General features: G+C 38.2%; 1 protein-coding gene across 1 annotated transcript; it reads left to right on the top strand.

Moving 5' to 3' along the window:
• The first annotated feature begins 47,751 nt into the window (after nucleotides 1-47,751).
• LOC149939325 (ATP-binding cassette sub-family C member 3-like) lies at nucleotides 47,752-221,943 on the top strand. Its single transcript, XM_090179124.1, has 27 exons — nucleotides 47,752-47,841; nucleotides 52,837-53,013; nucleotides 56,211-56,327; nucleotides 61,330-61,467; nucleotides 64,076-64,213; nucleotides 64,284-64,345; nucleotides 65,641-65,784; nucleotides 66,295-66,465; nucleotides 70,704-70,878; nucleotides 181,507-181,564; nucleotides 181,622-181,761; nucleotides 182,470-182,673; nucleotides 190,048-190,194; nucleotides 190,256-190,358; nucleotides 190,426-190,613; nucleotides 191,969-192,145; nucleotides 194,249-194,416; nucleotides 202,324-202,550; nucleotides 203,607-203,724; nucleotides 204,592-205,131; nucleotides 206,193-206,392; nucleotides 206,733-206,859; nucleotides 210,713-210,814; nucleotides 211,049-211,195; nucleotides 211,736-212,061; nucleotides 220,074-220,268; nucleotides 221,758-221,943. The coding sequence occupies exons 1-27, from the start codon at nucleotides 47,812-47,814 to the stop codon at nucleotides 221,906-221,908; spliced, it is 4,470 nt and encodes a 1,489-aa protein (XP_090035250.1). The 5' UTR covers nucleotides 47,752-47,811; the 3' UTR covers nucleotides 221,909-221,943.
• The last annotated feature ends 66,415 nt before the right edge of the window (nucleotides 221,944-288,358 follow it).

A 288,358-nucleotide genomic window follows, 5' to 3' on the forward strand; every position in this document is an offset into this window, starting at 1 on the left:
TTTATTTAGTAGATAACGAATTATTTGAGAGGGCTAGACTCAAGGAAAATAACTGAATATATGTCCAATTTGTAAGAAAATACAATACAAATTCCAAAGACTTAAAGTTAATTCTGGTGTCAGAGACGAAATACAATTTTCGACACTATTTTTATTTTAACAAAGAGTATCAATATTACCCAGCAATGGTGGTCACTATTTAATGGCACAGCGAAGGTACAGCACACCTGTCGGAGGGGAGGCAGCGACATGTGAGCGAGGCCCCTTCTCACAACACACATGTTTTGCGAAGGAATAAATGAGGGGCCCGAATAAGTGCCGCAAAGTACGGGAACCCCAAAAAGTGCCGGACCTCAATAAGTACCGCTAAGTAAGGGGACCCCTAAAAGTGTCCTTAGGTGTGGGGACCACAAAACGTGTCGCTAACGAGGAGACTACCCGAGGTGATAATCACCGATTTTGTTGAAACTAGGTGGGTACGTAGACCTTATGGTAACAAGAAATTTCACAAAGGGAAAAGTTGCAATGGGCATTAGTTTTGCCATGGCAACCTAAAACGTTTTTGACAACACAGTATGTATATTTTCCCATTGAAAATGACATGGGAATCTGAGAACTTCTAAAAAATAATAATAATAATTCTAATTAAAATAATAAATTTTGATCAAATTCAAACAACTAAATTATTTTTTATTAATTTTGATAAAATTCATTTATTACCGTCGATTTGGCGATTAGTTGGTAAATGCAACTTTTTACCTCTCCAAGGGGACAAAGTCCCCTAGGAGGGGTTATACAACCACCGTGTCTGTCTGTGGGTCTGTGGGTCTGTCAGGCCTGCGAACGCGTTCGCATTTTCGGTGCAAAGTGTAATCACTGCGTACGCAGTTTCTCGAGATCTCTGCGTTCGCAGTTTCTCGAAGGGTTGGCAAAACCACCGTGTGACGGTGAGCGTTAGCGGATTCATTTGCGTTTTGGTTTGGATGGTGTTTTTTCGCTCACCGTCGTGACGGTTTGGTGTTTTACGTTTTTGTAGTGTTTATACGTAGGTTGTGAGTGTTGAATTTGTTGTATTTGTGTTCTGATGGTTGTGCATGTTGAGTCTGTGGTGCTTATATGGGCGTTTTCTCTCCAACTTCTTCTTAATGACTTTGGGACGGACCGAGTGCTGAGTGTAATGCTACCTCTCAACGTCCAATGGCAGGGTTTCCACCAGTTGTACACGGTATTCGTCTTAGTATCAATTTGCGATCGCATCGGGCGGGATTTGAACCCGAGACCTCCTGCTTGACAGGCGGACGTTCTACCACAGAACCACCGACACTTGTTACGCCTTATTGAAAATTAGACCTTCAGCTTTATCGGAAGCGTATTTAATAGAGTACGAAATTTTGGTTTTATTGAAATAGAATTGAAATTGAAATTATTGCATCGAAGAAATTCTAATTTAGCGTTTCTCTATTGATTAAAAACAAATGCGCCACCCAGGTTTAGAACCCAGGCCATTTGGCTTGGCAGTCGAGCGCTCTACCACAGAACCACCGATAGCTCCTTAGGTTCACTGAAATTAAGACAGGCATCGTAAGCATAATAGGTAATAAAGTCTTTTTTATTAATGAATTTATGAAGGCCTAATCTGGTTTTTTTAAAGGTTAAATCTTGTTTTAGCGCAGTCAGCCGAGATAAGAGGGTTAAAGGGTAGACCCTGTGGGTGGTCCACTTTGTTAGTTTTTTTGTTATTTATTTACGGGTATTTTTAACGACCTATATATAGTTGTGTTAATTCAAAGGAGATAATTTAACGTTAATTGCTTTAAGAGCTGGCGGTTAGTCAAGTGGCTCTTTGTGCTTTGTTGATGGTAAGGTTTTTGCTTCTTGTAAATATATTTGGTGTGGATATTTGGATATCTACGATTTCTAACGCAGTCAATGATTTCCTGGGTGTGCGAGTCATTATATGATATTGGAAATTCGACGGCATTGGTCTTTTTCATGCGGTATGTGTCACAACGTCAACTGGAAGTCTACGAGCGTTGAAATAAAATGAGCGTTAAAGATGCGGCAAGTATTTCGTAAGCGAGAAAAATACAAATACCATCTGTAGATATTTCTTTCATTAAAATTTGCTTAGTATTATATTCAACTGATAAACATGTACTGTAAAAAGGGTTAAATTCAATTGTGCATTGTTTTAGTAAGTCTAACTCGCTGTTGTAACTACTTAATTTATAATATTCTGAATAAATTAAACTCGATTGTTTCGTCTCAATTATTTAAATTAAAATTAAAATTTTATACCGGGCAGGGTTTGAACCGAGAATACGTTTTTCGTAAATAACTCTGAATTGCGGAGATATCTTTGGGGGTCGTGTCGAGAAATTAATACCACTAGGGACCATTCTTCCGAGGAGAGTTATATTTTGGCTTGCCAACTTGTTATTTTTATATTTCGCTTTTCTCCATTTTTACCGATTCTGATCAATTTTGATCAAATTGACCAAAATTCATCAAAATATCATAAAATTAATTTCATTTGACAAATTTTGACCTTTTTTTTTGGTTTTGAAAATTTTCACAGGATCCTTAGAAGCGCTCAGATTCCCATGTTATTTCAATGGGAAAATATACATACTGTGTTGTCAAAAACATTTTCGGTTTCCATGGCAAAACTAATGCCCATTGCAACTTTTCATTTGGTGAAATTTCATTTTACCATAAGGCTACATACCCACCTAGTTTCAACAAAATCGGTGATTATCACCTCGGGTAGTATCCTCGTAAGGGCAAGTCCCTAGACACTCGCCTGTTCTAGCGCCGGCCCTATAGCTACACCACTGTAGCTATTAATTATTTAATTAATGCTACTAATTTTTACTTGAAAGCATCATTTACCTTTACTATATACACAAACCTTACGAAGATACGTGAATTTGGTTTTCACGCGATAATATGACATTCCAAGATTGAAATTCGTAGATCACGAGAAAAGGATTGTAGCAGCACTTGGCGGAATAAGGGGGAGGACTGACCGCCTCTTGTGCCAGGGTAGCTAGGGGTATCATTTACCCAAGGCAAAAAGTACGGAAGGGCAGTAAATTAATATAAACATTTATCTAATACTGCCGATCCCATAATTTACGTAGCATCGTCCAAACAGTGGCGTAACTAAGGACCCGCAGACCCAGGGAACGCGGGGCCCTTTCGTTTTAAGTATTTTTACAAGAAATCTTGTAAAAATGGAGAAAATGGGTTACGGGACGAACAAAAGACAGACTTTAAACAATACTAAAATTCAATCTCACTCAATATCCTACGGTAGAAATCGTAAAAAAATATCTAAAGGTAGCTTTTGAATATAATATTTTAATTTTCAAATTTTAATAAATGAAATTCGCGGTTTTTAATTTAAATAGACATATTATATATTGCATTCCGTTTACTACGACACTACTAATACTTTATAACAAATACATTTTTTTTATAAAGGGGCCTTGAGATATCCTGCGGGGGGCTCGAAATTTGTCATTACGCCACTGCGTCCAAAGCTTCTAACTGGAGGTGCTTTCTCGGTGGCATTAGCGTTAAATGTTGCCATTATCAAGAAGTCAAATATCCCGCAAAAGTTTACTCCATATAGTGCGATAAGCATTTTTTACGAACCTTGCGTTTACTCGATTAACTAAAACAAAGAGAACAAAGGTCTCCTTAATCCTTATTCGTTATTTAAATTAAAGAAAATATTTCAATTTTTTTATTCCGCGAAATAAATATCTGAAAATATTTTGTAAAAAAACAATTTACCAAATGAATGTTCATGAAATATTCGTAAAATATTATTTTCCAGATAATAGTCGAAAATATTATTTTTTAAATTATTTACCAAATAAGACCACGACAAAATATTTGTTTAATTGCCAAATAATTATACCAAAAATATTTAGCCCTGTCAATCGACGAATAAATATGATAAGATATTTTGTTATTTAGTAATTTATTCGTTATTCGCCAAATAATTTTTTGCCCATCTCTGGTCGAGATGCATTTCAAATGCCCGATAGAGAATTTCTCAATCAGTTTAGAATGCGGAAGGACGATGTCAGTGTTCTTATTGAGGAATTGAGGCCTCTTTTAGAAAGAGAAATCATCAACAAGTATGTGATTACTGTGGAGCAAGAAATCTTGGCTGCTCTTTTATTTTATGGCTCTGGGTCATTTCAAAGAGTTGTGGCAGCGAATTACGAAAATGGTATGAGCCAGCCATCCGTAAGTCGGGCGATAGAACGAGTGACAACTGCCATAACTCAAAAGCTACGATACTTGATAGCGTATCCATTAGGAGATGAAATGACTGAGAATACCAAGGTAAATTTCATAAACTTTGTATGCATGGACAATATAATATATTGCTGTATATTTTCAGATTTCATTTTTGAGGTGGTGTAAGTTACCCAATATTCTGGGCGCGGTAGATTGCACCCACATTAACATGGAGGAACCGAGGGTTAATAGCCAAGAATATTTAGATCGTAAAGGCAACTACTCGATCAATGTTCAATTGGTACTTTAATTAGCTTAGAGTATCACTATTTATTGTTACCATAATTGTACACTTTTTTGTAGGTTTCTGATAATGATACACGAATTTTGGATGCTGTAGTCAATTGGCCCGGATGCGTTCATGATTCGTTTATTTGGTGTCACTGTGGGCTGTACCAGAGGTTTGCAGATGGAGAAATGCCTTCTGGTTATTTATTAAGGGATAATGGATATGGACTACAGTCTTGGCTTGTAACTCCAATCCTAAACCCTAGTACACCCAAAGAGTTGGAATTTAATAAACGCCATAAGAGAGGTTAAAAAATACTTCCTTTTATGAACAATTGTACTATCTATTATGAATTGTAGAAACGTGATATATATTTAATTATATAAATATTTAACAGGTAGGAATGTCATCGAAAGGGTCAATGGCATCTTGAAATCAAGGTTTAGATGTCTTGATACCACAGGAGGAGCTCTATGTTATCAACCAGACAAAGTCGTAGCAATAACTTTCGCTTGTTGTCTGCTACATCACTTCTGTCTTGACAGAAATGTTCCAATTACTGTTCCTCCAGGTAGCAAGATTTTAAACAAATGGTAACATTATTATTGTTTCTACAAATTTCCATACTTACAGGTCAACTTGAGGTTGCAATTCGTAGGATTGCTGATGAGCATCACATGACTCCAGAAGTAATCGCTGTTGCCGAAGAGGGTAATAACTATCTTCAGAGGGGCCGTAGATTAAGGCAAAGCCTGGTTGACCTGTGTGTAGAAGCAGAGGTAATGTTATATTTAATTTCTGCAATAGTTTAGCAAGCACAATAGGGATATTTCTTTTCCACACCACCCAAGAGGTAGAAATAAAGGCGCGTTTTTTTTAACGAGGTATCCCATTATAACACTATCGTGTTCAGGCCTATCCTCGGGCTCTATTACCAGAAAAAATTAATGACTACTCATTTGTAGGTTGAGGTTGCGCCACCTGTCCAGTAACGCCTGCCAACAGCGTCCAGAGGACATCAATCTGCCTCTCCAAAGCAGTTGCTTGCCTCTCCAAAGCAGTTGCTTGCCTCTCCATAGCAGTTGCTTGCCTCTCCATAGCAGTTGCTTGCCTCTCCATAGCAGTTGCTTGCCTCTCCATAGCAGTTGCTTGCCTCTCCATAGCAGTTGCTTGCCTCTCCAAAGCAGTTGCTTGCCTCTCCAAAGCAGTTGCTTGCCTCTCCAAAGCAGTTGCTTGCCTCTCCAAAGCAGTTGCTTGCCTCTCCATAGCAGTTGCTTGCCTCTCCATAGCAGTTGCTTGCCTCTCCATAGCAGTTGCTTGCCTCTCCATAGCAGTTGCTTGCCTCTCCATAGCAGTTGCTTGCCTCTCCATAGCAGTTGCTTGCCTCTCCATAGCAGTTGCTTGCCTCTCCATTGCTTCAGTTTGTTTTTTTGACTCCCGAAGTAGCGCTTTCTGGTTTGCACTGATTGTTTCAATGCCTACCAGCAATTTTTTTTCGTCTTGGACAATCTCATCAAATGTCGCCGTAACCTTCTCTTTGAAAGGGAGTGGGCGTTTTCTGTTCTGGTTACCTACAGATCGTAATGGCATTATGCTCTGAGGTGGAACTGAACCTACCTACGACTGATGACGGCCAAATAGCCAGAAACTATTGGGGAGAGTGTCCTCAATAGTCTCGTAGCGGATAGCCAAGACGCCTTGACATTGCAGGTAACTGTAGTAGCCATTTTTGGTCGCCACTATTAATTAAAACCCTTACCAGTAGATGATCCTGCCTTGGAAATGGGAGTAGATGTCTGGCCCACTTTTTGACCGACGGCAAACTGCGCTTCAGAGCTACTTCCAGCCACACTCGTTTCATAACGATACCCTTTGATAAAATAAACGTGAATGAAAGCAATGACTGTGAAGGCTTAGAATCTTACCAGTAATCTGCTCAGTAAAAGAAGTGATAAATGGCTCAAAGATGTTGTCTCTGAAAATATTAATGCTATTTGACGAATTGGATACGAGTTAAAAATCAATGGACTTTCTTACTGTGCACTATCATTTTCACTTTGCAAGATGTTAGCCGTGTCCCTTCAAATATCAAATGTATTATTACATTGTGCAATGTTTAACTGAGTTATTTAGAATTCAAGTATATGTAAATTTAGATTAATTTGATCAACAATCTTCTTCAGTAGGTGTAAGTCTCAATCTACCTCCTAATTTCTTACTCTTATTTATATTTGTATTCAATTTGAAGGTCTATGTTATGTTAAATGCAAGGGGAGATAACATTTAAAATCACTGGAAATGGCATCAACTATCACCGGAAATGACATCATCTATATCTTGAAATGGAATTGAATATCGCATAGAAATTAGCTGGAATTGACATCGACAATCGCTGGAATTGACATTGACCATTGCTGGAAATCAGTAATAAGATAAATATGTCCTAGTGACTTCCAATCTGCAAATCACTTTTGAGGTGACGTAGATTTCCCTTAAATGTCGTACAACTTATCAATATAAATTATCAACATCATTTGTTCATTAGGGGTGTGCAAAATATTTGGTACTATCAAATTATTTGGACCAAATACCAAATCAAATAACCGGTTTGCCAAATCAAATAGTGCTTAAAACTTTTTGTCAAATATTTGATTTCTTGATCAAATAATTTGATATTTGAAAGTAGCTATAAAATGTATTTGATAATATCAAATAGTTTGGTATTTGGTCAAATAGTTCCAAAATCAAATACTTTAGGGTCTTCAAATAGTATTTGTTGATTTCAAATATTTGATTAATTGCTCAAATAATCAATTGAGAGCTAGAAGTTTTCTGGGTTTCCCCGCTAAACAATTTTAAAGCTGGCGCACGTTTGTCATTGGCTGAAAAGTGGAAAATTTAAAATGGAAAAATGAAAGCAAAAATAAAAGTATAAGCTGGACCAGTGTAAAAGAAACTTGGTCTGAGGTCTCTTTACTACTATAATACTATTTAGTTACTAGTTAGATTTATTAATTATTTAAATTTATGTTAAACTGCCAAACCTGCATTAATAATGCTGGATTAAAAGCTTTCATTGTCTCATTGAGTAATTGACTTATTTTTAAATATAAATGAAATGGAGGTTAAGTTACTTTACTAATTTGAATTTAAACTTGTATTTTACTTTTATTATTTTAACCTTTAAAACGTTTCGGGCGTTTCCCTTAAATTTTGGCATAAATTCAATAATTTATTAATTTGCAAACCAAATATGCATATTATTTGACACTATTTGAAAACCAAATAGTCAAATTATTTGACACTATTTGAAAACCAAATAGTCAAATTATTTGACACTATTTGAAAACCAAACTATTTGATATTTGATCTAGTATTTGATATTTGAATACTATGAAGTATTTGATATTTGAATACTATGAAATATTTGATCAAATATTTTTGATTTTATATTTGATTTGGTCTCCGAAAAAAGGTATTTGCACACCACTATTGATTATTATTAATCAACGAAGGCTCGTAAAGATAAATACATATACTTACTTTGACCTTTCAGGCACTCCAGACTTTTCACCCAAGTACATGGGATCGTCAATATTACTATCATCACAGCTATATAGCGAGCGTAATATATCAAACCACATTTTTAAAGTAATATGTATAACTAATATTTACATTTTAGTTGCAGTATCTTCTGGATCAACTCCCCAAGAATCTTCCATGAACTCGGAAAACGTAAAACTATCACCAAGGGATAGAATTGGTCCTTCAAACGATTCACTGAAACCAGGACATTTTGTATAGGATGGCTAAATTATTTTCATATCAAATCTTACCATGTACCACTAGTCAATTCAGAACCCTCTGCAAGGAAACCACTACTATTACTAGAATTTCCAGCATCAGGCACCGTTGATTGTCCACTGTTTTATAATAAAATTCTATAAACTTTGTGTTGATGTCAGCGGTGTAGCCACGATTTTAGTTCAGGGGGAGGGAGCACATTTATTATTGTGAAATAAAACAATTTCATACGCAAACATGTTTTAGGGACCACATACCCCCTCTATGGACACCCGCAGGTTGGAGCAAATGGTGCAACTGCCCCGCTTCGACTGTCTGTGCCCCATTGATCTCCCTTAAATTAACGTTTTCCCTATGCAATTACGAGGTTTTATATTACAATTTTTGCACTACCCTGGACATTGGCCCCCTTTGAACGATGTCTGTGGTTACACATGCCCTCTATTTGAACTACGTTACTGGCTTTATTCTTGGAAAGTTATTAAATTTACCTTGAACTAGGTAGGGAGGTATCTATACCACCAGTTATTCCTGAGTAGGTAACTGATGGTAATAGTGCTTTTACTCTCTCCTCAGTGGGCGTCATTTGTGGAGCGTCTGAGCCCGATCCACCCCCTGTTTTCTTTATGAAAACCGAAACCTTAGCTGCGGTTTTCCGGGCTTCACTTTTTAGGAAGCTACACTTCTTACGAACATCAGCGGAGCTTCTGTTGTTATCCCCAGCAGAATTTACCATTGCGGTTATACTTTCCCACTTTTTATGTTGGGCTTGAGTAAGAGACCCTCCTTTATGAAGTCGAATCTCTTCATAAACCTGGGTCTCCATGGCTGACATCAATGCTTCCTTTTCATCTTCAGTCCACCTGGAACTTTTACTACTTGCCATTGTATTTCAAAATAAATGGCCTATTTTAAGTGTTAAATATATGCTATTTTACATAAATAAAGAAACTTTTATGGAAATAAAATTTATTTGTTAACTCGTGAAAAGCAAATTAACAAGTGACTTGTTTCTCAGACATTGTGCATGAACACTATCCCTACAAATATTATTTGTTCCTATTTTAATTATAACAATGCAAATTTATTTTAATTTTATTTATAAAATAATTAATAAATACATATTAATTCTAAGTAATAGCATGAATCTATTTAACCCATGAATATCCAACTCTATCATTAGCCACGGTATACTCTGAGGGAACGTGGGGCGGAGCCTATTTTCGCGCCATAGGAGTGATTTCACTCTTTAAGCCAATAAGAACGAATTCGGAAATGATGTGATTTTAGCGCCCGATAGTTTACGAGAGCTCGGAGAGCAGAATAGCCGCGAAATGACTTCTCAGGTACGTTTCACGTTATTTTGTTCAAAATAAGCTTTACAGTTATAATTCTTTCTAGTATAAAAATATAAATTAAAAAGGAATGTTACTCCGATATTTTGGAAGCAATCTTACGCTAACGAGTGTCTGTGAGATTTATAACAATTTAAACATACAAACTATCTCTGAAAAGCTAAGCCTCGGTGAAACTTTGGAAGAAAATCTGAGTCAATTTTTGCCATATTATTATTAAATAATAAATGCTCTGTTATCATTTTATTCTAATAAAATCTATTCTAATAATAATATGAAATAGATCTATTTATTTAAATAGATTAATGATAAGTACTGCAAAAAGGAAACATAACCATAACGCGTCATTTTAGGAACTAACGCTTCGACTGCTTATAAATAACAGCTGACACAGCTGAGTTCTACTTCGACTCCGTCACTATAAATTGGCTCCGCCCCACGCGTCGCCAGAGGTGACCTAGGGTATTCCAGTTGAATATTCATGGGTTAAATAGATTCATGGTAATAGTTATTTTCAAAGTAAATCAAAAAGAACAGTCAGCGCCACATGATTAATGTACAATTCAAAATTGGCGCATTTATTACACCAAAACAGTATTAGATGGCAACAACATAAATAGAGTTAAAAATAATCTCATGACAAAAATTCAACGAAACCGAACAGAGCTGAACTAGCTCCTTCAGCGTCATTGCATGACGTAACAAGAACCAATCAGAACAAAGGGGTCGCAAATGTACGGTCCCTCTTCACGGGTGACGTCGCGCCCAATGAAAACCGCAGAAGAAAGTTGAAAGAAAGAAGGCGTATCCCAACTTTCCTAGGAAAGTCTGCAGAATACGGCCGCCTATCTTGTCGAGATTAATTCATCACGTGATCTAAACTTCAAATAACCCTCAAATTCTATTGGCTGTCTCTCTCTGAGACACTCGAGCTTAAACCGTCTCGTACTCGAAACAGCATCTAATGATTCCCATTGACGTCATATAATTTTACCCACTTGAAAAAAACCCTTTGTTGACGTTACATAATTAACCCCGTTTAATATCTTAAGTGGAACCCATAGTTTGAATTCACATAATTAACCCACTTGAAAAAACCCAATGTAGATTCCTCTCGAGAGCTTTTGATGCAATCATATCCTAGAAAACAATGTAATTAATAGAAATTTACATTAAATTAGTATACTATTAATACCATTTTGCGAACTACAGTGAAAAAAGTTACTATTTTGCGGTAGAAACGTTTTCAAAATACCCCTATTCTCACGTGACTTGTTCATTTTTCTGTGCACGTGCCCGCGTTTAATAAGATAACTGAACTTTGAGCAATGGGGTTTTTTTTTCACGTAGAATTTCATAGTACCAAAAATTCTCGATAGGGGCTCGTGACGTACCGATTCTCACGTGACTCGTTCATTTTTCTGTGCAACGCTTACCCATTTTTTAGCAATCTTCTACGTCGCTCAATTTTCCAAGAGGATTGTTTTCCGTAAACATTTTCAAGTGAGAGCTCGATTTTGATATCATCAACGTGGTATTGGCTGTCTCTCTCTGAGAGTTTAAACTGCCTCTAATGATTGACGTCACTAATCCACTTGAGTATTTGGAAAAACCCTTTGCTACTCGAAGGAGAGTTTTGGAAATACCACGTTGACGATATCAAAATCGAGCTCTCACTTGAAAATGTTTACGGAAAACAATCCTCTTGGAAAATGGAGTGACGTAGAAGATTGCTAAAAAATGGGTAAGTGTTATGTTTTTTTTAATAATGAGTCTTTTTTTACATTTTAACGTATTTATTAAGAGTGAAAAAAGTTACATAGGAAAAATTGTTTACAATTATTTTTTCGCGTACATAAGTTTACATTATTAAATAAAATGGCCAAGGCAAATTTCAATCTTTTTTATCATTACAAGGCCCAAAGCTAACTTATAGCGTTTTCCATTGGGAACCTCCGAGTGTGATCCGGATTTGTTGAATGACGTCACTGCTCTCTGTACGAGGCGCTCGGAGGATTCGCCCTGGTAGCGCCCAATGAAATACGAAACGTTTTCGGAGCACTCTTTTGTTTCCCTCCGACTCTTGAGTTGGGGCAGCTGGGAGCACTCCGGGAGCACTCCGGGAGGGAGTAGCTTGGTCAATGGAAGACGATCCTCCCTCTCGGTGTTGCCCCTTTTTTCCCAATGGAATACGATTTGGATTTTGGAGCACTTCGGGAGTGCTCGGAGGTTCCCAATGGAAAACGCTATTAATCTCAGTTATCTTATCTAAGGCAATGTTTTGTTTCACCAATCTTATTTTGCGTGTAGTAAAGATATTTTGTTAATGACTGGTAGAAAACATCTTTCAATGGTTCAAGACGGTAACAGATTTCAATGACTTTTAGAAAGTACTTTAATTAGAACGTGCGGGAATAATGCAATAATATATTTCTACCAATGATTTGTTTTCATGCTAGATTGCGTAAACCACCCCGTTGTCCTAACTATTGTACCAATACTTCCTGATTCTATTTGCATTTTTTTGTTTTTGGATGGTTTATTTTATTCGAAAGTAAATGGTTTGGCGCTCGTAGAAGCGCAAGCATGTTTTCGAGAGGGTTGAGTCTTATCTCTAAAAAATACCAGATGGCGTGGGAAGATATTGTTTTATCCTCTGGAACCGGATTTTTTCCAGTCTCTCTAGCTAATGGAATAGCCAAATTCGATGGAAATACCACGTTGATGATATCAAAATCGAGCTCTCACTTGAAAATGTTTACGGAAAACAATCCTCTTGGAAAATTGAGCGACGTAGAAGATTGCTAAAAAATGGGTAAGCGTTGCACAGAAAAATGAACGAGTCACGTGAGAATCGGTACGTCACGAGCCCCTATCGAGAATTTTTGGTACTATGAAATTCTACGTGAAAAAAAAACCCCATTGCTCAAAGTTCAGTTATCTTATTAAACGCGGGCACGTGCACAGAAAAATGAACAAGTCACGTGAGAATAGGGGTATTTTGAAAACGTTTCTACCGCAAAATAGTAACTTTTTTCACTGTAGTTCGCAAAATGGTATTAATAGTATACTAATTTAATGTAAATTTCTATTAATTACATTGTTTTCTAGGATATGATTGCATCAAAAGCTCTCGAGAGGAATCTACATTGGGTTTTTTCAAGTGGGTTAATTATGTGAATTCAAACTATGGGTTCCACTTAAGATATTAAACGGGGTTAATTATGTAACGTCAACAAAGGGTTTTTTTCAAGTGGGTAAAATTATATGACGTCAATGGGAATCATTAGATGCTGTTTCGAGTACGAGACGGTTTAAGCTCGAGTGTCTCAGAGAGAGACAGCCAATAGAATTTGAGGGTTATTTGAAGTTTAGATCACGTGATGAATTAATCTCAACAAGATAGGAACTGATTAATCTCCCACGCGTCATTTCTCTCCGAGACGCTGAACTGAAAAGAAGTGCATCCGCTTTGCTCCCGTCGTCTACCGTAAACATGGAAAAACGTTCTATTGGTAAGCATTATTTTTATCACTAAATTAACTCTATTTCAATAGACCGAGGCTTAACATTTTCATTTTCTATAGCCGAGATCCAAACGCAGGGCCCAGGAAAGACGTATCAACATAAAAATCACGTTAGGAGGATCAGTCTACATTTCTTTTGATTTCGACGGATCAAAGTTACAAGTTATTTTCTTCAAAAAATCGAACGAAAATATTCTGTTACTGAACTCCGAGGCTTTCACCAATCTCCTCTACCTTTGGGAAGAACTTTTCGCCGCTACGCAAACTGGAGCCTCGTCGCTTACCCACAACATCATCGACTATCACGGCAACAACGTATCCATCGTCGCCACATCGAACACCATAAAATTGAACTCAGCCTACGGCCATGTTCTGGATCTGGGAGCTCGCGAAATCGGTGAGTTCCAAAAACAAATTGATTTTATTCGGTTTCAAATAGATCTTTTAAACAAGCATAAAAATGTTATCGAATGCATGTACTTAGCTATTGTTAAAAACATTAAAAAAAATCACGTATTATTATATGGTAAACCTTTCGAGGGTATTTTTTGTACCCCGATCAATTTAATTCGCACCATAAAGTAAAATCTTATTTTGGCTGTTTTAAATCACACTCGGAAGTACTACAAGTTTTTACTAATTTACTCGTAGATAATCAATTAACCTGTAAACTTAGCTACTTAATTTGTTTTCATTGTGTAATGTACAAGATAACCATTTAATGGAATATCTGATAGTACCTACTAACATTGAAAACAAAGTTCTAAAATATCACACGAGGGACAGTCACAATCGTCGTCTTCTTCTTCAGGTACAGGTGAGATGCATTTGTCAGCGACAGTAGTTGCTTTTGGCTTGGGTGGAATGTCCCATTCCTGCGAGAGATACTTTTTTTCCGAGGGTGAATTATCCCTTGACGGACAGCGTGGGAAGGAAATGGAGTGTTCAAGTTCTGGTACGTCTCCTGATTTCCATTTTCCTACGACTCCATGGCACTTGTAACATGGTACATCATCGCCACGTTGAATATAGTAGAATCCAGCCTTCGCTAGTTTTTCTTAAGTGACGTGAGGGTTGTTCCAGTGACGAAACGTTTCAAGTCGATACGTTTCATTTTCCATAGCTGATCTAGATACAATATGTTCTATAGTTTCAAATGATACATTATCTAAGCCTACTAAACCAAATTTTATCAATATGGTTAAATTTCTACGCTAAAGTTCTCAATATAAACGCTTTTTCAATATGCAAATTGTTTTAAATATGTCTAAAAATATAGTTTACTACAAAATAAAATAGTACCTTACTTTCTACGCTAATCTTACCCCTACACGACCTAATTTAGGCCTAATTTTCTGTCTAATATATATAAGAACGCCTAAAAATTTCATTTTAAATATAATAAAATAGAAACTTATTTTTTTTTCTCTTTGACGGTCGGAAACCCTAAGCCTATGCCGTAAAATAGAGCTGACGAACGGCTGAAAACGGTGCAAAAACTGCGTGACCTTCATTGACAATTCCCTATGACTGAAAGAAAGAACGCTAAGTGACGTGTAGATAAGACTCTTTATAAAGATAACGAAAACTTCATCTAAGAATTGATTCCCATGACTACACTGACGTCATATCTTAAGTACCAGTGAAAAAAACCCCCACTGACGGTTTATATGGAGGAGAACCTCTAACGAGACTTTTCTGAACCTATTATCGTGTGGAAAAACCCATTGCATTAAACGTGCGCTCCCACAGAAATATGAACGAGTCACGTGAGAATCGGTACGTCACGAGCCCCTATCGAGAATTTTTGGCACTATGAAATTCTACGTGAAAAACCCATTGCTCAAAGTTCAGTTATCTTATTAAACGGGCACGCGCACAGAAAAATGAAAGTCACGTGAGAATCGGTACGTCAAGCAGCGTTCAGACTATGTGAAAATATTCCGTGAGCATCGGTCGCGTCGGTTCGTTCATTTCACTGTTTAGAAAGGAACCAACCTTGCACGGAGATTAACATAAAAAGTGATTGTTCATCCAATCAGAGCTCAGTAATAACGGCATAAAAATTTAAATAATTTTTTATCCACCTCTGATTGGTTATAGTATTTTGATGGTTCTAAAGGTCGCTACTACCCAGACTCAGCGCTGATGAGGCATAAGGCTATATGCCTGCTATGAACTTTTTGAGCGCAACGAAATGAAAAAATGTAAACGACACGCGCGAAAATTTAAAGTCTCTGTTGAAAAGTCTGAACGGTTTAAGAAATTGAAAGAACCGACACGATCGACGCAAACGTCATATTTTCACATATTCTGAACGCTGCTTCACGGGAAATAGGGGAAGTGTCATCACTAGAGCTCTTTTATCAATATATTTATTTAAGGATTATTTCAAAGTTTAGATGGCGCCATGGTTCTCTATGCAGTGATATTAAAAGATCAAAACGGGTGGAATTGGAGTAACGCTAAAACTAATATCTACATATTTATTTTACCTGAGTATAAATAAATACATTCTTGGCGTAGTAGTAGGATTTTAAGAGAAAAAATTAAATACGGAAAATCAATTATTTTATTTATTTTATTATATCTTTTTTGTTATCTCCCACCATACGATTTCAACATCTTCGATGTAGTCTAGCTCCTCCGGGGCGTCCCAAAAATAATGTTTTTTTCAATATTGAACATTGTTTGTATTCACCCTCGTCGTTCAACAGGATGCTACCAGAAAGAAAAAAAGAGAAGAATCCTTAGAATATAGATCCAAGTAATACAAGATATTTGTTTTTAAATTCTACATTATTTTAAAATAAATTTCTAATAAAGTATGGAAAATGAAGAAATTCAAGCATACAAAAAATATAAACTTAGAAATAAGTTTTTATGATAATGAGGAATTACTATTTTACCTTCTAACCCAAAAAATATTTGGGTCGTAACCTTCTAGTACTTTGGTCCAACTAAAAGAAAAAAGTATTATTAAATCTTACTCTACTTGAAAAATCAAAGAGATTATTATTAAAATTCTTACCTCTTAAAAAAATTATCGAATGACATTTTGTATTTTGCGTTATACGCGTAGTTGTTGTGAACGTATTATGAATTATTCATTTTCATTTCAGGGGTATTTATACATAAGAGCCATACAACCTCGATAGTTAAGAAACAGTTTTGAATAAAAAGATAATTAGAAGTCATCCAAAGTTTAGGAATGATTGTTGGAATAAACAACAAAATTTCTATTATCATTTATTTCTCATTGATATCTGAGTCGAATATAATAACGTATCGTACGTAGTTTTTCCTAGAATAAAAATTCCTCACCGATTATAATCACGTTTCGTAGAATTAAATAAATATATTCGATGCGTACTGTTTTTTTCGATTCATTTTAAGTACGTTAATCTGTTTTAGTCCTATTTACGCCTATTTTAGACGTATGTACGTCTGTAGACGTGTTTCAACTACAGACATGAAAATATTAATTAATTTGGACAGGTAGAGTGTTCAGATCAGTACTTTAAGTCAATGATTAAACATATCCTTTCTGGCCAAGTTCCGAAATTGTGTACGTCATTCAGAAAAGAGGATTAGGGAAAAATTTCCATTTACGTAGCGTAATACTAAAATGTCTTCTACGCGGTATGAAATTAATTATTTTTCCCCATTTTAATAAAAACGATAGGAGCTCATCTCAGTGACGTCACGATGTTTTATAGCCTAAAATTTACTAACCTTGATCTAAGCCTACACGCTAGGCCTAATTTTATCAATTTAAACGCGTACTTATGATAAAGTTCATTACCAATAAATTGCTAAACTAGTATTTCATTTCATAATAATATACCAGTTGGAATTAAAGGTATTAACTATTTGAAAATTAATAAAGATTTTATGAAAAAGAAAAAAGTCAATTCCAATGAAAATAATATTATTTTATTAAAACTGCAATCTGTAAATCGTTATTTACATAAATTTGATTTTTTGTGTTTGTTTTTTCTACGGGAAGTCTTCTGCTTCCCCTTGACGTAGATGGTGCATTCAAAAAATCTATTTCTGCAAGTAGGGCAGCCGAGATTTCGGCGACTGGAGCCTGAATAGGTGGGGTTACGACGGCTGGAGTCTCGACGACTAGACCCTGGACAGATATGGCTTCAGCGTCTAGAATCTCCTGGGTGGGTGGTGCTGGGGGGTGGGCGGCTGGTGCTGGAGCCTGGGCTGGTAGTGCTGCGGCCTGGACGACTGGTGCTGGGGTTTGGGCGAGTGGTACTGGGTCATCTCCCCAGAACAGATTGAAAATTTCTTCGACTTCCTGCTCCTCTTCCTCGGTTACACCCACAGTACGCTCTTCAATCTATCAAATGTATTAATTTCATTGAAAACACTTATCGAGTTTGGAATTTGCTTAATTTAAACTCCCACTTAATGTAAAAATCAGTTTAAAAATTTGATTAGAGAGCGGAAACAGATTAAAATATAGATTTAATATTTTAGAACTGGACCTACCTTAACGTATTTATGAGTTTGAGGTCCCATTCTTTTATAAATCCTGGGAATACTAACATGAGCAGCCAAATGAACATCTATACGTTTTTTTATATAGTTTGACTCCATGGATCTGCGGAACCAATTCTTATATTTCTTAACAACGATTACCAGCATGCGAAAAGAAATTTTATCATCGCGTACTTTAATCCTCAACACCTGTTTGGTTACAGACATATCGACTTCGTTTTCCATGGTCGAGACTTCTTCTTCTAGCTTAGAGGACAGAGAGAGAGAGAGGTAGAAACTTCTTTTAACTTAATTAATCGAAGAGAGAGAGATAATTGATAGTTTATATATGGGTTTATAGGGTTTTATACCAAAACTTGGTGTACTTGAGATGGAAGGATTTCCCAAGTTGTTAAATATGAAGTGGAGATGTTTTTGGTTATATTTTTACCTCTCCGAGGGGACAAAGTCCCCTAGGAGGGGTTATACAACGACCGTGTCTGTGGGTGGGTCTGTCTGTCTGTCAGGACTGCGAACGCGTTCGCATTTTCGGTGCAAAGTGTAATCACTGCGTACGCAGTTTCTCAAAGGGTTGGCAAAACCACCGTGTGACGGTGAGCGTTAACGGATGCATTTGCGGTTTGGTTTGGATGGTGTTTTTTCCCTCACCGTCGTGACGGTTTGGTGTATTACGTTTTTGTAATGTTTATGCGTAGGTTGTGAGTGTTGAATTTGTTGTGTTTGTGTTCTGATGGTTGTGCATGTTGAGTCTGTTGTGTTTATATGGGCGTTTTCTCTCCAACTTCTTCTTAATGACTTTGGGACGGACCGAGTGCTGAGTGTAATGCTACCTCTCAACGTCCAATGGCAGGGTTTCCACCAGTTGTACACGGTATTCGTCTTAGTATCAATTTGCGATCGCATCGGGCGGGATTTGAACCCAAGACCTCCTGATTGACAGGCGGACCTTCTACCACAGAACCACCGACACTTGTTACGCCTTATTGAAAATTAGACCTTCAGCTTTATCGGAAGCGTATTTAATAGAGAAGGAAATTTTGGTTTAATTGAAATAGAATTGAAATTGAAATTATTGCATCGAAGAAATTCTAATTTAGCGTTTCTCTATTGATTAAAAACAAATGCGCCACCCAGGTTTCGAACCCAGACCATTCGGCTTGGCAGTCGAGCGCTCTACCACAGAACCACCGATAGCTGCTTAGATTCACTGAAATTAAGACAGGCATCGTAAGCATAATAGGTAATAAAGTCTTTTTTTATTAATGAATTTATGAAGGCCTAATCTGGTATTTTTTAAAGGTTAAATCTTGTTTTAGCGCAGTCAGCCGAGATTAGAGGGTTAAAGGGTAGACCCTGTGGGTGGTCCACTTTCTTAACGACCTATATATAGTTCTGTTAATTCAAAGGAGATAATTTAACGTTAATTGCTTTAAGAGGTGGCGGTTAGTCAAGTGGCTCTCTGTGCTTTGTTGATGGTAAGGTTTTTGCTTCTTGTAAATACATTTGGTGTGGATATTTGGATATCTACGATTTCTAACGCAGTCAATGATTTCTTGGGTGTGCGAGTCATTATATGATATTGGAAATTGGACGGCATTGGTCTTTTTCATGTGGTATGCGTCACAACGTCAACAGGAAGTGAACGAGTCGTCCACTACCAGATATCTACGGTATCTTCATCAAGGGCGAGTGTTGAAATAAAATGACCGTTAAAGATGCGGCAAGTATTTCGTAAGCGAGTAATTCCAAAAAGCCTCTGTAGATATTTCTTTCATTAAAATTTGCTTCGTATTATATTTAACTGATAAACTTGTTCTGTAAAAGGGTTTAATTCAATTGTGCATTGTTATAGTACGTCTAACTTACTGTTGTAACTACTTAACTTATGATATTCTGAATAAATTAAAATTGGTCGTTTCGTCTCAATTATTTTAATTATAATTAAAATTTTATACCGGGCGGGATAGAAATGGGTTAATATTTTTAACAAATAACTCTAAATTGCGGAGATATATCTTTAAGGGTTATCTCGAGAAATTAATACCACTAGGGACAATTCTTCCGAGGAGAGGTATATTTTGGCTTGCCAACTTGTTATTTATAATTTAATTATTTTATCGAACTACTTATAAAATTAATAATTTTCGATGTGTGAAATTAGTATTGAGATGATTGGAAACTTTTTAAATAGATTTCTCAAGTTATGAAATGTGTTTATGAATTAGTATAAAAACCGACACTGCCCTCCAAATTTATTCATTCTTCTAGTCTCTCTAGAAACGTAGAAACAAAACTTCAATAGTTTTCAAGAAACAAACTTGGTAAATATACTTTTCTCTCTCTTTTTCCTTGGTAGTATAATTTATCGAAGAATTAAAAATTAATACCATGAATTTAAATTTGTTTTAATTTATGTAAAATTTGCCTTTTTTTCTATATTTTATTTCTTCTATTTGTATAGTAAATGGACCATATTTCCATAAAATTGGCATCGGGGGAAGAGTTCGTCGGAAGAATTGAATGTAAGAGGTGGAACACTCTACTTTTGCTGGGGCAGAGAGTGCGCGCATTATCAAAGGAGTGTAATCTTTCGACATGGTAATGCCTTTACCAAACACATCCCTGGGCATCTGATAAAGGAGTTCCCGCCCCATCTCCGCTGTACGTACTGTGGAAGAAGAGGCTCAAAGAGCAGCTGTCGACGGGAGGAGTGCGAGGAGTTCGATTTCATGGGTTGTTGTCACTACCCTCAGCCCCCATCGAGACCGAACTGTTGTTCGTTTTATAAATAAATAAATAAAATTGCGAATAATTTACAAATAAATGTCTATTGACTTTTCTTCATCCTATAATATAAGTTTATTCCTAAATTTATTACAATAAGATTTCTTTAAGAGAGAGAGAGATAGAGAGAGAGATAGAGAGAGAGAGATAGAGAGAGAGATAGAGAGAGAGATAGAGAGAGATAGAGAGAGAGAGAGATAGAGAGAGAGATAGAGAGATAGATAGAGAGATAGAGAGATAGAGAGAGAGAGATAGAGAGAGATCGAGAGATAAAGAGAGATCGAGAGAGATAGAGAGAGATAGAGAGAGATAGAGAGATAGAGAGATAGAGAGAGAGATAGGGAGAGAGATAGAGAGAGAGATAGAGAGAGATAGAGAGATAGAGAGAGATAGAGAGAGAGATAGAGAGAGAGAGAGAGAGAGAGAGAGAGAGAGAGAGAGAGAGAGAGAGAGAGAGAGAGAGATAGAGAGAGAAAGAATTGCTTAAATTATTAAGTTAGGGTTATAAGTCATCATGATAACTTATATCCAGGGTATAATTTACTAAACTTCAATAAATTTGACTTGATAAAGTAGGTAATATATGATTCCAACTAAGTATACAAATGCTTCAATCATCCATAACCCTTTATTTAAATTACATTGATTGTGAAAAGGCTTCATTTAAGTATGCGACATCATTTAAACAATGACAAATTAATTCGTTTATGTCGAAGGGGGAATACCCTGTAAATTCAACCAAAAAATCTTTTTTTACACGATTCAAATAATCCTGGGAGATACGAAAGGTAGTATATAGATTTAAAAATCACAAGGTTTACCTTGATTTTTCAATGGTTTATAAATACAATGAAATTTTTTGAGATTTTCGATCAATACATAAAACATTGTGTTTATAACTAATATATTATTGTTTAGTAGATTTAATTGTTCATCTATACAAACTTTAAAGTTATTCAAAGCTAACACCTGAGAACTACTAATAGATATGCTGTAGGATAAGTTAGTATCATCCTCAAACTATTTTTGGGTAAAGGGTAGAATTGTCCACGATAATTGACCTCCCAAAGAAGAAACCTCAAAATTGTGATAAAAAGTACAGTCTGAATATGGCTTTACGACAGGAACCGGAAGAGCAATCTTTTTCGTAGTTGAAGAACATAGACTAGCAATGACCGACGGCCACTTCATCGAGAGGACCTTCCACGTTTTTAAGGAGAGGATAGTACTTTGGAGTACGTTAGAGATGTACAACTGAGGTTCTTTGTTGAAAATTGATATAGTCACTTTCAGTCTTGAAGGAGAACAAAAAGTCCTAGATACTTCAAACAAATAGACATATATATATATATATATATATATATATATATATTGTCGCGCCCGCATGGACAGACGGGACACACCACCTACATAAGACTCTCTCTCTCTCGTTCTTGCGCTCTTACTAAGGGCCCCTCTGGTATAAAAGGAGGGTCCCCTCGTCGAGCGAGCGTCTTTCTCTAAAAGGGACTAAGGTTGAAGAAACCGAGCCCTCCCCTCCGGTAGCGAGGTTGCTGACTGCGAAAGTCAGCCCCCGTTACTACAAACCACGCCGAGGACTAAGGCTGAGAAAGCCGAGCCTCGTGCTTACCCCGTCCGAAGATAGAGAGCCCCAGCGTATTTTGTACATAGTTATATTTCTGTAATTTTCTTAGTTTTATAAATAAAGTATATTCGTCTAACCCTTTTTCCACGACTGACTATTTCTGCCATGACAATATATATATATATATATATATATATATATATATATATATATATATATATATATATATATATATATATATATATATATTGTTTTTTGAAAAAAACAAAAAAATCACTAGATATTTCTGATTACATACCGTTTTTAAATGTACGATTTACAGTAAAGGTTTCAGCCATTGTAGTAAACAATTCGGACCATTTATCGAATAGTAGGAAACGGATAACGATAGAAAAAAAGGCAAATTTTACATAAATTAAAACAAATTTAAATTCATGGTATTAATTTTTAATTCTACGATAAATTATACTACCAAGAAAAAAGAGAGAGAAAAGTATATTTACCAAGTTTGTTTCTTGAAAACTATTAAAGTTTTGTTTCTACGTTTCTAGAGAGACTAGAAGAATGAATAAATTTGGAGGGCAGTGTCGGTTTTTATACTAATTCATAAACACATTTCATAACTTGAGAAATCTATTTAAAAAGTTTCCAATCATCACCAAAAACATATCCACTTCATATTTAACAACTTGGGAAATCCTTCCATCTCAAGTACACCAAGTTTTGGTATAAAAGCCTATAAACCCGTATAAAAATTATCAATTATCTCTCTCTCTTCGATTAATTAAGTTAAAAGAAGTTTCTACCTCTCTCTCTCTCTGTCCTCTAAGCTAGAAGAAGAAGTCTCGACCATGGAAAACGAAGTCGATATATTCGACTCAGATATCAATGAGAAATAAATGATAATAGAAATTTTGTTGTTTATTCAAACAATCATTCCTAAACTTTGGATACCTTCTAATTATCTTTTTATTCAAAACTGTTTCTTAACTATCGAGGTTGTACGGCTCTTATGTATAAATACCCCTGAAATGAAAATGAATAATTCATAATACGATCACAACAACTACGCGTATAACGCAAAAAACAAAATGTCATTCGAATAATTTTTGTAAGAGGTAAGAATTTTAATAACAATCTCTTGGATTTTTCAAGTAGAGTAAGATTAAATAATCCATTTTTCTTTTAGTTGGACCAAAGTACCCGAAGGTTACAACCCAAATATTTTTTTTTGGGTTAGAAGGTAAAATAGTAATTCCTCATTATCATAAAATCTTATTTCTAAGTTTATCTTTTTTGTATGCTTGAATTTCTTCATTTTTCATACTTTATTAGAAATTTATTTTAAAATAATATAGAATTTAAAAACGAATATCTTTTATTACTTGGATCTATATTCTAAGAATTTTTCTCTTTTTTCTTTCTGGTAGCATCCTGTTGAACGACAAGGCTGAATACAAACAATGTTCAATATTGAAAAAAAAAATAAAATTGGGACGCCCCGGAGGAACTAGACTACATCGAAGATGTTGAAATCGTATGGTGGGAGATAACAAAAAAAGATATAACAAAATAAATAAAATAATTGATTTTCCGTATTTATTTTTTTCTCTTAAAATCCTACTACTACGCCAAGAATGTATTTATTTATACTCAGGTAAAATAAATATGTAGATATTAGTTTTAGCGTTACTCCAATTCCACCCGTTTTGATCTTTTAATATCACTGCATAGAGAACCATGGCGCCATCTAAACTTTGAAATAATCCTTAATTAAATATATTGATAAAAGAGCTCTAGTGATGACACTTCCCCTATTTCCCGTGAAGCAGCGTTCAGAATATGTGAAAATATGACGTTTGCGTCGATCGTGTCGGTTCTTTCAATTTCTTACACCGTTCAGACTTTTCAACAGAGACTTTAAATTTTCGCGCGTGTCGTTTACATTTTTTCATTTCGTTGCGCTCAAAAAGTTCATAGCAGGCATATAGCCTTATGTCTCATCAGCGCTGAGTCTGGGTAGTGGCGACCTTTATAACCATCAAAATACTATAACCAATCAGAGGTGGATAAAAAATTATTTAAATTTTTATGCCGTTATTACTGAGCTCTGATTGGATGAACAATCACTTTTTATGTTAATCTCCGTGCAAGGTTGGTTCCTTTCTAAACAGTGAAATGAACGAACCGACGCGACCGATGCTCACGGAATATTTTCACATAGTCTGAACGCTGCTTGACGTACCGATTCTCACGTGACTTTCATTTTTCTGTGCGCGTGCCCGTTTAATAAGATAACTGAACTTTGAGCAATGGGTTTTTCACGTAGAATTTCATAGTGCCAAAAATTCTCGATAGGGGCTCGTGACGTACCGATTCTCACGTGACTCGTTCATATTTCTGTGGGAGCGCACGTTTAATGCAATGGGTTTTTCCACACGATAATAGGTTCAGAAAAGTCTCGTTAGAGGTCCTCCTCCTGACAAACCATCAGTGGGGGTTTTTTCCCACTGGTACTTAAGATATGACGTCAGTGTAGTCATGGGAATCAATTCTTAGATGCAGTTTTCGTTATCTCAATAAAGAGTCTTATCTACACGTCACTTAGCGTTCTTTCTCTCAGTCATAGGGAATTGTCATTGAAGGTCACGCAGTTTTTGCTCCGTTTTCAGCCGTTCGTCAGCTCTATTTTACGGCATAGGCTTAGTGTTTCCGACCGTCAAAGAGAAAAAAGTAAGTTTCTATTTTATTATATTTAAAATGAAATTTTTATGCGTTCTTTTATGTATTAGACAGAAAATTAGGCCGAAATTAGGTCGTGTAGGGGTAAGATTAGCGTAGAAAGTAAGTTACTATTTTTATTTTGTAGTAAACTATATTTTTAGACATATTTAAAACCATTTGCATATGGAAAAGCGTTTATATTGAGAATTTTAGCGTAGAAATTTAACCATATTGATAAAATATGGTTTAGTAGGCTTAGATAATGTATCATTTGAAACTATAGAACATATTGTATCTAGATCAGCTATGGAAAATGAAACGTATCGACTTGAAACGTTTCGTCACTGGAACAACCCTCACGTCACTTAAGAAAAACTAGCGAAGGCTGGATTCTACTATATTTAACGTGACGATGATGTACGATGTTACAAGTGCCATGGAGTCTTAGGAAACTGGGAATCAGGAGACGTACCAGAACTTGAACACGCCATTTCCTTCCCACGCTGTCCGTCAAGGAATAATTCACCCCCGGAAAAAAAGTATCTCTCGCCAGAATGGGACATTCCACCTACGCCAAAAGCAACTACTGTCGCTGACAAATGCATCTCACCTGTACCTGAAGAAAAAGACGACGATTGTGACTGTCCCTCATATGATAGATGGTACTGCTGTTAGACACTACAAATACGTAAGTTAGAACTTTTAATTAAATTATTTATACAAGTTGCAGAAGGTATTTCGTTTCACCCCTTTAAGTCGATATAGTCATAGAACCAATTTTACGTAATCATATAAACAAAGTTCTTAAATAAAAATAAATTAAATTTAAATAACTTGTTCTTTATTGCCTAGAGATTAGAAATTATGGTTAAAGGGGTGAACAAAGAGGGTGGGGGAGAAATTCTTGATAATGAAAATTATAGCGATTCGAAACGATAAGAAATTATGGCGATTGGGGGAGAGGAAGGAAGCAGAAAAATCTTGGCGATTATGTTCCAGCGATTGGGGAGGGAAAAGGGGGAGATAAATTTGCTGTTACAGTCTGGGGATTGGGGAGGGTGGAAAGGGGGAAAGCAGAGAGAAAATCTTGTGATTACGATCGGGGGATTGGGGTGGGTGCGAAGGGGGAAAGCAGAGAGAAAATCTTGTGATTACGATCGGGGGAATAAGGTGGGTGAGAAGGGGGAAAGCAGAGAGAGAAAGTCTTGCGATTACGATCGGGGGATTGGGGAGAATGGAAAGGGGGAAAGCAGAGAGAAAATCTTGCGATTACGATCGGGGAATGGGGTGGGTGAGAAGGGGGAAAGCAGAGAGAGAAAATCTTGCGATTACGATTGGAGGAATGGGGTGGGTGAGAAGGGGGAAAGCAGAGAGAGAGAATCTTGCGATTACGATCGGGGGATTGGGGAGGATGGAAAGGGGGAAAGCAGAGAGAAAATCTTGCGATTACGATCGGGGGATTGGGGAGGATGGACAGGGGGAAAGCAGAGAGAAAATCTTGCGATTACGATCGGGGGATTGGTGAGGATGGAAAGGGGAAAGCAGAGAGAAAATCTTGCGGTTACCATTGGGGGATTGTTATAAGATATCATTCTGATTATCGCAATCCCCTAGTGGTAACACCTTTCTCTGAAATTTAACCCAGCCACAGGTAATTGGCTTCGCAAAACACTAATTCTCAAAGGCCTGTTTGGTTCCTTGGCTATTAGCTTAGCTGATAATTTTTATTACAGTGAAGGGTTAAGAGTCAGTTTAGGAATTGCTATTTTTATTTAAATTGTAGATGTTTGTTGGCAGTAAATGAAGGTTTAATTTTTCAATGTGTATTCAATCATAGACGTGCCCAAGGCTCTCGTTGAAGACTTATTTTATTTGCAGAATTAATCTGATCATGGCAAAAGTAAGAAATACTGGGTTGAAGGCTTTGTAAATCTTTATTCAGCCCTAAAATTTAAAGCTAGTGTGAGTATGCCGCAGGAGTTAGACTTTTAAGACTTATTTCAATATTAGTATCTTAAAACATTGAAACTCATCTTGTTGAAATGGCATAAGATAAAATTTTACCGTTAACAGTAATTGATGCGAATTCAGAAGCTCCAAAAAAAGGGGTCTCTACCAAACCAATATAATGTCATATTTACCATATTTACGAAACAGCTAAGCATGGAAGATACCACAATTGCATTTTGTCGGCAACTCGTGATTTGGTGGATAACGTAAATAAGAGTTTAATTTTGGAATATGGTTGAGCAAGTTTGTTTTTAATCAAAAACCTTCTGAATTGGAAGATTTTTTTTAGAATTTCGTATGTATATACTGTATACGACAGCACATGTAGCTACGATAGATCGGGTGCGAATTTTCAAGAATGTTGAGACAATTAGAACACTAAACTTTATCGAATAACTCGTTTATCTATGTGAGCACAGTGTTATTTGAATTATTTTGCATTCATGAAACACATAAAATGTCCTTAATATAAATTATGTAACTCTTCAGGTTCACTTTGCCCCGCATAATTACATTTATTTTTTTATTTTTCTGTGTTTTATTTACTTTGGTTATTACGTTTTCCCCGCACTCTTGACCCTCTAAATTTACAGTTATTGTTTAGTATTCCTAAAGCCCAATACATCAAATATCTTAGAATTCCGAGCTCTATTTAATGAAACTAATCACAGTGTTAAATATAAATTAAATTTAATGATAAACTAAAAACTTAAATAACTTTTGAACCATACATACAAATTAATTATCGTTTATAAGTCTTATAGAACTTGATCAACCCCCACGATAAAATATAAAATTAAGATAATTAATTAAACCATTATCTCAATATAAATTATAAACTAAATCCCTGCCTTCAGCAACGTTAATATTAATCCCTCGCCAATGAAAGTGTTTTTCCCTCGAACGCAAAACCATAGTGCAATAACACCGAGCCGTCCCAACCCAGGTTTCCCCCCAAAACTTTCCGAACTAGACCAGTAAAGTCCCCTCAGCTCACAGCGATCCCATGAAATCATTTTAAGTCCACAAGCTTCATATGAACTATCAGGTGGTAAGATCCCAAGAAAAGCGCACCTTTTTTAAGGTTGCCAACATAGGGTCGCGAGGGCGCCTGGACATTTTCGCTTGGAAACAAAAAAGGAGGTAACCTCGAGACTCCTTGGCATCCCCCCCCGCAACCCCGAGCGACCTTTCGTAGATCAGGTGACGTCATCAGTACCATCATAGGACACGAGTCTTAGGTGCACCAATGACCCACGTAAAATGGGAGGTCACCAATTACTTTTGTTTCAACTCCGCCTACAATCCCCTGAAAAAAACCAAGTGACAGAGCACCAAAAGGACAGAACTGGACAGAATTTGGATCCTCGACAGCAGTCTGCCATTGCCACGAGGAGAGAACTCTACCTGGACCCGAGATGAACTTCCGGAGCCCAAGTCCGGAATGACCGTCCGCTAAAACCATGCGCGGTCTCGCCCGTCAGACCCCACAATACCCCAAAAACCACCACTGATGGAACTGAGTTTCCGAATAGTCAACAAGAGCCGTTTCAGAGTTCTTTCAAACGAGTCAACTCACAGGTGACCTCCGATTCTCCGATGATCCCGAGAATAAACATCCGACGATATGAGATCCGATCCCTCGCCTAGCCAGATGTTCTAGATCGAAACCCGAAGTACCTACGCCGCTTGTAAGAAGTTCGTCGTCGTCATCCGGACATCCCAACCGTATTCCGGCTCGTTTGTTACCATAATTCGGGCATCCTTGCCATAAACGAGACGAACGGACAGTTTGGAACTATCATCGCGAAACAAGAATCCCCCAGTTGAGCCCCTTCAAGAAAACGTGTGTGCGTGTGTCTTGCGTAATCTGGAATCCCGTAAACGAAGAGCAGCCACGAAGGAAATCTAGTGATAAGTACCAAATTTCGTTACCCCCCCCCTCCCCGTAGAATACCCAGGGTCAAGTCTGAAATAACTGTTTAAACGTAGAGAGAATATGTCTAAGAAAGGTGCAGTCCCTCGTTTTTGTCCGAGGAAAGGTTAAAATAGACAACCGAGTTCAAGAGCTCATATCCACTTTGTATCGTTGTACTGTTAGGAATAAGTTTTTGCTGTTCTTCCCCTCGCTGTAGTATATTTTTTGGTGTTGAATTATTTGGATTTCTTTCTTTTTTTCCAAATTTAATTGTAGCTAGTTGTACTTGAAGTGTTTTATTTTAATTGTAGTGATCAGAGTTTAGTGTACAAATTTTATTGTTTTCCCCCGCTGATTTAAGTCGGCATGGCTGAACGAAAAGAAGTTGGGACTAATCCTATTGAGAACCGTAATATAAACTCTCAATTAACCAATTAGTCAGAGTGTTTTAATTTTTGGTCCCTATTGTGCATGTTATCCCCCGCTTAAAAGTAAAAATAATAAATAGTAATAGTGATGGCCTAACTATCCTACTAATCAAAAGAACCATAATATCTGATCACCCCCCAATTTCATTACTATTATGCAATTTTTGTCTATGAGTGTCAAATAAAGATTTGGTGATTGATCAAAGGGTTTCCATTCTGAATTCGAATCTCCCCTATTTTTTCTTTCCCCTGTATGTAACCCCCTCTCTCAGATTTAATTCACTCCACGATAAGGCCACGACTCGTATTTTATCATCATTTTCCCCACTTTAGTGAATTAATATCTTTGAGCAAGGGCTAGGAATATTTCCGTCCATCAATTATATATGACGATTTCCGAAAGAGGTTGCATAATGGCGCAGTCGGCAGGATTCAGAATAAAGGTACATTTGTCTGTCGGTGGTTCACGTTATCTCTGTTTACACTTTTTCCCCCGCGAGTGTATGTATAAGTATTAGTATCCGTTGTGTGTTGCCAGAAGTGTATAAAATCCCCCTCGATAAAACTCTCTTAACGAACGCGATATGGAGTCCCTCAGGTTTATCGATATTTTTCTGGGATACCCGACGAGAGACCTAGTGATGCTATTATAACAAAGACGGCACCAAATAAGTAGACCTATTATATATTTAGGACAAAAAATTGGATCCCTCAATAATAAGTGTATTAGTAGAACCCCGTTACCGCCCCCAATTAATTCCGTCAACGAGTCGTTAATTCAAATCATTTGATGCAAAATCTGGCCCGCACGATGCTCGATAGATCAGCCCCGCCCCCAGCCGATAATCCGGCGACTGATTTTATAGTACGAGCGATCCAGGTTCAAAGTGAAATGATTCGAGACCAGGTAGTCGTAGTTAGAGGTCAGGCAGATGCACTGAGGGCCTTGTCGGAAAGAATAGGAAACGTCGACGCAGTTATATCAGGCACGATAACCAGAAATTTAGCACCGCAAAACACCTCGACCCCCGTTAGTGGAATTCAAGGGCCACCCCAAAATTCTGGTACGGTTAATGAGAACGATCCCTCTCTTTCACGCCTCTATCAAAGTCCCGTTAATGTTCCTCCCCCGAATCCGGGGAAAAATCAACAGACCCCTCAAAACCCTGGTCATTTCCGGTCACAGAATATGTCTTTTCGCCGTGGACCAAAGATTAACCTTATCAAAGCCCGATTTAGAGGGGACGACAAAGCGAACCCCCTCAATTTAATTTTCCAATTAAAAGAATATGCTCGCGCCTCCGAAATTGATTTAAATGAGATGTTGCCCCTTATACCATTGACCCTCGTGGCTCAAGCTAGTGATTGGTCTCGCTATAATTCGGGAACAATTCATGATTGGGATGGTTTCGTTAATCAATATAAGGAAGCTTATTTAGGGGTGGATTATGAGGACCGGATATGGGATCAAATTCAAATATGTAGACAGGAAACTGGGGAGGAACCACAGGCCTATATTCACCAGTTAAAAACGTTATATTCCCGCTTATTGGGTAGACCCAGCGAAAACTCCGTGTTATGCCAAATGAAGGCCGGCATGCTCCCTGAAAACGCGGCCCTCCTGCATCTTAAAACATTCACTTCCGCGGACGAGTTGTTGCATGTTGTCACCCAATTAAAGCCAATAATAGGTGTTTTCCAGAAGTACAAAAGTCATCCGGTACCAACTGCCGCTCACCCCTGGTCTAGCTATTGTCACCTTTCTAAAAAGTCTGGCCATACCGCGAACGTTTGCAGGACTCAAAGATCCTATCAGCCCAATAATTATATACGGGAAATCATTCCCATCCCCACAGCACCCCCGCTCCAGCAACCTCTTTACGAAAACCGTTGTTTTCATTGTAACCAGACGGGACATTTTGCCCGCGATTGCCCCAGTCGTGTGCCACCACTCCCGCAACTACATAGATATTTTGAATCCTCTAATACCATTCCTAACCAGTAGTGGAATTACCCCCCAATTATGTTCATTTTATTCAACATTTTACGTAGAGGTCGGGGATGGTTAACTTTTATTCAATAGATAAAGCTCTCAAAATTATTCGTAAAACGTTTTGATCAAGTAATTTATATTTCTGTATTATCCGATTATTTTTTTGATAAATTAGTAAAATTTATCGGAAAAACGACGAATTATACATGTTTTTTAATCATTTTCCGAAATATTTTCCGGTAAATTTCTTTGTTTAAATTTTTTCCCGAAAAAAATCAATTTAAACATGGATAATGATTAACCGTCCCCGACCTCTAATTTTACGCTGGGAACCCTTAGCCTCACCCTGTATTTCCCTCAAGCCCGCGTTGCTGGAATTTTAAACACCGAAGCGTGCCGCTCTATTGTCCTTCGTAGTATAGCGGAAAATGTTTTCCCCGCGCATAATTTTGGGACCATTTTCCCCGCCAGTTTTTTATCGGCCACGCACGGTCATAAGGTAGAAGCCCGGGGTCCAGTTCTACTCCCGATACAATTGATAGACCAATTAGGTCCCCCGTGTCGTTTTCCGTTTTACATAGTAGAAAACGCAGATTTTGGAATCCTTTTGGGGATGGATTGGTTAAACGCTTTAAATGCAGAAATACTCACAAAAGAGGGTGTCGTTTCCATAACCTTGCATGGACAGACCCATTATTTACAGTTTATTAAAGATCCAAGAGAAGGCATGGAAGCCGAGCCGCCCGCAAATAATCCGTTAAAACCCCCACCTAAATTAATTCTTCCCGAAGACGCGGAATTAGATAACCCACAAAAGGAGCAGTTAATAGAATTACTTCAATCTTTCCCCGAGGTAGAAATGGCCAAAAAACCAGGTAGAACCCATCTTTTGGAGCATGTCATAGAAACCGGAACAAACCCCCCCGTCGCGAACGCCCCCTATCGAGTGTCCCAAGCGAAACAAGCTGTCATACAAGAGCACGTGGACTTTATGTTAGATGCCGGAATAGTGCGCCCCTCGAAGGCCCCATGGAGTAGCCCCGTCGTGATAGTTCCAAAGAAAACGGGCGACACCCGCTTTTGTGTTGATTATTGGAAGTTAAATGAGATAACAGTTAAAATATGTATCCTTACCCCCATGTAGATGAAGTATTAGACCACGATAGATTTACTTTCGGGTTTCTGGCAAATTTCTATGAACAAAAATAGTATCCTGAAAACAGCGTTCATAACCTCGTGATGCCATTCGGCCTCGTTAACGCCGCCGCCTCCTTCGCGTATCTAATGGACCAAGTGCCCCCCCCCCCCGAACAAGGTAAACAATACAACACGAGTTTGTATCGCGATGATATAAATACTGCCACCCCAATTGGCCCTGCCACTTAATTGACCTCCGATATGTCCTCTCGCGCCTCCAGGCCGCCGGTCTGACCCTCCGCCTAGATAAATGTATATTTGCCCGCACGGAAGTCAAATTGTTAGGTCATATTATCGGGAGTTGCGGTATTAGACCCGATCTTGAAAAAATAGAGGTTTTACTATCGTACCAGACCCCCCCCCCCGAAATACGGATGAATTAAGTCGCTTCCTCGGATTGGCCGGTTGGTTCCGCCGCTTCATCCCTGGATTTGCACAGATAGCAGTGCTCATCAATGCACTTCGGAAAAAAGATAGAAAATGGGAATTCGGAACCGCGCAAATTAATTCCTTCGAAGAGTTAAGAAAAACATTGGTCAACCCCCCCATCCTCGCGACCCCCACTCGAGACGGCGCCTTCATCATCCATTGTGATGCTAGAGGTATATCGCAGTTGGTTGCGTTCTGGTCCAAGACAGTGGCGCCGATCGCTTTTTTCCCAATGGGGGCCGAAGCTCACTAATAAACTTGGAATGAGGCTGCTGGCAACACTTTCTTGCTACGGATGCTTTAACAGAGCCCCCATTGATTTTTCCCAATGGGGCTTCGGCCCCGCCGCCCCCGTGGGATCGGCGCCACTGGTCCAAGAACATTATAGGATACCCCGAGCTATTGTCTACGCGGGTAGAGGTCTTAACGCCCACGAGGGAAATTATACAATCACCGAATTAGAATGTATGTCAGTGTTTTTTGCTATTAAAAAGTTCCGGCATTATGCACCCTTTATCGTTGTAACTGACCATGCCGCCCTTCAGTGGCTATTTTCTCTCGATGGTCCCTCGCGTTACAGGGGTTCCATTTCGAAGTAATCTACCGTCCCGGAAGAGTTAAAAAACTGGCTGAGCCTCTTTCCCGTCTACCGTAATCAGGCGTTCAGTCACCCTTCCCTATAGTACCCCCCCCCCCACCCCGCGACCGGCTCTCGAAGAAGCCCCCCCCCCCCCCGAGGAAGAGATAGAAGATGGGGAAATCACAGACTTTCCCTTTTTGCGATTCAAGTAGATCCCCTCCCCCTAGAAGTAAAGATTATTGTATTAGGTCATTCGGAATGGGAAAAAGCGCAGTTAAATGATGCCGAATTAGGCGAATTGCATAAGGACCCTGACTTAACCGTTAACCATTCTCACTTTGTTAAATTAAATGGTTTAATCTATTTAAAGCCCCTCATGAAGATTTCCTACCTCAATTAGCTGTCCCCCCCTTTAGCCCGCGAAAATGTGCTAGCCACCTATCACTATGCCAGGTTTTTGTGGCTATTTGGGAATGGAGAAAACCTATCAAAAAATTAAAGCTAAATTCTTTTGGGATGGAGTGAAACCGCAAATAGAGGCTTATGTGAGGACTTGCATTGTCTGTCAACGTACAAAAATAGATCGCCGGAAAAAAGCGGGATTAATGATGAGAACGATTAACCAGGGCCCATGGCACCTAGTTGGATTAGACTTAATGGGACCCTTCCCTCAATCCCCCCATGGAAATACGACCCTCTTGGTGATGGTCGACTATTTTACAAAAACAGTAGAATTAGTAGCCCTAAAACAAGCCACCGCGGTCAATATCGCCCTCACCTTTATAGATAAAATATTATGTCGTTACGGTGCCCAGTTCGGATTATCTTAGATAATGGCCCACAATTCATTTCCGATATTTTTGCGGAAGTAAATAACCTATTAGGTATCCATCACAATTTCACGAGCGTTTACCACCCCCAAAGTAATCTGACCGAACGATATAATCAAGTTGTAGGCTGACTTCTGGCAACATACATCGGTTTTGACCATAGAACATGGAATCAGAAGTTACCCCTAGTCAGATTAGCAATTAATAGTTCCCCCAATGACGGTACCGGATATTCTCCGTGTTATTTAAATTTTGGTCGATAAATTAGACTCCCAGCTGATCCAATGCCCGCCCCAATTGACGATCTAACACCCGTTCAAACTAAATTTATAGAAGAGTTAAAAGAGACCTATGAAAAGGTTTAAAATAATTTGAAGAATAGCCAGACCCACACTAAAAAGTATTATGATGCAAAACGCCGCGAGTTTGAATTGTCGATAGGATCCTTGATATGAGTTCGTACCCGCGCTCAATCAAGAGCAAGCAAACCTCTCAGAAATTGTTCCCCAAATATAAAGGACCCTTCCGCGTTAAAACCAGATAAAATGACTTAACGTATGAACTTGAAGATCCTGGGTCAGGGGGGGCGATCGGAACGAAATTAGCCCCGAATAAACCACCAGCAGGTGACAATCCCCCTCAAACTAATCTCATTTCCGAAGCCTATTCTGAATCTTCAGATCGTAAACTACCCCCGCAAACGTGCGTACCCACTAAAGTTAGAAGACGCCGCCTCTTATACAGACGGAAGAGAATAATTCCAAAGGAACAAGATGAACCATGTAAAGCCCCAACGTGTCGTATCAGCCAATGTACCGCGAAAAACCTTCACTGGGTTCAGTGCGACAATTGTGAAGATTGGTTCCATAACTACTGCCTCTATTTAACCCACAGAGCCGTAAAAAATTGACTGCCTATTATTGTTCAAAGTGTGAATCCAATCTAACCATAAACTTTATTACTTTAGCTGATTTTCTCCCGCTTTCAAGTAGTGAACATCCCGATGAAAAGGCAACTCTGATCAACACCATTGTCCGAGACGGACACTAACGAAGGAGAGGGATATGTTACCCTTCAGGTTCACTTTCCCCCGCATACTTTCATTTTTTTTATTTTTCTGTGTTTTCTTTACTTTAGTAGAAGGAAAGTAAGGGTATCGGGTCGATCCCGGGATCAGGATCGTTAGGATCGTCAGGATCCGGGATTTAAGGGGTGAAATGGGGGTAAAATTGTCGAAAAGTCAATGTATTTATGTTGTTTCTCGCGACGATTTGTTTTTTCGTATATCAACATATTGTGTTCAGGCCCAACTTGTTTATTTATATCCGCTGATCTCAAATTTCAAGAGTACACTTATATGGTACTTGAACGTATATCTTATCAAGTTTTATCGTACGTAATAAGATGAAATGATGTAAAAAGTGATAACCTAGGAGATAGCACGCGTGCGCGGATAACCCTGGAGGCGCGGTTAATTTCAATTTAAAACATGGAGTGTTTTGACGTCATGGAATATTCGTTGTTAAAGTGACGTAGAATGGAAATATTTTTAAACTTCATTTTATTATGTCGAGTGATTCAATACTTTAAAGAGATAAACTGTTATATAAGACGCGTGTGGCATTGGGTAGTGGGGGTTTTTCCGGGAACTTTCCCGCATACGAGTGCGTTTACCGCGTATATTTCCATATAAGGGCGTTTTCCGCGTAGTTTTTCCGCGAAAGAGCACATTTTTCGACACCGGCGCGTTTTCACGTTGTTTTCCGCATTGGGGATCTTGTTTCTTGGTATTTTGATGAAAACTGAGAAAAATTTGAGATATACTGATAAAATATTACTCTGATTGACGGGAATTCTCGTCACTGCTTATCGAATGTAAAACACCTTTTCAGGAAAATAATTTTTTGAGACAAGGCTGCCATCTATAGAAGCGTTTTACAGTTCATTGAAAAATCTATTTTTTTTAAATCATCATCTCGTTCGTAATTGCCTTTCTATCTCTTCAATTTTAAAAGTATATCCTAATTAATTTATATTTTTAACATTAACAAGTCTCCAAATTATACCAACTTTCAACCAATTTTCCCCAATTGTACTAATTTTTAACAGAATTTCCTAAATTATTCTAATTTTTACCGTAAGCCAAATTAATGTCAAAACTATTGTCTATTTATGAAAATTGAGTTTTGTACGTATTTTGAATCGTTTCATTTTTATCCCTAAAATTGGTGATTTGTAGGAAATTTATATTATTTTTATTAGTTTTACGATATTTCAAGTTAATTTATAAAATTTATAAATGACTTTAATTAAATTAAAAATTAAGTTTCTTTCGTATATTGAATCGGTATTTATTTATAATAATTTTTTTACCTTGATTATTTTTTTTATCTCCCACACTCTCGATCCAGCTCCCTACTATACGTGTCCATTTATAAAATCAAAATTGAACCGTCATGAATAATCCATATAAACGTAAAAGACGCGGCCGTCTTGAAGTCCAAGTTTTGTTTCCACTGAAATAGAAACAACAAGAGGAAAGGGTCTTTCTGGTGACCTAACTTTTAACATTGCTGGACGTTTTATATTTATTGTGTTCTGTTACTTATAGTCATTTGGATTTCCATTCATTCGAGGAAGTTAGTGAAATAGTGGAAGCGTATAATAGGACGTGGTTAGATATGCAAGAAATAAAAGAGCATTTGGACGAAATGGAAAAGCATTTAAAAAAGTGGGAATTAAGTTAGAAGAAGCTTGTCAAAGGGAAATTGTACTGATAAATAAAGTTAAAGATATAAAACCAAATGCAATTGGATGGAAAATATTGCAAGATAATTGGAAGGGAGCAGAGAAGTAAAGGGATAATATTGTATGTCATTGATTGGCTTAAGACCTGTTAAATAAAATATAATATGAAATAAAATAAAATATAAAATAAAATGAAATAAAATAAAATAAAAAATATAAAAATATAAAAACATAAAAATATTAAAATATTAAAATTTCTAATTTTTAACAGAATTTCCTTAATTATTCTAATTTTTACAATAAGCCAACTTAATTTTAAAACTATTGTCTATTTATGAAAATTCAGTTTTGTAGATATTTTGAATCGTTTCATTTTTATCCCTGAAATGGGTGGTTTGTACTAATTTTTATTATTTTTATCGGCTTTACGATATTTCAAGTTAATTTATAAAATTTATAAATGAGTTTAATTAAATTAATAATTATTATCTCTGCTTATCTTTATGTCAAGTGTTTTAAATAGCGATATGAAATACACTTTATTTTTTTTTAACTACTTTAGGGAATATTTGCCAAATGTAACGAGTGTTTTGAAGTGTTATTTTGAGCCCCATTTTAGTATCATTAAGTACCTACATACTAAAGTGGCTGTTAAAGCAACGTAGAATGGAAATATTTTAAAATTTCATTTTAATGTTATCAAGTACGTAAGTGATACTTGAACCTGCTACAAAAGGAATTGTAGAGCGCTGCGGGCATCATTCTACGGTTAACTGCAGCAGCTATATACAAGATGCCTAAAGCCCAGCATACTTGCCCTACATGCGCGAAAGGTTTTTCTATTAAGCCAAATTTAAATCGGCATGTTAGAGAAGTACATGGTGATAGACATAAGTTTGTCTGCGAAATATGCGGTAAACGGTCTACTAGATGGGAGTATTTTAAGAGCCATCAATGAACTCACGACTTTAATGTGCCTGGCCCTTCTGAACCTATGGACCTGTCTCGCACACCGTCACCAATGCAACGTTCGCCAGCATCTTCCCGAACACCATCACCAGCCCGTCCACTGTCGCCTAGTCTGCTTCAAGCCATTCAACTGGAATCTATCCAACCATCTGCATCAGCTCTACCCAACAGCCCAACACCGTCACTTGTTTCTGCCTCACCAATACTTGATGAAACGCCGCCAGCATCTCCAAGTATGGTCCAGGCCCTAAATGATACGCTAGCATCTATCCGTTACAATGCCGAGGATTATGATATTGATGCGACTATGTTTATTGAACGTTATCGAGCTGCTTTTTGTAAATTTCTAATGGAAAGACTTGCTAGTAAACGTGGAATTAAGTGGTTCTTACTCGTAAGATCGGTTTATTTGAGACCTTTGGGAGGTGAGGAGCAAAGTGCGGAAGTGAGACCTTATTTCCGGAGCATTATGCAGACAACATTAACGGCCGATGTAATTGAAGACCGGCTGAATGACTGCATTGAAACAATACAGTCAGCAGCAGAAAACTTTGAAGCAACAGGTATGTACTAAAATTTTAGGCATTTATATATAAAACTAAAATATTATATATAAATATTTTTTTTATAGGATCGGGTTGGGTGATAGACCATAATCTATACGTAGAATTAAATGTAGCATCTTACCAACTGTTACATGGCTCATCGTATATGGAACTACCCGAAGAGCTATCTCAACGTCACGCGATTCTTAATATTAGAAATGAAAATGGTGAAAAATGTTTTCTATGGTCAATTATAGCTTAACTTCACCCTGTTGCTTGGGGTCAAAACCCTAACCGTGTTTCCAAACATACACCCTATGAAAATGAACTTAATACTAGTGACATATCTTTTCCTTTCAAATTAAACTCAACGGAACTTAAGAAATTTGAGTTAATGAATAATTTATCAATATCTGTGTTTGGCTTTTCGGGAGGTTTATTCCCTCTTTACGTAAGTGTCAACAAATGTGCTAAGGAAAGGGAGGTTGATTTACTATACATCACCGATGAAACTAAAGATATTGATGATGGGAAAAGGCATTACTGTCTAATACGAGACCTAGGAAAACTGTTACAGCATTTAACAAAAAATAGAAGTACAAGTTATTATTGCAGGTAGTTTAGTTTCCAATATTTTAGTTTCCGATATTCTAATTATTTTCTTTATTAGAATGTGTCTTCATCGATTTGGCGTTAATTACGCTGAACAGCGACGTGATGCCCATATTGAAGAATGCGCCACCCACGGTATCCAAAAAACAGTTTTCCCTGCCAAGAAACAGACGGTTTATTTTGATAATTATGACTGGACGGAAAAGGTAAAATAAAAAGTATTTTAATTAACTATTAATGAAATGACGTTGAAATTATTAAGTGCAGTACGTATTTTACGCTGATTTTGAAGCGATACTGCCGAGAGTTCAAGGATGTGATCTAGATCCCGATACAAATACCGGCAAAGTAAACATGCATATCGATTGCGCATATGCTTGGGTACTTGTAGGACCTAACGGTAAGTTATTTTGCAAAATTTTGTTTAACAGATAAATTATAATAGTATAGTAATAGGTGTTCCTGTTCGAACTGATTGCTATCGAGGACAAGATGCAACTCGAAGATTTCTAGTGTCTATTTTGGAATTAGAAAAGGAGTTGATGGAACTCATTGAGACAAATGTACCACTGATTATTACCCCGGTGGAGGAGGAACAGTTTCAAGCTGCTACACATTGCTGCATTTGTCAGAAGCAGCTTAACCAGGGAAATATGCCCGCGGTTCGCGATCATTGTCATTTCAGCGGTAAATACAGGGGACCAGCGCATAACCTCTGTAATCTTCAAAAGAAAGTTCCAGAATTTATCCCTGTTTTCCTTCATAACCTTAGCAGGTAAATTTGGTAAAATAATTAACCAGGAATAATAATAATATCAATAATAAATCTCATGTGTCAGGAGATTGGTCATTTTAAGGAACAGACACTCGACTGTATTCCTTCCACTAGCGAAAATTATATTTCTCTGAAACTAGGTAAATATATTTTATTGTGAATTTAACCATAATATTAATTTTATTGTTTTTAGGGAGATTTAGGTTTTTAGACTCTTATCGATTTCTAAGTGATAGCGTCGACGCTCTCGTATCTAATCTCGTTTTGGAAGGAGCTAGTAAATTTCAGATTATTAAGAAATATTTTGATAGTGATAAAGTTCAACTGCTTTTGCGGAAGGGTGTCTACCCGTACGAGTATATGGATGATGAAAATAAATTTGACGAGACGATGCTGCCACCTAGAGAAGCGTTTTTCAGTTCATTGAAAAATCAGAATATTTTAGAATCTGATTATTTACACGCCCAAAATGTTTGGACAGCGTTAAATATTCAAACATTAGGTAAAATTACTATAGTATAAATATTTCAAATCTCTAAACCTCGGTTTTCGTAGGGGATACACCGACCTCTATGTGAAAATCGATGCGTTGCTCTTAGCCGACGTTTTTGAAAATTGTAGAACATTATCTATAACTCATTATAAATTAGACCCCGCTCACGCTTACACTGCACCAGGTTTAACCTGGCAAGCAGCTTTGAAGATGACCGATGTTCGCCTCGATCTCATACTTGATATAGATCAACACTTATTTATTGAAAAGGGTAACGCTTTTTGATATTTTAAATATTATTGTATTTACTGTTGAAATTTGAGATAAGCGGAGATAAAGAAACAAGTTGGGCCTGAACACAATATGTTGATATACGAAAAAACGAATCGTCGCGAGAAATATCATAAATACATTGACTTTTCGACGATTTTACCCCCATTTCACCCCTTAAATCCCGGATCCTGATGATCTTGACGATCCTGATCCCGGGATTGACCCGATACCCTTACTTTCCTTCTACTTACTTTGGTTATTACGATTCCCCCGCACTCTTGACCCTCTAAATTTTCAGTTATTATTTAGTGTTTTTAAAGCCCCCTACATCAAATATCTAAGAATTCCGAGCTCTATTTAATGAAACTAATCACAGTGTTAAACATAAATTAAATTTAATGATAAACTAAAAACTTAAATAACTTTTGAACCATACATACAAATTAATTATCGTTTTTAAGTCTAATAGAACTCGATCAACCCCCACAATAAAATATAAAATTAAGATAGTTAATTAAACCATTCTCTCAATATCAATTATAAACTAAATCCCTGCCTTCGGCAATGTTAATATTAATCACTCGCTAATTAAAGTGTTTTTCTCTAGATCACAAGACCAAAGTGCGGGATTGACTATTTTTCTGAATTTCTGAACTGTCTGAACTGCTGAATTTAGAAGGAAACCTTCTATAAATCCTTTTATCTGAACTTTTTGTCTATTTTGCTGAAGGCTGAATTTCTGAACTCGAAATTTTAAAATCGCTTCATTTCGGCTTCTGTAAGGTTTCTTAACGGTTCATTTTCGGTTCTGTCTTGGAAATTTTTGACTATTTTGCTGAATGCTGAATTTCTGAACTGTCTGAAATTTTTTACTATTTTGCTGAATGCTGAATTTCTGAACTGTCTGAACTTTTGACTAATTTGCTGAATGCTGAATTTCTGAACTTTCTGAACTTTTTGACTATATTGCTGAATGCTGAATTTCTGAACTGTCTGAACTTTTTGACTATTTTGCTGAATGCTGAATTTCTGAACTTAAAATTTCAACAACGCATTTTTAGCCGTTAGAATGGTCTGGCCTGGGAGAAACATACGTATTTATGGAAAAATATAAAAATATAACTTACATTTAAGAAATTATTGATTTGTAAAGAATAGACAATTACCGCTCACATATATACAGTGTTTTTAAAGATTCTGGGCGTAGACGAGATACTTGGCGGGAAAATTTTTAAAATCTGACTTGCAAAGAAAAATAAGTTAATAGCTTCATAAATCCATAAATATTTCGAGGTGTAAAAGTTTTTATTAGCCGCATTTCTGTTATTAATAAATAAATGTTTTTAATTGATTTTTCACTTAAAATTTCCACATTTTGCTACCATTGGTTGCTATGTTGATTACGTTCCTTTTTAGTTTAACATCGAATATATTTTCGAAGCGACACTATTGCTATGGACGGAATGTCCTTTAGTGTTTGTTGTTTCTGGAAAGCGATGACTTGGTAGATGGATCTACAAGATACACGCCGAGCTTTGGAGGGAAGATTGAAAAAACCCTTCGCGAATCGTTAAATAGTCTTTCTGGTGGGAAGTTTGAAATTAATAAAAATAATTAAAAGACAAAGTATAAAAAATGTATTAGAATAAGTTTAGCGGGAAGTTTGAATACGACAATTTCTTTCGATATGCTCGAATAGGATTATAATTGGTGGGTGATTGGCGGGTGGCGGGAAGTTTAAATTCGACAATTTCTTTCGATATACTAGAATAGGATTATAATTGGTGGGTGATTGGCGGGTGGCGAAAAGTTTGAATACGACAATTTATTTCGATATGCTAGAATAGGATTATAATTGGTGGGTGATTGGCGGGTGGCGGGAAGTTTAAATTCGACAATTTCTTTCGATATACTAGAATAGGATTATAATTGGTGGGTGATTGGCGGGTGGCGAAAAGTTTGAATTAGACAATTTCTTTCGATATGCTAGAATAGGATTATAATTGGTGGGTGATTGGCCGGTGGCGGGAAGTTTGAATTAGACAATTTCTTTCGATATGCTCGAATAGGATTATAATTGGTGGGTGATTGGCGGGTGGCGGGAAGTTTGAATAAGACAATTTTTTTCGATATGCTAGAATAGGATTATAATTGGTGGGTGATTGGCGGGTGGCGGGAAGTTTGAATTAGACAATTTCTTTCGATATGCTCGGATAGGATTATAATTGGTGGGTGATTGGCGGGTGGCGGGGAGTTTGAATTAGACAATTTCTTTCGATATGCTAGAATAGGATTATAATTGTTGGGTGATTGGCGGGTGGCTGGAAGTTTGAATTAGACAATTTCTTTCGATATGCTAGAATAGGATTATAATTGGTGGGTGATAGGCGGGTGGCGGGAAGTTTGAATTAGACAATTTCTTTCGATATGCTAGAATATGATAATAATTGGTGGGTGATTGGCGGGTGGCGGGAAGTTTGAATTAGACAATTTCTTTCGATATGCTCGAATAGGATTTTAATTTGTGGGTGATTGGCGGACTAACACTGCTTTTATATGTTTTTCCCCGGCCTTGTAGTAGGAATAGTATAGGTCATAATTATACTTTCCTAATTGTCTATAGTATGTTTAGAGGGTTTTAACGAGTCATTTTTCTTAGGTATTTAATTATTTTAATCTATAAACACTAGGGGTGTGCAAAATATTTGTATAGACCAAATAATTCGATCGAATACCAAATCGAATATTCGATTCGCCGATTCGAATGGCACTTGGAAGAGTTCGCGAATATTCGTTTTTCTTGATCAAATATTCGAATATTCGAAACTTATTTGGTATTTTCAAATAGTTTTCAAACTGGTCGAATAACTGCGGGTCTTTTTCTAATTTGTTGAGTTTCAAGGCCATCAGAGGAGAACGCTATGAAATATACGAACTAGAGCTTATTTCCGGCACCTCTCTTTAGTCCTTTATTAATATCGTGTGTATTAACACATCTTAGCGAAAGGCAGAAGCTGTTTATTCTAGCGCATATTGGCTAGATTATTTGCGTGTTCTTTGTTTTAGAGAATAGCAAAGTAAAACTAAAACGTAAACCAAGTTCAAAACAAAACTAATAACTGGGAGAAAGGTTGAAATAAGTAACTTTTTGGATTTTTCGGTTTTGAAATTTTGAGTTTACTAAATTATTGGTTTAAAATTATTATAAATTAAATTAAATATTTTTTATTTGTAATAAAAGATATGCTCCCTCATGTTTTACATATATTTAAAAACTCGAGATTTTAATGAAGTGTTTGCTAAGCATGAAAAATATAGCAGATCCTTTAATTTTAATTGTAGTTAATATAGTTACTTAAGAATAAAAGTCGCTAGCTGACTTGGAGCTGGGGTAGTTAAACTTTAAAAATGTCTATTTTAAATTTAGTATTATAGTTTTAATTTATTTATTAAAGTTATTTATTTAGTTTATTTATTAAAGAAAATAAAATATAAATTAAACATTTGGTTTAGTATTTTACTATTGCAAGTAAAATGAACAGTGATTTCAATTACTTTTTAATATTTTTTGACAAACTATTTGGTTATTTCAAAACCAAATACGTCGAATTATTTGGTATCCGAAGTACGATTTGGTATTTGATTAGTTAACTGGCGTAAAATTTTGCTCTAAAAATATTCGACCAAATTATTTGATGTTATAAATATTCGATTTGGTATTTGAAGTGCCTTAAAAAATATTTGATATTCTATTCGATCCCCAAAAAATGGTATTTGCACACCTCTAATAAACACTGAAAACCTGAAATCGATTAGGTATATTAGTATTACCTAAACGAAAGTAATATTTCGTATTGTGTCGTCATGCATCTAAACAATTATATACGAAAAGGTTTGAGTGACAATTATATACGAAAAGGTTTGAGTGACAATTATATACGAAAAGGTTTGAGTGACAATTATATACGAAAAGGTTTGAGTGACAATTATATACGAAAAGGTTTGAGTGACAATTATATACGAAAAGGTTTGAGTGACAATTATATACGAAAAGGTTTGAGTGACAATTATATACGAAAAGGTTTGAGTGACAATTATATACGAAAAGGTGTGAGTGACAATTATATACGAAAAGGTGTGAGTGACAATTATATACGAAAAGGTGTGAGTGACAATTATATACGAAACGGTTTGAGTGACAATTATATACGAAAAGGTGTGAGTGACAATTATATACGAAAAGGTTAGAGTGACAATTATATACGAAAAGGTGTGAGTTACAATTATATACGAAAAGGTTTGAGTGACAATTATATACGAAAAGGTTTGAGTGACAATTATATACGAAAAGGTTTGAGTGACAATTATATACGAAAAGGTTTGAGTGACAATTATATACGAAAAGGTTTGAGTGACAATTATATACGAAAAGGTTTGAGAGACAATTATATACGAAAAGGTTTGAGTGACAATTATATACGAAAAGGTGTGAGTGACAATTATATACGAAAAGGTGTGAGTGACAATTATATACGAAAAGGTGTTAGTGACAATTATATACGAAAAGGTTTGAGTGAAAATTATATACGAAACGGTTTGAGTGACAATTATATACGAAAAGGTTTGAGTGACAATTATATACGAAAAGGTTTGAGTGACAATTATATACGAAAAGGTTTGAGTGACAATTATATACGAAAAGGTTTGAGTGACATAATAAAGGGGGTCTCAAGTACGAATAAAAATTCTATTGGCCGAACCAGGTGACGTCACCTGTAACTTTGAGAAGGCTAGCATTTTCCGAACCCAGTGACGACATATACTACAGTAGAAGGCTAGGTAGCAGACCTAGAATAAGGCGACGCGTAAACCTTGTGACCTCGTTTGTGACTTAATGAAGTTTTAGTTAGAGTGTTTCAGTTTATTAAACTTTTTCGTTTATAATTGTCACTCAAACCTTTTCGTATATAATTGTTTAGATGTAGTAGGATGCCTGACAACACAATACGAAATATAACTTAGACCAATAGCACTTTTAATCGTGATCGATACCCCCTTGGGATCAAATGAGTTTTCAACTATCCTTTTCCGTTGATCTAAAAATTGTACACGATCGGATAAAAATTCGAATGATACCAACGCACTCTACTCTACGCCTATTCCAAGGTTACTAGCATAGAAATCTAAAAGTAACTAGAACGATTTTGGCAATGGCAGAATGCCCGCCGATTAGAACGGTAGATTTGGCCTTATTAAAACTTGGTTGCCTCTCCAGCTAGCTTTGTAGCTAAAAAAGTCCACCTTCATTACGAAAATAGGATATTAATGAATAGTCAAAAAGTTCAGAAAGTTAAGAAATTCAGCATTCAGCAAAATAGTCAATAAGTTCAGACAGAACCGTTCTGACGGCTATAAATGCTTCGTTGAAATTTTGAGTTCAGATATTCAGCATTCAGCAAAAACGTCAAAAAGTTCAAACAGAACTGTTCTGACGGATATAAATGTGTTGTTAAAATTTTGAGTTCAGAAATTCAGCATTCAGCAAAAAAGTCAAAAAGTTCAGACAGTTGAGAAATTAAGCATTCAGCAAAATAGACAAAAAGTTCAGACAGTCGAGAAATTCAGCATTCAGCAAAATAGTCAAAAAGTTCAGACAGTCCAGAAATTCAGCATTCAGCAAAATAGTCAAAAGGTTCAGACAGAACCGTTCTGACGGATATAAATGCGTTGTAAAAATTTTGAGTTCAGAAATTCAGCATGCAGCAAAATAGTCAAAAAGTTCAGACAGTTGAGAAATTAAGCATCCAGCAAAATAGTCAAAACGTTCAGACAGTTCAGAAATTCAGCATTCAACAAAATAGTCAAAAAGTTCAGACGTAGTTCAGAAATTCAGCATTCAGTAAAATAATCAAAAATTGCAGACAGTTCAGAAATTCAGCATTCTGCAAAATAGTAAAAAAGTTCAGACAGTTCAGAAATTCAGCATTCAACAAAATAGTCAAAAAGTTCAGACGTAGTTCAGAAATTCAGCATTCAGTAAAATAATCAAAAATTGCAGACAGTTCAGAAATTCAGCATTCAGCAAAATAGTAAAAAAGTTCAGACAGTTTAGAAATTCAGCATTCAGCAAAATAGTCAAAAAGTATTCAGACAGAACCGTTCTGACGGCTATAAATGCTTCGTTGAAATTTTGAGTTCAGAAATTCAGCATTCAGCAAAATAGTCAAAAAGTATTCGGACAGAACCGTTCTGACGGCTATAAATGCTTCGTTGAAATAATTAGTTCAGAAATTCAGCATTCAGCAAAATAGTCAAAAAGTTCAGACAGTTCAGAAATTCAACATTCAGCAGAATAGTCAAAAAGTTCAAAGACAGAACCGAAAAGGAACCGTTCAGAAACCGTACAGAAGCCGAAATGAAGCGATTTTAAAATTTCGAGTTCAGAAATTCAGCCTTCAGCAAAATAGTCAAAATGTTCAGATAATAGGATTTATAGGTTTCCTTCTAAATTCAGCAGTTCAGACAGTTCAGAAATTCAGCAAAATAGTCAATCCCATCTTTTCTTTGTTTCAAATTTAGGTATCGGCGTTCGATTTGTGGAAAATGATTGAGCTTAAAATGGTCTTCGGCTTTCGCCGGGAGTAGTGGCTCACTCCTGTAATCCCAGGCGTCCGGGAGGCAGAGTTTGTGGAAGGCCGTGTGAGGACGACTACCAATCCCCCAACGGGTGGTCGGGATACTTCCGCCACGGGTGTCCCCACCCCTGTCCCCACGTATCCCCCCGTTGGCAAGGCCGTTACACGTATCTCACCCTGATAAATCAGTTATTGTGTGTGTGCTGGTGTCTAAGGCCTCGGGTCGACACCGATGTTTGTGTATCTCAAAAAAAAAAAGTCTTCGGCTTTCAAACTCTTACTGCGGTTGAAATCTGTCCGAGGTTATCAGACGATGTAAATGTAAATCTATGGAGTTTTTCCTTCGTCGACATATATTTTATCTTAAAATTATTTTATGATATTAACTTCTCGGATAACAACTTTTATCGCAGAGATATACTATACTGTGAAGCATTTTATACAATAATATTACGAATAATGCTTTTCCATAGATTAGATTCAACAACGTCTTGAAAAAGTATTTACGCTTAAATAGAATGTTTTGAATTGAAGTAATGGAAACACTTTGTGGAAATAAATTTTGGGTAAGTTAAAATGTTAAACTCATTATTGGAAATCAGTCTCAGGAATACTAATTTATATCGATTATTGATATCCGTATGTGATGTTCAGAAATGGGATAAGCACAGTAGATACCTGGTATAATTCTGGATTTTGTATTTTTCAACTCTCCACCAGCAGATCGATATATAATATGTTGCTCAGATAATATATATTAAGATATAATATTGCAAAAAATATGTAATTTTTTTTATACAAATATAAAATAAATAAGCTAGGCTAATACCCAAGGCAACACCTTAGGTGCCAGTCGTCTAGCGACTTTTGATGCCAATAATTCAGGTGGACGTTTTATACTGCGTACGAGGGTGGTGACCAGCCCTTCACGCCACGCGAGCCAACAGCTCCCTTCACTAACTATTACCTATCACACCTTAACCATTTTTATGGAGGGGGAAACTGAAGAACTTAAGGGAAACACCTTTAATATTTAAACTTATTTAAAAATTAGACAACAAAATGCACAAATAAATTGGAAACCTTATTATACTTTAAGGGACACTAAACTACTCGTTAGATTAATTCTAGAATGGAAAGTAAGCCAGTGAAGTCCGCGCTAGAAAACGATTAGAGGAAAACTGTGGGATTGTAAACGTAGCTTTATGGTAAGCACTAAACAATCTTTACTTCTTCAAATTGTAATTACCCGTTGTCAAGGTGAGACATTTTTCTGTTTATTATTTAAAGTTAGATACTCTAATTTGGGCCTCTTTTAAGCTCATTAATTTGACGTTAAATTTTTTTAACTACGCGATGAAGTATAACAAGCTTAAGAAAATCGTTATTTTTTAATTTTTGTCTATTAAACATTTTTAAATGTTACTTTCAATGTTTTAGATTTATATTTTGTGAAGCATGGAAATTGTCGGCTTATGTATAAACCATGTACGAGAGTTAAACTTCAAATTACTCTTTTTTAATAATAATATATATATTTACCAAAGATTACGAGGCATGGCAAGCAACTAATAAATATCTCTAGAAGAGAGAATAGAAAAGATTTGTCTGGTTAGGTCGGAGTCCGTAACCGAGACAGTTAGTCCATTGTTCCGACGTCCCTTACATAGCGGGCCCCTCGGATGACGCTACCGGTCTCCAACCAAATTGGACTCACTGTGGGGCAATAGTAAGCGTCACCGGTAACTTTATCCCGCTCTTAACCCTTCGGGTCAGAGGTCGTCACACAATGTTAGAGACAACCTTTAAGTTGAAGATCGTAAAAGGTGCAATTTACGGTAATCCACAATCCACATATGCTCTTATCAAATCTTTCTAGGTCTAACCGGGTTTGCTTTTTCAGGTGAAAGTAAACTCTGGCTTTTGCCAGTATTCCGCAAAGTTAAGTTTTTCTTTGAATGCCACAGATTATTTCCTTTTAAGTCAACTCGTTATGAACTATGTAACCCTTCAGGTTCACCTTCTCCTCAGAAATACCTAATTTTTATTTAATTTTGTTAATAGTGTTATTTTCATACGCTTGACTTACACTACACGATTCTAATATATATATAAATCCCCGCCTTCTAGAAAATTACTGGTTTTGACCATCTTGTTACAATATTTATGTTAAAATCCCCCTTTTATATTAATGATTAATTAATCAATACGCTCGATACATCAAAAGAACGGAAATCGTCACTCCCAACCGATAAAAATTATCCCAAATTGACTAAATTAATTTAAAATTAACATTTAACTTAAAATTAAATAACATCGGAACGATCTGTTGGAATTAAGTGAAATTTATACGGATCATAGCATATGATCTACCCTCGCCCTTAAACATAAAATTAAGTTGCTCATTTAAATAGTATAGGTCAAATAAATTATAAACTAAACCCCCGCCTTCCACAAGGCTAATATTTAATCCGTCGCCAAGGTGGTGCTAATTAAAGGCTTTCCTCTTCATGGCTCAGTATTTCCCAACATACGTAGACTTGCTGGCGCGGACGCGTAAAAGACCTTCAACAATCACGAGGTGCGCCCGGGCAAGGTCTACTTTAACTACTTAATACCCTCAACGGACCGCGACTCCATGGAACCTGAAAAGAAAAAGGAAAAAGACGAATAAGCTACCCGGAAGTCCAGCGGGACCCATGATGTACCTCCGCTAGAAGTTCGGAAAGAAAGGGACCCAGATCACCCTCGCATCACTGGACCAGGCCCTCGCAATTCCATGACGATAAACCAAATTGCCCATGAGAAACCAAACAGTTAATTCCATCCAACGCCTAGCCGGAAACTACAATGTCCTCTAGGTTGCGTTATAGTTGGCCCACAGCCTTTTTAAGTACGGGGTTGGGGAGGCGCCGCGCGCCCCCAGCGCTCCAGTGAAGATAGTGCGCGGCGCCGTTAGGCGCAATACTTAGATTACATTCGACGTTGTATAAGTCAACATCACACAGAAGTCTTAGTAGGGTAAAAATCCAAACCGTTAAAAGTTAGTACTGCTCTGCATTTCAGCCTTTTCCTTTTTCGTCAACAGTCCTACGTTCTCCAAAACTTATTAAAATCTCGAAATTTAAAGAATCGTCTTCCTCATCAGTCCTACGTCATCAAATAAACCAACAAATCTCGAAATATGTCGTATTTCCCGTTGTAAAAATTGCTGGCAAGTAACAATTTTACATTGATCATATCTTTTTAAAATAAATTGCGGTTAAATCTTAATTTGGCATTGTTAAAAAATTCCGTTCTTTGAGGTACATATCATTAACATATTCAGTTCACACCCAAATCCCTTATTTGTAAGAGTTAAGTATAGTCTACACTACCACTACAAATTTCATTTTCAGTATTACTCCTTAGTTCACACCAAACATAAATTTTGATTTCACGTGTCCTGCTTTATCTCGGGAGAAAAAGTATAGAACTCACATTAAACTATTGTCGAAAATGCATTGAAATTGACGGTTTTCAAAACGCGTTAACTAAAAAAATTACCTTCGTACTCCTTACACAATGGGCTTTCATCTCAGAAAATAAAAAACCAAAAAAAGGAGGGGGGCTGTTCTTCACTTTTGCCAAAATCCCTGACGTATCTACATCCTCGCCAATGCCCCCGTCTTGAAGTTTGACGTAGAAATCCGGACGTTCTTTCCGTAATCCGGTCCATGTTTTGCCGTAATCCGTGTCCCGTGCCGTAATCGAATCGAACTGTCAAATCCCACGAACGCGAAAAGAAAACCACGTGTGTGAGCATCTTGCGCAATCCGGACCCCAATCGTACCGTAACGAAGTGCTACAACGTCCCAGAGAAAAGCAAACTGACGAGCCGAAAATAACCAGTGATGAGTACAATTTTCCGTTCCTTCCCTCCCCCCGTAGATACCTAGGGTCAGAATCTATAGTAGCCAGTAAAAGACTGGAAGAATTCCCAAAATACAAAGAGGCAAAAGGGTTTTTCCCTCGCTATGGTCCGAAGAGGATAAAATCAGGCCCGAGTGTGAGAGCTCATTTTATCCGTAGATTATCCCTTAGGAGGTCCCACTATTTTCACGGTCGTTCCGAATTGTTTTCTGTCCCATATATAAATCTTTTTCGCAGTCTAGTGTATTCCTTTTTGTTACATAAGTCTTATTTGTAGTGAAGTTAATTGTAGCATCTTTAATTGTAGTTTTATTTAAGAATAGTGTATTTAGTTATTTCATTTCCCTCGCTTTAACAAACCGATGACTTTCGCCCGAGAAATGGGGACTGATCCCATAAATGATTGTAAGTAATCGAAATGTTAATGATAAAAATTGTGGTCAGAGCATTTGAATGTCTCGCGCTAATGACAGGAAATTAGAATCAGATTTCCATTTCCCTTTCGTTTATTATTTTGTGTTCCGTAGAGTGTATAATATTAACCCACGCCCTAATTTACTGGATTGCATTTTAATTCCCGTGCTATAATATCCTTACCGTCTGATATTTGTTCATTGTATGTATGTATATTTTAGTACGTAAATAAAGATTTTTGGAATTTAATCGCAGGCAAAGTGTTACCAGACTGAAATCCGAACCTCCCCCCTTTTGTTTTCCTTCCCTTATTTTTATAATCATTCTCTCGCTCCGATATCTTTCACCCCACCAAGGGCCACGACTAGCAATTACCATCATCTTCCCTTAGCCTTGGAGAAAGTATCGTTGAGATCGCTTTTTGATTAACAATAACGAAAACGAGAAGAAGAGGTTATAACTATTATCCGATGTACCTTTATTTATTAAATTGAACCTATTCTTTATCGATTCGGTAGATATCCCAAATAACCTTGTGTGCGGTGCCTTCTCTGAAAGTCGACAAAAGCGTTTGGTGTCCGCGACATAATATTGGTTTTTGTGGTCCATTTTATGCTAAAACTCTCGATTAGGATATCAATGGAAATGTTATTATTTTACTTGATTCAATTACTTTTCGATTTAAGGTTTAAAACTATCGAAACAAGTTGATTCGTCAAGTTCTATATTAATAAAAACGAAGGTCACTTTCTCTGGTCTCCAAGATCGTGAGACCTCGCACTTATGGTCTTTTTAGTATAAGGAGCTAGCAAGTGTTGAGCTAGAAGTCGATAGCTTTTACTGAAAGGCTTTATGCTCGTGACACTTTTTTATCGTAAGTGTTTCTTATTAGCATAGATTAAGTTGCAATTTTAAAAACACTAGGGAAATGGTTTCCACCATTGTTATGTTCTTGAAACCCAACCTATATGATTGTGGGATTAACTTTGCACGACAGGGTAGTGACAAGAGACAATAATCTTATCAGAATTTGCAAGCCTTTCTGCGCCTTGTCTTAAGATTGTTAAATTAAAAAATATTAAAATTTTATAAAATTTTGTGAAAAAGTGTCTGTGTAATTTCATTTTTAAATGTTAGAACTATCCAAGTCATAAAATCTTTTCAATAAGTGTCTGTGTCATTACATTTTTTTTAAATTAACATTTTGATGAATGGTTTCTTTCGTTCTGATATAGGACTCCAACCTAACATGGTACACATCCAACCCGGATTTCACTCCGTGTTTTCAGAATACGGTGCTCGTGTGGATTCCCTGTGGATTCCTCTGGTTGTTTTTCTTCTCGGAGATTCACTCGTTCAAGAAATCCAATAAATGTCACATTCCATGGTCCAAACTCACCATCGCCAAAGCGGTGAGATCTCAAACATCATTTTATTACACATAAGGCCAATATATACTACACGGTAACTGTATATCTTTTGGGTTCTTCGAAATGTGAAATGCCATTTAAATTTATCATATGATTTAAATCCTAGTGCATTCGGACATCTGCTGATTGAAAATATAAACCTCTTTGTTTTCCATTTCCTCATATCAATAGGATCGGCGAGACTTTGCTTTGCCACTATAATATTAACTTTCAAAACGTTACTAGAGCCGATAAAAAATATTATGGGCCCTTTTTGCAATGAAAACAAGTTGGCAAGCTTGCCAAAATATACCTCTCCTTTGAAGAATTTGCCCTTGGTCAAGTTGGGTGTATTAACTACTAGACACAGAACTCAATGATATTTTGCCATTGAATTATTACAACCAAAAATGTTATCCTGGTGCTATCGTAATCAGTAGATATTTTTTTATTTTAATTATAAATATTACAAATGTTATTGCATTAAACAAATTTTCAATATCAATAGAACAAATAACCAACTTTAGACCCAAAAGGTTATTAAATTACCAAAGCAACAAAACGAGAATTATAAAATACAAAATTTAAAATTATTAGAACGGTCACGAAACGTAAATTATACGTGCAAGAAACTATTTTATAGAGAAAAACCAACCCATTGTGTAATATGTCTTAAACAATCCTATTTATATGGAAAAACAAATCTAAAGCGAAAACCAAAACTGTAAATGAAAGCACTAATAAAAACTGCGTGGGCTCATGACGACCACCCAACAAAGCCGATAAAAATCAATGCAAATAAAAAATCGTAGACATGAATTAACCCCCACATCAACAAACAAGTAAATAACCAATAGAAAAATATATAATAATAACCCAACTAAGTAACAAGTTAGTTGAATTCTTAGGAATCAAGAAAAGGTCAATCTAAATACCCACAGTAATAACATAAATATGAAATATAAAATATATAATAACCCAATCAAACAACAAAGTAATTCCAATACTTAGAAAACCAGAAAATGCCAATCCATAATTATAATAGAAAAAACCAAAAAACACCTTACCGTTAACAATTCCCGGCTAATAACGCACACAAAAAAACCTTAAAGGAAAAGTCCAGGTTGTTTAAAACTTGGGTCTATTTGAAAGATCATGTTTAAATATACTAAAAAATATCAGTCGCAAAATTCCATCTTTTTTTAATGACGAGAAATTAATTTTTAAACGAGCGAAATTTACCGCCAAGCGAGCTGCCATTTTCTTTCGCCTTCGCTCTACAGACCGCACGCGGAGCAAGCGCACGCGGGGAACAGAGCGCTGTTAAAGCCTGTTATAGCGCGAACAGCGCGTGATTAAAGTCCTAAAACGTCACCCCGAAACAAAAAATGGCAGATCGCTTGGCGGTAAATTTCGCTCGTTTAAAAATTAATTTATCGTCATTAAAAAAAATACAATTTTGCGACTGATATATTTGAGTATATTTAAACATGATCTTTCAAATAAACCCACGTTTTACCCAACCTGGACTTTTCCTTTAACTGAAGAGTGAAGGCTAAACAACAGCGCATATCTCAAAATATAAGCCGATAAGAAAACACGTAAAATAAATTACGAAGTTACGAGTAAAGTAAGCAAAAAGAAAAAAGCGCGTTGTATACCACTTGTATTCATTAATGACCCTTAACGGATGGAAAGTACCGATAGACAACCTGACTAAGTGGATCCCCCACGGGTTCCACCCTTTAACCGTCTTATCTCTGCTGACTGCGCTAAAACAAGATTTGACCTTTAAATTTTCATACGTAAAAAATTTAAGACTCTAAAAACTATTAATATACTCTTAAGCTGAGCTTCTAATTTTCAATAAACCGTAACATGTATCGGTGGTTCTGTGGTAGAACACTCGCCTGTCACGCAGGAGGGCTCGGGTTCGCAAAATGGTATTATGGCGTATACCGTGAACATTTGGTAGAAACCGTGTCATTTGGACGTTGAGACGTCTACCGTAACCCTCAGCATTCGGTCCGTCACAAACGTCGAAGATTCTTCACGTACAATCACAATTCGCAATTGAAAATTATAGTACACCCAATGACAAAAAGAGGGCGCTTTTGGGAAAACCTTTTCTCTAATTCTATGACAGACACGGTGATTGTAATACCTCTCCGTAATATATTAGTACGTAAATATTGGATAACGCTAATCGTTTAAAATTTGTATTTTAAATTAAGTTATTTAATCTCAACAGCTCGTTATTATCAGGGTTGGCTGATTTAAATCAATAGTATTTTTGAAAAAGAAAAAACTTCGCCAATTGCTATAATTTGTGTTTAAATATAATCTTTCTTATACTTCCACCCCAATGTTGCATTGTATTCTACCTGTAGGTGGAGATTCCGCCGAATTTTATTTGTAAAGTACCAAAAAATTAACTTATATATGATTATTAGCTTAAATTTAATTAATTCATTATACATATAGACTAAGTCTTTAAAAATTAAAACATATTTGTTTTAGGTAAAAATATGGTACTAACTTGTAGTATTTTAATTAAAATCATAAAAATAAAAAAAATCAATAAAAATCTGATTTAAATTAAAAAAATCAATAAAAATCTGATTTAAATAAAAAAATCGATTAATTTGATTTTTTTACAAAAATCAAAATGTTGCCCACCCTGGTTATTGTTTCAAAAACGAATTTGATAAAATTAAACAAAAATGAGAGAAGGTTAGTATAGAAGCACCTTAAAGATCAATTGTCTTCAAAAATAATCCTTCATCTTGGTTTGGCCTTTGTTGGAGCCGACTTTTATCACAGAATCGCCAAGGCGTTAAATCTCTTTTTAGCCGCCGTCGCCGTTCTGATTGTAACTTTTAAATCGTAAGGGTTTTAATGGTTAATGCTACGTCAAATAACAGAGAAGTACAGACCCTCAAAGAGTAATTTCGGCAATAGAGAGCCCACTAATTTTTGATTGTTCATTTTAGTGGTTTTTGAAATATTTACAAAAAATATTCTGCTTTTTATGAGGGTACAAGCTGCCAGATAAACGCTAGGTAACCACCATTTCAACACATAATTGCACGGCGTAGTGGATCAAACATTTAAACATTATTTGTAGTATTATTCTTTTTAATATTATATAGTAATATTTACGTATTTGATGTCATTTAAAACTTTGCTTACATTTCTAGGTATTAACAACGGGGCTCGTTTTAATATCATTATTAAACATAATTCAAAATATGAACAGCGGACAAGTGTTCTTATCCGATGAATTTCTGGCAGCACTAGTGAAATTCGTCACCTTTGTGAGTTAACAATTCAAATAATCTTATAATACTTCTTCTATGTCGGGTTTTAGGACGAGGCAATGTTATTAAAGGCATGGACCACAAAGATACGGTGACTCTGTTTCATTGAGAGGTTGGCGAAATATAAGTTGAAGAACTTTTGGTGTTTGTTAGCCGCTTTATGTTAATTTTAGAAGCGATTTAAAATTCCTTTCAATTAAAATTTTGTAACGATTTCCCTTTTCTTTCAAATAACGCCCTTTTTGTGTAAAAGCAGTATGTTTCCTCTTATTATTGTTCCATATTTCAGGGTTGTAGCGGAGACTAAAGGCAGCATGTTTATAGTCAAAATTTCATCTTTTAAAATAATTTTTTTGGCTCTTTTGTTAAAGCTAGGGACAGAAATGAAAAAATATTTGATCCGCCAAAAATATGTCACAATATTCTCTTTTTAAGCACATGATCATAATTTTAGAAGCTAAAGCAAATATCAAACGTACAAAAACCCTTAAAAAGGGAGTCGTTTCTTATTTAGTCACTCTGAACGAGCACGGCCAAATTTGATCTCTCGCAATTAGTTCACATAGACCCTATAGCCACTGCCAAGGTTGAAATTTATTTTTCACTCGAACTGTAGTGGATGCAAATATTGTCAGAATCTATAGTTAACATTAAATCCTGGCTACGGACAAACTGAACTTTACTTCAGGATACATTGTGTCGCCGCCTATATAACATACTAATTAACGATTTGTAGAAACGAATGAAAGGTAAAAACATGCTAAGCGTTTTTCTTTTTTTTTTAAATAATTACCGCTCACTCAATGTCACAGTTAATGTTAATTTACAAATTCTGCGATTTCGCCAAAACATTTGAGTCACTATTGTAATGTGCAATTCTGATTCTAAAATTGTACTAATAAGAGAAGATGTATCTGTTTAACACTAACATGCTGGTTTTGATTGCGAATTTTAGTGTAAAGTAACTGCAGTATGTAATCGTATTTGGTACAATTATAGTACAGGATATACTGAATATATAGGTGCAAATCATCAGTTATAGATATGATACACATGGTTAATAAAATTGGGGTAATGAAGAAAATCTATTAGATTTTAGAGGTAAATTAATGATACTTAATGAAAAAAAAACCTATTTTACGATATAAATGTGTTTTTATCCCACCAAAAAAGCGGGACTAGGGTTGAAAATAGGAGATTTAGGTTGGAAAAAATCAAGCTAGTTTTAGGGACGAATTACGTTTTCTAGTGGAAAGACAATATTTTAATTGATAAAGGTATGTTTAATGTGAGGTTTATATTGGGTCGGAAAATATTCGGTACGATATGACTAGTTACTGTCCTTTAGGCCACGTTGTACACGGCCCAGATTTAATAGCGAGAATGAGGGGGGGGGGGCACCGCACGCCCCCAGAACGAAAGCGCAGCGAAGGTGCGGCGCCGTCATGCCCCAATACTTAGCGTACGATTCCGTTTTGATAAGGTTACTTATAGATATCTTACCTTTCGCGTATTGTAAGGTATTGTTCCGGTTGAGGTGAGGTGAGGTAAGGTTACGTAAAGTAGTGTAAAGTAAGGTGATGTGTGTTGGGGGCGGTTCAATAATATACAATTTTCTATTTATTATATCTCCTAAACTATGCATTTTGGCAAAATAATTTTAACGCCAACAGATTTCTTGTAAGAAATGTTTTATTATTACACAATCATGACAAATTTATAGGAGGGGCGCTATTCTTACCAATTCCCAGAAATAATAAAAACGAGGTTAGTGGGGTTCCATTTTACCGAAATAAAAATAATAGGCGTCAGCTTATAAAAATTGAATTTGGATTCATTGGTAATACGAATTGGATGAGCTTTATGTACAGGTATCGCATCCTTTGTTTCTAAAATCAAGACCAAAAATGGATGAGCCCGGAACAAAACTACAGTAGGTTTCTTGAAGACGTAAAGTTATGTTATCGGGGTTTTGGGGGAAAAAGGGTTGTAACTTTTTCAAATTGGATTAGTGACTAGGATTTTGTTGCTTTGAATCCAGAACACGAACTAGCATTCAGAAAACACCTTATCGGGTGAACATTAATGTTATTAACTAAAATATATCAATAAATGATTTTGAAACATTATATTTTATCTACTTCAAGTAAAATATCGTTCGTTGACCTACTCTCTTGAGAATACAGGGTGTTTCAGAAGTCAGTACAGTAACTTTGATGTGTTATAGAGGTCGAGTAAAGATGTATGACTGTCTTTGTCGCGATCCTCTGCGACGAATAGGAAAAGCGCTAGAGAGCGTTAAAGTTTGGTCTAAAAACGCCTAAATGTAAGCTTCCAACGAACACAAGAACTCAGATAGAAAGCCGGTTTTAAAGGGGTAGTAGGAAATTGTACTACCACAAAAAACTCTAAATATTCGAGTGCAAAAAACTTATTTTTTAAAGCAAATGCTCAAAATGTCGTCCTCCAGCTCCTAAACAAAGTCGGCAGCAATGAAGAACACGCCAAACGGACGAATGATTTTACCCCAACGAATGCGCGACAGCACGTGTGCTGGTCGAAGGTTCGTTAAGGAAGGCCTGCAGAGACAATTGAGAAAATAGACCAACAGACCTTGAAATAACGTTTTTAGTCGAAGCGAAACAAATGAGTAGACATGTTGCTAGAAGAAATGTCCAGTCCTGTTTGGAAACCGCCTAGCAACAGGTCTAATCATTTGTTTCGCTGCGACTAAAAACGGTATTTAAAGGCCTGTTGGTCCTGTATTTTCTCCATCAGTTTGAGATTACTACCCGTCATGGAGCGTTATCGATATACCACTGAAGAACTTGCGGACATTCATTTTACGTACGGACGAGCGGATGGTAATGCAAATGTTGCTCAACAACTTTACCGTGAAAGGTACCCGAACAGAAATATCCCAAATCCAAGAACTTTTACGAATGTCCATCAGCGACTGCGCGAGACAGGTGCAACACGGGTAAGAAATTACTGTTAACTTTATTTTGAAGACGAGATATTTTGGATATTTCTTTAGGCGATCAATCAAGACCTTGGCCGCCCAAGGGATATGCGCAATCCCCGGATGGAACGGATGTCCTGCAGGCCTTTCATAACAACCCTTCAACCAGCACACGTGCTGTCGCGCATTCATTGGGGTACAATCATTCGTCCGTTTGGCGTGTTCTTCACGATGACGGACTGCACCCTTATCACCGGCAAAAGGTGCAAGATCTCAAAGCGACCGATTTACCATTGCGCCTGGAGTTCGCACGATGGTTTTCCGAGCAAACCGCCCAAGATCCTGTTTTTCCAAGATCTGTACTGTTTAGTGACGAAGCCATATTTTCCAGGGAGGGCATATTCAACACGCACAACCAGCATGAATGGGCCCACATCAATCCACATGCGACATTACCCGTGGATTTCAAGAAAAGTTTAGCGTAAATTTGTGGGCTGGAATCGTTGGAGATGTGTTAATTGGTCCGTACATGTTGCCGCCAAGACTAGATGGGACGACGTACATTGTTTTCCTTCGTGACGTCTAACCTGACCTTCTTGAAGACGTCCCGTTAGCAATTGTAAGACACATGTGGTTTCAGCATGATGGGGCTCCGGCTCACTTTTCCTTGCGGGTACGAGCGTTCCTCGACGAGCAATATCCAGGGTGATGGATTGGCAGAGGAGGTCCAGTCAGATGGCCTGCAAGATCACCGGATTTAAACCCACTTGACTTTTTCCTGTGGGGTGAATGAAGAAAATTGTCTACGAGACACCAGTGGAGACGGATGTGGATTTGGTCGCAAGAATACACGCAGCTTCGGAAAAGATTCGTACCACACTTGGAGTGTTTCAGGCCGTACGTTCATCCCTTATTCATCGCTGCCGACTTTGTTTAGGAGCTGTTGGACGACATTTTGAGCATTTGCTTTAAAAAATAAAAGTTTTTTGCACTCAAAAATTTAGAGTTTTTTGTAGTAGTACAATTTCCTACTACCCCTTTAAAACCGGCTTTCTATCTGAGTTCTTGTGTTCGTTGGAAGCTTACATTTAGGCGTTTTTAGGCCAAACTTTAACGCTCTCTAGCGCTTTTCCTATTCGGCGCAGAGGATCGCGACAAAGACAGTCATACATCTTTACTCGATCTCTATAACACCTCAAAGTTACTGTACTGACTTCTGAAACACCCTGTATATTGCCAGTCGAACAACAAACTGCAGCCTCTTGGCCTTTTGGTTAAGATCCAAGTGTAGTACCTGTGAGGTTTCAAATATTTCACATGTTAGGTAAATTACACGGGAAAATGACATTTAAATTCAACCATATGTGAAGGTGTTCTGCAACGTGGCAGATACTACACTTTGATATTAGTCAAAAGCGCTTAATCCAAATGAAATTTTAAGGTAAAAAAATAGAAAACCTACGTTACCTCCCAATATTCGTCTACATCGACTTCAAATTAAGAAAATGATCAAAAAACGGGACGTGCATAACAAGATCCAACTGCTCAAAACGCCGAAAACGAAAATTAATGGGGCACATAATTTTTATCTTATGTGTTTATTGAAATGATTTGTTCCCACCCAAATCTCTATTCCTAGCCCTGATCCCGTTAGAAATAAGAAAAATCCGTTGAAAAAACCATATTACAAGAAAGATTATATAATATAAGGAAAAAAATCAAATCGTAGGTAAGTCCAACAGTAGTAATACTACCATTGTGTACCTTACGATATATCAAAATGTATTAATACGAAGAAAATTGCGCCGTATCTTCTACTTATATTGGTGAATATAAGATAATTTTGGAAATTAGAGATAAAACTCAAATTTACAATGTTTCTCGAAAACTGTGGCTTTATTGTTAATAAAATTATAAACTCAATCAAATGTCTAATAGAAAATGGCGGCGTATACCCTATACTATATTCTTTCCTTGTGTTTGAACGAAGACAATGGTCTGCTTCTGCGATTGACAAACTTTTTTAAATATTTAAAGGTTTTCACTCTTACCTTGATTGTCATGGGAAAACGTTATGGCACTCGACGTTCTGGGGCTCAGTTCATATTTTGGTGCCTTTCGGCTATGACCGGCCTTGTAACCTTTAGGTCGTATTTCGTGTCCTTTCATCAAAAGGTAAATATGTTAATATAATAAAGAACTTTAAAGGCTACTTTTAGCGACCAACTTTTTTCCACTTCAATGGTAAATTGGCAGAGCAAGTAAAGGTTACTCCGAATTTTAAACACAATTGGCAGTGATTTTCATGACACGTTCAGTACCTAAGATACAAACCAAAAGACGTGACCCAGCAAGGGGGAGTTTGCATGTGTACAAGAGTAACTAAATGTTACAGGGGAGGAGAGGGCTTTTTATTGCCATGCCGAAACTTAATGTTTACATTTATGTTAGTTGGGCTAATAATTTAATACTTGCTTTCTCATTTATAGTTGTGATTCTTAAATAAATTTGCTTAAATCTGACTGTAGTTTAGAGGGAGGGTTGAGTATATTTAAGGTAATTTTGGCCTAGGCAAAATTGACTAAATTTCAAAAGTTAAGTTTATTTTCAGTTATGTATGAAGCTATGACTCAATATGCAGAGTGTATTTAAACAGAGTATAGTAAATGCTTTAGTCTACACAAATGATCTAGAACTAACATTTTTTACACTAATTTACTCATGGGTCCTGTGTTATCTTAACATCCATTACGTGCGCAGGTAGTTGGTTAACGAGCTCGATAGAATCGATACCAAAGAGATGCAAATACGTCTAATTTCCCAACAGACATTGTCCGTCCGTCAGACATAAATAAGAAAACGAATTGTTTAACAATGTCATATATTATGACCGTATAATTGACCATTTTGTTGAAGCAAAATTTAGAATGAAAATAAAGCAATTTTAAAGTATAAAAAGGTAATATAATTAAATATTTTTTATATATCATAGGGTAACAGTTTAAAATTGTTTTTAGTATTTTTAACCAAAATTCTATGAAATAAATAGAACTATTAATCCTACCTATTCTCAGAAATCAAACAGAAATAAGGGCCCGGAAATCTACTCTTACGGCCCTGCGTAATCAAGGTCGTGGGGGTTCTACCAAAGCTTAATCTTTCTTAAGAGGGGTTTCAAAAACAGCCCCCTAAAATTTTATATTTCTCTGAATTGAATTTGTTTAAAAAACTGACACAACAAAGATAATTTAAATATAAAATTGCTTACTGATATTTTGCAAACCTTTAAAATAAAAAAGGGTGGTGTTATTAGATTTCGGACAGGTTTTTCGATATGGTTTTAACCTTTGGTCGAATTAATATTCGAACTATTTTATGTCTCGTTTAACGGGAAAAACATAAAACATGTTTCCAAATTAGTATGAAAATGTCGGTGATGATATAACTTAATATAATCAGTGCCCTAAATAGCCTAGTAAAGTTAATGACAAATTGAGGAAATGCCGCTAAGCACGCCTGTCAAAATAAGCTATCATTTCCTTCAGAGAAAATGGAAGCAAAATATTTTTTTCAGTTAAAAATGTAATTTTTTTTCTTACAAAAGAAACATCTGTAGGATCGGTTCGTCCGAGAATTTAAATAAATACCAGAAATTATAAAATATTTATAAAACAGCTCATGTCCGGAAGGTTTCAAACTTCACTCGTTCTGCCGTCATTTCTTACCGAGAAAATCAAGTTAATTGATATTAACTAAATTATTTGTGGCAAATTGTGCATAAAGAAACGAAATATTTTTTTAAATATGTTGCACAATAAATATCGATGATTTTAAAAAATTTATTTAGTTAACCATTGTAATACCACTTATGAGTTAACTGATATTAATCAAGAGGTTAAGTTTGAAAAGCTGACGCTCAGTTTGCCTTTCTTACTTCAAGGTCATTCCATCAATTGGAGTAGGCCTACGCAATTATATTTCAACCTGGTATAATAGACTTATTTATATTTCTAGGAAAAAAAGGGATTTATGCTGAGGCCTACCTATGATTTCGCTGTTTGTAATGCATTCTTAGAAGCCGCGGTTTGATAAACAGAAGCGAGTGGATGAAGCTGAATCCGTTGAGATCTGAATTAGAACGTACTAAACTGGATGTCGCTTCTTGCTCTAGAAAAAGACCACTCTATCGCGAATTAAGGGTATTTGACACTCGAAATGGGTTTCAAAGACGATTCAAAGTTTAAAACTTAGGAATAACAATTACATAAATTAAATATTTATTGTGTGAGCAATATTTCAATTGATTTTAAAAAGTATGCGGAATTGCAAACCTACAACATGTTTCTTATGATAAAAATGTCCATCTAAAGTCTCTTAAAATAAACCTAGGTCCACCCAAAATAAACGACTACGAAACCGCGGAAAACACTACAAACAATATAGGTAATTACAGTATCGCAGACATCCACTCATTCCTCAACAAAAGGTTTTTGAATCTTAGAGCTTAATTTTGAAAATGCTTAAATATCTTAAATATCTTTTTGTTTTGAGAAACCAAAATAAGTTTTGTAGAAAAATTAGTGATTTTTGCAGCAGATATACTTTTGTGATTATAAATTATTTATGTTGTATTGTATTTCTACTAAGAGCTGTTAATTGACTTAAACCTTAATTGTCAGTACTACATCGCTGCAACATAGTTAACCATTGTTAAGTATTTAACTGAAAATGTTCATTTGCTAAATAATGGTTTCCGCTCTATTTCTGAATAATCTCTGCGCAGCAATTTCTAGAGCATCCAGTTCCTTTTACTTTGTTTATGATCGAATATCCATTGTCGTTTCTGATGTTCGCATTATCGTTTGTTTCGTATAACAAATCAGTTTATCGAATACCGAATGAAGACGATTCATTAACATTGGTGAGTTCAGAAATACCCATTAATTAGCGGAAGGAAACGGTTCTTTTTTAATCTTGATTTAACTGATCAGAATGAATCACCCGAAAACGAAGCGTCTTTCTTTTCAAGTCTACTTTATTCGTGGATGAACGAGTAAGTGCCTATTATTTTGTTCCCCTTTTTAGGAAACTGAGCTGTTTATTTATGCATTTTTTCTATTATTAACATTAAAAGATTAGTTTCAAAATTACTGGTTTCAATTAAGGAAACCAATACAGAAAACGCTGTTGATCTAGGTTCAGATAACAACGGATTAGGTTACACGAGATAAAACAATGGTATTTCCAATATAAAAGTACAAAAATCAAACGCAGCAAAGTTATCCTTGCTCCGCGGGATATAAGATAATATCAGTAATTCTAAGAGTAAAAAATCATAGATTAAATATGATAAATATTTTAAGAAGGAAAAAATGTGGAGAAATTAGGAAACTTTTTAAGCAGGCATAACTTTATTATTTATAAAGTGTTTTAACTATGTCAAATTTAATAGGACTAAATTTCAAAATGATTTTAAAAACAGTATTTTTCTTTGAATCAGTTGTTTTACTTTAACGTTCAAATGTTTCTAACATTCTTGTTATTTTAATTTTAGAAAAATGGTATTAATAAATATGATTGTACCAATCACAGTGTATTACTACTAGCCTACTCTTCTGACGGACTTCCTATTGAAAAATAAATAATTCACTCAAAATCAGCTAGCTTCCCCTAAGTGAGCGAATGACCTTCATTGTCGTTATTAGAGATGGTCGGGCTACAATGCGCAATAAGTTGTTCGATAAAAAGCTCAAATTTTACGAATAATACATGTTTTTTAATCATTTTCCGAAATATTAACCGGTAAATTTCTTTGTTTACATTTTTTCCCGAAAAAAATATATTTCAACATGGATAATGATTAACCGTCCACGACCTCTATATCGTAATAAGAATTATATTATATTATAATTTTGGTTAATTTTCAGTAGTTAATTTTTTTAAATATGCTTTGATTTCCATACACTTACTTTAATTTCTAACACACAAAAATTTACATGAAAAGAATAAACAAAAAAATCATTCATTTTCCGGAAAAATGAATTGCGAAAAAAACAAATCGAAACATATATATTTTGTTCATGGTTTTTATTCTCGACTAATCTAGAGTCTTAGTTTTACTTACGAATTCGACAAAAACAGGCGAAATTTAAATTTGTCAACAATATTAGGCTTATCATCTACAACTTACAACTCTAGAAAAAGGGTTAAATTCAAAACTGTTTTACCTGAAATACAAGCTGGAATCGAACCAACTTTATTTTGCCAGAACTCCGCAACGCCGTTATATTGACTTTTTCATTTAAAAATTCCTAATTTTTATTAACAAGAAGTCCTTCTCTTTATTAGATTGCTTCTTAAAGGATACAAACAGCCGTTAAAAGATTCCGACGTTTATGATTTGAGACCTGATTTACAGGCTGCAGAAACTCATAAACATCTAGATAAATTTACCATCTCAATACAAACGCAAGAAAATCGAAATAAAGAAAGGTAAATGTAAAAGGAATCTGTGGATTAATGTACATATTTTTACTTTTGGAATATCACTTTCATACACGAAAGATTTTCTGGGTAAGTAACGGCTTAACTGCAGGGTGTGGATGGTAGGATCGATATCGTTTTGGCTGCCCATCCAATTTCGATTATTTAATGAGATTGGTTGAGATTTTAAAATATCTGCCGTATATTTCCAACGGGTCATACGCGGCGCTGTTCAATCCATCTCTCCAATTTAACACGTTCACCATCTTCAGATTAAACGTCAAATTATATAATTCACATCTTTTATATTGAACAAAAATAAATTTATCAAAAAGTAGCACGGAAAAGCTTATCAACATTTAATCTAGTTGATTAAATAGTTTTTAAATTTTATTTTATGAAATAAAAATTGAGATAATAATGTTTCTACTTTTTTAATCCTTTACGCTTATCAAAATTTTAATTTTTGTTATCTCCATTTGCTTAAATTGATTAAAAATTTTGCAAAACTATTTGCAGTGAAAGTGGTAAATTGGAAAAAAATCTTCTAGTTCGTGAGGATCAATCGCTAGAAAGCCGCGGAAACCTAACAACTATGCTCATCAAAACCTTTGGGCCAGAGCTCATATGTCCCTGTACTATTCAAATATTTGCCGATTTACTCAATTTCGTGGCTCCAATTTTAATGGCGTATGTATTGATTTTTGAAATATATTTTTATTTTCCACGTTGAAACTGCCTTTACGGATTTTTTACTTCGAAAGTACTCATAGATGTTGCCTAAGGTCATTTTAGGCAATAGTTCAAATCTATACCTGGCTTAATTTAACCCTCATTGTGTGCCTGAATCGTTAGGTAGGCCATGTTGTAGAGAGTCGAAGAATACGCGTCGTAACTACTAATTTAGGTTTGAGTCTATTTGATCGATTCCCAAATCATCGAACGGTTCCCATTTGATCGAATTTCCATTTGATCGAACGAAATTTGATAGAAAGCTACTGTAGGGTAAAACTACTAGTTTTTGGGAGTAAATCGAAAAGGCCACATCTAGTCAGAATGAGATACAGTAGACTCTATAATTAATAATTATTTCTTTAAACTGTACTAAAGAAAAATAACCATAGTACTTCTCCATAATAAAAAATCGTCAAAACAAACACATTTACCGACAACACGATAGTTAGATGCCATAGTAGCAACCTATACTAACAGATTCAAACTATTCTCCGCTATATTTATAATACAACTAAAAAAAACCCAAAAATTCAAAAAATAATATACAGAAAAATTCCTGAGCGCAGTGACGTAGAAACAAAATATTCTCTCGGACATAATTAATAGAAAGACCTATTAAAAAAACGAACTCTGTACCTAATTTTTAGCAATAGAAGGGCCGTGAACGTGGTCAGACCCCTCGTATACAGCGGTGTATACGCGCCTACGGCCCGCGTACTTCAACCTAACCTAACCTAACCTAACCTAACCTGACCTGAGCCTATTTATATATATCAAAAACAACGGGCCGTTATCGTCGATGTCATAAAAAATTCCATCATATAGCGTATAAAGTAAAAATCTCTTCATCTTTGTGGCTTAATACAGTTAAGGCAATGAATTATTACATCATTATTCCTTCTGCACTTAAGCAATGAATTATTCCATCATTATTCCTTCTGCACTTCATATTGACATTCGGTAAAATAAAAACATACCAACTGGTACTATAAATACTTTTGAATTCGATCAAATATTATTCGATCATTTGAAGGTTCGATCTCATGAAACAAATGACAAATGGGATTCGATCAAATGGAATTTCGATCAATTGCAACGTATAATGATCGACTGTCAATCACATATTTTTCGATCAAATGGACCGTCCCTAATTAAAGTTTGCCTGAGAGGCTTCCCTCGCTAAAAAATTCCTTTCATAATTTTGACAGATTAAATTAGATTTTCGTTTTCCTTGATTTCTATACTTGTTGAAATTTCTTTTAAGGAGTGACATTTTAAGAACAGTCACCGATTAGATGGCGCACTAACAAATACTATGAGGGTTGTTTTTTGCATTGTTCTTTGAAAAATAATGGTAAATGGCAATAAACACTCACCCGAGTTCCCATTGATGTAAATATACCCGAGGTATTACCCACCGATTTTGTTCAAACTCGGGTGTCTCATACCCCTCAACGTAACTTAAAAAAACGGCAAGTGAAAAATTATATTGGGCTTTCGTTTTCCCATGACAACTGAAAATGTTTTTGACAACACAAAATGAAAATTTTCCTATTGAAAATAACATGGGAATCTGACCGATTATAAATTTAACAATTTTAAAATTTTTAAAAATATAAATATGTTATCAAAATTGGCCCAAAAATTAATTAACTTTCGATAAAAAAAATATTTCTAAGGAAAAATGAGCAATAGGGCTATATTTGGTAAAATATCTCAAATAAGTTTTAAAATTAAAAAAAAACAAATTTGATCAATTTTGATCAAATTTAGCATTTTAGAACAAAATTAACTAAATTTAATTAAATATTATAAAACTTGATTTATTAGTGTAAAATAAGGTAAAAATTGGTGTAATTGACATATTTAATAAATTTTGGGTTAGATTTGGACAATTTGATCAAAACAAGTAATAGTTTATCAAAGTAAGATAAAAATCAAAAAGGTAAACAGAAAAGGGTAAAAGGTTTTGTAATTGGAAAAATAACACAAATTTTAAGAACACCAATTATTGAACTCCTAAAATTACAAATATTATCAAAATTTATCAACCTTGATCAGAATTAATATTTTTTATCAAACTTTAGACTTCATTAATTGGCTGAATTTAATAGAAATTGATGAATTTGATATATTTGATAAAATTTTAAATAATTTTCTGCATTTTTTCGTAACAAGTAAAAAAAAAGTATTAAAAAAATTGAAATATAAAGTAAAATCGTTAGAAAGGGCTGAAATTGAAAATTTGATATAAATAAATTATTAATTTATCTAAATTGAAAAATTTTGAAAAATGTTATCACACCTGATCAGAAATAATACTTTTTATCAAAATTGAGGAATTTTATTTTAAATTGATAAAATTTAATTAATTGGATGAAATCAGACCTTAATTAATGAATTTGATATAGTTTTTCAAATTTTAATAATTAGTGAGATTCCCATGTCATTTCCAATAGGATAATTTTCATTTTGTGGTGTCAAAATCATTTTTGGTTGCCATGGCAAAACGAAAGTCCAGCGTAACTTTACCCTTGCAGGTTTTTCAAGTTACATTGAGGGGTACTTAATACCTCGGGGACATTCCTTATTAGTGGCGACATGTAATCCCTATAATCGTATAAGTTAAAATTTTTATTTACCATGGTTTAAAATATTAAACCATGGTAAAACTTAGTGAAATATGCCTAAAGAATACATTTTTTAATTTTAATGGACAATTTTACAAACAAAAGGAAGGCTTAGCAATGGGAAACCCACTTTCAGGCTTTATTGCCAATCTATATATGGAAAAGGTCGAAATCCAAATTATAAATCACCCAGATATCATAAATAACAATAAATTTTGGTATAGATTTATGGATGACATATTATGTTTAAAAAAGAAATCTCTATTGATTGAAAAATTAACTGAAATAGCAAATTCTGTTGATGAAAACATACAATTCACAAATGAATCAGAAATAAACCAAACCCTTTCTTTCTTAGACATAAAAATTAAAAGAGAAAAAAATGATTTCCAACTTTCGATATATCAAAAACCTACACACTCTAAAAATTATTTAAATTACAAGTCATCCCACCCAAATATCATAAAATTAAGCATTCTAAAAAGTCTAAAACAAAAAATTGAAACAATATCAGATAACCCCATAAAAGATAAAGAAATATATTCAAAACAATTAGAAAAATGTGCATACCCAAAAAATCTAATCGAAGATATCTTTAATTCACACATAATAAAACAACCTAAAATACCTAAAAATTATGAAAACATGCTAATCCTCCCATATGTAAAAGGAATAACAGAAAAAACAAATAGACAATTAAAAAATATAAATATAAATTTAAAAAGTAAAAAATCAGAAACAATACAGTCAATCCTTATAAAGAATAAACCTAAAATAGATAAAAATAACGAAACCGGTATTATATATAAATTAACTTGCGAATGTAAAAAATCTTACATAGGCCAAACTAAAAGAAAGTTTAAAATAAGAAAGGATGAACATAAAAAATGTATAAAAATGGGTGACAAATATAACGGAATTGCAAACCATATATGGGCGACAAAAGGGCATAATATGGATTTTGATAACGGTGATATTGTTTTTAAAGAACAACATTATTTTAAAAGAGATTTTAAAGAGGCAGTAGCAATTAAAAATATGGGAGAATTAAATTTAGACAAGGGCAAAATTTGTATTAAAAATTGGGGAGACCTAAAAATTAAATCATAAAAAACTTATTTGTATGAGAAATGTTAATCTCTGTATCGAAAATTCCACAATTGGTAATTCAATCTGTAAAATTATTCAGTTTTCAAAATACCGCTTGACGAGGGGTCTCGAACCCGAAAGCTTCGGAAACATGTAAATTTTAACTGTTTTTAATAAAATCAAGAATACCATGCATGAATATCATGCTTCAAACAACTATTAAATTAATGTAATCCCTATATTTTACGTAGTAGTGTCCTGCAATTTATATTTATTTTTATTTTCATTTTAGGTTTTACAGAGCGTTTGAGTTTGAATAGTCTTAAACAGTTTTTAAAGACTTGTCTCATGTCGCTAAAGAGCTAGAATTGTTATAAGGTTTCGCGAACAACTAAGCGCTCCTTTTAAGATCTAGGCTGAAAATTTCAGATTCAACTAATTCTTATTCACAACGTCTTTACTTTATCTAAATAGATATTTAATGGAGTACGCGTCGAGCGAGGAACCAATCTGGAAAGGTGTGTTCTACGCAATTCTCCTTTTTCTTTCGGAGATCATAAGGCTTTTATTATCCGAATTCCGTTATAAACGTTGTTTCAACTTGTCCTCTCGTCTGCGTTCATCCATTACGACCGCCATCTACAAAAAAGTAGGTTTAGCGTTTACTGGAATTTCTAATAAAGTTTTACTTTGAGCTCAAAATATTGTGACTTGGATCATTCTGAAAGCAATATGCCGTAAGAGTAGTCAAGTTTTTATGGATCGTGTACTATATATAGTATACGAGTCATTATAGGCTGGTGTCGTCCATGTGTGTGTGTGTGTGACGGCACACGATAGATACATGGGGCCAGGTGCAAGAATTTAACCCATATAGTGGGGACTGAACCTATAAGTGGGGACAATTTCCGGTCCCCACTTGCAGTAATAGTTAGAATTAGTTAATTAGGCTAACTATTACTCAAAAAACATTTTAACGAAAGTCCCCACATATGACCTACTTGCACTTTTTACATTCAAACTGGGGTCTTTGTTGTAAACACAGATCCCATAGATGGCGCCAGTATATAAATTGCACCGAAGTTCCCAAATCTACGAAAAAAATCTTATGTCATCTCCTGGACGTAGATATGGGGACCAAAAAATCGATTTTAATTACAAATGCCATAGATAGATGGGGTCAGGTATAAGGTCCCCACGTATGAGGCCACACATATAAAATACACTTATATCCCCATGAACAAAGAAATTACGGACCTTCCTTATAAATTTCAGACAATGTTGCAGATTTTTTTTTAATTTATCGGCAAGCGCGCTCTCCTTCAATTTCTGACGCGCCTTATTTCAAAAAATCTATAGTCAATTACCAGTTAATACAGGGTGTTTGTTTGAATATCCGCTTTACAAATCTACAATTGTCAACTTAGGCGTCCGAAATTTTGGGAACTATCTCTTATAGTGTTGTAGCTGTTCTCGTGAGCGTTTGCCATAGACAACAGTCATATTTCTCGGAAATACAGGGTGTTTGCTTTTCTATTAGCTATTTAAATCTACAATTTCAACCTTCGGCGCACCAAATTATGAAAACTATCTCTTGGTACAGGAGCTGTTGTTGCGGGTTTTTTTTAAACAACAACCTTGGATAAAACTTAACCTTATTTGTTTAATATCCTTAAATAAAAATTAACCGAAAATATCTTTTTTTTTATATTAATTTTTCATATCCATGGATAATATCCTTAAACAGTTAAACACATTTTTTTCCGAAATTTTGGTGGTTAGTTTTTCTGTTTAATCGAGCTCTAATCGACAAAAATTATATTTATTTGCAAAATACAGGGTGTTAGTTTATATGTCCGTTATACAAATCTACAATTTTTTGCAATTAACTTTGCTATATTTTATTGATTTTGGTGTAAAAACTATTTTACAAACGATTTAAATATTTGTATATGGGTACCTCAATGGTCTTTTAATCTGACATCCGGGGACATTTTAAAAGTCACACATTTCATAACTATCTATATATAAATTATTAAGATAGCCTTATAATATAAAACAATTTTGTGTTTTAGAAATATTTATATTGAAGTAGGGACTTTCACAATCTGAATAATAGACATTTGGGGACAGTTTCACACATCTTTATGTGTAAATAGATAAATTTTATTGTTTCCAATTTTTTGCAATTAATTTGGCTAAATTTTATTGATTTTGGTGTAAAAACTATTTTACACACGATTTTAAAAATTGTATATGGGAAATTCAATGGTCTTTTAATCAGACATCTGGGGACATTTTAAAAGTGACACATTCGATAACTATCGAGACATGAAATATTAGAAAAGCTTTATAATATAGCAATGTTTGGTTTTTAGAAATATTTATAGTAAAGTGGGGACTTACACAATCTTTATAATCGATATTTGGGGACAGTTTCACACAAAGATAGGGGAAATGTGCTGCGCTCAGTTTAAATTACACATTTTGTAAATATTATTATTTTTTGCACAAAAATAAATCAATTGGAAATCAAATCAAACCACAATTTTGATAATAATAATTTTTTTACAATTCAATTACTTTTATGAAGATTTAATTTTTCGTCATTTAAGTTTCGATTTATTAAAAGTGATTCAATCATGATTTAAACAGTTTTTAATGTTAGTTAAATTTTTTTAATGTTAGTTCAATTATGTTATTTCAGATTAAATTATTTTTAACGCAATTATATTCCTTTTTCGTGAATTTTACTTTATTTTTAAAATTCATTTATTCACGATTCAATAATTTTTATGACGATTTAATTATGATTTAATCATATAAAAAGTTTTAACCACGATTAAATAAGATATAAATTATTTTAATTGCGATTAATTACTTTATTCCCGATTTAATAATTTTTATCACGATTGAATCTTCCTAATCACCATTTAGTTATTAGAATTTGTAATTTAAATTTTTTCACTGTTTTATAATTTTCATTGTGATTTAATGCTTTTTCCTCACTTTTTTAACAATATTTAACCATTTTAATCACAAATAAACAATTTTATTAAGATTTAGTTAATTTGAACGATTGAATCATTCGAATAATTTTAATTAAGATGTATTTATTTCAAGAAGTTTTTATTTTGTTTAAATAAAATTAAATTACGGAACCATGAAAAAATCTATTGAGGTCCTAATTTACGATTACTGGCGCTAACCCAACCATAAAAAGTATGTAAACGGAATTTAGTAGTAACAAATAGTTGCGACATCTATCGAGTACATATTGAACAAATGTAAATAAAGTAGACCCCAGTTATATGGTGAAATGATCTTAATTCCTTAAGGTCCCTACATATGAAGTTAACGAGTTCTTTTTGCGTAAAGAGTGTTTAATTATATGCCGTTTGGCACTCAATTAACTATCAAATTAACTATTAATTAAGCCTATGTTTGTGCGGTCCCCACATATCCATAAAGCATACTTGGTACTCACTTGTCCATCGTGTACCGACATGTGTGTGTGTGTGTGTGTGTGTGTGTGTGTGGGTGTGTATGTGTGTGTGTAAGCACTACATTACAAGTGGGGACATCGACCAGATTTTTCCGTACAGCACTGGGACTTATGTCACTTATGGGGACAAAAATGATGGTCCCCACAATTCAAACCTTATAAATTGTTATAAAATTAAATATTTTAATTAAATTGAAAACTTTTGACGTACAAAACACATAATATTCATTTTCAAAGATTTTCCATAAAAGAAAAAACAAAATTAATTTGATTTTAATAGATTTATCAATAAAAATCGAATGTCCTCATTTCTACGTCAAAAAGAGATTTGTGTGTTTAGAGTTAAACACCAATAACATTCTTTAGACACACTTCGATTAACCATGATCGATAAGTGGCGCTCCAAACGAGGCCTACTGGAACTGAAAAAGACACTTCCGGTTAAAGACACTAATTATTATCGGGTCCCCACAAGGTAACTCAATTGCTTTGACGTCACATCCGGTAAAAGACACTTTAAATGAGTCCTCACAAGGTATATAAATATTATGACGTCACATCCGGTAAAAGACACTTTTAATGAGTCCTCACAACGTATATAAATATTATTGATGTGACATACGGCTATTGACTATTCTTTTGTATGTTAATTATTCTCCATAAGTTAATTCCATGTTAAAAAATATGCCTTTGCGAAAATACCGCATACATGTATTAAGTTGACGAAAGCATTATGTTCGCTTTTAATGGGTCCTCACACGGTTGGTTAATTTTGAGAACGCCACCTTTTAAAAAGTAACTTAATCTTTATGTTCGACCTTAATTTTAATTATGTCCGAGGCCCTCGTAAGGTACTCACAACGTCGTTTGACATACGACTAGAGAATCAAAGTTTAGGACCTCACATGTATAGTTAGCTCGAGACACTCGAAAGGTACTCACAACGTCGATTAAAGACTAATATCACACACTATATGAAATCGAACTTAAGGACCTCACATGAATAGTTAGTTCGAGACACTCGAAAGGTACTCACAACGTCGATTAAAGACTAATATCACACACTATATGAAATCGAACTTAAGGACCTCACATGTATAGTTCGTTCTAGACACTCGAAAGGTACTCACAACGTCGATTAAAGACTAATATCACACACTATATGAAATCGAACTTAAGGACCTCATATGTATAGTTAGTTCGAGACACTCGTAAGGTACTCACAACGTCGATTAAAGACTAATATCACACGCTATATGAAATCGAACTTAAGGACCTCATATGTATAGTTCGTTCTAGACACTCGAAAGGTAATCACAACGTCGATTAAAGACTAATATCACACACTATATGAAATCGAAATTAAGGATCTCATATGTATAGTTAGTTCGAGACACTTGAAAGATACTCACAACGTCGATTAAAGACTAATATCACACACTATATGAAATCGAAATTAAGGACCTCATATGTATAGTTAGTTCGAGACACTTGAAAGGTACTTACAACGTCGATTAAAGACTAATATCACACACTATATGAAATCAAACTTAAGGACCTCATATTTATAGTTAGTTCGAGACACTCGAAAGGTACTCACAACGTCGATTAAAGACTAATATCACACACTATATGAAATCGAAATTAAGGACCTCATATGTATAGTTAGTTCGAGACACTCGAAAGGTACTCACAACGTCGATTAAAGACTTATATCACACACTATATGAAATCGAAATTAAGGACCTCATATGTGTAGTTAGTTCGAGACAATCGAAAGGTACTCACTACGTCGATTAAAGACTAATATCACACACTATATGAAATCGAAATTAAGGACCTCATATGTGTAGTTAGTTCGAGACAATCGAAAGGTACTCACTACGTCGATTAAAGACTAATATCACACACTATATGAAATCGAACTTATGGACCTCATATGTATAGTTAGTTCGAGACACTCGAAAGGTACTCACAACGTCGATTAAAGACTAATATCACACACTATATGAAATCGAACTTAAGGACCTCATATGTATAGTTAGTTCGAGACACTCGAAAGGTACTCACAACGTCGATTAAAGACTAATATCACACACTATATGAAATCGAACTTAAGGACCTCATATTTATAGTTAGTTCGAGACACTCGAAAGGTACTCACAACGTCGATTAAAGACTAATATCACACACTATATGAAATCGAACTTACGGACCTCATATTTATAGTTAGTTCGAGACTCTCGTAAGGTACTCACAACGTCGACTAAAGACTAATATCACACACTATATGAAATCGAACTTAAGGACCTCACATGAATAGTTAGTTCGAGACACTCGAAAGGTACTCACAACGTCGATTAAAGACTAATATCACACACTATATGAAATCGAACTTAAGGACCTCATATTTATAGTTAGTTCGAGACACTCGAAAGGTACTCACAACGTCGATTAAAGACTAATATCACACACTATATGAAATCGAAATTAAGGACCTCATATGTATAGTTAGTTCGAGACACTCGAAAAGTACTCACAACGTCGATTAAAGACCAATATTACACACTATACGAAAATGAAAGTTAAGGACCTCATTTGTGTAGTTAGTTCAAGACCTTCGTAAGGTACTCACAACGTCGTTTGACACACGATTATAAAATCAAAGTTTAGGCCCTCATATGTATAGTTCGTTGTAGACACATAAAAGGTACTCACAACGTCGTTTGACCCACGATTAGAAAATCAAAGTTTAAAACCTCATATGTATAGTTCGTTCTAGACACTCGAAAGGTACTCACAACGTCGATTAAAGATTAATACACACACTATATGAAAATCAAATTTAAGAACCTCATATGTGTAGTTAGTGAGGAATCAAAGTTATAATCGACGCTACCTGGTAAAGAAAAAGAACCAATCGCTTTGTGCCTTCCCCCTCTCTACGAAGCTGTTTCCGGTGGCATACATCAACGGATTTGTACGGATTGATCAGTTTTCCCACCATGTGGTTTCGTGTTGTTGGTTTGAACAGTGACTAGCTTAACGCTAAAATAACAATAATTTCAAACTTAGGGGTCTTCATACCAGGGGCGTAGGAACGTTCTAGAAGTTTGAGGGGGCAAAGAGAAACGAAAAGTGGTCTGGATAATGGTTTTGAATTTTTAATGGGGTGTAGCTTCTCCGAATGCATGTGTACTGTTAACTACTTTTTAAATTGGCGGGAAAAGACTGAAATTTAAACACAGTGAGGTTCTATTAACTGTATATGCTTTTAAAATGATAATTTGAGCCTTTTGAAAATTTCCCAAAAAATTTCTAGGTAGGGGCATTGCCCACCCTCTGCCCCTCCCGGTTCCTACGCCTCTGCTTCATACACTCAAAATAGTATGAGTGTAACTACGGTTTGAAAATTAACCACCTGTATTAAAGCCCACCATTTTTGATATTGACATAAATATATTGATTTATTTAGTTAAATCAATAAAATATCATCTTCGCACCCAGGGGTGCAAGGGGCCCGGGCCCCCTTCAGAGAGAAGAAATTAATTTACAAAGCATATTTCCGACTAACGGGTGGACGTCGAAGTTGTCACCCCCCACCCCCCACCCCTCAGAAAATATTTCTGGGTGCGCCACTGGTTTCTATTATTACATATTTTTAAATATATTTTAACTTAATAAGCAAACCTTCGCGAATGTACACTAATTTATTTACAATTATAGTACCGCGTACAATTAATATGTAACTTTGGAAGTCACACGAATTTTTAAGGTACAAACTAAAAATCTAAAAGTTAAAATAATAGACAAATTCTGCAAACCCATTTCTAGGTGTTTACGCGAACGTCGACCAATCTCTAGAACGTTGCAGAAGTTTGTGTTGGCTGAATCTGTCTATTAACGGCTTTTTTTCGGGTAAAAGCAAGGATTCTATATTTTAGAAGGATAGGAAGTTACTAGGTTCCCCTGTTTAAATGGCCTGGCGGGAAGAGCGTGGAGTTTTACAAAAGAGTGACGTAACTTTTAACGCTTTTATTTCCCCTAACGCGAAATGGGCTTTGGCGCCTTCACGAATAGAGATATTTGACCTTGGGTCGGTAATATTTGGAAGGAGCTACTGAGCAGTCGCGCGTTTTCTTCCCGGCGCGAAAGTATAGAATCCTTGGTAAAAGTACCACTACATGCTATAGCCATAAAACATGCATTAGTAGAGATGCGCAATTAAATTTTTTTTAGAGTGGAATGTTACTTTTTCATATTTTAAGCTACCGAACTATGTCGATAAATAATATATTTACTGCGGGCGAAATTTCAATGTAGGCTAAAATGAATTGTGGAAATGTTTCTGTAGAACAGAGAGCCGAATATAAGCGATAGGTAGAAATCTACACTTCAAAAGCTCCGGCCCGAAACAACCAAAGGGCAAAGTTTTGATTCTGGGTTCGCGGGTGACGCGTTATACAGCGAGTGAAAGGGATGTAAAGTGATGACCGTCACAACCAAGAAAACCGTAAAATTTTCAATTTAGCTAAGTTTTCTGGCGTGTTTATATGGAAAATATTTAGCGAGGTTGGGCGTTTGTAGAGTTTTCTGTTCCTGTAGTTTCCCGGCCGCGTTCAACCTGGCTGGGAGATTTTTCCCCCGCGGGTAGACGTTTTTTCGACAGTCGGACCTATTGATGTTAATTATCTCCTATTTTGCGTTTGTTCCATTGTCCCCCCCCTCGAAATTCTCATAAACCTTTTCCGACTAGTTTATGTTAGACCGTTTTAATATTTTATAAAATCGCGTATTTTATTCGTTGTTTTGGGATGAAGCGTTTTAATTCATTATTTCAAATAGTGACTTTTTCCGTTATAGTCTTCAAGAAGAATTCGGCCCGAAATTACCACGTGATAACCAATACGAACAGTCACGTTCTGGAGTATAAACAGGATAAATTCAAAGGCCAGTGTGACACTTTGAAGGCCGACTATGTCCTTTTACGGTTTACTCTGTCTTTTCACGGGAATTTGGCTGCCTGCATGGCACGCGTGCTTTACAGACAGCCGACTTCCGGTAAAGAGACGGAGTACACTGACCAATAATGTAATCGGCCTTTAAAACGATGGTTTTAGGTACCATTTTATTTTGTTTCCATCGCCTCCCCCCCCAAATCGAATCCAAATAAGTCGGTTTTCTTTACACATGTAGCGGTAGATTCGCGCGCCAAAACGTCATTTCGAATTCCATCATTTTACGAGCCACACTTTATCAGTTGCGTAAATACCACCGGGTTTGGCAGACACGTTTCCCTGGGCCCCCCAAAATTAGGGACCCAAAAATCTATAGTGTTTGAAAGTAATTTCTTCGAAATATAAATACATAAAGACAATCGTCTTTTATTCGTATCCCATAACACGTAGCCTGTGATAACTAAGGGGAATGTTTTGAACTGAAAAAATCTAAAGGTCTATCTCTAACTGAATTCGGTTGATGTAACAACGCGTAATGACGAATGTGAGATACAATTAATACAAACTTTATTTACAAAAAGAGAAAAGTAAAATGTTACAAAAGGATGTCTACAAATTAATATTCGCCGCGACTGTTTTTATTAACGAACAATAATAGTAGTTGCAGTTGTCATTCCGAGTTCACGGGAGATAATTTTGGGTGCTGTTGGTCCGTTGCTGTTTTAGCGTGATTCTGCCTTTTTCCCTCCAATTTAACAAAAGTTAGCTCTTGAAAGATGCTTTACAAAAGGTGGGGCAATATTTTCAAAAAAGCGAAGGGGAAAAAACCCAAGCCGGAGTGAGCGCGACTGAAGCTCGACTGAGCTAACACTCCGGTTGGTAAAGGGGAACGAGCGTCTGATCGTCACAGTGGGCTGAAGAATGTGCCCGCGAAAATCGGCGTTGGAAAATGCACGCTTGTAAACTACAAGGTGTAGGCTTTTGTCGCAAACGTGTAAAGGGTGATACATTTATATATATATATATATATATATCTAGATTCACAAATCAAATTTATAAAAGAAAAATAGTAAAAATAAAAGGGGGGGAGGTTTTGTTTTAACATAGCCCTACAGTTCATCATATGTTTATTTTCATCCACACAAGCACCACACATTTATTTACTTCGTGTTTTCTGCTATTCTTGAAAGTGATTATTTATTTTTTAAATTCATGGAAAGGCTCAGCTTAAAAAGGTGTTGATTGAGGGCCATTTATTTCAAGTTTAACCCCGGGCCCAAATTCCTATAGTTACGCCACTGCATTCTATACTTTTTTCGTTCAACGTTAACCCAAATTTATGCGACCAATAAATGTTCTCGTATAAATATAATAATTTTTTAAAGAATTTCAGTTTTGAATGCCAGTGGCGTAGCTTCAGATTTTGGGCCCGCCAGCAACTAGACTCCTAGGGCCCTTACCCATTTACCGTTTAGAAATCTATGTAAACTATGGACATAAATTCAAATGGGTCCCCAAAGCCCATGGGCTCGCCCGCATTGCGGAATCTGCTTCCCCGTATCTACGCCACTTTTGAACGCTCCGATGACGTGGCCACTTCAGCGGCATACTATCATAAACTTACATCTATTAACGTAATAACGTTCACGTTACTTATCGTATGTTTCTTATGGTTAAATGAAACTATTAATATTTAAAAAAATGGTTATCAAATGTAAACAAAATTACGAAGAACTTAATTAATCCAAATAAAGCATTGCACAAAATAAATTTTATATACTATCACCATATATAACATAATTACTCATAAGTATGCCACAGTATCTTTATTACATTCAAAAATCTTCACTAACGGTTTGTTTCACTATGAACCAGTAAAAAGGTGAACTACGTTAGATTTTAACCTTTTTATTCATCCTAGTAATTTTGGAAGTCACACTGTTGGCTACTAACATATTTATTTCAGCCAATGGAAAACCTCTAAATTGAGAAGGAATTTTTTGCGTCGGAATTTTAGTCAGCCCAATGTAGCTTTATTGAAATTTATAAACTCGCTCGGTTTGTGCGGATGAAGCTAAATAATGAGTAGTTTAGAAAAATAAAAGGGTGGGGAAAATGACCAATACGGTTCAGTGATCGCTTTCCAAAATGGAACAAGTAGTCGAAGTGGGATATTGCACCAGCGTTTTTAAAACCCATACCGAGCCTAGAAGATTAAGCCTAGGCTCAAAAGAATCTGCAAAGACTCCAACCTTGTAGATGCCCCAGAAAAGCTCAACCTGAATTTCAACTATTTTTTCCAATAAACCTGCTTCTTTTATTTGACAATGCAAATTTATTTTAGAACGTGAGTCTCCGAAAACGTCATTAATTTGCAATTCATTGCATTAACAGCACCGAACACTATATTGTATCTCATTTTAGCTCCTAAGCCTTGGTTGTTCAAACAGGTTGTTAACTAAAGTAATGGCCGTCGATTTATCAGACGTAGAGCTAATTATACGACGGCATTATCGGCATTTGAGATTCGATGACGTCAAATATTACATCAAATATGACGTCAAATATTACGTAGAGTACGGATGACGCAATATCTGGGAAACAAACCGTTAGTGAAGAAATAGAGCTTGTGGCATACTTATGAGTAACTATGTTACATGTGCTATCACTGAAAGTAGGGCCCTCAGTATTATCCCACCGCTAAATTAATTATTGATAGTCTGTATCGGCAATGACCGTATAAATCATTACATCCTAAGAACTAGCAGCTATTTGTTAGTTGAATCATTATTTTTTTTTGTTTCTGGAGGTAATTGTGTTCCTATTTGAACACTAAACGCGCTTTGGCGCGTATATAATGACATGAATTAAAAAAATTATCAACGGATTTCCGGTTTTGGATTCTCCGATTGCCCAAACCCCCGGCGACACAGTTTCAATAGCCGACATCGTTACTTAACAGTTATTATGTTACTTATGCTTCAACGCTAATTTACATAATCGGCTTTTTATATTGCTAAGTTATCATAAATTTTGAAGAAAAATGGGGAAAAATTGGAATGAAGAATGTCAAAAATCACCCTTAGAAGTAACATATTGTCTTAAAATACATTTGCGGCTGTTAGAATTTAAATTGGAAAACCGTTGGTCTCCCACAAAGTTCTGTTTTCATTAAAAGGGACATTGAAGAGAGACCTACTCGATTTAAAAACCCTCATTCGGTCGTTATTTTGACTTCACAACGAGAAGCGACCGAATGACGTATTTTAAATTGACCAGAGGAGTCTCGTGAAAGTCCCTTTAAACACAACACCTTTGTAACCATCCAAATTTCACAGAGCCTTCCTTTTTTTATCTAGCGCTTCGAAGTAGCTCTAGATTATTCTTTAGGGTGGATTGCCACGTCTTGTTAATATTTTAACCTACCGAACTAATTATTTCTATAAATAATATATTTACTGCAGGCGAAATTTCAATGTAGGCTAAAATGAATTGTGTAACATTGTCTGTAGAATAGAGAGCCGAATATAGGTGAAAGGTAGAAATCTAAACTTCAAAAGCTTCGGCCCGAAACAACCAGAGGGCAAAGTCTTGATTCTGGGTTCGAGGGTGACGCGTTATAGAGCGAGTGAAAGAGATGTAAAGCGATGACCGTCAAAACCAAGAAAACCGTCAAATTTTCAATTTAGCTAAGTTTTCTGGCGGGTTTATATGAAAAATATTTAGAAGTTGGGCGTTTGTAGAGTTTCCTGTTCCTTTTGTTTCCCGGCTGCGTTCAACCTGGCTGGGAGATTTTTTCGCCGCGGGTAGACGTTTTTTCGTCAGTCGGGCCTATTGATGTTTATTTATCTCGTATTTTGTGTTTGTTCCTTTGTTCCCCCCCCCCCCCTCGAACTTCTCATCAAACCTTATCCGACTCGTTTATGTTAGACCGTTTTAATATTTTATAAAATCGCAAGAGGTGTGCAAATACCATTTTTTGGGGATCGAATCGAATATCAAAAATGTTTTTCCGAGGTCAGTCAAATGCCAAATCGAATATTTAAACCGTCAAATGATTTGGTCGAATATTTTTAGGTCACAAATCCAGGCCAGTTAACTGATCAAATACCAAATAATATTTCGAATATCAAATAATTCGTCTTATTGGGTTTTCAAATACCCAAATAGTTTGCACATTTGTCAAAAAAAAATAAAAAGTTATTGAAATCACAGGACGTTTTACTAGCAAATAGCAAAATACTAAACCAAAAGTATAATTCTTATTTTATTTATTAAATGCTCAGTAGCGTAACTATATTGAGGACCAGGGTGGAATTTGATAAAGGTGCCTCATCCAAACATTTTTCAAACTAAAATCAGAGGGCTGAGTATTCTCCGTAATAAGTGTACAAGTAGAGCTTCGTCTGTACTAAATTGATTACGTATACTAGGTGTACTAAAGTGATTCTGTAACTGATCCCAATTTTATTCGTTTTCCTCCAAATGACGTATTATACGTAATCCAATGTATTTAGTTTTATCCACACAGGTAGATAGAAAATATGTATCTATCGTTACTTCAATTGGTGAAAAACGAGAAATTACAAGGTTGTTGACGCCCTCGAATTTGTAGAATTATGTTATTTTTATTTAGTGAAATTTATACAGTAGATTAATTATCGTTCATAGATTTTCGGGGTCTTTACCTTGAGGGGCCCAGGAAAAAGTATCCGCCTAGCCCCGTGGAAGCAACGCTACTGTAAATTCTTGACTTTACCATTCAAATAAGTTCAAAATTTTAAACAAAATGCAATTTTTAATCACAAAGTTACTTTAACCTTTCGCCCAGTTTCGTTTTAGTTTTACTTCGTTATTCTAGAAAATTCGAAAACAAAAAACACGCCAATAATCTAACCAATTATAGGTGCTAAAATAAATAGCTTCTTCCTTTCGCCAAGAAGTGTTAATACACAGACTATGGACTTGCAAGGTACTCTTTATACATAATCCTTGCCGCTGTGGCCTAAAGAGTTGTCAGAAATAAAGAGTAGTACGAAATTTTCATTACATTCTCCTTTGATGGTCTTGAAACTCAACAAATTTGAAAAAGACCCGCGGTTATTCGACCAGTTTGCAAAACTATTTGAAAATATCAAATACTTTTTCCTTCGCTATTCGAATATTCGACTATTTGGTCAGGAAAAACGAATATTCGCGAACGTTTCCAAGCGCTATTCGAGTCGACGAATCGAATATTCGATTTGGTATTTCGATCGAATTATTTAGTATTACCAAAAATTTTGCACACACCTAAAAATCGCGTGATTTATTCGTCGTTTTGGATGAAGCGTTTTAATTCCTATATTCAAATCGTGACATTTTCCGTTATAGTCTTCAAGAAGAATTCGTCCCGAAATTGCCACGTGATAACCAATACAGGATAAAATCAAAGGCCAGTGTGACACTTTGAAGGCCGACTATGTCCTTTTACGGTTTACTCTGTCTTTTCACGGGAATTTGGCTGCCTGCATGGCACGCGTGCTTTACAGACAGCCGACTTCCAGTAAAGAGACGGAATACACTGACCAATAATGTAATCGGCCTTTAAGTAATTTTTTGCCGAGAAGGCCTAATGAAGCGTATTTTCTTTAATAAAGATTAGTGTCTTTTCATTTTTTCACGTTTTCATGGTTACACAAACTCAGTGGCGTAACCAGGATTTTGATTCGGGCGGAGGGCGCCATTGAAAAAAAAGTAAAAAAATAAAAATATTTGTACGTACGACCTTACGTTTCGTGGGGGGGGGGGGGGGCATGGTGCCCCCTGGCTACGCCACTTCACAAAAAACGTTTATTTTAAAATATTTAAGCATAACTTAGGGGCTAACGATTTACGTATAAGCAAAGTACCACGTAGAATATGCAGTTTCAAGGCACACGTAGACCACCTGTAAATCTCAAAATTAGGCTAATGGCAGCTTTTACAATTTCATTTCGCGCGTGACAACACAGCTACATTTTGTGAAGGAAATATCATGCAAATAAGCAGCGCCGTAACCAAGGCGGCGGAGGAAGCTCCGACCGTGTCCCCCTCCATGAAACGATGGTTTTAGGTACCATTTTATTTTGTTTCCATCGCCTCCCCCCCCCCCCCCAAATCGAATCCAAATAAGTCGGTTTTCTTTACACATGTAGCGGTAGATTCGCGCGCCAAAACGTCATTTCGAATTCCATCATTTTACGAGCCACACTTTATCAGTTGCGTAAATACCACCGGGTTTGGCAGACACGTTTCCCTGGGCCCCCCAAAATTAGGGACCCAAAAATCTATAGTGTTAGAAAGTAATTTCTTCTAAATATAAATACATAAAGACAATCGTCTTTTATTCGTATCCCATAACACGTAGCCTGTGATAACTAAGGGGAATGTTTTGAACTGAAAAAATCTAAAGGTCTATCTCTAACTGAATTCGGTTGATGTAACAACGCGTAATGACGAATGTGAGATACAATTAATACAAACTTTATTTACAAAAAGATAAAAGTAAAATGTTACAAAATGATGTCTACAAATTAATATTCGCCGCGACTGGTTTTATTAACGAACAATAATAGTAGTTGCAGTTGTCATTCCGAGTTCACGGGAGATAATTTTGGGCGCTGTTGGTCCGTTGCTGTTTTAGCGTGATTCTGCCTTTTTCCCTCCAATTTAACAAAAGCTAGCTCTTGAAAGATGCTTTACAAAAGGTGGGGCAATATTTTCAAGAAAAGCGAAGGGGAAAAAACCCAAGCCGGAGTGAACGCGACTGAAGCTCGACTGAGCTAACACTCCGGTTGGTAAAGGGGAACGAGCGTCTGATCGTCACAGTCGGCTGAAGAATGTTCCCGCGAAAATCGGCGTTGGAAAATGCACGCTTGTAAAATACAAGGTGTAGGCTTTTGTCGCAAACGTGTAAAGGGTGATACATTTATATATATATATATATATATATATATATATCTAGATTCACAAATCAAATTTATAAAAGAAAAATAGTAAAAATAAAAGGGGGGGAGGTTTTGTTTTAACATAGCCCTACAGTTCATCATATGTTTATTTTCATCCACACAAGCACCACAAATTTATTTACTTCGTGTTTTCTGCTATTCTTGAAAGTGATTATTTATTTTTTAAATTCATGAAAAATGTGTTGATTGAGGGCCCTTTTTTTCAAGTTTAACCCCGGGCCCAAATTCCTATAGTTACGCCACTGCATTCTATACTTTTTTCGTTCAACATTAACCCAAATTTATGCGACCAATAAATGTTCTCGTATAAATATAATATTTTTTTAAAGAATTTCAGGTTTGAATGCCAGTGGCGTAGCTTCAGATTTCGGGCCCGCCAGCAACTAGACTCCATGGACCCTTACCCATTTACCGTTTAGAAATATATGTAAACTATGGACATAAATTCAAATGGGTCCCCTAGGCCCATGGGCTCGCCCGCATTGCGGAATCTGCTTCCCCGTAGCTACGTCACTTTTGAACGCTCCGATGACGTGGCCCTTTCAGCGGCACACTATCATAAACTTACATCTATTAACGTAATAACGTTCATGTTAGCTATCGTATGTTACTTATGGTTAAATGAAACTAATAATATTTAAAAAATGGTTATCAAATGTAAACAAAATTACGAAGAACTTAATTAATCCTAATTAAGCATGGCATAAAATAAATTTTATATACTATAACATCACCCACTATCATTGTAAGTAGGGCCCTCAGTATTATCCCACCGCTAAATTAATTATTGATAGTCTGTCTCGGCAATGACCGTATAAATCATTACATCCTAAGAACTAGCAGCTATTTGTTAGTTGAATCATTATTTTTTTTTGTTTCTGGAGGTAATTGTGTTCCTATTTGAACACTAAACGCGCTTTGGCGCGTATATAATGACATGAATTAAAAAAATTATCAACGGATTTCCGGTTTTGGATTCTCCGATTGCCCAAACCCCCGGCGACACAGTTTCAATAGCCGACATCGTTACTTAACAGTTATTATGTTACTTATGCTTCAACGCTAATTTACATAATCGGCTTTTTATATTGCTAAGTTATCATAAATTTTGAAGAAAAATGGGGAAAAATTGGAATGAAGAATGTCAAAAATCACCCTTAGAAGTAACATATTGTCTTAAAATACATTTGCGGCTGTTAGAATTTAAATTGGAAAACCGTTGGTCTCCCACAAAGTTCTGTTTTCATTAAAAGGGACATTGAAGAGAGACCTACTCGATTTAAAAACCCTCATTCGGTCGTTATTTTGACTTCACAACGAGAAGCGACCGAATGACGTATTTTAAATTGACCAGAGGAGTCTCGTGAAAGTCCCTTTAAACACAACACCTTTGTAACCATCCAAATTTCACAGAGCCTTCCTTTTTTTATCTAGCGCTTCGAAGTAGCTCTAGATTATTTTTTGGGTGGGTTGTCACGTCTTGTTAATATTTTAACCTACCGAACTAATTATTTCTATAAATAATATATTTACTGCAGGTGAAATTTCAATGTAGGCTAAAATAATTGTGTAAAATTTTCTGTAGAATAGAAACCGACTATAGGTGATAGGTAAAAATCTACACTTCAAAAGCTTCGGCCCGAAACAACCAAAGGGCAAAGTCTTGATTCTGGGTTCGAGGGTGACGCGTTATACAGCGAGTGAAAGGGATGTAAAGCGATGACCGTCAAAACCAAGAAAACCGTCAAATTTTCAATTTAGCTAAGTTTTCTGGCGGGTTTATATGAAAAATATTTAGCGAGGTTGGGCGTTTGTAGAGTTTTCTGTTCCTGTAGTTTCCCGGCCGCGTTCAACCTGGCTGGGATAATTTTTTTTCGCCGCGGGTAGACGTTTTTTCGTCAGTCGGGCCTATTGATGTTTATTTATCTCGTATTTTGTGTTTGTTCCTTTGTTCTCCCCCCCCCCCTCGAAATTATCATCAAACCTTTTCCGACTCATTTGACCGTTTTAATATTTTATTAAATCGGCTTCGCGTGATTTATTCGTCGGTTTGGATGAAGCTTTTAAATTCATTATTTCAAATAGTGACTTTTTCCGTTATAGTCTTCAAGAAGAATTCGCCCCGAAATTACCACGTGATAACCAGTACAGGATATTTTCAAAGGCCAGTGTGACACTTTGAAGGCGGGCTATGTCCTTTTACGGTTTACTCTGTCCACGATTTATCTACACAGGTTAGAACTCAAAAGCAATATAAGGGGGACCGTTATGAACTGCAATCCCACGGCCCAGGGAAATTATGCCGCTCGACGCACCATCTATCTATGAATTGTTGAAACTATTATTTTATCTTGGTTTCTTTTAATTTACATTATCATTTCAGTTTTCTGTAAATATTATTAATTATTTGTAATAATATAAAACACATCAAATGTTTAGGTCTTAAAATTTTGAATAATTCAATTATTTCTTTAAAATTCGAGCTATTTGCCCCTTATGAATAGGGGCCCGTTAGTAGCGCCACCTGCATTCTAACTTTAATTATTGATAATTAAAATATAATTTTAATGAGTAATAAAATTGTATTTTAAAACAGAAATTTTAATTTTAGCTATTATTAAATTATGCTTACCTTGAAAATAACATTAATAATAATTAGTAATTTTTTCACAATGAAGGTGGCGCATGGAAACCTATAATTCCAATGGGGATAAAAGCTGCAGTAAGTAACGGCCCCCCTTCTTTAGTACAGGCGAAAATACACCGAGCTCTAACCTGTATAGATAAATCGAGCTCTGTCTTTTCACGGGAATTTGGCTGCCTGCATGGCACGCGTGCTTTACAGACAGCCGACCTCCGGTAAAACTAATTTAGCTAAGTTTTCTTAAACGGGTTTATAAAACGTAGTGCACAGCTGCCACCAAATTACAAGTGATTATTTAAGTTGTTAGGGCCACAAAATAATTAGACCACCTGTGTAAAACCTTACAGCCGCTACTGCTTTTCCCTCTTTCAATTTTCTGACTTTTCCCTGTTTTCCATGTTTACCCTGACGCTTGGCAACCCTGTATCACCTAAATTCGTGTAACGTCTACATAGTCATAACTCTGCCTTTTTTAACATCGTGCCAGTAGAACCTTTGACATTCCAAGAGTTATTCCATTTGCAGGGTCAGATTAAAAGTGTGGAGACCCTGGCACAAGAAAGGAGTGGAGGTCCCGAATTATCTTTCAAAGTCGGCCGTTATAGAAGCTGGTGAAAGTGTGAGAACTGCTCTTTTGTGTTCAGAATTTGGCTATAATTCGGTATTCGGTTATACTTGTGGATATAATGTTTCTTATGGTTAAAGGAAACAACAACTATAAATATGAGGTTGATTTTCTAATCGTGTGTCAAACGATGTTGTGAATACATTACGTGGGTCTTGAACTAACTACACATATGAGGTCTTTAACTTTGATTTTCATATGGTGTGTCAAATAACGTTGTGAGTACTTTACGAGGGTCTTGAACTAACTACACATATGAGGTCTTTAACTTTGATTTTCGTATAGTCTGTGATATTGGTCTTTAATCGACGTTGTGAGTACCTTTCGAGTGTCTAGAACGAACTATAAATATGAGATGCTACACTTAAATTTTCATTTAGTGTGTAATATTGGTCTGTAATCGACGTTGTGAGTACCTTTCGTGTTTCTAGAATGAACTATACATATGAGGTCCTTAGTTTGATTATCTAATCATGTGTTAAACGACGTTGTGAGTACCTTTCGAGTGTCTACAACGAACTATACATATGAGGTCCTTAACTTAGAGTTTTTAATCATGTGTTAAACGACGTTGTGAGTACCTTTCGAGTCGCTACAACGAACTATACATATGAGGTCCTTAAGTTTGATTTTCTAATCGTGTGTTAAACGACGTTGTGAGTACCTTTCGAGTGTCTACAACGAACTATACATATGAGGTCCTAAACTTTCATTTTCTAATCATGTGTTAAACGACGTTGTGAGTACCTTTCGAGTGTCTACAACGAAATATACATATGAGGAACTACACTTAGATTTTCATATAGTGTGTAATATTGGTCTTTAATCGACGTTGTGAGTACCTTTCGAGTCGCTACAACGAACTATACATATGAGGTCCTTAAGTTTGATTTTCTAATCGTGTGTTAAACGACGTTGTGAGTACCTTTCGAGTGTCTACAACGAAATATACATATGAGGTCCTTAACTTTTATTTTCATGTAGTGTGTAATATTGGTCTTTAATCGACGTTGTGAGTACCTTTCGAGTGTCTACAACGAACTATACATATGAGGTCCTACACTTAGATTTTCATATAGTGTGTAATATTGGTCTTCAATCGACGTTGTGAGTACCTTTCGAGTGTCTAGAACAAACTATACATATGCGGTCCTTAATTTTGACTATCTAATCGTGTGTTAAACGACGTTGTGAGTACCTTTCGAGTGTTTACATTGAACTATACATATGAGGTCCTACACTTTGATTTTCTAATCGTGTGTCAAACGACGTTGTGAGAACCTTTCGAGTGTCTACAACGAACTATACATATGAGGTCCTACACTTTGATTTTCTAATCGTGTGAAACGACGTTGTGAGTACCTTTCGAGTGTCTACAACGAACTATACATATGAGGTCCTACACTTAGATTTTCATATAGTGTGTAATATTGGTCTTTAATCGACGTTGTGAGTACCTTTCGAGGGTTTACAACGAACTATACATATAAGGTCCTACACTTTGATTTTCTAATCGTGTGTCAAACGACGTTGTGAGAACCTTTCGAGTGTCTAGAACGAACTATACATATGAGGTCCTACACTTAAATTTTAAATTAGTGTGTAATTTGGGTCTTTAATCGACGTTGTGAGTACCTTTCGAGTGTCTATAACGAACTATACATATGAGGTCCTAAACATGGATTTTCTAATCGAGTGTTAAACAACCTTGTGAGTACCTTTCGAGTGTCTACAACGAACTATACATATGAGGTCTTACACTTAAATTTTAAATTAGTGTGTAATTTTGGTCTTTAATCGACGTTGTGAGAACCTTTCGAGTGTCTAGAACGAACTATACATATGAGGTCCTACACTTAGATTTTCATAAAGTGTGTAATATTGGTCTTTAATCGACGTTGTGAGTACCTTTCGAGTGTCTACAACGAACTATACATATGAGGTCCTACACTTAGATTTTCATATAGTGTGTAATATTGGTCTTTAATGGACGTTGTGAGTACCTTTCGAGTGTCTACAACGAACTATACATATGAGGTCCTAAACTTAAATTTTAAATTAGTGATTAATATTGGTCTTTAATCGACGTTGTGAGTACCTCTCGAGTGTCTACAACGAACTATACATATCAGGTCCTACACTTAGATTTTCATATAGTGTGTAATATTGGTCTTTAATCGACGTCGTGAGAACCTTTCGAGTGTCTAGAACGAACTATACATATGAGGTCCTACACTTAGATTTTCATATAGTTTGTAATATTGGTCTTTAATCGACGTTGTGAGTACCTCTCGAGTGTCTACAATGAACTATACATATGAGGTCCTTAATTTTGACTATCTAATCGTGTGTTAAACGACGTTGTTAGTACCTTTCGAGTGTTTACAACGAACTATACCTATGAGGTCCTACACTTAGATTTTCATATAGTGTGTAATATTGGTCTTTAATCGACGTTGTGAGTACCTTTCGAGTGTCTACAACGAACTATACATATGAGGTCCTACACTTAGATTTTCATATAGTGTGTAATATTGGTCTTTAATTGACGTTGTGAGTACCTTTCGAGTGTCTACAACGAACTATACATATGAGGTCCTACACTTAAATTTTCTAATAATCGTGTGTGAAACGACGTTGTGAGAACCTTTCGAGTGTCTAGAACGAACTATACATATGAGGTCCTACACTTAGATTTTCATATAGGGTGTAATATTCGTCTTTAATCGACGTTGTGAGTACCTTTCGAGTGTCTACAACGAACTATACATATGAGGTCCTACACTTAGATTTTAATATAGTGTGTAATATTGGTCTTTAATCGACGTTGTGAGTACCTTTCGAGGGTTTACAAGGAACTATACATATGAGGTCCTACACTTAGATTTTCATATAGTGTGTAATATTGGTCTTAAATCGACGTTGTGAGAACCTTTCGAGTGTTTACAACGAACTATACATATGAGGTCCTACACTTAAATTTTCATATAGTGTGTAATATTTGTCTTTATTTGACGTTGTGAGTACCTTTCGAGTGTCTACAACGAACTATACATATGAGGTCCTACACTTAGATTTTCATATAGTGTGTAATATTGGTCTTTAATCGACGTTGTGAGTACCTTTCGAGTGTCTACAACGAACTATACATATGAGGTCCTACACTTAGATTTTCATATAGTGTGTAATATTGGTGTTTAATCGACGTTGTGAGTACCTTTCAAGTGTCTAGAACAAACTATACATATGAGGTCCTTAAGTTTGACTTTCTAATCGTGTGCTAAACGACGTTGTGAGTACCTTTCGAGTGTTTACAACGAACTATACATATGAGGTCCTACACTTAGATTTTCATATAGTGTGTAATATTGGTCTTTAATCGACGTTGTGAGAACCTTTCGAGTGTCTACAACGAACTATACTTATGAGGTCCTACACTTAGATTTTCATATAGTGTGTAATATTGGTCTTTAATCGACGTTGTGAGTACCTTTCGAGTGTCTACAACGAACTATACATATGAGGTCCTACACTTAGATTTTCATATAGTGTGTAATATTGGTCTTTAATCGACGTTGTGAGAACCTTTCGAGTGTCTAGAACGAACTATACATATGAGGTCCTACACTTAGATTTTCATATAGTGTGTAATATTGGTCTTTAATCGACGTTGTGAGTACCTTTCGAGGGTTTACAACGAACTATACATATGAGGTCCTACACTTTGATTTTCTAATCGTGTGTCAAACGACGTTGTGAGAACCTTTCGAGTGTCTAGAACGAACTATACATATGAGGTCCTACACTTAAATTTTAAATTAGTGTGTGTGTAATTTTGGTCTTTATTCGACGTTGTGAGAACCTTTCGAGTGTCTACAACGAACTATACATATGAGGTCCTTCACTTAGATTTTCATATAGTGTATAATTTTGGTCTTTAATCGACGTTGTGAGTGCCTTTCGAGTGTCTATAACGTTCTATACATATAAGGTCTTAAACATTGATTTTCTAATCGAGTGTTAAACAACCTTGTGAGTACCTTTCGAGTGTCTACAACGAACTATACATATGAGGTCCTACACTTAGATTTTCATATAGTGTGTAATATTGGTGTTTAATCGACGTTGTGAGTACCTTTCAAGTGTCTAGAACAAACTATACATATGAGGTCCTTAAGTTTGACTTTCTAATCGTGTGCTAAACGACGTTGTGAGTACCTTTCGAGTGTTTACAACGAACTATACATATGAGGTCCTACACTTAGATTTTCATATAGTGTGTAATATTGGTCTTTAATCGACGTTGTGAGAACCTTTCGAGTGTCTACAACGAACTATACTTATGAGGTCCTACACTTAGATTTTCATATAGTGTGTAATATTGGTCTTTAATCGACGTTGTGAGTACCTTTCGAGGGTTTACAACGAACTATACATATGAGGTCCTACACTTTAATTTTCTAATCGTGTGTCAAACGACGTTGTGAGAACCTTTCGAGTGTCTAGAACGAACTATACATATGAGGTCCTACACTTAAATTTTAAATTAGTGTGTGTGTAATTTTGGTCTTTAATCGACGTTGTGAGAACCTTTCGAGTGTCTACAACGAACTATACATATGAGGTCCTTCACTTAGATTTTCATATAGTGTATAATATTGGTCTTTAATCGACGTTGTGAGTGCCTTTCGAGTGTCTATAACGTTCTATACATATAAGGTCTTAAACATTGATTTTCTAATCGAGTGTCAAACAACCTTGTGAGTACCTTTCGAGTGTCTACAACGAACTATACAAATGAGGTCTTACACTTAAATTTTAAATTAGCGCGTAATTTTGGTCTTTAATCGACGTTGTGAGAACCTTTCGAGTGTCTAGAACGAACTATACATATGAGGTCCTACACTTAGATTTTCATAAAGTGTGTAATATTGGTCTTTAATCGACGTTGTGAGTACCTTTCGAGTGTCTACAACGAACTATACATATGAGGTCCTACACTTAAATTTTAAATAAGTGTGTAATTTTGGTCTTTAATCGACGTTGTGAGTACCTTTCGAGTGTCTAGAACAAACTATACATACGAGGTCCTTAATTTTGACTATCTAATCGTGTGTTAAACGACGTTGTGAGTACCTTTCGAGTGTCTAGAACAAACTATACATATGAGGTCCTTAATTTTGACTATCTAATCGTGTGTTAAACGACGTTGTGAGTACCTTTCGAGTGTTTACAACAACTATACATATGAGGTCCTACACTTGGATTTTCTAATCGTGTGTCAAACGACGTTGTGAGAACCTTTCGAGTGTCTAGAACGAACTATACATATGAGGTCCTACACTTAAATTTTCATATAGTGTGTAATATTGGTCTTTATTTGACGTTGTGAGTACCTTTCGAGTGTCTACAACGAACTATACTTATGAGGTCCTACACTTAGATTTTCATATAGTGTGTAATATTGGTCTTTAATCGACGTTGTGAGTACCTTTCGAGGGTTTACAACGAACTATACATATGAGGTCCTACACTTAAATTTTAAATTAGTGTGTAATTTTGGTCTTTAATCGACGTTGTGAGTACCTTTCGAGTGTCTAGAACAAACTATACATATGAGGTCCTTAATTTTGACTATCTAATCGTGTGTTTAACGACGTTGTGAGTACCTTTCGAGTGTCTAGAACAAACTATACATATGAGGTCCTTAATTTTGACTATCTAATCGTGTGTTAAACGACGTTGTGAGTACCTTTCGAGTGTTTACAACAACTATACATATGAGGTCCTACACTTTGATTTTCTAATCGTGTGTCAAACGACGTTGTGAGAACCTTTCGAGTGTCTAGAACGAACTATACATATGAGGTCCTACACTTAGATTTTCATATAGTGTGTAATATTGGTCTTTAATCGTTGTTGTGAGTACCTTTCGAGTGTCTACAACGAACTATACATATGAGGTCCTACACTAAGATTTTCATATAGTGTGTAATATTGGTCTTTAATCGACGTTGTGAGTACCTTTCGAGTGTCTACAACGAACAATACATATGAGGTCCTAAACATTGATTTTCTAATCGAGTGTTAAACAACCTTGTGAGTACCTTTCGAGTGTCTACAACGAACTATACTTATGAGGTCCTACACTTAGATTTTCATATAGTGTGTAATATTGGTCTTTAATCGACGTTGTGAGTACCTTTCGAGGGTTTACAACGAACTATATATATGAGGTCCTACACTTTGATTTTCTAATCCTGTGTCAAACGACGTTGTGAGAACCTTTCGAGTGTCTAGAACGAACTATACATAATTTTAAATTAGTGTGTGTGTAATTTTGGTCTTTAATCGACGTTGTGAGAACCTTTCGAGTGTCTACAACGAACTATACATATGAGGTCCTACACTTAGATTTTCATATAGTGTATAATATTGGTCTTTAATCGACGTTGTGAGTACCTTTCGAGTGTCTATAACGTTCTATACATATGAGGTCTTAAACATTTATTTTCTAATCGAGTGTTAAACAACCTTGTGAGTACCTTTTGAGTGTCTACAACGAACTATACAAATGATGACCTACACTTAGATTTTCATGAAGTGTGTAATATTGGTCTTCAATCGACGTTGTGAGTACCTTTCGAGTGTTTACAACGAACTATACATATGAGGTCCTACACTTAAATTTTAAATTAGTGTGTAATTTTGGTCTTTAATCGACGTTGTGAGTACCTTTCGAGTGTCTACATCGAACTATACATATGAGGTCCTACACTTAGATTTTCATATAGTGGGTAATATTGGTCTTTAATCGACGTTGTGAGTACCTTTCGAGGGTTAACAACGAACTATACATATGAGGTCCTACACTTGGATTTTCTGATCGTGTGTCAAACGACGTTGTGAGAACCTTTCGAGTGTCTAGAACGAACTATACATATGAGGTCCTACACTTAAATTTTCATATAGTGTGTAATATTGGTCTTTATTTGACGTTGTGAGTACCTTTCGAGTGTCTACAACGAACTATACTTATGAGGTCCTACACTTAGATTTTCATATAGTGTGTAATATTGGTCTTTAATCGACGTTGTGAGTACCTTTCGAGGGTTTACAACGAACTATACATATGAGGTCCTACACTTTGATTTTCTAATCGTGTGTCAAACGACGTTGTGAGAACCTTTCGAGTGTCTAGAACGAACTATACATATGAGGTCCTACACTTACATTTTAAATTAGTGTGTGTGTAATTTTGGTCTTTAATCGACGTTGTGAGAACCTTTCGAGTGTCTAGAACGAACTATACATATGAGGTCCTACACTTAAATTTTAAATTATTGTGTGTGTAATTTTGGTCTTTAATCGACGTTGTGAGAACCTTTCGAGTGTCTACAACGAACTATACATATGAGGTCCTACACTTAGATTTTCATATAGTGTATAATATTGGTCTTTAATCGACGTTGTGAGTACCTTTCGAGTGTCTATAACGTTCTATACATATGAGGTCTTAAACATTGATTTTCTAATCGAGTGTTAAACAACCTTGTGAGTACCTTTCGAGTGTCTACAACGAACTATACAAATGAAGTCCTACACTTAGATTTTCATAAAGTGTGTAATATTGGTCTTCAATCGACGTTGTGAGTACCTTTCGAGTGTTTACAACGAACTATACATATGAGGTCCTACACTTAAATTTTAAATTAGTGTGTAATTTTGGTCTTTAATCGACGTTGTGAGTACCTTTCGAGTGTCTACAACGAACTATACATATGAGGTCCTACACTTAGATTTTCATATAGTGTGTAATTTTGGTCTTTAATCGACGTTGTGAGAACCTTTCGAGTGTCTAAAACGAACTATACATATGAGGTCCTTAATTTTGACTATCTAATCGTGTGTTAAACGACGTTGTGAGTACCTTTCGAGTGTTTACAACAACTAAACATATGAGGTCCTACACTTTGATTTTCTAATCGTGTGTCAAACGACGTTGTGAGATCCTTTCGAGTGTCTAGAACGAACTATACATATGAGGTCCTACACTTAGATTTTCATAAAGTGTGTAATATTGGTCTTTAATCGACGTTGTGAGTACCTTTCGAGTGTCTACAACGAACTATACATATGAGGTCCTACACTTAAATTTTAAATTAGTGTGTAATTTTGGTCTTAAATCGACGTTGTGAGTACCTTTCGAGTGTCTAGAACAAACTATACATATGAGGTCCTTAATTTTGACTATCTAATCGTGTGTTAAACGACGTTGTGAGTACCTTTCGAGTGTTTACAACAACTATACATATGAGGTCCTACACTTAAATTTTCATATAGTGTGTAATATTGGTCTTTATTTGACGTTGTGAGTACCTTTCGAGTGTCTACAACGAACTATACATATGAGGTCCTACACTTAGATTTTCATATAGTGTATAATATTGGTCTTTAATCGACGTTGTGAGTACCTTTCGAGTGTCTATAACGTTCTATACATATGAGGTCTTAAACATTGATTTTCTAATCGAGTGTTAAACAACCTTGTGAGTACCTTTCGAGTGTCTACAACGAACTATACAAATGAGGTCCTAAACATGGATTTTCTAATAGAGTGTTAAACAACCTTGTGAGTACCTTTCGAGTGTCTACAACGAACTATACATATGAGGTCTTACACTTAAATTTTAAATTAGTGTGTAATTTTGGTCTTTAATCGACGTTGTGAGAACCTTTCGAGTGTCTAGAACGAACTATACATATGAGGTCCTACACTTAGATTTTCATAAAGTGTGTAATATTGGTCTTTAATCGACGTTGTGAGTACCTTTCGAGTGTCTACAACGAACTATACATATGAGGTCCTACACTTAGATTTTCATATAGTGTGTAATATTGGTCTTTAATGGACGTTGTGAGTACCTTTCGAGTGTCTACAACGAACTATACATATGAGGTCCTAAACTTAAATTTTAAATTAGTGATTAATATTGGTCTTTAATCGACGTTGTGAGTACCTCTCGAGTGTCTACAACGAACTATACATATGAGGTCCTACACTTAGATTTTCATATAGTGTGTAATATTGGTCTTTAATCGACGTCGTGAGAACCTTTCGAGTGTCTAGAACGAACTATACATATGAGGTCCTACACTTAGATTTTCATATAGTTTGTAATATTGGTCTTTAATCGACGTTGTGAGTACCTCTCGAGTGTCTACAATGAACTATACATATGAGGTCCTTAATTTTGACTATCTAATCGTGTGTTAAACGACGTTGTTAGTACCTTTCGAGTGTTTACAACGAACTATACATATGAGGTCCTACACTTAGATTTTCATATAGTGTGTAATTTTGGTCTTTAATCGACGTTGTGAGAACCTTTCGAGTGTCTAGAACGAACTATACATATGAGGTCCTACACTTAGATTTTCATATAGTGTGTAATATTGGTCTTTAATTGACGTTGTGAGTACCTTTCGAGTGTCTAGAACGAACTATACATATGAGGTCCTACACTTAGATTTTCATATAGGGTGTAATATTCGTCTTTAATCGACGTTGTGAGTACCTTTCGAGTGTCTACAACGAACTATACATATGAGGTCCTACACTTAGATTTTAATATAGTGTGTAATATTGGTCTTTAATCGACGTTGTGAGTACCTTTCGAGGGTTTACAAGGAACTATACATATGAGGTCCTACACTTAGATTTTCATATAGTGTGTAATATTGGTCTTAAATCGACGTTGTGAGAACCTTTCGAGTGTTTACAACGAACTATACATATGAGGTCCTACACTTAAATTTTCATATAGTGTTTAATATTTGTCTTTATTTGACGTTGTGAGTACCTTTCGAGTGTCTACAACGAACTATACATATGAGGTCCTACACTTAGATTTTCATATAGTGTGTAATATTGGTCTTTAATCGACGTTGTGAGTACCTTTCGAGTGTCTACAACGAACTATACATATGAGGTCCTACACTTAGATTTTCATATAGTGTGTAATATTGGTGTTTAATCGACGTTGTGAGTACCTTTCAAGTGTCTAGAACAAACTATACATATGAGGTCCTTAAGTTTGACTTTCTAATCGTGTGCTAAACGACGTTGTGAGTACCTTTCGAGTGTTTACAACGAACTATACATATGAGGTCCTACACTTAGATTTTCATATAGTGTGTAATATTGGTATTTAATCGACGTTGTGAGAACCTTTCGAGTGTCTACAACGAACTATACTTATGAGGTCCTACACTTAGATTTTCATATAGTGTGTAATATTGGTCTTTAATCGACGTTGTGAGTACCTTTCGAGTGTCTACAACGAACTATACATATGAGGTCCTACACTTAGATTTTCATATAGTGTGTAATATTGGTCTTTAATCGACGTTGTGAGAACCTTTCGAGTGTCTAGAACGAACTATACATATGAGGTCCTACACTTAGATTTTCATATAGTGTGTAATATTGGTCTTTAATCGACGTTGTGAGTACCTTTCGAGGGTTTACAACGAACTATACATATGAGGTCCTACACTTTGATTTTCTAATCGTGTGTCAAACGACGTTGTGAGAACCTTTCGAGTGTCTAGAACGAACTATACATATGAGGTCCTACACTTAAATTTTAAATTAGTGTGTGTGTAATTTTGGTCTTTAATCGACGTTGTGAGAACCTTTCGAGTGTCTACAACGAACTATACATATGAGGTCCTTCACTTAGATTTTCATATAGTGTATAATATTGGTCTTTAATCGACGTTGTGAGTGCCTTTCGAGTGTCTATAACGTTCTATACATATAAGGTCTTAAACATTGATTTTCTAATCGAGTGTTAAACAACCTTGTGAGTACCTTTCGAGTGTCTACAACGAACTATACATATGAGGTCCTACACTTAGATTTTCATATAGTGTGTAATATTGGTGTTTAATCGACGTTGTGAGTACCTTTCAAGTGTCTAGAACAAACTATACATATGAGGTCCTTAAGTTTGACTTTCTAATCGTGTGCTAAACGACGTTGTGAGTACCTTTCGAGTGTTTACAACGAACTATACATATGAGGTCCTACACTTAGATTTTCATATAGTGTGTAATATTGGTCTTTAATCGACGTTGTGAGAACCTTTCGAGTGTCTACAACGAACTATACTTATGAGGTCCTACACTTAGATTTTCATATAGTGTGTAATATTGGTCTTTAATCGACGTTGTGAGTACCTTTCGAGGGTTTACAACGAACTATACATATGAGGTCCTACACTTTAATTTTCTAATCGTGTGTCAAACGACGTTGTGAGAACCTTTCGAGTGTCTAGAACGAACTATACATATGAGGTCCTACACTTAAATTTTAAATTAGTGTGTGTGTAATTTTGGTCTTTAATCGACGTTGTGAGAACCTTTCGAGTGTCTACAACGAACTATACATATGAGGTCCTTCACTTAGATTTTCATATAGTGTATAATATTGGTCTTTAATCGACGTTGTGAGTGCCTTTCGAGTGTCTATAACGTTCTATACATATAAGGTCTTAAACATTGATTTTCTAATCGAGTGTCAAACAACCTTGTGAGTACCTTTCGAGTGCCTACAACGAACTATACAAATGAGGTCTTACACTTAAATTTTAAATTAGCGCGTAATTTTGGTCTTTAATCGACGTTGTGAGAACCTTTCGAGTGTCTAGAACGAACTATACATATGAGGTCCTACACTTAGATTTTCATAAAGTGTGTAATATTGGTCTTTAATCGACGTTGTGAGTGTCTTTCGAGTGTCTACAACGAACTATACATATGAGGTCCTACACTTAAATTTTAAATAAGTGTGTAATTTTGGTCTTTAATCGACGTTGTGAGTACCTTTCGAGTGTCTAGAACAAACTATACATACGAGGTCCTTAATTTTGACTATCTAATCGTGTGTTAAACGACGTTGTGAGTACCTTTCGAGTGTCTAGAACAAACTATACATATGAGGTCCTTAATTTTGACTATCTAATCGTGTGTTAAACGACGTTGTGAGTACCTTTCGAGTGTTTACAACAACTATACATATGAGGTCCTACACTTAGATTTTCATAAAGTGTGTAATATTGGTCTTTAATCGACGTTGTGAGTACCTTTCGAGTGTCTAGAACGAACTATACATATGAGGTCCTACACTTAAATTTTCATATAGTGTGTAATATTGGTCTTTATTTGACGTTGTGAGTACCTTTCGAGTGTCTACAACGAACTATACATATGAGGTCCTACACTTAGATTTTCATATAGTGTATAATATTGGTCTTTAATCGACGTTGTGAGTACCTTTCGAGTGTCTATAACGTTCTATACATATGAGGTCTTAAACATTGATTTTCTAATCGAGTGTTAAACAACCTTGTGAGTACCTTTCGAGTGTCTACAACGAACTATACAAATGAGGTCCTACACTTAGATTTTCATAAAGTGTGTAATATTGGTCTTCAATCGACGTTGTGAGTACCTTTCGAGTGTTTACAACGAACTATACATATGAGGTCCTACACTTAAATTTTAAATTAGTGTGTAATTTTGGTCTTTAATCGACGTTGTGAGTACCTTTCGAGTGTCTACAACGAACTATACATATGAGGTCCTACACTTAGATTTTCATATAGTGTGTAATTTTGGTCTTTAATCGACGTTGTGAGAACCTTTCGAGTGTCTAAAACGAACTATACATATGAGGTCCTACACTTAAATTTTAAATTAGTGTGTAATTTTGGTCTTTAATCGACGTTGTGAGTACCTTTCGAGTGTCTAGAACAAACTATACATATGAGGTCCTTAATTTTGACTATCTAATCGTGTGTTAAACGACGTTGTGAGTACCTTTCGAGTGTTTACAACAACTAAACATATGAGGTCCTACACTTTGATTTTCTAATCGTGTGTCAAACGACGTTGTGAGATCCTTTCGAGTGTCTAGAACGAACTATACATATGAGGTCCTACACTTAGATTTTCATAAAGTGTGTAATATTGGTCTTTAATCGACGTTGTGAGTACCTTTCGAGTGTCTACAACGAACTATACATATGAGGTCCTACACTTAAATTTTAAATTAGTGTGTAATTTTGGTCTTTAATCGACGTTGTGAGTACCTTTCGAGTGTCTAGAACAAACTATACATATGAGGTCCTTAATTTTGACTATCTAATCGTGTGTTAAACGACGTTGTGAGTACCTTTCGAGTGTTTACAACAACTATACATATGAGGTCCTACACTTAAATTTTCATATAGTGTGTAATATTGGTCTTTATTTGACGTTGTGAGTACCTTTCGAGTGTCTACAACGAACTATACATATGAGGTCCTACACTTAGATTTTCATATAGTGTATAATATTGGTCTTTAATCGACGTTGTGAGTAAATTTCGAGTGTCTATAACGTTCTATACATATGAGGTCTTAAACATTGATTTTCTAATCGAGTGTTAAACAACCTTGTGAGTACCTTTCGAGTGTCTACAACGAACTATACAAATGAGGTCCTACACTTAGATTTTCAGAAAGTGTGTAATATTGGTCTTCAATCGACGTTGTGAGTACCTTTCGAGTGTTTACAACGAACTATACATATGAGGTCCTACACTTAAATTTTAAATTAGTGTGTAATTTTGGTCTTTAATCGACGTTGTGAGTACCTTTCGAGTGTCTACAACGAACTATACATATGAGGTCCTAAACATTGATTTTCTAATCGAGTGTTAAACAACCTTGTGAGTACCTTTTGAGTGTCTACAACGAACTATACATAAGAGGTCCTACACTTAAATTTTCATATAGTGTGTAATATTGGTCTTGATTTGACGTTGTGAGTACCTTTCGAGTGTCTACAACGAACTATACATATGAGGTCCTACACTTAGATTTTCATATAGTGGGTAATATTGGTCTTTAATCGACGTTGTGAGTACCTTTCGAGGGCTTACAACGAACTATACATATGAGGTCCTACACTTGGATTTTCTAATCGTGTGTCAAACGACGTTGTGAGAACCTTTCGAGTGTCTAGAACGAACTATACATATGAGGTCCTACACTTAAATTTTCATATAGTGTGTAATATTGGTCTTTATTTGACGTTGTGAGTACCTTTCGAGTGTCTACAACGAACTATACTGATGAGGTCCTACACTTAGATTTTCATATAGTGTGTAATATTGGTCTTTAATCGACGTTGTGAGTACCTTTCGAGGGTTTACAACGAACTATACATATGAGGTCCTACACTTTGATTTTCTAATCGTGTGTCAAACGACGTTGTGAGAACCTTTCGAGTGTCTAGAACGAACTATACATATGAGGTCCTACACTTAAATTTTAAATTATTGTGTGTGTAATTTTGGTCTTTAATCGACGTTGTGAGAACCTTTCGAGTGTCTACAACGAACTATACATATGAGGTCCTACACTTAGATTTTCATATAGTGTATAATATTGGTCTTTAATCGACGTTGTGAGTACCTTTCGAGTGTCTATAACGTTCTATACATATGAGGTCTTAAACATTGATTTTCTAATCGAGTGTTAAACAACCTTGTGAGTACCTTTCGAGTGTCTACAACGAACTATACAAATGAGGTCCTACACTTAGATTTTCATAAAGTGTGTAATATTGGTCTTCAATCGACGTTGTGAGTACCTTTCGAGTGTTTACAACGAACTATACATATGAGGTCCTACACTTAAATTTTAAATTAGTGTGTAATTTTGGTCTTTAATCGACGTTGTGAGTACCTTTCGAGTGTCTACAACGAACTATACATATGAGGTCCTAAACATTGATTTTCTAATCGAGTGTTAAACAACCTTGTGAGTACCTTTCGAGTGTCTACAACGAACTATACATATGAGGTCCTACACTTAAATTTTCATATAGTGTGTAATATTGGTCTTTATTTGACGTTGTGAGTACCTTTCGAGTGTCTACAACGAACTATACATATGAGGTCCTAAACTTAGATTTTCATATAGTGGGTAATATTGGTCTTTAATCGACGTTGTGAGTACCTTTCGAGGGTTTACAACGAACTATACATATGAGGTCCTACACTTGGATTTTCTAATCGTGTGTCAAACGACGTTGTGAGAACCTTTAGAGTGTCTAGAACGAACTATACATATGAGGTCCTACACTTAAATTTTCATATAGTGTGTAATATTGGTCTTTAATCGACGTTGTGAGTACCTTTCGAGGGTTTACAACGAACTATACATATGAGGTCCTACACTTTGATTTTCTAATCGTGTGTCAAACGACGTTGTGAGTACCTTTCGAGTGTCTACAACGAACTATACATATGAGGTCCTACACTTAGATTTTCATATAGTGTATAATATTGGTCTTTAATCGACGTTGTGAGTACCTTTCGAGTGTCTATAACGTTCTATACATATGAGGTCTTAAACATTGATTTTCTAATCGAGTGTTAAACAACCTTGTGAGTACCTTTCGAGTGTCTACAACGAACTATACAAATGAGGTCCTACACTTAGATTTTCATAAAGTGTGTAATATTGGTCTTCAATCGACGTTGTGAGTACCTTTCGAGTGTTTACAACGAACTATACATATGAGGTCCTACACTTAAATTTTAAATTAGTGTGTAATTTTGGTCTTTAATCGACGTTGTGAGTACCTTTCGAGTGTCTACAACGAACTATACATATGAGGTCCTACACTTAGATTTTCATATAGTGTGTAATTTTGGTCTTTAATCGACGTTGTGAGAACCTTTCGAGTGTCTAAAACGAACTATACATATGAGGTCCTACACTTAAATTTTAAATTAGTGTGTAATTTTGGTCTTTAATCGACGTTGTGAGTACCTTTCGAGTGTCTAGAACAAACTATACATATGAGGTCCTTAATTTTGACTATCTAATCGTGTGTTAAACGACGTTGTGAGTACCTTTCGAGTGTTTACAACAACTAAACATATGAGGTCCTACACTTTGATTTTCTAATCGTGTGTCAAACGACGTTGTGAGATCCTTTCGAGTGTCTAGAACGAACTATACATATGAGGTCCTACACTTAGATTTTCATAAAGTGTGTAATATTGGTCTTTAATCGACGTTGTGAGTACCTTTCGAGTGTCTACAACGAACTATACATATGAGGTCCTACACTTAAATTTTAAATTAGTGTGTAATTTTGGTCTTTAATCGACGTTGTGAGTACCTTTCGAGTGTCTAGAACAAACTATACATATGAGGTCCTTAATTTTGACTATCTAATCGTGTGTTAAACGACGTTGTGAGTACCTTTCGAGTGTTTACAACAACTATACATATGAGGTCCTACACTTAAATTTTCATATAGTGTGTAATATTGGTCTTTATTTGACGTTGTGAGTACCTTTCGAGTGTCTACAACGAACTATACATATGAGGTCCTACACTTAGATTTTCATATAGTGTATAATATTGGTCTTTAATCGACGTTGTGAGTAAATTTCGAGTGTCTATAACGTTCTATACATATGAGGTCTTAAACATTGATTTTCTAATCGAGTGTTAAACAACCTTGTGAGTACCTTTCGAGTGTCTACAACGAACTATACAAATGAGGTCCTACACTTAGATTTTCAGAAAGTGTGTAATATTGGTCTTCAATCGACGTTGTGAGTACCTTTCGAGTGTTTACAACGAACTATACATATGAGGTCCTACACTTAAATTTTAAATTAGTGTGTAATTTTGGTCTTTAATCGACGTTGTGAGTACCTTTCGAGTGTCTACAACGAACTATACATATGAGGTCCTAAACATTGATTTTCTAATCGAGTGTTAAACAACCTTGTGAGTACCTTTTGAGTGTCTACAACGAACTATACATAAGAGGTCCTACACTTAAATTTTCATATAGTGTGTAATATTGGTCTTGATTTGACGTTGTGAGTACCTTTCGAGTGTCTACAACGAACTATACATATGAGGTCCTACACTTAGATTTTCATATAGTGGGTAATATTGGTCTTTAATCGACGTTGTGAGTACCTTTCGAGGGCTTACAACGAACTATACATATGAGGTCCTACACTTGGATTTTCTAATCGTGTGTCAAACGACGTTGTGAGAACCTTTCGAGTGTCTAGAACGAACTATACATATGAGGTCCTACACTTAAATTTTCATATAGTGTGTAATATTGGTCTTTATTTGACGTTGTGAGTACCTTTCGAGTGTCTACAACGAACTATACTGATGAGGTCCTACACTTAGATTTTCATATAGTGTGTAATATTGGTCTTTAATCGACGTTGTGAGTACCTTTCGAGGGTTTACAACGAACTATACATATGAGGTCCTACACTTTGATTTTCTAATCGTGTGTCAAACGACGTTGTGAGAACCTTTCGAGTGTCTAGAACGAACTATACATATGAGGTCCTACACTTAAATTTTAAATTATTGTGTGTGTAATTTTGGTCTTTAATCGACGTTGTGAGAACCTTTCGAGTGTCTACAACGAACTATACATATGAGGTCCTACACTTAGATTTTCATATAGTGTATAATATTGGTCTTTAATCGACGTTGTGAGTACCTTTCGAGTGTCTATAACGTTCTATACATATGAGGTCTTAAACATTGATTTTCTAATCGAGTGTTAAACAACCTTGTGAGTACCTTTCGAGTGTCTACAACGAACTATACAAATGAGGTCCTACACTTAGATTTTCATAAAGTGTGTAATATTGGTCTTCAATCGACGTTGTGAGTACCTTTCGAGTGTTTACAACGAACTATACATATGAGGTCCTACACTTAAATTTTAAATTAGTGTGTAATTTTGGTCTTTAATCGACGTTGTGAGTACCTTTCGAGTGTCTACAACGAACTATACATATGAGGTCCTAAACATTGATTTTCTAATCGAGTGTTAAACAACCTTGTGAGTACCTTTCGAGTGTCTACAACGAACTATACATATGAGGTCCTACACTTAAATTTTCATATAGTGTGTAATATTGGTCTTTATTTGACGTTGTGAGTACCTTTCGAGTGTCTACAACGAACTATACATATGAGGTCCTAAACTTAGATTTTCATATAGTGGGTAATATTGGTCTTTAATCGACGTTGTGAGTACCTTTCGAGGGTTTACAACGAACTATACATATGAGGTCCTACACTTGGATTTTCTAATCGTGTGTCAAACGACGTTGTGAGAACCTTTAGAGTGTCTAGAACGAACTATACATATGAGGTCCTACACTTAAATTTTCATATAGTGTGTAATATTGGTCTTTAATCGACGTTGTGAGTACCTTTCGAGGGTTTACAACGAACTATACATATGAGGTCCTACACTTTGATTTTCTAATCGTGTGTCAAACGACGTTGTGAGAACCTTTCGAGTGACTAGAACGAACTATACATATGAGGTCCTACACTTAAATTTTAAATTATTGTGTGTGTAATTTTGGTCTTTAATCGACGTTGTGAGAACCTTTCGAGTGTCTATAACGTTCTATACATATGAGGTCTTAAACATTGATTTTCTAATCGAGTGTTAAACAACCTTGTGAGTACCTTTCGAGTGTCTACAACGAACTATACAAATGAGGTCCTACACTTAGATTTTCATAAAGTGTGTAATATTGGTCTTCAATCGACGTTGTGAGTACCTTTCGAGTGTATACAACGAACTATACATATGAGGTCCTACACTTAAATTTTAAATTAGTGTGTAATTTTGGTCTTTAATCGACGTTGTGAGTACCTTTCGAGTGTCTACAACGAACTATACATATGAGGTCCTACACTAAGATTTTCATATAGTGTGTAATTTTGGTCTTTAATCGACGTTGTGAGAACCTTTCGAGTGTCTACAACGAACTATACATATGAGGTCCTACACTTAAATTTTAAATTAGTGTGTAATTTTGGTCTTTAATCGACGTTGTGAGTACCTTTCGAGTGTCTACAACGAACTATACAAATGAGGTCCTAAACTTAGATTTTCATAAAGTGTGTAATATTGGTCTTCAATCGACGTTGTGAGTACCTTTCGAGTGTTTACAACGAACTATACATATGAGGTCCTACACTTAAATTTTAAATTAGTGTGTAATTTTGGTCTTTAATCGACGTTGTGAGTACCTTTCGAGTGTCTACAACGAACTATACATATGAGGTCCTACACTTAGATTTTCATATAGTGTATAATATTGGTCTTTAATCGACGTTGTGAGTACCTTTCGAGTGTCTATAACGTTCTATACATATGAGGTCTTAAACATTGATTTTCTAATCAAGTGTTAAACAACCTTGTGAGTACCTTACGAGTGTCTAAAACGAACTATACAAATGAGGTCCTACACTTAGATTTTCATAAAGTGTGTAATATTGGTCTTCAATCGACGTTGTGAGTACCTTTCGAGTGTTTACAACGAACTATACATATGAGGTCCTACACTTAAATTTTAAATTAGTGTGTAATTTTGGTCTTTAATCGACGTTGTGAGTACCTTTCGAGTATCTACAACGAACTATACATATGAGGTCCTACACTAAGATTTTCATATAGTGTGTAATTTTGGTCTTTTATCGACGTTGTGAGAACCTTTCGAGTGTCTACAACGAACTATACATATGAGGTCCTACACTTAAATTTTCAATTAGTGTGTAATTTTGGTCTTTAATCGACGTTGTGAGTACCTTTCGAGTGTCTAGAACAAACTATCCATATGAGGTCCTTAATTTTGACTATCTAATCGTGTGTTAAACGACGTTGTGAGTACCTTTCGAGTGTTTACAACAACTATACATATGAGGTCCTACACTTTGATTTTCTAATCGTGTGTCAAACGACGTTGTGAGAACCTTTCGAGTGTCTAGAACGAACTATACATATGAGGTCCTACACTTAGATTTTCATAAAGTGTGTAATATTGGTCTTTAATCGACGTTGTGAGTACCTTTCGAGTGTCTACAACGAACTATACATATGAGGTCCTAAACATTGATTTTCTAATCGAGTGTTAAACAACCTTGTGAGTACCTTTCGAGTGTCTACAACGAACTATACATATGAGGTCCTACACTTTGATTTTCTAATCGTGTGTCAAACGACGTTGTGAGAACCTTTCGATTGTCTAGAACGAACTATACATATGAGGTCCTACACTTAAATTTTAAATTAGTGTGTGTGTAATTTTAGTCTTTAATCGACGTTGTGAGAACCTTTCGAGTGTCTACAACGAACTATAAATATGAGGTCCTACACTTAGATTTTCATATAGTGTGTAATATTGGTCTTTAATCGACGTTGTGAGTACCTTTCGAGTGTCTATAACGAACTATACATATGAGGTCCTAAACATTGATTTTCTAATCGAGTGTTAAACAACCTTGTGAGTACCGTTCGAGTGTCTAGAGCGAACTATACATATGAGGTCCTACACTTAGATTTTCATAAAGTGTGTAATATTGGTTTTTAATCGACGTTGTGAGTACCTTTCGAGTGTCTAGAACGAACTATACATATGAGGTCCTACACTTAGATTTGCATATAGTGTGTAATATTGGTCTTTAATCGACGTTGTGAGTACCTTTCGAGTGTCTACAACGAACTATACATATGAGGTCCTACACTTAGATTTTCATATAGTGTGTAATATTGGTCTTTAATCGACGTTGTGAGTACCTTTCGAGGGTTTACAACGAACTATACATATGAGGTCCTACACTTTGATTTTCTAATCGTGTGTCAAACGACGTTGTGAGAACCTTTCGAGTGTCTAGAACGAACTATACATATGAGGTCCTACACTTAAATTTTAAATTAGTGTGTTTGTAATTTTGGTCTTTAATCGACGTTGTGAGAACCTTTCGAGTGTCTACAACGAACTATACATATGAGGTCCTACACTTAGATTTTCATATAGTGTGTAAAATTGGTCTTTAAACGACGTTGTGAGTACCTTTCGAGTGTCTATAACGAACTATACATATGAGGTCCTAAACATTGATTTTCTAATCGAGTGTTAAACAACCTTGTGAGTACCTTTCGAGTGTCTAGAACGAACTATACATATGAGGTCCTACACTTAGATTTTCATAAAGTGTGTAATATTGGTCTTTAATCGACGTTGTGAGTACCTTTCGAGTGTCTAGAACGAACTATACATATGAGGTCCTACACTTAGATTTTCATATAGTGTGTAATATTGGTCTTTAATCGACGTTGTGAGTACCTTTCGAGTGTCTACAACGAACTATACATATGAGGTCCTACACTTAGATTTTCATATAGTGTGTAATATTGGTCTTTAATCGACGTTGTGAGTACCTCTCGAGTGTCTACAACGAACTATACATATGAGGTCCTACACTTAAATTTTAAATTAGTGTGTAATTTTGGTCTTTAATCGACGTTGTGAGTACCTTTCGAGTGTCTATAACGAACTATACATATGAGGTCCTACACTTAGATGTTCATATAGTGTGTAATATTGGTCTTCAATCGACGTTGTGAGTACCTTTCGAGTGTTTACAACGAACTATACATATGAGGTCCTACACTTAAATTTTAAATTAGTGTGAAATTTTGGTCTTCAATCGACGTTGTGAGTACCTTTCTAGTGTCTAGAACAAACTATACATATGAGGTCCTACACTTTAATTTTCTAATCGTGTGTCAAACGACGTTGTGAGAACCTTTCGAGTGTCTAGAACGAACTATACATATGAGGTCCTACATTTAGATTTTCATATAGGGTGTAATATTGGTCTTTAATCGACGTTGTGAGTACCTTTCGAGTGTCTACAACGAACTATACATATGAGGTCCTAAACTTAGATTTTCATATAGTGTGCAATATTGGTCTTTAATCGACGTTGTGAGTACCTTTCGAGGGTTTACAACGAACTATACATATGAGGTCTTACACTTAAATTTTAAATTAGCGTGTAATTTTGGTCTTTAATCGACGTTGTGAGAACCTTTCGAGTGTCTAGAACGAACTATACATATGAGGTCCTACACTTAGATTTTCATAAAGTGTGTAATATTGGTCTTTAATCGACGTTGTGAGTACCTTTCGAGTGTCTACAACGAACTATACATATGAGGTCCTACACTTAAATTTTAAATTAGTGTGTAATTTTGGTCTTTAATCGACGTTGTGAGTACCTTTCGAGTGTCTAGAACAAACTATACATATGAGGTCCTTAATTTTGACGATCTAATCGTGTGTTAAACGACGTTGTGAGTACCTTTCGAGTGTTTACAACAACTATACATATGAGGTCCTACACTTTGATTTTCTAATCGTGTGTCAAACGACGTTGTGAGAACCTTTCGAGTGTCTAGAACGAACTATACATATGAGGTCCTACACTTAGATTTTCATATAGTGTGTAATATTGGTCTTTAATCGTTGTTGTGAGTACCTTTCGAGTGTCTACAACGAACTATACATATGAGGTCCTACACTAAGATTTTCATATAGTGTGTAATATTGGTCTTTAATCGACGTTGTGAGTACCTTTCGAGTGTCTACAACGAACTATACATATGAGGTCCTAAACATTGATTTTCTAATCGAGTGTTAAACAACCTTGTGAGTACCTTTCGAGTGTCTACAACGAACTACACATATGAGGTCCTACACTTTGATTTTCTAATCGTGTGTCAAACGACGTTGTGAGAACCTTTCGAGTGTCTAGAACGAACTATACATATGAGGTCCTACACTTAAATTTTAAATTAGTGTGTGTGTAATTTTGGTCTTTAATCGACGTTGTGAGAACCTTTCGAGTGTCTACAACGAACTATACATATGAGGTCCTACACTTAGATTTTCATATAGTGTGTAATATTGGTCTTTAATCGACGTTGTGAGTACCTTTCGAGTGTCTATAACGAACTATACATATGAGGTCCTAAACATTGATTTTCTAATCGAGTGTTAAACAACCTTGTGAGTACCTTTCGAGTGTCTAGAACGAACTATACATATGAGGTCCTACACTTAGATTTTCATAAAGTGTGTAATATTGGTCTTTAATCGACGTTGTGAGTACCTTTCGAGTGTCTAGAACGAACTATACATATGAGGTCCTACACTTAGATTTTCATATAGTGTGTAATATTGGTCTTTAATCGACGTTGTGAGTACCTTTCGAGTGTCTACAACGAACTATACATATGAGGTCCTACACTTAGATTTTCATATAGTGTGTAATATTGGTCTTTAATCGACGTTGTGAGTACCTCTCGAGTGTCTACAACGAACTATACATATGAGGTCCTACACTTAAATTTTAAATTAGTGTGTAATTTTGGTCTTTAATCGACGTTGTGAGTACCTTTCGAGTGTCTATAACGAACTATACATATGAGGTCCTACACTTAGATGTTCATATAGTGTGTAATATTGGTCTTCAATCGACGTTGTGAGTACCTTTCGAGTGTTTACAACGAACTATACATATGAGGTCCTACACTTAAATTTTAAATTAGTGTGAAATTTTGGTCTTTAATCGCGTATATAATGACATGAATTAAAAAAATTATCAACGGATTTCCGGTTTTGGATTCTCCGATTGCCCAAACCCCCGGCGACACAGTTTCAATAGCCGACATCGTTACTTAACAGTTATTATGTTACTTATGCTTCAACGCTAATTTACATAATCGGCTTTTTATATTGCTAAGTTATCATAAATTTTGAAGAAAAATGGGGAAAAATTGGAATGAAGAATGTCAAAAATCACCCTTAGAAGTAACATATTGTCTTAAAATACATTTGCGGCTGTTAGAATTTAAATTGGAAAACCGTTGGTCTCCCACAAAGTTCTGTTTTCATTAAAAGGGACATTGAAGAGAGACCTACTCGATTTAAAAACCCTCATTCGGTCGTTATTTTGACTTCACAACGAGAAGCGACCGAATGACGTATTTTAAATTGACCAGAGGAGTCTCGTGAAAGTCCCTTTAAACACAACACCTTTGTAACCATCCAAATTTCACAGAGCCTTCCTTTTTTTATCTAGCGCTTCGAAGTAGCTCTAGATTATTTTTTGGGTGGGTTGTCACGTCTTGTTAATATTTTAACCTACCGAACTAATTATTTCTATAAATAATATATTTACTGCAGGTGAAATTTCAATGTAGGCTAAAATAATTGTGTAAAATTTTCTGTAGAATAGAAACCGACTATAGGTGATAGGTAAAAATCTACACTTCAAAAGCTTCGGCCCGAAACAACCAAAGGGCAAAGTCTTGATTCTGGGTTCGAGGGTGACGCGTTATACAGCGAGTGAAAGGGATGTAAAGCGATGACCGTCAAAACCAAGAAAACCGTCAAATTTTCAATTTAGCTAAGTTTTCTGGCGGGTTTATATGAAAAATATTTAGCGAGGTTGGGCGTTTGTAGAGTTTTCTGTTCCTGTAGTTTCCCGGCCGCGTTCAACCTGGCTGGGATAATTTTTTTTCGCCGCGGGTAGACGTTTTTTCGTCAGTCGGGCCTATTGATGTTTATTTATCTCGTATTTTGTGTTTGTTCCTTTGTTCTCCCCCCCCCCCTCGAAATTATCATCAAACCTTTTCCGACTCATTTGACCGTTTTAATATTTTATTAAATCGGCTTCGCGTGATTTATTCGTCGGTTTGGATGAAGCTTTTAAATTCATTATTTCAAATAGTGACTTTTTCCGTTATAGTCTTCAAGAAGAATTCGCCCCGAAATTACCACGTGATAACCAGTACAGGATATTTTCAAAGGCCAGTGTGACACTTTGAAGGCGGGCTATGTCCTTTTACGGTTTACTCTGTCCACGATTTATCTACACAGGTTAGAACTCAAAAGCAATATAAGGGGGACCGTTATGAACTGCAATCCCACGGCCCAGGGAAATTATGCCGCTCGACGCACCATCTATCTATGAATTGTTGAAACTATTATTTTATCTTGGTTTCTTTTAATTTACATTATCATTTCAGTTTTCTGTAAATATTATTAATTATTTGTAATAATATAAAACACATCAAATGTTTAGGTCTTAAAATTTTGAATAATTCAATTATTTCTTTAAAATTCGAGCTATTTGCCCCTTATGAATAGGGGCCCGTTAGTAGCGCCACCTGCATTCTAACTTTAATTATTGATAATTAAAATATAATTTTAATGAGTAATAAAATTGTATTTTAAAACAGAAATTTTAATTTTAGCTATTATTAAATTATGCTTACCTTGAAAATAACATTAATAATAATTAGTAATTTTTTCACAATGAAGGTGGCGCATGGAAACCTATAATTCCAATGGGGATAAAAGCTGCAGTAAGTAACGGCCCCCCTTCTTTAGTACAGGCGAAAATACACCGAGCTCTAACCTGTATAGATAAATCGAGCTCTGTCTTTTCACGGGAATTTGGCTGCCTGCATGGCACGCGTGCTTTACAGACAGCCGACCTCCGGTAAAACTAATTTAGCTAAGTTTTCTTAAACGGGTTTATAAAACGTAGTGCACAGCTGCCACCAAATTACAAGTGATTATTTAAGTTGTTAGGGCCACAAAATAATTAGACCACCTGTGTAAAAATTTACAGCCGCTACTGCTTTTCCCTCTTTCAATTTTCTGACTTTTCCCTGTTATCCATGTTTACCCTGACGCGTGGCAACCCTGTATCACCTAAATTCGTGTAACGTCTACATAGTCATAACTCTGCCTTTTTTAACATCGTGCCAGTAGAACCTTTGACATTCCAAGAGTTATTCCATTTGCAGGGTCAGATTAAAAGTGTGGAGACCCTGGCACAAGAAAGGAGTGGAGGTCCCGAATTATCTTTCAAAGTCGGCCGTTATAGAAGCTGGTGAAAGTGTGAGAACTGCTCTTTTGTGTTCAGAATTTGGCTATAATTCGGTATTCGGTTATACTTGTGGATATAATGTTTCTTATGGTTAAAGGAAACAACAACTATAAATATGAGGTTGATTTTCTAATCGTGTGTCAAACGATGTTGTGAATACATTACGTGGGTCTTGAACTAACTACACATATGAGGTCTTTAACTTTGATTTTCATATGGTGTGTCAAATAACGTTGTGAGTACTTTACGAGGGTCTTGAACTAACTACACATATGAGGTCTTTAACTTTGATTTTCGTATAGTCTGTGATATTGGTCTTTAATCGACGTTGTGAGTACCTTTCGAGTGTCTAGAACGAACTATAAATATGAGATGCTACACTTAAATTTTCATTTAGTGTGTAATATTGGTCTGTAATCGACGTTGTGAGTACCTTTCGTGTTTCTAGAATGAACTATACATATGAGGTCCTTAGTTTGATTATCTAATCATGTGTTAAACGACGTTGTGAGTACCTTTCGAGTGTCTACAACGAACTATACATATGAGGTCCTTAAGTTTGATTTTCTAATCGTGTGTTAAACGACGTTGTGAGTACCTTTCGAGTGTCTACAACGAACTATACATATGAGGTCCTAAACTTTCATTTTCTAATCATGTGTTAAACGACGTTGTGAGTACCTTTCGAGTGTCTACAACGAAATATACATATGAGGAACTACACTTAGATTTTCATATAGTGTGTAATATTGGTCTTTAATCGACGTTGTGAGTACCTTTCGAGTCGCTACAACGAACTATACATATGAGGTCCTTAAGTTTGATTTTCTAATCGTGTGTTAAACGACGTTGTGAGTACCTTTCGAGTGTCTACAACGAAATATACATATGAGGTCCTTAACTTTTATTTTCATGTAGTGTGTAATATTGGTCTTTAATCGACGTTGTGAGTACCTTTCGAGTGTCTACAACGAACTATACATATGAGGTCCTACACTTAGATTTTCATATAGTGTGTAATATTGGTCTTCAATCGACGTTGTGAGTACCTTTCGAGTGTCTAGAACAAACTATACATATGAGGTCCTTAATTTTGACTATCTAATCGTGTGTTAAACGACGTTGTGAGTACCTTTCGAGTGTTTACAACGAACTATACATATGAGGTCCTACACTTAGATTTTCATATAGTGTGTAATATTGGTCTTTAATCGACGTTGTGAGTACCTTTCGAGTGTATACAACGAACTATACATATGAGGTCCTACACTTAGATTTTCATATAGTGTGTAATATTGGTCTTTAATCGACGTTGTGAGTACCTCTCGCGTGTCTACAACGAACTATACATACGAGGTCCTACACTTAGATTTTCATATAGTGTGTAATATTGGTCTTTAATCGACGTTGTGAGTACCTTTCGAGTGTCTACAACGAACTATACATATGAGGTCCTACACTTAGATTTTCATATAGTGTGTAATATTGGTCTTCAATCGACGTTGTGAGTACCTTTCGAGTGTCTAGAACAAAATATACATATGAGGTCCTTAATTTTGACTATCTAATCGTGTGTTAAACGACGTTGTGAGTACCTTTCGAGTGTTTACAACGAACTATACATATGAGGTCCTACACTTTGATTTTCTAATCGTGTGTCAAACGACGTTGTGAGAACCTTTCGAGTGTCTACAACGAACTATACATATGAGGTCCTACACTTAGATTTTCATATAGTGTGTAATATTGGTCTTTAATCGACGTTGTGAGTACTTTTCGAGTGTCTACAACGAACTATACATATGAGGTCCAACACTTAAATTTTAAATTAGTGTGTAATTTTGGTCTTTAATCGACGTTGTGAGTACCTTTCGAGTGTCTACAACGAACTATACATATGAGGTCCTACACTTAGATTTTCATATAATGTGTAATATTGGTCTTCAATCGACGTTGTGAGTACCTTTCGAGTGTCTAGAACAAACTATACATATGCGGTCCTTAATTTTGACTACCTAATCGTGTGTTAAACGACGTTGTGAGTACCTTTCGAGTGTTTACATTGAACTATACATATGAGGTCCTACACTTTGATTTTCTAATCGTGTGTCAAACGACGTTGTGAGAACCTTTCGAGTGTCTACAACGAACTATACATATGAGGTCCTACACTTAGATTTTCATATAGTGTGTAATATTGGTCTTTAATCGACGTTGTGAGTACCTTTCGAGTGTCTACAACGAACTATACATATGAGGTCCAACACTTAAATTTTAAATTAGTGTGTAATTTTGGTCTTTAATCGACGTTGTGAGTACCTTTCGAGTGTCTACAACGAACTATACATATGAGGTCCTACACTTAGATTTTCATATAATGTGTAATATTGGTCTTCAATCGACGTTGTGAGTACCTTTCGAGTGTCTAGAACAAACTATACATATGCGGTCCTTAATTTTGACTACCTAATCGTGTGTTAAACGACGTTGTGAGTACCTTTCGAGTGTTTACATTGAACTATACATATGAGGTCCTACACTTTGATTTTCTAATCGTGTGTCAAACGACGTTGTGAGAACCTTTCGAGTGTCTACAACGAACTATACATATGAGGTCCTACACTTAGATTTTCATATAGTGTGTAATATTGGTCTTTAATCGACGTTGTGAGTACCTTTCGAGGGTTTACAACGAACTATACATATAAGGTCCTACACTTTGATTTTCTAATCGTGTGTCAAACGACGTTGTGAGAACCTTTCGAGTGTCTAGAACGAACTATACATATGAGGTCCTACACTTAAATTTTAAATTAGTGTGTAATTTGGGTCTTTAATCGACGTTGTGAGTACCTTTCGAGTGTCTATAACGAACTATACATATGAGGTCCTAAACATGGATTTTCTAATCGAGTGTTAAACAACCTTGTGAGTACCTTTCGAGTGTCTACAACGAACTATACATATGAGGTCTTACACTTAAATTTTAAATTAGTGTGTAATTTTGGTCTTTAATCGACGTTGTGAGAACCTTTCGAGTGTCTAGAACGAACTATACATATGAGGTCCTACACTTAGATTTTCATAAAGTGTGTAATATTGGTCTTTAATCGACGTTGTGAGTACCTTTCGAGTGTCTACAACGAACTATACATATGAGGTCCTACACTTAGATTTTCATATAGTGTGTAATATTGGTCTTTAATGGACGTTGTGAGTACCTTTCGAGTGTCTACAACGAACTATACATATGAGGTCCTAAACTTAAATTTTAAATTAGTGATTAATATTGGTCTTTAATCGACGTTGTGAGTACCTCTCGAGTGTCTACAACGAACTATACATATGAGGTCCTACACTTAGATTTTCATATAGTGTGTAATATTGGTCTTTAATCGACGTCGTGAGAACCTTTCGAGTGTCTAGAACGAACTATACATATGAGGTCCTACACTGAGATTTTCATATAGTTTGTAATATTGGTCTTTAATCGACGTTGTGAGTACCTCTCGAGTGTCTACAATGAACTATACATATGAGGTCCTTAATTTTGACTATCTAATCGTGTGTTAAACGACGTTGTTAGTACCTTTCGAGTGTTTACAACGAACTATACATATGAGGTCCTACACTTAGATTTTCATATAGTGTGTAATATTGGTCTTTAATCGACGTTGTGAGAACCTTTCGAGTGTCTAGAACGAACTATACATATGATGTCCTACACTTAGATTTTCATATAGTGTGTAATATTGGTCTTTAATCGACGTTGTGAGTACCTTTCGAGTGTCTACAACGAACTATACATATGAGGTCCTACACTTAGATTTTCATATAGTGTGTAATATTGGTCTTTAATTGACGTTGTGAGTACCTTTCGAGTGTCTACAACGAACTATACATATGAGGTCCTACACTTAAATTTTCTAATAATCGTGTGTCAAACGACGTTGTGAGAACCTTTCGAGTGTCTAGAACGAACTATACATATGAGGTCCTACACTTAGATTTTCATATAGGGTGTAATATTCGTCTTTAATCGACGTTGTGAGTACCTTTCGAGTGTCTACAACGAACTATACATATGAGGTCCTACACTTAGATTTTAATATAGTGTGTAATATTGGTCTTTAATCGACGTTGTGAGTACCTTTCGAGGGTTTACAAGGAACTATACATATGAGGTCCTACACTTAGATTTTCATATAGTGTGTAATATTGGTCTTAAATCGACGTTGTGAGAACCTTTCGAGTGTTTACAACGAACTATACATATGAGGTCCTACACTTAAATTTTCATATAGTGTGTAATATTTGTCTTTATTTGACGTTGTGAGTACCTTTCGAGTGTCTACAACGAACTATACATATGAGGTCCTACACTTAGATTTTCATATAGTGTGTAATATTGGTCTTTAATCGACGTTGTGAGTACCTTTCGAGTGTCTACAACGAACTATACATATGAGGTCCTACACTTAGATTTTCATATAGTGTGTAATATTGGTGTTTAATCGACGTTGTGAGTACCTTTCAAGTGTCTAGAACAAACTATACATATGAGGTCCTTAAGTTTGACTTTCTAATCGTGTGCTAAACGACGTTGTGAGTACCTTTCGAGTGTTTACAACGAACTATACATATGAGGTCCTACACTTAGATTTTCATATAGTGTGTAATATTGGTCTTTAATCGACGTTGTGAGAACCTTTCGAGTGTCTACAACGAACTATACTTATGAGGTCCTACACTTAGATTTTCATATAGTGTGTAATATTGGTCTTTAATCGACGTTGTGAGCACCTTTCGAGTGTCTACAACGAACTATACATATGAGGTCCTACACTTAGATTTTCATATAGTGTGTAATATTGGTCTTTAATCGACGTTGTGAGAATTTTCGAGTGTCTAGAACGAACTATACATATGAGGTCCTACACTTAGATTTTCATATAGTGTGTAATATTGGTCTTTAATCGACGTTGTGAGTACCTTTCGAGGGTTTACAACGAACTATACATATGAGGTTTTACACTTTGATTTTCTAATCGTGTGTCAAACGACGTTGTGAGAACCTTTCGAGTGTCTAGAACGAACTATACATATGAGGTCCTACACTTAAATTTTAAATTAGTGTGTGTGTAATTTTGGTCTTTAATCGACGTTGTGAGAACCTTTCGAGTGTCTACAACGAACTATACATATGAGGTCCTTCACTTAGATTTTCATATAGTGTATAATATTGGTCTTTAATCGACGTTGTGAGTGCCTTTCGAGTGTCTATAACGTTCTATACATATAAGGTCTTAAACATTGATTTTCTAATCGAGTGTTAAACAACCTTGTGAGTACCTTTCGAGTGTCTACAACGAACTATACATATGAGGTCCTACACTTAGATTTTCATATAGTGTGTAATATTGGTGTTTAATCGACGTTGTGAGTACCTTTCAAGTGTCTAGAACAAACTATACATATGAGGTCCTTAAGTTTGACTTTCTAATCGTGTGCTAAACGACGTTGTGAGTACCTTTCGAGTGTTTACAACGAACTATACATATGAGGTCCTACACTTAGATTTTCATATAGTGTGTAATATTGGTCTTTAATCGACGTTGTGAGAACCTTTCGAGTGTCTACAACGAACTATACTTATGAGGTCCTACACTTAGATTTTCATATAGTGTGTAATATTGGTCTTTAATCGACGTTGTGAGTACCTTTCGAGGGTTTACAACGAACTATACATATGAGGTCCTACACTTTAATTTTCTAATCGTGTGTCAAACGACGTTGTGAGAACCTTTCGAGTGTCTAGAACGAACTATACATATGAGGTCCTACACTTAAATTTTAAATTAGTGTGTGTGTAATTTTGGTCTTTAATCGACGTTGTGAGAACCTTTCGAGTGTCTACAACGAACTATACATATGAGGTCCTTCACTTAGATTTTCATAAAGTGTATAATATTGGTCTTTAATCGACGTTGTGAGTGCCTTTCGAGTGTCTATAACGTTCTATACATATAAGGTCTTAAACATTGATTTTCTAATCGAGTGTCAAACAACCTTGTGAGTACCTTTCGAGTGTCTACAACGAACTATACAAATGAGGTCTTACACTTAAATTTTAAATTAGCGCGTAATTTTGGTCTTTAATCGACGTTGTGAGAACCTTTCGAGTGTCTAGAACGAACTATACATAATTTTAAATTAGTGTGTGTGTAATTTTGGTCTTTAATCGACGTTGTGCGAACCTTTCGAGTGTCTACAACGAACTATACATATGAGGTCCTACACTTAGATTTTCATATAGTGTATAATATTGGTCTTTAATCGACGTTGTGAGTACCTTTCGAGTGTCTATAACGTTCTATACATATGAGGTCTTAAACATTTATTTTCTAATCGAGTGTTAAACAACCTTGTGAGTACCTTTTGAGTGTCTACAACGAACTATACAAATGAGGTCCTACACTTAGATTTTCATGAAGTGTGTAATATTGGTCTTCAATCGACGTTGTGAGTACCTTTCGAGTGTTTACAACGAACTATACATATGAGGTCCTACACTTAAATTTTAAATTAGTGTGTAATTTTGGTCTTTAATCGACGTTGTGAGTACCTTTCGAGTGTCTACAACGAACTATACATATGAGGTCCTACACTTAGATTTTCATATAGTGGGTAATATTGGTCTTTAATCGACGTTGTGAGTACCTTTCGAGGGTTTACAACGAACTATACATATGAGGTCCTACACTTGGATTTTCTGATCGTGTGTCAAACGACGTTGTGAGAACCTTTCGAGTGTCTAGAACGAACTATACATATGAGGTCCTACACTTAAATTTTCATATAGTGTGTAATATTGGTCTTTATTTGACGTTGTGAGTACCTTTCGAGTGTCTACAACGAACTATACTTATGAGGTCCTACACTTAGATTTTCATATAGTGTGTAATATTGGTCTTTAATCGACGTTGTGAGTACCTTTCGAGGGTTTACAACGAACTATACATATGAGGTTCTACACTTTGATTTTCTAATCGTGTGTCAAACGACGTTGTGAGTACCTTTCGAGTGTCTAGAACGAACTATACATATGAGGTCCTACACTTACATTTTAAATTAGTGTGTGTGTAATTTTGGTCTTTAATCGACGTTGTGAGAACCTTTCGAGTGTCTAGAACGAACTATACATATGAGGTCCTACACTTAAATTTTAAATTATTGTGTGTGTAATTTTGGTCTTTAATCGACGTTGTGAGTACCTTTCGAGTGTCTAGAACAAACTATACATATGAGGTCCTAAACATTGATTTTCTAATCGAGTGTTAAACAACCTTGTGAGTACCTTTTGAGTGTCTACAACGAACTATACATAAGAGGTCCTACACTTAAATTTTCATATAGTGTGTAATATTGGTCTTGATTTGACGTTGTGAGTACCTTTCGAGTGTCTACAACGAACTATACATATGAGGTCCTACACTTAGATTTTCATATAGTGGGTAATATTGGTCTTTAATCGACGTTGTGAGTACCTTTCGAGGGCTTACAACGAACTATACATATGAGGTCCTACACTTAAATTTTCATAACGTGTGTAATATTGGTCTTTATTTGACGTTGTGAGTACCTTTCGAGTGTCTACAACGAACTATACTGATGAGGTCCTACACTTAGATTTTCATATAGTGTGTAATATTGGTCTTTAATCGACGTTGTGAGTACCTTTCGAGGGTTTACAACGAACTATACATATGAGGTCCTACACTTTGATTTTCTACTCGTGTGTCAAACGACGTTGTGAGAACCTTTCGATTGTCTAGAACGAACTATACATATGAGGTCCTACACTTAAATTTTAAATTATTGTGTGTGTAATTTTGGTCTTTAATCGACGTTGTGAGAACCTTTCGAGTGTCTACAACGAACTATACATATGAGGTCCTACACTTAGATTTTCATATAGTGTATAATATTGGTCTTTAATCGACGTTGTGAGTACCTTTCGAGTGTCTATAACGTTCTATACATATGAGGTCTTAAACATTGATTTTCTAATCGAGTGTTAAACAACCTTGTGAGTACCTTTCGAGTGTCTACAACGAACTATACAAATGAGGTCCTACACTTAGATTTTCATAAAGTGTGTAATATTGGTCTTCAATCGACGTTGTGAGTACCTTTCGAGTGTTTACAACGAACTATACATATGAGGTCCTACACTTAAATTTTAAATTAGTGTGTAATTTTGGTCTTTAATCGAAGTTGTGAGTACCTTTCGAGTGTCTACAACGAACTATACATATGAGGTCCTAAACATTGATTTTCTAATCGAGTGTTAAACAACCTTGTGAGTACCTTTCGAGTGTCTACAACGAACTATACATATGAGGTCCTACACTTAAATTTTCATATAGTGTGTAATATTGGTCTTTATTTGACGTTGTGAGTACCTTTCGAGTGTCTACAACGAACTATACATATGAGGTCCTAAACTTAGATTTTCATATAGTGGGTAATATTGGTCTTTAATCGACGTTGTGAGTACCTTTCGAGGGTTTACAACGAACTATACATATGAGGTCCTACACTTGGATTTTCTAATCGTGTGTCAAACGACGTTGTGAGAACCTTTAGAGTGTCTAGAACGAACTATACATATGAGGTCCTACACTTAAATTTTCATATAGTGTGTAATATTGGTCTTTAATCGACGTTGTGAGTACCTTTCGAGGGTTTACAACGAACTATACATATGAGGTCCTACACTTTGATTTTCTAATCGTGTGTCAAACGACGTTGTGAGAACCTTTCGAGTGTCTAGAACGAACTATACATATGAGGTCCTACACTTAAATTTTAAATTATTGTGTGTGTAATTTTGGTCTTTAATCGACGTTGTGAGAACCTTTCGAGTGTCTATAACGTTCTATACATATGAGGTCTTAAACATTGATTTTCTAATCGAGTGTTAAACAACCTTGTGAGTACCTTTCGAGTGTCTACAACGAACTATACAAATGAGGTCCTACACTTTAATTTTAAATTAGTGTGTAATTTTGGTCTTTAATCGACGTTGTGAGTACCTTTCGAGTGTCTACAACGAACTATACATATGAGGTCCTACACTTAAATTTTAAATTAGTGTGTAATTTTGGTCTTTAATCGACGTTGTGAGTACCTTTCGAGTGTCTACAACGAACTATACATATGAGGTCCTACACTAAGATTTTCATATAGTGTGTAATTTTGGTCTTTTATCGACGTTGTGAGAACCTTTCGAGTGTCTACAACGAACTATACATATGAGGTCCTACACTTAAATTTTAAATTAGTGTGTAATTTTGGTCTTTAATCGACGTTGTGAGTACCTTTCGAGTGTCTACAACGAACTATACAAATGAGGTCCTAAACTTAGATTTTCATAAAGGGTGTAATATTGGTCTTCAATCGACGTTGTGAGTACCTTTCGAGTGTTTACAACGAACTATACATATGAGGTCCTACACTTAAATTTTAAATTAGTGTGTAATTTTGGTCTTTAATCGACGTTGTGAGTACCTTTCGAGTGTCTACAACGAACTATACATATGAGGTCCTACACTTAGATTTTCATATAGTGTATAATATTGTACTTTAATCGACGTTGTGAGTACCTTTCGAGTGTCTATAACGTTCTATACATATGAGGTCTTAAACATTGATTTTCTAATCAAGTGTTAAACAACCTTGTGAGTACCTTACGAGTGTCTAAAACGAACTATACAAATGAGGTCCTACACTTAGATTTTCATAAAGTGTGTAATATTGGTCTTCAATCGACGTTGTGAGTACCTTTCGAGTGTTTACAACGAACTATACATATGAGGTCCTACACTTAAATTTTAAATTAGTGTGTAATTTTGGTCTTTAATCGACGTTGTGAGTACCTTTCGAGTGTCTACAACGAACTATACATATGAGGTCCTACACTAAGATTTTCATATAGTGTGTAATTTTGGTCTTTTATCGACGTTGTGAGAACCTTTCGAGTGTCTACAACGAACTATACATATGAGGTCCTACACTTAAATTTTAAATTAGTGTGTAATTTTGGTCTTTAATCGACGTTGTGAGTACCTTTCGAGTGTCTAGAACAAACTATCCATATGAGGTCCTTAATTTTGACTATCTAATCGTGTGTTAAACGACGTTGTGAGTACCTTTCGAGTGTTTACAACAACTATACATATGAGGTCCTACACTTTGATTTTCTAATCGTGTGTCAAACGACGTTGTGAGAACCTTGCGAGTGTCTAGAACGAACTATACATATGAGGTCCTACACTTAGATTTTCATAAAGTGTGTAATATTGGTCTTTAATCGACGTTGTGAGTACCTTTCGAGTGTCTACAACGAACTATACATATGAGGTCCTACACTTAAATTTTAAATTAGTGTGTAATTTTGGTCTTTAATCGACGTTTTGAGTACCTTTCGAGTGTCTAGAACAAACTATACATATGAGGTCCTTAATTTTGACGATCTAATCGTGTGTTAAACGACGTTGTGAGTACCTTTCGAGTGTTTACAACAACTATACATATGAGGTCCTACACTTTGATTTTCTAATCGTGTGTCAAACGACGTTGTGAGAACCTTTCGAGTGTCTAGAACGAACTATACATATGAGGTCCTACACTTAGATTTTCATATAGTGTGTAATATTGGTCTTTAATCGTTGTTGTGAGTACCTTTCGAGTGTCTACAACGAACTATACATATGAGGTCCTACACTAAGATTTTCATATAGGGTGTAATATTGGTCTTTAATCGACGTTGTGAGTACCTTTCGAGTGTCTACAACGAACTTAACATATGAGGTCCTAAACATTGATTTTCTAATCGAGTGTTAAACAACCTTGTGAGTACCTTTCGAGTGTCTACAACGAACTATACATATGAGGTCCTACACTTTGATTTTCTAATCGTGTGTCAAACGACGTTGTGAGAACCTTTCGATTGTCTAGAACGAACTATACATATGAGGTCCTACACTTAAATTTTAAATTAGTGTGTGTGTAATTTTGGTCTTTAATCGACGTTGTGAGAAACTTTCGAGTGTCTACAACGAACTATAAATATGAGGTCCTACACTTAGATTTTCATATAGTGTGTAATATTGGTCTTTAATCGACGTTGTGAGTACCTTTCGAGTGTCTATAACGAACTATACATATGAGGTCCTAAACATTGATTTTCTAATCGAGTGTTAAACAACCTTGTGAGTACCGTTCGAGTGTCTAGAACGAACTATACATATGAGGTCCTACACTTAGATTTTCATAAAGTGTGTAATATTGGTCTTTAATCGACGTTGTGAGTACCTTTCGAGTGTCTAGAACGAACTATACATATGAGGTCCTACACTTAGATTTGCATATAGTGTGTAATATTGGTCTTTAATCGACGTTGTGAGTACCTTTCGAGTGTCTACAACGAACTATACATATGAGGTCCTACACTTAGATTTTCATATAGTGTGTAATATTGGTCTTTAATCGACGTTGTGAGTACCTTTCGAGGGTTTACAACGAACTATACATATGAGGTCCTACACTTTGATTTTCTAATCGTGTGTCAAACGACGTTGTGAGAACCTTTCGAGTGTCTAGAACGAACTATACATATGAGGTCCTACACTTAAATTTTAAATTAGTGTGTGTGTAATTTTGGTCTTTAATCGACGTTGTGAGAACCTTTCGAGTGTCTACAACGAACTATAAATATGAGGTCCTACACTTAGATTTTCATATAGTGTGTAATATTGGTCTTTAATCGACGTTGTGAGTACCTTTCGAGTGTCTATAACGAACTATACATATGAGGTCCTAAACATTGATTTTCTAATCTAGTGTTAAACAACCTTGTGAGTACCGTTCGAGTGTCTAGAACGAACTATACATATGAGGTCCTACACTTAGATTTTCATAAAGTGTGTAATATTGGTCTTTAATCGACGTTGTGAGTACCTTTCGAGTGTCTAGAACGAACTATACATATGAGGTCCTACACTTAGATTTGCATATAGTGTGTAATATTGGTCTTTAATCGACGTTGTGAGTACCTTTCGAGTGTCTACAACGAACTATACATATGAGGTCCTACACTTAGATTTTCATATAGTGTGTAATATTGGTCTTTAATCGACGTTGTGAGTACCTTTCGAGGGTTTACAACGAACTATACATATGAGGTCCTACACTTTGATTTTCTAATCGTGTGTCAAACGACGTTGTGAGAACCTTTCGATTGTCTAGAACGAACTATACATATGAGGTCCTACACTTAAATTTTAAATTAGTGTGTGTGTAATTTTGGTCTTTAATCGACGTTGTGAGAACCTTTCGAGTGTCTACAACGAACTATAAATATGAGGTCCTACACTTAGATTTTCATATAGTGTGTAATATTGGTCTTTAATCGACGTTGTGAGTACCTTTCGAGTGTCTATAACGAACTATACATATGAGGTCCTAAACATTGATTTTCTAATCGAGTGTTAAACAACCTTGTGAGTACCGTTCGAGTGTCTAGAACGAACTATACATATGAGGTCCTACACTTAGATTTTCATAAAGTGTGTAATATTGGTCTTTAATCGACGTTGTGAGTACCTTTCGAGTGTCTAGAACGAACTATACATATGAGGTCCTACACTTAGATTTGCATATAGTGTGTAATATTGGTCTTTAATCGACGTTGTGAGTACCTTTCGAGTGTCTACAACGAACTATACATATGAGGTCCTACACTTAGATTTTCATATAGTGTGTAATATTGGTCTTTAATCGACGTTGTGAGTACCTTTCGAGGGTTTACAACGAACTATACATATGAGGTCCTACACTTTGATTTTCTAATCGTGTGTCAAACGACGTTGTGAGAACCTTTCGAGTGTCTAGAACGAACTATACATATGAGGTCCTACACTTAAATTTTAAATTAGTGTGTGTGTAATTTTGGTCTTTAATCGACGTTGTGAGAACCTTTCGAGTGTCTACAACGAACTATACATATGAGGTCCTACACTTAGATTTTCATATAGTGTATAATATTGTACTTTAATCGACGTTGTGAGTACCTTTCGAGTGTCTATAACGTTCTATACATATGAGGTCTTAAACATTGATTTTCTAATCAAGTGTTAAACAACCTTGTGAGTACCTTACGAGTGTCTAAAACGAACTATACAAATGAGGTCCTACACTTAGATTTTCATAAAGTGTGTAATATTGGTCTTCAATCGACGTTGTGAGTACCTTTCGAGTGTTTACAACGAACTATACATATGAGGTCCTACACTTAAATTTTAAATTAGTGTGTAATTTTGGTCTTTAATCGACGTTGTGAGTACCTTTCGAGTGTCTACAACGAACTATACATATGAGGTCCTACACTAAGATTTTCATATAGTGTGTAATTTTGGTCTTTTATCGACGTTGTGAGAACCTTTCGAGTGTCTACAACGAACTATACATATGAGGTCCTACACTTAAATTTTAAATTAGTGTGTAATTTTGGTCTTTAATCGACGTTGTGAGTACCTTTCGAGTGTCTAGAACAAACTATCCATATGAGGTCCTTAATTTTGACTATCTAATCGTGTGTTAAACGACGTTGTGAGTACCTTTCGAGTGTTTACAACAACTATACATATGAGGTCCTACACTTTGATTTTCTAATCGTGTGTCAAACGACGTTGTGAGAACCTTGCGAGTGTCTAGAACGAACTATACATATGAGGTCCTACACTTAGATTTTCATAAAGTGTGTAATATTGGTCTTTAATCGACGTTGTGAGTACCTTTCGAGTGTCTACAACGAACTATACATATGAGGTCCTACACTTAAATTTTAAATTAGTGTGTAATTTTGGTCTTTAATCGACGTTTTGAGTACCTTTCGAGTGTCTAGAACAAACTATACATATGAGGTCCTTAATTTTGACGATCTAATCGTGTGTTAAACGACGTTGTGAGTACCTTTCGAGTGTTTACAACAACTATACATATGAGGTCCTACACTTTGATTTTCTAATCGTGTGTCAAACGACGTTGTGAGAACCTTTCGAGTGTCTAGAACGAACTATACATATGAGGTCCTACACTTAGATTTTCATATAGTGTGTAATATTGGTCTTTAATCGTTGTTGTGAGTACCTTTCGAGTGTCTACAACGAACTATACATATGAGGTCCTACACTAAGATTTTCATATAGGGTGTAATATTGGTCTTTAATCGACGTTGTGAGTACCTTTCGAGTGTCTACAACGAACTTAACATATGAGGTCCTAAACATTGATTTTCTAATCGAGTGTTAAACAACCTTGTGAGTACCTTTCGAGTGTCTACAACGAACTATACATATGAGGTCCTACACTTTGATTTTCTAATCGTGTGTCAAACGACGTTGTGAGAACCTTTCGATTGTCTAGAACGAACTATACATATGAGGTCCTACACTTAAATTTTAAATTAGTGTGTGTGTAATTTTGGTCTTTAATCGACGTTGTGAGAAACTTTCGAGTGTCTACAACGAACTATAAATATGAGGTCCTACACTTAGATTTTCATATAGTGTGTAATATTGGTCTTTAATCGACGTTGTGAGTACCTTTCGAGTGTCTATAACGAACTATACATATGAGGTCCTAAACATTGATTTTCTAATCGAGTGTTAAACAACCTTGTGAGTACCGTTCGAGTGTCTAGAACGAACTATACATATGAGGTCCTACACTTAGATTTTCATAAAGTGTGTAATATTGGTCTTTAATCGACGTTGTGAGTACCTTTCGAGTGTCTAGAACGAACTATACATATGAGGTCCTACACTTAGATTTGCATATAGTGTGTAATATTGGTCTTTAATCGACGTTGTGAGTACCTTTCGAGTGTCTACAACGAACTATACATATGAGGTCCTACACTTAGATTTTCATATAGTGTGTAATATTGGTCTTTAATCGACGTTGTGAGTACCTTTCGAGGGTTTACAACGAACTATACATATGAGGTCCTACACTTTGATTTTCTAATCGTGTGTCAAACGACGTTGTGAGAACCTTTCGAGTGTCTAGAACGAACTATACATATGAGGTCCTACACTTAAATTTTAAATTAGTGTGTGTGTAATTTTGGTCTTTAATCGACGTTGTGAGAACCTTTCGAGTGTCTACAACGAACTATAAATATGAGGTCCTACACTTAGATTTTCATATAGTGTGTAATATTGGTCTTTAATCGACGTTGTGAGTACCTTTCGAGTGTCTATAACGAACTATACATATGAGGTCCTAAACATTGATTTTCTAATCTAGTGTTAAACAACCTTGTGAGTACCGTTCGAGTGTCTAGAACGAACTATACATATGAGGTCCTACACTTAGATTTTCATAAAGTGTGTAATATTGGTCTTTAATCGACGTTGTGAGTACCTTTCGAGTGTCTAGAACGAACTATACATATGAGGTCCTACACTTAGATTTGCATATAGTGTGTAATATTGGTCTTTAATCGACGTTGTGAGTACCTTTCGAGTGTCTACAACGAACTATACATATGAGGTCCTACACTTAGATTTTCATATAGTGTGTAATATTGGTCTTTAATCGACGTTGTGAGTACCTTTCGAGGGTTTACAACGAACTATACATATGAGGTCCTACACTTTGATTTTCTAATCGTGTGTCAAACGACGTTGTGAGAACCTTTCGAGTGTCTAGAACGAACTATACATATGAGGTCCTACACTTAAATTTTAAATTAGTGTGTGTGTAATTTTGGTCTTTAATCGACGTTGTGAGAACCTTTCGAGTGTCTACAACGAACTATACATATGAGGTCCTACACTTAGATTTTCATATAGTGTGTAATATTGGTCTTTAAACGACGTTGTGAGTACCTTTCGTGTGTCTATAACGAACTATACATATGAGGTCCTAAACATTGATTTTCTAATCGAGTGTTAAACAACCTTGTGAGTACCTTTCGAGTGTCTAGAACGAACTATACATATGAGGTCCTACACTTAGATTTTCATAAAGTGTGTAATATTGGTCTTTAATCGACGTTGTGAGTACCTTTCGAGTGTCTAGAACGAACTATACATATGAGGTCCTACACTTAGATTTTCATATAGTGTGTAATATTGGTCTTTAATCGACGTTGTGAGTACCTTTCGAGTGTCTACAACGAACTATACATATGAGGTCCTACACTTAGATTTTCATATAGTGTGTAATATTGGTCTTTAATCGACGTTGTGAGTACCTCTCGAGTGTCTACAACGAACTATACATATGAGGTCCTACACTTAAATTTTAAATTAGTGTGTAATTTTGGTCTTTAATCGACGTTGTGAGTACCTTTCGAGTGTCTATAACGAACTATACATATGAGGTCCTACACTTAGATGTTCATATAGTGTGTAATATTGGTCTTCAATCGACGTTGTGAGTACCTTTCGAGTGTTTACAACGAACTATACATATGAGGTCCTACACTTAAATTTTAAATTAGTGTGAAATTTTGGTCTTTAATCGACGTTGTGAGTACCTTTCGAGTGTCTACAACGAACTATACATATGAGGTCCTACACTTAGATTTTCATATAGTGTGTAATATTGGTCTTTAATCGACGTTGTGAGTACCTCTCGAGTGTCTACAACGAACTATACATATGAGGTCCTACACTTAAATTTTAAATTAGTGTGTAATTTTGGTCTTTAATCGACGTTGTGAGTACCTTTCGAGTGTCTAGAACAAACTATACATATGAGGTCCTTAATTTTGACTATCTAATCGTGTGTTTAACGACGTTGTGAGTACCTTTCGAGTGTCTAGAACAAACTATACATATGAGGTCCTTAATTTTGACTATCTAATCGTGTGTTAAACGACGTTGTGAGTACCTTTCGAGTGTTTACAACAACTATACATATGAGGTCCTACACTTTGATTTTCTAATCGTGTGTCAAACGACGTTGTGAGAACCTTTCGAGTGTCTAGAACGAACTATACATATGAGGTCCTACACTTAGATTTTCATATAGTGTGTAATATTGGTCTTTAATCGTTGTTGTGAGTACCTTTCGAGTGTCTACAACGAACTATACATATGAGGTCCTACACTAAGATTTTCATATAGTGTGTAATATTGGTCTTTAATCGACGTTGTGAGTACCTTTCGAGTGTCTACAACGAACAATACATATGAGGTCCTAAACATTGATTTTCTAATCGAGTGTTAAACAACCTTGTGAGTACCTTTCGAGTGTCTACAACGAACTATACATATGAGGTCCTACACTTAGATTTTCATATAGTGTGTAATATTGGTCTTTATTTGACGTTGTGAGTACCTTTCGAGTGTCTACAACGAACTATACTTATGAGGTCCTACACTTAGATTTTCATATAGTGTGTAATATTGGTCTTTAATCGACGTTGTGAGTACCTTTCGAGGGTTTACAACGAACTATATATATGAGGTCCTACACTTTGATTTTCTAATCCTGTGTCAAACGACGTTGTGAGAACCTTTCGAGTGTCTAGAACGAACTATACATAATTTTAAATTAGTGTGTGTGTAATTTTGGTCTTTAATCGACGTTGTGAGAACCTTTCGAGTGTCTACAACGAACTATACATATGAGGTCCTACACTTAGATTTTCATATAGTGTATAATATTGGTCTTTAATCGACGTTGTGAGTACCTTTCGAGTGTCTATAACGTTCTATACATATGAGGTCTTAAACATTTATTTTCTAATCGAGTGTTAAACAACCTTGTGAGTACCTTTTGAGTGTCTACAACGAACTATACAAATGAGGTCCTACACTTAGATTTTCATGAAGTGTGTAATATTGGTCTTCAATCGACGTTGTGAGTACCTTTCGAGTGTTTACAACGAACTATACATATGAGGTCCTACACTTAGATTTTCATATAGTGGGTAATATTGGTCTTTAATCGACGTTGTGAGTACCTTTCGAGGGTTTACAACGAACTATACATATGAGGTCCTACACTTGGATTTTCTGATCGTGTGTCAAACGACGTTGTGAGAACCTTTCGAGTGTCTAGAACGAACTATACATATGAGGTCCTACACTTAAATTTTCATATAGTGTGTAATATTGGTCTTTATTTGACGTTGTGAGTACCTTTCGAGTGTCTACAACGAACTATACTTATGAGGTCCTACACTTAGATTTTCATATAGTGTGTAATATTGGTCTTTAATCGACGTTGTGAGTACCTTTCGAGGGTTTACAACGAACTATACATATGAGGTCCTACACTTTGATTTTCTAATCGTGTGTCAAACGACGTTGTGAGAACCTTTCGAGTGTCTAGAACGAACTATACATATGAGGTCCTACACTTACATTTTAAATTAGTGTGTGTGTAATTTTGGTCTTTAATCGACGTTGTGAGAACCTTTCGAGTGTCTAGAACGAACTATACATATGAGGTCCTACACTTACATTTTAAATTAGTGTGTGTGTAATTTTGGTCTTTAATCGACGTTGTGAGAACCTTTCGAGTGTCTAGAACGAACTATACATATGAGGTCCTACACTTAAATTTTAAATTATTGTGTGTGTAATTTTGGTCTTTAATCGACGTTGTGAGTACCTTTCGAGTGTCTAGAACAAACTATACATATGAGGTCCTAAACATTGATTTTCTAATCGAGTGTTAAACAACCTTGTGAGTACCTTTTGAGTGTCTACAACGAACTATACATAAGAGGTCCTACACTTAAATTTTCATATAGTGTGTAATATTGGTCTTCAATCGACGTTGTGAGTACCTTTCGAGTGTTTACAACGAACTATACATATGAGGTCCTACACTTAAATTTTAAATTAGTGTGTAATTTTGGTCTTTAATCGACGTTGTGAGTACCTTTCGAGTGTCTACAACGAACTATACATATGAGGTCCTACACTTAGATTTTCATATAGTGGGTAATATTGGTCTTTAATCGACGTTGTGAGTACCTTTCGAGGGTTTACAACGAACTATACATATGAGGTCCTACACTTGGATTTTCTGATCGTGTGTCAAACGACGTTGTGAGAACCTTTCGAGTGTCTAGAACGAACTATACATATGAGGTCCTACACTTAAATTTTCATATAGTGTGTAATATTGGTCTTTATTTGACGTTGTGAGTACCTTTCGAGTGTCTACAACGAACTATACTTATGAGGTCCTACACTTAGATTTTCATATAGTGTGTAATATTGGTCTTTAATCGACGTTGTGAGTACCTTTCGAGGGTTTACAACGAACTATACATGTGAGGTCCTACACTTTGATTTTCTAATCGTGTGTCAAACGACGTTGTGAGAACCTTTCGAGTGTCTAGAACGAACTATACATATGAGGTCCTACACTTACATTTTAAATTAGTGTGTGTGTAATTTTGGTCTTTAATCGACGTTGTGAGAACCTTTCGAGTGTCTAGAACGAACTATACATATGAGGTCCTACACTTAAATTTTAAATTATTGTGTGTGTAATTTTGGTCTTTAATCGACGTTGTGAGTACCTTTCGAGTGTCTAGAACAAACTATACATATGAGGTCCTAAACATTGATTTTCTAATCGAGTGTTAAACAACCTTGTGAGTACCTTTTGAGTGTCTACAACGAACTATACATAAGAGGTCCTACACTTAAATTTTCATATAGTGTGTAATATTGGTCTTGATTTGACGTTGTGAGTACCTTTCGAGTGTCTACAACGAACTATACATATGAGGTCCTACACTTAGATTTTCATATAGTGGGTAATATTGGTCTTTAATCGACGTTGTGAGTACCTTTCGAGGGCTTACAACGAACTATACATATGAGGTCCTACACTTGGATTTTCTAATCGTGTGTCAAACGACGTTGTGAGAACCTTTCGAGTGTCTAGAACGAACTATACATATGAGGTCCTACACTTAGATTTTCATATAGTGGGTAATATTGGTCTTTAATCGACGTTGTGAGTACCTTTCGAGGGTTTACAACGAACTATACTGATGAGGTCCTACACTTAGATTTTCATATAGTGTGTAATATTGGTCTTTAATCGACGTTGTGAGTACCTTTCGAGGGTTTACAACGAACTATACATATGAGGTCCTACACTTTGATTTTCTAATCGTGTGTCAAACGACGTTGTGAGAACCTTTCGATTGTCTAGAACGAACTATACATATGAGGTCCTACACTTAAATTTTAAATTATTGTGTGTGTAATTTTGGTCTTTAATCGACGTTGTGAGAACCTTTCGAGTGTCTACAACGAACTATACATATGAGGTCCTACACTTAGATTTTCATATAGTGTATAATATTGGTCTTTAATCGACGTTGTGAGTACCTTTCGAGTGTCTATAACGTTCTATACATATGAGGTCTTAAACATTGATTTTCTAATCGAGTGTTAAACAACCTTGTGAGTACCTTTCGAGTGTCTACAACGAACTATACAAATGAGGTCCTACACTTAGATTTTCATAAAGTGTGTAATATTGGTCTTCAATCGACGTTGTGAGTACATTTCGAGTATTTACAACGAACTATACATATGAGGTCCTACACTTAAATTTTAAATTAGTGTGTAATTTTGGTCTTTAATCGACGTTGTGAGTACCTTTCGAGTGTCTACAACGAACTATACATATGAGGTCCTAAACATTGATTTTCTAATCGAGTGTTAAACAACCTTGTGAGTACCTTTCGAGTGTCTACAACGAACTATACATATGGGGTCCTACACTTAAATTTTCATATAGTGTGTAATATTGGTCTTTATTTGACGTTGTGAGTACCTTTCGAGTGTCTACAACGAACTATACATATGAGGTCCTAAACTTAGATTTTCATATAGTGGGTAATATTGGTCTTTAATCGACGTTGTGAGTACCTTTCGAGGGTTTACAACGAACTATACATATTGGGTCCTACACTTGGATTTTCTAATCGTGTGTCAAACGACGTTGTGAGAACCTTTAGAGTGTCTAGAACGAACTATACATATGAGGTCCTACACTTAAATTTTCATATAGTGTGTAATATTGGTCTTTAATCGACGTTGTGAGTACCTTTCGAGGGTTTACAACGAACTATACATATGAGGTCCTACACTTTGATTTTCTAATCGTGTGTCAAACGACGTTGTGAGAACCTTTCGAGTGTCTAGAACGAACTATACATATGAGGTCCTACACTTAAATTTTAAATTATTGTGTGTGTAATTTTGGTCTTTAATCGACGTTGTGAGAACCTTTCGAGTGTCTATAACGTTCTATACATATGAGGTCTTAAACATTGATTTTCTTATCGAGTGTTAAACAACCTTGTGAGTACCTTTCGAGTGTCTACAACGAACTATACAAATGAGGTCCTACACTTAAATTTTAAATTAGTGTGTAATTTTGGTCTTTAATCGACGTTGTGAGTACCTTTCGAGTGTCTACAACGAACTATACATATGAGGTCCTACACTTAAATTTTAAATTAGTGTGTAATTTTGGTCTTTAATCGACGTTGTGAGTACCTTTCGAGTGTCTACAACGAACTATACATATGAGGTCCTACACTAAGATTTTCATATAGTGTGTAATTTTGGTCTTTAATCGACGTTGTGAGAACCTTTCGAGTGTCTACAACGAACTATACATATGAGGTCCTACACTTAAATTTTAAATTAGTGTGTAATTTTGGTCTTTAATCGACGTTGTGAGTACCTTTCGAGTGTCTACAACGAACTATACAAATGAGGTCCTAAACTTAGATTTTCATAAAGTGTGTAATATTGGTCTTCAATCGACGTTGTGAGTACCTTTCGAGTGTTTACAACGAACTATACATATGAGGTCCTACACTTAAATTTTAAATTAGTGTGTAATTTTGGTCTTTAATCGACGTTGTGAGTACCTTTCGAGTGTCTTCAACGAACTATACATATGAGGTCCTACACTTAGATTTTCATATAGTGTATAATATTGGTCTTTAATCGACGTTGTGAGTACCTTTCGAGTGTCTATAACGTTCTATACATATGAGGTCTTAAACATTGATTTTCTAATCAAGTGTTAAACAACCTTGTGAGTACCTTACGAGTGTCTAAAACGAACTATACAAATGAGGTCCTACACTTAGATTTTCATAAAGTGTGTAATATTGGTCTTCAATCGACGTTGTGAGTACCTTTCGAGTGTTTACAACGAACTATACATATGAGGTCCTAAACTTAAATTTTAAATTAGTGTGTAATTTTGGTCTTTAATCGACGTTGTGAGTACCTTTCGAGTGTCTACAACGAACTATACATATGAGGTCCTACACTAAGATTTTCATATAGTGTGTAATTTTGGTCTTTTATCGACGTTGTGAGAACCTTTCGAGTGTCTACAACGAACTATACATATGAGGTCCTACACTTAAATTTTAAATTAGTGTGTAATTTTGGTCTTTAATCGACGTTGTGAGTACCTTTCGAGTGTCTAGAACAAACTATCCATATGAGGTCCTTAATTTTGACTATCTAATCGTGTGTTAAACGACGTTGTGAGTACCTTTCGAGTGTTTACAACAACTATACATATGAGGTCCTACACTTTGATTTTCTAATCGTGTGTCAAACGACGTTGTGAGAACCTTTCGAGTGTCTAGAACGAACTATACATATGAGGTCCTACACTTAGATTTTCATAAAGTGTGTAATATTGGTCTTTAATCGACGTTGTGAGTACCTTTCGAGTGTCTACAACGAACTATACATATGAGGTCCTACACTTAAATTTTAAATTAGTGTGTAATTTTGGTCTTTAATCGACGTTGTGAGTACCTTTCGAGTGTCTAGAACAAACTATACATATGAGGTCCTTAATTTTGACGATCTAATCGTGTGTTAAACGACGTTGTGAGTACCTTTCGAGTGTTTACAACAACTATACATATGAGGTCCTACACTTTGATTTTCTAATCGTGTGTCAAACGACGTTGTGAGAACCTTTCGAGTGTCTAGAACGAACTATACATATGAGGTCCTACACTTAGATTTTCATATAGTGTGTAATATTGGTCTTTAATCGTTGTTGTGAGTACCTTTCGAGTGTCTACAACGAACTATACATATGAGGTCCTACACTAAGATTTTCATATAGTGTGTAATATTGGTCTTTAATCGACGTTGTGAGTACCTTTCGAGTGTCTACAACGAACTATACATATGAGGTCCTAAACATTGATTTTCTAATCGAGTGTTAAACAACCTTGTGAGTACCTTTCGAGTGTCTACAACGAACTATACATATGAGGTCCTACACTTAAATTTTAAATTAGTGTGTGTGTAATTTTGGTCTTTAATCGACGTTGTGAGAACCTTTCGAGTGTCTACAACGAACTATAAATATGAGGTCCTACACTTAGATTTTCATATAGTGTGTAATATTGGTCTTTAATCGACGTTGTGAGTACCTTTCGAGTGTCTATAACGAACTATACATATGAGTACCTAAACATTGATTTTCTAATCGAGTGTTAAACAACCTTGTGAGTACCGTTCGAGTGTCTAGAACGAACTATACATATGAGGTCCTACACTTAGATTTTCATAAAGTGTGTAATATTGGTCTTTAATCGACGTTGTGAGTACCTTTCGAGTGTCTAGAACGAACTATACATATGAGGTCCTACACTTAGATTTGCATATAGTGTGTAATATTGGTCTTTAATCGACGTTGTGAGTACCTTTCGAGTGTCTACAACGAACTATACATATGAGGTCCTACACTTAGATTTTCATATAGTGTGTAATATTGGTCTTTAATCGACGTTGTGAGTACCTTTCGAGGGTTTACAACGAACTATACATATGAGGTCCTACACTTTGATTTTCTAATCGTGTGTCAAACGACGTTTTGAGAACCTTTCGAGTGTCTAGAACGAACTATACATATGAGGTCCTACACTTAAATTTTAAATTAGTGTGTGTGTAATTTTGGTCTTTAATCGACGTTGTGAGAACCTTTCGAGTGTCTACAACGAACTATAAATATGAGGTCCTACACTTAGATTTTCATATAGTGTGTAATATTGGTCTTTAATCGACGTTGTGAGTACCTTTCGAGTGTCTATAACGAACTATACATATGAGGTCCTAAACATTGATTTTCTAATCGAGTGTTAAGCAACCTTGTGAGTACCGTTCGAGTGTCTAGAACGAACTATACATATGAGGTCCTACACTTAGATTTTCATAAAGTGTGTAATATTGGTCTTTAATCGACGTTGTGAGTACCTTTCGAGTGTCTAGAACGAACTATACATATGAGGTCCTACACTTAGATTTGCATATAGTGTGTAATATTGGTCTTTAATCGACGTTGTGAGTACCTTTCGAGTGTCTACAACGAACTATACATATGAGGTCCTACACTTAGATTTTCATATAGTGTGTAATATTGGTCTTTAATCGACGTTGTGAGTACCTTTCGAGGGTTTACAACGAACTATACATATGAGGTCCTACACTTTGATTTTCTAATCGTGTGTCAAACGACGTTGTGAGAACCTTTCGAGTGTCTAGAACGAACTATACATATGAGGTCCTACACTTAAATTTTAAATTATTGTGTGTGTAATTTTGGTCTTTAATCGACGTTGTGAGAACCTTTCGAGTGTCTATAACGTTCTATACATATGAGGTCTTAAACATTGATTTTCTAATCGAGTGTTAAACAACCTTGTGAGTACCTTTCGAGTGTCTACAACGAACTATACAAATGAGGTCCTACACTTAAATTTTAAATTAGTGTGTAATTTTGGTCTTTAATCGACGTTGTGAGTACCTTTCGAGTGTCTACAACGAACTATACATATGAGGTCCTACACTTAAATTTTAAATTAGTGTGTAATTTTGGTCTTTAATCGACGTTGTGAGTACCTTTCGAGTGTCTACAACGAACTATACATATGAGGTCCAACACTAAGATTTTCATATAGTGTGTAATTTTGGTCTTTAATCGACGTTGTGAGAACCTTTCGAGTGTCTACAACGAACTATACATATGAGGTCCTACACTTAAATTTTAAATTAGTGTGTAATTTTGGTCTTTAATCGACGTTGTGAGTACCTTTCGAGTGTCTACAACGAACTATACAAATGAGGTCCTAAACTTAGATTTTCATAAAGTGTGTAATATTGGTCTTCAATCGACGTTGTGAGTACCTTTCGAGTGTTTACAACGAACTATACATATGAGGTCCTACACTTAAATTTTAAATTAGTGTGTAATTTTGGTCTTTAATCGACGTTGTGAGTACCTTTCGAGTGTCTTCAACGAACTATACATATGAGGTCCTACACTTAGATTTTCATATAGTGTATAATATTGGTCTTTAATCGACGTTGTGAGTACCTTTCGAGTGTCTATAACGTTCTATACATATGAGGTCTTAAACATTGATTTTCTAATCAAGTGTTAAACAACCTTGTGAGTACCTTACGAGTGTCTAAAACGAACTATACAAATGAGGTCCTACACTTAGATTTTCATAAAGTGTGTAATATTGGTCTTCAATCGACGTTGTGAGTACCTTTCGAGTGTTTACAACGAACTATACATATGAGGTCCTAAACTTAAATTTTAAATTAGTGTGTAATTTTGGTCTTTAATCGACGTTGTGAGTACCTTTCGAGTGTCTACAACGAACTATACATATGAGGTCCTACACTAAGATTTTCATATAGTGTGTAATTTTGGTCTTTTATCGACGTTGTGAGAACCTTTCGAGTGTCTACAACGAACTATACATATGAGGTCCTACACTTAAATTTTAAATTAGTGTGTAATTTTGGTCTTTAATCGACGTTGTGAGTACCTTTCGAGTGTCTAGAACAAACTATCCATATGAGGTCCTTAATTTTGACTATCTAATCGTGTGTTAAACGACGTTGTGAGTACCTTTCGAGTGTTTACAACAACTATACATATGAGGTCCTACACTTTGATTTTCTAATCGTGTGTCAAACGACGTTGTGAGAACCTTTCGAGTGTCTAGAACGAACTATACATATGAGGTCCTACACTTAGATTTTCATAAAGTGTGTAATATTGGTCTTTAATCGACGTTGTGAGTACCTTTCGAGTGTCTACAACGAACTATACATATGAGGTCCTACACTTAAATTTTAAATTAGTGTGTAATTTTGGTCTTTAATCGACGTTGTGAGTACCTTTCGAGTGTCTAGAACAAACTATACATATGAGGTCCTTAATTTTGACGATCTAATCGTGTGTTAAACGACGTTGTGAGTACCTTTCGAGTGTTTACAACAACTATACATATGAGGTCCTACACTTTGATTTTCTAATCGTGTGTCAAACGACGTTGTGAGAACCTTTCGAGTGTCTAGAACGAACTATACATATGAGGTCCTACACTTAGATTTTCATATAGTGTGTAATATTGGTCTTTAATCGTTGTTGTGAGTACCTTTCGAGTGTCTACAACGAACTATACATATGAGGTCCTACACTAAGATTTTCATATAGTGTGTAATATTGGTCTTTAATCGACGTTGTGAGTACCTTTCGAGTGTCTACAACGAACTATACATATGAGGTCCTAAACATTGATTTTCTAATCGAGTGTTAAACAACCTTGTGAGTACCTTTCGAGTGTCTACAACGAACTATACATATGAGGTCCTACACTTAAATTTTAAATTAGTGTGTGTGTAATTTTGGTCTTTAATCGACGTTGTGAGAACCTTTCGAGTGTCTACAACGAACTATAAATATGAGGTCCTACACTTAGATTTTCATATAGTGTGTAATATTGGTCTTTAATCGACGTTGTGAGTACCTTTCGAGTGTCTATAACGAACTATACATATGAGGTCCTAAACATTGATTTTCTAATCGAGTGTTAAACAACCTTGTGAGTACCGTTCGAGTGTCTAGAACGAACTATACATATGAGGTCCTACACTTAGATTTTCATAAAGTGTGTAATATTGGTCTTTAATCGACGTTGTGAGTACCTTTCGAGTGTCTAGAACGAACTATACATATGAGGTCCTACACTTAGATTTGCATATAGTGTGTAATATTGGTCTTTAATCGACGTTGTGAGTACCTTTCGAGTGTCTACAACGAACTATACATATGAGGTCCTACACTTAGATTTTCATATAGTGTGTAATATTGGTCTTTAATCGACGTTGTGAGTACCTTTCGAGGGTTTACAACGAACTATACATATGAGGTCCTACACTTTGATTTTCTAATCGTGTGTCAAACGACGTTTTGAGAACCTTTCGAGTGTCTAGAACGAACTATACATATGAGGTCCTACACTTAAATTTTAAATTAGTGTGTGTGTAATTTTGGTCTTTAATCGACGTTGTGAGAACCTTTCGAGTGTCTACAACGAACTATAAATATGAGGTCCTACACTTAGATTTTCATATAGTGTGTAATATTGGTCTTTAATCGACGTTGTGAGTACCTTTCGAGTGTCTATAACGAACTATACATATGAGGTCCTAAACATTGATTTTCTAATCGAGTGTTAAGCAACCTTGTGAGTACCGTTCGAGTGTCTAGAACGAACTATACATATGAGGTCCTACACTTAGATTTTCATAAAGTGTGTAATATTGGTCTTTAATCGACGTTGTGAGTACCTTTCGAGTGTCTAGAACGAACTATACATATGAGGTCCTACACTTAGATTTGCATATAGTGTGTAATATTGGTCTTTAATCGACGTTGTGAGTACCTTTCGAGTGTCTACAACGAACTATACATATGAGGTCCTACACTTAGATTTTCATATAGTGTGTAATATTGGTCTTTAATCGACGTTGTGAGTACCTTTCGAGGGTTTACAACGAACTATACATATGAGGTCCTACACTTTGATTTTCTAATCGTGTGTCAAACGACGTTGTGAGAACCTTTCGAGTGTCTAGAACGAACTATACATATGAGGTCCTTCACTTAAATTTTAAATTAGTGTGTGTGTAATTTTGGTCTTTAATCGACGTTGTGAGAACCTTTCGAGTGTCTACAACGAACTATACATATGAGGTCCTACACTTAGATTTTCATATAGTGTGTAATATTGGTCTTTAAACGACGTTGTGAGTACCTTTCGAGTGTCTATAACGAACTATACATATGAGGTCCTAAACATTGATTTTCTAATCGAGTGTTAAACAACCTTGTGAGTACCTTTCGAGTGTCTAGAACGAACTATACATATGAGGTCCTACACTTAGATTTTCATAAAGTGTGTAATATTGGTCTTTAATCGACGTTGTGAGTACCTTTCGAGTGTCTAGAACGAACTATACATATGAGGTCCTACACTTAGATTTTCATATAGTGTGTAATATTGGTCTTTAATCGACGTTGTGAGTACCTTTCGAGTGTCTACAACGAACTATACATATGAGGTCCTACACTTAGATTTTCATATAGTGTGTAATATTGGTCTTTAATCGACGTTGTGAGTACCTCTCGAGTGTCTACAACGAACTATACATATGAGGTCCTACACTTAAATTTTAAATTAGTGTGTAATTTTGGTCTTTAATCGACGTTGTGAGTACCTTTCGAAAGTCTATAACGAACTATACATATGAGGTCCTACACTTAGATGTTCATATAGTGTGTAATATTGGTCTTCAATCGACGTTGTGAGTACCTTTCGAGTGTTTACAACGAACTATACATATGAGGTCCTACACTTAAATTTTAAATTAGTGTGAAATTTTGGTCTTTAATCGACGTTGTTAGTACCTTTCGAGTGTCTACAACGAACTATACATATGAGGTCCTACACTTAGATTTTCATATAGTGTGTAATTTTGGTCTTTAATCGACGTTGTGAGAACCTTTCGAGTGTCTAGAACGAATTCTACATATGAGGTCCTACACTTAGATTTTCATATAGTGTGTAATATTGGTCTTCAATCGACGTTGTGAGTACCTTTCTAGTGTCTAGAACAAACTATACATATGAGGTCCTACACTTTAATTTTCTAATCGTGTGTCAAACGACGTTGTGAGAACCTTTCGAGTGTCTAGAACGAACTATACATATGAGGTCCTACATTAAGATTTTCATATAGGGTGTAATATTGGTCTTTAATCGACGTTGTGAGTACCTTTCGAGTGTCTACAACGAACTATACATATGAGATCCTAAACTTAGATTTTCATATAGTGTGCAATATTGGTCTTTAATCGACGTTGTGAGTACCTTTCGAGGGTTTACAACGAACTATACATATGAGGTTTTACACTTAAATTTTAAATTAGCGTGTAATTTTGGTCTTTAATCGACGTTGTGAGAACCTTTCGAGTGTCTAGAACGAACTATACATATGAGGTCCTACACTTAAATTTTAAATTAGTGTGTAATTTTGGTCTTTAATCGACGTTGTGAGTACCTTTCGAGTGTCTACAACGAACTATACATATGAGGTCCTACACTTAAATTTTAAATTAGTGTGTAATTTTGGTCTTTAATCGACGTTGTGAGTACCTTTCGAGTGTCTAGAACAAACTATACATATGAGGTCCTTAATTTTGACGATCTAATCGTGTGTTAAACGACGTTGTGAGTACCTTTCGAGTGTTTACAACAACTATACATATGAGGTCCTACACTTTGATTTTCTAATCGTGTGTCAAACGACGTTGTGAGAACCTTTCGAGTGTCTAGAACGAACTATACATATGAGGTCCTACACTTAGATTTTCATATAGTGTGTAATATTGGTCTTTAATCGTTGTTGTGAGTACCTTTCGAGTGTCTACAACGAACTATACATATGAGGTCCTACACTAAGATTTTCATATAGTGTGTAATATTGGTCTTTAATCGACGTTGTGAGTACCTTTCGAGTGTCTACAACGAACTATACATATGAGGTCCTAAACATTGATTTTCTAATCGAGTGTTAAACAACCTTGTGAGTACCTTTCGAGTGTCTACAACGAACTACACATATGAGGTCCTACACTTTGATTTTCTAATCGTGTGTCAAACGACGTTGTGAGAACCTTTCGAGTGTCTAGAACGAACTATACATATGAGGTCCTACACTTAAATTTTAAATTAGTGTGTGTGTAATTTTGGTCTTTAATCGACGTTGTGAGAACCTTTCGAGTGTCTACAACGAACTATACATATGAGGTCCTACACTTAGATTTTCATATAGTGTGTAATATTGGTCTTTAATCGACGTTGTGAGTACCTTTCGAGTGTCTATAACGAACTATACATATGAGGTCCTAAACATTGATTTTCTAATCGAGTGTTAAACAACCTTGTGAGTACCTTTCGAGTGTCTAGAACGAACTATACATATGAGGTCCTACACTTAGATTTTCATAAAGTGTGTAATATTGGTCTTTAATCGACGTTGTGAGTACCTTTCGAGTGTCTAGAACGAACTATACATATGAGGTCCTACACTTAGATTTTCATATAGTGTGTAATATTGGTCTTTAATCGACGTTGTGAGTACCTTTCGAGTGTCTACAACGAACTATACATATGAGGTCCTACACTTAGATTTTCATATAGTGTGTAATATTGGTTTTTAATCGACGTTGTGAGTACCTTTCGAGGGTTTACAACGAACTATACATATGAGGTCCTACACTTTGATTTTCTAATCGTGTGTCAAACGACGTTGTGAGAACCTTTCGAGTGTCTAGAACGAACTATACATATGAGGTCCTACACTTAAATTTTAAATTAGTGTGTGTGTAATTTTGGTCTTTAATCGACGTTGTGAGAACCTTTCGAGTGTCTACAACGAACTATACATATGAGGTCGTACACTTAGATTTTCATATAGTGTGTAATATTGGTCTTTAAACGACGTTGTGAGTACCTTTCGAGTGTCTATAACGAACTATACATATGAGGTCCTAAACTTAGATTTTCATAAAGTGTGTAATATTGGTCTTTAATCGACGTTGTGAGTACCTTTCGAGTGTCTAGAACGAACTATACATATTAGGTCCTACACTTAGATTTTCATATAGTGTGTAATATTGGTCTTTAATCGACGTTGTGAGTACCTTTCGAGTGTCTACAACGAACTATACATATGAGGTCCTACACTTAGATTTTCATATAGTGTGTAATATTGGTCTTTAATCGACGTTGTGAGTACCTCTCGAGTGTCTACAACGAACTATACATATGAGGTCCTAAACTTAAATTTTAAATTAGTGTGTAATTTTGGTCTTTAATCGACGTTGTGAGTACCTTTCGAGTGTCTACAACGAACTATACATATGAGGTCCTACACTTAGATGTTCATATAGTGTGTAATATTGGTCTTCAATCGACGTTGTGAGTACCTTTCGAGTGTTTACAACGAACTATACATATGAGGTCCTACACTTAAATTTTAAATTAGTGTGTAATTTTGGTCTTTAATCGACGTTGTGAGTACCTTTCGAGTGTCTACAACGAACTATACATATGAGGTCCTACACTTAGATTTTCATATAGTGTGTAATTTTGGTCTTTAATCGACGTTGTGAGAACCTTTCGAGTGTCTAGAACGAACTCTACATATGAGGTCCTACACTTAGATTTTCATATAGTGTGTAATATTGGTCTTCAATCGACGTTGTGAGTACCTTTCTAGTGTCTAGAACAAAATATACATATGAGGTCCTACACTTTAATTTTCTAATCGTGTGTAATTTTGGTCTTTAATCGACGTTGTGAGAACCTTTCGAGTGTCTAGAACGAACTCTACATATGAGGTCCTACACTTAGATTTTCATATAGTGTGTAATATTGGTCTTCAATCGACGTTGTGAGTACCTTTCTAGTGTCTAGAACAAACTATACATATGAGGTCCTACACTTAAATTTTAAATTAGTGTGTAATTTTGGTCTTTAATCGACGTTGTGAGTACCTTTCGAGTGTCTACAACGAACTATACATATGAGGTCCTACACTTAGATGTTCATATAGTGTGTAATATTGGTCTTCAATCGACGTTGTGAGTACCTTTCGAGTGTTTACAACGAACTATACATATGAGGTCCTACACTTAAATTTTAAATTAGTGTGTAATTTTGGTCTTTAATCGACGTTGTGAGTACCTTTCGAGTGTCTACAACGAACTATACATATGAGGTCCTACACTTAGATTTTCATATAGGGTGTAATATTGGTCTTTAATCGACGTTGTGAGTACCTTTCGAGTGTCTACAACGAACTATACATATGAGGTCCTAAACTTAGATTTTCATATAGTGTGCAATATTGGTCTTTAATCGACGTTGTGAGTACCTTTCAAGGGTTTACAACGAACTATACATATGAGGTCTTACACTTAAATTTTAAATTAGCGTGTAATTTTGGTCTTTAATCGACGTTGTGAGAACCTTTCGAGTGTCTAGAACGAACTATACATATGAGGTCCTACACTTAGATTTTCATAAAGTGTGTAATATTGGTCTTTAATCGACGTTGTGAGTACCTTTCGAGTGTCTACAACGAACTATACATATGAGGTCCTATACTTAGATTTTCATATAGTGTGTAATATTGGTCTTTAGTCGACGTTGTGAGTACCTCTCGAGTGTCTACAATGAACTATACGTATGAGATCCTACACTTTAATTTTCTAATCGTGTGTCAAACGACGTTGTGAGAACCTTTCGAGTGTCTAGAACGAACTATACATATGAGGTCCTACACTTAGATTTTCATATAGTGTGTAATATTGGTCTTTAATCGACGTTGTGAGTACCTTTCGAGGGTTTACAACGAACTATACATATGAGGTCCTACACTTTGATTTTCTAATCGTGTGTCAAACGACGTTGTGAGAACCTTTCGAGTGTCTAGAACGAACTATACATATGAGATCCTACACTTAAATTTTAAATTAGTGTGTGTGTAATTTTGGTCTTTAATCGACGTTGTGAGAACCTTTCGAGTGTCTACAACGAACTATACATATGAGGTCCTACACTTAGATTTTCATATAGTGTGTAATATTGGTCTTTAATCGACGTTGTGAGTACCTTTCGAGTGTCTACAACGAACTATACATATGAGGTCCTACACTTAGATTTTCATATAGTGTGTAATATTGGTCTTTAATCGACGTTGTGAGTACCTTTCGAGTGTCTACAACGAACTATACATATGAGGTCCTACACTTAGATTTTCATATAGGGTGTAATATTGGTCTTTAATCGACGTTGTGAGTACCTTTCGAGTGTCTACAACGAACTATACATATGAGGTCCTAAACTTAGATTTTCATATAGTGTGCAATATTGGTCTTTAATCGACGTTGTGAGTACCTTTCGAGGGTTTACAACGAACTATACATATGAGGTCTTACACTTAAATTTTAAATTAGCGTGTAATTTTGGTCTTTAATCGACGTTGTGAGAACCTTTCGAGTGTCTAGAACGAACTATACATATGAGGTCCTACACTTAGATTTTCATATAGTGTGTAATATTGGTCTTTAATCGACGTTGTGAGTACCTTTCGAGTGTTTACAACGAACTATACATATGAGGTCCTACACTTAAATTTTAAATTAGCGTGTAATTTTGGTCTTTAATCGACGTTGTGAGTACCTCTCGAGTGTCTACAATGAACTATACGTATGAGATCCTACACTTAGATTTTCATATAGTGTGTAATATTGGTCTTTAATCGACGTTGTGAGTACCTTTCGAGTGTTTACAACGAACTATACATATGAGGTCCTACACTTAAATTTTAAATTAGTGTGTAAATTTGGTCTTTAATCGACGTTGTGAGTACCTTTCGAGTGTCTAGAACAAACTATACATATGAGGTCCTTAATTTTGACTATCTAATCGTGTGTTAAACGACGTTGTGAGTACCTTTCGAGTGTTTACAACGAACTATACATATGAGGTCCTACACTTAGATTTTCATATAGTGTGTAATATTGGTCTTTAATCGACGTTGTGAGTACCTTTCGAGTGTCTACAACGAACTATACATATGAGGTCCTATACTTAGATTTTCATATAGTGTGTAATATTGGTCTTTAATCGACGTTGTGAGTACCTTTCGAGGGTTTACAACGAACTATACATATGAGGTCCTACACTTTGATTTTCTAATCGTGTGTCAAACGACGTTGTGAGAACCTTTCGAGTGTCTAGAACGAACTATACATATGAGATCCTACACTTAAATTTTAAATTAGTGTGTGTGTAATTTTGGTCTTTAATCGACGTTGTGAGAACCTTTCGAGTGTCTACAACGAACTATACATATGAGGTCCTACACTTAGATTTTCATATAGTGTGTAATATTGGTCTTTAATCGACGTTGTGAGTACCTTTCGAGTGTCTACAACGAACTATACATATGAGGTCCTAAACATTGATTTTCTAATCGAGTGTTAAACAACCTTGTGAGTACCTTTCGAGTGTCTACAACGAACTATACATATGAGGTCCTACACTTAGATTTTCATATAGTGTGTAATATTGGTCTTTAATCGACGTTGTGAGTACCTTTCGAGTGTCTACAACGAACTATACATATGAGGTCCTACACTTAGATTTTCATATAGTGTGTAATATTGGTCTTTAATCGACGTTGTGAGTACCTCTCGAGTGTCTACAATGAACTATACGTATGAGATCCTACACTTAGATTTTCATATAGTGTGTAATATTGGTCTTTAATCGACGTTGTGAGTACCTTTCGAGTGTTTACAACGAACTATACATATGAGGTCCTACACTTAAATTTTAAATTAGTGTGTAAATTTGGTCTTTAATCGACGTTGTGAGTACCTTTCGAGTGTCTAGAACAAACTATACATATGAGGTCCTTAATTTTGACTATCTAATCGTGTGTTAAACGACGTTGTGAGTACCTTTCGAGTGTTTACAACGAACTATACATATGAGGTCCTACACTTAGATTTTCATATAGTGTGTAATATTGGTCCTTAATCGACGTTGTGAGAACCTTTCGAGTATCTAGAACGAACTATACATATGAGGTCCTACACTTAGATTTTCATATAGTGTGTAATATTGGTCTTTAATCGACGTTGTGAGTACCTTTCGAGTGTCTACAACGAACTATACATATGAGGTCCTAAACATTGATTTTCTAATCGAGTGTTAAACAACCTTGTGAGTACCTTTCGAGTGTCTACAACGAACTATACATATGAGGTCCTACACTTAAATTTTAAATTATTGTGTAATTTTGGTCTTTAATCGACGTTGTGAGTACTTTTCGAGTGTCTACAACGAACTATACATATGAGATCCTACACTTAGATTTTCATATAGTGTGTAATATTGGTCTTTAATCGACGTTGTGAGTACCTTTCGAGGGTTTACAACGAACTATACATATGAGGTCCTACACTTTGATTTTCTAATCGTGTGTCAAACGACGTTGTGAGAACCTTTCGAGTGTCTAGAACGAACTATACATATGAGGTCTTTCACTTAAATTTTAAATTAGTGTGTAATTTTGGTCTTTAATCGACGTTGTGAGAACCTTTCGAGTGTCTACAACGAACTATACATATGAGGTCCTACACTTAGATTTTCATATAGTGTGTAATATTGGTCTTTAATCGACGTTGTGAGTACCTTTCGAGTGTCTATAACGAACTATACATATGAGGTCCTAAACATTGATTTTCTAATCGAGTGTTAAACAACCTTGTGAGTACCTTTCGAGGGTCTACAACGAACTAAACATATGAGGTCTTTCACTTAAATTTTAAATTAGTGTGTAATTTTGGTCTTTAATCGACGTTGTGAGAACCTTTCGAGTGTCTACAACGAACTATACATATGAGGTCCTACACTTAGATTTTCATAAAGTGTGTAATATTGGTCTTTAATCGACGTTGTGAGTACCTTTCGAGTGTCTAGAACAAACTTTACATATGAGGTCCTTAATTTTGACTTTCTAATCGTGTGTTAAACGACGTTGTGAGTACCTTTCGAGTATTTACAACGAACTATACATATGAGGTCTTACACTTAGATTTTCATATATTGTGTAATATTGGTCTTTAATCGACGTTGTGAGTACCTTTCGTTTGTCTTCGACGAACTATACATATGAGGTCCTACTCTTAGATTTTCATATAGTGTGTAACATTGGTTTTCAATCGACATTTTGAGTACCTTTCGAGTGTCTAGAACGAACTATACATATGAGGTCCTACACTTAAATTTTAAATTAGTGTGTAATTTTGGTCTTTAATCGACGTTGTGAGTACCTTTCGAGTGTCTACAACGAACTATACATATGAGGTCCTACACTTAAATTTTAAATTAGTGTGTAATTTTGGTCTTTAATCGACGTTGTGAGTACCTTTCGAGTGCCTAGAACAAACTATACATATAAGGTCCTAAACTTTGATTATCTTATCGTTTGTTAAACGACGTTGTGAGTACCTTTCGAGTGTCTACAACGAACTATACATATGAGGTTCTTAACTCTGATTTTATAATCGTGTGTTAAACGACGTTGTGGGTACTTTACGAGTGTCTACAACGAACTACACATATGAGGTCTTTAACTTTGATTTTCATATAGTATGTGAAATGGTCTTTAATCGACGTTGTTAGTACCTTTCGAGTGTCTGGAACGAACTATACATATGAGGTCCTTAACTTTTATTTTCTAATCGTGTGTCAAACGACGTTGTGAGAAACTTACGTATGTCTCTAAAACACTTGTGAGAACCTTACGTATGTCTCTAAAACACTTCTGAGAACCTTGTGCCCTAAACGATATTACACAAACGTTATCTTATATCTGTTTTTTTTCTCTTTAGATTTTTTATTTCAAATTTTTTGTTCAGTCCCCATAATTATGGTCTATAAATAAGGTCCCTATAATTAAGGTGCGGAACGTACCGAGTGTTAATTGTTCGTCATAAGGATGGTTAATATCGTAAAAGTGTCATTTGGTCCCGGCAATTGCTGCGGAAAACTGGCAGAGTGGTAAAGTAGTTAAAACGGAACTACGTCATTTGACCTAATGTCCTCATATGTATAGTAAGTTTCGATTTTTAAAAAGGTTTAAATTTTGATGTTTTTTTTTGGTTTCCGTTATTGGAAGAGGTTTATCTATATAGGTGTTTTTTCAAATTATTTTTCATTGATTATTAAAGAAGATATCAACTGTCAAAGTTAGTCCCGACAAAATCGTCTGAAAACCGACGACGTGTTGGGTCCCAGTGCTGTATGTAATGGCCGTATGTGTGTGCGTGTGTGTGTGATCGGGTATGATTGGGAACGCGAAAAAACGTAGCCAAGCGGGGGAAATTCCTCTTAGTTTGCGTTGTGTAGATCATCAAGAGCCCTACACAACGGCAAATTGACGTGGCAACCGAAGTTGAAGTATATTCGTTTCACGACTGCGCGCATGCGTTTTTCTTCTTCCCGGCTAGAAATGAAATATAAAAAGATGGCCGAACGTCGTCGAGAAAATACGAGCATTCAGGCAAAACGGGTTTAGTTTCAAGCCAAAATTAAAGATAATTCATAAATAATACAAAATCTAGTTGCAAATTGAGTTTGTGTAATAAAATAATTAGCGATTTGACCTGTATGTAATTGTAATTCGGTTATTTCTGGCTATTTCATTGTCAATTTATCGCTAAGACTTGGATGCTTTAACATCTATACATATTTTTTATTTTTGGGCATTTCACTCAGCGAAGAGGCTGGTATAATGGTTAAAGACGCGCTCTGTCAATGTACCGGGCGTGCGCTCAAATCTCGCTTCGCATACATTTTAGATAAATTTTTTTCTGTTAATTTTATTTTCAGTTTGAACATTTTATCTGCTTTTATATGAAATAATTTATATTACTTAAATTCCTCGAATTAATTATCTTGTTATTTTAATTCATTTTGGGCTCCCAACGCCATCTCGTTACAAAAAAATAATTAAGAATTTTGGAATTTCGGTATTTTTCATTTATAATTATTTATAATAGTATTTGATTTCAGTAGTATTTCCAAAAATATTAAAAATATTAAATTACACTCTTTAAACTAAAATAACTACTAACAATAAACAATATGAGCAAACACACGGGTACACGATTCATATTACAAAAATATATTTTTGTTTCCTTGTCTAATTTGCAGCCGATTTTTAAAATAAAAGGGTTAATGGAGGTAAGTGTGATCAAAATATTTGTTTTTGGTAGTTTACTTGAAATTACTCCCAAGCTAAAAATGGCATTATCTTAAGAATTCGTACCAGTAATATGAGTAGTAGTAAACTAAAACTTAGCACTTTTATTTCCAAGATGGCCGCCAAGATGGCCACCAAAACAACCCCCCACCCCCCCAAAATATTTTCCAAAAATTTTTGTCCTTGGAAAAATCGAAAAACATATTTTCAATCTCAAATTTCACCTTGAAGATAATCTTTGACCTCGACGCCTGACACCTGTACACAACCACTAAGCCTCGGTCTATCAAATCAACAAGTTTGGTCACGATCGGACAAGGTCGAACCGAGATATCGGCGGTAATGTGTGACCCCACGAAATACTTATGTTAATTTACTTTTGGTGTCATTTTTTCGTTTTTTTCGTTTTTTCGCCGTTTAAAATGCTAATTAGTTATTTGCGAGATGGGGAAACGAATTCGCGACCTTCGCTTTATACCCTTGGCGGTTTTGGCCCCACCCAAAATACTTTAAATAATTAAACTAATATAAATAAGTTTTCATTTTTCGCAAATATTTTATTATTTTAAAAACAATGCTAGTTTAAGTAATCAAAAAACACAATTAGTTATTGTAATATTTAATAACTATGATATTTCAATATATTTTTTTAAACATTTAACAAAATATGAAACACTAACAATAAAACTAAAAGCTAACAAATTAAATTAATAATAAAGAATTAAAGAAGGTTGTATAAATAATTTGAAGGCTGAAAAATATAAAAACACAAATGTTAAAAATATTTTAAGTGTATAATTAAAAATAATTATAATTACATCAATTCGTAGAAGGTATTTTTCCTCTTCGGTACAAAACGAGATGTCGGGTTGGAAATTCAGGCTAGAATTTATAAATATAAATAAATTAACCTATTAAAAATGAATATATCTAAAAAATATTTACCACAAGAATTCTTTTTGTTGCTCTATCATCGCACGAATAAAACACTGGTTTTGGTCTTAATCGCTTCGGAAGTATACAGTTCGAGAATGTCTGAATTAAAACAGATCGAATGTTGTTCAATGCCAACATGTTGAATTTGATCTAACATACGAAGTTCAGACTTTAAATTCTTGTGATTCCATCGCGAAATTTGACGAGTATTACAAAGAATAAACATTCTTACTACTCGAAGAGAAAAATTTTAAAGATCGCGGCAAAAGAAAGTACAGGCTTTAGATGTAATTCACCAGACATCTTGAGTTTATATATTAAACTTATTATTTACCATGGTGAATATTAGTAGAAATTATGTTTAATTCAGAGAAAACGGCATGGTATTAGAAGATAAAACTTATTTTATACAAGACGTTTCGAGCCGAGGCTCTTCTTCAGTCGTTCGTTAGTTTTAATTTGATTTAAAATTTTACCACGCGCCATATTCAAGTTCTAATATCACGCGAGCAGAAGGTCAGCGTGTTAAAAAATAAAATATGGTAGTATCCCTATAAATGAAGCCCTTAAATTATTGGAATCTAAATTGAGAAATGACCCTAATTTATTACAAAGATCTCCTCTTAAAATCAATACAATTCTTAAGCTTTCGGAATTATGTTTAAATAGTACTTATTTTGACTTTAATTCCCAAATTTATAAACAAAAAGACGGCCTAGCAATGGGGAATCCATTATCACCGGTTATAGCAAATCTCTTCGTGGAAAATCTAGAGGATACCATTTTTGGGTCGGACATGGACAAAAATCATTTGGCTTGCTGGCTTCGTTTTATGGATGATATATTTTTTGTATGGAAGGGAGACTTGGATTCATTAACGACTTTTCACAATGATTTAAATAATTTACATAACTCTATTCACTTCACTCTTGAACTAGAAGTTAACCACGAAATTCCTTTTTTAGACCTATTTATTAAAAATGTTAATGGTAAACTAACCTTTTCATTATTCCAAAAGCCTACTCATTCAAAAACCTTTTTAAACTTTAATTCAAACCACCCCAACCATGTAAAAACATCAGTCGTAAAAGGTTTAAAACACCATATTGAATCCATATCTGATAACCCAATTGCGGATAAATTAAAAATTAAAAATCAGTTAATTGAATCAGATTATCCAAAAACACTTATAGAAACCATATTTGACAGAAACTTAATCAGCATGCCTTCTGATATGAAAAGTAAACCTAAAGAGGAGGTTTTAGTTTTACCCTATATACCTCAAACCACAGAGAAACTTAAACGTATTTTGAAAAATTATAAAATAAACTTAGTATCAAAAACCACTAATATACTAAAAAATCAAATTTCTCATTTAAAACCTAAAATAGAAGATTCCGCCATTCGAGGCGTTATTTATGAAATCCCTTGCTCATGTGGAAAAACGTATATTGGTGAAACAAAACGTTCCATTTTAGACAGGATACGTGAACATAAATCCTGCGTGGCTAAGGGCGATATGAATAACGGAATTTCAAAACATATTTGGTCTACGTTAAACCACTCTATTAAATGGGATGATTACAAAATTTTAAAACGGGAAACCAATTGGTACAAAAGAAAATTCTATGAAGGATTGTATATTCGTAAACTAGGTAATTTAAATTTAGATAAAGGATGTCAAGAAGTAACTAATTGGGGTAATATTGTGATTTAAAATTTTATTTTATTTTATATTTATATTTTAATAATTCACACTGACTTACATATACTTTGGATTTATCGGTTACATTGATTCTATTACACACGTAAATTGTTAAAATCAGTAAAACTTTTGTTTATTTTTTAACACGCTGACCTTCTGCTCGCGTGATATTAGAACTTGAATATGGCGCGTGGTAAAATTTTAAATCAAATTAAAACTAACGAACGACTGAAGAAGAGCCTCGGCTCGAAACGTCTTGTATAAAATAAGTTTTATCTTCTAATACCATGCCGTTTTCTCTGAATTAAACATAATTTCTACTAATATTCACCATGGTAAATAATAAGTTTAATATATACGATTATATACATGATCAGAGACATGTATCATCATTTTATCGGACTCGTCATGTTGGCAATACTTTGGCAAGAGTATCGAATCAACTAACCTTCTTGAGTAAATGTAAGTCATGGAATTTGATACCTAATGGATTACGAATTAGATCATCCTATACACCCACGTCGGGTGGGAATGTAAGAATTCAACGCGACACTTATACTCTGGAGAATAGCATCCTTCATGATAGTATTCTAGCCCTAAGACGAAAGAAAGCGGACCTTCAAAAAGAATTTAAATTTCTCTCTAACCGCCTCTCCAACACCCTTGATACTCAGATTTTATCAATTTTACTTGACGTTATCTCACGTTCTAACTCTAAAGAGTTCCAAGAAGCTAAATCTAAACATATCCGAAAATTCAACGAACTGTGCCTCAGACACGCTACAAGTAATCCGAAATCGAGACATCACATTGATCATCCATCTAACCCTTCTATAATCACCAACCTTTCTAATCGACAATTGACAACCGGCGAAACTTCGCTACTAGAAAAGGGTCTTAACTTCAAACCAACACAAACCAATCCCAATATCAATGATATCTATGCTACAACTGAAAATTTCTTACGCACTTCAAAACAATCCGATCAAGATAAACAGGAAATAAGGAGTCTAATCAAAAATTCGTTCAAACACGAGAAACAAGTGAAAAACTTAACTCCATCAAATCTAAACAAAATTGAAAGAACAGCTCTCAAATTCTTTAAAGAAAATAAGGACATTATTGTTTTAGAAGCGGATAAGGGTAAAAAAGTAGTTGTTATGGATAGACTTGATTATGTTCACAAGATGGCTGAGTCTTTAGATAAGAACAATTACTTAAAGCTAAAAAATGACTGTACTCAGGACATTGATAGGAAACTTAGGATTATTATAAATCAAGCGGTGAAATCAAAAGAAATTACGGAAAAGGAGAGATTTAGATTCTATAATGACAATGTTCAGACCCCTCATATTTATGGAAAACCCAAAATTCATAAGCCGAATAACCCACTACGAACTATAGTAGCTTCATATGGAAACCCAACGTACAACACGGGAAAAATTTTATGTAATATAATTTCCCCTTTAATTGGAAACAATATTTCTTGTTTAAAAAACTCTGAAGATTGTATTAAAAAACTAAAATCCCATTGCCCTGTCTTATCCCAGAATGACGTCTTAGGGAGTTTTGATATAACCGATATGTATGGTAGTATCCCTATAAATGAAGCCCTTAAATTATTGGAATCTAAATTGAGAAATGACCCTAATTTATTACAAAGATCTCCTCTTAAAATCAATACAATTCTTAAGCTTTCGGAATTATGTTTAAATAGTACTTATTTTGACTTTAATTCCCAAATTTATAAACAAAAAGACGGCCTAGCAATGGGGAATCCATTATCACCGGTTATAGCAAATCTCTTCGTGGAAAATCTAGAGGATACCATTTTTGGGTCGGACATGGACAAAAATCATTTGGCTTGCTGGCTTCGTTTTATGGATGATATATTTTTTGTATGGAAGGGAGACTTGGATTCATTAACGACTTTTCACAATGATTTAAATAATTTACATAACTCTATTCACTTCACTCTTGAACTAGAAGTTAACCACGAAATTCCTTTTTTAGACCTATTTATTAAAAATGTTAATGGTAAACTAACCTTTTCATTATTCCAAAAGCCTACTCATTCAAAAACCTTTTTAAACTTTAATTCAAACCACCCCAACCATGTAAAAACATCAGTCGTAAAAGGTTTAAAACACCATATTGAATCCATATCTGATAACCCAATTGCGGATAAATTAAAAATTAAAAATCAGTTAATTGAATCAGATTATCCAAAAACACTTATAGAAACCATATTTGACAGAAACTTAATCAGCATGCCTTCTGATATGAAAAGTAAACCTAAAGAGGAGGTTTTAGTTTTACCCTATATACCTAAAACCACAGAGAAACTTAAACGTATTTTGAAAAATTATAAAATAAACTTAGTATCAAAAACCACTAATATACTAAAAAATCAAATTTCTCATTTAAAACCTAAAATAGAAGATTCCGCCATTCGAGGCGTTATTTATGAAATCCCTTGCTCATGTGGAAAAACGTATATTGGTGAAACAAAACGTTCCATTTTAGACAGGATACGTGAACATAAATCCTGCGTGGCTAAGGGCGATATGAATAACGGAATTTCAAAACATATTTGGTCTACGTTAAACCACTCTATTAAATGGGATGATTACAAAATTTTAAAACGGGAAACCAATTGGTACAAAAGAAAATTCTATGAAGGATTGTATATTCGTAAACTAGGTAATTTAAATTTAGATAAAGGATGTCAAGAAGTAACTAATTGGGGTAATATTGTGATTTAAAATTTTATTTTATTTTATATTTATATTTTAATAATTCACACTGACTTACATATACTTTGGATTTATCGGTTACATTGATTCTATTACACACGTAAATTGTTAAAATCAGTAAAACTTTTGTTTATTTTTTAACACGCTGACCTTCTGCTCGCGTGATATTAGAACTTGAATATGGCGCGTGGTAAAATTTTAAATCAAATTAAAACTAACGAACGACTGAAGAAGAGCCTCGGCTCGAAACGTCTTGTATAAAATAAGTTTTATCTTCTAATACCATGCCGTTTTCTCTGAATTAAACATAATTTCTACTAATCTTGAGTTTAGATTTCTCCTGGTAAAATCCTTTACATTGAGATTTTATAGTTTAAGCCCGACTTTTATTTAAAAATTTAAAAATATTGTCTTTGGGAATAATTATTAATTTTTAATACAACGAAGGTTAACTAATTATCCCTATCCTTCTTAAACATGTTTTTATAAATTAATAAAAACAATTATATTCAATTTTTAAAAAAACAACCTAGTACAAAATGTACTTAGACATTTTTCAGTTAATATACTAATCAATTACAAAAACAAACATAAAACATTAAAGTTTAACAGATATTAGTATAAAAAAGTACATAGAATACATGAAAAAGAACCGAAAAAAAAACAGAAAGAATAATAAATAATCAATGGGTCGTTTGATATGTGCGATAGGTTGTATATATGCTCAAGTGTATATAGCGAAAGAGATGAAGAAACAAAAAAGATAGCGCAAGAGATGAAAAAAACAAAAAAGATAATAATAATAATAATAGAAAAACATTAAATCTAATACAAAGCGTACTAATATCATTTCTTGAAAACTTATTGGATAAAAAGATGAAAGCAAAATTTAATATAGAGAAAAAAGAACTTTACACCAATCCCAACATTAAATTAATAAAGCTAGTTAAAAAAGAAAAAGTAGATTATGAAATATTAAAAACAACCTCCACCGCCTGAATTAAATTAATAAAGCTAGTTGATTTGGAAAACATATTCAAACACTTAAACTTTCTAAAATAAAAACATTTAAAATAAAAAATATAAAACATTTTAAAAATTAAAACCTTTCACCAAAATAAACAAATTAAAAAATAAAAACACAAAAAAGTCTTTAAATAAAAAAATTAAAATTTTATCAGGTTTGAGTCCTATTTCAAAAAATAAATAGTTTTAGTTTTTTAAAAATAAATAAATTTTTGTAATTACCTTGAGTCGCAGTTGGAAAAGTTGCCGACGATCGTTTAAATTTTGATTCGGTCGAGATAATTTGCAACTAAATAAAAATATTTATTTTAATTATTGTAATTATTTTTTTAAAATTAGTATTCCTTACTCTAAAGTTGTAACTATTTTAACTTCTTGTCGATCCAAATCATTAATAAAAAATAGAACGATCATGCCTAATTCCAAACGGATGTTATACCGTGTTAGGCGAAAGTCAGTGGTAATAGATAAATGTTTTTTTTCGGAAAAAGGAAACTTGTTGTAATTGAAAGAGTATTAAAAGATCACGTTGAAGGCTCCTACGATTTTTATGTTGACGGAACCATGGGATCTTATTTAAATTTTTATATAGGCGCATATGTTTTCCAATTAGGCGTAAAATTTCGTAAGAAAACCAGCCTTCAAGAGAGGATTGAGTGTGGAACAATAAGCCGTCAAACTCAAAAGCCTCGTGGGGACAGACAAAATTAACAGAATGAACGTCAAATAGACAAGAATTGTTATTGATTCTTCTAGAAAAAACCGAAGCGAAAACAGCTGGTGATAATTTGAAAGAATTTTTTATAAAGGGACAGGCAAAAACAATTTTGTTAAAGGGTTCTATTAATGTTTTACACTCAAGAAAGACAGTTCTCATACAGTAATTTTCAACTCTAATTGAAATATCGTTAATTTTAAAAAGGTTATAATTCCTAACTTTACGTAAAGCTAAATATTTTAGTGAAAAAGGGTTAATAGCGAGAGGATGAGTAATCTTACCAGAAACAGTCAAAACTTCGCGAGAGCCCATGGTTTATAAAAGGAATACGTTGAAAATCATGCTTTTATAAGAAAGATTTCAGAATATTTAATTTTTACATCCTGATTTTAACCTGTTTTAAAATCAAGTCAAAAGACAATTTTTTATCAAATACACCCTGCAGAAATATAATTTTATCCATTCGTTTAAATTTTATACCTCGCAGAAATATATTTCTTCCCATAGAATTTTAAAACATCTAACCCTGTAATTACCAAAATTCTTACATCCATAATCGATTTTTAAAGCAAAATAATATTAAAACTCTTAGGGCGTTGTCTTTTTTGTCACGAAAATTAAATATAAAGTCCTTCAAAAAAATAATTAATAATTTTATATTTTTATACATGTCTACATATTTAAATTGTTATTCACAAACAATTTTAAATACCGTTGAAATACTGATAAATTATAACTAGGTTCTATCCTTGTAGTATTAATCACTTTAATATTCAAGGTTTTATATTTCGAAAAAAAATTAATGAAAAATACATTTGGTATAAAAGGGCAAAATTTTCTATTGAATCATAACAGGCTAAAATGGCTTCCACAAGTAATAGTCAAATCTCCGAGAGTCAGGTAGTTTCAGTTTTCGATAGTCCTGAACAAGAGATGTTATTAGAGTCTGACGAATCGGATGGGGACTATATTCAAGAGGTTCGTCGCATGTCAAACATCGAACAAGTTGGAATCGAACAATCAGTGAAAGTCAAGAAAGGGGGAGTGTCTTACGAAACTAAAACTCCGAGAAAAAAAGCGAGCGACAAGGGATTATATCTAGATATCCAGATATATTCATATAAAAACATCAAACATCTTCCCCAAGATGAACTCTGGAAGGGTGATTATAAGAGGGTGAAATTCTTAGCTAACACCCTATCCATGGATGTTATTCGAATAATAAACTCAACAAACAGGCTGAAAAAATTAATTGAGCAGACGGAAGGAAAAATTGTTGTTCCACCCACGAAGGCAAGTTAAACTCATTAATTAATTATTCGTAATAGTAATTAGAATAATATTTTAGACCTGGAAACGAAATTAGAACATGGAAGACTCGAGTGATTACGATTCGGACTCTCAATTAGACTTTTCATCGTTAAACAGTTTTAATTATAAAAAGTTTTATAAAATTAAAAAATTAAGCCCTAGAAATTCAAAAAAGTGGAAATGTAAACAACTGGACATTGACCTAGATCTAATAGACTTAAACGAAATCCCCACACATTTATTTTTTACAGTATTTGAAAAGATTCTGTTTAAAATTATCAAATACGTAAGACAAGAAGCACCCGGTTTCGATTTCCTCAGATTTGCAATTCAATCGGAAAATTTAGAACATCCAATTAACATTAAATTTATTAAAATTGATCAGTTAACTGTTTCGCGAATATTTAACCATATAGCTCGCGTTGCTCAATCAAAAAAAGATTTCTTACTAGATGGAGAAATTAAATTTAGTATAATTCTTTTGAAATCCCCACAGAAAATGGGAAAAAAATTTTTATCTCTAAAAAATAGAGATATTATCGATCTTGATGCTTTTTTAAAAACTAAAGCCAATTTTTACTATATCAATAATATCGATAATTTGTGCGTAGCAAGAGCCCTTACAGTAGGAATAAAACTCTGTGAAATTGCCGAGTACAAAAAGAATAAACTTCCATTAACAACCGTTCTTAAAGAATATCGAACCTTAACACTCTTTCGTAGTAAATTACAAACTAAAGCCGCTAAGAAATTGCACGATGATGTAGGAATTGCTCGAGGCGCTGTAGAAATTGGTGATATAGCCAAATTTCAATCATATTTAGCCCCAAAGTATCAGATAATAATATTTAACGCCACGGAAAATTTTCAAATTTATTTCAAGGGTTTTCCCCCTGCCGAACACAAAATTCTACTTGTAAAAATTGGCACGCACGTTCATTTAGCTAAAAATCTTCATTCCATTTGGGGCGGTGTAGCTTCATGTTTAAATTGCGAAAAAAATTTTTATTCCACCACACATAGGAACAAACACCACTGTTTTTCTGCTTCAAATATAAAATGTAAAAGGTGTTTAGGTCGAGAATTTCACGAAATTTTAGAAATTCCTTTAATTCGATGTAAACTTTGCAATAGATATTTAAAACAAGGGGAATGTTATAGTTTTCACCTAAAAAATGAAACTTGCAAGCTTTTCCACAGATGCGAAAAATGCTGTGTTCAATTTGAAACTTCAAAAACTCACAAATGTGAAACAACTTGCGAGTCTTGTAAAATCGATCATCCTCCAAACCAACATTATGTTAAACAGTCGACATTTAAAAAGAATCCAAGATCCTATGTATATTTCGATATTGAAACCATAATTGAGAATAATGTGCATAAACCCATTCTCTTAGTGGCCCAAAGTGAAATTTTAAATCAGCCTGTGGAAACCACGGTTTTTGAAGGACAATATTGTGTAAATAACTTTCTCAATTTTTTGTTTCAACATGAAACTGTTTTACTTACGGATGGGAAACGAAAGCGAAAAACTATTAGACCAAAATTTACCAACCTCATCGTAATGGCCCATAATCTAAGATCTTTCGACGGAATGTTTATTATTTCTAAATTAATTAATCATGTCATTCCCGAGGTTATTTACGATGGAGCCAAGATACTAACTATTTATATTAAAGGGGTAGACATTCGTTTTGTAGATTCTTTGAACTATGTTAGTGCTCCTTTAAGACATTTTCCTAAAATGTTTTCTTTACCTCAATCTAAAGGATATTTTCCCTATATTTTTTGGACGAAAGACACTTTGAACTATTCAGGTAAAATTCCGGACGAAAAATACTTTGAACCCCATAAAATGAAAGAATTTGAATACCGAGAATTTAGAAAATGGTATTCACACAAACAGCTCGAACCGGTCTATTGTATTAAATCAGAATCCAGAGCGTATTGTCTTTTAGATTGTAATTTATTACGCTTAGCTATGCAGAAATTTCGCATCTTATATAAAGAACTAATTGAAATTGATATCAGTAATTATGGGGGTATTTCTCTTTCCGGGGCACTTAATAATGTATTTATTGACAAGTTTTTAGAACCATATACACTATGTACTATTCCTGCTATCGGTTTGGCAAGTAGACAGAATCAAAGCGAGATTGCATTAAAATATTTATCTTGGTATGAAAAGGAAAATAATTTAATTTTGCAAACTGTCAGAAGTTCAGGGGGAGAACAGTCTGTAGGACCGTATTTTGTAGATGGTTACTGTGAAAATCCACCCATAGTAATTGATGTAATGGGTGATTTCTGGCACGGTTGTCCAAAACATTTTTCTGGCTCGAGCTTTAATTCAATTGTCGGAAAAACATTCAAAGAAATTAGAGAAAGGGAATTAGACCGAAAAGAATTTATTGAACAAAGTTTACCAAACCACACATATATTCAAATTTTTGAATGTGAGATATTAGAACTGTTGAGAAAAAATGTCGAGGCGAAAGCATTTTTTAATACAATTAAAATCATTCCTAAAATTAACCCTAGAGATTCGCTAGTGGGTGGCCGTGTAGAAACAATCAAGCTGTATCATGAAGTAGAGCCCTTACTTGGAGAACAAATCCGATATTTTGACTTTTGTAGTCTGTACGCCTATTGTTTACAAAAAATGGAATACGGTTGTAAAAATGTTAAAGTTATCACACACAATTTTGATTATGCCCCAGACGCGTATTTTGGAATAATTAGTTGTCGAATCCTCCCCCCCAGAGATCTCTACTTACCCGTTCTTCCATACCGATTTAATAAAAAACTTTATTATCCTTTATGCGGAAGTTGTGTAATAAATAATGACAGCAAATGTACCCATAGTATTGACGAACGAGCTATAACGGTAGTCTTACCCTCGGTGGAAATCTACTATTCAATAAAAGAATGTAACTACAAACTGTTAGAAATTTTCGAAGTATATCACTATAGTATTACAACAAATTTTTTCAAAACATATATTGATATTTTTTTTAAAGCAAAAGTTAAAAATTCAGGATTTCCACCCAATATTAAAACATATCAAGAGCAAAAAGAGTATTTAGACGCGATATACGAAGCTGATGGAGTACGGTTAGAGCCTGAGGAAATTGTTGATAACCCATCCTTAAGAACTTCCGCGAAATTGGCGCAAAATTCGTTATATGGCAGAATGGCGTTAAGAATGGACAAATCATCAACTAAAATTATACATCGCTACTCCCAATTAACTGAGATTATAGCAGACACATCGAATAAATTAACAGACTTTCATTTAATCAACAACGATGTTGCCATGGTAAGCTATAAAAAAAAAAGTGAGCTTGCGCCAACTTTTAGCAAAGGTAACGTTATTGTGGCTTCCTTTGTCACCAGTTACGGTCGTATTCATCTGCATAAGCTAATTAATAGGCTGGGGAAGCGTGTAATTTATTATGACACGGACGGAATAAAATTTACACATAAACCACACGAGTGGCTACCACCCCTCGGTGGTAATTTAGGTGAACTTACGTGCGAGACTCCGAATTCATATATCACAAAATTCGTATCAACTGGACCAAAAAGCTACAGCTATAAACTTGAAAATAATCGGACAATTATAAAACTTAAAGGAATAACTCTTACCAGGGAAAACTCAGACATCATACATTTCGACGCCTTCAAACAAATGATTTTTGTGCCAAATACCGAGTTTAAGGTGAAAATTCCCTTTAACGTAATAAAAGATAAGTACAAAATGCTTTTACGTGTTGGCAACTTAAGTAAAACTTTCAAAAAGACTTTTTGTAAACGTGTGCTACAAGATAATATTTCCAGTGTCCCCTATGGATATTTAGAATGTGAAAATGGCGAATTGTAAAATAAAGTTGTCTTTTAATTATAAATCTAAAAAACATGTAACAAAAAAACTTGCAAAACAGGTGTCATTTAACCACATAGTTATCGTAAATGAAATCTCTTCCGAAAATCGAGTAAATACTTTATTTTTAAATAACCTAAGATTTAAACTTTTAACTTCCAAAATTGAATTTTTACTAAAAAACGGGAATTAATTATTTTTTGGTGAAAGAGCTATTATGATTTTATTTTTTATTCAAAATGTTATTTTTGTATGTTGTTTTGAAACTTTATATAACTGGTGAAGGGATGTTTTTGATAAGAAACATTAAACTTTAATAAAATAATTTTTTAAATTTAAAAATGTGTTTATTTTTTCATATATTCTATAAAACAGACAATGTACTAACAAAATACGTAGTATGTTGTTTTTGTTTAAACAGTAATGTCTTATATAAAATTTCTTTCACCGTTTCGAATGATGGTGACAGGCCCTACTATGTCGGGCAAGTCAGCATGGGCGAACTCACTAATTAGATGGAGGAATGAATTAATTGATAAACCTCCTATTAAAATTATTTATTGTTATTCGGTTTGGCAATCAGGTTACCACGATTTATCTCAGTTTTTAACCGATATAGAGTTTATTCAAGGACTTCCACCAATGGACAGCGAGTTCTGGGAATCAAATAGAAATTCTTTACTTATTATTGACGATTTAGCAGACGAACTTTACAAAAATGATCAAATTGCGAAATTAGTTACCGTAGACAGTCATCATTATGAAATTTCAGTTGTATTAATCTCACAAACCCTATTTCCTCGAGGCAAACAATCTCGTTTAATCTCTCTTAATATGTCATATCTAAATCTGTTTAAATCTCCTCGAGATCTAAGTCAAATCCAATATCTGGCCAATCAAATATCTCCAAATAACACAAAAATAATTAAAATGGCCTACGATATGGCTACTGGAGAACCTTACAATTCACTATTTATAGACACATCTGTAACCACTCCAGATAGCTTACGATTAAGATCGTACACATTTAATCAAAACGGACCACAAATGGTAGTTTTTTCCAATAATAAATAATTTACTATATTATTATCAAGTTCATTAAAGAAAATGACACCAAAAAAGACAGTACGTAAAAAAACTACTCCTATTGCAAATCCCTCTGACAGGTTTAAAACACACTATCCATATTTAAATTTATTGTATAAATCTAAAGGAGGGGTACGTAAAAATTTATTAGCTAACAGTTCTCCAAAGCAATTAAAAGCCTTACAAAGCGTTTGCAAAAACTTGAAAGGTGGTGGAATTATATTATCTAAAGCCAAAAAAAAAACAACTTTCTAAATATAAAAAAACAATACGCTTCTTAGCCAGTCCGAAAATTTCGCAAAAAAAGAAGCGTGCTCTAATAATTCAGAAAGGTACGGGATTCTTCATACCGGCTTTATTAGGCTCTATTGTTCCTTTAATTGCCAATTTATTCAATAAAAGATAAAATGAAAAAAATGATTTTAGTTCCCGCCTCGAGTGTCGGACAAATATCTCAAGAAAATAAACAGCTTGTTTCTCCCCAGGAAACGTATTATAACTTATTAGATAATGAGTTGCAAAATATATTAACTTCTAATTTAAACAGCCGCTCTAAATTGCGAGAATTTCTAAAAATACTGAGCGAGGCCCGGGAAATGAGAAAAGCGATACCGGTACCTAAAGTTGAAATTACAAACTTTCAAGCCCCCGGACCTGTTGCTCCATTAAATTCCCCGTTCACCTCGCAAATTTATTCACCCTTCAAAACGCCCGAGGGAGTTAACGCTGGCGACGCTGCGGAGGTTCGTTTAAATACTATGACACGCAAAATGAAAGAATATCTCAGTGAGAGAGAAAACGATCAGAGTAGAAAATTCCCGAGTCTCTTAAAAAATGTAGAATCTTGGAAGAGGAAAGCATCTACGCCGATTGTTAAGCAACAAAAGACAATTACCGATGATAGAATGCGTAAACGATTAAGTCGAGAAAATGAAATATTTGAAGAATACTTAGAAAATACCGATATTGGAAGTCAATTAAGCCAGGAAGAGGATTGGGATCGAGAGCTGTCTTTGGAGGAGGAGGGTGCTGTCGGTGGCGTTCCAATATCGCCGCAAAAAAAATTAAAATTACCATCCCCCCCAAAAAAATCGCCGAGGCCTAAAAGACAGACCCGCCCTCCTTCTCGTTGGCAAGAATAATAAAAAATGTGTAAAAATAATTATGTGTGAAATAAATAAACATTTTTTTTTATTTTAAACAAATTGATTTATTTCGTTTCCACTCTTTCATCAAATGAATACATATATTCAACAACGCTAAACTATCGTTTCTTTTTAAATCGAAATTATACAATTCGTTAATTATTTTACTGTATGAAATCCCCATACATCTCGAGGTTAGAAAATAAATCACATGTGGTCCGCAGTTTTGGCTTTTATTTGATTGAAATTTATGAGTATTGTGTCGAATACGCTTGCTATATCGCTCTAGCAAAAATCCATAGTCACGAGGTGATCTTCCTAGAGAACAAAAAAAGTCCAGAGTGTCGCCCGATTTGTAAACAGCCGTCCAATGAGACCCTGGAAGCGTATCGGGATCGGTGTTGATTACGAAACAATATGATTTTTTTTTAATTGGAACTTTTGGTAATCTATTAGCGGGAAACACTCCGATAAATTTATCTCTCGAACGGGGGTCACACTTAAGTATAGCTTGGATTTGATTAGTATTCATCTTTCACGTCACTGTCAAAATGCATAATTTCTCATATTGATCTTTTGTTAAGTTGATTCCTCTGATAGATGGTTTTAAACTACCGTCTTCTTTTTTAAAATGTCGCACGTCAAAAGTTTCGTTACATTTTACAAGGTACGTGTCTCTTCCTAAATTGAAGGCTTTGTCGCAAATTCCAATATCTAAGCTGTATTCTGGACTTCTTTTTTTAAATTTCATCGCGGAGGAAACTATTGTTGCGCTCACTCCAAATATTACAATCGCGAGACCCAGGAGAATGTGTACTTTACCCATGGATAACAAAATGTTGAATAAAGACTGTAGCGCTCTACACTTGAATTTTAACTATTTCTTGAGCGTAAAAAGCTCCTTTAATTATATTGCCGGTCAAATCTTTCACAATATACATACAGGGATCTCTCGTAATTACTCTATGAATTTCAAATATTTCGGCTGTAAACGTTCCCTTGTATGATTTATCAAATGTTGTTTTTGCAACGGCTAATCGAACTTTATCCCCAATTTTTAAATTTGCCTTTCCAATCATACTAAGATTGCCATAGTTTTTTTCCCAAATTGCCGATTCATTGTTTTTATTGACATCTTTAGGGGCGATTCCCGTTGTTGAATGTTTTCGAGCGTTATAAGCTTTTGCAATTAATGGTAGTTTATTAAGATAGTGTAAATCGCCGGTCTTGGTAATTATTTTAAAAATTTTAGATTTTACCGTGCGAACGAGTCTCTCGATCATAGAAGCTTTTTTCTCGGAGTACGTGAGGTAATGGTGGATGTTATAACGTTTTAAGAGAGCGCGAAATGGGGCGTTTCGAAATTCTGTCCCTGCGTCGGTACATAAATTAAGGGGTACTCGTTTTTTGAAAATCTCTCTAAAGGCCTTCACAATCTCGCTCGAGGTTTTATTTTTAATTGGCAGAATGAAAGCGAATTTGCTTAGAATGTCCTGAACTAATAACGTATAGCGGTACTTTTTATTAAAAGTTTGTAAAATAGGGAGGTCTAATAAATCGGCCATAAATGTCTCATCAATCGTCGTTACATATAATTTGTTACGTTTAAAATTTAATCTCCTAGCTCTGTGTTGTGTGTAGGTTGGTTGTTTACTGAGAAAATTTTTAATTTCTTTTTCCGAAATTTTGGGAAATTTTTTTCTTAAAGTAACACTGTCAGAATAACTGTATGGGTTTTCAACATCGTAATAAACTTTACTTAATTGTTTGTCTGTTTTTGACAACAACATCTTTAAATGTGTGAATAGAAATAATAAAAACAGATTATAGTAAAAGTTTTTTATTTTAATAAATTAAATCGCATTTTAAGTTTGAAACATTTTGTACAATATCAAAATATAATTGACTTTCTACTATTAAGGGGTCAAGACCAAATTCCTTTTGGAATCTTACAACAATATGATCGTAGTTTAATTGGGGGATAGCTATTAATATCATATTTTCCACTCGGTCTTCAAAATTTGTGCTAAATCCTAGTTTACAAGAGACATCGTGAGCAATCGAAGATTTACAATGCGGATTCTCACAATTTTCGGTAATTTCAAACATTTTATCCGTAAGCTCATGTACAATTATGTCACGCATAATATTTTTTGCCGACAAAATTAAATTAATCTCCTGATCAATTGTATGTTTACAATGTTTTAATCTTTTCCACCCTGCTTGGTTGAGATTAAAACCATAATTTGTAGAATAGAAAAGATGATACAAATGGTTTTTTCCTCTGGCACAAGCGCGTACATCCACGAGTTTTTCCTTTTGTCCCTTGAAACAGTCGATTTTTATCTTTGAACCTTCAAGCGGAAGCCAGGTGTGAAAACTAGCAACTTGGTCTTCAAAAAAATCAGTTATTTCCTTTTCGAATGTGAATAGAGATTGCCAGGCTTCTAAATTCAGTTCAAATTCGGCGCAAGTGTCTAGTCGGTAAATTTTGATGGATGGATTTACATATCCTAGCACCGTTACTTCTTGTTTGGGTGAGAGACTGTGAGTTCGAGACATCTTTACCACTACGATTTCGCGAAACAACTAATCAATCTTTGCCGTCGTTGATTGGTTTTATTCCGTAATATACGTAACTTGACGCTCTTGGTTAATGACAAATCGGTTTTCGTATTCTCCAATAATAATTATGTTTTGAATATTAGTTAAGGGGGAAGCAAACTTCATTACCATACGTAAACTACCATTTCGTTGAATTGAGAGGTTGTTAGAGTTTGCCGAGGAATCGTAAGTTAAATCAAACGCGAATAATGTATTACCGTTTTTATAATTTTCGTAATCAATACAATTACCAGAGTTATTTCCAATTAAATCCATTGCCGAGAATAGTGAATAATACGACCGAGTATAGAGGTTTTTATTAAAATCTGGAGTTAGAGCAGTTTCTGGTATATTCTGGTCGTCTAATGAAAGTTGTAAGAACGAGAGATTATTATGGTTAAATTGAAAGGGATTTTCTCGACTAGACCCGTTGTAAGCAGAATTGTTTACCATTCCGATTATTACCCGATTTGGAATTTTACCTAAAAAAATATTTGACTTCACGAAATCGCTCGCGCCTGCTGAAATTGTCAGAGTTTTAACAACAGTTTGTGTTAGATCGTACAAAGCCCTCTGTTTGTGCAATATAGCATTATGTGCCAGCTGTAGATCTGGATTTACGATAATATGTTTAGCAGTAAGAACAGCTTCTTCGATAATTAATCTATATTTGATATTAACATCTTCTTGTGATATAATTATAAATTCATCGGAATTTTTCAAGAGTCGAATTCTTAAATTCACTTTGTTTAAAAGAAATTTGTCTATTTTACAAGAGTCTACATGAAGTCTTCCCATATATTCACAAAGTTTCGATCCAGCAATATCTTTACTTCTTTTTAAAATTCCATTATTTTTTTTATCTTTATGAACATCGTTAAACGCTAGCGTTGGGTCGCAAAACCCGTCTTCGTAATAGCCCTCGGCGGTTTTGTAAGATTGTTTGGCGCCTTTATCAAAATTTAAAACTGTTGCTAAATATGCTAAATATGGGTAGCAGTTGTTGCTAGATTGTACTAAAGTCTCATTCATAAACACGTCTATTTGGCTAAAAATAGAATGCAATGGAAGATTGCATAATGATACTTTTTTTTCGGCTGCAGGTATATCTATTAAAACACCGTTTTGTTCTTTTTTAACCCGAATTCGAATTTTAAGCATCAAGTTTGACATGTCAATATAATAATCTCCCCCGGGGATAGAAAAATCAATCTGTGTAGCATTAGACAAGGGAGCTATAGGGAAATAGTCTACAAATTTATTTCCCTCAATATTACCATTAATCAGGGGTTCGTTAAAAAGCTCCAACTCCGAACACATAGATTCAAATTGAGGCATAATGCTTTAGTCAAGAAAATCGGTTTTTGTTCTCTTGCGTTTTCTTTGCTTATTGCGTAATTTTGATTTGCGCTTCTTTACTCTTCGAGCTCCAGAGCCTTTCTGTGTATTTAATATGGTATCACCGAGACTATTTAAAAGATTTGTTCCAGCAATTTTACTATTTTTTTTTAACGACTCCTTAAAATTTTGACCAGCAACAACATCGTCCATTATCCTTTTCCCCATAACCAACCCTTGAATACCGAGTGATTTAGCTACGGGTCGAAAAAGAGGTGTTACGAATCTTGCTAAACTTTTAAAAATTGACCCAAATCCACGCCCAGTCTGATATTGACTTCCTCGAAAGATGTTATATCCGCGTCCTGTTTGAACATAATGATGATAATATCTTTCCATGATGAGCTTGTTTTAAGTGTACTTTAGACTAAGCATCCAGTCTTTTAAATATTAATTTAATAATAGTCTTGCCTGTTTTATATGGCAGGAGTTCACCGTAATCCGACCTTAAAGAAATTTCTATAGTCTGTATTTGATCGTAGAGAACTGGAAAATGGTCTAAAAAATGAAATCTTTCAACCTGTGCTCGATTTTTATTTTCGTTTAATTTGATAATTCTCAGCAGGGGGGTATTAGTGTGTCCTGTTATTATAGGTTGTATAATATTTGTATAGACATAAATTCCGGATATTCCGTGGTTGAGATCTGCGGGGTACATGCCTATTTCGTTAAAAAGAGGCCTTTCAATTTGATTGTTTGAAAATCCTAACATTCGCCCGAGTTTGGGGTTATCTATTGGAAAGGTTAAAAAACTGTTTCCACCCAAACCTTTAACTGAAACTGTCGAATCTGAATTAAAATTAAACTCGAATTTAGCCCAACTCTGATGTGGCAATGATTGTTTCATTGCTAATAAAATATCATCAATAGTGTGGTACACCCCAGTTGGAATTCGACAATGGAATTTGTCTACAATATTTAGTTTATTATTTTTACCATGTTCGTAATTGTGGAAATCAATATCACGTTTTTGTCGTCGACTATTCTCAACTCTGTTTAAATCGTTTCGAAAAATTATAAAATTAGCCGTATTATCTAATTCTAATCTAATTTGAAGAGGGTCTAATGCTTTGCTTTTATAAACTGAGGATATATAATCTACTTTGTACTCAATTTGTAAGAGGTCTGCTAGAGGACCGAATATTTTAATTTCCAACCCACTCATTAATTCAATTTGAAAATAATAATTTCCATTTTCTTTGAAAATAAAAAAACCCGCCTTAAGTGAGATATGAGAATCAAAATATTTTTGAAGTTCATTCAAAATTTTGAAATGAAGAGATAACGGTATAAAATTCCCGCCTAAATCTTTATCAGACTCGTAATAGTTTCGTTCAAACGTATAACTGTCATTTTCCCAGTTAGGGTGTTCGATTGGAATATTTTTATTGTACCTAAATTCTATAAGCGATTCTTCATCTGACATAAATTTTTCCTCATACACTTTTAAAGGATTTTTACTGCTAATTACACCATTTTGAAATTCTGGCGCGTTTATATTAAAAATATTTGCTAATCTCCCAGTGAAGGCAATTTGTAGATCTCTAGGAAATGAAATTCTCAAGTAATGACCTCGATTTATTTCTTCTATTGCGTAACTAATTTCGTACCGATTTAAAGGGGGGAAGTTAGTCGCCTGTTGAATCTCGTTTTTTAATTGCCTATGCAAAGATAATGGGATAATATTTCCAAAATCATCTCTCTGACCTTCAAATAAAAAAGGTTGGATAATTGATACGGAATAGAAAGCCCAATCTTCCTGCTCAAATTGCGGTATTTTTGTTGTCTCAATACGTATGTCGATAAAATTAGTACGCGAATTAAAAGTAATATTATTTAAATTATTTAACGGTCCAAATTTTTGAATACCCGTAAAATAAGTGTCTGTTGGAATTTTAAAAAGATCTGCTAATGGATTTTGAAATTTAATTTCCATTCCTACCGGTATTTCTAAATTAAAATATAAATTATCTTCATCATCGGAAGATATCGCGGTTTTTAATCCATCAAACTGTCTTGGTTTACATCGTTCTAATAAATCACGTATAATTAAGTGTAATGTGAACGGTTGAATTTCATTATTATATTGTCTTTCTCCCTCATATCTGCCCGCTTCAAAAACAATCGCGTAATTATTCCATTGTATTTGTTTAATAACAGGCTGAGATGGTGGATTAATGGGTATTGGGAGAGAACTTGGTAGAATATTTTCTTCGGAAGGATTTAAAACTTCTGGTTGGTTGACGTCTTCATTAATATTTAGAATTAAAGGTTCTGTTGGTAAAATGTTGTTTATATTTTCTTCTAGTTTAAAATTTGGCTTTTCTTCTAAATTTGTTTTTGGTTCAAGTTTTGGTTTTTCCTCTTGTTTCACTTCTGGTTTTAGTTTCGGTTTCTTGTTAATTTTCTGTTTTTTTCTCCTGGGTTGTGATTGTATTTCTTCCACGGGAATTTGTCGTGGTAAATATTTTTGTTGATATTTATTCACAACTAACGCCTTTTTAATTCGTACTTCGATAAAATTTGTTGCGTAAGTTAAAGAAATAGTTTTAGCGTGATTCGAGAGAGGATAATTAGACAGATAATCACTGTCGACAAAATCATTTTCTCGAAATTCCAGAACAGATGCTAGGGGCGATGCTTGAGGTATTCTTACTTGCACATCTTTTTGTAACTGTATTTTTAATTTTGAACTGTCTTCGTTTTCGTCAACTTTTACCGTATTCATATGTATTTTTCCTTTAAGTGATTGATTGGCCTCAATAGTTTTAGCAAACTCGTTGAGTATATTATTTTGAAGAGATGTTGGAATATTATTCTTATTTCGATCTAGATCACCCTCGTAACGTTTTGGTGGAATTTCAATTTTAATATAATCCCATTGATTTTCTTCGGGTGAAATAACATCTGACACGTGCCCTACTTGGAAATGCGAATACTCATTTGTTATATTCGAATAAGTTTCAGGAAGAATTATTTCTGCTAATGCGCAAGACCATTTTTCATTATTAAAATTTAAAGGTTTTGCTAATTGAACTTTAAAACTAGAAGGTGTATTTTCCGGGTAAATATCGGGTGATGCGTTCGAAGGTAGAAATACTACGAAACTTGTCATCTTTATAATGACAGTTTCAGTTGGGCGACATCTCGTTTTATACTAATAAAAGATTTAGCGTGATAGATCGAAAGAATTGGGATTTGAACTTGAGACTGTTTGAATAACGTCCTGCAACGCTACCGATCTACCACGCTAAACCTTAACATGAAAGAGTTAAAATATCTATTTTTTTACGTAGGAAAAATAATCACAATATATTAGAAAACATATTTATTCACATATTTTCAATCATTTGACAAGTTTGTTCAAGATTTTCCAAAACCTCAATGGGTGTTTCAACTTGATTAAGAGTTAAAATTTGATTATTTTTACAATATTCTTGAAAAAAAATAATTGCTTCCATCTGCTCATCAGATGGCATGACAAAGTCTGGTGGAAATACAACATTTGATTTTATTGTTGAATTTAAAGTTTCTTCGGACTTAATACCAGTTGTCTTTTTTTTACGTTGAATTTTCTTTGGAGTTCCAGTACCATTAACAAACTCATTTAACCATTCTTGATGTTTTACGTTAAACTCGTTCAAATAATCAATAATTTGATCGTCTAATATTTCTTCTTTGGTTGTATATTCTGGTTTCTTTGAATGAAGACAATCGCAAACATCAATACGAATTTGATTTTTATAACTACTCGATAAGTGATCCATTAAGTGTTGTTTAAAAATTGTCTTGTCAAGACATTGTTCTTGACAAATCCAGCATTTAACATTAAAGTTTAAATTATCAAAGAAATTAAAAGCGTGTTTGCGACATGGCTCATTATAATAACAAGGATTCTCGGTAGGCGATTTGCATTTAATTTCTGGTTTCCCCATAAATAACTTCATTTTTTTAACCTTTAAAGAGCTCGATTTTTGAGACGTCTTACGCTTACACATATCCTTTGACTTTTAAATGTAAAAACAATTATTATTTATAGAAATAGTTATTATTGCAAGTTTAGACACGTTTATTAGCTGTTTAAAGTATTTTGGGTGGGGCCAAAACCGCCAAGGGTATAAAGCGAAGGTCGCGAATTCGTTTCCCCATCTCGCAAATAACTAATTAGCATTTTAAACGGCGAAAAAACGAAAAAAACGAAAAAATGACACCAAAAGTAAATTAACATAAGTATTTGGTGGGGTCACACATTACCGCCGATATCTCGGTTCGACCTTGTCCGATCGTGACCAAACTTGTTGATTTGATAGACCGAGGCTTAGTGGTTGTGTACAGGTGTCAGGCGTCGAGGTCAAAGATTATCTTCAAGGTGAAATTTGAGATTGAAAATATGTTTTTCGATTTTTCCAAGGACAAAAATTTTTGGAAAATATTTTGGGGGGGGGGGGTGGGGGGTTGTTTTGGTGGCCATCTTGGCGGCCATCTTGGAAATAAAAGTGCTAAGTTTTAGTTTACTACTACTAATATGGCTACTTTATCCTACACAACTACGCAATCAAATTTAATATCAAATAAATAGTTTATTAAATAATAATTATATAATTTAACTTTGTTACTGATCACACCTACTCCCAAAATGCGGGGCAAGTGTGATAGGGGTGGATTAAATGTGATCACGTGAAATCCTTGACGAATCGCAAAGAAATTACAACAGAGGTTAAATATGGTGTCCCAATAAAGCTTTATTTTTTCGAAGCTCTAAAATAATATCTTTTTAAACTTAAGTACCCAGATGCTTATATAGCTAGCTTAAGCCTAACCTTTCCTCTATTAGTTAGTTTACATCAAGAAAATTATAAAAAGCTGTCTTATAAACCATAAATTATTTTACAAAAATTTTGCATGATCACACTTATGCCACACTGCAAATTTAGGAAGAGTTTTTCCAGATGAAACTTCAAATTCTTACCAAAAATACAAACTTTTTGCAACAGGTATAAAGATAAGCAAACTACGAATAAAATTCGAAAAATAATAATTTAAATTCTGAAATCAATGACATACTCACTTCAATACAAACGCCAGAAACATCAAAACTGTAATTAGTAAATTAGTTACGGAACTAGTTTTTCATGGGTTTTGTGCCAAGTTTGATTTTGGGCGTCCTGTTTTTACTGAATTCGCTGGTCGAGGGGAACATAATTCCAAATACGCCATAACAAACTTAAAATACACCAGTCCATTCATGTTTATTTATTATGCAAAAACGTTGTTTGACTAATTTAATTACACTTTTAATATTTCCATAAAAGAAAATTCTTTGAGTGTAACATAAAAACTCACATTTTACCGATATTAAATTTAATCAATAATATGTTAAAATTGGTAAAGAGTAATTGCCTTGTAGTTGATCTTTAATAAGGGTTGTATCCTATTTAAACTTCTGACACGAGGCAGTGGAAACTGAAAGAGTAAGAAAAATTCTTAAAGCGGCAGTATTATTAGGATGTGACACAAATCTAATTCAAAAGCATAAATGGCCCGCAGAATATCATTTGCTTGGTATATTCACGTGGAAATATTTAGATTAGAAACAATTCAAAATATTTCATAGCGACCTCGAGGTGTTCGAAAAGGAGATTTCATAAATTAGTCAATTGACCGTTGGTGAATATAGAATGTATGTATTTATTGTTAGGAAGAATAACTATTGGTTAATTTGGGACGATTTTTAGCGTTGATCCCAACTCCGTCCCCTTATGCTTGATGCTCGAACAGGAAAGCTCCTTCCCGCTTAAAACCAAACCAGCCCTGTATCTCGTTGTTACTGAAGTCTTCCGACATGATTAAAGATCGAGACGATGGCGGTTCCACTTCTCTCCACTTTTGCCGTAGGCAATGAGACTATGACGCGCGCAAATTTTCTCAAAATAGTTATTATCTTTAACTAAAAATAAATACTTTCTTGAATGAGCCTAAAACGGAGCTCCTTAATCGTTCATGGTAATAAATTATATGGAATGGCCATACAGCTTTAAAAGGGGATATACTCGAAGTAAACGATTTGGTTATACTTTCTAGAAATCCTAGTTATTCCGATTGTGTATTTAATTTAACAAATTGCTATCAAGATTGTTATTGCATTTTGGTATTTGAAATACTGCTTTATAATTTTCACCGTTGTCCGACAACTCTAGCATGAAAATGTGGAAAAATGGTTGTAGATGGGGTGCTAAAGGTGGTAGAGATATGATTTGGTATTGTTTATGTTTACGGCTTGAGCACCCAAGCAAAACCCATTTGCACTCCGTTCAATTTTTAAAAGGTAAAAAAGAGACTACGCCTCTTTTTATCCTGGTGCCTTTTTGATAAAACTAGTTAATTACGTAGTTCGCTAAAACTATTCTGGGAAATTGAAAAAATAATGATTTAATAAAAACTACCGACGTCTCGTGAAGATTTGTAATGAATGGACGGCTTCACGTTGTTACAATGCTAATACCAAAATATTTCTTCAATCTTATTTTCAAATTATTTTCCGTACAGCAACGTCCCCCCCCTTCCAGATATGATTTTAACAGAATTGTTTACTTGATTTCAACTGTTCCGACCAAACTTTATTTTTTTATTATTGGTTTTTAAGTTTAATGACGATATTTAAGTTTTTCCTGTTGTTAGATTATTTGCGTCATCGGCCAAATGATTTTTCGTTTATAGCACCGCAATAACGTTTTAGTAGATGTATTTAAGCCGACAGAAGTTTTGACCTGTTATACTTTCAAGATGTTGTATTTGATAAACCAGCTTTTAAAAAACTGTGTTTCCTTCTTTTTAACACTCGTTGTGCAAAATTTAATCTTCTCTACGTCTCTCGCAAATAAAACACACGTCCATTGTAACACCGTTATAGAAACTAATTGTGACGAAAACAGAGGCTTACTTTACCTCGGACTTAAAGATATTGGACCTATACAGGGTGTTAAGGATAAGCATAACCTAAATTTTAGGGCATGTTCTATCGGTCCTAAAATAGATCAACAAAAACCGGGCCCCAAAAAAAAAGAAAAAGCCAGTAATGCGTGGTTCGATATTTGACCTTGAACCCCAATTTTTCCATATATTTTCATTTTTTTTAACGGAAAAGCGACAAACACAATATCAAATGACAAAAACTCATTATTGAAATAGCAGACGTGTGTTAAATCCAACAATGATTTTATTTATGACAACTTCCATTATTTAAAGATTCGAGTTTAATCAACAATGTCAAACATGGTGAGAATGTTTTTAAATAAGCAACTTCTACGCGGTGAATGCCAATTAAAAGTAATTTCCACGATGGATGCTGGTATAGTGCTTCTTATTTTGGAAAGAAAACTAGAGCGAAATACGAGTGTTAAGGAAACGGCATGGTACTTTTACTGTTATAGACACGGAATGCTACGTGTTGAATACGTAAAATGGTTCTTGAGAATGCATATAATTGCTTCCATTAAGTTGATATTTGTTTTTCAATGGTGAAACGACGATGACCATATCTGATGTCATTAACAAACTTGAGTATTAAGTGTTATAAGTCCTACAATGGATTTCATCACACTTAGATAAAGTTTTTAAAGAATGGGGTGAAGTTCCATCGTGCAGAAACCACACCCACCTTCTTATTTCTAACGACACGTCTTCGAGTAGCTCTGGTTAATTATCGCGAAGAAATTGTTAACATTGCCTGACCATTTAACTTAGGCGAAAGGAAAAAAGGACCAACTAAATAGTCACAAACAATACCACACCAAACATTTAGGCTAAACTGCACTTGATGATATCTAACACTAGTCCCGTGGGGGTTTTATAACTCCACTGGTGAGTGATGTGCACGTTGAGTATATCATCACGGGAATAATTGGCTTAATCGGCTGTTAACAGAATACTCGAGAACTGATTTTTACGATTTAATTTGTCAACAAACCACTGAAAAAAGTCGACTAGCCTAATAGGATAGTGTGCGTCGCTCAGAGCTTCAACCTTTTGAAGATAAAATGCGTGAAATTGATGACCATGCTGATTTCACTAAACCATACCGTGATTTACTCTAAATCGTTTCCTAGCTCACCTTGTTCTTGTTTCAGGATCGTTCCTGACAAGGGAAAGACCCTAAAATAATTATTGTTTAAATCCACTTTAAAAAAGTAATTTACTTAACTAAAAGGTTAGATGAATCATATTGAATAACATGTTTTAAACAAAAACTAGTAAAAAAATGGTGTAAGTACCTGTTCCACAAGGTGTTCTAACGAGTTTGTCCTGATTGAATTTGTCCGTGTTCTCTCAAACGTCTGTCAATGTGATATACTAAACTATACTCGGTGCAATCTTTGGTTTGCTACACTATTTCCCTGAGTTAACCCTTACATAAGGTGCATATCCACGTTAAATTCACCTTAATTACCTTAAATTTTGATACACAACAATTAATTTTCAAAAGAGCTTTTTATTTCGTTATTTAAAAAGCACCCTTCATTTAAAAGTAAGAAACAAAGTCTAAATGGCCTCGCTGATTCTCAAAAAAGTCAAATAACGAAATTCAAATTTATTCCCCTTACAAATGGCGTTCAGAGGAGCTTAGTTAGTGTAATTGTTTCATCCACTTAGGCTAAATGGTTAGGCTTTACGCAAATTAAACTATATCAGTACCATTCCGTGTCTTCATCAGTTTCCTAAACACTCGTATCTCTCTCTTGAGCGCTTTCTAAAACAAGAAGACTATCCCCGCATCCATCGGGAAAAATACTTTGAATTTGCATTGGCCTGAAAACAGTAAAAAAGCCTTTCGGTTGACTAAATCTTTAAAAAAAAATTTAGCATGAGTGATAAAGCATAACGAAATTATGTTATTAACCGGCTAAATATTATAATCTACGTAATTATTACTAATGTTTTAACAAAAGCGTTTAAATATTAGCGAATAAATGTTCAACAGCATAAAGGAACAGTTTACGGAAACCCACCATTTAGACAATTTGTGTTGTGTATACATTATGTAGGTCCGTATGTGTTTGCCATATATTCACAAGGTCGGCAAACTCGGCTCTCGTCAACCTTGTAATTTACAAAGATAGTCAAAGTTAAGTTATTATCAAATAACCTAAAATAGACCAAATGTCGAACATTTTTAGCCTAGTTTTATTCGCATACCAAAAGTAACATAATTACCAAAAGTGTGCTAGTTCGTATACTTTCCATTGCTAAAGATTTAATGAGTACTGCGATCGAGATAGACCACATAGAAGGCTGGGCTAGGGTGGACGGTGCGTACCCTTTCTGGTTTGCGCTCCTTCGTGTTTTGTATTAAAACTCAAATAGATGGCGGTAGCATTTCCGCCAAGTTGGAAATAATGAGCAAGCCTGCTAGCCTTTACCACAGCTAACTAGTTCTTGAAGCTCCAGCCAGATGACACTATTTCTACTCTTGAGCTTCATACCATCCATTCCTCCCCCTCGAAGTTTTACTTCGCGCGTAACATTCATTTAAAAAACCATAACATTGAAACACTGGAAATTGATTTGTAGTACACAATTCCATTGAGTTTTTCTTGTTGCCAACTATATTCTTACATTTCGGATATAAGTGTAGGTGTAAGCATAGAAAATGGATAACCAGTATTTGCAAGCCACGAGTTAGTTTCAAAAATACGATATAAAACTTGTGAATGCGTTAGCAGTGTGTTCTTTAATAAAACTAAATTAAAGTTTATTAAATAGAAATGATTCCTTGCAGGCTTTGAAGCTCTCAAGCACTGGGAGGCGGAATATTAACACCGGAGAACTTCTGAACTGTATGGCAGTCGACTCGCAAAGTTTCCGGATATTTGTTTTATCCGCTTATTTCTTAGTGACGGCACCTTTAACCATCATAATCGCAACTGTGTTTTTGTGGAATCTACTTGGAGTGTCGGCTTTAGTGGCACTCGCTTTCGTGACGCTTACGCTGCCTTTCAATTTACTGATCGCAAAATGGAAGAAGCAACTGCAGGTAGGGTCAAAGGTTTTAAAAAAGAATAACACTTCTATAAATTGAAAAATCAACAATAACGTCATAAATGATACCTGAAAATTAGCTAGGCATTAATCATAAAGATATAAAACAAATCACCAACTTGTAAATAAAACTTATTACTTAAGATAATAATAAAAAGCCAAGGCACCACGAAGTCATCTAGCGAATTTAATTCCATTAAATCCGGTGGCAGGGTTAAACTGCGTAAGAGAGTGGTAGATAGCCCTTCATGCATACTATATACCATTAGTCTCACCAAGTTTTATAGAAGCGGAAACCGTAAAGCACGCGGAAAAATCACTTAAACTAGTTAGGAGTGTACTAGTTAACTCTACGCAGGAGAAGAAGCACTTAGTGCCAAGAGCTAGGGTCGTACCCGGTTACTCTTGCTGCGATGAAAAAGTGCTGACCACTTCGCCACCCCAACTTTACGCGTTTCTTCGGCCACTATAGGCCTTCTTGCTTAGAAGCTCTAGGCTAGATAAATGTATTAACATTTGTTTTGTTCGCTAGTCTGTTTTCGCTTGGAATGTCTATTCGTCGAAAAATCGAACGGTTTCCATTAAGAAAAGTTTTTTAATGTCGATTTTTAATATATAAATTGATTTAAATATTCAATAACTGTAACAGATTTACACTTTCCTTAAATTTGTATAATCGTATTATTTTAAATTCATTTTCTAGCAAAAGATAATGGCTTGTGCAGATAAACGTATTCAATTAATGAACGAAGTCTTGAGTGGGATTCGAATCTTAAAACTGTACGCCTGGGAAAAATCATTTCAGCAACAAGTTCAATCACTGAGGGGTCAAGAAATAATATATTTAAGGAAAATTAACTTTCTTCAAGCAATATACACATCCACCTTTTATATCACACCAGCTTTGGTAATTAAATTTTAATCTGGTTTAATATTTATAAATTAAAATCAGGGTTGGCAAGAACCAGCCAGACTGCATTATACCAGCCTGGTTTAAACTTGATTTAACCACCGAAAAAATACATGGTTAAAAAAATATGGAAAAATGAATTAGAAATATTGAAAGTTTTAAAATTTATTTCAAATAAAAAATGCAGAATAAAATATTCTGCATTTTTATTCCAAAACAAAACTGAAACTTAACCTTCACTTTTTGTCGTAAGAATGAGAGCTAGATAAAAGCAAGGTTTCTTAAATAGACTGGTTGACCGACTTCACCGTTTTAGCGTTGAGCATTTAAGATACGGGTTTCAAATGCTAGTAGATGACGCTCGCGTCTGTTACCCTGAAGATTTTTGGAAAAAGCGCCCGAGCGATTTTATTAGGCCTACAATTTTTACAGTAGTTTTCCCGAAACATTCACTTTCGGCTCGGTTTTAACACATTTTTAAATTATTTTCTAATCATTTTACTAATTAAACTTCAAATTATAGATTAGGAAAATACATTTAAATATACGCAACTACTTTCGTTTATTTTATGCCGAAAATTACAACTTTTTAAATAATTACAAAAATTAAAAGGTATAGTAGCTATTTTTTGCTTGATCTGATAATTTATATTTATAGAATAATTAATATATTCTATTTTATATTAGAGAAGACGGTTTATTTACAAATATATACTAATAAATAATATAGCATAAATTTCATTGTTTAAGGGCATTTTACGTGAGTTTAGATTGTTTGGCAAGGATTTGCTTCTTGTTTCTACTTGGTAGGCTGCGATTCATGTTTCTACATATGAAATGAATTCTGGTCACTACATATAAGTTGAGGGCCCTTGCGGTTACATCTAAATAATGATTTTTACATCCTACTAAATGTTTTGGGAGTTCAGGCGATTCAAATACATTATTAATAATTGTTTGAAAAGCATCCTCTTTTATGTCCACACTAATTTTCTTAACTGACTGTTCAATTAAATAAATAAGTCGATAAAGAGAGTGAGATGGACATCCTAAACCGCCATGCGATTTCATTTTCACCAAAGCAGCTTCGGGCATAAAATTTCCAGAGATGTCTTTTAGAGAGTCCAAGCATGGGCTACATTTCGTGAACTTTTTCATTTTATATGTTATATATCCTCATAAATAATATTGCAAACATTCACCGGAACTAGCAAATTCTTTCATTTTCTTCTAAGAACATATCAGGCCAGGCTTCTTCTTCAAATATGTTGCTTTCCATCAGTTCAGTCAGTTTGTCTTCTATCATTTCCAACATAAGTGGTATTACTATAACTAAGTACCCAAGTTCGAACGGGTTCTATGGGGGCCATGCCTGACCGTGTGCCAAACTCTCTCACTCTAAAATAGTACTACCTCTACCTGCTACTAAAATGAATGCTCACCATTGCCGCGGTAGTCTTACGCCTTAGTGCTCGGTTACTAGAAAACCGAAGAAAAAAAAACGAATGTCTCTCGAGTTTCCTCTCGATTCCCGAGGCTCGGCTCGATTCGCGGAGAGGGGGATTGTTTTAAATATTCTTTCCCCCAAAATCTCCTATACAAGAGAAACGGCCTAACCCGATAAGATTCATCCGCCCCATTAACTCCCGTTTGGCACACTAGTAGAAATAAAATTTTATATGTTATATATCCTCATAAATAATATTGCAAACATTCACCGGAACTAGCAAATTCTTTCATTTTCTTCTAAGAACATATCAGGCCAGGCTTCTTCTTCAAATATGTTGCTTTCCATCAGTTCAGTCAGTTTGTCTTCTATCATTTCCAACATAAGTGGTATTACTATAACTAAGTACCCAAGTTCGAACGGGTTCTATGAGGGCCATGCCTGACCGTGTGCCAAACTCTCTCACTCTAAAATAGTACTACCTCTACCTGCTACTAAAATGAATGCTCACCATTGCCGCGGTAGTCTTACGCCTTAGTGCTCGGTTACTAGAAAACCGAAGAAAAAAAAACGAATGTCTCTCGAGTTTCCTCTCGATTCCCGAGGCTCGGCTCGATTCGCGGAGAGGGGGATTGTTTTAAATATTCTTTCCCCCAAAATCTCCTATACAAGAGAAACGGCCTAACCCGATAAGATTCATCCGCCCCATTAACTCCCGTTTGGCACACTAGTAGAAATAAAATTTTATATGTTATATATCCTCATAAATAATATTGCAAACATTCACCGGAACTAGCAAATTCTTTCATTTTCTTCTAAGAACATATCAGGCCAGGCTTCTTCTTCAAATATGTTGCTTTCCATCAGTTCAGTCAGTTTGTCTTCTATCATTTCCAACATAAGTGGTATTACTATAACTAAGTACCCAAGTTCGAACGGGTTCTATGGGGGCCATGCCTGACCGTGTGCCAAACTCTCTCACTCTAAAATAGTACTACCTCTACCTGCTACTAAAATGAATGCTCACCATTGCCGCGGTAGTCTTACGCCTTAGTGCTCGGTTACTAGAAAACCGAAGAAAAAAAAACGAATGTCTCTCGAGTTTCCTCTCGATTCCCGAGGCTCGGCTCGATTCGCGGAGAGGGGGATTGTTTTAAATATTCTTTCCCCCAAAATCTCCTATACAAGAGAAACGGCCTAACCCGATAAGATTTATCCGACCCATTAACTCCCGTTTGGCACACTAGTAGAATTAAAATTCAAATTTTTCTTTCTTCCTTTCTCTCGGGGATTTTTCGCGCTCGCAACGGCCCCCTGAACCACCTCACGTGCTGACGTCACGAAAAGTGGGAGAACACGTCCTCGAGAGCAGCGCGTCTTGGGTACTTTGAGTAATACCACTTATGTTTCCAATGATTTTTTACTCCCTGAATTTGGTTTCAAGTTAATTAGGTCTGAGAAAATTTATGTTTCACTGAAGTCTACATTTGCTCGTTTTGGCAGTTTCACTAAAGATCGCACTGAGAGTAGCCTATAGATATACAAGAACTGGTTGAGGTGGGATGGTCATCACCTCCTAACAATTGCCTAACCATTCCAAAAAACCGCTGAAATAGGAAGGTGTTTGTATTAGTTTACTTCCATACTTAATTGAATTTTTTTTACTTCTAAAGGATCCTGGTTAATTTTTGCTGTAAATACATATTTAAACCCTTCCGAATGTAGTTTTTTTAGTCAAATCAATTGTGCTTTGAATAATAATCTTTGAACTTTCGCAAGTCTGTTTACTTAAGAAATACTTTTTCTTGTTCTTCGATAGGTTATTTCGGTAAGACTCCCAATTTTCAAACAAATTCTGGAATTTTATAAATTTAGACTGCAGGCTAATAAGAACATAATGTATTGCATTAGATACCTCCAGTTTTATTTTCACATTGGCGTTATTTCATATTGCTTGTTTAGGAAGTTTGGAATTTAACAAGTCAAATAAATGGTTTATGCGACGAGTGAAAGCGATGGTACGCGTGGGATCTTCTAATCCTGGTCCTTTTTGGTTTTGATAAAAGTTCATTCCATCTGCAGTAGACTTACTGAAAAGCTGAAAATAATATTCATATAAATCTTTGGAATACCAACAAAAACATATTAAAACTACCCGAACTGCTAATCTGACAGACATCTTCTGAAACGCATTTGGATTAATATGACCAGCGGTGAGCTTAAGAACCACAAGTAGGGAGTTTGCCATGTTGCTGTCTGCATCTAGAAGTTGGCGATAGTGAGCCATACTAACAATCCCTTCGTGAGTCTAAAAAACAACATTGATATTGAAGTGAAAATTTTTGAAATACGCGCCAATTATAGTGTCATCCATGATTAACAGATGTCGTAACTGTCTCTATGGGAATTTGTTATTTTAACTTACAATGAAAACTTCACTAGCTAAGAGGTTATTCCTTTCACATTTAAACGCATGGGGTAGATCACAGAAGAAAAAAATAGTCCTGTTTTCATTGCAAGGATGAGAGAAGCTATTCTTAATTTCACTATTTACTGTAGACAATTCTAAAGTCTTCAATGCTGATCAGTTACTTGCAGCTCCATCAGCTATACCACACCATAAACAATTACTCCTGCTTTATGTAGTTTGAAAATTGCCTGGAGGATGAGTTGACTCAAAACTGCAGCTGGTGCAGCATTGATTGTACAAAAGGCACCAAGAGTTTGAAATGGTTGAAATAAAAAAACAGAGCGTGGTTTCCATTAATATTTTCATGCTTTTCATATGTTACTTCACCGTAATCCGCTTTGCCTATAATCTTGCATTCATGTGGTCTGAAATTCATGTGTTGACTCGTTTGCATTTCATCAAATAACAGCATTCCTCTTCTTTCATTCCCTTCTAATGTTGAAAGTTTGTGGGATAAAGTTTCAAAAATGTTATCATCAAAACCAAAATTGGCCTCTAGATTTTTTTATTTTGTAATTGAGAGCTGACACAGATGGTAGAGGGAGATAGTTATTGGTTCGCAAAAAGTTATATAATGATGAAGATTTCATTTTAGTTAGTAGACAATCTAAAATCCAATCAGTTGAGTATCTAAAACCAGTTGCAGACTTCACGCCACTATTAGAAACAGCTTCACTGATAACTAATTTTGGTTTCTCTGGTAGCGATTCCATCTTTTGAAATTTTCGTCGAACTTAACTTTGTCTGCTTGTAATTATTTTATATTATTGCTGAGTTTTTTAATAATTTTATTTTTGAGTAAGATATTACTTTTCATGTTATAAAATCTAAGCTGAAAGCGACAACTGTGTGGGTCTTTTAAAAATTCTGAAACATATAAGATATTTAAATTAAAATTTATAAACTTCAAAATTAAACTTTTATTTCCTCTTTTTGTGCTTTTTTAGGTGAACTTTTAGCCCTGCATGTATGGTTAAGTTCTTTGTCTATTTTTAAATCAACCTTTGGAAGTTCGGTTGAGGTTTCTCAGCTTTGTGATGTTACGAAATATTCGGTTTTAAATGGGTTTACTAAATCTTGTTCTTGTTGTTTTGATTTACAGCATATAACTTCTTGTATATATTTCAAAAGTAAATCACGTGATGGCTCGGATCTCAATACCCGGGCTATTGCAGGAAAGCTCACCCTTTTTTTACATGGGGTTTTTCAGACGGAGTCGGTCAACCAGTCTATTTAAGACACCTTAATAGAAGCAATTGGGGGATCTTAAAATATCTTTTTGCGCGTGAAAATACGCCTCCTTGTTAGGGCATAAAAGCAGGTAAATAAGCCTGCTGTACCTCGCAATGTATAGGCACTGTCACGCGCAAGAACGTAATTTTGAAACCTGGCAATTGGGGTATTTTCGAAGTAATGAGGGTTAGATATAAGCAATTTGAGTATTTTTTGTATTAGTGGTTGTAATTGGTTTAAGCCACCGGTTGCACGCGGATTTAAGCGTACTGGTTTTTTAATTTTTTAAAAAGCCGGTGTTTTCCCACGCTGATTTAAATCGCATTCTGCTTTATTTAAATCAACGCACTACCTTATCTATGGTTCGAAAGGTCGTTTTTTTAGAAAGTGCGGATTTTAAAAAGAATTATTTCTTAGTTTTTGTAGGTTTGTTATTTCCTTGAAAATTGTTCAAGTAACATAAAATATGATAAAGGTCACCTATTTTGATTTTTTAAGAGCGTTTCAAGCTGCTTTTCAAACGGGTGACTGTAAACATAAAATAATTTTGGAAAACATAATTTTTTTATTAAGACGTTCGTTCAAGCTCCATCTCTAATCGACGGATTTACCAATTACATAAATCAGCGCAAAATTGATAAGTTATCCATATATTCTCTGAGGATTTGATGGACATACGTAAACGAAAAATGTATTAACATTGACTATTTTAGACAATTATTTTTGACATTACATATTTATTTATTAATTGTTGGTCTTAACGACAACGCGATTTATCTATTACGGTGGTTTTTGACAAATTGTACTATTATGTGAAAGGTCGTTGTTAAAGCAACGATGTTCGCACTATACAGGGTGTTTTGAAATGCTCTGACCGGGCATTTGTTTTTCAAAAACTGCAAGAGATAGAGTTGCGAAATTTTCAAGGTATTATTTCTAATGTGGGGTGGCTGTAAATCCAAAATTTCAGAAAAATCTAAAATAATTTCGGGTTTTTTGTAAAAATTATTTTTTCACCGGTAGTTGCTAGAATTAACGTTTCAATTATAAAGTTTTAGGGTGCTGTCGAAAAGAAAACTTTTTCACGAAGATATGAGCTGATGAAAGAACAAAAACAAGCTTTCCATTGGGGCCAATAGCCTTCGCATTTTTGTACGTAAATGAATGAAATGTCTAAAAGATTTAATAGAACATTTTATTCGAATAAACATAAGAATTTTACAAGTTGGGTTCTATGATACCTCCGTTTGACGCGATACGTGTTTGGGCACGATGAAGCATGTTTTAAAACGAGCGTCTGATCCTACCAGGAGTGTCAAGTTCGAATGCTGCAATGATTCGGTGACGTAAATCTTCGATGTTCTCAACGGGCGTCACGTAAACTTGTGCTTTGATGAAACCTCCCAAGAAAAAGTCCATCTGAGTTAGGTCTGGAGACCTCGCAGGCCGTCGAGCGTGACCGTTCCTGCGAACCCAACGATGAGGGAACTCGTTGTTAAGATGCTCCACTACACATCTATGTACGTGGGGTGGTGCGCCATCATGTTGGTACCACATCCGTCTGTAAACTTCCAGCGGAATATCTTCCAGTTAGAGATTGGCAGAACATATAAATTTACCCGCAAAATTTCGATTCATCATAAACATTTTGGTTAACTGTTTATTTATGAACATTTTATTCTAATAAATAACGATTTAACATGCAAAAATAATGAATTTTTTTCTGATATTTTTGGGATAATTTTCGGTTATTAATAAAAATTCATAATTGGATAATTTATTATTGAAACGCCGATCTCTACCCACAATTGACCGTGGGGTTTTAAATCGGCAATTAAATATTATGAGTCTCCTAAAAATCGCTGAAAGTCATGTTTTCAATAATAAAAAATAAAACGTGGCTAGGGTTATACCCCAGGAACCACCATTGGACAAGTTATCTTCATGAAGCACATTTTAATACATTTTTTACAATGCGTAGGAGGACAGTGGCTAGCCCTCCATGCCACGCCAGCCAATAGCTCCTTATAACAGTATAAGGTTCTTTATAAGGCGACATTTTATATCAACAGTACTTAGGTCTAAATTAATTATTATCGGCAAATGTATGTTATTATTCATTTAAAAAATCCTTTTCACGCTTTCTATTTCTCAAGCGATTAATATAGTTTTCTTTTTTGTTTTATTAAACTCTTAAGGTTTCGTGACATTTTACAAACAGGTTTCGTTCCTATGTTTCGCCGCATTTGCTTATTCGGAAGAATCGGAGCTGTTTACTCCAATAACCGTGTTTGTTTCCATGCGTCTCTTCGCTATCATCAGTTTCCCTTTATCGTTTTTTCCAGAAGTCATAAATGGTCTAACAATGGTGAATATTTCTTTTTAACAGAAAATCATTTTACAAAAATAACTCTGAAATGCTTTCGAAGGTGTATGTTTCTTTGGGTCGAATCAATAAAGTTCTCGGCGGTGAAGAGCTGACGCCATACGTTCAAAAAGAGAGGATACACAATGGAAATGACATAAATGGAGGTACGTGAGCTCGTAAAATTAAAATAAAAAATTAATAACCAAATACATTGTAATCTTGTGTTTCTAGTTGTTGAAGTTGTGAATGGTGTCTTTTCGTGGGATAAAAACCTCGAGCCCGTCTTGAGGAATATTAACTTGGAAATCCCCAAAGGAGCGCTGGTGGCAGTCGTTGGCAAAGTTGCGTCCGGAAAGTCTTCGTTGGTTTCGGCCATTCTGGGTGAAATGGACAAATTAGACGGAGAAGTTATAGTTCAGGTTGATTTATAAATACGAAATATTAAATTTCTTTGTTGGATCCATCAAATAAGGCTTATATGAAAATGTCATTGAAGGTGTTACAACCTTTAAGACTAAACTTGCCTATGACCCTTATTCGATGACAATAATTTTCGAGGCTTGGTTAGAAACATAGTGTGTATCAAATCAGAGCAGGGTTGGGCAAGGGTGTAGACCTCCCCCCTTGGGCCAACCTTTGACTGACCTAAATTGCCAACCCCTTCTCGACCGCTCTTTACATCCACATACTTCGACCACCCCACCCTTGACGAATTTCTAGCTACGCCACTGCGATGGGGTGACATAAAATGGAAAGCAACCGGAGGGGTTTAAAATCAGAATGCAAACCCTTTGTCTATAATGAACCATGGTTATTATTTCGTATTTTGATCCGTAATGATTGTTACTGTACATTAGGCAACAGTGGAGAGATTGACATGGTCGTGACTCTATAAACACGAGGAGTGGCGTTTGTGTTCATTGTTAGGGTTACTGGAAGCGGGTCGGGGAGCCGCGAATTTAAAAATGTCTCTATTTGATCGCTGTCAGCAGATGGAAAATTGGTGAAGGTCCCACTACTTTTTGACTTCATTCCTTTGTTTTTTTGAGCCATTGTAGGCGGTGGCAATATTTGTGCTTGGGTGGAAGAAAGGGAAAACCGATGGTCATTTGAGGTTGAGAATTAATTAATAATTACTTACATGAGGCCCTAAAGCTATTGAACTTTTAAGGCATTATAATCGATTTTAATTAAGACGTGGAAGGTCACCAGCTGACTTGAGCCTAAGTTCATGCCTTAATATTATAATTATTATGATGCAATATTTAAATACCTTTTTAAGAGGAGGTTTTTATCAATGATTGGATTATATTTCTAAGAAATTTAATACTTTTAACATTAGATTAATTTCGTTTTACTATTTGAAAGAACTTTAATATAATTAAGATGGACAAAATAAGATTTGCTTTTATCTTTCCATTGACGGGGCGTTTCAATCTTTGGATATATGGTTCTTTTATGGACTAGAGAGAACCGTTTAAGGAATAGGAAATGAACCCATCAAGGAACGAGATTAAACCATTTATGGGCTTAATGACGAGCCCCTAATGTTTAAAAAAACCTTTGGAAAAACTGTTCTACGTAGAACAATTATGGGCATACAATAAAGGACCTCGATTGATTACTCCTATTTCCTAAGTGTTTAAAATATATCGTTGCGTAATTTCTGAATCGTTATTTTTAAAGTAAGAAATGATGTTATTCCAAAAAACTATGTTGTAGCTATCAATCAATTTTACTTCATTAATGTTCATGATGTGTTTATTTGAACTAGGGCTTGTTGGCTTACGTTCCTCAACAAGCTTGGATCCAAAACACAACCCTCAAGAACAACGTCATCTTCTATCAAGCAATGGACAGAGCCAAGTACGAAAGGATCATAGAAGCATGCGCTTTGGACGAGGACATTGACATCTTTCCAGCCTATGATGAGACAGAAATTGGAGAGAAGGTAATTGATATTGTATAAACGAATTTTTGCAAGCGGTAGTGGTGTAGTCCTACACAAAAAAGAACCGGGGTGCTACCTGGGTACAGCGAACTTCGATTTCCGCGTTTTCGAAGTTGGCTGTACCGGCTGCTATAAATGTACGTCCAACTTCGATTTTTAGCGTGATTGAATCTGGCCGTACCTAGGTTACTATTTGAAATTATTATGGTATTTAACTGCCGGCAAAATTTGTAATAAAATAACACGCCCTTTATTACAGAAAAATGATTTACGAAATAGAAGCAAGGCGCGCCCTGGCCAGTTGAAAAAAAGAGGCAGGGCGCGCCCTGGCAAAATGGAAAAACCAAGGCGGGGCGACGCCCTGGCCCGACTACACCACTGGCAAGCGGATATCTGTGACAGTGTTAAAAACGTCCGTGGTCAGTGCTGTCGCTAGTTTTATCAACCAAGGGTGTGACTAAAGGCTAGCAAACATTTACGAAAAAACTAGCGAAACCAGAGGGGAACAGGTGAGAGGGTCCCCATTATAACCTCGGGAATCACATTGATTGTTTCACTTTTTAATCCAAGCCTTACAAAACTCAGGTATCTAATTTGTGGGTGTGCTACTGATGAAATTACCATTTTTTATCAGTGTTGTTTTGGTTAAACTTAAATGCCAATGTGAAGGGAAATTCCCAACATAAGATCAAATAAAGGTGTTTACATGGTTTTACGCCGTCTGTGATAAAAAGAAATCCGCACGAATACACCACTGTTGCGACGAAATACTTTTTCTACTGATTTAAAAAAATATATTTTTGTTTAACGAAAATGTAGTTCAAACAAAAGTAACCATACATTTCAGGTAGAATAGCTCGCTTATTTATTCATCAAACTGCAGCGAAATAAGCTTCTTTTAGACTTCTACGTGGGAAGTCCGGGCATTTAGTGCGGACCTTGTTTGTATTATTCTTCCCAATCCAGATTTGTTTGCGAGTTGTGCCATATAAACACGCAATTATTGATCACAAATATAAAACGCACCCAGGGCTGCCTTGGCGGATTTTTCACCTGTAGCAAAATTTATATGAGCGCCTCCTATGTTAAACAAGCTATAGAATTTTTTTGCCAAATAATAACCTACTACTGAATCATTGAGAGACCAACTTAAATTATACGTAAGGTGTTACATAAACATTTAATATCAAACTTTCAAAAGTTTTTTAGTAGCTTGAAAAAGTGTCAATATTAATAAATGTTTGGTTTTAAGAAATATTAACACAATATTACATTAATGATGCTGAAACATATTTCGATTTTCGAGTGCAGAAGATTTTTTTGTAACAATTAAGGCTATTCATTGTGAGGAGATCAGTCTCCGGAGTATTAACTACTTAAACAAATAGTTTTATTTTAATTTCTTAAATGTATAACTATATCTTTGATCGGTATGACAAATGACTCGTAATAAATTTAGAAATTTGCCAAAAAAGCATTAACATACAACATGTAATAATACAGCTTAAATATCTATCTAAAACTATACTTCTAGAACTAAGGTGGTGCCTTAGGTATTACCCTAGCTTCTTATAATTATTATTTTTATTTTTAATATTCTAAAATAAACAAATCCCCATAACATCTAACCAACTAAATAACAAAATAAATTGAGTTGAACTATACCGACGTACTAGAGGCACGACTAAAGTTATTATTTTGGTCGATGGACGTTTGATTTTAACTGTTCAATTATTATCTCGATTAAAGCGATTTGAAAAGCAATAAAGTAAGCGAAAATACATAAGCTTAACTCTATTTGAAGAAATTATTTTTAAACTGTCAAACGCCCGAAAGAGTCTTAATGGAAATAGTGTTAATCTTTGGACAGACTTCCGAAGAATATATATTAAAGAAGAATAAATGAAAATAGTAGATAATATTTTGAACGTTTTTAAACGAATATTGAAAATAATAATAAAGAAGCTTCGAAATTACACCAAAGACTAAAGAATAGATCCAATTTTCTTGACGAAGGAGCTCTGAAAATTTGATATCAATGGAAATGTCGGTTGCAGTAATTATTGATAGCGATTGAAGGTTATTTCCATATTTTCCTCTAAGGGCATAAACTTGAGCGGCGGTCAGAAGCAACGGGTCAGTTTGGCCAGAGCTGTTTATTTGGACAGAGACATTTACCTTCTGGACGATCCTCTGGGTGCAGTGGACGCTCATACTGGAAAGCACATCTTCAACCGACTGATTGGGCCAAACGGACTGCTTAAACACAAGGTGATCTACCTTGTTTCCGATGACACACATTTTAGCTTTGAAAAGCGTCACAATAAATTTCGGTTTCGCCAAAGCCGGTGCTAAGTAGGAAAAGAGTAATGATGTTGTTTCCTTTACTTTTTGGTCACTTTGCTTATAAATGCTATTTCAAACGTCTTAATACTAATATTATATTTCAATTTCAAATTCTTATTTTAATTTCAAATTCTTATTTTAATTTCAAATTCTTATTTTAATTTCAAATTCTTATTTTAATTTCAAATTCTTATTTTAATTTCAAATTCTTATTTTAATTTCAAATTCTTATTTTAATTTCAAATTCTTATTTTAATTTCAAATTCTTATTTTAATTTCAAATTCTTATTTTAATTTCAAATTCTTATTTTAATTTCAAATTCTTATTTTAATTTCAAATTCTTATTTTAATTTCAAATTCTTATTTTAATTTCAAATTCTTATTTTAATTTCAAATTCTTATTTTAATTTCAAATTCTTATTTTAATTTCAAATTCTTATTTTAATTTCAAATTCTTATTTTAATTTCAATTTCTTATTTTAATTTCGAATTCTTATTTTAATTTCGAATTCTTATTTTAATTTCGAATTCTTATTTTAATTTCAAATTCTTATTTTAATTTCAAATTCTTATTTTAATTTCAAATTCTTATTTTAATTTCAAATTCTTATTTTAATTTCAAATTCTTATTTTAATTTCAATTTCTTATTTTAATTTCAATTTCTTATTTTAATTTCAAATTCTTATTTTAATTTCAAATTCTTATTTTAATTTCAAATTCTTATTTTAATTTCAAATTCTTATTTTAATTTCAAATTCTTATTTTAATTTCAAATTCTTATTTTAATTTCAAATTCTTATTTTAATTTCAAATTCTTATTTTAATTTCAAATTCTTATTGTAATTTCAAATTCTTATTTTAATTTCAAATTCTTAGTTTAATTTCAAATTCTTATTGTAATTTCAAATTTTTATTTTTATTTCAAATTCTTATTTTTATTTCAAATTCTTATTTTTATTTCAAATTCTTATTTTAATTTCAAATACTTATTTTAATTTCAAATTCTTATTTTAATTTCTTAAAAATTAATGACCGATATATGAAATTTTCATTCATAATCAACTGTTGTTAACACTACTTAGATAATCCTTAACCTCCTTCAATTATAATTATACTTTAGTTTATAAAAACAATTGTTCTAATAGCCACTTAGCAATCGACAGTTCTGGACTCTACAACTTGATATATAGTGCTCCGCATAGATCCAGTTCCGGTGAAGGCCGGAGCCGGATCTGGAGCCGCGGCTCCGGCTTCAATACTTTTTATGGTAATTTCATATGTCTAAGCTTTGGGAGCGCCCATAAATTACGTGAGGCGTTTAGGGGAGTGGGGGGGGGGGGGGTCGAGCTGAATCTCACCCAATCCCACGTGGATGAGAGGGGGTTTTCGTCAAATATCACGTAATTTTTTCCGCAAGAAACAGTGAAAAATTGTGATAAAACTGGGTTAAATTAAGTAATTCAACCCTTGCACACCTTCATCAGCATGCCCTATGACCTCTATTGCCCAAGTGTACGTGGTGATCGTAAAAAGAGATGCTGCGGTACATGCGGTATTTACTTTTCACTCATCCCAAGAGCTGCAGAGCACCGGCGTGCGGTCCACAGAGCACCACCTGCACCAGCGCGCAAAGTGTGACCTTCACGGATTGTAACACGCCGAGTTACTGAGCTTCTGTGTACAAACGACAACGGTTTAAAGTGGCTAAATCAGAGCGAGGTTGAAGGAGCAAATGATTTTACTGAAAATCACATGGACATGTTTGTTCCAGTAGTCACTCTTGAGACCGCTCATGAGTCCCCGTGGACTGAATTTGAATGAATTTTCTTATACGAATTTAAGTAGTTCCTTAATACTTAAAATTTATGTTTTATTATTGTTCGATTTTCTGAGTAGACTACGTTCTGTCTAAAATACTAGTCTTAACTAGTCTTAAATATAAATAATTAAGCAAATTATGTTTTTCTAAATAAATCCAACACAATCAAACACAGATTAACGTATTTACACTAAAAATACGCATTTTGAAAAATCTCACGTGATATTAGGGGGGAGAGGGAGGGGGTCGAGCCAAATCTCACGTCATCTTACCAAGGGGGGAGGAGGGGTGTCGAGAAATAACCGAAATTGCCTCACGTAATTAAAAGACGCTCCCTTTTTAGTTCCACATCGAGATATATATATAGAAGTGGGACTATTGCTATGGACGGAAGTGTTGTTGTGGTTTGTTTGTTTGTTGTGAAAAGCGACGACACGGTAGATGGAGCTGCGAAAAATAAATTATATAAATTTTATTATTAGCGGCACCGGGACTCGAACCCAGATAGCCGATGGCCGCGTAATCTCTAACACCGACGCCTTTACCAACCGAGGTTCGCCGTTTTCTTCCAATTCACGATTGAACGTTTAGCATTGCAAGTTTTTATAGTTTGTATTTGGCTAGTTAAGTTGTCGCAATTGTCGTTCCTTTTTCCGCGTTATTTTACGTATATTGACAGCGTTTAAGGTCAAGTGAACCTCAAACTTCGCCTCCCCCTCCCACCCAGTGAATTTTCACGAAGGGTGACACGGGCGTGACGTGAAGTTTGAATTACAGTGTGGGGCTACACAACTTTTACCGATGGGTAGTTTCAGGTCTGTCAGGTAAACAGGAGAAAAATTTTAACCCCCCCTTTAATAACAATACGTTAAAGTCAACTCTTTAACTGAGGATGGTACTTTTTATATCAAACGATAGAATGCGCAGTGCCGTTAATTTCCGCCCCCTTCAACCAACCCCCTTAAAGGGAGAGTGACCGAAAAAAACAAGTTGTTTTCACTCGATAGAACTCTTTGACGCACACGCAGTGCCGTTAATTTCCGCCCCCTCCGACCAACCCCTTTAAAGGGAGAGTGATCGAAACGATAATAAATTCATGGGTATTTTTTATTAATTGGCAAATTTACATGACCTTTGGTGCCTAAACTACCCAAATGTTTGATATAAATTTCTTACACTCTTAAAACAGTTGGGTTAAAATCGACCCAAAATGGGTTATTTTTGTAACCCAACGCTGGGTCAGTATTTACCCTACCCTTATTTTGGTTATTTTTAATTTAAACCCAGAAATGGTTAGAACTTGCAACCCAAAGTTGGGTTGCTAAATTTTAAGCCACAGTTGGGTTACAAGAATAACATAAACTGGGTTATTTTTAGTAACCCAAAACTGTGTTCATATGTAAAACAACCCATTTTGGGTTGCAATAATAACACAATTTGGGCTCTTTTTTAAACTGAAACACTCTATTTTGGGTAAAAGTTAGTGTAGGGAGCTGTTGGTTCGCGTGGCATGAAGGGCTTGCCACCACCCTCCTACGCATTGTAACCCGGCCACCTGATATAAGGGCTTCAAAAGTCGCATGATGACTTAGGCCTAAGGTGGTGCCTTGGGTATTAGCCTAGCTGATTACTTTACCCATTTTGGGCTTTTATTTACCCAAACCACCCATTGTTGGTTACAATAATAGTCCTATTCGAGGTTTCTTTTAAATTTTATTCCATAACTGGGTTAATATCCCATCAATTGGTTGCCTTACAAAACAAAACTCTGAAGTAATCCATATTTGGGTTACAAAGGGACCCAAATATAGTTGGTTTCCAGCCTATATATAAAATAGTCATAAAACTGGACCTGTATTTACTGACATTTAGCTTAAAAATATATTCATTTAGTTTATATATACCGAAACTTTGTAACATTCTTAGTAAATGAATCAAAACTATCTGTGATTGACCAAAAACAACCCTTTCTAGCCTAAACAGGTATAACCTAGCCGGTTCCTCTACCCTTTGTGAATACAATCAATAAGTACAATCAATAAATACCAAACTCAATCACTTAGGAAAATATTTTTACATTTTCAAAATGTTGTTGTAAATAGTTAAATTATGACATTATAGTATTTTAAAACTTTTATTGTTCTTTGGGTTTTTTATGTTAAAATTTTAACTCAACAGTACAAGTATGCTACAATTTTTTTAAGATCCTGTTTTTTACCACAACTTTCAGCAAAATAATAATATTAGACTGTGTTTAAACCATTTAAAAATTGTTTATTACAAAACTTAAAAAACATATAAACCATATGAAAAGGAATTTGACTTAAAATTACTTTTTGCTTCACAAATAGAGGTATGGTACTAATTGATTTTTCAAAAACATTTATAAAAGTGTTAGTGTGGGTAATATCCATAAAAGTAGCAGAACATCAGTTACTTTTACAAGGGAAAGTAATAAAAAATTAAAATTTTTAAGATCAGGATTTAACTAATAATTTAACAAATAGTAAAAATTAGTTCGAAATTGGTCAGAAATATAGGTATGATTTAGAAATAATTTTTCAAAAACATTTATAAAAGTGTTATTGTGGGAAATATCCACAATAGTACCAAAACCTCAGTTACTTTTACAAGGAAAAGTAACCAAAAATCCTCATTTTTAAGAGCAGGATTTAACCAATTTTACAAATAGTAAAAATCAGTTTGAAATAGGTCAGAAATAAAGGTGCGATAAAGAAATGATTTTTCAAAAACATTTATAGAAGTGCTAATCTGTGAAAGTTTCATAAATGTTTCCTATCACCCGTTGATTAACAAGGGATGAAGACCAAAAATCCTGATAGTTAAGAGCAGGATTTAACTAATTATTTTAATTAGCAACAATGAGACTGAAACCATACCTCTATTTCTGACATATTTCAGACTCATTGTGGATATTATTAAAATTATTAGTTAAATCTTGCACTTAAAATGTCAATTTTTGGTTCATTTCCCTTGTGAAAGTAACCTAGGTTTTGGTACTTTTATGGATATTGCCCATACTAACACTTTTATAAATTTTTTTTAAATAAATTCAGTACCATACCTCTATTTCTGACCAATTTCAGACTCATTGTGGCTATTTATAAAATAATTAGTCAAATCCTGCTCATAAATAGGAGGTGTTTGGTCTTCATCCCTTGTTAAATCAACGGGTTTTACGAAACATTTATGAAACTTTCACAGACTAGCACTTTTATGGATATTTCCCACACTAACTCTTTTATAAATTTTTAAAAATTAATTCAGTACCATACTATGGTACTAATTACATTTTTGACAAATGAAATTATAAAAGTGTTAGTGTGGGAAAAACTGGGAATTACCCATAAACTGAAAAATGAAATATTTCAATCAAATTATTTATCAATTAAGCTATGTAGTAGAAATTACACCTTTGAATGTTTCAACTTAAAATTTACAACTGGTTAAATGACTTGGAGTTAGTAATATATTTTAATTAACCCAATGGCTGTAAATTTGGTTATGCGAAAGTGAATTTTTTTACTAAACGTCATATTCTAAGTGACCTATTAAATTTGAAAATTTATTTATATACACAAAGTATCAGGTTTTATAGATAAAAAATTTTGATATGTATGAGTAAATAAATTAAAGAGACTTAAACGGTTTTAAATTCACAATATTTTTATTAATAAATATATTACTAAATCTTCAGGGATTTTTTCAAGTCTGACGATATAATGGTAAAACTTTGGGACGAAAAACATTTGTGCGCTTTATACATACATGTATGATAGTCACAACGTTTACCATTATATCTTCAGACTTGTAAAAATCCCTGAAGGAGGAGGAAGAGTTCCTCCGAAACGTTGGATGTTTTAAATAAATAAATTGTGAATTTAAAACTGTTGAAGTCTCTTTTCATTTAGTTTTTCACTATGTGCTTCTCTTCGCTTCTATGAGTATTAGATTGGCTATAAATCTCTTTGCGTTTGACCACTTGGGCAGTTTATCACAAAGAGGTCATAAACAAACAAATATTCTATGAAATATTTTTGTATTAGAAATTACACCGTTGAATTACTTACTACCAAGTAGCGAATGTGTTTTTTTTTGTTCGACATAGTGTACTTCTAACTTTCTGGAAAATCATCAGATATTTAGCCCCATTCGCTACTGAGCTTACAAAAAATAAGCATTTGCAACTACAAAAATTAAATTTTTCCAAATGCTTGGATAATATATTTCATCTATGATTTGATTTTTAGTTAATTTGCTTAGGGTTTCTCATCATATTCAATAATTTTAAGAAGACCATATGTCTAATTCCATGTTCTAGGCGTATTTGGTATGTGTAATAGTTTACTTAAACATATATTTTAGAACGAAATCTGCTTGTGCAATTGTGCATAGGTCTATTTATTATTATTACTACTTTTTGTTATTCTGAACTTGAGAGACACTTTGAAGCATGCATGTATAGGCTTATTGGGGAAATAACCTTAAATGGACCTGTTCATGGATGACTTTTACCCTAAATATTTATTATGAAGATGCTGCACAATATGGTCTTTAAACTAATTGTCTTCACCATAGAGTATACTCTATGTCTTCACCGTATAATTGAAAAAGTAATAATGAATGAAATCCACATTCACTCACTCGAAAAAACGCTGCTTTCGCGCGAAAAATATGGCGTCGCGCGACGTCATAATTAATTTTCCCGCGAGTTTTGTAACTAAATTTTGGGTTGTAATAACATGTGACCCAAAATTGGTTAACAGCAACCCAGAATGGGTTTAAAAAATAACCAAAATTTTGGGTTAGACTTTTCGACCCAGTTTTTTGACCCAGAACAAAATGTAACAAAAACCATAACCCAAAACTAGTCAATTTTAGCCATTTTTGGGTTAAAACTAAAACGACCCAAAATATTTAACCCAACTGTTTTACGAGTGTAAAATAAACCCATTTTAATCCCAGTTTAAGAATTTCTTTATATCATATTTCCACTAATTTCAATAATTTAAAAGAATTATGTTCGTCGTGTTTTGCTTACCTATTTCACCTTTGATACTTTCCGTCTATCTAACGATAGGAAATCACATGGCCTCAACAGCTTTTGTATTGGTTAATTTTGTTTTCCCCCGGGGTTTCCTGAGGGTGGGCGGTGGCCACTCTTTAAGATAGGATGGTAAATTATATATAAAACGATAGGAAATCACATGACCTCAACAGCTTTTGTATTGCTTTGCCCACCCAGGTATCCTGAGGGTGGGTGGCGCCCAAGTTTTAATCCTTCAACTTAGGATGGAATTCTAACGATAGGAAATCACGTGGCCTCAACAGCTTTTGTATCAATTGGTTTGCCCACCCGCGTATCCAGAGTGTGGGCGGTGCGCACTCTTTAACATAGATTGGTAAATTATATATCAAGCAATAGGAAATCACATGGGCCCAACAGCTTTTATATCTGTTTTCCCACCCGGGTCTCCTGATGGTGGGCGGCATCCACTCTTTAACTTAGGATGGCAATTTATATATCAAACGATAAGAAATCACGTAGCCTCAACAGCTTTTGTATTAGTTTGCCTACCTGTGTCTACTAAGGGTGTATGGGTTTGCCCACTCGAAAACCCTGATGTGGAACTAATATTACGGCCTGGACCGACTTGTTTGTTATGAATTTTCGAGTCCTAGCAGTAGCAGTGCTACACTCCACTGATAACTTTGATATCAATCTTTCGTAAAAATAAAATAAAATATTTTTTTATATTACGCTTTGATTAGCTTTTGAAACACAATAGGGTATTCTTTCACAGAAACAATAGTGTCATCTTAATATATACATGCACTTAAAAATAATTAGTGCAATCGGGGAGCCGAGTTTTGGCTCCGGCTCGGACACATCCTCGGAGCCTATTGATATCGATTAGTAGCCCTGGAGATAAATGTTGCTAACAATAATCTTTTTCTAGGCAATACAATGCATTTTCGCTTTGTTTTAGACTAGAATTTTGGTGACGCACGATGTTTCGATTCTTCGGGAGGTCGACATGATGTTCGTCATCAAAGACGGCACGATCTCTGAAAGTGGAACGTATGAAAACATTATCTCCAAAGATAGCGATTTCAAGGATTTCCTCGCTGAATTCGCAAATGAAGAAAATTACAATTCCCCACCGACAGAAATAGAAAATCAACAAATAGTTCGACCCTTCTACACACCAAAATGGTAAAGTTTAAAAAAATATTCCTTTATGTAAATGATTAATATCTTAAAACTTTTAATTGTGTTATTTAGGTGCTTTTATTCTAGCAGCAGTAAGGTTAGACTGAGATAGGCTTTATACTCCCAGAAACTTAAACTATTAAGTGTTTGCAAGAGAACCCAATTTTTAAAAATGCCCATGCGAGTAAAAAATTACTCCGTGAAAGTGACTAAACGCTACTATGACTAATAATAGGAAATCCAAGAATACCGCAATAAATGGCTAAAATGACGACACAGACCCAGAAAGAAACCTCCACCATAATATTTCGTTGCCCCCCTAAACCACCCCTGCTTTAGCTGTGTGTGGGGGAAGTGTCTAAGCTGGCAACGAAATAAAATATATACTAGAATTTATCTTGAGATGGCAACGAAATAAAAAATTGACTTGAATTTATCTTGAGATGAAGAAATGAATATGCGTTTAGTAATAAAAATATTTACTTTACGATCAATCCTACACGAATTAAAAATGAACGGTAATATGTTTATACAATTCAGTTATAATTAGTAATTTCCGAGCGATCATTTTTCAATTTTACGTCGAAATCTAAGCGAATAACAAAATTTAAAATATTTCTGGGTTTACATTGGCTTATGAATGGATACTTAGGAAAACTCATTTGAAGAGAATAACACTTTATTGAGGTTTCCCCATTCTATTAGTTAGCCGCCGTTCCTCCGAATTGCTGTGTGCTGTGTTCTGTAACTCAAAAGACACAACGCTCCTACAAAAAGACCAAAAGAACAGTGAACAGAAAACCTTTAATATTAAGATAAACTCCAAGTCATTACTAAAACTGGTACTAATATAGTTAAAAGTATGCGCAAATTAAATATTTATCATTAAAGAAATACCATAAAATCATATATTCCTAAGTTGGTCCAGAAGTATCCAAAACGGTGGTAGATATAAACTCCTGGAAAGATAAATGAATGCCCCTTGATCGTTGCACAAAAAATATTTTAAATAACGGTTCTGCTTAAAAATATTTAGTTACCATTCATATTTTTGCACAGGAAACAAAACCCACAAAAGATTGAATTAAAAGACGTGTTAAAACCGCCAACAGTAAGAGATCTCGAAACAATAAATGGAAAAAAAATTATTGTGAAAGAGAAGAACATCTACAAATCTGTAAGCCAGTTTCAGATTATTAATGTGCATTTAAGATTTGTAAAGTTTTTCATAAACATTGAAGCATGTCTTCTTACGAAAAATGTTTCTGGTTTATAAATTTCGAAGTTATACTTGAAAAACCCTTCACCTTAAATGGCTAGACATTATTGCCGAAAATTATCTCTTGTTATAATATGAAATTGATTATTAGCTATACAAATCACATTTACGAAAATAATATATTAATATTATGGTCAGTCCGTTAAGTTTCTAAGATTTTGCAGTTCTTATGGAAGATTTATATGTAAAGCCGACGGATTTTAAATATTTCGGACTAATATTATATACCCTAAAGGTTTATCACTTTGAAAATAATAAATTAAAATGCCAAATATTAGATACTGGGCTTAGTTTTGAGCTACTAAATTAAAAATATAAATTATTTTGCAGAGGTCTCAAACCATATATATATATATATATTTAAAATTGCGCAGTTAACAGATATTGATTTATAGTTCAAATTGCATATTACTTTATTAAATTGAAATATTTAAAAATTCCCTAATTCTAATAACTCCAACTATTCTTTTTTGCGTTTCACAAAGTGAGAGATTGTTATCAGAATCACCCAAAAAGAAGTAAAGTTACTTTTATTTTCGCCCTAGTCTTTTCAAAATCCCCGGTGATAGATTGAAAATCTGAACAAACCCTTATTTATTAATAATTTAAACTACACGTTTGTTAATCATAGTTTTACTAGCAAAGAAACAAGAACGAATATCAAATTGAATCCTCTGACCAACGGTGGCATGATTAGTTTAATACCATAAAGAATGACCCAACGTTATTATATTACCCAATTTAATTTTAACTGGTTTTTTTCAGGTTTTTCTTTCAGTTTTTCTGATGTGTGCTAAAATACTTGGATTCAGTTTGTGTTTAACAATTGTAACCAGTTTCGTTTTTTGTCAAGCAATTTCTGTTCTTACAAATTATTGGTTATTATTTTGGACTGATGAGTCAGTAAACCCTCACAGTAAAGCAATCAATGCGCAGTCGCAGTCCCAAACGAATAAGAGAGTAATTTGGTTCGCCGGCTTCACCGTTCTGCATATAGTGCTGATGTTATTCGCGTTTGGACTTTTAGTTGTAGGAATGTTGAAGGCTTCTATCAAAACTCATTCCAATATGTTAGTTAATGTTCTGCGATCTCCTTTGTTATTTTTCGACACGACACCCGTTGGACGGATCATCAATCGATTCTCAAAAGATATGCAAGAAGCGGATCAACTTATTGTTTTTAACCTTATTTCCTCTCTGTTCGCCACAACGAAATTGGTTACTTTAGCAATTGCAATAATTTTTGAAGTACCGTTATTTCTTTTGGCTGTCACAGTTATATCGATTCCCTTTTTCATTATTTTGGTAAGTGTTCGATTATTTTTATATCAATAAAAATGTTTTAGATTTTAGAAGAATTGTTCTTTTTGAAAAAATGGTATGGAATTTTCGTTTGGTATTTTAATTTGTACCAAGCCTGAAAAAGGGTTTATCGATATTACATTTTTTTAATATTTAGTAAGTTTATCATTTAACATTTGGCCGTGCTAGGTCATAAATTAATCAGTTTCTCTATTGAATTTGGCGAAAACGGTGAAAGAGGTTCATTCGTCTTTATCATTCCGTTCAAAACCTTTAAAAGTTTTTCTAACTTCATAAAAATTTTATAGAAAATCTAACTTTTCGATAAATTACATCTTAAATAATTAAAATCACCTCCTTCAGTTCAGTTTTAGAAATCAATAACCCATAATATAAGCGCTTTCTACAATTGAAGTAGCCAAGACCAAGGCTGTAAAAAAACAAGTTCAAATTAAATAAATGTTGATTTTATTTAAAGCAAGTGTCGCTCTAGTTGAGTTTCATTCTGCCTCGACAGTTGTCGCCACCGTACAAATTTAAACAAGTTGATTAGGCACATTACCCATCATAATTTCCCTATATGGCGTGGCCCAAAAGCCTGCTTTTAGGTCATTGGGTATTCTTACTCACGTTTCAGAAAAGACTATTTGTAATCACGTGCTCAGTCGACCTCGTTTGGATTGGCTTTTCGACAAACACGTAATTGTAGATTTGAAAATAAACGATAAATCGTTTTTGAAAGTCGATACTAGGTGGAAGCACCTTCCCGGTGATCTGAGCAACCGTAGCCATCTTCGATACATAAACTCAATCCAAAATAACGTAGGTAATGATAGAGCCGACACTTGCTTTAAATGTATCAAACAATATTACATGAAATGCATCTTAGAATTTCCAAAATATCTAACTGGCAATGTAGAACTTTTTGGACTTCAGGTGATTTTCCCATACATCAATGAAACATTTTGAAATTTACCTCATAGCATTAAGATTTCGCTCTTAATTCAGAAATATTTTCTAGGCTATATGGAATCGTTGAGTAAAATATTAATGATTTGTTACAGAGATTTTATTTGCGAACTAATCGTCAAATGAGAAGTCTGGCCGCGACTTCAACTTCTCCTTTGTTCACGCATTTCTCCGACTCTTTGAGTGGATCCACCCTCATTCGTTCCTTAGGAGCGACGGATATTTTTATGCAAACAGCGTTCGCACTTATTAACAAGAGTGAATCTGTAAACTACCATTTGCAACACGCGTCGCGGTAAGTTTTAAAAGTAAAAATGCACCAAATGAAACCTGTTTGAAGAAAAATTTGTAACGCTAATTATGTGGAACCAAGATTTTGAGAAATCTTTCAAATAGAAAGACTTTTTATACGTCAGCAGGAAAAAAGTATTTCACAAAAACTGATTAAAACAATTACCAAATTACGCTTTTTATTAACATTCATTTTAAAAAAAAATTAAAATTAATTTTGAAAATGAAGTTTTATAAAAGGAATTTTTTATTAATATTCATAATCTATACCCTCTTGGCCTTTGAAATCCAGGACGAAAAAAAGGAGAAATTATGTTTTATATAAATGTATTTCTATATTTCAGGTGGCTGTCGGTGAGAATACTTTTACTCGGAAGTGTTATTTTATTCTTCGTTAGTCTCTGCGCAGTGTTTGCCAAAGGTTCAATTTCTCCAGGTTCCTTTGGATATATATTGTACACTACTACCGTGGTAAGAAACTGATCTATAAAACATTAACACGGTATTCATTGGCCAATTTGAAAAATGTAATTAAATCTTAAAACAATTGCAAAAGTTCACCAATTTAAGATTAAAGGTTGATATTATCAAGTATATCTTCTCAAAAATCACACTATATTGAGATTAGACACTTCTTCATAATAGAGCCTCTGTTTCCACCGAAATATGATCAGTTAAAAGTTATTAACACAAAAGTGTTTCACTCTTGTCTTACGTGTTCGCAAAAATAGCGTCCCCTTTTGCGGATAAATTCAACTTTGAAATTCGGGAAATCTCTCTTTTGTCAAATTCGTATCCACAATATTAATGAGACCTATTTTGATGCTAAATCTTAATTTCAACTTAAGAGCCACGTGATATTTTGAAATTCAATGTTTTATAGCTGTTTATTTGAGATTAAATGTGCATTATTTTATTTAGCACTAGCCGAGAAGGCGGGCCCTCAGCTAGTTGTGTGTTTCGAGGCACTCCACACCAGGAAGCTCCCCGCAACCCCTTTTACCCATGCGAGAATTTCCGAGGCACTCTTTTCTACATAGTCGAACCACTGCAGTAAGGCCCCCTCCCCTTTTCCCGTGCGATAATTTCCATGGTACCTTCTTCCCCAAAGTAGAAGAACCCCAATAAGGCCCTTCCTCCCCTTTTTCCCCATGCGATAATAACTGGGGTACCCCCCGTAAGGCCCTTCCTCCTTCTTTTCCCCATGTGATAATTACCGGGGTACTCCCCATTTCTCCCATTTGACAATTTCCGTTCCTCCCTTTTTTCTTATGTGATAATTACCCTGGTACCCTTTTCCCCATAGTAGAACCACCCTAGTAAGGCCCTTCCTCCCCCTTTTTCCCATGTTATAATTACCGTGGTACCCCCTCTCCGCTTTTCCCCATGTATAATTACCGTTCGTACCCTTTTCCTCGCAAAAATAACTCAAACTCGCAGTCGTTCTAAACCCCCTGTATCCAATGGCTGATGCATAAAGGCCACAAGATTAACGTACGCCGAGAGAGCCACGGGACTTTCAAATCGGAAAGACCCCGAAACCCCCCCCCCCCCCGCCCCTTCCTGTTTCCGAAACTCACAGGCCTTCTGAAACTACCCTATACATCCCACCCCCCTCCGAAATTCGCGGCGGAAAGATATAAAATTTCGGGTGTATTGCGTGTTGGGACAAACACGGCCCGACTGTAAGGGGCGACAGATTTTGGCAAAATAGATAGTCGAACAACCTCAGTAACGAAGCGAAAGGCCCTAAATGGGTTAGAGTGTGCAATAACTGGTGGGTTTACCGGGGAGTCGGGGTCCGGCTCTTGTAACCCATAAGGGCGGTGGCGCACTGGGAGATGTTAGCTCTGATCAAATGGTCCTATCTCCACCTCCGACTTCGGTCAGGTTTGGGCTGGATACTGAACTTCGGCTCAGGCTAACGGAGAGGGTCCAGGCAAACTGGTCGCCTCGGCGGATTGAGTAGCCTGCTGGGGGGCGGCGGGCCTCCATATGCGGGTACGGCGGTCCTGTTTCCCGGCCTTTTGGACTCACACCGGGATCTCCGGTGCCAGCTGTGCCAGGTTACTTGGACTGCTGTGTGCTCGTCGTTCCCCTTTAGGAGCTCTCTCCTAAGGGTTTGGCTCCTTACCTACGTAGGTAGGGTGTCGACTGGAGTTGCTATAGCATCCATTCTAAATCCCACTGCTGTGTGCGAAGTGGGGATTGGTCCACCCATTGCTGCACCTTCTGCTGGGTTGAGTGGCTTGCGTCAAAGGTGCGACTAACAGTAGTAGGGTTCTGCTACCCATGCTGGGTTTGTCACCTGTCCGGGCTAGGTGGACGCTGGCGTACGGCACTATGATGATAGGCCTTCCTTACTGACTAACCAAAAGGCCATTCTTATATGACCGAAAGTAACAAATAAGTGTGAACTTATCGGAGTAATACGCGATGCTTATACAACGTAAGACCTGAAGTAACAAATAAGTGTAAAATTATCGGACTAATAGGCGATGCTTACAACATATGACCTGAAGTAACAAATAAATGTAAAATTATCGGAGTAATAGGCGATGCTTACAACGTAAGACCTGACGTAACAAATAAGTGTAACACTTGTCGGAGTAATAGGCGATGCTTACAAGGTATGACCTGAAGTAACAAATATTTTTACAGATTCCTTAATCACCTTGTTTTTTATAATTAGTGGAACCAAAATTTGAAAACTTTAACCCGTGGCCAGCCTGACTTTTGTTTTTACAGATTCCTTAATAACCTTGTTTTTATAATTAGTGGAACCAAAATAATGATCTTTTTAGGTATATTCGCCAGATAATGATAAGCCACATTTCTAATGATGAAAGAAACTTTGATGATCTTTTTAGGTATATTTGCCAAATTTCTAATGATAAAATGCTTTAACATTGAAGCTCTAGTTTATTTCATAACATAGGTTAAATTAAAAAGAGTTAAATAGAAAAATATATACGTAGGTTAAATTAAATACAAAAATTTTGTCTTAGATTTTTATAAAAAACATCATCCCTTTTGCCGAAGCTTGTCTTAGATTTTTGTAACGCACATCATCCCTTTTGGAAATTCGTTAGTTCAAATTCAAGCTCTGAAGTATTCTTTGTGTTATGAGTCTTACTGTGATTCTATACAATATGACCTGTTTGATAGTTCCAATTCTTAATTTTTTCTAGTAAAGTATCATTCACACTATAGACGAAAGTTTCGTTGGTTCTCTTCTTTAGGCTTAACTAATTTAATTTGTCAGTCATTTCGGAACCTCTTTCAACGCGATCTAGGAGGATTTATACTCGATACAAGAGCAGGCCTTAGACTTCGCCATTCCCCTCCCCCTTCTCTCCTTTAAGACATAATCAAATGGTTAAATAACATACTCTCTATCGAAATTTAGATGCCAATTAAGTACCAAAATTATGTTTACATTATTTTATTGATCAAAACCAACTTTTAATTTAATAAAATCATCGTATGCCAAAAGCATACGAAATATTTCTTCACGGCTTGGGCGTGGGGATTACATAGCGTGGGCTTCTGGCATTCAGAAGGTCGCGGGATTTAATTTAAAAACACTCTTTAGTAAAAACGTTTGTACTATCGAGTGTTGTAAAGTTAAATTTTAAAGAAACCACTTTAACACTGTTAAACTTGATATCACAGGTCGGGGGCTCTGGGCTTCAAAGATCGCCAATGCCCTGGGTTAGGCGGGGGCTCTCTTTTGTATATTATAATGCCGATCTCTGATTGATATATAACGGTTCGATTGAGAGCCGAACAATGAAATAATATTATCGCCTTCTGGGCGAACTTGTTATAACATGGATATTTTCTCCAAAAACACACATTAATGAGAATAAATACATCCGTACTAAAGCAATTTATTCAACCGAAATATGATCAGTTTAGGAATTAGGATTTCTAAACAATCACCACTTTTAGGAAAACTCTAAAGATTACCCTTTAAGGGGTCCGATTTGTGGCCCATGATTCAAAAGTAAGTGATTTTCATGATGGATAATAAAAACTCAAAATTAATTGTTGCATGGATCTAATTTTTTCTTGATTAATTTTTAACCCTGCTTAAATTTTTATTGGTCAACGGCAACTTTTATGTTTAAGGACTGTTGTCTTAATCTCGTCAGAACGAAATTTTGCAAACAAAAATTAACATAGTTGTTTTCAGATTAATATTGTAGATACGTTGATCCTATAATATCATTTAATATTGATTTTATTCATTACCATAAAAATTTTCGGATAATTATATTTGTGTTTTGTTCCATACTTAGTGTATATTGTTTTCTTTTAGATGGTGTTCTCTATTCCTTATGTACTTATCAGTGTGCCTGTATTGGATTCTTCATTTGTTTCACTTGAAAGAATATTTGAATATTCCCAATTAAAACCAGAAGTAAAACAAAATATCAACACTTAATCTATTTTTTTCGTGGGAAGGATCTAGGAGAACCTGGCCTCGGGTGCCTTGCATAATCCTATCATGTACTGGCACTTTTGAACTAAGGCCATGAACACCGATAGTGAAGCTCCCGTTGATACCAGGTTCTGCTCCATCTACTAGATTTTTGTAGCTATGACAAAATAAAAAAAATTGATGTAGTAGACAATTAAAGTTTTTCATGTGCAGGCAGAGTGGGATAGGCCGGAATATCTTTTAGATGAATCTTGGCCGCAAAACGGGAAAATCGTTTTTTGGAACTACTCTACTAGCTATAGAAAGGAGCTGGATTTGGTTTTAAAGAACGTATCGTTCGTTATAAATCCAAGGGAAAAGGTTATAAAATATTTATAATTTTATTGATATTATGCTTAATTGTTTACAGAGTTTCTTCTCATTCTTGGGTGAAAACCTTTCACTTAGAGACTGTCTCAAACTTGGCAAAATAATATTTACAAGTTTGAAATATTAACGGTTTTTTGGAAAGGCTTATCCCGTATCATAGATGCACTAATTCAAATACCATTCGTTAAAGTGTCAAATCCCAAAATATTTTTAAGTGCACTTAATAAAGTTTTGAAAAGGAGTGCAGTTTACAGAGAGCCGGGTTATGCATATATTTAGATTTACAGCGAGATTTATTAAAACCGTTATTACCACTTCAAGAATAAAATGTTGTCATCGTTAGTTGGATAACAATATTAAAAAAATATTTCGTACGATATATAATATAGTAGTCTATTAAATTAATTTTTAAAGAATACATAAAAAAGGAATATCTAAACACATCTTTTCCTTTAGTATCCTTAGTTGATAAAGTCATAGTTTAAATAAGTTTATCGTTTTAATGAAGTAACACACATTGTTACGTACTAGGTTGGAGTAGTTGGAAGAACTGGCGCTGGCAAATCTTCCCTGGCTTTAGCCTTGTTCCGCATGATTGAGCCCGTGAGCGGAGAGATTCTCATCGACGACAGGAATGTCCTGGAGCTGGGCCTTCACGACCTTCGCTCCCGGATCGGCATCATCCCTCAGGACCCGGTTCTCTTCTGCGGCACTCTGCGTTTGAACCTGGACCCCTTCGAGAAACACAGCGACGGAGAAGTTTGGAAAGCCTTGGAACAATCCCACTTGAAGTACTTTGTCAAAGATTTCGACAAAGGATTGCTCCAACATATTGAGGAAGGCGGAAAAAATTTGAGGTTTGTGTAGAGATGAAAATTGCTAATCATATTCAGGTGTTTTTACATTAGAATTTGGTTTCTATGATTTCTCAGGGATCTTAAAATTATTTTAAAATTAGCGATTTATTTTTGATACAATTGAGAGCAAATGTTTTTTCGAAGTTAACAAAATTAACACTATTTCTAAAACACCGAAGATTATATTAGTATTTCTTTTTATGGGATATAAATAATTTGTGAAATTAGGCTCTGTGAGCCATAACCCCAAGTTAAGGATATGACACTGTAAAAGGGTTTGTTTTTTTTTCTGTCTGGAATTTATTTTAAATGTTTTGTTTCCAATATTATCCTTTTCTTTTTCGAGAAAAATATTTTGCACAGCCACTTTTTTTCCAAACTAGATTTAATTTTAAAATGTAATTGAACTTAAAAATTTCTAAGAAACTATAAAAATTGAGATTGAATTAAAACAAGTTGGCAAGCCAAAATATACCTCTCATCGGAAGAGTTTCTAATTTTCAGTGAGGTGTACAATGTTTCCCTGGTTCTGTGGTAGTAGTCCAGGGAAAATAGGATTGAACCTTGAATAAATTAGAAGGCAGCTGAATTTTGGTAGGCTGGTAGTATATGACTAGTTTAGCAAAACCTGAGAAGTCCCCATGATTCCGAGCGCCGCTCCCCCTTTTACGCTCCCCTCAAGTTGGGAAATCATCGTTTTTGATGTATACACTAATTTCGGAACGGCACTAGATAGAGAGATAAATGAGCATTCGTTTTAAAGGTCATAGCCAATGCTACCATTTTTTACTTCATAAAAAAACTGTATCTCTAACGGTTTGGCTGGAAAAATTAATATACAGGGTGTTAACTAGAAAACCATACAGAGCCAATTACTCAAAATTAGTTTTATGTAAGAATTTGAAATTTTTAGGTTGCATAGAGCGTGCAGGAGGACAAATGACAATGAAAATTTCAATGACCTTGAACCAGGTCTTCAAGGTCACTCAAAATTTTTTCTCGAGAACCATTAGGATTAAAAGAATGGTTCTAATTAGAAATGCGTTCCACGTCTTATTTTAAGTCTAAACAGCTTTGACCCGATCTGATTTGAACAAGGAGAAGCCGAGAAATGTTAGACCAAAAAACAATGGGTCGTGGGTGGTATTCTAATCAAGGGCTTATAAATTGAAAACTACCAGATCTAAGGAATGAAAGTTATGCGTTACACACTAAACCGAGTGGAGGAGTTTGAAATTTTCAAATTAGGATTACCTTGAAACATTAGTTCAAGGTCAATCCAATTTTATCTCGAGAACCATTATGATTAGAAGAATGGTTCCAATTAGATAAATGCGCGCCAAGGCTTTTCAGTTAAACTACCTTTTACCCGGGGTAAATAAAACTCCAAAATATGCGTTAATTGATCTCACACAAGTATTTTACGAATTGGGAGGGGTTTTGAGTTACCAGGAAATGTCAAAGGTAACGTAGGACCACAAAACCAAGCAGGCAACTTACAATGCTAATCGTCGATGTCTTAGAGTATTTTAATGCATATCACTGACGTAGTACCAGAGAAGCTCAGGCCGGATTGGGATTTTCGAATGTTTACGTTACGGAAATTATCAAGAGAAACCTCGCGCACGCCTACCACGTCCCTCTTCATCAATGACTTAAGGCCGCCGATGAAAAACGCCCGTTTGTATCACAGTAACTGGTTGCTAGATCAAATAACAGTAGAGAGTCAGTTTCATGGGGACATTCTTTTGTCAGATGAGACCATTTTTTCTCGGCATGGAATAGTCAACGTCCACAACACGCATTATTGGGATAGCCAGAACCCCCGCTTCAAAATGCCGACCTCACACCCGGAGACCTTTAGCCTAAACGCATAGGCTGGAATATTAAACCACCGAGTGGCTGGTCCAGTTTTCATTTTAAGAATGAATGGAGTGATCTACCTACCTTTATTGCAAAATGAGGTAGTGGAATTTTAGAGAACTTAAAAAACGAGAATATCCTATAGTCAGGTATCAATATAACGGCGCCGGATGACATAGAAATCGAATATCGAAAGAATACCTTGATTTGAATATTCGCAATAAATGGATCGGCAATAACGGACCACTTAAATGGCCGCCTTGTTCTCCAGAACACCATTGGATTTTTTTTAAGAAAAAGTTTATTTAACTCCATAAACGATGAAACTCTTCGTGAAAGAACTGGTCAAGAATATGGCGATGTCACCGAAGAAATTCTAGAGAATACGATGAACTCGGTTGTCACACGAGCTCAAGCATGCGTAGTAGCCAATGAGAGGTATTTTTGAACACTTCATTATTAATTGAAAGTTAATCTTTATTTATTAACCAAAATTATTTGTAAATTATTCTTACGTTTATTAGTGGCTTATTTATTGAAATTTAGTTTATCTTGTGTTTAAAACTTAATAAAAATACTCAGTACATCTTTAATCAATTGACGCTTATTTTGGAGTTTTATTTACCCGGGTAAAAGGTTTTTTGACATTAGCGCGCATCAGTGGCGGATTATCCAGTGGCCCGGAGGATAAATCGACCCCACCGCGACAAGTTTCCCAGGGTCAAGGGGGGGGGGGGCAAATAAAGCTAAGCCTAGGGTCCCGAGTGGTAGTTAATCCGCCACTGACGCGCATTTATCTAATTGGAACTATTCTTCTAATCATAATGACCTGGAAATAATGTTTCAAGGTAATCCTAATTATAAAATTTTAAACTCCTCCACTCGGTTTAGTGTGTAACGATAACTTTCATCCCTTAGATCTGGTAGTTTTAGATTTATAAGCCCTTAAATGCCATATCTTGATTAGAATACCACACAGGACCCATTGTTTTTTGGTCTAACATTTCTCGGCTTCACCGTGTTCAAATCAGATCGGGTCAAAGCTGTTTAGACTTAAAATAAGACGTGGAACGCATTTCTAATTAGAACCATTCTTCTAATCCTAATGGTTCTCGAGATACATTTTAAGTGACCTTGAAGACCTGGTTCAAGGTCATTGAAATTTTCATTGTCATTTGTCCTCCTGCACGCTCTATGCAACCTAAAAATTTCAAATTCTTAAATAAAACACATTTTGAGTAATTGGCTCTGTATGGTTTCCAGCCAAACCGTTAGAGATAGTTTTTTCATGAATTAATAAATGGTAGCATTGGCTATGACCTTTAAAACGAATGCTCATTTATCTCTCTATCTAGTGCCGTTCCGAAATAAGTGTATACATCAACAAGTTGGCAAGCCAAAATATACCTCTTCTCGGAAGAATTGTCCCTAGTGGTATTAATTTATCGATATAACCCTTAAAGATATATCTCCGCAATTTAGAGTTATTTGTTAAAAATGTTATTCCAGTTCTATCCCGCCCGGTATAGAATTTTAATTATAATAATTGAGACGAAACGACCAATTTTAATTTATTCAGAATATCATAAGATAAGTAGTTACAGCAGTGAGTTAGACGTACTATAACAATGCACAATAGAATTAAACCCTTTTTACAGTACAAGTTTATCAGTTGAATATAATACAAAGCTAATTTTAATGAAAAAATATCTACAGAGGTTATTATAACGACCGTTCGCTTTTTAGTTTATAATTTTAACGGAATCGGGCCGATTTTAATTAAACGATAGTTATCGAAATTTTGTTAAAAGAATATTCCCTAAGGCCGCGCGATAAATTTACGAGAATAATTTCCCGTCGCCGTTTAATTGAAAATTTATTTGATTTGGGATTGCCAGAACTTTTATGTTGTGGGTGAGTGATTAGAAAATAAAATTGCAACCAGAATTATACAATATTCTAAATGTTTATTTTTATTCAGAACAGTCTATGGAACGTTCTTGATTTAACTTTCATCAATAGCCCAACAATATATATCCCTTCTACGTAATTGTACAGAACTGGTACTCAAGTGGGCTATTCTTTAATATCTGGGACAACAATAGTAGAACTGATGAAGACGAGGTTTTATTGTTTAATCTATACTAAGTAAAAAAGAATATTGATACATTTTGATATTCCGTAGGGTATACGAAGATACAATTATTATTTGTAGAAGAAACTAATGAGTTTTGTCAATATTCATATTATTACTACCTCAATATTATTGGTTTTTGGCGTTTTGAGCACGTAGAGCACGTGATGCACGGGCAATATTTTGACCATTTTTTAGATTGTAGGCCAAAGTAGACGAATATTGGGAGATACCGTAGGCCTCGTAGGGTTTTGGCCTAAAAATTGAATTCGACTACGGTGCTTTATCAATCTGTGGCTGGTTGTGTGTTATATATAAAAAACTCGTAGCTTCTCTCGGCTTTATTGCTAAGAGTATTGTTGTTTTTGTTACGCTCTCGAGCACCTTGTGGGGTGTTCGGCTAAGCGAAAAGTATTGTATCTGCTAAGTTGCAGAACTTGCTTATTCGTATTACTGATAGCCAACAGAATTAATCGTACAATTTCGCACCATATAGGCTATCCAAGTATACGGGACTGGGTGAATTAGGGGATTTTATGGGTGGGGGGACACTTGAATAAACGATTTTACGTTGTCGGCGGAGCCACAAAGGCCAATTTGCAACAAAAGGGAGTAAGAAATCAAAACAGGGTAAATGTTGTCGGTGGAGCCATCGGAGTCCTTTTGCGGTTAGGTTAGGTTACATACGCGCGCCGAAGGCGCGTAGGCACCGTTAGGTTAGGTTAAAAATCTGTATTATATAAGGTTTTCCTTAATAACAACGATGTTTTAGTTTGCAATTTTTTTAATTTTTGTAGAAAAATACAATATTTATTTTAAACATTTTCTTGCTCTCACGTTTGTTTGGATTATATTTATTATTACCGTTTTATCTTAGATTTTAAGTGACTTAATTTTTTAAAATACACTTTTAACGCTAAGGCTTTTATAGGCCGCAATATTCCAGTTTTAAAAACGCTAGTGACCTACCCGAAAATAAGCTTAAGATTTACCCTAAAAGCAACTGAAGACTTACCCGAAAAGAAGCTAAAGACTTACCCGAAAAGAAGCTAAAGACTTACCCGAAAAGAAGCTAAAGACTTACCCGAAAAGAAGCTAAAGACTTACCCGAAAAGAAGCTAAAGACTTACCCGAAAATAAACTAGAAAACCACCTCTGTTTGTTATCAGCAATTCGAATAAGCAAGATCTGCAACTTAGCAGATATTATACTTTTCGCACAACCAGCCACAGATCGATAAAGCACCGTAGTCGAATTCAATTTTTTAGGCCAAAACCCTACGAGGCCTACGGTATCTCCCAATATTCGTCTACTTTGGCCTACAATCTAAAAAATGGTCAAAAAATTGCACGTGCATCACGTGCTATACGTGCTCAAAACGCCAAAAACCAATAATATTGAGATATTAATAATATGAATATTGACAAAACTCATTAGTTTCTTCTACAAATAATAATTGTATCTTCGTATACCCTACGGAATATCAAAATGTATCAATATTCTTTTTTACTTAGTATAGATTAAACAATAAAACCTCGTCTTCATCAGTTCTACTATTGTTGTCCCAGATATTAAAGAATCCCCCTCAAGTGTCTAAGACTAGATTTGTCTTAGTTCATCGTGATTGAAAAAAAAAACCAAAACACACACTTAAGTAAATATCATAAATTATACTGAGTAATTTTAACTAAATTCAAAGTACCTAACTATAAACTCTGTCTTAATTAACAGCTGATAGCTGAGAGCTACTAATTACTTCCAATCTACTTAATAAGCCTCACAGGTTGAGTTGATAATTTCTAGGGTATAATTAGGTTATTCCAATACAAAAAATAATAACAATCAATTTTATCTTACAGCTGATTTGAGTTAGTTCACAATTACTTTAACACTTTCAGTCTTAAACACGCACTGTTCATACACTTAAGTCCATTCGCTCACGTTCCAAACGTGAAACACAATTTAACTCTTTCCTTGACCGAAGACCGAACATACTAATTAAAACCGCAAAGTTACCTCATAACTTTTGACCGACACCAGGACCCCGTCCTGTAGTAGTTCGTCTGACAGCCAAGAACTTTGAAAGACTAAATCTTCTAAATTGACCGCAACGGCCTTATATACGTTTATTTTGTGTTTTTTAACCCGTCGAGATTTGACTAAAGTTCGAAAAATTGAAGAGGTTATATTTTTTACCCGGTTTGATTGATAATTCTCCACACGGTGGCGCTATATTATTACTTTGATATAGTTTCCGCGGAAGCTTTGAATAATTATCCTTTTTCTAAGCGTTATTAAAAGGTAAAAAACCCGCCTTATCATATGGTTTCTTTACTTTTTATATTCTTAAAGGAAGTCAATGGCTCGGCGGTAAAATATCTGCATTGTAACTATGCGACCCGAGTTCAATTCCTGAACACGGTCAAATAAATTAAAATGCTCAGATATTTAATTAAATATAAGATTAATATAATTTATAAATATTTAATTAAATATAAGCTTAATGTAATTTATAAATATTTCATTAAATATAAGATTAATATAATTTATAAATATTTAAAATGATGTAGAATAAATTATAGTACCTAACGTTATAACTTTGTAAATGACATTCGCCAAAGCTGTTTTTTAGAAAATACCGTAACTTAACAAGCGTTGGTGGCTGAGTGGTTAGAGTAAATCTCTTGGACGAGGCAGACCCGGGTTCGATTCCCGGCCGGCGCCAGTAATTCGCAAATTGATTCTAAGACGAATACTGTGAACAATTGGTGGAAACCCTGCCATTGGACGTTGAGAGGTAGCATTACATTCAGCACTCGGTCCGTCCCAAAGTCAGTTAGAAGAAGTTGGAGAGAAAACGCCCATACAAACACAACAGACTCAACATCCACAATCATCATAACACGAACTCAACATGCACAACCACAACAAACTCAACATTCACAACCGTCATTACACGAACTCAACATTCACAACCTACGCATAAACATTACAAAAACGTATTTCACCAAGCCGTCACGACGGTGAGCGAAAAAACACCAACCAAACCACCAATGTATCCGTCCCCTCGGAGAGGTAAAAACGATGATTTCCCAACTTGAGGGGGCCTAAAAGGGGGAGCGGCGCTCGGAATCATGGGGACTTTTCAAGATTTCCTTAACTAATCATATACTACCAGCCTACCAAAATTCAGCTGCCTCCTAATTTATTCAAGGTTCACGGTTTTTTATTTTATTTTTTCTGGACTATAGAAAGCTCACCTGACGTGCAGGAGGGCTCGGGTTCGAATCCCGCCCGGTACTAACGCAACTTGAAAAATATTTATAATACACCCAATGACAACAAAAAACGGGCCCTTTTGGAAAAACCTTTTCCCTAATTCTAAGAAACTGCGTACGCAGCGATTACCCTTTGCCCCGAAAATACGAACGCGTTCGCAGGCCTAACAGACAGACAGACAGACCCACAGACAGACACGGTGGTTGTATAACCCCTCCTTGGGTACAAATTCCCCTCGGAGAGGTAAAAAATGAAATATATTTGAGAAACGGTATTTATTTTAAATCCTAAATTCGCTTTGAATTTTATACGAAGATATTAATTGAGTAAGAAAATGTTTGGTTAGGCAAATAATTTTGATTATTTCAAACTTAAAATTGACTTAAATATTTTAAATAGTAAATGAAGTTAAAATTAACTATGGAGAAGAAAGGCTTATCACGTTTTATGTATAAAATATTCCAAACGCTAAACACGTTGTAGGTTTGGCAGAATTAGTTTTGTATTCGAAATTAACTCTATTATTGTTTATAAATAAGCTGTCAATTCACCATGACACAAATTAGTATCTCCATTAGAATTAGTTTGATTGTATTTCATAATTATAGTTATGTTCTTTTATCCACACTTTCGTGTGAGCTGGCTTTTTACCAACTGTTTTCACAACGCTACCTCTTACACCATCTAGGGTAGTTTAACAATTGACCCTTTGGATGATTGTTTCTATTGATTTTAGTGTTGGTCAGCGTCAATTGGTTTGCTTGGCCAGGGCTCTGCTGAGGAAAGCGAAAATCTTAGTTCTGGACGAAGCGACAGCTTCTGTGGATTTGGAAACTGACGAACTTATTCAGACTACCATCAGGAGAGAATTCGCTTCTTGTACCATCTTGACAATTGCTCACCGAATTAACACCATTATGGATTACGACAGGTAAAACAGGTCCTCGCGAAAGGGTTGAAATCTTAGGCAAGGAAATATTAGTATTTAATTATACAGGATGGCTTAGGTATTTGTGGCCAATACCTTCTATGGGAGAGTATTGTTCCACTGAAAATAGTTTTCCCTACTATCTGGTTAAGGTATTAAAATGAAATGTTAAATGAAGAAAGATAAAAATTACTGGTTTGCGGGAGGAATAAGGGGTTTAGCTTTGACCTTTGTAGGCCTCTTCGAAAATTCACCAACAGAAAGATCAATTCAAAGATATTTCTTTAATTTTATTTGCTTATTTCTCCCGCAAACCAAAAATTGTTATTTTTCTTAAGGGAACATTTTTTTTGTAAAGTCGAGTAGATGAATTTTTTCAGGCAATAGCTAAGATTGTGCCTTGAAATAACAGATTATTTTACGACGAATATGATCATTTTTTTCTATTTAGGCCACCGTTTCGAAGTTACAAAATAATTGATGTATGGACTACCCCTTCATATAACATTTCATTTTAATACCATAACCAGATAGTAGGGAAAAACTATTTTCAGTCGAATAATACTATCCCATAGAAGTTATTGGAAACAAATAGCTAAGCCACCCTGTATATGTAATCAGATGAAAGAATGTTAGAAACGTTAAGACAACTATAAAGCTGCGCGTGGTTTTGCCCATGCCTTGTTCTTCCACTTTATTCTAGGGTTTAGATGACCTTAATTGAAATAATCAATTGCCAATTTACACATCGATTTAAAACCTTTAACCTAAATTTTAGCTTTAAAAGTTTCAGATTTTAGAATAAGGTTCAAAGTGGTGTGTTTAACAAATACTTTAGTAAATGTTATTACATACCTCAAAAATTTTGAAGTATTGAAATAAAAACAATTCTCACTTTCCATGTTTATAAAATAAAAGTGGTATTGAGAAAAAACCACAAACTGGAAACTTTATATAGAATAAATAAATGTTTCAATAAAATTTTAATATTGAAGGGCAAATAAAATTTTAATTTTATGTTTAACTGGAAATGTCATCTACGTGCTGCTCCTCAAATAAATATTGTCGATTGTTTTGGTTCTTCGTGATAAAATACGCGAAAAAGTAGATTAGTCCATAGTTAAAAGGGATAATATAGCTAAACCCTAAACAAATTTGAAGAAATTATAAAACTTACTAATAACTCGTACCAATAGGTCATCGAGCAAACAAAAGGACGTGAATCTCGGATCAAATAGATCTTTGAGTAATAAATTACATAAGCACTAATTAAAATAGCCAGAAATTCCAACGGTAGATCGGTTTCGTTCTATTTGGAACTCATCAGTACCGTGCGGGAAAACTGACTGGCGACTGTTATATCTAAAAGATAAACTATGCCTAAACATTAAAAATTTCAAAACGCGTTGCATAGCAACGGAAAGCCGAAAAGGGGGAAGTCTGGTGGAGAATAGTATATTTCTTCTAACTTAACTTGTTTTTTTCTGTTTAGAGTTCTCGTGTTCGATCAAGGGTCTGTTGCTGAATTTGACAAACCAGAAATTCTCATCCAAGATTCGTCTTCGCTTTTTCACGAACTAGCCAGAGAAGCTGGACTCATTAGCCATCAGATTAACGAAGAGAAATACTTGAATAACGTGTAGTTTTATTTGAAATAAAATGAATTTATATAATTGTAGAGCTAAAACATGAGACTCCATTTCATTTTAACGAATAGGTGAAATAAACTCAAAATCATTTAAACTTCTACGCTGATAATAGGGATATCAGAAAACAGCGGGTAAAACAGAGAGGCTAACCTCTTCCTTAAATTCTGTACACCGATTTCAGCGAGTACAGCCTTTGGTAGTGCTAAAATGTTAATCGAAATGTAAAAACTTTAGTACAGTCGAAGCTTCGGGTTCGAAGATAGCAGACCAATAATGTTAACATTGCTTATCATAATATGGCGGAGATCAATAAATTTCATTATGTTAGGGACTTGATAATTATCCATAAAAATAACAATAAGTGGACACTCTTGTTATAATCGATGGCGCTTAACGCCTTTACGCGGGTTCTTATCTATTGGAATTTCCGGATCTCACACCGTATTTAAACCCTTTTAACCAGAGCAGGACAAAAATTGTAAGCTCTCGTTTTGGAAAAGTATCTTCGAATGAGCAAGCAGATTGTAGTCCTCGGTCACCTTATCTTTTCAAAAAGAAAGCCTAACTGAGCACGTTCTAGCCGAGCGCCGAATATTTTTCTCGGTCGTTGATAGCTCGTGTCACGGTGAGAGAGATCGCCCGAAGCCACGGGCTAGTCTTCTCAGCGTGAAAGGGGCTACGTTTCGCGGATAGATAATCCCTTTAGCGACGGTTTCGTTCGTTGACTAGAAAGCGCTCACAGACCATTGAGAGGGATCCCCGTAGCGACGGGCTAGTTTTCTCACAGTGAAAAGTGGCTCTTTAAGTTCACGAGAATGCGTTCAAGGACCGTTGAGAGCATCCCTCTAGCGACGGGCTAGTTTTCTCACAGTGAAAAGTGGCTCTTTAAGTTCACGAGAATGCGTTCACGGGCCGTTGAGAGAGATCCCCGTAGCGACGGGCTAGTTTTCTCACAGTGAAAAGCGGCTCTTTTAGTTCACGAGAATGCGTTCACGGGCCGTTGAGAGAGATCCCCGTAGCGACGGGCTAGGTTTCTCACAGTGAAAAGCGGCTCTTTAAGTTCACGAGAATGCGTTCACGGGCCGTTGAGAGAGATCCCCGTAGCGACGGGCTAGGTTTCTCACAGTGAAAAGCGGCTCTTTTAGTTCACTAGAAAGCGTTCACGGACCGTTGAGAGCATCCCTCTAGCGACCGGCTAGTTTTCTCACAGTGAAAAGCGGCTCTTTTAGTTCACTAGAAAGCGTTCACGGACCGTTGAGAGCATCCCTCTAGCGACGGGCTAGTTTTCTCACAGTGAAAAGCGGCTCTTTTAGTTCACGAGAATGCGTTCACGGGCCGTTGAGAGAGATCCCCGTAGCGACGGGCTAGGTTTCTCACAGTGAAAAGCGGCTCTTTTAGTTCATTAGAAAGCGTTCACGGGCCGTTGAGAGCATCCCTCTAGCGACGGGCTAGTTTTCTCACAGTGAAAAGCGGCTCTTTTAGTTCACGAGAATGCGTTCACGGGCCGTTGAGAGAGATCCCCGTAGCGACGGGCTAGGTTTCTCACAGTGAAAAGCGGCTCTTTTAGTTCACTAGAAAGCGTTCACGGACCGTTGAGAGCATCCCTCTAGCGACCGGCTAGTTTTCTCCAAGTGAAAAGCGGCTCTTTTAGTTCACTAGAAAGCGTTCACGGACCGTTGAGAGCATCCCTCTAGCGACGGGCTAGTTTTCTCACAGTGAAAAGCGGCTCTTTTAGTTCACGAGAATGCGTTCACGGGCCGTTGAGAGAGATCCCCGTAGCGACGGGCTAGGTTTCTCACAGTGAAAAGCGGCTCTTTTAGTTCACTAGAAAGCGTTCACGGACCGTTGAGAGCATCCCTCTAGCGACCGGCTAGTTTTCTCACAGTGAAAAGCGGCTCTTTTAGTTCACTAGAAAGCGTTCACGGACCGTTGAGAGCATCCCTCTAGCGACGGGCTAGTTTTCTCACAGTGAAAAGCGGCTCTTTTAGTTCACGAGAATGCGTTCACGGGCCGTTGAGAGAGATCCCCGTAGCGACGGGCTAGGTTTCTCACAGTGAAAAGCGGCTCTTTTAGTTCACTAGAAAGCGTTCACGGACCGTTGAGAGCATCCCTCTAGCGACCGGCTAGTTTTCTCACAGTGAAAAGCGGCTCTTTTAGTTCATTAGAAAGCGTTCACGGACCGTTGAGAGCATCCCTCTAGCGACGGGCTAGTTTTCTCACAGTGAAAAGCGGCTCTTTTAGTTCACGAGAATGCGTTCACGGGCCGTTGAGAGAGATCCCCGTAGCGACGGGCTAGTTTTCTCCAAGTGAAAAGCGGCTCTTTAAGTTCACGAGAATGCGTTCACGGGCCGTTGAGAGAGATCCCCGTAGCGACGGGCTAGTTTTCTCACAGTGAAAAGTGGCTCTTTAAGTTCACGAGAATGCGTTCACGGGCCGTTGAGAGAGATCCCCGTAGCGACGGGCTAGTTTTCTCCAAGTGAAAAGCGGCTCTTTAAGTTCATGAGAATGCGTTCACGGGCCGTTGAGAGAGATCCCCGTAGCGACGGGCTAGTTTTCTCACAGTGAAAAGTGGCTCTTTAAGTTCACGAGAATGCGTTCACGGGCCGTTGAGAGAGATACCCGTAGCGACGGGCTAGTTTTCTCACAGTGAAAAGTGGCTCTTTAAGTTCACGAGAATGCGTTCACGGGCCGTTGAGAGAGATCCCCGTAGCGACGGGCTAGTTTTCTCCAAGTGAAAAGCGGCTCTTTAAGTTCACGAGAATGCGTTCACGGGCCGTTGAGAGAGATCCCCGTAGCGACGGGCTAGTTTTCTCCAAGTGAAAAGCGGCTCTTTAAGTTCACGAGAATGCGTTCACGGACCGTTGAGAAAGATCCCCGTAGCGACGGGCTAGTTTTCTCACAGTGAAAAGTGGCTCTTTAAGTTCACGAGAATGCGTTCACGGGCCGTTGAGAGAGATCCCCATAGCGACGGGCTAGTTTTCTCACAGTGAAAAGTGGCTCTTTAAGTTCACGAGAATGCGTTCACGGGCCGTTGAGAGAGATCCCCGTAGCGACGGGCTAGTTTTCTCCAAGTGAAAAGCGGCTCTTTTAGTTCACTAGAAAGCGTTCACGGACCGTTGAGAGCATCCCTCTAGCGACCGGCTAGTTTTCTCACAGTGAAAAGCGGCTCTTTTAGTTCACTAGAAAGCGTTCACGGACCGTTGAGAGCATCCCTCTAGCGACGGGCTAGTTTTCTCACAGTGAAAAGCGGCTCTTTTAGTTCACGAGAATGCGTTCACGGGCCGTTGAGAGAGATCCCCGTAGCGACGGGCTAGGTTTCTCACAGTGAAAAGCGGCTCTTTTAGTTCATTAGAAAGCGTTCACGGACCGTTGAGAGCATCCCTCTAGCGACGGGCTAGTTTTCTCACAGTGAAAAGCGGCTCTTTTAGTTCACGAGAATGCGTTCACGGGCCGTTGAGAGAGATCCCCGTAGCGACGGGCTAGGTTTCTCACAGTGAAAAGCGGCTCTTTTAGTTCATTAGAAAGCGTTCACGGACCGTTGAGAGCATCCCTCTAGCGACGGGCTAGTTTTCTCACAGTGAAAAGCGGCTCTTTTAGTTCACGAGAATGCGTTCACGGGCCGTTGAGAGAGATCCCCGTAGCGACGGGCTAGTTTTCTCACAGTGAAAAGTGGCTCTTTAAGTTCACGAGAATGCGTTCACGGGCCGTTGAGAGAGATCCCCGTAGCGACGGGCTAGTTTTCTCCAAGTGAAAAGCGGCTCTTTTAGTTCACTAGAAAGCGTTCACGGACCGTTGAGAGCATCCCTCTAGCGACGGGCTAGTTTTCTCACAGTGAAAAGCGGCTCTTTTAGTTCACGAGAATGCGTTCACGGGCCGTTGAGAGAGATCCCCGTAGCGACGGGCTAGGTTTCTCACAGTGAAAAGCGGCTCTTTTAGTTCACTAGAAAGCGTTCACGGACCGTTGAGAGCATCCCTCTAGCGACCGGCTAGTTTTATCACAGTGAAAAGCGGCTCTTTTAGTTCACTAGAAAGCGTTCACGGACCGTTGAGAGCATCCCTCTAGCGACGGGCTAGTTTTCTCACAGTGAAAAGCGGCTCTTTTAGTTCACGAGAATGCGTTCACGGGCCGTTGAGAGAGATCCCCGTAGCGACGGGCTAGTTTTCTCCAAGTGAAAAGCGGCTCTTTTAGTTCACTAGAAAGCGTTCACGGACCGTTGAGAGCATCCCTCTAGCGACGGGCTAGTTTTCTCACAGTGAAAAGTGGCTCTTTAAGTTCACGAGAATGCGTTCACGGGCCGTTGAGAGAGATCCCCGTAGCGACGGGCTAGTTTTCTCACAGTGAAAAGCGGCTCTTTTAGTTCACTAGAAAGCGTTCACGGACCGTTGAGAGCATCCCTCTAGCGACGGGCTAGTTTTCTCACAGTGAAAAGCGGCTCTTTTAGTTCACGAGAATGCGTTCAAGGGCCGTTGAGAGAGATCCCCGTAGCGACGGGCTAGTTTTCTCCAAGTGAAAAGCGGCTCTGTTAGTTCACTAGAAAGCGTTCACGGACCGTTGAGAGACATCCCTCTAGCGACGGGCTAGTTTTCTCACAGTGAAAAGCGGCTCTTTTAGTTCACTAGAAAGCGTTCACGGACCGTTGAGAGCATCCCTCTAGCGACGGGCTAGTTTTCTCACAGTGAAAAGCGGCTCTTTTAGTTCACGAGAATGCGTTCACGGGCCGTTGAGAGAGATCCCCGTAGCGACGGGCTAGTTTTCTCACAGTGAAAAGCGGCTCTTCAAGTTCACTAGAAAGCGTTCACGACCCGTTGAGAGACATCCCTCTAGCGACGGGCTAGTTTTCTCACAGTGAAAAGCGGCTCTTTAAGTTCACGAGAATGCGTTCACGGGCCGTTGAGAGAGATCCCCGTAGCGACGGGCTAGTTTTCTCACAGTGAAAAGCGGCTCTTTTAGTTCACTAGAAAGCGTTCACGGACCGTTGAGAGACATCCCTCTAGCGACGGGCTAGTTTTCTCACAGTGAAAAGCGGCTCTTTAAGTTCACGAGAATGCGTTCACGGGCCGTTGAGAGAGATCCCCGTAGCGACGGGCTAGTTTTCTCCAAGTGAAAAGCGGCTCTTTTAGTTCACTAGAAAGCGTTCGCGGACCGTTGAGAGCGATCCTTGTAGTGACGGGCTAGTTTTCTCACAGAGAAAAGCGGCTCTTTAAGTTCACGAGAATGCGTTCACGGGCCATTGAGAGAGATCCCCGTAGCGACGGGCTAGTTTCCTCATAGTTAAAAGCGGCTCTTTTAGTTCACTAGAAAGCGTTCACGGACCGTTGAGAAAGATCCCCGTAGCGACAGGCTAGTTTTCTCACAGTGAAAAGCGGCTCTTTTAGTTCACTAGAAAGCGTTCGCGGACCGTTGAGAGCGATCCTTGTAGTGACGGGCTAGTTTTCTCACAGTGAAAAGCGGCTCTTTTAGTTCACTAGAAAGCGTTCACGGACCGTTGAGAGACATCCCTCTAGCGACGGGCTAGTTTTCTCACAGTGAAAAGCGGCTCTTTGAGTTCACTAGAAAGCGTTCACGGACCGTTGAGAGAGATCCCCGTAGCGACGGGCTAGTTTCCTCACAGTGAAAAGCGGCTCTTTTAGTTCACTAGAAAGCGTTCACGGACCGTTGAGAGCATCCCTCTAGCGACGGGCTAGTTTTCTCACAGTGAAAAGCGGCTCTTTTAGTTCACGAGAATGCGTTCACGGGCCGTTGAGAGAGATCCCCGTAGCGACGGGCTAGTTTTCTCCAAGTGAAAAGCGGCTCTTTTAGTTCACTAGAAAGCGTTCACGGACCGTTGAGAGACATCCCTCTAGCGACGGGCTAGTTTTCTCACAGTGAAAAGCGGCTCTTTAAGTTCACGAGAATGCGTTAACGGGCCGTTGAGAGAGATCCCCGTAGCGACGGGCTAGTTTTCTCCAAGTGAAAAGCGGCTCTTTTAGTTCACTAGAAAGCGTTCGCGGACCGTTGAGAGCGATCCTTGTAGTGACGGGCTAGTTTTCTCACAGAGAAAAGCGGCTCTTTAAGTTCACGAGAATACGTTCACGGGCCATTGAGAGAGATCCCCGTAGCGACGGGCTAGTTTCCTCATAGTTAAAAGCGGCTCTTTTAGTTCACTAGAAAGCGTTCACGGACCGTTGAGAAAGATCCCCGTAGCGACGGGCTAGTTTTCTCACAGTGAAAAGCGGCTCTTTTAGTTCACTAGAAAGCGTTCGCGGACCGTTGAGAGCGATCCTTGTAGTGACGGGCTAGTTTTCTCACAGTGAAAAGCGGCTCTTTTAGTTCACTAGAAAGCGTTCACGGACCGTTGAGAGAGATCCCCGTAGCGACGGCTAGTTTTCTCACATTGAAAAGCGGCTCTTTTAGTTCACGAGAATGCGTTCACGGACCGTTGAGAGACATCCCTCTAGCGACGGGCTAGTTTTCTCACAGTGAAAAGCGGCTCTTTAAGTTCACGAGAATGCGTTCACGGGCCGTTGAGAGAGATCCCCGTAGCGACGGGCTAGTTTTCTCCAAGTGAAAAGCGGCTCTTTTAGTTCACTAGAAAGCGTTCACGGACCGTTGAGAGCATCCCTCTAGCGACCGGCTAGTTTTCTCACAGTGAAAAGTGGCTCTTTAAGTTCACGAGAATGCGTTCACGGGCCGTTGAGAGAGATCCCCGTAGCGACGGGTTAGTTTTCTCACAGTGAAAAGTGGCTCTTTAAGTTCACGAGAATGCGTTCACGGGCCGTTGAGAGAGATCCCCGTAGCGACGGGCTAGTTTTCTCCAAGTGAAAAGCGGCTCTTTTAGTTCATTAGAAAGCGTTCACGGACCGTTGAGAGCATCCCTCTAGCGACGGGCTAGTTTTCTCACAGTGAAAAGCGGCTCTTTTAGTTCACGAGAATGCGTTCACGGGCCGTTGAGAGAGATCCCCGTAGCGACGGGCTAGTTTTCTCCAAGTGAAAAGCGGCTCTTTTAGTTCACTAGAAAGCGTTCACGGACCGTTGAGAGCATCCCTCTAGCGACGGGCTAGTTTTCTCACAGTGAAAAGTGGCTCTGTAAGTTCACGAGAATGCGTTCACGGGCCGTTGAGAGAGATCCCCGTAGCGACGGGCTAGTTTTCTCCAAGTGAAAAGCGGCTCTTTTAGTTCACTAGAAAGCGTTCACGGACCGTTGAGAGACATCCCTCTAGCGACGGGCTAGTTTTCTCACAGTGAAAAGCGGCTCTTTAAGTTCACGAGAATGCGTTCACGGGCCGTTGAGAGAGATCCCCGTAGCGACGGGCTAGTTTTCTCCAAGTGAAAAGCGGCTCTTTTAGTTCACTAGAAAGCGTTCGCGGACCGTTGAGAGCGATCCTTGTAGTGACGGGCTAGTTTTCTCACAGAGAAAAGCGGCTCTTTAAGTTCACGAGAATGCGTTCACGGGCCTTTGAGAGAGATCCCCGTAGCGACGGGCTAGTTTCCTCATAGTTAAAAGCGGCTCTTTTAGTTCACTAGAAAGCGTTCACGGAACGTTGAGAAAGATCCCCGTAGCGACGGGCTAGTTTTCTCACAGTGAAAAGCGGCTCTTTTAGTTCACTAGAAAGCGTTCGCGGACCGTTGAGAGCGATCCTTGTAGTGACGGGCTAGTTTTCTCACAGTGAAAAGCGGCTCTTTTAGTTCACTAGAAAGCGTTCACGGACCGTTGAGAGACATCCCTCTAGTGACGGGCTAGTTTTCTCACAGTTAAAAGCGGCTCTTTTAGTTCACTAGAAAGCGTTCACGGACCGTTGAGAGAGATCCCCGTAGCGACGGCTAGTTTTCTCACATTGAAAAGCGGCTCTTTTAGTTCACGAGAATGCGTTCACGGACCGTTGAGAGACATCCCTCTAGCGACGGGCTAGTTTTCTCACAGTGAAAAGCGGCTCTTTAAGTTCACGAGAATGCGTTCACAGGCCGTTGAGAGAGATCCCCGTAGCGACGGGCTAGTTTCGTCACAGTTAAAAGCGGCTCTTTTAGTTCACTAGAATGCGTTCACGGGCCGTTGAGAGAGATCCCCGTAGCGACGGGCTAGTTTCGTCACAGTTAAAAGCGGCTCTTTTAGTTCACGAGAATGCGTTCACGGACCGTTGAGAGACATCCCTCTAGCGACGGGCTAGTTTTCTCACAGTGAAAAGCGGCTCTTTAAGTTCACGAGAATGCGTTCACGGGCCGTTGAGAGAGATCCCCGTAGCGACGGGCTAGTTTCCTCACAGTGAAAAGCGGCTATTTTAGTTCACTAGAAAGCGTTCACGGACCGTTGAGAGACATCCCTCTAGCGACGGGCTAGTTTTCTCACAGTGAAAAGCGGCTCTTTAAGTTCACGAGAATGCGTTCACGGGCCGTTGAGAGAGATCCCCGTAGCGACGGGCTAGTTTCCTCACAGTTAAAAGCGGCTCTTTTAGTTCACTAGAAAGCGTTCGCGGACCGTTGAGAGCGATCCTTGTAGCGACGGGCTAGTTTCGTCACAGTTAAAAGCGGCTCTTTTAGTTCACGAGAATGCGTTCACGGACCGTTGAGAGACATCCCTCTAGCGACGGGCTAGTTTTCTCACAGTGAAAAGCGGCTCTTTAAGTTCACGAGAATGCGTTCACGGGCCGTTGAGAGAGATCCCCGTAGCGACGGGCTAGTTTCCTCACAGTGAAAAGCGGCTATTTTAGTTCACTAGAAAGCGTTCACGGACCGTTGAGAGACATCCCTCTAGCGACGGGCTAGTTTTCTCACAGTGAAAAGCGGCTCTTTAAGTTCACGAGAATGCGTTCACGGGCCGTTGAGAGAGATCCCCGTAGCGACGGGCTAGTTTCCTCACAGTTAAAAGCGGCTCTTTTAGTTCACTAGAAAGCGTTCGCGGACCGTTGAGAGCGATCCTTGTAGTGACGGGCTAGTTTTCTCACAGAGAAAAGCGGCTCTTTTAGTTCACTAGAAAGCATTCACGGACCGTTGAGAGAGATCCCCGTAGCGACGGGCTAGTTTTCTCACAGTGAAAAATGGCTCTTTTAGTTCACTAGAAAGCGTTCGCGGACCGTTGAGAGCGATCCTTGTAGTGACGGGCTAGTTTTCTCACAGATAAAAGCGGCTCTTTTAGTTCACTAGAAAGCATTCACGGGCCGTTGAGAGAGATCCCCGTAGCGACGGGCTAGTTTCCTCACAGTTAAAAGCGGCTCTTTTAGTTCACTAGAAAGCATTCACGGACCGTTGAGAGAGATCCCCGTAGAGACGGGCTAGTTTTCTCACAGTGAAAAGCGGCTCTTTTAGTTCACTAGAAAGCGTTCGCGGACCATTGAGAGCGATCCTTGTAGTGACGGGCTAGTTTTCTCACAGAGAAAAGCGGCTCTTTAAGTTCACGAGAATGCGTTCACGGGCCGTTGAGAGAGATCCACGTAGCGACGGGCTAGTTTCCTCACAGTTAAAAGCGGCTCTTTTAGTTCACTAGAAAGCGTTCACGGACCGTTGAGAAAGATCCCCGTAGCGACGGGCTAGTTTTCTCACAGTGAAAAGCGGCTCTTTTAGTTCACTAGAAAGCGTTCGCGGACCGTTGAGAGACATCCCTCTAGCGACGGGCTAGTTTTCTCACAGTGAAAAGCGGCTCTTTAAGTTCACGAGAATGCGTTCACGGGCCGTTGAGAGAGATCCCCGTAGCGACGGGCTAGTTTCCTCACAGTTAAAAGCGGCTCTTTTAGTTCACTAGAAAGCGTTCACGGACCGTTGAGAGAGATCCCCGTAGCGACGGGCTAGTTTTCTCACAGAGAAAAGCGGCTCTTTAAGTTCACGAGAATGCGTTCACGGGCCGTTGAGAGAGATCCACGTAGCGACGGGCTAGTTTCCTCACAGTTAAAAGCGGCTCTTTTAGTTCACTAGAAAGCGTTCACGGACCGTTGAGAGAGATCCCCGTAGCGACGGGCTAGTTTTCTCACAGTGAAAAGCGGCTCTTTAAGTTCACGAGAATGCGTTCACAGGCCGTTGAGAGAGATCCCCGTAGCGACGGGCTAGTTTCGTCACAGTTAAAAGCGGCTCTTTTAGTTCACTAGAATGCGTTCACGGGCCGTTGAGAGAGATCCCCGTAGCGACGGGCTAGTTTCGTCACAGTTAAAAGCGGCTCTTTTAGTTCACGAGAATGCGTTCACGGACCGTTGAGAGACATCCCTCTAGCGACGGGCTAGTTTTCTCACAGTGAAAAGCGGCTCTTTAAGTTCACGAGAATGCGTTCACGGGCCGTTGAGAGAGATCCCCGTAGCGACGGGCTAGTTTCCTCACAGTGAAAAGCGGCTCTTTTAGTTCAATAGAAAGCGTTCACGGACCGTTGAGAGACATCCCTCTAGCGACGGGCTAGTTTTCTCACAGTGAAAAGCGGCTCTTTAAGTTCACGAGAATGCGTTCACGGGCCGTTGAGAGAGATCCCCGTAGCGACGGGCTAGTTTCCTCACAGTTAAAAGTGGCTCTTTTAGTTCACTAGAAAGCATTCACGGACCGTTGAGAGAGATCCCCGTAGCGACGGGCTAGTTTTCTCACAGTGAAAAGCGGCTCTTTTAGTTCACTAGAAAGCGTTCGCGGACCGTTGAGAGCGATCCTTGTAGTGACAGGCTAGTTTTCTCACAGAGAAAAGCGGCTCTTTTAGTTCACTAGAAAGCATTCACGGGCCGTTGAGAGAGATCCCCGTAGCGACGGGCTAGTTTCCTCACAGTTAAAAGCGGCTCTTTTAGTTCACTAGAAAGCATTCACGGACCGTTGAGAGAGATCCCTGTAGCGACGGGCTAGTTTTCTCACAGTGAAAAGCGGCTCTTTTAGTTCACTAGAAAGCGTTCGCGGACCGTTGAGAGCGATCCTTGTAGTGACTGGCTAGTTTTCTCGCAGAGAAAAGCGGCTCTTTTAGTTCACTAGAAAGCATTCACGGGCCGTTGAGAGAGATCCCCGTAGCGACGGGCTAGTTTCCTCACAGTTAAAAGCGGCTCTTTTAGTTCACTAGAAAGCATTCACGGACCGTTGAGAGAGATCCCCGTAGCGACGGGCTAGTTTTCTCACAGTGAAAAGCGGCTCTTTTAGTTCACTAGAAAGCGTTCGCGGACCGTTGAGAGCGATCCTTGTAGTGACGGGCTAGTTTTCTCACAGAGAAAAGCGGCTCTTTAAGTTCACGAGAATGCGTTCACGGGCCGTTGAGAGAGATCCCCGTAGCGACGGGCTAGTTTCCTCACAGTTAAAAGCGGCTCTTTTAGTTCACTAGAAAGCGTTCACGGACCGTTGAGAAAGATCTCCGTAGCGACGGGCTAGTTTTCTCACAGTGAAAAGCGGCTCTTTTAGTTCACTAGAAAGCGTTCGCGGACCGTTGAGAGACATCCCTCTAGCGACGGGCTAGTTTTCTCACAGTGAAAAGCGGCTCTTTTAGTTCACTAGAAAGCATTCACGGACCGTTGAGAGAGATCCCCGTAGCGACGGGCTAGTTTTCTCACAGTGAAAAGCGGCTCTTTTAGTTCACTAGAAAGCGTTCGCGGACCGTTGAGAGCGATCCTTGTAGTGACGGGCTAGTTTTCTCACAGAGAAAAGCGGCTCTTTTAGTTCACTAGAAAGCATTCACGGGCCGTTGAGAGAGATCCCCGTAGCGACGGGCTAGTTTCCTCACAGTTAAAAGCGGCTCTTTTAGTTCACTAGAAAGCATTCACGGACCGTTGAGAGAGATCCCCGTAGCGACGGGCTAGTTTTCTCACAGTGAAAAGCGGCTCTTTTAGTTCACTAGAAAGCGTTCGCGGACCGTTGAGAGCGATCCTTGTAGTGACGGGCTAGTTTTCTCACAGAGAAAAGCGGCTCTTTAAGTTCACGAGAATGCGTTCACGGGCCGTTGAAAGAGTTCCCCGTAGCGACGGGCTAGTTTCCTCACAGTTAAAATCGGCTCTTTTAGTTCACTAGAAAGCGTTCACGGACCGTTGAGAAAGATCCCCGTAGCGACGGGCTAGTTTTCTCACAGTGAAAAGCGGCTCTTTTAGTTCACTAGAAAGCGTTCGCGGACCGTTGAGAGCGATCCTTCTAGTGACGGGCTAGTTTTCTCACAGTGAAAAGCGGCTCTTTTAGTTCACTAGAAAGCGTTCACGGACCGTTGAGAGACATCCCTCTAGCGACGGGCTAGTTTTCTCACAGTGAAAAGCGGCTCTTTAAGTTCACGAGAATGCGTTCACGGGCCGTTGAGAGAGATCCCCGTAGCGACGGGCTAGTTTCCTCACAGTTAAAAGCGGCTCTTTTAGTTCACTAGAAAGCATTCACGGACCGTTGAGAGAGATCCCCGTAGCGACGGGCTAGTTTTCTCACAGTGAAAAGCGGCTCTTTTAGTTCACTAGAAAGCGTTCGCGGACCGTTGAGAGCGATCCTTGTAGTGACGGGCTAGTTTTCTCACAGAGAAAAGCGGCTCTTTGAGTTCACTAGAAAGCGTTCACGGACCGTTGAGAGAGATCCCCGTAGCGACGGGCTAGTTTCCTCACAGTTAAAAGCGGCTCTTTTAGTTCACTAAAAAGCGTTCGCGGACCGTTGAGAGCGATCCTTGTAGTGACGGGCTAGTTTTCTCACAGAGAAAAGCGGCTCTTTTAGTTCACTAGATCGCATTCACGGGCCGTTGAGAGAGATCCCCGTAGCGACGGGCTAGTTTCCTCACAGTTAAAAGCGGCTCTTTTAGTTCACTAGAAAGCATTCACGGACCGTTGAGAGAGATCCCCGTAGCGACGGGCTAGTTTTCTCACAGTGAAAAGCGGCTCTTTTAGTTCACTAGAAAGCGTTCGCGGACCGTTGAGAGCGATCCTTGTAGTGACGGGCTAGTTTTCTCACAGAGAAAAGCGGCTCTTTAAGTTCACGAGAATGCGTTCACGGGCCGTTGAAAGAGTTCCCCGTAGCGACGGGCTAGTTTCCTCACAGTTAAAATCGGCTCTTTTTGTTCACTAGAAAGCGTTCACGGACCGTTGAGAAAGATCCCCGTAGCGACGGGCTAGTTTTCTCACAGTGAAAAGCGGCTCTTTTAGTTCACTAGAAAGCGTTCGCGGACCGTTGAGAGCGATCCTTCTAGTGACGGGCTAGTTTTCTCACAGTGAAAAGCGGCTCTTTTAGTTCACTAGAAAGCGTTCACGGACCGTTGAGAGACATCCCTCTAGCGACGGGCTAGTTTTCTCACAGTGAAAAGCGGCTCTTTAAGTTCACGAGAATGCGTTCACGGGCCGTTGAGAGAGATCCCCGTAGCGACGGGCTAGTTTCCTCACAGTTAAAAGCGGCTCTTTTAGTTCACTAGAAAGCATTCACGGACCGTTGAGAGAGATCCCCGTAGCGACGGGCTAGTTTTCTCACAGTGAAAAGCGGCTCTTTTAGTTCACTAGAAAGCGTTCGCGGACCGTTGAGAGCGATCCTTGTAGTGACGGGCTAGTTTTCTCACAGAGAAAAGCGGCTCTTTGAGTTCACTAGAAAGCGTTCACGGACCGTTGAGAGAGATCCCCGTAGCGACGGGCTAGTTTTCTCACAGTGAAATGCGGATCTTTTAGTTCACTAGAAAGCGTTCGCGGACCGTTGAGAGCGATCCTTGTAGTGACGGGCTAGTTTTCTCACAGAGAAAAGCGGCTCTTTGAGTTCACTAGAAAGCGTTCACGGACCGTTGAGAGAGATCCCCGTAGCGACGGGCTAGTTTTCTCACAGTGAAAAGCGGCTCTTTTAGTTCACTAAAAAGCGTTCGCGGACCGTTGAGAGCGATCCTTGTAGTGACGGGCTAGTTTTCTCACAGAGAAAAGCGGCTCTTTGAGTTCACTAGAAAGCGTTCACGGGCCGTTGAGAGAGATCCCCGTTGCGACGGGCTAGTTTCCTCACAGTGAAAAGCGGCTCTTTTAGTTCACGAGAATGCGTTCACAAGCCGTTGAGAGAGATCCCCGTAGTGACGGGCTAGTTTTCTCACAGTGGAAACCGGCTCTTTTAGTTCACGAGAATGCGTTCACGGGCCGTTGAGAGAGATCCCTGTAGCGACGGGCTAGTTTTCTCACAGTGGAAAGCAGCTCTTTTAGTTCACAAGAAAGCGTTCATGGACTATTGAGAAGGATCCCCGTAGCGACGGGCTAGTTTCCTCACACTGAAAAGCGGCTCTTTTAGTTCACGAGAATGCGTTCACGGGCCGTTGAGAGAGATCCCCGTAGTGACGGGCTAGTTTTCTCAGAGTGAAAAGCGGCTCTAAGTTCACAAGAATTCGTTCACGGGCCGTTGAGAGACATCCCTCTAGCGACGGGTTAGTTTCCTCACACTGAAAAGCGGCTCTTTTAGTTCACGAGAATGCGTTCAAGGGGCCGTTTAGAGAGATCCCCGTAGTGACGGGCTAGTTTTCTCACAGTGAAAAGCGGCTCTTTTAGTTCACGAGAATGCGTTCACGGGCCGTTGAGAGAGATCCCCGTAGTGACGGGCTAGTTTTCTCACAGTGAAAAGAGGCTCTTTTAGTTCACGAGAATGCGTTCACGGGCCGTTGAGAGAGATCCCCGTAGTGACGGGCTAGTTTTCTCACAGTGAAAAGCGGCTCTCTTAGTTCACGAGAATGCGTTCACGGGCCGTTGAGAGAGATCCCCGTAGTGACGGGCTAGTTTTCTCACAGTGAAAAGCGGCTCTTTTAGTTCACGAGAATGCGTTCACGGGCCGTTGAGAGAGATCCCCGTAGTGACGGGCTAGTTTTCTCACAGTGAAAAGCGGCTCTTTTAGTTCACGAGAATGCGTTCACGGGCCGTTGAGAGAGATCCCCGTAGTGACGGGCTAGTTTTCTCACAGTGGAAAGCGGCTCTATTAGTTCACGAGAATGCGTTCACGGGCCGTTGAGAGAGATCCCTGTAGCGACGGGCTAGTTTTCTCAAAGTGGAAAGCGGCTCTTTTAGTTCACAAGAAAGCGTTCATGGACTATTGAGAAGGATCCCCGTAGCGACGGGCTAGTTTCCTCACACTGAAAAGCGGCTCTTTTAGTTCACGAGAATGCGTTCACGGGCCGTTGAGAGAGATCCCCATAGTGACGGGCTAGTTTTCTCAGAGTGAAAAGCGGCTCTAAGTTCACAAGAATTCGTTCACGGGCCGTTGAGAGACATCCCTCTAGCGACGGGTTAGTTTTCTCACAGTGGAAAGCGGCTCTTTTAGTTCACAAGAAAGCGTTCATGGACTATTGAGAAGGATCCCCGTAGCGACGGGCTAGTTTCCTCACACTGAAAAGCGGCTCTTTTAGTTCACGAGAATGCGTTCACGGGCCGTTGAGAGAGATCCCCGTAGTGACGGGCTAGTTTTCTCAGAGTGAAAAGCGGCTCTAAGTTCACAAGAATTCGTTCACGGGCCGTTGAGAGACATCCCTCTAGCGACGGGTTAGTTTTCTCACAGTGAAAAGCGGCTCTTGTAGTTCACTAGAAAGCGTTCACGGACCGTTGAGAGCGATCCCTCTAGTGACGGGCTAGTTTTCTCACAGTTAAAAGCGGCTCTTAAAGTTCACTAGAAAACGTTCACGGACCGTTGAGAGAGATCCCCGTAGTGACGGGCTAGTTTTCTCACAGTGAAAAGCGGCTCTTTTAGTTCACGAGAATGCGTTCACGGGCCGTTGAGAGAGATCCCCGTAGTGACGGGCTAGTTTTCTCACAGTGGAAAGCGGCTCTTTTAGTTCACTAGAAAGCGTTCACGGACCGTTGAGAGAGATCCCCGTAGCGACCGGCTAGTTTTCTCACAGTGAAAAGTGGCTCTTTTAGTTCACAAGAAAGCGTTCACGGGCCGTTGAGAGAGATCCCCGTAGCGACGGGCTAGTTTTCTCACAGTGAAAAGCGGCTCTTTTAGTTCACAAGAATGCGTTCACGGGCCGTTGAGAGACATCCCTCTAGCGACGGGCTAGTTTTATCACAGTGAAAAGCGGCTCTTTTAGTTCACTAGACAGCGTTCACGGGCCGTTGAGAGAGATCCCTGTAGCGACGGGCTAGTTTTCTCACAGTGGAAAGCGGCTCTTTTAGTTCACAAGAAAGCGTTCATGGACTATTGAGAAGGATCCCCGTAGCGACGGGCTAGTTTCCTCACACTGAAAAGCGGCTCTTTTAGTTCACGAGAATGCGTTCACGGGCCGTTGAGAGAGATCCCCGTAGTGACGGGCTAGTTTTCTCAGAGTGAAAAGCGGCTCTAAGTTCACAAGAATTCGTTCACGGGCCGTTGATAGACATCCCTCTCGCGACGGGTTAGTTTTCTCACAGTGAAAAGTGGCTCTTTTAGTTCACAAGAAAGCGTTCACGGGCCGTTGAGAGAGATCCCCGTAGCGACGGGCTAGTTTTCTCACAGTGAAAAGCGGCTCTTTTAGTTCACAAGAATGCGTTCACGGGCCGTTGAGAGACATCCCTCTAGCGACGGGCTAGTTTTATCACAGTGAAAAGCGGCTCTTTTAGTTCACTAGACAGCGTTCACGGGCCGTTGAGAGAGATCCCTGTAGCGACGGGCTAGTTTTCTCACAGTGGAAAGCGGCTCTTTTAGTTCACAAGAAAGCGTTCATGGACTATTGAGAAGGATCCCCGTAGCGACGGGCTAGTTTTCTCACACTGAAAAGCGGCTCTTTTAGTTCACGAGAATGCGTTCACGGGCCGTTGAGAGAGATCCCCGTAGTGACGGGCTAGTTTTCTCAGAGTGAAAAGCGGCTCTAAGTTCACAAGAATTCGTTCACGGGCCGTTGATAGACATCCCTCTCGCGACGGGTTAGTTTTCTCACAGTGAAAAGTGGCTCTTTTAGTTCACAAGAAAGCGTTCACGGGCCGTTGAGAGAGATCCCCGTAGCGACGGGCTAGTTTTCTCACAGTGAAAAGCGGCTCTTTTAGTTCACAAGAATGCGTTCACGGGCCGTTGAGAGACATCCCTCTAGCGACGGGCTAGTTTTATCACAGTGAAAAGCGGCTCTTTTAGTTCACTAGACAGCGTTCACGGGCCGTTGAGAGAGATCCCTGTAGCGACGGGCTAGTTTTCTCACAGTGGAAAGCGGCTCTTTTAGTTCACAAGAAAGCGTTCATGGACTATTGAGAAGGATCCCCGTAGCGACGGGCTAGTTTCCTCACACTGAAAAGCGGCTCTTTTAGTTCACGAGAATGCGTTCACGGGCCGTTGAGAGAGATCCCCGTAGTGACGGGCTAGTTTTCTCAGAGTGAAAAGCGGCTCTAAGTTCACAAGAATTCGTTCACGGGCCGTTGAGAGACATCCCTCTCGCGACGGGTTAGTTTCCTCACACTGAAAAGCGGCTCTTTTAGTTCACGAGAATGCGTTCACGGGCCGTTGAGAGAGATCCCCGTAGTGACGGGCTAGTTTTCTCACAGTGAAAAGCGGCTCTTTTAGTTCACGAGAATGCGTTCACGGGCCGTTGAGAGAGATCCCCGTAGTGACGGGCTAGTTTTCTCACAGTGAAAAGCGGCTCTTTTAGTTCACGAGAATGCGTTCACGGGCCGTTGAGAGAGATCCCCGTAGTGACGGGCTAGTTTTCTCACAGTGGAAAGCGGCTCTTTTAGTTTACAAGAATTCGTTCACGGGCCGTTGAGAGACATCCCTCTAGCGACGGGTTTGTTTTCTCACTGTGAAAAGCGGCTCTTTTATTTCACTAGAAAGCGTTCACGGATCGTTGAGAGCGATCCCTCTAGTGACGGGCTAGTTTTCTCACAGTGAAAAGCGGCTCTTTAAGTTCACTAGAAAGCGTTCACGGGCCGTTGAGAGAGATCCCCGTAGTGACGGGCTAGTTTTCTCAGAGTGAAAAGCGGCTCTAAGTTCACAAGAATTCGTTCACGGGCCGTTGAGAGACATCCCTCTAGCGACGGGTTAGTTTTCTCACAGTGAAAAGCGGCTCTTGTAGTTCACTAGAAAGCGTTCACGGACCGTTGAGAGCGATCCCTCTAGTGACGGGCTAGTTTTCTCACAGTTAAAAGCGGCTCTTAAAGTTCACTAGAAAACGTTCACGGACCGTTGAGAGAGATCCCCGTAGTGACGGGCTAGTTTTCTCACAGTGAAAAGCGGCTCTTTTAGTTCACGAGAATGCGTTCACGGGCCGTTGAGAGAGATCCCCGTAGTGACGGGCTAGTTTTCTCACAGTGGAAAGCGGCTCTTTTAGTTTATAAGAATTCGTTCACGGGCCGTTGAGAGACATCCCTCTAGCGACGGGTTTGTTTTCTCACTGTGAAAAGCGGCTCTTTTATTTCACTAGAAAGCGTTCACGGATCGTTGAGAGCGATCCCTCTAGTGACGGGCTAGTTTTCTCACAGTGAAAAGCGGCTCTTTAAGTTCACTAGAAAGCGTTCACGGACCGTTGAGAGAGATCCCCGTAGCGACCGGCTAGTTTTCTCACAGTGAAAAGTGGCTCTTTTAGTTCACAAGAAAGCGTTCACGGGCCGTTGAGAGAGATCCCCGTAGCGACGGGCTAGTTTTCTCACAGTGAAAAGGGGCTCTTTTAGTTCACAAGAAAGCGTTCACGGACCGTTGAGAGAGATCCCCGTAGCGACCGGCTAGTTTTCTCACAGTGAAAAGTGGCTCTTTTAGTTCACAAGAAAGCGTTCACGGGCCGTTGAGAGAGATCCCCGTAGCTACGGGCTAGTTTTCTCACAGTGAAAAGCGGCTCTTTTAGTTCACAAGAATGCGTTCACGGGCCGTTGAGAGACATCCCTCTAGCGACGGGCTAGTTTTATCACAGTGAAAAGCAGCTCTTTTAGATCACAAGAAAGCGTTCACGGGACGTTGAGAGAGACCCCCGTAGCGACGGGCTAGTTTTCTCACAGTGAAAAGCGGCTCTTTTAGTTCACAAGAAAGCGTTCACGGGCCGTTGAGAGAGATCCCCGTAGCGACGGGCTAGTTTTCTCACAGTGGAAAGCGGCTCTTTTAGTTCACAAGAATTCGTTCACGGGCCGTTGAGAGACATCCCTCTAGCGACGGGTTAGTTTTCTCACAGTGAAAAGCGGCTCTTTTATTTCACTAGAAAGCGTTCACGGACCGTTGAGAGCGATCCCTCTAGTGACGGGCTAGTTTTCTCACAGTGAAAAGCGGCTCTTTAAGTTCACTTGAAAGCGTTCACGGGCCGTTGAGAGATATCCCCGTAGCGACGGGCTAGTTTTCTCACAGTGAAAAGCGGCTTTTTAAGTTCACTAGAAAGCGTTCACGGAAAGTTGAGAGAGATCCCCGTAGCGACGGGCTAGTTTTCACACAGTGAAAAGCAGCTCTTTTAGTTCACAAGAAAGCGTTCACGGGCCGTTTAGAGAGATCCCCGTAGCGACGGGCTTGATTTCTCACAGTGAAAAGCGGCTCTTTTAGTTCACAAGAAAGCGTTCACGGGCCGTTGAGAGAGATCCCCGTAGCGACGGGCTAGTTTTCTCACAGTGGAAAGCGGCTCTTTTAGTTCACGAGAATGCGTTCACGGGCCGTTGAGAGAGATCCCCGTAACGACGGGCTAGTCTCCTCACAGTGAAATGCGGCTCTTTTAGTTCACGAGAATGCGTTCACGGGCCGTTGAGATAGATCCCCGTAGCGACGGGCTAGTTTTCTCACAATGGAAAGCGACTCTTTTAGTTCACAAGAAAGCGTTCATGGACTATTGAGAAGGATCCCCGTAGCGACGGGCTAGTTTCCTCACAGTGAAAAGCGGCTCTTTTAGTTCACGAGAATGCGTTCACCGGCCGTTGAGAGAGATCCCCGTATTGACGGGCTAGTTTTCTCAGAGTGAAAAGCGGCTCTTTTAGTTCACAAGAATTCGTTCACGGGCCGTTGAGAGACATCCCTCTAGCGACGGGTTAGTTTTCTCACAGTGAAAAGCGGCTCTTTTAGTTCACTAGAAAGCGTTCACGGGCCGTTGAGAGACATCCCTCTAGCGACGGGCTAGTTTTCTTACAGTGAATAGCGGCTCTTTTAGTTCACTAGAAAGCGTTCACGGACCGTTGAGAGAGATCCCCGTAGCGACGGGCTAGTTTTCTCACAATGAAAAGCGGCTCTTTTAGTTCACAAGAATGCGTTCACGGGCCGTTGAGAGACATCCCTCTAGCGACGGGCTAGTTTTCTCACAGTGAAAAGTGGCTCTTTAAGTTCACAAGAAAGCGCTCACGAACCGTTGAGAGAGATCCCCGTAGCGACGGGCTAGTTTTCTTACAGTGAATAGCGGCTCTTTTAGTTCACTAGAAAGCGTTCACGGACCGTTGAGAGAGATCCCCGTAGCGACGGGCTAGTTTTCTCACAATGAAAAGCGGCTCTTTTAGTTCACAAGAATGCGTTCACGGGCCGTTGAGAGACATCCCTCTAGCGACGGGCTAGTTTTCTCACAGTGAAAAGCGGCTCTTTAAGTTCACAAGAAAGCGCTCACGAACCGTTGAGAGAGATTCCCGTGGCGACGGGCTAGTTTCTTACAGTGAATAGCGGCTCTTTTAGTTCACTAGAAAGCGTTCACGGACCGTTGAGAGAGATCCCCGTAGCGACGGGCTAGTTTTCTCACAGTTAAAAGCGGCTCTTTAAGTTCACAAGAAAGCGTTCACGGACCGTTGAGAGCGATCCCTCTAGTGACGGGCTAGTTTTCTCACAGATAAAAGCAGCCCTTTAAGTTCACTAGGAAGCGTTCACGGACCGTTGAGAGAGATCCCCGTAGCGACGGGCTAGTTTTCTCACAGTGAAAAGCGGCTTTTTAAGATCAACAGGAAGCGCTCACGGACCGTTGAGAGCGATCCCTCTAGTGACGGGCTAGTTTTCTCACAGTGAAAAGCGGCTCTTTAAGTTCACAAGAAAGCGTTCACGGACCGTTGAGAGCGATCCCTCTAGTGACGGGCTAGTTTTCTCACAGATAAAAGCAGCCCTTTAAGATCACTAGAAAGCGTTCACGGACCGTTGAGAGAGATCCCCGTAGCGACGGGCTAGTTTTCTCACAGTGAAAAGCGGCACTTTTAGTTCACTACAAAGCGTTCACGGACCGTCGAGAAACATCCCTCTAGCGACGGGCTAGTTTTCTCACAGATAAAAGCAGCCCTTTAAGTTCACTAGAAAGCGTTCACGGACCGTTGAGAGAGATCCCCGTAGCGACGGGCTAGTTTTCTCACAGTGAAAAGTGGCTCTTTAAGTTCACAAGAAAGCGTTCACGGGACGTTGAGAGAGTTCCCCGTAGCGACGGGCTAGTTTTCTCACAGTGAAAAGTGGCTCTTTAAGTTCACAAGAAAGCGTTCACGGGCCGTTGAGAGAGATCCCCGTAGCGACGGGCTAGTTTTCTCACAGTTAAATGCGGCTCTTTTAGTTAACAAGAAAGCGTTCCCGGACCGTCGAGAAAAATCCCTCTAGCGACGGGCTAGTTTTCTCACAGTGAAAAGCGACTTTTTAAGCTCACCAGGAAGCGCTCACGGACCGTTGAGAGAGATCACTCTAGTGACGGGTTAGTTTTGTCACAGTGAAAAGCGGCTCTTTTAGTTCACAATAATCCGTTCACGGGCCGTAGAGAGAGAGATCCAATTAGAGACGGGCTAGTCTTCTCACAGTGAAAAGCGGCTTTCTAAGCTCACCAGGAAGCGCTCACGGACCGTTGAGAGAGATCCCTCTAGCGACGGGCTAGTTTTCTCACAGTGAAAAGCGGCTCTTTTAGTTCACAAGAAAGCGTTCACGGGCCGTTGAGAGAGATCCCCGTAGCGACGGGCTAGTTTTCTCACAGTGAAAAGCGGCTCTTTTAGTTCATAAGAATGCGTTCATGGACCGTCGAGAAACATACCTCTAGCGACGGGCTAGTTTTCTCACAGTGAAAAGCGGCTTTTTAAGTTCACTAGAAAGCGTTCACGGACCGTTGAGAGAGATCCCCGTAGCGACGGGCTAGTTTTCTCACAATGAAAAGCGGCTCTTTTAGTTCACAAGAATGCGTTCACGGGCCGTTGAGAGACATCCCTCTAGCGACGGGCTAGTTTTCTCACAGTGAAAAGCGGCTCTTTAAGTTCACAAGAAAGCGCTCACGAACCGTTGAGAGAGATTCCCGTGGCGACGGGCTAGTTTCTTACAGTGAATAGCGGCTCTTTTAGTTCACTAGAAAGCGTTCACGGACCGTTGAGAGAGATCCCCGAAGCGACGGGCTAGTTTTCTCACAGTTAAAAGCGGCTCTTTAAGTTCACAAGAAAGCGTTCACGGACCGTTGAGAGCGATCCCTCTAGTGACGGGCTAGTTTTCTCACAGATAAAAGCAGCCCTTTAAGTTCACTAGGAAGCGTTCACGGACCGTTGAGAGAGATCCCCGTAGCGACGGGCTAGTTTTCTCACAGTGAAAAGCGGCTTTTTAAGATCAACAGGAAGCGCTCACGGACCGTTGAGAGCGATCCCTCTAGTGACGGGCTAGTTTTCTCACAGTGAAAAGCGGCTCTTTAAGTTCACAAGAAAGCGTTCACGGACCGTTGAGAGCGATCCCTCTAGTGACGGGCTAGTTTTCTCACAGATAAAAGCAGCCCTTTAAGATCACTAGAAAGCGTTCACGGACCGTTGAGAGAGATCCCCGTAGCGACGGGCTAGTTTTCTCACAGTGAAAAGCGGCACTTTTAGTTCACTACAAAGCGTTCACGGACCGTCGAGAAACATCCCTCTAGCGACGGGCTAGTTTTCTCACAGATAAAAGCAGCCCTTTAAGTTCACTAGAAAGCGTTCACGGACCGTTGAGAGAGATCCCCGTAGCGACGGGCTAGTTTTCTCACAGTGAAAAGTGGCTCTTTAAGTTCACAAGAAAGCGTTCACGGGACGTTGAGAGAGTTCCCCGTAGCGACGGGCTAGTTTTCTCACAGTGAGAAGTGGCTCTTTAAGTTCACAAGAAAGCGTTCACGGGCCGTTGAGAGAGATCCCCGTAGCGACGGGCTAGTTTTCTCACAGTGAAAAGCGGCTCTTTTAGTTCATAAGAATGCGTTCATGGACCGTCGAGAAACATACCTCTAGCGACGGGCTAGTTTTCTCACAGTGAAAAGCGGCTTTTTAAGTTCACTAGAAAGCGTTCACGGACCGTTGAGAGAGATCCCCGTAGCGACGGGCTAGTTTTCTCACAATGAAAAGCGGCTCTTTTAGTTCACAAGAATGCGTTCACGGGCCGTTGAGAGACATCCCTCTAGCGACGGGCTAGTTTTCTCACAGTGAAAAGCGGCTCTTTAAGTTCACAAGAAAGCGCTCACGAACCGTTGAGAGAGATTCCCGTGGCGACGGGCTAGTTTCTTACAGTGAATAGCGGCTCTTTTAGTTCACTAGAAAGCGTTCACGGACCGTTGAGAGAGATCCCCGAAGCGACGGGCTAGTTTTCTCACAGTTAAAAGCGGCTCTTTAAGTTCACAAGAAAGCGTTCACGGACCGTTGAGAGCGATCCCTCTAGTGACGGGCTAGTTTTCTCACAGATAAAAGCAGCCCTTTAAGTTCACTAGGAAGCGTTCACGGACCGTTGAGAGAGATCCCCGTAGCGACGGGCTAGTTTTCTCACAGTGAAAAGCGGCTTTTTAAGATCAACAGGAAGCGCTCACGGACCGTTGAGAGCGATCCCTCTAGTGACGGGCTAGTTTTCTCACAGTGAAAAGCGGCTCTTTAAGTTCACAAGAAAGCGTTCACGGACCGTTGAGAGCGATCCCTCTAGTGACGGGCTAGTTTTCTCACAGATAAAAGCAGCCCTTTAAGATCACTAGAAAGCGTTCACGGACCGTTGAGAGAGATCCCCGTAGCGACGGGCTAGTTTTCTCACAGTGAAAAGCGGCACTTTTAGTTCACTACAAAGCGTTCACGGACCGTCGAGAAACATCCCTCTAGCGACGGGCTAGTTTTCTCACAGATAAAAGCAGCCCTTTAAGTTCACTAGAAAGCGTTCACGGACCGTTGAGAGAGATCCCCGTAGCGACGGGCTAGTTTTCTCACAGTGAAAAGTGGCTCTTTAAGTTCACAAGAAAGCGTTCACGGGACGTTGAGAGAGTTCCCCGTAGCGACGGGCTAGTTTTCTCACAGTGAGAAGTGGCTCTTTAAGTTCACAAGAAAGCGTTCACGGGCCGTTGAGAGAGATCCCCGTAGCGACGGGCTAGTTTTCTCACAGTTAAATGCGGCTCTTTTAGTTAACTAGAAAGCGTTCCCGGACCGTCGAGAAAAATCCCTCTAGCGACGGGCTCGTTTTCTCACAGTGAAAAGCGACTTTTTAAGCTCACCAGGAAGCGCTCACGGACCGTTGAGAGAGATCACTCTAGTGACGGGTTAGTTTTGTCACAGTGAAAAGCGGCTCTTTTAGTTCACAATAATCCGTTCACGGGCCGTAGAGAGAGAGATCCAATTAGAGACGGGCTAGTCTTCTCACAGTGAAAAGCGGCTTTCTAAGCTCACCAGGAAGCGCTCACGGACCGTTGAGAGAGATCTCTCTAGCGACGGGCTAGTTTTCTCACAGTGAAAAGCGGCTCTTTTAGTTCACAAGAAAGCGTTCACGGGCCGTTGAGAGAGATCCCCGTAGCGACGGGCTAGTTTTCTCACAGTGAAAAGCGGCTCTTTTAGTTCACAAGAATGCGTTCATGGACCGTCGAGAAACATACCTCTAGCGACGGGCTAGTTTTCTCACAGTGAAAAGCGGCTTTTTAAGTTCACTAGAAAGCGCTCACGGACCGTTGAGAGAGAGCCCCGTAGCGACGGGCTAGTTTTCTCACAGTGAAAAGCGGCTTTTTAAGTTCACTAGAAAGCGCTCACGGACCGTTGAGAGAGATCCCCGTAGCGACGGGCTAGTTTTCTCACAGTGAAAAGTGGCTCTTTAAGTTCACAAGAAAGCGTTCACGGGACGTTGAGAGAGTTCCCCGTAGCGACGGGCTAGTTTTCTCACAGTGAAAAGTGGCTCTTTAAGTTCACAAGAAAGCGTTCACGGGCCGTTGAGAGAGATCCCCGTAGCGACGGGCTAGTTTTCTCACAGTGAAAAGCGGCTCTTTAAGCTCACCAGGAAGCGCTCACGGACCGTTGAGAGTGATCACTCTAGTGACGGGTTAGTTTTGTCACAGTGAAAAGCGGCTCTTTTAGTTCACAATAATCCGTTCACGGGCCGTAGAGAGAGAGATCCCCTTAGAGTCGGGCTAGTCTTCTCACAGTGAAAAGCGGCTTTTTAAGCTCACCAGGAAGCGTTCACGGACCGTTGAGAGAGATCCCTCTAGTGACGGGCTAGTTTTCTCACAGTGAAAAGCGGCTTTTTAAGTTCACTAGGAAGCGCTCACGGACCGTTGAGAGAGATCCCCGTAGCGACGGGCTAGTTTTCTCAAAGTGAAAAGTGGCTCTTTAAGTTCACAAAAAAGCGTTCACGGGACGTTGAGAGAGTTCCCCGTAGCGACGGGCTAGTTTTCTCACAGTGAAAAGTGGCTCTTTAAGTTCACAAGAAAGCGTTCACGGGCCGTTGAGAGAGATCCCCGTAGCGACGGGCTAGTTTTCTCACAGTGAAAAGTGGCTCTTTAAGTTAACTAGAAAGCGTTCCCGGACCGTCGAGAAAAATCCCCGTAGCGACGGGCTAGTTTTCTCACAGTGAAAAGCGACTTTTTAAGCTCACCAGGAAGCGCTCACGGACCGTTGAGAGAGATCACTCTAGTGACGGGTTAGTTTTGTCACAGTGAAAAGCGGCTCTTTTAGTTCACAATAATCCGTTCACGGGCCGTAGAGAGAGAGATCCAATTAGAGACGGGCTAGTCTTCTCACAGTGAAAAGCGGCTTTTTAAGCTCACCAGGAAGCGCTCACGGACCGTTGAGAGAGATCCCTCTAGTGACGGGCTAGTTTTCTCACAGTGAAAAGCGGCTCTTCAAGTACACTAGAAAGCGTTCACGGACCGTTAAGAGAGATCCCCGTAGCGACGGGCTAGTTTTCTCACAGTAAAAAGCGGCTTTTCAAGTACACTAGAAAGCGTTCACGGACCGTTGAGAGAGATCCCCGTAGCGACGGGCTAGTTTTCTCAAAGTGAAAAGAGGCACTTTTAGTTCACTACAAAGCGTTCACGGACCGTCGAGAAACATCCCTCTAGAGACGGGCTAGTTTTCTCACAGTGAAAGCGGCTTTTTAAGTTCACTAGGAAGCGCTCACGGACCGTTGAGAGAGATCCCCGTAGCGACGGGCTAGTTTTCTCAAAGTGAAAAGTGGCTCTTTAAGTTCACAAAAAAGCGTTCACGGGACGTTGAGAGAGTTCCCCGTAGCGACGGGCTAGTTTTCTCACAGTGAAAAGTGGCTCTTTAAGTTCACAAGAAAGCGTTCACGGGCCGCTGAGAGAGATCCCCGTAGCGACGGGCTAGTTTTCTCACAGTGAAAAGTGGCTCTTTAAGTTAACTAGAAAGCGTTCCCGGACCGTCGAGAAAAATCCCCGTAGCGACGGGCTAGTTTTCTCACAGTGAAAAGCGACTTTTTAAGCTCACCAGGAAGCGTTCACGGACCGTTGAGAGAGATCCCTCTAGTGACGGGCTAGTTTTCTCACAGTGAAAAGCGGCTTTTTAAGTTCACTAGGAAGCGCTCACGGACCGTTGAGAGAGATCCCCGTAGCGACGGGCTAGTTTTCTCAAAGTGAAAAGTGGCTCTTTAAGTTCACAAAAAAGCGTTCACGGGACGTTGAGAGAGTTCCCCGTAGCGACGGGCTAGTTTTCTCACAGTGAAAAGTGGCTCTTTAAGTTCACAAGAAAGCGTTCACGGGCCGTTGAGAGAGATCCCCGTAGCGACGGGCTAGTTTTCTCACAGTGAAAAGTGGCTCTTTAAGTTAACTAGAAAGCGTTCCCGGACCGTCGAGAAAAATCCCCGTAGCGACGGGCTAGTTTTCTCACAGTGAAAAGCGACTTTTTAAGCTCACCAGGAAGCGCTCACGGACCGTTGAGAGAGATCACTCTAGTGACGGGTTAGTTTTGTCACAGTGAAAAGCGGCTCTTTTAGTTCACAATAATCCGTTCACGGGCCGTAGAGAGAGAGATCCAATTAGAGACGGGCTAGTCTTCTCACAGTGAAAAGCGGCTTTTTAAGCTCACCAGGAAGCGCTCACGGACCGTTGAGAGAGATCCCTCTAGTGACGGGCTAGTTTTCTCACAGTGAAAAGCGGCTCTTCAAGTACACTAGAAAGCGTTCACGGACCGTTAAGAGAGATCCCCGTAGCGACGGGCTAGTTTTCTCACAGTAAAAAGCGGCTTTTCAAGTACACTAGAAAGCGTTCACGGACCGTTGAGAGAGATCCCCGTAGCGACGGGCTAGTTTTCTCAAAGTGAAAAGAGGCAATTTTAGTTCACTACAAAGCGTTCACGGACCGTCGAGAAACATCCCTCTAGAGACGGGCTAGTTTTCTCACAGTGAAAGCGGCTTTTTAAGTTCACTAGAAAGCGCTCACGGACCTTTGAGAGAGATCCCCGTAGCAACGGGCTAGTTTTCTCACAGTGAAAAGTGGCTCTTTAAGTTCACAAGAAAGCGTTCAAGGGACGTTGAGAGAGATCCCCGTAGCGACGGGCTAGTTTTCTCACAGTGAAAAGCGGCTCTTTAAGCTCACCAGGAAGCGTTCACGGACCGTCGAGAAACATCCCTCTAGAGACGGGCTAGTTTTCTCACAGTGAAAGCGGCTTTTTAAGTTCACTAGAAAGCGCTCACGGACCTTTGAGAGAGATGCCCGTATCGACGGGCTAGTTTTCTCACAGTGAAAAGCGGCTTTTTAAGTTCACTAGAAATCGCTCACGGACCGTGGAGAGAGATCCCCGTAGCGCCGGGCTAGTTTTCTCAAAGTGAAAAGCGGCTCTTTAAGTTCACAAGAAAGCGTTCACGGGACGTTGAGAGAGATCCTTCTAGCGACTGGCTAGTTTTCTCACAGTGAAAAGCGGCACTTTTAGTTCACTACAAAGCGTTCACGGACCGTCGAGAAACATCCCTCTAGCGACGGGCTAGTTTTCTCAAAGTGAAAAGCGGCTCTTTTAGTTCATAAGAAAGCGTTCACGGGCCGTTGAGAGAGATGCCCGTATCGACGGGCTAGTTTTCTCACAGTGAAAAGCGGCTTTTTAAGTTCACTAGAAAGCGCTCACGGACCGTTGAGAGAGATCCCTCTAGCGACTGGCTAGTTTTCTCACAGTGAAAAGCGGCACTTTTAGTTCACTACAAAGCGTTCACGGACCGTCGAGAAACATCCCTCTAGCGACGGGCTAGTTTTCTCACAGTGAAAAGCGGCTTTTTAAGTTCACTAGAAAGCGCTCACGGACCGTTGAGAGAGATCCCCGTAGTGACGGGCTAGTTTTCTCACAGTGAAAAGTGGCTCTTTAAGTTCACAAGAAAGCGTTCACGGGACGTTGAGAGAGATCCCTCTAGCGACTGGCTAGTTTTCTCACAGTGAAAAGCGGCACTTTTAGTTCACTACAAAGCGTTCACGGACCGTCGAGAAACATCCCTCTAGCGACGGGCTAGTTTTCTCAAAGTGAAAAGCGGCTCTTTTAGTTCATAAGAAAGCGTTCACGGGCCGTTGAGAGAGATGCCCGTATCGACGGGCTAGTTTTCTCACAGTGAAAAGCGGCTTTTTAAGTTCACTAGAAAGCGCTCACGGACCGTTGAGAGAGATCCCTCTAGCGACTGGCTGGTTTTCTCACAGTGAAAAGCGGCACTTTTAGTTCACTACAAAGCATTCACGGACCGTCGAGAAAGATCCCTCTAGCGACGGGCTAGTTTTCTCACAGTGAAAAGCGGCTTTTTCAGTTCACCAGGAAGCGCTCACAGACCATTGAGAGAGATCCCTCTAGCGACGGGCTAGTATTATCACAGTGAAAAGCGGCTCTTTTAGTTCACTAGGAAACGTTCACGGACCGTTGAGAGAGATCCCCGTAGCGACGGGCTAGTTTTCTCACAGTGAAAAGCGGCTCTTTTAGTTCACAAGAAAGCGTTCAGGGGCGTTGAAAGAGATCCCCGTAGCACCGGGCTAGTTTTCTCACAGTGAAAAGCGACTTTTAAAGTTCACTAGGAAGCGCTCACGGACCGTTGAGAGAGATCCCCGTAGCGACGGGCTAGTTTTCTCACAGTGAAAAGCGGCTCTTTTAGTTCACCAGAAAGCGTTCACGGGCCGTTGAGAGAGATCCCCTTAGAGACGGGCTAGTTTTCTCACAGTAAAAAGCGACTTTTTAAGCTCACCAGGAAGCGCTCACGGACCGTTGAGGGAGATCCCTCTAGTGACGGGCTAGTTTTCTCACAGTGAAAAGCGGCTCTTTTAGTTCACAAGAAAGCGTTCAGGGGCGTTGAAAGAGATCCCCGTAGCACCGGGCTAGTTTTCTCACAGTGAAAAGCGACTTTTAAAGTTCACTAGGAAGCGCTCACGGACCGTTGAGAGAGATCCCCGTAGCGACGGGCTAGTTTTCTCACAGTGAAAAGCGGCTCTTTTAGTTCACAAGAAAGCGTTCACGGGCCGTTGAGAGAGATCCCCTTAGAGACGGGCTAGTTTTCTCACAGTAAAAAGCGACTTTTTAAGCTCACCAGGAAGCGCTCACGGACCGTTGAGGGAGATGCCTCTAGTGACGGGCTAGTTTTCTCACAGTGAAAAGCGGCTCTTTTAGTTCACAAGAAAGCGTTCACGGGCCGTTGAGAGAGATCCCCTTAGAGACGGGCTAGTTTTCTCACAGTAAAAAGCGACTTTTTAAGCTCACCAGGAAGCGCTCACGGACCGTTGAGGGAGATCCCTCTAGTGACGGGCTAGTTTTCTCACAGTGAAAAGCGGCTCTTCAAGTTCACTAGAAAGCGTTCACGACCCGTTGAGAGAGATCCCCGTAGCGACGGGCTAGTTTTCTCACAGTGAAAAGCGGCTCTTTTAGTTCACAAAAAAGCGTTCACGGGCCGCTGAGAGAGATCCCCGTAGCGACGGGCTAGTTTTCTCACAGTGAAAAGTGGCTCTTTAAGTTAACTAGAAAGCGTTCCCGGACCGTCGAGAAAAATCCCCGTAGCGACGGGCTAGTTTTCTCACAGTGAAAAGCGACTTTTTAAGCTCACCAGGAAGCGTTCACGGACCGTTGAGAGAGATCCCTCTAGTGACGGGCTAGTTTTCTCACAGTGAAAAGCGGCTTTTTAAGTTCACTAGGAAGCGCTCACGGACCGTTGAGAGAGATCCCCGTAGCGACGGGCTAGTTTTCTCAAAGTGAAAAGTGGCTCTTTAAGTTCACAAAAAAGCGTTCACGGGACGTTGAGAGAGTTCCCCGTAGCGACGGGCTAGTTTTCTCACAGTGAAAAGTGGCTCTTTAAGTTCACAAGAAAGCGTTCACGGGCCGTTGAGAGAGATCCCCGTAGCGACGGGCTAGTTTTCTCACAGTGAAAAGTGGCTCTTTAAGTTAACTAGAAAGCGGTCCCGGACCGTCGAGAAAAATCCCCGTAGCGACGGGCTAGTTTTCTCACAGTGAAAAGCGACTTTTTAAGCTCACCAGGAAGCGCTCACGGACCGTTGAGAGAGATCACTCTAGTGACGGGTTAGTTTTGTCACAGTGAAAAGCGGCTCTTTTAGTTCACAATAATCCGTTCACGGGCCGTAGAGAGAGAGATCCAATTAGAGACGGGCTAGTCTTCTCACAGTGAAAAGCGGCTTTTTAAGCTCACCAGGAAGCGCTCACGGACCGTTGAGAGAGATCCCTCTAGTGACGGGCTAGATTTCTCACAGTGAAAAGCGGCTCTTCAAGTACACTAGAAAGCGTTCACGGACCGTTAAGAGAGATCCCCGTAGCGACGGGCTAGTTTTCTCACAGTAAAAAGCGGCTTTTCAAGTACACTAGAAAGCGTTCACGGACCGTTGAGAGAGATCCCCGTAGCGACGGGCTAGTTTTCTCAAAGTGAAAAGAGGCACTTTTAGTTCACTACAAAGCGTTCACGGACCGTCGAGAAACATCCCTCTAGAGACGGGCTAGTTTTCTCACAGTGAAAGCGGCTTTTTAAGTTCACTAGAAAGCGCTCACGGACCTTTGAGAGAGATCCCCGTAGCAACGGGCTAGTTTTCTCACAGTGAAAAGTGGCTCTTTAAGTTCACAAGAAAGCGTTCAAGGGACGTTGAGAGAGTTCCCCGTAGCGACGGGCTAGTTTTATCACAGTGAAAAGTGGCTCTTTAAGTTCACAAGAAAGCGTTCACGGGCCGTTGAGAGAGATCCCCGTAGCGACGGGCTAGTTTTCTCACAGTGAAAAGCGGCTCTTTAAGCTCACCAGGAAGCGTTCACGGACCGTCGAGAAACATCCCTCTAGAGACGGGCTAGTTTTCTCACAGTGAAAGCGGCTTTTTAAGTTCACTAGAAAGCGCTCACGGACCTTTGAGAGAGATGCCCGTATCGACGGGCTAGTTTTCTCACAGTGAAAAGCGGCTTTTTAAGTTCACTAGAAAGCGCTCACGGACCGTGGAGAGAGATCCCCGTAGCGCCGGGCTAGTTTTCTCAAAGTGAAAAGCGGCTCTTTAAGTTCACAAGAAAGCGTTCACGGGACGTTGAGAGAGATCCTTCTAGCGACTGGCTAGTTTTCTCACAGTGAAAAGCGGCACTTTTAGTTCACTACAAAGCGTTCACGGACCGTCGAGAAACATCCCTCTAGCGACGGGCTAGTTTTCTCAAAGTGAAAAGCGGCTCTTTTAGTTCATAAGAAAGCGTTCACGGGCCGTTGAGAGAGATGCCCGTATCGACGGGCTAGTTTTCTCACAGTGAAAAGCGGCTTTTTAAGTTCACTAGAAAGCGCTCACGGACCGTTGAGAGAGATCCCTCTAGCGACTGGCTAGTTTTCTCACAGTGAAAAGCGGCACTTTTAGTTCACTACAAAGCGTTCACGGACCGTCGAGAAACATCCCTCTAGCGACGGGCTAGTTTTCTCACAGTGAAAAGCGGCTTTTTAAGTTCACTAGAAAGCGCTCACGGACCGTTGAGAGAGATCCCCGTAGTGACGGGCTAGTTTTCTCACAGTGAAAAGTGGCTCTTTAAGTTCACAAGAAAGCGTTCACGGGACGTTGAGAGAGATCCCTCTAGCGACTGGCTAGTTTTCTCACAGTGAAAAGCGGCACTTTTAGTTCACTACAAAGCGTTCACGGACCGTCGAGAAACATCCCTCTAGCGACGGGCTAGTTTTCTCAAAGTGAAAAGCGGCTCTTTTAGTTCATAAGAAAGCGTTCACGGGCCGTTGAGAGAGATGCCCGTATCGACGGGCTAGTTTTCTCACAGTGAAAAGCGGCTTTTTAAGTTCACTAGAAAGCGCTCACGGACCGTTGAGAGAGATCCCTCTAGCGACTGGCTGGTTTTCTCACAGTGAAAAGCGGCACTTTTAGTTCACTACAAAGCATTCACGGACCGTCGAGAAAGATCCCTCTAGCGACGGGCTAGTTTTCTCACAGTGAAAAGCGGCTTTTTCAGTTCACCAGGAAGCGCTCACAGACCATTGAGAGAGATCCCTCTAGCGACGGGCTAGTATTATCACAGTGAAAAGCGGCTCTTTTAGTTCACTAGGAAACGTTCACGGACCGTTGAGAGAGATCCCCGTAGCGACGGGCTAGTTTTCTCACAGTGAAAAGCGGCTCTTTTAGTTCACAAGAAAGCGTTCAGGGGCGTTGAAAGAGATCCCCGTAGCACCGGGCTAGTTTTCTCACAGTGAAAAGCGACTTTTAAAGTTCACTAGGAAGCGCTCACGGACCGTTGAGAGAGATCCCCGTAGCGACGGGCTAGTTTTCTCACAGTGAAAAGCGGCTCTTTTAGTTCACCAGAAAGCGTTCACGGGCCGTTGAGAGAGATCCCCTTAGAGACGGGCTAGTTTTCTCACAGTAAAAAGCGACTTTTTAAGCTCACCAGGAAGCGCTCACGGACCGTTGAGGGAGATCCCTCTAGTGACGGGCTAGTTTTCTCACAGTGAAAAGCGGCTCTTTTAGTTCACAAGAAAGCGTTCAGGGGCGTTGAAAGAGATCCCCGTAGCACCGGGCTAGTTTTCTCACAGTGAAAAGCGACTTTTAAAGTTCACTAGGAAGCGCTCACGGACCGTTGAGAGAGATCCCCGTAGCGACGGGCTAGTTTTCTCACAGTGAAAAGCGGCTCTTTTAGTTCACAAGAAAGCGTTCACGGGCCGTTGAGAGAGATCCCCTTAGAGACGGGCTAGTTTTCTCACAGTAAAAAGCGACTTTTTAAGCTCACCAGGAAGCGCTCACGGACCGTTGAGGGAGATCCCTCTAGTGACGGGCTAGTTTTCTCACAGTGAAAAGCGGCTCTTTTAGTTCACAAGAAAGCGTTCACGGGCCGTTGAGAGAGATCCCCTTAGAGACGGGCTAGTTTTCTCACAGTAAAAAGCGACTTTTTAAGCTCACCAGGAAGCGCTCACGGACCGTTGAGGGAGATCCCTCTAGTGACGGGCTAGTTTTCTCACAGTGAAAAGCGGCTCTTCAAGTTCACTAGAAAGCGTTCACGACCCGTTGAGAGAGATCCCCGTAGCGACGGGCTAGTTTTCTCACAGTGAAAAGCGGCTCTTTTAATTCACTAGAAAGCGTTCATGGACCGTTGAAAGAGATCCCCGTAGCGACGGGCTAGTTTTCTCACAGTGAAAAGCGACTTTTTAAGTTCACAAGGAAGCGCTCACGGACCGTTGAGAGAGATCCCCGTAGCGACGGGCTAGTTTTCTCACAGTAAAAAGCGGCTCTTTTAGTTAACTAGAAAGCGTTCCCGAACCGTCGAGAAAGATCCCTCTAGCGACGGGCTAGTTTTCTTACAGTGAAAAGCGGCTCATTTAGTTCACAAGAAAGCGTTCACGGGCCGTTGAGAGAGATCCACGTAGCGACGGGCTAGTTTTCTCGCAGTGGAAAGCGGCTTTTTCAGTTCACTAGAAAGCGCTCACGGACCGTTGAGAGAGATCCCTCTAGCGACTGGCTAGTTTTCTCACAGTAAAAAGCGACTTTTTAAGCTCACCAGGAAGCGCTCACGGACCGTTGAGGGAGATCCCTCTAGTGACGGGCTAGTTTTCTCACAGTGAAAAGCGGCTCTTCAAGTTCACTAGAAAGCGTTCACGACCCGTTGAGAGAGATCCCCGTAGCGACGGGCTAGTTTTCTCACAGTGAAAAGCGGCTCTTTTAGTTCACTAGAAAGCGTTCATGGACCGTTGAAAGAGATCCCCGTAGCGACGGGCTAGTTTTCTCACAGTGAAAAGCGACTTTTTAAGTTCACAAGGAAGCGCTCACGGACCGTTGAGAGAGATCCCCGTAGCGACGGGCTAGTTTTCTCACAGTAAAAAGCGGCTCTTTTAGTTAACTAGAAAGCGTTTCCGAACCGTCGAGAAAGATCCCTCTAGCGACGGGCTAGTTTTCTTACAGTGAAAAGCGGCTCATTTAGTTCACAAGAAAGCGTTCACGGGCCGTTGAGAGAGATCCACGTAGCGACGGGCTAGTTTTCTCGCAGTGGAAAGCGGCTTTTTCAGTTCACTAGAAAGCGCTCACGGACCGTTGAGAGAGATCCCTCTAGCGACTGGCTAGTTTTCTCACAAAGAAAAGCGGCACTTTTAGTTCACTACAAAGCGGTAACGGACCGTCGAGAAAGATCCCTCTAGCGACGGGCTACTTTTCTCACAGTGAAAAGCGGCTATTTAAGTTCACCAGGAAGCGCTCACAGACCATTGAGAGATATCCCTCTAGCGACGGGCTAGTATTATCACAGTGAAAAGCGGCTCTTTTAGTTCACAAGAAAGCGTTCACGGGCCGTTGAGAGAGATCCCCTTAGAGACGGGCTAGTTTTCTCACAGTAAAAAGCGACTTTTTAAGCTCACCAGGAAGCGCTCACGGACCGTTGAGGGAGATCCCTCTAGTGACGGGCTAGTTTTCTCACAGTGAAAAGCGGCTCTTCAAGTTCACTAGAAAGCGTTCACGACCCGTTGAGAGAGATCCCCGTAGCGACGGGCTAGTTTTCTCACAGTGAAAAGCGGCTCTTTTAGTTCACTAGAAAGCGTTCATGGACCGTTGAAAGAGATCCCCGTAGCGACGGGCTAGTTTTCTCACAGTGAAAAGCGACTTTTTAAGTTCACAAGGAAGCGCTCACGGACCGTTGAGAGAGATCCCCGTAGCGACGGGCTAGTTTTCTCACAGTAAAAAGCGGCTCTTTTAGTTCACTAGAAAGCGTTCATGGACCGTTGAAAGAGATCCCCGTAGCGACGGGCTAGTTTTCTCACAGTGAAAAGCGACTTTTTAATTTCACAAGAAAGCGTTCACGGGCCGTTGAGAGAGATCCACGTAGCGACGGGCTAGTTTTCTCGCAGTGGAAAGCGGCTTTTTAAGTTCACTAGAAAGCGCTCACGGACCGTTGAGAGAGATCCCTCTAGCGACTGGCTAGTTTTCTCACAAAGAAAAGCGGCACTTTTAGTTCACTACAAAGCGGTAACGGACCGTCGAGAAAGATCCCTCTAGCGACGGGCTAGTTTTCTCACAGTGAAAAGCGGCTATTTAAGTTCACCAGGAAGCGCTCACAGACCATTGAGAGATATCCCTCTAGCGACGGGCTAGTATTATCACAGTGAAAAGCGGCTCTTTAGTTCACAAGAAAGCGTTCACGGGCCGTTGAGAGAGATCCCCGTAGCGACGGGCTAGTTTTCTCACAGTGAAAAGCGGCTCTTTTAGTTCACAAGAAAGCGTTAACGGGCCGTTGAGAGAGATCCCCGTAGCACCGGGCAAGTTTTCTCACAGTGAAAAGCGACTTTAAAAGTTCACTAGGAAGCGTTAACGGGCCGTTGAGAGAGATCCACGTAGCGACGGGCTAGTTTTCTCGCAGTGGAAAGCGGCTTTTTCAGTTCACTAGAAAGCGCTCACGGACCGTTGAGAGAGATCCCTCTAGCGACTGGCTAGTTTTCTCACAAAGAAAAGCGGCACTTTTAGTTCACTACAAAGCGGTAACGGACCGTCGAGAAAGATCCCTCTAGCGACGGGCTACTTTTCTCACAGTGAAAAGCGGCTATTTAAGTTCACCAGGAAGCGCTCACAGACCATTGAGAGATATCCCTCTAGCGACGGGCTAGTATTATCACAGTGAAAAGCGGCTCTTTTAGTTCACAAGAAAGCGTTCACGGGCCGTTGAGAGAGATCCCCTTAGAGACGGGCTAGTTTTCTCACAGTAAAAAGCGACTTTTTAAGCTCACCAGGAAGCGCTCACGGACCGTTGAGGGAGATCCCTCTAGTGACGGGCTAGTTTTCTCACAGTGAAAAGCGGCTCTTCAAGTTCACTAGAAAGCGTTCACGACCCGTTGAGAGAGATCCCCGTAGCGACGGGCTAGTTTTCTCACAGTGAAAAGCGGCTCTTTTAGTTCACTAGAAAGCGTTCATGGACCGTTGAAAGAGATCCCCGTAGCGACGGGCTAGTTTTCTCACAGTGAAAAGCGACTTTTTAAGTTCACAAGGAAGCGCTCACGGACCGTTGAGAGAGATCCCCGTAGCGACGGGCTAGTTTTCTCACAGTAAAAAGCGGCTCTTTTAGTTCACTAGAAAGCGTTCATGGACCGTTGAAAGAGATCCCCGTAGCGACGGGCTAGTTTTCTCACAGTGAAAAGCGACTTTTTAATTTCACAAGAAAGCGTTCACGGGCCGTTGAGAGAGATCCACGTAGCGACGGGCTAGTTTTCTCGCAGTGGAAAGCGGCTTTTTAAGTTCACTAGAAAGCGCTCACGGACCGTTGAGAGAGATCCCTCTAGCGACTGGCTAGTTTTCTCACAAAGAAAAGCGGCACTTTTAGTTCACTACAAAGCGGTAACGGACCGTCGAGAAAGATCCCTCTAGCGACGGGCTAGTTTTCTCACAGTGAAAAGCGGCTATTTAAGTTCACCAGGAAGCGCTCACAGACCATTGAGAGATATCCCTCTAGCGACGGGCTAGTATTATCACAGTGAAAAGCGGCTCTTTAGTTCACAAGAAAGCGTTCACGGGCCGTTGAGAGAGATCCCCGTAGCGACGGGCTAGTTTTCTCACAGTGAAAAGCGGCTCTTTTAGTTCACAAGAAAGCGTTAACGGGCCGTTGAGAGAGATCCCCGTAGCACCGGGCAAGTTTTCTCACAGTGAAAAGCGACTTTAAAAGTTCACTAGGAAGCGTTAACGGGCCGTTGAGAGAGATCCACGTAGCGACGGGCTAGTTTTCTCACAGTGAAAAGCGGCTTTTTAAGTTCACTAGAAAGCGCTCACGGACTCTTGAGAGAGATCCCTCTAGCGACTGGCTAGTTTTCTCACAGTGAAAAGCGGCACTTTTTGTTCACTACAAAGCGTTCACGGACCGTCGAGAAAGATCCCTCTAGCGACGGGCTAGTTTTCTCACAGTGAAAAGCGGCTTTTTAAGTTCACCAGGAAGCGCTCACAGACCATTGAGAGAGATCCACGTAGCGACGGGCTAGTTTTCTCACAGTGAAAAGCGGCTTTTTAAGTTCACTAGAAAGCGCTCACGGACCGTTGAGAGAGATCCCTCTAGCGACTGGCTAGTTTTCTCACAGTGAAATGCGGCACTTTTAGTTCACTACAAAGCGTTCAAGGACCGTCGAGAAAGATCCCTCTAGCGACGGGCTAGTTTTCTCGCAGTGGAAAGCGGCTTTTTAAGTTCACTAGAAAGCGCTCACGGACCGTTGAGAGAGATCCCTCTAGCGACTGGCTAGTTTTCTCACAAAGAAAAGCGGGACTTTTAGTTCACTACAAAGCGGTAACGGACCGTCGAGAAAGATCCCTCTAGCGACGGGCTAGTTTTCTCACAGTGAAAAGCGGCTATTTAAGTTCACCAGGAAGCGCTCACAGACCATTGAGAGATATCCCTCTAGCGACGGGCTAGTATTATCACAGTGAAAAGCGGCTCTTTAGTTCACAAGAAAGCGTTCACGGGCCGTTGAGAGAGATCCCCGTAGCGACGGGCTAGTTTTCTCACAGTGAAAAGCGGCTCTTTTAGTTCACAAGAAAGCGTTAACGGGCCGTTGAGAGAGATCCCCGTAGCACCGGGCAAGTTTTCTCACAGTGAAAAGCGACTTTAAAAGTTCACTAGGAAGCGTTAACGGGCCGTTGAGAGAGATCCACGTAGCGACGGGCTAGTTTTCTCACAGTGAAAAGCGGCTTTTTAAGTTCACTAGAAAGCGCTCACGGACTGTTGAGAGAGATCCCTCTAGCGACTGGCTAGTTTTCTCACAGTGAAAAGCGGCACTTTTTGTTCACTACAAAGCGTTCACGGACCGTCGAGAAAGATCCCTCTAGCGACGGGCTAGTTTTCTCACAGTGAAAAGCGGCTTTTTAAGTACACCAGGAAGCGCTCACAGACCATTGAGAGAGATCCACGTAGCGACGGGCTAGTTTTCTCACAGTGAAAAGCGGCTTTTTAAGTTCACTAGAAAGCGCTCACGGACCGTTGAGAGAGATCCCTCTAGCGACTGGCTAGTTTTCTCACAGTGAAAAGCGGCACTTTTAGTTCACTACAAAGCGTTCACGGACCGTCGAGAAAGATCCCTCTAGCGACGGGCTAGTTTTCTCACAGTGAAAAGCGGCTTTTTAAGTTCACCAGGCAGCGCTCACAGACCATTGAGAGAGATCCCTCTAGCGACGGGCTAGTATTATCACAGTGAATAGCGGCTCTTTTAGTTCACTAGGAAACGTTCACGGACCGTTGAGAGAGATCCCCGTAGCGACGGGCTAGTTTTCTCACAGTGAAAAGCAGCTCTTCAAGTTCACTAGAAAGCGTTCACGACCCGTTGAGAGAGATCCCCGTAGCGACGGGCTAGTTTTCTTACAGTGAAAAGCGGCTCTTTTAGTTCACAAGAAAACGTTCACGGGCCGTTGAGAGGGATCCACGTAGCGACGGGCTAGTATTATCACAGTGAAAAGCGGTTCTTTTAGTTCACCAGGAAACGTTCACGGACCGTTGAGAGAGATCCCCGTAGCGACGGGTGGTTTTCTCACAGTGAAAAGCGGCTCTTCTAGTTCACAAGAGAGCGTTCACGGGCCGTTGAGAGAGATCCCCTTAGCGACGGGCTAGTTTTCTCACAGAGAAAAGCGGCTTTTTAAGTTCACCAGGAAGCGCTCATAGACCATTGAGAGAGATCCCTCTAGCGACGGGCTAGTATAATCACAGTGTAAAGCGCCGTTTTTAGTTCACAAGAAAGCGTTCACGGACGATTAAGAGGGATCCGCGTAGCGACGAGCTAGTTTTCTCACAGTGAAAAGCGGCTCTTTTAGTTCACAAGAAAGCGTTCACGGGCCGTTGAGAGAGATCCCCGTAGCACCGGGCAAGTTTTCTCACAGTGAAAAGCGACTTTTAAAGTTCACTAGGAAGCGTTCACGGGCCGTTGAGAGAGATCCACGTAGCGACGGGCTAGTTTTCTCACAGTGAAAAGCGGCTTTTTAAGTTCACTAGAAAGCGCTCACGGACCGTTGAGAGAGATCCCTCTAGCAACTGGCTAGTTTTCTCACAGTGAAAAGCGGCACTTTTTGTTCACTACAAAGCGTTCACGGACCGTCGAGAAAGATCCCTCTAGCGACGGGCTAGTTTTCTCACAGTGAAAAGCGGCTTTTTAAGTTCACCAGGAAGCGCTCACAGACCATTGAGAGAGATCCACGTAGCGACGGGCTAGTTTTCTCACAGTGAAAAGCGGCTTTTTAAGTTCACTAGAAAGCGCTCACAGACCTTTGAGAGAGATCCCTCTAGCAACTGGCTAGTTTTCTCACAGTGAAAAGCGGCACTTTTTGTTCACTACAAAGCGTTCACGGACCGTCGAGAAAGATCCCTCTAGCGACGGGCTAGTTTTCTCACAGTGAAAAGCGGCTTTTTAAGTTCACCAGGAAGCGCTCACAGACCATTGAGAGAGATCCCTCTAGCGACGGGCTAGTATTATCCCAGTGAATAGCGGCTCTTTTAGTTCACTAGGAAACGTTCACGGACCGTTGAGAGAGATCCCCGTAGCGACGGGCTAGTTTTATCACAGTGAAAAGCGGCTCTTTTAGTTCACAAGAAAGCGTTCACGGGCCGTTGAGAGAGATCCCCGTAGCACCGGGCAAGTTTTCTCACAGTGAAAAGCGGCTTTTTAAGTTCACTAGAAAGCGCTCACGGACCGTTGAGAGAGATCCCTCTAGCGACTGGCTAGTTTTCTCACAGTGAAAAGCGGCACTTTTTGTTCACTACAAAGCGTTCACGGACCGTCGAGAAAGATCCCTCTAGCGACGGGCTAGTTTTCTCACAGTGAAAAGCGGCTTTTTAAGTTCACCAGGAAGCGCTCACAGACCATTGAGAGAGATCCACGTAGCGACGGGCTAGTTTTCTCACAGTGAAAAGCGGCTTTTTAAGTTCACTAGAAAGCGCTCACGGACCGTTGAGAGAGATCCCTCTAGCAACTGGCTAGTTTTCTCACAGTGAAAAGCGGCTCTTTTAGTTCACTAGAAAGCGTTCATGGACCGTTGAGAGAGATTCCCGTAGCGACGGGCTAGTTTTCTCACAGTAAAAAGCGGCTCTTTTAGTTAACTAGAAAGCGTTCCCGGACCGTCGAGAAAGATACCTCTAGCGACGGGCTAGTTTTCTTACAGTGAAAAGCGGCTATTTTAGTTCACAAGAAAGCATTCACGGGCCGTTGAGAGAGATCCACGTAGCGACGGCCTAGTTTTCTCACAGTGAAAAGCGGCTTTTTAAGTTCACTAGAAAGCGCTCACGGACCGTTGAGAGAGATCCCTCTAGCGACTGGCTAGTTTTCTTACAGTGAAAAGCGGCTCTTTAAGTTCACAAGAAAGCGTTCACGGGCCGTTGAGAGAGATCCACGTAGCGACGGGCTAGTATTATCACAGTGAAAAGCGGTTCTTTTAGTTCACCAGGAAACGTTCACGGACCGTTGAGAGAGATCCCCGTAGCGACGGGTGGTTTTCTCACAGTGAAAAGCGGCTCTTTTAGTTCACAAGAGAGCGTTCACGGGCCGTTGATAGAGATCCCCGTAGCACCGGGCTAGTTTTCTCACAGTGAAAAGCGGCTCTTTTAGTTCACTAGAAAGCGTTCACGGACCGTTGAGAGAGATCCCCTTAGCGACGGGCTAGTTTTCTCACAGAGAAAAGCGGCTTTTTAAGTTCACCAGGAAGCGCTCATAGACCATTGAGAGAGATCCCTCTAGCGACGGGCTAGTATTATCACAGTGTAAAGCGCCGTTTTTAGTTCACAAGAAAGCGTTCACGGACCATTGAGAGGAATCCGCGTAGCGACGAGCTAGTTTCCTCACAGTGAAAAGCGGCTCTTTTAGTTCACGAGAATGCGTTCACGGGTCGTTGAAAGAGATCCCCGTAGCGACGGGCTAGTTTTCTCACAGTGAAAAGCAGCTTTTTTAGTTCACAAGAATGCATTCACGGGCCGTTGAGAGACATCTCTCTAGCGACGGGCTAGTTTTCTCACAGTGAAAAGTGGCTCTTTTAGTTCACAAGAAAGTGTTTACGGGCCGTTGAGAGAGATCCCCGTAGCGACGGGCTAGTTTTCTCACAGTGAAAAGTGGCTCTTTAAGTTCACAAGAAAGCGTTCACGGGCCGTTGAGAGAGATCCCCGTAGCGACGGGCTAGTTTTCTCACAGTGAAAAGCGGCTTTTTAAGTTCACAAGAAAGCGCTTACGGACCGTTGAGAAAGATCCCTCTAGCGACGGGCTAGTTTTCTAACAGTGAAAAGCGGCTCTTTTATTTCACAAGAAAGCGTTCACGAGCCGTTGAGAGAGATCCCCTTAGAGACAGGCTAGTTTTATCACAGTGAAAAGCGACTTTTTAAGCTCCCCAGGAAGCGCTCACGGACCGTTGAGAGATATCCCCGTAGCGACGGGTGGTTTTCTCACAGTGAAAAGCGGCTCTTTTAGTTCACAAGAGAGCGTTCACGGGCCGTTGAGAGAGATCCCCGTAGCACCGGGCTAGTTTTCTCACAGTGAAAAGCGGCTCTTTTAGTTCACTATAAAGCGTTCACGGACCGTTGAGAGAGATCCCCTTAGCGACGGGCTAGTTTTCTCACAGAGAAAAGCGGCTTTTTAAGTTCACCAGGAAGCGCTCATAGACCATTGAGAGAGATCCCTCTAGCGACGGGCTAGTATTATCACAGTGTAAAGCGCCGTTTTTAGTTCACAAGAAAGCGTTCACGGGCCGTTGAGAGAGATCCCCGTAGCGATGGCTAGTTTTCTCACAGTGAAAAGCGGCTCTTTTAGTTCACAAGAAAGCGTTCACGGACCATTGAGAGGGATCCCCGTAGCGACGAGCTAGTTTCCTCACAGTGAAAAGCGGCTCTTTTAGTTCACTACAAACGTTCACGGACCGTCGAGAAACATCCCTCTAGCGACGGGCTAGTTTTCTCACAGTGAAAAGCGGCTTTTTAAGTTCACCAGGAAGCGCTCACAGACCATTGAGAGAGATCCCTCTAGTGACGGGCTAGTATTATAACAGTGAATAGCGGCTCTTTTAGTTCACTAGGAAACGTTCACGGACCGTTGAGAGAGATCCCCGTAGCGACGGGCTAGTTTTCTCACAGTGAAAAGCGGCTTTTTAAGTTCACTAGAAAGCGCTCACGGACCGTTGAGAGAGATCCCTCTAGCGACTGGCTAGTTTTCTCACCGTGAAAAGCGGCACTTTTAGTTCACTACAAAGCGTTCACGGACCGTCGAGAAAGATCCCTCTAGCGACGGGCTAGTTTTCTCACAGTGAAAAGCGGCTTTTTAAGTTCACCAGGAAGCGCTCACAGACCATTGAGAGAGATCCCTCTAGTGACGGGCTAGTATTATAACAGTGAATAGCGGCTCTTTTAGTTCACTAGGAAACGTTCACGGACCGTTGAGAGAGATCCCCGTAGCGACGGGCTAGTTTTCTCACAGTGAAAAGCGGCTTTTTAAGTTCACTAGAAAGCGCTCACGGACCGTTGAGAGAGATCCCTCTAGCGACTGGCTAGTTTTCTCACCGTGAAAAGCGGCACTTTTAGTTCACTACAAAGCGTTCACGGACCGTCGAGAAAGATCCCTCTAGCGACGGGCTAGTTTTCTCACAGTGAAAAGCGGCTTTTTAAGTTCACCAGGAAGCGCTCACAGACCATTGAGAGAGATCCCTCTAGTGACGGGCTAGTATTATAACAGTGAATAGCGGCTCTTTTAGTTCACTAGGAAACGTTCACGGACCGTTGAGAGAGATCCCCGTAGCGACGGGCTAGTTTTCTCACAGTGAAAAGCGGCTCTTTTAGTTCACAAGAAAGCGTTCACGGGCCGTTGAGAGAGATCCCCGTAGCACCGGGCAAGTTTTCTCACAGTGAAAAGCGGCTCTTTTAGTTAACTAGAAAGCGTTCCCGGACCGTCGAGAAAGATACCTCTAGCGATGGCTAGTTTTCTTACAGTGAAAAGCGGCTATTTTAGTTCACAAGAAAGCATTCACGGGCCGTTGAGAGAGATCCACGTAGCGACGGGCTAGTTTTCTCACAGTGAAAAGCGGCTTTTTAAGTTCACTAGAAAGCGCTCACGGACCGTTTAGAGAGATCCCTCTAGCGACTGGCTAGAATTCTTACAGTGAAAAGCGGCTCTTTTAGTTCACAAGAAAGCGTTCACGGGCCGTTGAGAGAGATCCACGTAGCGACGGGCTAGTATTATCACAGTGAAAAGCGGTTCTTTTAGTTCACCAGGAAACGTTCACGGACCGTTGAGAGAGATCCCCGTAGCGACGGGTGGTTTTCTCACAGTGAAAAGCGGCACTTTTAGTTCACAAGAGAGCGTTCACGGGCCGATGAGAGAGATCCCCGTAGCACCGGGCTAGTTTTCTCACAGTGAAAAGCGGCTCTTTTAGTTCACTATAAAGCGTTCACGGACCGTTGAGAGAGATCCCCTTAGCGACGGGCTAGTTTTCTCACAGAGAAAAGCGGCTTTTAAGTTCACCAGGAAGCGCTCATAGACCATTGAGAGAGATCCCTCTAGCGACGGGCTAGTATTATCACAGTGTAAAGCGCCGTTTTTAGTTCACAAGAAAGCGTTCACGGGCCGTTGAGAGGGATCCCCGTAGCGACGAGCTAGTTTCCTCACAGTGAAAAGCGGCTCTTTTAGTTAACGAGAATGCGTTCACGGGTCGTTGAGAGAGATCCCCGTAGCGACGGGCTAGTTTTTTCACAGTGAAAAGCAGCTTTTTTAGTTCACAAGAATGCATTCACGGGCCGTTGAGAGACATCTCTCTAGCGACGGGCTAGTTTTCTCACAGTGAAAAGTGGCTCTTTTAGTTCACTAGGAAACGTTCACGGACCGTTGAGAGAGATCCCCGTAGCGACGGGCTAGTTTTCTCACAGTGAAAAGCGGCTCTTTTAGTTCACAAGAAAGCGTTCACGGGCCGTTGAGAGAGATCCCCTTAGAGACGGGTTAGTTTTAACACAGTGAAAAGCGACTTTTTAAGCTCACTAGAAAGCGTTCATGGACCGTTGAAAGAGATCCCCGTAGCGACGGGCTAGTTTTCTCGCAGTGAAAAGCGGCTTTTTAAATTCACTAGGAAGCGCTCACGGACCGTTGAGAGTGATCCTCGTAGCGACGGGCTAGTTTTCTCACAGTGAAAAGCGGCTCTTCAAGTACACTCTCTCAACGCTCCGTGAGCGCTTCCTGGGGAGCTTTAAAAGTCGCTTTCCACTGTGAGAAAACTAGCCCGTCTCTAAGGGGATCTCTCTCAACGGCTCGTGAACGCTTTCTTGTGAACTAAAAGAGCCGCTTTTCACTGTAAGAAAACTAGCCCGTCACTAGAGGGATCTTTCTCGACGGTCCGGGAACGCTTTCTTGTTAACTTAAAGAGCCGCTTTTAACTGTGAGAAAACTAGCTCGTCGCTAGAGGGATCTCTCTCAACGGCCCGTGAACGCATTCTTGTGAACTAAAAGAGCCGATTTTCACTGTGAGAAAACTAGCCCGTCGCTACGGGGATCTCTCTCAACGGTCCGTGAGCGCTTTTTAGTGAACTTAAAAAGCCGCTTTTGACTGTGAGAAAACTAGCCCGTCGCTAGAGGGATGTTTCTCGACGGTCCGTGAACGCTTTGTAGTTAACTAAAAGAGCCGCTTTTCACTGTGAGAAAACTAGCCAGTCGCTAGAGGGATCTCTCTGAACGGTCCGTGAGCGCTTTCAAGTGAACTTGAAGAGCCGCTTTTCACTGTGAGAAACCTAGCCCGTCACTTGAGGGATCTTTCTCGACGGTCCGTGAACGCTTTGTAGTGAACTAAAAGTGCCGCTTTTAACTGTGAGAAAACTAGCCAGTCGCTACGGGGATCTTTCTCAACGGCCCGTGAACGCTTTCTTGTGAACTAAAAGAGCCGCTTTTCACTGGAAGAAAACTAGCCCGTCGCTACGGGGATCTCTCTCAACGGTCCGTGAACGCTTTCTAGTGAACTTGAAGAGCCGCTTTTCACTGTGAGAAAAATAGCCCGTCACTAGAGGGATCTTTCTCGACGGTCCGTGAACGCTTTGTAGTGAACTAAAAGTGCCGTTTTTCACAGTGAGAAAACTAGCCAGTCGCTAGAGGGATCTCTCTCAACGGTCCGTAAGCGCTTTCTAGTGAACTTAAAAAGCCGCTTTTCACTGTGAGAAAACTAGCCCGTCGCTACGGGGATCTCTCTCAACGGCCCGTGAACGCTTTCTTGTGAACTAAAAGATCCACTTTTCACTGTGAGAAAACCAGCCCGTCGCTACGGGGATCTCCCTCAACGGCCCGTGAACGCTTTCTTGTGAACTTAAAGAGCCACTTTTCACTGTGCGAAAACTAGCCCGTCGCTACGGGGATCTCTCGCAACGGCCCGTGAACACTTTCTTGTGAACTAAAAGAGCCGCTTTTCACTGTGAGAAAACTAGCCCGTCGCTACGGGGATCTCTCACAACGGCCCGTGAACGCTTTCTTGTTAACTTAAAGAGCCACTTTTCACTGTGCGAAAACTAGCCCGTCGCTACGGGGATCTCTCGCAACGGCCCGTGAACACTTTCTTGTGAACTAAAAGAGCCGCTTTTCACTGTGAGAAAACTAGCCCGTCGCTACGGGGATCTCTCTCAACGGCCCGTGAACACTTTCTTGTGAACTAAAAGAGCCATTTTTCACTGTGAGAAAACTAGCCCGTCGCTACGGGGATCACTTACAACGGCCCGTGAACGCTTTCTTGTTAACTTAAAGAGCCACTTTTCACTGTGCGAAAACTAGCCCGTCGCTACGGGGATCTCTCGCAACGGCCCGTGAACACTTTCTTGTGAACTAAAAGAGCCGCTTTTCACTGTGAGAAAACTAGCCCGTCGCTACGGGGATCTCTCTCAACGGCCCGTGAACACTTTCTTGTGAACTAAAAGAATCATTTTTCACTGTGAGAAAACTAGCCCGTCGCTAGAGGGATGTCTCTCAACGGGCCGTGAACACATTCTTGTGAACTTAAAGAGCCGCTTTCCACTGTGAGAAAACTAGCCCGTCGCTACGGGGATCTCTCTCAACGGCCCGTGAACGCTTTCTTGTGAACTAAAAGAGCCGCTCTTCACTGTGAGAAAACTAGCCCGTCGCTACGGGGATCTCTCTCAACGGCCCGTGAACGCTTTCTTGTGAACTTAAAGAGCCACTTTTCACTGTGCGAAAACTAGCCCGTCGCTACGGGGATCTCTCGCAACGGCCCATGAACACTTTCTTGTGAACTAAAAGAGCCGCTTTTCACTGTGAGAAAACTAGCCCGTCGCTACGGGGATCTCTCTCAACGGCCCGTGAACACTTTCTTGTGAACTAAAAGAGCCATTTTTCACTGTGAGAAAACTAGCCCGTCGCTACGGGGATCTCTCACAACGGCCCGTGAACGCTTTCTTGTTAACTTAAAGAGCCACTTTTCACTGTGAGAAAACTAGCCCGTCGCTACGGGGATCTCTCTCAACGGCCCGTGAACACTTTCTTGTGAACTAAAAGAATCATTTTTCACTGTGAGAAAACTAGCCCGTCGCTAGAGGGATGTCTCTCAACGGGCCGTGAACACATTCTTGTGAACTTAAAGAGCCGCTTTCCACTGTGAGAAAACTAGCCCGTCGCTACGGGGATCTCTCTCAACGGCCCGTGAACGCTTTCTTGTGAACTAAAAGAGCCGCTCTTCACTGTGAGAAAACTAGCCCGTCGCTACGGGGATCTCTCTCAACGGCCCGTGAACGCTTTCTTGTGAACTTAAAGAGCCACTTTTCACTGTGAGAAAACTAGCCCGTCGCTACGGGGATCTCTCTCAACGGCCCGTGAACGGTTTCTTGTGAGTTAAAAGATCCACTTTTCACTGTGAAAAAACCAGCCCGTCGCTACGGGGATCTCCCTCAACGGCCCGTGAACGCTTTCTTGTGAACTTAAAGAGCCACTTTTCACTGTGCGAAAACTAGCCCGTCGCTACGGGGATCTCTCGCAACGGCCCGTGAACACTTTCTTGTGAACTAAAAGAGCCGCTTTTCACTGTGCGAAAACTAGCCCGTCGCTACGGGGATCTCTCGCAACGGCCCGTGAACACTTTCTTGTGAACTTAAAGAGCCACTTTTCACTGTGCGAAAACTAGCCCGTCGCTACGGGGATCTCTCGCAACGGCCCGTGAACACTTTCTTGTGAACTAAAAGAGCCGCTTTTCACTGTGAGAAAACTAGCCCGTCGCTACGGGGATCTCTCTCAACGGCCCGTGAACACTTTCTTGTGAACTAAAAGAGCCGCTTTTCACTGTGAGAAAACTAGCCCGTCGCTACGGGGATCTCTCTCAACGGCCCGTGAACACTTTCTTGTGAACTAAAAGAGCCATTTTTCACTGTGAGAAAACTAGCCCGTCGCTACGGGGATCTCCCTCAACGGCCCGTGAACGCTTTCTTGTGAGATTAAAGAGCCACTTTTCACTGTGCGAAAACTAGCCCGTCGCTACGGGGATCTCTCGCAACGGCCCGTGAACACTTTCTTGTGAACTAAAAGAGCCGCTTTTCACTGTGCGAAAACTAGCCCGTCGCTACGGGGATCTCTCGCAACGGCCCGTGAACACTTTCTTGTGAACTTAAAGAGCCACTTTTCACTGTGCGAAAACTAGCCCGTCGCTACGGGGATCTCTCGCAACGGCCCGTGAACACTTTCTTGTGAACTAAAAGAGCCATTTTTCACTGTGAGAAAACTAGCCCGTCGCTAGAGGGATGTCTCTCAACAGCCCGTGAACACATTCTTGTGAACTTAAAGAGCCGCTTTCCACTGTGAGAAAACTAGCCCGTCGCTACGGGGATCTCTCTCAACGGCCCGTGAACACTTTCTTGTGAACTAAAAGAGCCATTTTTCACTGTGAGAAAACTAGCCCGTCGCTAGAGGGATGTCTCTCAACGGCCCGTGAACACATTCTTGTGAACTTAAAGAGCCGCTTTCCACTGTGAGAAAACTAGCCCGTCGCTACGGGGATCTCTCTCAACGGCCCGTGAACGCTTTCTTGTGAACGAAAGAGCCGCTCTTCACTGTGAGAAAACTAGCCCGTCGCTACGGGGATCTCTCTCAACGGCCCGTGAACGCTTTCTTGTGAACTTAAAGAGCCACTTTTCAATGTGAGAAAACTAGCCCGTCGCTACGGGGAACTCTCTCAACGTCCCGTGAACGCTTTGTTGTGAACTTAAAGAGCCACTTTTCACTGTGAGAAAACTAGCCCGTCGCTACGGGGATCTCTCTCAACGGCCCGTGAACGCTTTCTTGTGAACTTAAAGAGCCACTTTTCAATGTGAGAAAACTAGCCCGTCGCTACGGGGAACTCTCTCAACGTCCCGTGAACGCTTTGTTGTGAACTTAAAGAGCCACTTTTCACTGTGAGAAAACTAGCCCGTCGCTACGGGGATCTCTTTTAACGGTCCATGAACGCTTTCTAGTGAACTAAAAGAGCCGCTTTTCACTGTGAGAAAACAAGCCCGTCGCTGCGGGGATCGCTCTCAACGGTCCGTGAATGCTTTCTAGTGTACTTGAAGAGCCGCTTTTCACTGTGAGAAAACTAGCCCGTCACTAGACGGATCTCTCTCAAGGGTCCGTGAGCGCTTCCTGGTGAGCTTAAAAAGCCGCTTTTCACTGTGAGAAAACTAGCCCGTCTCTAAGGGGATCTCTCTCTACGGCCCGTGAACGGATTCTTGTTAACTAAAAGAGCCGCTTTTCACTGTGAGAAAACTAACCCGTCACTAGAGGGATCTCTCTCAACGGTCCGTGAGCGCTTCCTGGTGAGCTTAAAAAGTCGCTTTTCACTGTGAGAAAACTAGCCCGTCTCTAAGGGGATCTCTCTCAACGGCCCGTGAACGCTTTCTTGTGAACTAAAAGAGCCGCTCTTCACTGTGGGAAAACTAGCCCGTCGCTACGGGGATCTCTCTCAACGGTCCGTGAGCGCTTTCTCAACGAGATCACTTATAAGCGATATTTTCTAAAGAGTGAACGCTCAGAGATCGTAAAAGCACACATGGGATCACTTTGTAGAACATATACAGATCACATGTATGTGCTACCAATGTGTACAATAGTGATCTTAAGGTGAACGATTTATTTGCAGTGTAGCGACTGGCTAGTTTTCTCACAGTGAAAAGCGGCTCTTTTAGTTCACAACAAAGCGTTCACGGGCCGTTGAGAGAGATCCCCGTAGCGACAGGCTAGTTTTATCACAGTGAAAAGCGGCTCTTTTAGTTAACTAGAAAGCGTTCCCGGACCGTCGAGAAAAATCCCTCTAGCGACGGGCTAGTTTTCTCACAGTGAAAAGCGGCTCTTTTAGTTCAAAAGAAAGCGTTCACGGGCCGTTGAGAGAGATCCCCTTAGAGACGGGTTAGTTTTCTCACAGTGAAAAGCGACTTTTTAAGCTCACCAGGAAGCGCTCACGGACCGTTGAGAGAGATCCCTCTAGTGACGGGTTAGTTTTCTCACAGTGAAAAGCGGCTCTTTTAGTTCACAAGAATCCGTTCACGGGCCGTAGAGAGAGATCCCCTTAGAGACGGGCTAGTTTTCTCACAGTGAAAAGCGGCTTTTTAAGTTCACTAGGAAGCGCTCACGGACCGTTGAGAGAGATCCCCGTAGCGACGGGCTAGTTTTCTCAAAGTGAAAAGCGGCTCTTTTAGTTCATAAGAAAAAGTTCACGGGCCGTAGAGAGAGATCCCCTTAGAGACGGGCTAGTTTTCTCACAGTGAAAAGCGGCTTTTTAAGCTCACCAGGAAGCGTTCACGGACCCTTGAGAGAGATCCCTCTAGTGACGGGCTAGTTTTCTCACAGTGAAAAGCGGCTCTTTTAGTTCACAAGAAAGCGTTCACGGACCGTTGAGAGCGATCCCCGTAGCGACGGGCTAGTTTTCTCACAGAGAAAAGCGGCTCTTTTAGTTCACTAGAAAGCGTTCATGGACCGTTGAAAGAGATCCCCGTAGCGACGGGCTAGTTTTCTCAAAGTGAATAGCGGCTCTTTTAGTTCATAAGAAAGCGTTCACGGGCCGTTGAGAGAGATCCCCGTAGCGACGAGCTAGTTTTCTCACAGTGAAAAGTGGCTTTTTAGTTCACTACAAAGCGTTCACGGACCGTCGAGAAAGATCCCTCTAGCGACGGGCTAGTTTTCTCACAGTGGAAAGCGGCTTTTTAAGTTCACTAGAAAGCGCTCACGGACCGTTGAGAGAGATCCCCGTAGCGACGGGCTAGTTTTCTCACAGTAAAAAGCGGCTCTTTTAGTTCATAAGAAAGCGTTCACGGGCCGTTGAGATAGATCCCCGTAGCGACGGGCTAGTTTTCTCACAGTGAAAAGCGGCTTTTTAAGTTCACTAGAAAGCGCTCACGGACCGTTGAGAGAGATCCCTCTAGCGACTGGCTAGTTTTCTCACAGTGAAAAGCGGCACTTGTAGTTCACTAAAAAGCGTTCACGGACCGACGAGAAAGATCCCTCTAGCGACGGGCTAGTTTTCTCACATTGAAAAGCGGCTTTTTAAGTTCACTAGAAAGCGCTCACGGACCGTTGAGAGAGATCCCCGTAGCGACGGGCTAGTTTTCTCACAGTGAAAAGTGGCTCTTTAAGTTCACAAGAAAGCGTTCACGGGACGTTGAGAGAGTTTCCCGTAGCGACGGGCTAGTTTTCTCACAGTGAAAAGTGGCTTTTTAAGTTCACAAGAAAGCGTTCACGGGCCGTTGAGAGAGATCCCCGTAGCGACGGGCTAGTTTTCCCACAGTGAATAGCGGCTCTTTTAGTTCACAAGAAAGCGTTCACGGGCCGTTGAGAGAGATCCCCTTAGAGACGGGCTAGTTTTCTCACAGTGAAAAGCGACTTTTTAAGCTCACCAGGAAGCGCTCACGGACCGTTGAGAGAGATCCCTCTAGTGACGGGTTAGTTTTCTCACAGTAAAAAGCGGCTCTTCAAGTACACTAGAAAGCGTTCACGGACCGTTGAGAGCGAACCCCGCAGCGACGGGCTAGTTTTCTCACAGTGAAAAGCGGCTCTTTTGGTTCACTAGAAAGCGTTCATGGACCGTTGAAAGAGATCCCCGTAGCGACGGGCTAGTTTTCTCAAAGTGAAAAGCGGCTCTTTTAGTACATAAGAAAGCGTTCACGGGCCGTTGAGATAGATCCCCGTAGCGACGGGCTAGTTTTCTCACAGTGAAAAGCGACTTTTTAAGCTCACCAGGAAGCGCTCACGGACCTTTGAGAGAGATCCCTCTAGTGACGGGTTAGTTTTCTCACAGTGAAAAGCGGCTCTTTTAGTTAACAAGAATCCGTTCACGGGCCGTAGAGAGAGATCCCCTTAGAGACGGGCTAGTTTTCTCACAGTGAAAAGCGGCTTTTTAAGCTCACCAGGAAGCGCTCACGGACCCTTAAGAGAGATCCCTCTAGTGACGGGCTAGTTTTCTCACAGTGAAAAGCGGCTCTTCAAGTACACTAGAAAGCATTCACGGACCGTTGAGAGCGATCCCCGCAGCGACGGGCTAGTTTTCTCACAGTGAAAAGCGGCTCTTTTAGATAGCTAGAAAGCGTTCATGGACCGTTGAAAGAGATCCCCGTAGCGACGGGCTAGTTTTCTCAAAGTGAAAAGCGGCTCTTTTAGTTCATAAGAAAGCGTTCACGGGCCGTTGAGAGAGATCCCCGTAGCGACGGGCTAGTTTTCTCACAGTGAAAAGCGGCTTTTTAAGTTCACTAGAAAGCGCTCACGGACCGTTGAGAGAGATCCCTCTAGCGACTGGCTAGTTTTCTCACAGTGAAAAGCGGCACTTTTAGTTCACTAAAAAGCGTTCACCGACCGTCGAGAAAGATCCCTCTAGCGACGGGCTAGTTTTCTCACAGTGAAAAGCGGCTTTTTAAGTTCACCAGGAAGCGCTCACGGACCCTTGAGAGAGATCCCTCTAGTGACGGGCTAGTTTTCTTACAGTGAAAAGCGGCTCTTCAAGTACACTAGAAAGCATTCACGGACCGTTGAAAGAGATCCCCGTAGCGACGGACTAGTTTTCTCAAAGTGAAAAGCGGCTCTTTTAGTTCATAAGAAAGCGTTCACGGGCCGTTGAGAGAGATCCCCGTAGCGACGGTCTAGTTTTCTCAAAGTGAAAAGCGGCTCTTTTAGTTCATAAGAAAGCGCTCACGGACCGTTGAGAGAGATCCCTCTAGCGACGGGCTAGTTTTCTCACAGTGAAAAGCGGCTTTTTAAGTTCACTAGAAAGCGCTCACGGACCGTTGAGAGAGATCCCTCTAGCGACTGGCTAGTTTTCTCACAGTAAAAAGCGGCACTTTTAGTTCACTACAAAGCGTTCACGGACCGTCGAGAAAGATCCCTCTAGCGACGGGCTATTTTTCTCACAGTGAAAAGCGGCTTTTAAAGTTCACTAGAAAGCGCTCACGGACCGTTGAGAGAGATCCCCGTAGCGACGGGCTAGTTTTCTCACAGTGAAAAGTGGCTCTTTAAGTTCACAACAAAGCGTTCACGGGACGTTGAGAGAGTTCCCCGTAGCGACGGGCTAGTTTTCTCACATTGAAAAGTGGCTCTTTAAGTTCACAAGAAAGCATTCACGGGCCGTTGAGAGAGATCCCCGTAGCGACGGGCTAGTTTTCTCACAGTGAAGAGCGGCTCTTTTAGTTCACAAGAAAGCGTTCACGGGCCGTTGAGAGAGATCCCCGTAGCGACGGGCTAGTTTTCTCACAGTGGAAAGCGGCTCTTTAAGTTCACAAGAATGTGTTCACGGGCCGTTGAGAGACATCCCTCTAGCGAAGGGCTAGTTTTCTTCAGTGAAAAATGGCTCTTTTAGTTCACAAGAAAGTGTTCACGGGCCGTTGAGAGAGATCCCCGTAGCGACGGGCTAGTTTTCTCACAGTGAAAAGCGGCTCTTTTAGTTCACAAGAAAGTGTTCACGGGCCGTTGCGAAAGATCCCCGTAGCGACGGGCTAGTTTTCGCACAGTGAAAAGTGGCTCTTTAAGTTAACAAGAAAGCGTTCACGGGCCGTTGTGAGAGATCCCCGTAGCGACGGGCTAGTTTTCTCACAGTGAAAAGCGGCTCTTTTAGTTCACAAGAAAGTGTTCACCTGCCGTTGCGAGAGATCCCCGTAGCGACGGGCTAGTTTTCGCACAGTGAAAAGTGGCTCTTTAAGTTCACAAGAAAGCGTTCACGGGCCGTCGAGGGAGATCCCCGTAGCGACGGGCTGGTTTTCTCACAGTGGAAAGTGGATCTTTTAGTTCACAAGAAAGCGTTCACGGACCGTTGAGAAAGATCCCTCTAGCGACGGGCTAGTTTTCTCACAGTGAAAAGCGGCTTTTTAAGTTCACTAGAAAGCGCTCACGGGCCGTTAAGAGATATCCCCGTAGCGACGGGCTAGTTTTCTAAAAGTGAAAAGCGGCTTTTTAAGTTCACTAGAAAGCGCTCACGGACCGTTGAGAGAGATCCCTCTAGCGACTGGCTAGTTTTCTCACAGTGAAAAGCGGCTTTTTAAGTTCACTAGAAAGCGCTCACGGACCGTTGAGAGAGATCCCCGTAGCGACGGGCTAGTTTTCTCACAGTGAAAAGCGGCTCTTTTAGTTCGCAAGAAAGCGTTTACGGGCCGTTGAGAGAGATCCCTCTAGCGATGGGCTAGTTTTCTCACAGTGAAAAGCGGCTCTTTTAGTTCACAAGAAAGCGTTCACGGACCGTCGAGAAAGATCCCCGTAGCGACGGGCTAGTTTTCTCACAGTGAAAAGCGGCTCTTTTAGTTCACAAGAATGCGTTCACGGGCCGTTGAGAGACATCCCTCTAGCGACGGGCTAGTTTTCTCACAGTGAAAAGCGGCTGTTTTAGTTCACTAGAAAGCGTTCACTGACCGTTGAGAGAGATCCCCGTAGCGACGGGCTAGTTTTCTCACAGTGAAAAGCGGCTCTTTTAGTTAACTAGAAAGCGTTCCCGGACCGTCAAGAATGATCCCTCTAGCGACGGGCTAGTTTTCTTCCAGTGAAAAGCGGCTCTTTTAGTTCACAAGAAAGCGTTCACGGGCCTTTGAGAGAGATCCCCGTTGCGACGGGCTAGTTTTCTCACAGTGAAAAGCGGCTCTTTTAGTTCACAAGAAAGCGTTCACGGGCCGTTGAGAGAGATCGCTCTAGCGATGGGCTAGTTTTATCACAGTGAAAAGTGGCTCTTTTAGTTAACTAGAAAGTGTTCACGGACCGTCGAGAAAGATCCCTCTAGCGACGGGCTAGTTTTCTCACAGTTAAAAGCGGCTCTTTTAGTTCACAACAAAGCGTTCACGGGCCGTTAAAAGAGATCCCCGTAGCGACGGGCTAGTTTTCTCACAGTGAAAAGCGGCTCTTTTAGTTCACAAGAAAGCGTTCACGGGCCGTTGAGAGAGATCGCTCTAGCGATGGGCTAGTTTTCTCACAGTGAAAAGCGGCTCTTTTAGTTCACAAGAAAGCGTTCACGGGCCGTTGAGAGAGATCGCTCTAGCGATGGGCTAGTTTTATCACAGTGAAAAGCGGCTCTTTTAGTTCACAACAAAGCGTTCACGGGCCGTTAAAAGAGATCCCCGTAGCGACCGGCTAATTTTTTCACAATGAAAAGCGGCTCTTTTATTTCACTAGAAAGCGTTCACGGACCGTCGAGAAAGATCCCTCTAGCGACGGGCTAGTTTTCTCACAGTTAAAAGCGGCTCTTTTAGTTCACAACAAAGCGTTCACGGGCCGTTAAAAGAGATCCCCGTAGCGACCGGCTAATTTTTTCACAATGAAAAGCGGCTCTTTTATTTCACTAGAAAGTGTTCACGGACCGTCGAGAAAGATCCCTCTAGCGACGGGCTAGTTTTCTCACAGTTAAAAGCGGCTCTTTTAGTTCACAACAAAGCGTTCACGGGCCGTTAAAAGAGATCCCCGTAGCGACCGGCTAATTTTTTCACAATGAAAAGCGGCTCTTTTAGTTCACTAGAAAGCGTTCACGGACCGTTGAGAGAGATCCCCGTAGCGAAGGGCTAGTATTATCACAGTGAAAAGCGGCTCTTTTAGTTCACTAGAAAGCGTTCACGGACCGTTGAGAGAGATCCCCGTAACGACGGGCTAGTTTTCTCACAGTGAAAAGCGGCTCTTTTAGTTCACAACAAAGCGTTCACGGGCCGTTAAAAGAGATCCCCGTAGCGACCGGCTAATTTTTTCACAATGAAAAGCGGCTCTTTTATTTCACTAGAAAGTGTTCACGGACCGTCGAGAAAGATCCCTCTAGCGACGGGCTAGTTTTCTCACAGTAAAAAGCGGCTCTTTTAGTTCACAACAAAGCGTTCACGGGCCGTTAAAAGAGATCCCCGTAGCGACCGGCTAATTTTTTCACAATGAAAAGCGGCTCTTTTAGTTCACTAGAAAGCGTTCACGGACCGTTGAGAGAGATCCCCGTAGCGAAGGGCTAGTATTATCACAGTGAAAAGCGGCTCTTTTAGTTCACTAGAAAGCGTTCACGGACCGCTGAGAGAGATCCCCGTAACGACGGGCTAGTTTTCTCACAGTGAAAAGCGGCTCTTTTAGTTCACAAGAAAGTGTTCACGGGCTGTTGAGAGAGATCCCCGTAGCGACGGGCTTGTTTGCTCACAGTGAAAAGCGGCTCTTTTAGTTCACTAGAAAGCGTTCACGGACCGTTGAGAGAGATCCCCGTAGCGACGGGCTAGTTTTCTCAAAGTGAAAAGCGGCTCTTTTAGTTCACAAGAAAGTGTTCACGGGCTGTTGAGAGAGATCCTCGTAGCGACGGGCTTGTTTGCTCACAGTGAAAAGCGGCTCTTTTAGTTCACTAGAAAGCGTTCACGGACCGTTGAGAGAGATCACCGTAGCGATGGGCTAGCTTTTCTCACAGTGAAAAGTGGCTCTTTTAGTTCACTTAAAAGCGTTCACGTACCGTTGAGAGAAATCCCTCTAGCGACGGGCTAGTTTTCTCACAGTGAAAAGCTGCTCTTTTAGTTCACAAGAAAGCGTTGACGAACCGTTGGGAGAGATCCCCGTAGTGACGGGCTAGTTTTCTCACAGTGAAAAGCGGCTCTTTTAGTTCACTAGAAAGCATTCACGAACCGTTGAAAGAGATCCCTCTAGCGACGGGCTAGTATTCTCACAGTGAAAAACGGCTATTTTAGTTCACTAGAAAGCGTTCACGGACCGTTGAGAGAGATCCCTCTAGCGACGGGCTAGTATTCTCACAGTGAAAAGCGGCTCTTTTAGTTCACTAGAAAGCGTTCACGAACCGTTTAGAGATATCCCCGTAGCGACGGGCTAGTTTTCTCACAGTGAAAAGCGGCTCTTTTAGTTCACTAGAAAGCGTTCACGGACCGTTGAGAGAGATCCCTCTAGCGACGGGCTAGTATTCTCACAGTGAAAAGCGGCTCTTTTAGTTCACTAGAAAGCATTCACGGGCCGTTGAGAGAGATCCCCGTAGCGACGGGCTAGTTTCCTCACAGTTAAAAGCCGCTCTTTTAGTTCACTAGAAAGCGTTCACGGACCGTTGAGAGAGATCCCTCTAGCGACGGGCTAGTATTCTCACAGTGAAAAGCGGCTCTTTTAGTTCACAACAAAGCGTTCACGTACCGTTAAAAGAGATCCCCGTAGCGACCGGCTAATTTTTTCACAATGAAAAGCGGCTCTTTTATTTCACTAGAAAGCGTTCACGGACTGTTGAGAGAGATCCCCGTAGCGACGGGCTAGTTTTCTCACAGTGAAAAGCGGCTCTTTTAGTTAACTAGAAAGCGTTCCCGGACCGTCGAGAAAGATCCCTCTAGCGACGGGCTAGTTTTCTTACAGTGAAAAGCGGCTCTTTTAGTTCACAAGAAAGCGTTCACGGGCCGTTGAGAGAGATCCCCGTTGCGACGGGCTAGTTTTCTCACAGTGAAAAGCGGCTCTTTTAGTTCACAAGAAAGCGTTCACGGACCGTTGAGAGAGATCCCCGTAGCGACGGGCTAGTTTCCTCACAGTTAAAAGCGGCTCTTTTAGTTCACTAGAAAGCGTTCACGGACCGTTGAGAGTGATCCCCGTAGCGACGGGCTAGTTTTCTCAAAGTGAAAAGCGGCTCTTTTAGTTCACAAGAAAGTGTTCACGGGCTGTTGAGAGAGATCCTCGTAGCGACGGGCTTGTTTGCTCACAGTGAAAAGCGGCTCTTTTAGTTCACTAGAAAGCGTTCACGGACCGTTGAGAGAGATCACCGTAGCGATGGGCTAGCTTTTCTCACAGTGAAAAGTGGCTCTTTTAGTTCACTTAAAAGCGTTCACGTACCGTTGAGAGAAATCCCTCTAGCGACGGGCTAGTTTTCTCACAGTGAAAAGCTGCTCTTTTAGTTCACAAGAAAGCGTTGACGAACCGTTGGGAGAGATCCCCGTAGTGACGGGCTAGTTTTCTCACAGTGAAAAGCGGCTCTTTTAGTTCACTAGAAAGCATTCACGAACCGTTGAGAGAGATCCCTCTAGCGACGGGCTAGTATTCTCACAGTGAAAAACGGCTATTTTAGTTCACTAGAAAGCGTTCACGGACCGTTGAGAGAGATCCCTCTAGCGACGGGCTAGTATTCTCACAGTGAAAAGCGGCTCTTTTAGTTCACTAGAAAGCGTTCACGAACCGTTTAGAGATATCCCCGTAGCGACGGGCTAGTTTTCTCACAGTGAAAAGCGGCTCTTTTAGTTCACTAGAAAGCGTTCACGGACCGTTGAGAGAGATCCCTCTAGCGACGGGCTAGTATTCTCACAGTGAAAAGCGGCTCTTTTAGTTCACTAGAAAGCATTCACGGGCCGTTGAGAGAGATCCCCGTAGCGACGGGCTAGTTTCCTCACAGTTAAAAGCGGCTCTTTTAGTTCACTAGAAAGCGTTCACGGACCGTTGAGAGAGATCCCTCTAGCGACGGGCTAGTATTCTCACAGTGAAAAGCGGCTCTTTTAGTTCACAACAAAGCGTTCACGGGCCGTTAAAAGAGATCCCCGTAGCGACCGGCTAATTTTTTCACAATGAAAAGCGGCTCTTTTATTTCACTAGAAAGCGTTCACGGACTGTTGAGAGAGATCCCCGTAGCGACGGGCTAGTTTTCTCACAGTGAAAAGCGGCTCTTTTAGTTAACTAGAAAGCGTTCCCGGACCGTCGAGAAAGATCCCTCTAGCGACGGGCTAGTTTTCTTACAGTGAAAAGCGGCTCTTTTAGTTCACAAGAAAGCGTTCACGGGCCGTTGAGAGAGATCCCCGTTGCGACGGGCTAGTTTTCTCACAGTGAAAAGCGGCTCTTTTAGTTCACAAGAAAGCATTCACGGGCCGTTGAGAGAGATCGCTCTAGCGATGGGCTAGTTTTATCACAGTGAAAAGCGGCTCTTTTAGTTCACAACAAAGCGTTCACGGGCCGTTAAAAGAGATCCCCGTAGCGACCGGCTAATTTTTTCACAATGAAAAGCGGCTCTTTTATTTCACTAGAAAGCGTTCACGGACCGTCGAGAAAGATCCCTCTAGCGACGGGCTAGTTTTCTCACAGTTAAAAGCGGCTCTTTTAGTTCACAACAAAGCGTTCACGGGCCGTTAAAAGAGATCCCCGTAGCGACCGGCTAATTTTTTCACAATGAAAAGCGGCTCTTTTATTTCACTAGAAAGTGTTCAAGGACCGTCGAGAAATATCCCTCTAGCGACGGGCTAGTTTTCTCACAGTTAAAAGCGGCTCTTTTAGTTCACAACAAAGCGTTCACGGGCCGTTAAAAGAGATCCCCGTAGCGACCGGCTAATTTTTTCACAATGAAAAGCGGCTCTTTTAGTTCACTAGAAAGCGTTCACGGACCGTTGAGAGAGATCCCCGTAACGACGGGCTAGTTTTCTCACAGTGAAAAGCGGCTCTTTTAGTTCACAACAAAGCGTTCACGGGCCGTTAAAAGAGATCCCCGTAGCGACCGGCTAATTTTTTCACAATGAAAAGCGACTCTTTTATTTCACTAGAAAGTGTTCACGGACCGTCGAGAAAGATCCCTCTAGCGACGGGCTAGTTTTCTCACAGTTAAAAGCGGCTCTTTTAGTTCACAACAAAGCGTTCACGGGCCGTTAAAAGAGATCCCCGTAGCGACCGGCTAATTTTTTCACAATGAAAAGCGGCTCTTTTAGTTCACTAGAAAGCGTTCACGGACCGTTGAGAGAGATCCCCGTAGCGAAGGGCTAGTATTATCACAGTGAAAAGCGGCTCTTTTAGTTCACTAGAAAGCGTTCACGGACCGCTGAGAGAGATCCCCGTAGCGACGGGCTAGTTTTCTCAAAGTGAAAAGCGGCTCTTTTAGTTCACAAGAAAGTGTTCACGGGCTGTTGAGAGAGATCCCCGTAGCGACGGGCTTGTTTGCTCACAGTGAAAAGCGGCTCTTTTAGTTCACTAGAAAGCGTTCACGGACCGTTGAGAGAGATCCCCGTAGCGACGGGCTAGTTTTCTCAAAGTGAAAAGCGGCTCTTTTAGTTCACAAGAAAGTGTTCACGGGCTGTTGAGAGAGATCCCCGTAGCGACGGGCTTGTTTGCTCACAGTGAAAAGCGGCTCTTTTAGTTCACTAGAAAGCGTTCACGGACCGTTGAGAGAGATCACCGTAGCGATGGGCTCGCTTTTCTCACAGTGAAAAGTGGCTCTTTTAGTTCACTTAAAAGCGTTCACGTACCGTTGAGAGAAATCCCTCTAGCGACGGGCTAGTTTTCTCACAGTGAAAAGCTGCTCTTTTAGTTCACAAGAAAGCGTTGACGAACCGTTGGGAGAGATCCCCGTAGTGACGGGCTAGTTTTCTCACAGTGAAAAGCGGCTCTTTTAGTTCACTAGAAAGCATTCACGAACCGTTGAGAGAGATCCCTCTAGCGACGGGCTAGTATTCTCACAGTAAAAAGCGGCTCTTTTAGTTCACTAGAAAGCGTTCACGAACCGTTTAGAGATATCCCCGTAGCGACGGGCTAGTTTTCTCACAGTGAAAAGCGGCTCTTTTAGTTCACTAGAAAGCGTTCACGGACCGTTGAGAGAGATCCCTCTAGCGACGGGCTAGTATTCTCACAGTGAAAAGCGGCTCTTTTAGTTCACAAGAAAGCGTTCACGGACCATTGAGAGAGATCCCCGTAGCGACGGGCTAGTTTTCTCACAGTGAAAAGCGGCTCTTTTAGTTCACTAGAAAGCATTCACGGACCGTTGAGAGGGATCCCCGTAGCGACGGGCTAGTATTCTCACAGTGAAAAGCGGCTCTTTTAGTTCACTAGAAAGCATTCACGGGCCGTTGAGAGAGATCCCCGTAGCGACGGGCTAGTTTCCTCACAGTTAAAAGCGGCTTTTTTAGTTCACTAGAAAGCGTTCACGGACCGTTGAGAGAGATCCCCGTAGCGACGGGCTAGTTTCCTCACAGTTAAAAGCGGCTCTTTTAGTTCACTAGAAAGCGTTCACGGACCGTTGAGAGAGATCCCCGTAGCGACGGGCTAGTTTCCTCACATGTAAAAGCGGCTCTTTTAGTTCACTAGAAATCGTTCACGGACCGTTGAGAGAGATCCCCGTAGCGACGGGCTAGGTTTCTCACAGTGAAAAGAGGCTCTTTAAGTTCACTAGAAAGCATTCACGGGCCGTTGAGAGAGATCCCCGTAGCGACGGGCTAGTTTTCTCACAGTGAAAAGCGGCTCTTTTAGTTCACTAGAAAGCATTCACGGGCCGTTGAGAGAGATCCCCGTAGCGACGGGCTAGTTTCCTCACAGTTAAAAGCGGCTCTTTTAGTTCACTAGAAAGCGTTCACGGACCGTTGAGAGAGATCCCCGTAGCGACGGGCTAGTTTCCTCACAGTGAAAAGCGGCTGTTTTAGTTCACGAGAATGCGTTCACGGACCGTTGAGAGAGATCCCCGTAGCGACGGGCTAGTTTCCTCACAGTGAAAAGCGGCTCTTTTAGTTCACTAGAAAGCGTTCACGGACCGTTGAGAGAGATCCCCGTAGCGACGGGCTAGTTTTCTCACAGTGAAAAGTGGCTCTTTAAGTTCACTAGAAAGCGTTCACGGACCGTTGAGAGAGATCCCCGTAGCGACCGGCTAGTTTCCTCACAGTTAAAAGCGGCTCTTTTAGTTCACTAGAAAGCGTTCACGGACCGTTGAGAGAGATCCCCGTAGCGACGGGCTAGTTTCCTCACAGTGAAAAGCGGCTGTTTTAGTTCACGAGAATGCGTTCACGGACCGTTGAGAGAGATCGCCGTAGCGACGGGCTAGTTTCCTCACAGTGAAAAGCGGCTCTTTTAGTTCACTAGAAAGCGTTCACGGACCGTTGAGAGAGATCCCCGTAGCGACGGGCTAGTTTTCTCACAGTGAAAAGCGGCTCTTTTAGTTCACAAGAAAGCGTTCACGGACCGTTGAGAGAGATCCCCGTAGCGACGGGATAGTATTCTCACAGTGAAAAGTGGCTCTTTTAGTTCACTAGAAAGCGCTCACGGCTTTTGCAGGGGTATTTCCACAATCCTAGGGATTTGTGTGTATTTTTTTGCACGTACAGTGTATCCGATGCCGATGCCGCTGTGTCAACAGTTATTTGCTAGAAATGTTAATGATATCTCGTTCGAATGTTAATACCTCGGCATCGATAGTCTTTCATACATTTTTGAAATCGGAGCCCTAGAAGTTGGGCTTTTGCCTAATTTACTATTTTCGGTGGTTTCGCTTTGTGTGGTAGATATTTTATATAAATTTAAGTCCGATAACTTAAAAAAAATATCTTTGGTTATTTTAGGATTCGATTATATCCGTAAATAATAAATTAAAGTATAGCTTTCAGGGTACTTTACGGGACCCCAATTTTCGTGGTTTCATATTTTCGCCTAAAAGTCTACATAACGACGATAACGTTCCTTAATTTAACTCCTATTTTCATAAAAGGTATTTTTTTTTAATAGCTGAGGTTTCCATTTAACCAAAATTTGCAATTACGTTGCTAAATTTTAATTCTAGTTAATGTTTTTGGTTAGCATAAACAGACCCCCGTAACTTCCTCTTAAAATTTCACAAGGCCGTTCTCACGTATAATCAGAAGTAACAAATTCTAATATTCTGCTGCCACAATTGACGCGGAAATGAAAGTGCGCCATTTTCAGCGTATTTCAAATAAATAATCCAAATTTGGCAACACCGAAGATGGCGAACTATTGCGCCAACGAAACGTTTATCCTAGTTCAGTCCGCGGCTTTTTCGACCGTTAATTGGAATTTTAGTTGTATGCCTGCTTTCCACTTGGCGGAAAAATCAGTTTTCGCGAGGCGAATTGACGCTTGCGAATCAAATTTACCAAAAAGTTGCCAAGTGGGAACTAAGGTTAAGATTTATATAACAAAGCGTAAATGTTAACTGTAATAGCATAAGCAACATAATAACCATAAGTATGACACTACCTATTCTCCATTCTCCAACGCTAAATTATTTAATGATAGCTTGATTCGCCAATGGACATATTATTCATTAGATCCTAAGGACTGACAGCTCTTTTCGAATTGAATCGGAACGCATTTTAATCATATTTGTTTTATTCTGAAGGTAGATTTGTTCAAATTTGATTAATCATAACTAAATGCGCTTTGACAGGTATATATATAATGCCTTAAAGATACTTTTTGGTCGAATATTTGGTTTCGAAAAATCCAAAAACGCATTCAACCCGCTAGAGATTATTATTAACTGACATCGGTCAATGTCGTACTTATGTTTATTATGTTACTGGTGGTAATTGCAATGTCAGAAGGGCAAAAAACCGGGTATAAAGCCTGTTTTTCACTTGGCGGAAAATCACCGACAGAAAGTTTGACGTCGGCGATATGGTTTTCGACGTTTCGCTCACTCTCGGCGTTTTAGCATTTTCACTTGGCGTTTTTTTAAGGCGGAAATAAAGGCATTTTTTTTCTGGCAGCGAGTTCGTCGGTTTTCGTCTGATAGTGGAGATATAAGCCTAGGCCTAAAAATCGATGATTTATCTGATCATAATAGTGAACTATTGATTAAAGCTCATGTAAGCATTTTAAATTTAATGTTATTTTACATGATCTATCGTGTTCAAAGAAAAAGGAGTTATGAAAGATCGGTTTGTGTGAAAGAAACATACTGGAAAAGAAGGCAACAAGGGTATCAAGAAAAAAAACACGTTCCAAAATTCACAGAAAAGCACGTGGCCGAGTTCTGGATGCAAGAAGCAGGAAATTAACCATCCCCCTGACGTCACAGTCCCCTTTCGATAATTGTTTTTGATTGGTTGGAAAAGAGTGAAGTCGCCCAACTGAGCGAAAAAAATAGAAATGAGAATCGCCACACAAAACCGAAAACCGACGGAATTTCCGCCCGGCGACGACGGAAATTTTCACCCATTTTCCATCGACGCCGGGCTTTTTCGCCCAAAAACCGCCAAGTGAAAACCAGGCTTAAGTTCTATTTAGTATATACCATAATTTATTGAACCAATATGCCTATTAAATACCTAAGAAAGTGACATGGGGGGGGGGGGCAGTCAGCCATAACTCTTGGATGTAAATCTTATTATTGTTTCATGACTATACATTATAAGCGCCAAGTTGAAGGAATTTTTAAATGTATTTTAGATTGCTTTATTTATATAGTTAACAATAATTCTTAGTTAAAGCCCACCCTAGGAAACATGTTGTGTAATCTTGTAGCAGTTAGATTGTACGTTAGAGCCCTGCGCCGTTTACAAATAGGTCGCCGGCTTTGTTTGGTTAAAAATTGATCAGCGTGAACAATATCCGGCGGCGGCGTTTGACGGTGTCTCTATGTAAAGTTTGTCTTGAAATTTATTTTTTTGTTAAATAAGTTTGAATATGAGAAGAGCCAGAAATTAAAACTATTATAAATAGAAGTTCAGCAACGGCGCGCCTTCTTTAACCCATTTTATATATAACCAGCGGAGGCGCAGGGCTATATTGTATATAATAAAGCTAAGCACGATTACACTGCTACAAGTTATCCTAATATTTCAAAGCGTAAGTGTACTCTCATTGCTTTCTTAGTCATTTTAAATAAAAGAGACTAAATTAAGGAGATTAATTAGATTTCATTTCAGGGGGGCTGAGGTCAAAATTTCAATGAGGGGGTGCTGACGGACGCTCTGCGAGTTTAAGGGTTAACCTCCCCCTCCTGGTCAGCCCCAGCTCCAATTTAAATACGTCCTTGATGGGAAATACGAAATAAATGACATTTTCCTGGTAAATCTCATAACGTCGTAACTATAGTTTATTGCCGAACCAAAAATTTAAATACCGTCATTTGTAGAAAAAACAAACAAACAAAACTCTTATTATTGCTAGAGTAAGACTAATTACTTGGATAATTTATATGTTTGATCATATGGAATTTTCAATATTACATCAAAACTATCCTCTTTTCGACACAGATAATTATTATATACACTTTATATACACGGTGAAGTTTGTGGAGCTACTAGTATCTAAAGTAAAGGACAATTTAAACGAGACAAAAGTCAAAAAGTAGGTTCGGGGTTTTTTTCACTAAAAAGTAAGATTATTTTGAGCATTCAAGTTAAATGCTGACTACATAGTTGTTCGGTTTCATCTGTCTTTTGCTTGAAGTTGGGTGCCTTTAAAGCGCATGTACCTTGCAGCTAGGCAATATTCAGTGAAAGATAGAGAAAACCTTAAATTCTATTTATATGCCATAGATGTAACGATTTTTTTAATTGGACAGTAATTTCCATTTATTTAATTCTAGAACGCCTACTTTAATACATACTTAAGACTTTTTCGAAACTTTTGTACTCTCTATACGTAAGTAGTTGAGCTACATGCTCCAGGGTTTTGCAACTCCGCAGATATCGCATGATGGCTCTAGCAATGGAGAACATCATTTCGACATCGGCGGAGGAAGCAGAAATCGATAAAACTTTCCTGGCCAAACTAGCTAAAATTGGGAACCGCTTTTCATTTACTCTCCAGTAATATAATATGCCTACGTCATTCTGTTCACATATTTTCTCTTCCAAGTAGGTTCTAAGTTCCGTTTCGAATTTTGAAATACAATTATCAGTATGATCGCTTGGTGCCATAAATAACGGAAACGGAACTGATGCATTTTTTTTCGTAACCCTCTCTTGGTTGTTTTTCTTGTTTACTTGTGGCATTCTTTTTAAAAATTCCAAAATGTTGTCTGTCGCTGCTTTTAAACTTGGAGTGTGGAATTCGATGTCTTCGGAGACATCATTGTCGTCGTCTGCCAAGTCCGTTAAGTTAGGTTCCGAAGCCAAATTCGAGACAGGTTTGCTGTAGATTTCTGTAAAACACACCAATAATTACATAATTTAAGGTTTAATCTGAATATGTGGCGAGCTGAAATATACCTTGGAAAACGGTTGTTTTTTTGCCACAGATCTAATAGAGCAGCGACGACATACTCCTTGTCTTGAGTTTTTCCGCTGAACCGTGAAACCAATTTAGTCAGATTTTTTTAAAAATCCTTTAGCGTGAGTGTATCAACGGTCTTGATCTCTAAATAGACTGTCATACGTTGACCAATGACCAAATGGGCTGTTGCACCGCTTAACTGGAAGACCTCAATGGCCACCTTCAACGGCCGCAAAATAGGTAATATCTCTTTACTTACTGCATAGTGGCTCGTGGAAGGGATCTCTGTAGATTGTTTACATTGCTAGGCCTCCGGTGGTATGGTCTCTGTTACTAGGTACACCCGGCTATAAATGCTGACACACTGCTTGGGGGTATACAAATCTTTTAGTGTATGCTTGGCTTCTCTGGCCCTTAATGCTGGGTCGGGGTGTGAAATAACAAGTGGCTTTACTGGGGAGTTGGGGTCCGGCTCTTGTAACCCATAAGGGCGGTGGCGCACAGGGAGATGTTAGCTCCTATCAAATGCTCCTATCTCCACCTCCGACTTGGGTCAGGTTTGGTCTGTATACTGAGCTTCGGCTCAGGCTAACGGAGAGGGTCCGTGCAAACTGGCCGCCTCGGTGGATTGGGTAGCCTGCTGTGGGGCAGCGGGCCTCCGTATGAGGTTTACTTGGGCTGCTGTGTGCCCGTCGTTCCCCTTTAGGAGCTCTCTCCAAAGAGTTTGTTGGCTGGAGTTGCTACAGAATCTACTCTTACTCCCACTGCTGTGTGTGAAGTGGGAAATGGTCCACCCAGTGCTGCACCTTCTGCTGGGTTGTGTGGCTTGC

Source organism: Leiobunum rupestre, chromosome 6 (genome assembly GCF_980474605.1).
Source record: "Leiobunum rupestre chromosome 6, qqLeiRupe1.1.hap1, whole genome shotgun sequence".
NCBI classification, from domain to species: Eukaryota; Metazoa; Arthropoda; class Arachnida; order Opiliones; family Sclerosomatidae; genus Leiobunum; species Leiobunum rupestre.

Coding starts and splice junctions, on each gene's coding strand:
- LOC149939325 (XM_090179124.1), top strand. CDS start 47,812: ATGGAAACACTTTGTGGAAATAAATTTTGG. Junction 61,468..64,075: donor TCGTGTCCTTTCATCAAAAG/GTAAATATGTTA, acceptor ATCTCTGCGCAG/CAATTTCTAGAGCATCCAGT. Junction 65,785..66,294: donor GAAAATCGAAATAAAGAAAG/GTAAATGTAAAA, acceptor AACTATTTGCAG/TGAAAGTGGTAAATTGGAAA.